Below are 288,358 nucleotides of genomic sequence, written 5' to 3'. Positions count from 1 at the left end.
CTCACAAAATTTTACTATCTCCCAATTTTAAATCCTCCTCTACCTGAAAAATTAAAGAAAGAAAAAGATGAATTACTGGGCTCAGAAGGATTTACTTGGCAGCCTGCAAGATTTTGAATATAAAGATGGAAATTAAATAGACTTTCAAACACTTCCTTTTCTCTCTCTATGCCTTAAGTAATCTCATATATCATTTTTACCATCCTATGTAGACTTTCCCACTATCATAGTATTTATCTTCTTTTCTTGGTATGTGGGTTTTGATTGAGTCAATAAAACACAGATTGCCTTTCTTTCACATATTCATTTGTAGCGTGTTTGCACTGGTATTTATTCCTGGGTACATATCACATTAAATGTTATTATATGTGATTATACTACATGATAATTATGTCACATAATCATATATAATATTAATTAATAATATATGTTTATTAAATATATACCCAAACATGTATATACACATGTGTGTGTATATATACTAATATTTGTTAGTTATATATTTATTAGTTATCATATGTATGGATTTGTTGAGAGTTTTAGAGTGTCTTAATCATGAAGAAAATATTTCAAAATGAGGCCAAGAGAACAGATAAAAATGACTTTTATTTTGCATTATAGAATAAAAATCTCTTTAGAACTGAAATGTATCTGGGTGATTATATTGTTTAATCTCATTTTCAGCCAAGGAAACCAAGGTCCTAACAGGTCAAATGGCTTGCTCTGGATATAGAAGATACAAATACAGCTAGATGTGGGAGTCTGGTATTTAGAATCTTTTCAATAATAGGAAGGAGAAGGTGAAGGACAAAACTAAGGGGTTATCATAATAGTCATCTTCAGAGCTCTTAAAGATTGTTAAAAGTGAGGCTAATGACTATCTGCTTTCTATCTTAAGTCTGTATCACAATATTCCAAGCTAAAGGAGGAAGTGAGGCATTATTTTTCATCCTAAGACATCCATTTGTGGTTCTTAGGTCAATGCCAAGGGCTTCAAAATATGTCTCTAAAAACAACAGCATGCAGTATGATGAAGTGATTTCATGCATTGGAATTCAAAAATTCAGTGCCTGAATGTACTGCTTATCTTTCATATGATTTTAAAAAACAGTCACAAGATGTCTCAGTTTTGTTATATATAATATGAAGGATAACAATAGCACCAACTTCATAGAGTAAGTTTGTGAAATCAGTAATAAAATGCATGGAACATGCTTTCTATAAAGCCTATGACTAGTACGTTTTCACTTATTGGTTCTTCGCTCCCACTGTCAAATGCACAACATAGAGAAAGTGAGCCCACATGTAGGAGCTTGAGATTAGGTGATGGGCTGAACAATGGAAAATTCAGGTAGTTTCTGTGTGAGCATGGAATGAAGACAACTCAATAAATGAATTATCTTCCCAGTATTTGTTCCAGCATCAACATCCATCCAATTTGGAGGTTATCAGCTGTATTCCATCCTTGTGAAACTTGAAGCTAAACACACCATCTGAGTTTTTGTCTTCATGGAAAGTAACTAATGAGCAATGGTATTCATATTTTGGGGGTATTTAAACCTCAATTAGGCCAGAGATGACACCAGTCTCCCTCTATTCATTGAAGAATTTATGGACTTATACAGACTTATTTTTCTCTAAATAAACAGAAAGAGATTGAAGAGATGAAAAAGTAGGGTGAATATGGAGTGAGTGGTAAACAATTACTCATCTGAATACTTATTATTAAATTTTTGGGGGCATAAAAATATCTATTTGCAACATGTATTATCTTATTTAATCTTAACTGTGGTATTTAAGATAGATGTGATTTTTTTCTATTTCCCAGAATGGTTAAATAGTTTGCCTGATATCAAAACCAAAATAGATTAAATCTGGAATTCAAACCCAGGTCTGACTCCCAAATCTGTATTACTTTCACTTGACCCAACACATTATTAATATAGCCAAGCCATGATCAAATATTATAACAATTTAAAAGTATAGCAATATTAATCTTCACCTGCTTTAAAAATTATGCAAAAATACTTGGAGAGATCATTTTCAGTTAAATAGAGAATAGAAATCCAACATAGAGAATAGAAATCAATCACACATGTTATTAATTTTCAGTGACCATTTATTTCTGTCCCACTATTTGACAATTGGGGTCTCAGTATCAATTAGAAGTTTAACTGAGACAGTTACTTAACCTCTAGGGAGGCTTATTAGTATAAGGAAGAGGGAAAAGAAGGAAGAATAAGTGTATTCAGATTATTTTAGTAGTTTTGTAATATTCGGAAATTTTTTAAAAGATCCATTAATTAAAATAGTTAACATTTCTTTCAGGGAACCCTGACTGAATCTTGACTTATTTTCCCAGATGTTTGTAACAAAAGGATCATTATGTTCTTTCCTTCTGTGTCACAGTTTTTGCATAATGGCTGTTTTATTTTGAATGAATTGATAAGGTAGCTTTCACAGGAATATCATTAATATACTTAAAAGCCCCTTTCACAGCATCAGAACAATGCCTCCACTTCAGTTCGTGATTGTCTTCCACACCCTTCTGCACCCCACTTGATTCAACTTTTGCTGTTAGGGTTCCTAATGGCAGTCTTCCTGAATACTGCTTATGAACTTAAATGAAGGAAGATTTATGTCAGGATGTTCTGATGACATAATATACGCCCAGGAGAGATGCACACTGCAAGGTGGGAAAAGAGTGCATGAAGTTAAATGAAGAGCAGGCTGCTGACATTCTCAGAGCTTTGTAAGCCAAATTACAACTTCTTGAACTCACCTTGTTAAGTTTATATGTCAATCTTTTTTCTCCAGAATTTATTAGTTCAGTCAGCTCCCAACTCCCAACATATATACTCAAGAAAGATTCCTGTGTGTTCCATACAGGAATGCAATGTAGAAACTATCTACATTGCAGTTTGTCATTAGAGTGTTTGAATGAGGCTTCAAGATTCCAGGGGATAAAATGGTGGTCTCAGAGTAATAGTATGGTCTTTTGAAAGGCTTGAAACAGGGAAGGCCTCAATTTTGAAGGGCAAGTGAGAGAATTACCACTGGACACTAATTTAATAAGCCTAGAGTTGTCTTTAATGTCCCCCAATCAAAAACAAAAACAAACAACCCTAGACAGAAATTAAACACCTATAACCATCTGATCTTCAACAAAATTGACAAAAACAAGCAATAGGAAAGAACTTCCTGTGTAATAAATGGTGCTGAGATAGCTGTCTAGCCATATGCAGAAGACTGAAGATGGACCCCTTCCTTGCACCATGTACAAAAATCAAATCAAGATGGATTAAACACTTAAACGTAAAACAAAAAACTATAAAATCCTTGGAAGATAACCTAGGAAATACCATTCTGGACATTGGACCTGGCAAAGATTTTATAATGAAGACACCAAAAACAATTGCAACACAAACAAAAACTGACAAATGAGACCTAATGAAACTAAAGGCCTCTCCACAGCAAAAGACACTATCAACAGAGTAAACAGACAACCTACAGAATGGGAGAAAATATTTGCAAACTATCCATCTGACAAAGGTCTAATATGCAGAATCTATAAGGAACTTAAACAAATTTGCAAGCAAAAAACAATACCATTGAAAAAGGACAAAAGACATGAACAGACACTCTTCAAAAGAAGACATACGCATGGCCAACAAGCATATAAAATATGCTCACCATCACGAATCATTAGAGAAATGCAAATCAAAATCACAATGAGATAACATCTCACACCAGTCAGAATGGCTATTATTAAAAAATCAAAAACTAACAGATGCCGATAAATTTGTGGAAGAAAGGGAGTGCTTATACACTGCTGGTGAGAACGTAAATTAATTCAGTCATCATGGAAAGCAGTTTGGCAATTTATCAAAGAATGTAAAATAGAAGTACCATTCCACCAGAAATTCCATTATTGGCTATATACCCAAAGGAATATAAATTATTCTACCCTAAAAACACAAGCACATATATGTTCATCACAGCACTATTCACAATAGCAAAGACATGGAATCAACCTAAATGCCCATTAATGATAGACTGAATAAAGAAAATGTGGTATGTATACACCATGGAATACTAAAGAGGCATAAAAAAGAATGAGATCGTGTCCTTTGCAGCATCATGAGTGGAGCTGGGGGGCATTACCATAAGCAAACTGACACAGAAACAGAAAACCAAATGACACATGTTGTCACTTATAAGTGGTAGCTAAACTTTGAGTACATAAACACACAAAGAAGGAAACAACAAACACCGGGGACTACTTGAGGGCGCAGGGTGGGAGTAGGGAGAGGATCAAGAAACTACCTATCAGGTACTATGCTTATTACTTGGGTGATAAAATAATCTTTCCACCAAACCCCTGCAAAACACAATTTGTTTGTATAACAAACCTGCACATGTACCCCTAAACCTAAAATAACAGTTAAAAAATCAAAATCTGTATGAGAAAAATTTTGAAATAATTATCTATTATAAAAACTTGACTTGAACAAACAGAATAGAAAAATGTGTATGGTCAGAGAGACCAAGGAGTATTGGAGAGATGCCAATGCCCCCTAAATAAATATATAAATTCAGTGGATTCCCAATACAATGCATACATTATTTTTTGTAATTACACAATGTGAAGACAGTGCTATTCTTGAAGACCAAGTATAGCTGGGAAATCCCCAAAAAGAAGAGCAATCTGGGGAACAGGCCTACCAAATTACAATTTCTATAATTAAATCAGTGTTGTTATTGGCTTAGGAATGGCCATTCAGATTAATTGAACAAAAGCTAAAGCTCTGAAAAGTATACAAGGGCATATGGAACCTTAATACATGGCATAAATTGCATCTCAAATTAATAGAGAATAGACAGGTGTTTTAATAAATGTTATTTAAAAACTGGATAGGCATTTGAGAAAAACACATTTATTATCACACCATGTATAAACAAATCCCTAATGGTTAAAAGAGATAATTTTTTTTCAAAAAGGCTATAAACTTTCTGGAAAATAATGGATTAATTTCATCATAAAATGACAGAGGAAACATTTCTGTAACTATGATTCAAAATCCAGAAGAAATAAAACATTGACTTTGATTACCTTACAAAACATTTATAGCTTAAAAATCTTTGACAAAGCCAAAGAAAAATGTAAAAATTTGAGAAAAGGTATACAGAAGTATATAACAGAAAATGAAGCTTTAAATTTCTATCACATAAAAAATGAGAATTAAGAAGAGGAAGACCAAGAGAAAAATGGACAAAATTTATGAATTAGATTTTGCAGAAAAATAATTTAAGATGGCCCTTAAATATATGAACTAATTCTCTTACTGATAGAAAAGTGTAAATTTTAAAGCTCCTAATCTGTTTCAGAAACATGAGAAAAAGCTTAATTAATATGAAATCAAATAACTAGCATAAAAACTAATTTTACAGTTGAACTGAAAATATCATTATAAACTTCTGACAGTATCTTTTTGAGAATACATATTTCTTCTATGCACTTATCAACAGAGCTTCATAATATGTGAGATAAAAATGGACAGGTATAAAAAGGAAAAATAGACAAACCCACAGCTATAGTGGGAGACACCAACATTTCTCTTTCAGTAATTGATATGAATGTATAAGCAGAAGTCAGTTAGGATATAGATACCCTAAACTATCAAGTACCTTAACGTAATTTATATTTATAGGACACTCTGCCAAAAAATAGCAAAATATACATTATTCTCAAGCATACATGGAACATGCACCAAGCTAGAACTAATTGTTACAGTTTATTTTATGACTCAGAATATGTTCTAGGTCTTAGACCATCACAAAATTAAAGCTAAAATTAATAACGAGAGATACTTAGAAACCAAATGCATTAGTCTGTTCTCACATTGCTATAAAGATACTACTTGAGACTGGGTAAATAGTAAAGAAAAGAGGTTTAATTGACTCATAGTTCTCCCTAGCTGGGGAGGCCTCAGGAAACCTTCAATCATGGTGGAAGGCAAAGGGGAAGCAGGCACTGTCTGCCCAAGGTGGCAGGAGAGAGAGAGAGTGCGTGCGGGGGAAATGCCAGACACTTATCAAACAACCAGATCTCGTGAGAACTACCTCACTATCACAGAACAGCATGGGGAAAACTGCGCCAATGATCCAATCACCTTCCACCAGGTCCCTCCCTTGACATGTAGGGATTACAATTTGAAATGAGATTTGAGTGGGAACACAGAGCCAAACCATATCACCAAGTATTTGGAAATTAAACACATACTTTCAAATAACTTGAAAAGCTATAACAATAATATTTTTTTAAATATTGAGCTAATAAAAATGAAAGTACAGCATATAAAAATGTGTGAGAGGTAGCTAAAGCAGTGCTTAGGGGGAAATTTATAGCATTGAAAATTTATATTAAAAGATAAGAAAGATCTAGCACCAGTAACCTGTTTCCAAATTCAGAAACTAGAAAAAGATGAGCACATTTAACACAAAGAAAAAAAGAAAAAGTAATTAATGAAACTAAAAATAGAAAAGCCATGGAGAATATTAATTAAACCAAAAGCTGGCTCTATCAATAATATTGATAAATTTCTAGCACAGCTGATGAAGAGAAAAAATTGATTAAATAATTAATATAAGAAATCAAAGAGGAGACGTAACTATCTCAAATATGTTAAAAAACAATAAAAAGAATACTACAAAAACGTATACGTGTATAAATTACACAACTTAGATTACATATATCAATTCTTTGAAAACTACAAACTACTAATTCTCATGCAAGAGGAATAACCCTTTTATATTCCCAGATGACAGATTAGCGGCTTTTAGCATGCCTCCGCCACTTGAAAATTGCAAGATAGTGCATAAAGATCAACTCTGTGAGCTTTAATTTAAGAAGAAAAATGGTAATCCACTGGAACTATGAAGGATTCCCCAGATTGCAGGGAACAGAACACTGATGAATATTACGTGTGACAGCATTTAGCTAGTAAAAGTGAGTGAAGCTCCAGTACATGAGGGAGTCAGAGAATCTCCTTCTGTGATTCACCTCTCCACTGGGGATCCGAGAAACCCAGGCTGAATAAGTGTACTTTGTTTATCTCAAGCCCTGGAGCTAACTTGGGAAGAGATTTGGAGATACTATGGGGGAAAGATATTGGGAAAAGTTGCAGACATTTTCCCAGACCTGGGACAGAGAGCAGGATGCCATTTTTAATGTGGGTGCATATAAAGACAGCCATTTTTTAGGGACCCAGCAGCATGGCTATGAAAGCATCTTAGTCTCAGACCGGAGATTGGAGTGCCTACTCTGGAGCTGGGTAGGGGCCTCCATAGCCAAAACTATGGAAAGTGTCCCAGCATAGGTGCCGGAATTGTGCTCTTCCTGATGCAAACCTGGGGCAGAAGGAGAGATGTTACACCTGCAGTTTCTCCTGGGTGGCAAGACTTGCAGCCAGGGCCATCTTGGTGCCTGGAACTGGTCTGTATGTCTCATTGGTGGGTAACCCAACCTGCCCCCTTGATATCATGGTGATATCATGGTGCAGTGGGACCCTCTCTGTGCCACTCCCAGGCAAAAAATTCAGGATTTTGGAACACCCACTTACCAGGACCAGAAGCCTGAGCCACCCTGCTCTTCATGGACATAGATCATAAAGTAGCAAGGCCCTATCTAGTCCATGCCAAGGCAGATTGACTGCCATACAGAGCACCCATTTGTTTGGTTCAGTATCCTCAGCCACTCCACCACTCCTGGGCATAGGTCACAGTGCAACAGGACTCTCTCTGCTCTATGCCTGGGCAGATCTCTAGGCATTTGGAATACTCACTTACCTGGAGGAGCAGTCTGACCCACACTCCACCCTGTCTATGCTGAAACCCAGGTGCAGGGAGACTCTCTCGGCTTCGTTCCCAGGTAGACCTCCAGATATTTAGAGCACATGCTCTCCTGACTCAGCAGCCTGAGCCACCTAATCCTTCCTGGACATAGATTGTGGTACAGTGAGGCTGTCTATGCTTCACCCCCAGGCATATCTCCAGGCATTCAAAGCATCTGTTTGCCTGGATCAGCAACCTGAGTTGACCCCACCTGTCCTATGCGAGATCTTCATGCAGGGGGCCCCTCTCTGCCTCATGCCCAGGCAGATCTACAGGAATCTGGAGTACCTACTCTCCTGGATTAGGAGTTTAGGCTGTTCCCATCCCTGTGCAAATGACTTGGAGCTGAGAGGGTTTCTCACACCTCTGGGTACTTGGTGGCCACTCACTGGATTCTCCCTTGGCACCAGTGCTTGTGCTTGCCATCAGGAGACTTTGTAGGCAGACCTACTCAGTCCAGCCCTCCCATTGTGGCCTCTGCCCCCCTCTCTTCTGTGGCTGAGCAGGGAGCTCAGGTCACTGTGCATTATACAAATCAGCCCATTGCCTAAGGCAACATAGACCTTTCTTTAGTAAACAAAAATATACACTCAGCCACGCTGGCCACAGCTGGCTCTTTCCTATAAATACCATCTACTGGCTTCTAGGTCGAACTGCACAGCCCAATATAAAATCTACTGACAGGGCAATGGCTCACGCCTGTAATCCAAGCACTTTGGGAGGTTGAGGCAGGTGGATCAGCAGAGGTTAGGTGTTCGAGACCAGCCTGACCAACATGGTGAAACCCCATCTCTACTAAAAATACAAAAATTAGCTGGACATGGTGGCAGGTGCCTGTAATCTCAGCTACTCAGGAGGCTGAGGCAGGAGAATCACTTGAAACCAGGAGGTGAAGGTTGCAGTGAGCCAAGGTCATGCCATTGCACTCCAGCCTTGGTGACAGAGTGAGACTCCCCCTGCAAGAAAAAAAAAAAAAAGAAATCTTAATCTGCTGACAGAAGTCCATAGAGCTATAGAAGCAAAGCTGAAAGACCCTACACACCACATTTTCTATAGTAACACTCCCTAGAAAGGGAGGGAAGTAGAAGGAATAGAAAAAAAAAAAAAACTCACAATGATGTAGGGAAAGAAAGAGAAAGAAAAACATCCTGCCCACATGAAAATAATTACACAGGTTAGAAGTGCCAGTATCTCCAAATGAGAATAAACCAGCACAACAATTCTGGCACCATGAAAAATCTGAATATAGTGACACCACCAAAGGCATGTGCTAGCTCTCCATCAATAGCCCTTAACTAAAATTGAAACTCAGAAATGACAGAAAAAGAGCTCAAAATGTGGATTGCAAGAAAGCTCAATGAGATCCAAGACAAGGTTGAAAATCCACACAAATAAACTTATAAAGCAATCCAGGAAATTAAGAAAGAGATAAACATTTAAAAAATAAATCAATCAGAGCTTCTGGAATTGAAAAACTCATTTAAGGAACTTCAAAATATAATTGAAAGCTTTATCAATAGACTGGACCATGCAGAAGAAATTTCAGAGCTTGAAGACCAATCATTCAAATTAACCCAGTTATTTTTTCAGATAAGCAAGACAAGCAAGCACGAAGGGAATTTAACACCACTAGACCAGCCTTATAGGAGATCATAAGGGAATTCTACACATGGAAATGAAAGAACAATACCTGCTACCACAAAGACACGCTTGAGTACCTAGCCCACAGACCCTAAAAGCAACCGTACAATGGAAACTACAAAGCACCCAGCTAACAACTTCACAATAGTATCAAAACCTCACATATCAATATTAACCTTGAATGTTAATGGATAAACAAAAAAAAACATGCATCTGCTGTTTTCAAGAGACCCAGCCCTCACATAATGACACACATGTCTTCAAAGTAAAGAATAAGAGAGAGAGAGTTAAAACACAAATGGAAAACAAAATAGCAGTGATCACTATTTTTTTTTTTTTTTTTTTTTGAGACGGAGTCTGGCTCTGTCGCCCGGGCTGGAGTGCAGTGGCCGGATCTCAGCTCACTGCAAGCTCCGCCTCCCGGGTTCACACCATTCTCCTGCCTCAAGACTCCTGAGTAGCTGGGACTACAGGCGCCCGCCACCTCGCCCGGCTAGATTTTTGTGTTTTTTAGTAGAGACGGGGTTTCACCGGGTTAGCCAGGATGGTCTTGATCTCCTGACCTTGTGATCCACCCGTCTCGGCCTCCCAAAGTGCTGGGATTACAGGCTTGAGCCACCGCGCCCGGCCAAATTTTTTTAAAAAATAAAAATTATATCAACCATATTCTTTGACCACAATAGAATAAAAATAGAAATCAAAACCAAGGAAATCACACAAAACCACACAAGTACATGAAAATTAAACAAATACTTATGAGTGACTTTTGGGTAAACAATAAAATTAAGGCAGAAATCTAAACATTCTCTGAAATAAATGAAAACAGAGACACAAAACACAAAAACATTTGAGATGCAGCAAAAGCAGTGTTAAGAGGAAAGCTGATAATGCTAAAAGCCTATCTCAAAAATTAGATCTCAAATGATCTAACATCACACCTAGAGGAACTAGAAAAAAGGAAAAAGTAGCCTCAAAGCTAGCAGAAGAAGAGAAAAAACCTAAAATCAGAGCAAAACTGAGTGAAATTGAGACATGAAAATCCAGAGAGAGAATCAATGAAACCGAAAGTTGATGTTTTAAAAGGATAAACAAGTTGACAGGCCACTACCTAGATTAAGAATGAATAAAGAAGGAATAAGTGCAAGCAGAAAAAAACAAAGGTGACTGTATTAGTTCCCATTCTCACACTGCTATGAAGAAACACCCAAGACTGGGAAATTTATAAAGAAAAGAGGTTTAATTGACTCACAGTTTTGCATTGCTGGGGAAGCCTCAAGAAACTTACAATCATGATGGAAGGAAAACGAGAAGCACCAGCTTCTTTACAGGGTGGCCTGACAATGTGAGTGCAAGTAGGGGAAATGCCAGACACTTATAAAACCATCAGATATCATGAGACTCACTTATATTATCAAGAGAACAGCTTGTGGGAAACCACCCCCATGATCCAATTACCTCCACTTCGTCCCACCTTTGACACATGGGGATTATGGGTATTATGATTAAAGGTGAGATTTGGGTAGGGACACAGAGCAAAATCATATCAGTGTTGTTTACACACAGTTCCACAGAATAAAAGATCCTCAGAGACTTTTATGAACAACTCCATGCACACACATTAGAAAATCTAGAGGGAATAAATTCCTGAAAACACAATCTTCCAAGATTGAACCAGGAAGAAAGTAAAACCCTGAACAGACCAATATTGAGTCCAGAAATTGAATCAGTAATAAAACATCTACCAGCCAAAAATGCCCTACATTGTATGAATTCATAGCCAAATTTTACCAGATGTAAAAAAAAAAAAAAAAAAAAAAAAGCTGGTACCAATTCTACTGAAACTGTTTCAAAAAATTGAGGAAGAACTCCTCCCTAACTCTTGATAAGAAGCTAGCATCACCTGATACCAAAACTAGGCGAAGACACACTCAAAAAAGAAAAGTTCAGGCCCGTATCCCTAATTAACATAGACGCAAAAATCTTCAACAAAATACTAGCAAACGAAATCCAGCAACATATCAAAGAGTTAATTTACCATCATCAAGTAGCCTTCATTTCTGGGATGCAAGGTTGGTTCAACATGAGCAAATCAATAAAGGTGATTTATCATATAAATAGAATTAAAAACCAAAACCATATGGCCATCTTAATAGATATGGAAAAAGCCATCAATGAAATCTAACATCCCTTCATGATAAAAACTCTCAATAAACTAGGCAGTGAAGAAACATACCTCAAAATAATAGGAGCCATCTATGACAAACCTATAGCCATCGTCATACTGAATTGGCAAAAACTGAAAACATTTCCCTTGAGAAATGGAACAAGACAAGAATGCCCACTTTCACCACTCCTATTCAACATAGTATTGGAAGTGCTAACCACAGTAGTTAGGCAAGAGAAACAAAAAAAGCATCCAAATAGGAAAAGAAGTCAAAGTATCTCTCTTCAGAGACATTATGATTCTATACTTAGAAAACTCTTAAAGACTCTGCCAAGAGGCTCCTAGAACTGAGAAATGATTTTAGGTTTCAGGAAACAAAATCCATGTGCAAAACTTTGTAGCATTTTTATACACCAATAACGTTCCAGCAGACAACTATATCAAGAATGCAATCCCTCCATGGGTTGAAAGAATGAATAAGACATAGTATTTGATAGCACAGCAAGGGGACTATAGTCAATAATAGATTAAGTGTACTTTTTAAAATAACTATAAGTGTACAGATAGATTGTTTGTAACACAGATGATATATGCTTGAGGGGAGGGATAACCAATTTTCCATGATGTGATTATTATGCATTGCATACCTGTACCCAAATATATCATTTATTCCTTAAATATATATAACTACTATGTACCCATAAAAGTTAAAAATAAAAATAATTTAAAAATGCAATCCCATCTACAATAGCACAAAAAATTAAAATACCTAGGAATATGTCTAACCAAGGAGGTGAATGATCTCTAAAAGGAGAACTACAAACACTGTTAAAAGAAATCATGGATGATACAAAGAAATAAACATTCCATCATCATGAATTGGAACAGTCAAAATATTTAAAATGGCCACATTGCTCCCAAAGAATCTAGAAATTCAATGTTATTCCTATCAAACTACCAATAAAAATTTTCACACAACCTGAAAAAACTCTTCTAAAATTTATGTGGAACCAAAAAAGAGCCTGAATAACCAAAGAAATCCTAAGCAAAAAGAACAAAACCAGGAGCATTGCATTGTCTGACTTCAAACTATATTATAAGGGTAACAAAACATCATGGTACTGGTACAAAAATAGACACATAGACCAATAAAACAGAATAGAGAATGCAGAAGTAAGGACACACATGTACAATCATCTGATCTTTGATAAAGTCAACAAAAATAAGCAATGGGAGAAGCAGTCTGTATTCAATAAATGGTGATGGGATAGCTGGCTAGCAGTATGCAGAAGAATAAAACTGCGTCCTTACCTTTCACCATATAAAAAATTAACTAAGATGAATTAAAGGTTTAAACATAACACCTCAAAGTATAAAAATTCTAGAAGAAAATCTATAGAACACTATTGTGGACATTGGCCTTAGGAAAAAATTTATGAGTTAGTCCTCAAAAGCAATTACAACAAAGATAAGATTGACAAGTGGAACCCAATTTAACTAAGGAGCTTCTGCACAGCAGAAGAAACTATTAACAGAGTAAACATCAAACTTACAGAATGGGAGAAAATATTCACAAACTACACATCCAACAAAGGTCTAATATCCAGAATCTGTAAGGCACTTAAACAATTGAACAAGCAAAACCAAATAACCCCAATAAAAATGGGCAAAACACATGAACAGATACATCTCAAAAGAAGACATACAAGCAGCCAACAAACTTGAAAAAAATGGTTCATATCACTAATCATTAGAGAAATGCAAATGAAAAGTACAATGAAATACCATCTTACACCACTCAGAATGGCTATTATCAAAAAGACTAAAAAGAACCCATGCTGGTGAAGTTGAGGAGAGATGGAAACACTTATGCATTCTTGGTGGAAATGTAAATTAGTTAAACCCTGGTGGAAAGAAGTTTGGAAATTTCTCAAAACACGTAACACAGAATTACCATTCGACCCAGCAATCTGTTTCTGGGTATATATTCAAAAGAAAACAAATCATGGTACCAAAAAGACACATGCACTCATATGTTCATTGCAGCACTATTCATAATAGCAAAGTCAAGGAATCAACCTAAGTGGCCATCAACAGTGGATTGAATTAAGACAATGTGGTACATATACACCATGGAATACTACCTGGCCATAAAAAGGAATGAGATGATACCCTTGGCAGCAACATGGACACAACTGGAGGCCACTATCCTAAGTGAATTAATGCAGGAACAGAAAACCAAATACTGCATGTTCTCATTTATAAGTAGGAGTCAAATGTTGGGTATTCATGGACATAAAGATGGCAACAATAGAAATTGGGGACTACAAGAGTAGGTAGGCAGGAGGGAGGATAGGGATGAAAAACTGTTGGAACTATGCTCAGTACATGGGTAATAGTATTATTCATATTGTAAACCTCAACATCACACAACATGCCCAGGTAACAAACCTGCGCATGTACCCCCTAAATATCTAATAAAAATTTGGAAAAATAAAAAGAATAAATAAAGAAATAACCTGAATAGTCCTGTGTCTATCAAAAATTTAGCTTTTTTCAAAAAATAAAAAACATTTCATAAAGGGGAAAAAATGAGAAAAGACTGCCAGCCCAGATGGTTTTACTCGTGGATTACAGCAAATATTTAAGGAATAAATAATAAGATTTCTACAAAATTTCTTTCATAAATAGAATAAAAGAAATAGTTCCCAATTCATTCTATGAGTCCAGCAATATGTTAATACAAAAACCAAAGACAGTATACAAAGATAACAGCTCAATATCCTTCATGAACATAGACATAAAATTCCTTGACAACATGTCAGCAAATCAAATTCAGTAATATATAAAAAGGATAATTGTCACAACCATTGGGGTTCATCCAAGAATATAAGACTTGCTCAGCATACAAAAATCAATCATTGTAATTCACAACATTAACAGGATAAATAAGAAAATGATATCATCATTTTAACAGTACCAGAACAAAACATTCAATCAAATTAAACATCCATTTATGATTTTAAAAAACTCTCAGAAAACTAGAATAGAAGGAACATCCTTATCCTAATAGAAAGCATATACAAATAATTTATATATTATTTCAATTAATTCAAATTATCAAGGTTATTGATAATCATATATACTAGTCTTTGCCCCAAAGATCAGAAATAAGCTCAAGATCTCTTGTTAGACTATTCTTATTTAACATCATAGCAGAAGACCCAATCAGTGCAACAAGGAAAGAAAATGAAAATACAGAATGGAAAGGAAAAAATAATACTATTCATATTTAGAGACAGCTTAAATATAAATCTAGAAAATTCCAAAGAACATACAAAAATGCTACTGGGACTAATAAGTGAGATTAATATGTGTGTAGGACAACAGCTCAATCTTTAAAAGTCAATTGTGTTTCTTTATGCTGTCAATACGCAATTTGAACTTGAAGCTAGAAAAAGAGCAATATCAATTATAATAGTACCAAAATCATGAAGTACTTAAATATAAATATATCAGAACATGTGCAGAATCTGTATCATGAGCACTTTTACACACTTAAGACAAAGATCAGAGTTCTAAATAGGTAGAGAGATATCCCATACTCATAAATTGAAAGATCCAATATTAAGATGCCAGTTCTGTCTAATTTGATCAATAGATTATAGAAGATTCCAATGAAAATCACGCCTTTTTTTTTTTTTTTTTTTGTAGATACTGACAAGCTGATCCTAAAAGCTATATGAAAAGAAAGAGGAACTAGAATAGTTAAAACAATTCTGAGAAAGAAAAGCAATGTTTGTGGACTCAAATTACATGATTTCAAGACTTACTGTCAACTATAACTGTCAAGATAATGTGATGTTGGTAAAAGGTGGACACATAGGGCAGTGGAACAAAAGGGGCAGCCCAGGAATATATGCTCAAAAAATGGAATAAACTGATTGGTTTTGCAAAGGATCAAAGGCAATAAAATACAGTCTTTTAAGCAAATATTACTAATATAATTGGATATTTATATGCAAAAATAAAACTCAACATTTACCTCACATTTCACAAAAAGATGAACCAAAAATGAATCATAGATTTCAAAATAAAACATAAAACTTTTAAATTTCTAGAAAAACATAGGACAAAATCTGTGTAATCTTGTATTTCTCATTGAATTTTTAGATACAACATCAAAGGCATGTTCTGTTAAAAAATGATACATTATATTTTTTTCAAAACTAACTTTTGCTCTTAAAATATACTCAAAAGAATGAAAAGATGATATATAGATAGGCAAATATATTTGCAAGTCATATATGTGATAAAGTCCTTATATCAAGAATATATAAAGAACTCTTACAACTCAATAGTACAGAAATAAACTGCCTAATTAGAAAAATGCGCAAAAGATCTGAAAAAACACTTCATTAAAGAAGATGCCAATTATATTAATGAAAAGATGCTCAACATCACTAGTCTTTATAAATGCAAATAAAACCATAATACAATATTACTACACATTATAATGAATAAAATAATAATGATCCAAAATCTAACAATACCAAACGTTGGCAAACAATAGCAATGCTCATTCATTTCTGGTGAGAATCCAAAATGGCACAGTCACTGGGAAACATTTTTGGCAGTTTTTTTTCAGAATGCACTTACCATATGACCCAACAATCCCACTCCTCATTATTTACTAAAGAGTAATGAAAAGTTATCTTCATACAAATCATGTATGTGGATGTTTTTACCAACTTTTTTCTCATATTTGCCAAACACTGGAAACATATTTGATGTCTTTCAGCCGAAGAATAGGTAAGCGAATTTTGGTACATGGATACAATGAACTTCTATTTAGCAATGAAAAGCAGTGAGCCATTGATACACCCTCCAACCCGAATACATTTTGCTAAATGAAATAAACAAGATACCAAAGGCTATATATTGTATGAGTCCATTGGTACGGTATTCTGAAAAAGGTGAACGTATGAGGATTGGGGAGAACGGCTATGGTGGTGAATACAGGGGAAATTTTTGAAGGGAGAAAAGTGTCTATGTGATACTGAGGTGTAAACATAAACACAAAAATAATGGTGTAACAATGGGAAGAAGTATTAAAAGAAAGGAAGGAAAGCAACAAATAGAGTGACAAAAATTATACAGGACAGGCATAAATAAAATAAACAGAATAAAGTAGCTTATGATGGCAAAAAAAAAAAAAAAAAGGTTATTCCGCTAGGTCACAATTCACCCATATATTTTATACATGACATATCTAATATAAAATGACCCAGAAAAGTCAAAAATAAAATGAAGGTTAAAAAATAGGCAAATGAAAATTAAGAGAAAGAAAATATGAAGATACTAATAGTTGACATGGTTAAAATCAAGCTTCAAACTGGAACAGCTACAACAAGAATATGAAATCATAAAGTCATGATTACAAAGAAAATCTAAACTTTCATAAATTTCTGTGCATCCAATTTTGTTTGTTTGTTTTGTTTTGAGGTGGAGTCTCACTGTGTTGCCTAGGCTGGAGTGTAGTGGCATGATCTCAGCTCACTGCAACCTCTGCCTCCTGAGTTCAAGCGATTCTCCTGCTTCAGCCTCCTGAGTTGCTGGGACTACAGGCGTGTGCCACCACGCCCCGCTAATTTTTTTGTATTTTTAGTAGAACGAGGTTTCACTGTGTTAGCCAAGATGGTCTCGATCTCCTGACCTTGTGATCCGCCTGTCGTGGACTCCCAGAGTGCTGAGATTATAGGCGTGAGCCACTGCACCCAGCTGCATCAAATTTTTTAAAACTCAAAATGTGTAAAGCAAAATCTCCAGCAAAATCCAAGGAGAGAAATAAAGCAAGACATAGTAGTTGGGAACTCCATTTATATCTCCTGGCTCATAATAGATCAGGTAGAATGAAAATAAGTTAGGCTATAAAAGTATAAATCACAAATTTAATAAAATAGGTATAGTGGGTGTTTTTATTAGCCTTTATAACGTAAAAGAAGAGAATCTACTGCCTTTTCAAATATTATGAAAAATTTACAAAATTTGACTATTATGCACAAATGAAATCTGACATAACAACGCAGAAAATATTCTTTAGATCACAATGCTGGAAAGCTAAACCTTAAATTAAAAATGGAAGAAAAAATTTTACGGCTTGGAAATTTAAGCATATAAATTAATTATGCTTTACTAGAAAAATGAAAGTTATCCAAACTTACCTAAGAATAAATGAAAAATCCATGCAAATCATTATTACAGAGGATGTTCAGAAATGTAGCAGTAATCTACTAGACCAATTAAACACTAGTCCTAGAGAGTTTCTTCCAAATTTTAATATGATATATATCTAATGAGATTTAAACTTTGCCAGAGATAAAAGTTTACAAACATCTTGTATGAATTCTACCTAGCATTAATAATAATATCTAAGACAGAACAATCTAATTTCTGAATATTGAGGCAAACCAATAATTTATTTTAAAAGAATTCACTATTATATCAAAATAATAACATAAACAAGTGGTACTGAGATCACTGGATAGTCACATGCAAAGAATGAAGTTGAATCCTTCCTTTATACAATACAGAAAAGTTAATTATCTCAAAATGCATCATTGTCACAAATGAAAGGCTAAAACGGCAAAACTATTTTAAAAATTGTGGTAAATCTTCATCATCTTGGATTAGGGCCTCGGCTCTTGGCACAAAAGTACAAGTGACAAAAGAAAAATAGGTAAATTTGAGTTTTTCAAAATTAGATAATTTTGTAAAGGACACCATGCAAAAGTGAAGAGACAATTCATTGAACATACACATACAAGGTGAAAGTATTTGCAAATTATGTATCTGATGAGATATTTGTATCAAGAATACGTAAGGAACTTTTATAATTCAATAAAAGAAATAAAACATATTCCATTTTAAAAATAAGAAAATAGTCTGAATATTTTTTCAAAGAAAATATACAAATGCTCAACAAACACATGAAAAGATTCTCAACATTAATAGTCATTAGGAAAATGCAAATCAAAACCAACTTGAGATACCACTTCACATTCACTATTTAGTATGACTATAGTAAAAAATCTTGGCAAGGATGTAGAGAAACTGGAAGTCTCATATATTACTGATTAGCCTGTAAAATGGTAGCACCACTTTGGAAAACCGTTTGACAGATCCTCAAAATATTAAGCATAAAGTTATCATATGACCCAGCAATTTCACTTCTAGGTCTATACCCATGAAATAACACATGTTTATACACAAAAACTTGTACATGAATGTCCATGGCAGCATTTTTATTAATAGCCAGAATGTGGAAACAACCCAAATGTCCATCAACTGATGAAGGGATAGTCAAAGTGTGCTATGTCCATATAATGGGTTATCAGAATTTTGGTTGGTCAAAAAATAAACAAAACCATGTAAAAAACATAAAGTGCTTCTTTCCTTGAAAGTTTCAATATTTTATAGATATCCATTCTCCATAAGTTAATACATAAATGTAAAATGTCCCCAAACCAAAATATTTTTTTAAGTAATCAGTAGAGCTACATTTAGAATTAATATGTAAAAATAAGTAGAAATAGTCCTCGGAAAGTTCTGAAAAATAAGAATACGGAAGAGGAACTAGCCCAACCAGATTTTAAAACACATATAAGTATACAATAATTAAAATATATAGAAAATAATGCATTATCCAAAAATAAAGCTAAATATATGTAAGAATTAATTTTATGATGCAGATAGCATTTTAGTCATTTGAGACAAAAGGCAATCAAGAAGTCAATTTTTAAAAATTAATAAAGCTTGAATGCTGCTTTATTTCTAGTATTAAAATAAATTCCAGGTAGTGGGTAGAATTTTTAGATATTGAAAACAGAACCATGAAAGTTTTAAAAATAAGAACAAGAGGCTTTTGCTTTGTTTTATTGACAATAATCTTGCAGTTGGAGATGACTTTGTAAGAATAGCAAAATAGTGAATACAAGGAAAAGAAAATGATACATATGCATATCAAAATATATCATAAAAAGTCAAATCAATTTTTAAGATTTTAATTACCTGTAACAGAGAACTAATTGTCTTATTACAGAAATAACTCTTACTAATTTCTAAGAAAATGACTCATACCCTAATAGAAATTGGGAAGTCAAATGGATTTTATTATTAAAACATGCTTATCTTAACTCAAAATTTTCAAATTTCCTGAAATGCAATTTAAACCCATAATGAATACACTCTTTTCACCTATGGGATTTGGAGATACGTGTCAGGTAGAAGCCACTTTACTGTATGGAAGCTGAAGTGGTTGCATGCATCCTCTCCTCACTCAGAGGACAAGTGACTTCTGCCAATCAGGAGCTGGCTCCCATAACTTTATCTCCTCAAGTTGAGGTCACAAGGGTGGTAAGGCAGTTTAGAGATGATTTGTTTCATTGTAATGACTTTAATGAATGAATTGTTGTGCTGAAACCCTTCCTTAGCATTCCTGCTGCCCAGCCCTCTGGAGTTTAATTGATTCCTGCTTATGTTTAAAGTTCTCTCCCAGGTTCCATTCATCTCCATGAGGAAAATACAGCCCCTCAATGCACTATTTTTTACTTTTTAAGGTAACCAGGTTTGGTTTCTGTTACTTGCAACCAAGACTTTTGAAAGATACATAAATAATCACATAAGTGTAAGGATAAATGCATAAGATTGTTTAATACACCAAATATGGTTTGCCAGTGTCCTCATCAGAATCTCATCTCAAATTGTAGTGGGAATTGTAATCCCCATGTGTTGTGGGGAGGGACCTGGTGGGAGGTGATTGGATCATGGGGGGGCAGTTTCCCTCATGCTGTTCTCGTGATAGTGAGTGACTTCTCATGAGACCGGATGGTTTTAAAAAGGCCTCTTCCCTCTTCACTCTCTCCTGCTACCTTGTTAAAAAAGTGCTTGATTCTCCTTTGCCTTCCGCCATGATTGTAAGTTTCCTGAGGCCTCGCCAGCCATGTGGAACTGTGAGTCAATTAAACTTCTTTCCTTTATAAATTACCCAGTCTTGGGTATTTCTTTATAGCAGTGTGAGAACGGACCAATACAGCACCTTTGTTTATGATAGCTGAAATTTGAAGTAAAAACTCAAATTCCATCAATTTAAAAAATTACTTAAGAGAAGATAGAAAAAGAAGATAAACCCTATTACTTTGTAAAAGAAGAAGACAATTTGGAAAAAGGAAATAATCAAACTTAAAGGTTTCACCAAACATATTTAACTGTAACCTCATCTGATATGTAAACAGACTGTAACCTACTCTTTTAAAACATAGCAGTCTCAGCCCACCACCAGCAGTCAACTGTTAAAGGCAGATTCAAATTAACCGATAGCTCAACTGTAACCCATCCAGCTGTTTCTGTACCTCATTTCCATTTTCTGTAAATCACTTTTCTTCATCTGTCCCTAAAAGTTATCTGACCACGTGACAGCCCTGGGGCCACTCTGAACAGATTCTGGTTTTGGGGGCTGCCCGATTCCACGAATCAGTCTTTGCTCAGTTAAACTCTGTTCAATTTTATTATTCTAAACTTTTTATTTAAACAATATCCTAAGTTCAAAACCTAAGGATTTATTAATTATGTGACCTTAAGTCGACTACATAACCTAAGAATAGCTCATTATCTTCAAACTAAACATTAGAAATGAGAAAGTTCAACCTCTTTGTAGTGATAAGCCATGCAATTCAGTTTTTTTTCTTCAAGGCAAGTTAACAACAATTTATTTTCACCCTAAAAATCGCATCTTCTAATCAGAACTAGGTAATTACCTCGAAGTTGTATTATTATAATTCCAAACAAATTATTTCAAATTGGAGGAGCCACATACAATTCAAGGTATTGGGGGCTAAGCAAGGAAAATAATCGACCACGAGGTGGCAGTAGCGCACACAAGCTTTATTGAGTATTGCTTTGTCAGGTTTGTATGCAGGCAAGTCCTTCGTAGCACGCATCTGGCCTGAGGCAAGAGGCAGTGGGGGTTTCTACTCAGAAGAGGAAGAGGGAAAGAAAATTCCTGGGAGAGGAAAATCAGAAAGGGGGCTTACCTATCTAAGTGATGTCTGCTCAACAGCGCCAGAAATTATTCTCATCTATGGCTAGCAGATTTTTACCATTGTATGCAAAGCAGGCAGGTTCTAAGTGGCTAAAATGTACTTGTTTGGGCTATGTTTAGAACAATCTGATGTATAAAAATTTCAGTTATACTGAAGAAGTAAGCAACCTAGGGGCCACTACACCAAAGTCATCTGTGGCTTATTTGTATATAAGAAGTCTTAGTGGGATTATATGCCTTATCTATATAAAAGTAAAACTGTATTAGAACCCACTTTTGCATAATTTTTGTGTTCTTTGGTAACTCTGAGGACAGGAAGAAGTGTTAGCTAAAACAGTTGGAAATACTTTCTATAAGGAAGCCAATATACTTTGGGGCTTGTGCAATGTCCCAGCCCAAGACCATTCAGGCATACGAAACATGATGCCTACTCTCAGGGCATTCTTCAGTCTATACTTTACCTTTACAACTCACACAAAATGATTTACAGTACTTCTAATCCTGCTCACACAGATTAAATGTGTTTTTAAATATCATAAATGAGAAATTTGAAAGATTTCCTTTTGCTTATCTACAACCTTGGCTGCAGAAACCTGCAACTAACTAGCACCACCTAAATTTTCCTGACTCTTTCAGTTATATACTAAATGAAGGTGATACTCTTGGAAGAAAAAGAACAGGAAAGTCATTACAAAAAGTTCTAGCTATCCAAGATTGTTGACTCTGATCCCTTGAGCTATAATGTCATATCTTAAAAGAAGAATGTTTTGGAAGGCATATTCTGAAATTCACTCTGGTTTTATTTTAATATTAAGCCTTGTTGTCTCAGATTTCTCTGCAATTTTTACATTTCTTGTCTTTTGTTTAAGTCATCTGGAGATGTTATCTTTTTTTAAAAAAAAGCTAATGTAAGCATCTGGTAAAAATTTAAATATTATAAAGAATATATAGTGAAAACTTAGTCCTCCTTGTAAGCTTGACTTTCAAGCTCCTGTCCCAAATGCTAACCCTAACACTAGCTATAATCCTAATCTCCCAGTTTCATGTATGGTATACATTCTTCCAGTAAATTCAAGCAGAATAATAATATTCACACAATGTTCTGTACCTTATGATTTTCTCTTGAACAAAGACACACACATAGCGTTCAGTGTGGTATGCCATTTTATTGATGTATCACATTTTCTTTTACCTGCCTAATTAATAAAATTTTTGTGGTTTCTGCTTGGTGCTTTACATGGCACTACGATTTAAATCTCTGTGTTATTCCATATATATGTAGGTGTCAGATGTGTGTGAACCTGAACAACTCTATCCTAAATAGTAATTAGGTAAAGTGAGGCTGAAACCTACTGGGCTGCATTCCCAGAGGGTTAAGGCATTCCAAGTCACGGGATGAGATAGTAGGTAAGCACAAAATGCGGATCATAAAGACCTTCCTGATAAAACAGATTGCAGTAAAGAAGATGGCCCAAACCCACCAAAACCAAGATGGCCATGAGAGTGACCTCAGTTTATCCTCACAGCTATTCACCCGCCAGCACCATGACAGTTTACAGATGCCATGGCAACATCAGGAAGTTACACTTATGGTCTAAAAGGGGGAGGCATGAATAATCCACCCCTTGTTTAGCATTTCATCAAGAAATAACCATAAAAGTGGACAACCAGCAGCCCTTGGGGCTACTCTGTCTATAGAATAGCCATTCTTTTATTCCTTTACTTTCCTAATAAACTTGCTTTCACTTTACTGTATGGACTTGCCCCGAATTCTTTCTTGTGTGAGATCCAAGAACCTTCTCTTGGTGTCTGGATCAGGACCCCTTTCCTGTAACGTAGGTATATAATTTTTCTCAGTAAAGTATATGGCACATTTTATGTTCCTTGAAATTTTGAAAATAATTTATGAACACACAGATTCCAGGGTTGAAACTATTGCTAGAGATGTTTTATGAACAGTTTCAAATATTTTAACTGACTTATGTTTTTGTAGCTACTCAGTTGCTTCATATTTACTTATCCCTGAGTTTGCTTCAGTAAACTGAATCTGTGGTGAGTCCCTCCATGTGCCAAGCACTGTACTTGGTGTTCTAAACAACCATGTAGAAAAAGATATGAAACCTAGAATCAATCAGTTTGCAAATAAAGAAATGAACACATTAATAAATATGTCTAAAGTAGCTCTCTAAAATGTATAATTCCATTAATGTCTTGAGAAGTTCCTTTGAAAGTGACAAGGATGACCATGCTAAGTTTAAGTGATGAGGGGATATCCAAATAGTGATTATGACATGCAGTTGATTAGAGAGAATGTTAAAGATCTGTGAATCATCATTAGATGTCCTGTTTAAGTATTGACAGTATTTCCAGTCAAAAAGAGAACATATTTAGAGAAAATCAGGTTAGTAATTTTGGTTTAGGAATCCACAATCAAACTGAAAAACTGAAAACAAAGGGAAGGAGAAACACCAGTGGTAAGCAGTGAATCAAGAGGATATGAAGTAATGGAAAATAATGACTATCCATGTTACCACTATAGGTCCTCCTGTAAACCAAACCACCTGTGCCAGGTAATTACTGCAACAGATAACCAAGTCTAATCCAGGTAGGTGCAAGGATGCTGTTGGCTAATTGTGTACTCTCTGCTTCTGGTACTTTAAATAATGCCTGACACTATGGTAAGCACTGAATAAATGTTAGGTGTACTACCTCTTCCTTCCTCTCTTCTCCACTCTTTCCCTTGCCCCCTACTTCTCCTGGCTGCTGTAAACCAAAAATAAACTTCTTAGTCCTCCAACCAACTGAATGGGCCCCTACCCTTGGTCAAGGGGATTACAAAGTAAACTTGAAAAACTAGTTGAGGCCCTGATGGAAAGGAGAAGTCAGACATGCCTTATTGAATGCCCCTCTCTTTGGAATTCAGGCACAACTGACCAGCATTAACATCAAAACAGATCTTAAGACTGACTAAACAGATTCTTTGTAGCAAAAAGAGACCAAATTTCAACCTGACTGTAGTATAGCATCACATGACAGCATGGCCTGAAAGAAATCAAAGTATTTTACCCCAAAGTATATTTCTTTGATATATTTTGAAATGGCCCTGCAAAGCTATCTCTTGTGGGACAAATCTACATTCTATAGATTTTTTCCCTTTCTAGGTCCTGGAGAAAATTTGTCCTGATCCAGGAAAAAATTAACTAAGCATGTGGCATTTTTTAGGGTCTGACAAGAGACATTTACCATCTATTTTCTTTGAAGCCTGCCTGGAAGCTTCATCTACATAATAAGAACCTTCATCTTCACAACTCCTTATCTTGACCCAGATGCTTTTTTTCTGTTGATCCAGGTCTTTAGATAATGACTTAACTCTTTCAATGAATTGCCAGTGAGAAAATCTTTGAATTTGCCTATGACCTGGAAGCCCCCACTTTGAGTTGTTCCTCCTTTCCTGTAACTTCTATTTTCTGAAAATGTATAAAACCAAGCTGTAATCCAATCACCTTAGGCACATGTTCTCAGGACCTCTTGAGACTGTGCCTTGGGCCTTGGTCACTCATATTTGACTCAGAATAAATCTCTAAATAATTTACGGAATTTGATTCTTTTTCATAGACACTGTGGACCTCAGGTATCAATTCCTCCTTTGTTTCCTTCATTTTGTTAATGCATTTAGACTCCCAAGTCAAAATTGCCAGATTCAATTTCTACATTTGCATTAGCTCTGCTCATTCATGATTTCAATATCCACCACAGGTTCACCTTGAGCATTTCCTTTATTAGGTTCTGCCAGTGGGACCTCAGAAACTGACCAGCCCAGCCCCGCCCAGACTAGAGAAAGAGGACAAACAGCACTTAAGGTAATTAGAAAAGTGAGAAAAGAAAATAGAAGTTGGACATGAATAAATAGTGCAATAAAACCATCATTAGTTCAATTCCTAAGCCTACTTCTTATGTTTAGTACCTCAACTTTTATGAAGACACTTTACTTCCAACTTAATTATGTCATTAAATCATATCGGAAATCATTTCTTATTCCTTTGTAATATTTAGAAACATATTACTTTCATATACTTAGCATTCTATTTTAAATTTAGATATTTACCTTAAGTAAAGGACAAACTTATTTAAAGAAAACTTTTAAAATGTCTTTCATTCTTTTCACATTTAGTCTTTACAACATATAAGTTGTCCCATTCTGTAGATTTGCAAACCAATGAATAGATGTACAAAATGTTTTAAATGACTTACTGGTAATGTCAAGTGCAGTTGCAACTCTAAGTCACAGTTGCTTTGAAAGTTTCACGTAGGTGATAATTTTCTGAGCAGAGTGTTAAAAACTGCTTTATAATAGCAACTCCCACAAAACCTCTTCAGTCATATGGGTCTGGTAGCATTTTATTTTAAACACCATTTTGACAGGTGTATTATGTAGCTATTATATTTTTCATGCATAGAACATTCTTGACATTCACTTCACTTGCACTTTTCTATTAGGAAAAGAAAAAGTTCAGGCAAAAATTGTCTTCCTGGCTGAATAAGAATGAAAGAGAAGTCCATTTTGTGATGACTTTTTGTATCATTGACCTGAAGTAAAACAAAACCCCAAATTCATTCAGACAACCTTTCATGCATTCAGGCATGCACAAGCTCATTCATTTATTCAGAAGTCACTTATTAATTTTGTACTGTGCCATGTGGCCTTGTACTTACACGTGCTTACATCAGACATATAAAGACAAAGACCTAGTCTGTGACTGCACAAAGCACAACTTTTTCTATGGGAAGTAGCAATGCAAACAAGTAATTACTACAAAGCAGCTATAAGATATGCTAGAAATAGCATAAAGACAAGTGTGATTATCTATGCGAGCCAGAAAAAGCCTTACATAAAAGATGTTTTCTGTCAGAGGATCATAATTCACTAGGTCAATGTGGATAAAAGCATTTGAGGCTGAGAAAATTGTCCACACAAAGGCAAAGAGGCAAGGAAATACCTGGGAAGTTTGGGTATATGTGCTAGCTCAGTACAACTGAAAAAAATAATAGTGACTATGGGCTAGCCTTCGAGCTGAATATTGAATGGTGTCCAGATTATGAATATTGAATGGTGTCTGGATTATCAAAGACCGTAGATATCCTGTGAAGTTTAGGCTTCAGGGCTGCAGAAGCAGGGAGAAACCAGAGAGTGATTGTACCATGATGATGTCTTTTCGTTGTGTTTAAAGCGCTACTTGCTGATCTCTAAGGTCTTTCCTCTTACTCCTACTTGCTCTGCTCACTGCAGCATAAGCATTTCCGTCCTGCTGTTTCTTGAGGAAGCCAAGCACATTCCCCCCTGCTCCCAAGGCCTTTGCATTTGCTCTTCCTCTGTTTGGTTTTTCTTGCAGTCCTTCATGGACTTGCTTCTTCACTTTATTCATACTTCTGCTCCAAGCCACCTCCTTAGAGAGTTTTCCCTTGACTATCCCACATAAAATAGAAGCATTGATCACCGATTATGTCTGCTCAATGCTTTTAAGTTTTCTTTAGTTGTGCTTGGCATTACTTCAAATACTACTAGATACTATTTATTTGTTTATTGTCTGTATCGCTTACTAAAAGGTAAACTCTATCAAGGCAGACACTTTGTAATTTTATTACCACAGCATCAGCAATGGAAAGAGCCCCTGGCACATAGACATGGACAAGGGTGAATAAATCTTTGCTGAATGGTGAATTCATCAAAGAGATGTATTTCTGTATGCATGTGAACACATGTACAGTTCTTACAGCACCCATCAGAAACACAAATGCACTCTATAAAAGCAAAGAGGAAACGTTGCTGAAAGTTGTCCTTGACCTCATCTTATGCTAGTTTCAACAAGGAGAGAGCTTGCAGAAGGGCTCTTTCCCAACACAAAGTAACAAAATCTTGAGAAAGAACCTTCTGTGATGGAGAAGTGTCAATTTTTCACCCACCATATTCCCTCAAAGGGTGACAGCCCTAAAATAGGAAAAGAGTTGATAAGCAAGTGATTTGCCAACTAATTTCTTTCCCTTAGGTACTTTGTTGAATTTGGTCTGAAGCTAACAAAGGAAGTGCTATCTGAAGATCTGGCTCTGACTATCCTAGAAAAGCACATATTTCTGTATCACCAGTCAATCTTATCTCTAATGGCTACAGCAAAATCCTCTGCCCCAATAACATGTCACAGTTTCTAAGTGTAGGCAGTTTGCCTTAATCAAATTGTCCATCACAGGAGAAGAAATGGTTGTTCAGAGCCTGAGAAGAAGGGAAAAGAGGATTTTCTCCTCATAGACTTTCAGCACAAGTTGTACAGTTTCTGTTAATTATAAATCAGTCTCCTTTAGAACATCTCAGTTTTTAGTAGGTCATCTGGGATGTGAAGTTAGCAGTAGATAGAGGGTCTGAAAACATTGAGTCAGCTAACATTGATTGCCTCTGAAGGGTTGGCCATATGGGTAATTTATATTTCTTTATACAGTTCAGTACATTCACAAATTTCCAGGATAAATGTGTATTTGTTTTATAATTAGCAAATAAAATAAAGCCCACTTACGCTTTTTCCTAACCAACCAACTGAAGAATCCAGCCCTTGTACCTCCAAAATCAGTTGATTAAAGTAATTCTTCATTTGGGTTAAATGAGAGCAGGGGTGACTTGTAAAATTTCTGGGTGCTGACTGCCCATATTTTTGTAATAGAGTACCAGAGTTCTACCTGGGCATATGGCTAGCTAGCTAAGATTTTTCTTTTGACGTTCCCATGAAGTCATTTCCGAGAAGGGCTAGTTATCACTCCACATTTGACAATCGATAAAATTGTCGATTTTATGAACAGTCAGAAAAGACTGGTACCAAAGAGGTACCAGGTTTCTTGTTCTGATTCAAGCTATCTTTCCATTGCATTTTTTGTACATCTAAAGCACAGAGAAAGTTGAGGAGTTCTCTCTGGTCCTCACCTATACCATGGCTAACTTGTATTGCTCCGTGGTGGGTTTCCTCTAATTTCTGAAGTTTCAAACCTTCTAATTTAAATTGCAAACCACTCTGCTTCTTCTGTTCTCAATTCGCTGATGACTTTGCTAACTTTTACATCATATCCTTTTACCAGGGATGTATTGGTAAAGATTGTGCTCCTAATTTTTTTCCAGCTTTATTGAGTTATAATTGACAACGAAACATATACAACACAAAATGTGTGTATTTAAGGTGTACAATGTGTTATTTTGATGTACATATATGTTATAGAGTAATTACAACTCAGGCTAATTAACACATCCATCAGCTCATAAAGTTAGCAATACATGTGTGTGTATGTGTGTGTGTCTGGTGAGAATTCTTAAGATCCACTCTCTTAGCAAATTTCAAGTATGTAATAGGTTATTATTAACTATAGTTACTATGCTGTACATTTGATCTTTGACTTAATCCTCTTATAATTGAAAGTTTATACTCTTTGACCAAACTCCTACCATTTCTCCCATACCTCAGCTCCTAACAACCACCTTCTATTCTGTTTTTATGTGTTTGACTTCTCGAGATCCCACATATAAGTGAGATAATGCAGTATTTGTATTTCTGTGTCTGATTTATTTGTTACTGATTTTTAATGTCTTAGAAGGTAGCCATCAAGTGCAACAGCTTTCAAATAAGCAGACGTGATTTACTCCTAACACTGCTGCCTATTGGCGTCATGAGCGTTTACTTTGTCTAGTTTTTTTCTGATTTGTAAAATGGGGGGAGGTGAGAAGGGGTTAATCAAAATACCTTACATGTGGAATTATTTTGAAGATTTGATGACACAGCACAAGTAAAGTCTTAGAATTGTTCCTGACACATAGTGAGAGTTCATAGAATGTTAGCGATTGTGGCATTACTAGATCTGTTAACCAGCATTATTACCAGGGGAATCACTAGCCATTGTTACATAAATACTTACTGATTATACTCACCTCAGAGCACCTGTTGTTTGCCATGCTGGTGAGGAACAGCTTCACTGCAAACCAGCTACTCTAGAGGATAAAGGCCCAGTTCTGTGATATGTCAGCCCTCATCTTACAAGGCAAACCAAAGTGAATTCTATTTATGCCACATAGCCTATATTTTTAAGTAGGTCCACTTCAAACAGCCCCTCCAAGTTTGCCAAAAATCCCTCCAGCACCTTTCATGAGATGCTGTAACTGACACATTCCCCTTCATTTATGTAGATATAGATAATAATTTCTTTCAATCTGCTCCCGTGTGTAAAGAGAAGAGGCTTGCTGATTCTCTTAACTGATGTGGAATCTAAAAATTAGTTTCTACATATCTCCTGTTGCAAGAACTTTAACAACACTTGTGAATAAATATGTCACAGATACTTTCTATTATTTGGATTAAAGGAGGGCTCTAGCAGTTGCAGTGGTAGAATCAGTGTTGAGCTGAGTTTGTAAACACAGGTTTATAGGAGAAATAAACTACTATGCAATAGAAATAGTAAATGTTGTTTTCTGGATCCCCTGAACTTGTTTCCACCAAATGCTGAGTATAAAACTCCCATTAGAGGTGAACTCTTAAACTCATATTTCTCTTATAACCTCCTTCTGCTTCCTTTAGAGAGGAAGAAAGAGGGTGAGAGGGAGAGAAATAACACACAAATATATAAAGTGTTAATGATTCATGCTCTCACTCCCAGGAACTAGGGCTCATGGACTTGTCTTCCCTGACACCCACAGAGAATGACTGGATTATCCAGGTGAGAAGTGATGCCTCCTATTCTGTTAAAGCAATCAGCGAAATGAATGAGTAATGAGTGAGAGAGTATTAGTAACACTGGTGCTTTTTTTAATGAGCTCAATTGTCTTTACTGCATCTCCCTAATTTCCTCATCTTGCTAAATAAAAGTTTATTTATGTTCTTTAGTGTAAGATAATTTCCACAGCTGAGCTTTAATAAAGCACAAAGAGGTACAAGAAGAAACACTACAGGAAACTAATGAAGGCAAAAATGAAAAATGAGAAAAATAATAAATTTTTATTAGGGATTCCCTACCAAGAAACCCCTGAGTGTGAGAATAATATAATTTCATCAAGAAGAAATATTACTTAACATTGATGTGTTCTTGCTTGAGAATGGGAGGTGGGTATCCTAGCCAAGGGTAACTTTAAAGTGTATCCCTATTCTAGCCATTCATCTTTTGTCACTCTACCCTAAAGTTTGGATGGAATTGGTCTTTTAGGATTACAAAAAGAAGACTCTCAAATTATTTAAGTATCTGGAAGGGGCAGGGAGAGATATTTGACTACTCACCAGCCCACCATCCACAGGTGTGTGGGTGCTGCTTCTGGATTACCCTCCCACATTCCTACATCATAAGGGGATATCTTTTCTGTGTTGTGGACAGAGGAGCACTATGAGTGTTCTGGGCTGCCATAGAACTCAGATCTATACAGAGGGTCTCTGGTAGGACACAGCAAACTCTTTGGGCAAGAGTAGATTTGTTTCTGGAGGATGACAAGGGTCTTGAAGGTGATACTGAGAAGGAGGTCACCGGCTGGTTATTTAAAGAACATAAGTATCTGTGACTTTGATTTAGCTTTGAAAAACCCTAGGATACTATCCTGCAGAGATCAGGAAAAGGAGGGCAAAAATAACAAAGAGGACTGAGAAGTAGCAGCTAATGGAGTAGAAAGAAAACCTAGATTGGAGTCCAAGTCATGATTTTATTGCTAGTAGGAGGATAGCAATGATCAACTGTGTAAAGTGCTTCTCTTAAGTAAAGTATCTAAAGACTGAGATTTGAATACTAGATTTAGTAATATGAAGTTTATTAAAATTATTTCAATGGAATATTGGGGAAAATCACTGATTAATGTGTATATAAAGACACAATGTAAAGAGATAAATTGGATACAATCACTTATAATCAGCCGTAGTATTTTTGATGAGAAAGGGAGTAGTTTGAGAGGAGAATGTGTTCAAGATAGATTTTTATTGTAAAAGAAACAGTAGCACATTCATATGCTAATAGGAATAATCTCATTGAAGGGGTGTCAGGTTCTTAGCTGGGGCCCAAGGGGAGATGGTGGATGGGTGACTGGTAGTTGAAAGAACACTTGGGGGGGCCATAGGCAGGTGGGATATGGCTTTATTATGCATGCACTCTAACAGTGTCAGGGATACATTTATGCACTTCACAGACAATAGCGGCTCAGAGCCAAGTGATGAGCCTACCCATAACACAGTTACACAACTGTGATTATATAATGCATGGGATTGTGTGCTTGCGCTCCAATCCCACTGTGTCATGCTGCACCAGATGTTTAACTCAGCCTACTCTTGACAGCTACTTATCTTACAAGGGGGAAACTGATAATATTCTTGAAAGGGGAATATTGCAGAGTGCTGTTGTAATTGCCCAATGAGTTCTTCTTGCCTGTTGCACAGATAAAACCATTGAGATAGCATTATTTCCGTATGGAAAGAGTTTTAATTAGTACAAGTCTGGCAAAGTGGAAGGACAGGATTTTATTATTACTCAAATCAGCCTCCGTGCCAACTCAGAGGCTAGGATTTTTATGGATATTTGATGGGTAGATGGCCAGGGAATGGGTACTGCTGATTGATTGGGGATGAAATCATAAGAGTGTGGAAAAGGGGCTGCTTGTGCTGAGTCCACCCTTGGTTAGAGCCACATGTCCAGTTGAGTCATGTGTTCATGAGTCATGGGTCCAGGTGGGGTTAGCTGGTTGTCAGATGCAAGGCTAAAAACACCTAAAAAGACCAATTTCAGGTTCTGTATCTTCCTCAATTACTCTGTAGCTTCCTCAAACGCTCCTACAGATAACATCACTATTGTTATAACGATGTTATCTGTACGAGATTTAAGGAAGTTCCAAACCTTGTGACCTCTGGCCATATGACTCCTGAGCAGTAAGGGATTATAGAAATTATGGCTACATTTTTTAAGAACTCAGGCCCCATCATCTTAATTTCATGACCTTTCATTAAGTGGCTTCAGTCCCTGAGGTGGCTTCCATCCCTGAGCAAGGAAGGGGTTAGTTTTAGGGAGGGACTATTTCATCCCTGCTTCAAAGTTAAACTTTAAACCAAATTTCTCCCTTAGTTAGCTTGGCCTATGACAAGAAATGAGCAAGGACAGCCAGCGTGATGAGACTAGAGGCAGAATGGAGTCAGCCATGCTAGACTTCCCTCACTGCCATGACTGCAAGAATGGTTTCACCATCCTTGTGTAAACAAGAGGGGATGGGAGAAAATGCTTTTAGAAATGAAGGCAAATAGTTAATCTGTTGTGACACAAGGAAAGGCAGAGTACACAGATATAGGTGTTGTTAGATATATAATTGATCTATGTGAATCACAAGATGTACTTTTGTAATTGCTCCAATTTTTATGTGAATTAGGAAGCAAGATCTTCAACTGAGAGTGAAAGGTGAGATGTTGTAACAGACAGAAAAATATGAAATAGTACTCTCAGATAGTAAGAAATGAATATGCTGGGGGAATTGAGTATGGTTGCCAGGAAGCATTAAGGCCTACTTGTGATTGATGGTAATTAATTTAAAGTTAGATCAGTCACCAAGTTTTGTGTTTTCTCCAGCATCATTTTGCTGCACAGGTATAACTGTGGAGCAGGTAGAAAGTTGGATTTAACCAGGGTTGCTGTTAAAGTTTACTTTGTTTAATACTTTATATTTTACAATCATCCCCCAGTATCTATGGGAGATTAATTTCAAGACCCCTTGAATACCAAAATGTGTGGCTGCTCAAGTCCTTTATATAAAATTGCTTAGTATTTGCATAAAACCTACGCAATCCTCCCATTTAATTGAAAACATTTCTAGGTTATTTATAATACCTATACTACGTAAATGTTGTAAAAATAGTTGCTATACTGTGTTTTTAATTTGTATTATTTCTAATCGCTGTATTTTTAAAAATATTTCTTGAATATGCTTGATCTGTGGTTGGTTGAATTCTTGAATGCAGAATCCGTAGACCCAGATAACTGATTACATATTGAATTGATTATAAATTCCTGTTCAAAAATCAAAACAATAAAAAAAATGCATGCATTGAAATGCCTCACTCCCCACCCTGTTCCAGTCTGGCCCACTCTATTATTTCCCCCAGTTTATCTTCAGAGTAACCATTTTCCTGTGCTGGGGATCAGAAACTGATTCTCTCAAATATGTCCTTTTGACATGCCGCATTAAGGAAGCCTCAAGGTCTCTCTGACCTTACCCTCACAAATATCTCTTCCCAAGAAGCTGAAGCTCCTTTATCTGCCTAAGATCCAGACCCACCAGGAATAATTGTTCTTTCTTTCCTTCCCTGTTATCTCATTATCCCTTGCAGATAATACTTTAATACTTCGTTAAAGCAGCCCAAGATGTGACCTCACCTGAGCAGACCTTTTTACTAGTATAAAGACTGTCTCCAAGGATCATTTAAATTCTAAAGACAACTCTTTACAAGTTAGTTAATCTCCATTCCAGTCATTCTCCCTCACAGTTATCGGCCCTCAATAGAATTCCTCTTCTCCTCAATACCATAACTTGTTTTACCAGGACTGAAGCCTCCATTCTTTCCGTAACCTCAAAATGGTATATAAGTTTCTGTAACTCATTGGAAAGTTGGATCTTTATCCTGAAGGCTCTAATGTATACATATTAAATACATTCGTATGCCTTCTCTCCTATTAATCAATCTGCCTCATGCTCATGATTTTTCAGTGAACCTTTAGGTGGCCAACAGCTATGGCCCCACACCTGTATGTATCTAGTCCTTGCTACTTTCTGCTCTCCCAGGTTTAATTTGTTTGATGCTATCAATGCAATAGGCCAACGGGACATTCTCTGAGACTCAAGGTGATTATGATGCTCTGGACTATATTTCCCCAGAGATCAAGCTAGTTTAATATAACCATGACATTAGGAAAGTGAAGATGTAAATGCTATCCTCCGGGGGTAAAGGTGAGAAATTATTTTTTATTTTAAATTTTTTTAGACAGGGTATCTCTGTCACCCAGGCTGGCATGCAGTGGCGTGATCTCAGCTCACTGCAACCTCTGCCTCCTGGGTTCAAATGATTCTCCCAACTCAGCCTCCAAAGTAGCTGGGACTACAGGCATGCACCACCCTGCCAAGCTAATTTTTTTTTTTTTTTTTTTTTTTTTTTTTTAGTAGAGACGGGGTTTCCACCATCTTGGCCAGGCTGGTCTCAAACTCCTGACCTCAAGTGATCTGCCTGCCTTGGCCTCCCAAAGTGCTGGGATTACAGGCGTGAGTCACCGTGCCCTGCCAAGGTGATAAATTTCTAATTGTACTTTCAGATCAGATTTCAGAAAACATCATTTACCATGTCAGTAGCTGCAAACTAGGTGACAGAAGTTTTGTTAATTTGTTTAAATATACCACATTTGAAATGGCAGGCGCATTTAACCTCATGAAATTTACTAATCATTCACAATAGTTTTCCAAACTCATTTAGCTTTGCATGGACCAAACAGACACGTAAGAATATCATAGAAATCATCACTTTTAAATCTTTCAACTCTTTGATGAGGACAAAAATTTACGCACTCCCCGCCATGTATGTGATATTTATTTTTTTATTGGGAAGGGTGGACTTCCAAATGTTTTCATAACTATTTCTACTATAAAAGCCCTTATTCAACTGGTAGAAGAGTCTATGAAAGCAATCCGCCAGATGCTGGTTACTGTGAAATAAATTCAATTTGGGTCTTTGGATCTGCTAGACTCACAGTGAAATAGATTTAAGCAAAGACTACATTTATCACCTGCCTTTTATAAGCCCCGCTCTGACCTGTGAACCACAGCAGCTTTTTGAGTCTCTCTTACATTCAGAATCTATATTAATGGCCCACAGAGATGCTAGATATTTCTTTCCCCAGGACACACTCACCTAGTTATAGTCAGCAGGTTATTCTGTGGAAAGGTCTAAAGGAAGTTGTATAGTATACATGCGTGGCTTTGCAGCACAGTCTTCTCACAAAAGTACCAATCCTCCCTCTATCAAGGATCTCTGAGGGGACTGACTTAGGTCTGTGAACTCAGAAAAGACCTTCAATTTCCTGTATACTGACCTGGGTCAAGATTGTGCACACCAGACTGAGAGTTTTGTTTTTTGGTTATATAGATGAAGCAACGAGTTAGATATTGCTCATCTATATTGTTTTTAGGAAAACATTAATTCATAAGTCACTGACACAGACTCATGTAGGTTAAAACATTCTAGCCACTCCTGTAATTCTATGGTTATATACAGTAGATATATAACTGACTCCAAAGATTAAGCACTGTCACATGAAATCTGTCATTCCAGAATCCTATTTTACACTGAAATCATGAAATTCAGTTCCATAATTTGTCTTCCACTGTCCTCTTTGATCTACACTAAAGAAGTTTTCAAGAATTGTGGTGCTCCCCTTACCAATGCATTTCTTAGGACTCTATTAAATTAAAGGAATCTCTTCCCAAGGGGTACTGTTTTCACAGTTAACTTCCTATCATGCATTTATTTTACAGATTAAAAAAAGCATGACAAGGTTAAGTAAATCATATATCTAAGAAGGTAGTAGATGAGATTGGCAACCAGGCAATCTGATATTACCACCCCTAACTACTATGTCATACCACCTGTAAGAAACATGTCAGCAGAATCATTAATCCTAAAAGCTGAAGCAAAGGTAACACAAAACAGCTTTCCATTGTATTAAATAAATTGAGAAGAGTATAGATTCTTAAAGATATATTAAAATAAAAAGATATGACCAAACAAAAGGTGATTTTTAATGTAAAAAGCTAAAAAGGGACATAGTACAATTCAGTTAAAAGCTGAAAATAATTAAAACCATTTCAGAAATAAAAGTTGTGCTAAAATTGGAAAGGAAATAAAAAAATTACTGGTATACATACATGGTCATGAAGAATAAGTTGGAAAATACTTAAAATGGAAAGCTACAAATAGATAAAAGTAAACAAAAAATTATATAGAGAAGGCAGAAAAACAGAATATTTGTAGAAATAATGTATCTGAAGTAGAGTTACAACAATTGGGAATGAAAATATTAGACAATATTCCTTTACTGCAGTAAAGGAAGTTCTATATCTGTTTACCTAAAATCATCTATGTCTCTCCCTCATCAAAAAAAATTCATGCAGAACTATCTTCACAAAGAAATACTGTGATTTGATTAATAAACTGATAAGCTGATGGTTAAGCCACATAGATAATTCTATGAGGATACAGGGGGAAGAAAGGAAGAAGAAAAATAAGAAAATCAAGGAACATGTTACAGGGCAATCAGGTACGCCTTAAATGTACATTTAAGGCCACGACAAGAGAATTATTTTCTCTAAAGTTATTAAGGATTAAAGTATAACCCAGAACCCAAGAATAACTTCACATAAGTAAAATCAACTACCAACTGAGTTTTGACAAAGGTACAAATATAATTCAATGGAGAAAAACATCTTTTCTAAAAATAGTTGGGATATCCATAGGAGAAAAAAAAAAAAAGGAGAAGAAAGAAAGAGAAGAAAAAAAAAATAATCTTAAAGAATCTTGACCTAAACCTCACATCATAGAAAATAAATAATAGATTTAAACATAAAAGTTTGAGAAGAAATTATAGGAAAAAAATCTGTGGGATGGGAAAAATTCCTAATCATGACATCAAAAACATGATCTCTTAAAAAGAAAAAAATCAGTAAATCAAACTTTGTCAAAATTAAATACTTTTGCTCAGTGAAAAATACTGTTAGAAGGATGAAAAAACAACCTATAGACTGGAAGAAAATATATGAAAACCACACATCCAATAAAGAGCTAGTATCTAGAATATGTAAAGAACCTCAGCACTCAATAGTATACCTCAAATAATCTAATCTGATATGTGAAACAGTGCTTGTGGCTTTCCATCACCACTTAGATTATTTTAATAATGATTACTTAGACCAGTGGACTGGCAGAAGAATCGCTGTTCATCTATAATAGAATGGAGTTGGGAATAGGTAGGTCAGAAAGAAATGACAAAGAAAAATATTCAGAACCTGTAAAATGGAACTGTTAGAAGAAGAAAAATGGAAATCTGAATCAAAGTTTAAAAAGCCTAAGGAGATTCAAATACAGTAGCAAAGAGACTTTCTTGTACTAATAAGACATGGGTTTACAATTAAACAATTTTTATATCAATTGAAGAGCAAGCTGGTCAATGTTGAGACATCAATTAGTGATATGAATAATCAAGGACCAGAAATTTCTCAAAACACTGAATAAGATAAAAAGGAATTGACAATAACAATGGAGAAAATAAAAGCCTTGGAAGACCTGGAGTTCTTATATAGGTCCTAATAGACCTAACATATTAATATACGCATTTCAGGAGAAGAAAGAACAGGCAGAGTAGAGGCAATCATTAAACAGATAATAGAGGAAAATTGACTCTGAGGGAGAAAGATCAGTCTTCAGACTGAACATAGAGTTCTAGGCAAGATTAATCACAAAGACACATCTTGTAAAACCTATGATCTTTAAGGATTAAAAAAAATGAGCTTTCAGGTAAAAAAATAATGTTCTTATAAAATAAATTTAAAAAAACACCTGACTTCTACCAGATTCCTCAGTTGCAATATATGCATTAGGAAGCCCATGGAAAAATAAGTGATAGTCTTTCCTTGGTATCACTGGGGGACTGGTTCCAGGACCCTCTGAGGATACTAAAACCTAAGATGCTCAAGTCTCTTCCATAAAATGGTGTAGTAGTTACATATAACCTATGCACATCCTCCTGTATACTTTGGATCATCTCTAGTTTCTCTCTAATACCAGATACAGTATAAATGTTACGTAAATAGTTGTTATACTGTATTTTTAAATGTGTAAATTTATATTATTTTTTATTTTTTATTGTTCTTTTTTTAGTATACTTAATTCCTAGTTGGTTGAAACTGTGACGTAAAACCTGTAGGTATGAAGGGCCGACTGTTTACCTTTTTTTAAAGAAGTCAACAAGAGGGTCCTAAGTTCAGAAGTGTTATTGTTGGATGCATATTTCTATATCAATGTTTATCTCTCTCTCTCTCTCTCTCTCTATCTACCTACCTACCTACCTACCTACCTATCTAGTAGTAGATAGTAGTACCTATCTATCTATCTACTTACCTATCTATCTACCTACCTATAGATCTATTTAACTGGTTACGTACATTTTGAGAAATTTCAAGTATTCTTAAGACAATATTTGAAACATACTTCTAACAAAAAAGCAGACTAGAGACCTGATGAGGAATACAAATGGTAAACATGGTATGTACAGATAAAGACATAGACAAGGCTGATAATCAGCTTGTTTGCATTAGTACAGCTATACTGGTGGTTAAAATATTGAAATATTTCTACAGTGCTTGGTCCATAGCTAATGACTTGATTTCTGGAGTCTTCCCCACACTCCTGACCCTTGCTACTTGGGCTCTTCCCTGTATCCTCTTGACTATCTCCTAGTCTGGCAACGAAAGGATTAATGTCTGGACCATTAGGAGCCCTGCAGGTTTAAAAATCTGTTGTCAGAGAGCTGTAGAGCTGTGTGTCATGAAATTCTCCTACTCTTGTGTGCATCATTAGATACGTATTTTTTCCATTGTTCTCTATGTCTCTCTCCTCAGTTAAATTCAATATAGGTTTATCTATTTTTTCAGTCTTCTTAAATATACAGTGCTTGCATAAGGGGAATTCATTTGTGTACTTGCCAACAGAGATTCCTAATTGCTATGCCCATAAGTTCCCCACCCAGAGATGAGCCCTGCTGCTCTATTGATTTCCCTGCCTATAGATATAAAGACAGATAAACATAGACAAAGAGATCAAAAGAATGGAATATATATTAATGAAATAATACATTTGCTAATGTTTTGCAACCACCTTTTGTATATACTAACAATCATATTTTCTGTTCAATAAATATTAATGTACACTATAATTTTACCAATACAATTTAATCAATTTAATTTAATCAATTGTTTAGTTAATTGATTAATTGACTAATCTATTGATTAATTTAATTTAGATTAACTATAGATTAACTAGGACTAGAAATCAATTTAACTAGTCCTCTGTTTTTCAATATTTAACTTACTACCAGTGTTTTGTTGTTGTAAATAGTAGTGAGCACACTTGCTTCAGTTGATTTGCGCTGCTGTAACAAAATACCTGAGACTGGGTGATTTATGAACAGTATAGATTTATTTTCTCACAGTTGTGGAGCTGGGAAGACCAAGATCAAGGCACTGCCAGCTTTGATGTCTGATGAGGGCCCATTCCTCATAGATGGTACTGTCTAGGTGTCCTTACATGGTAAAAGGGACAGAAGGGCAAAAAAGGGGACAAATGCTGTGTCTTCACGTGGTGGAAGAACAGAAGAGGAAAAAGGGCCTACGCTAGTTCCCTCCAGCCCTTTTATAAAGCACAATCAGTTTAGGATAGTAGAGCCCTCAAGACATAATCACTTCCTCAAAGGCCTCACATCTTAATACCACCACCATGAGGATTATGTTTCCAAACATCTCTGGGGTGGGGGTTAAATTCAACCCATACCAATACTTAGCTCATTTAATTTATTTTCCTAAAGCCATTACTTACAAGTGGAATTCCTGAGTCAACTATCAGCACAATTTTAAATTATTTCATATACACACCTAATTTTCTTACAGAAACTAGATTCCTTGATACTGCAATTAGCAGTGTCTTAAAGATGAAGTTTCCACATTCTTCTATACATTAGAAAACAATTTGCTTAATAATGGGTAATTTTTTTCTTTTGCCAATTTAATTCAGTAAAAATAGTATCACATTACCTTAATTTGTATTTTTAAAGTGGAAAGCCTTAAAAAGTATTCTGTAGTTTGTGACAATTATCCCTCCCTTCTCCATTGTTTTTGAGTATCCATCTTCCATAAACCAAATTATAATATATATTTAGTCTTTGTCTAGATTTTTGCTGTCTCACAAGGTAGCCACTAGGCAAATATGGCTATTTTAATTTTAATTAATTAAAAATGAAATATAATAAAAAATTCAATTTCTTGGTCATACTTGCCACATTTTAAGTACTCAAAAGCCACATGTGAATAGCAGCCAATGTATCAAACCGCACAGCTATGTATTTTCATAATTGAAGAAAGTTATATTGGACAGTGCTATTCTTGAATTCCTATTCTATAATCAGTTTTAAAATTAACGGAGCTTTATAATACTTTAAAAATTAATATGTCTATTAATTTAGAGTCTTTTGAATAAGGCCTATCTTAATAGCTTTTCTCCAGATTCACGAAGGGTATCTTAGTCTGTTAGAGCTGCTATGACAAAATATCATAGACCGAGTGACTTAGAAACAATGGAAATTTATTTCTCACAGTTCTGGAGGCCAGAAGACTGAAATCAAGGCTCCAGCACAGCTGGTGTCTAGTGAAGGCCTGTTTCCTTGTTCACGGACAGCTGTCTTTTTGTTAGAACCTCACATTTTAGAAGGGCTGAGGGATCTTTCTTTGTCCTTTTGTATAAAGGCATTAATCTCTGCCCTGGTTGAATGACCACACTGAGAAATAGTGGAGGCTGGGATGGTATGGGGAAAAGATGCTGTCCTTCTGAGAAGTTAAATAGTTTAATGAATACAAGTGCCTCTGTTTGTTTCATGTCTTTGGCCAATTTTCAGAGCACTGAAATAGTGGTTTTGACAGTTTTGTGCAGTTCTGTTGTTGTTTCTGAAAGAGCGAGTATGTTGCACTCCTCCCTCCATCATGCTAAAGTTACGTGATTTTTGTCACACTGTTGAGTTTGCCTGAGACAGAGGGGTCTTGTCTAATTCTGGGAGTTGCTCCACATGGGTGCCTCTTTTGATATTGTAGATTCAGACAAGTTGAGGGGGAAAATGCTTTCCTTACCAGAATTTTAATTTTAAATTTCAGAGAGCACCTTGGGTGGGTATGCAAGGAAGTAGAAGTGGAAACTGTCAAAGCATTGGCCTTCTCTTCTGGGTGAAAGAATTCAGTGTTGGCATTGACTATGGCAGCCAATGAATGCTTTTACTTTCCTTAAGTAAGATGGTTCCTCACAATGCTGTTTCCTCATCATAAGGGTTAGAGAGAAGCTGAGCAGTGAGGGATTTATCCCAAATAGAATTTCTAAAAAAATTCATCTGCAGGCTTATTTACATTATCATGTTTGTATTACATTATCAGGTTTGTATTGACATGATCACAATACATTTATGGAAAAATGTGTGGGATATTGGAAATTCATCCTACCAACTGAAAGGAATTTCTGTGAGGAGTTTCTTCATGCATTAATGAAGAAAAATGGATAATCTAAGTTATTGGGGAATAAATAAAAAGTCTGAAGTATGATTCCAATAGTTCCCCTGACTTGAACCACCAGTGGTGGCAGATGAGGACAGACTGAAACAAACCCAGTGGACATGGGAAGTGTATCCATTTCCCACTAGGTGGCTGTTTGGGCTGGCCTTCAGATCCTTTGCCAGTGAGGATTTGCCAAGCCACAGGTAGGTAGCCACAAGGGCTGTCCTGGATGAGCCCCCAGATATCTAACTAGTTAATGGGTTCTTTTGGCCTGCTATCCAGAAACAGTTGATTTATCAAGCTAGGGGAGTTATAATTGATATGGTATGGTTGTGTCCCCACCCAAATCTCATCTTGAATTCCTATGTGTTATGGGAGGGACCCAGTGGGAGGTAATTGAATCATGGAGGCAGGTCTTTCCTGTGCTGTTCTCGTGATAGGGAATAAGTCTCATGGGATCCAATGGTTTTAAAAATGGGAGTTTTTCTGCACAAGCTGTCTCTTTTGCCACCACCAAATAAGAGGTAACTTTCGCCTTCTGCCATCATTGTGAGGCCTCTCTAGCCACATGGAACTGTAATCCATTAAACCTCTTTCTTTTGTAAATTGCCCAGTCTCAGGTGTGTCTTTATCAGCAGCATATAAACAGACTAATACAGCAATAAAGAGTTTAATACACATAGAGCCATCTAAATGGAGACCAGAAGTTTTGTTATTACTAAAATTAGCCTCTTTGAAAATTTGGAGGCTAGGGTTTTTCAAGGATAGTTTGGTGGGCTAGGGGTTAAAGCATGGGGAATGCTTATTGGTGAGGAATCCAAACATAGGTGTGTAGAAAACAGTTCTCATGCTCTGCATCCACTTCCAAGTAAGGGTCATAGAGCAGTCTCTGGTCAGGGTGGAGTTATCCGTTAGTCGGAAATGTGAAAGTCTGAAAAGACATCTTAAAAGGCCAATAGGCCAAAGGTTCTATAATAGTGTTGTTATTTATAGGAGTAATTGGGAAAGTTGCAAATCTTGTGACCTCCAAAACAGTGACTGGTAATCATTTATTCCTATGTCTTTGCAGAATTCACACCCCACTCATCTTCCTAACCTGATGGACTTCATTGTTTTAAAAATGTGGTTTAATTTTGGGAAGGCCTATTTTCACTTAAACTATAAACATTTATCCCAAAATTAACTTGGCCCATGTCCAGAAATGACCAAAGGTGGTTTAGAGGTAAAAGGCAAGATGGAGTTTGTTAAAATGCTGTCCTTCATTTGCTGCTGCAGCAGCTCAACAGACTTCCTTCACTGTCATAATTTTCTCACTGTTACACTTTTCACAAAGGCAGTTTTAGAAGATCAGGTCCTAAGATTACCTCTTGGAATCCTAAGACTGTCATAAGCTGAAGGCTGCAGAAATTAGGAAATTCTGTGGCAATATTTACTCCTTGCTTATATCAGAGTGCATTAGTTTCTTTATAAAAAAATGGAGAAATTCCACATCTGGACCCCAATTTTCCTTCTCATTGCTCCTCCCCAGAGTTTTCCTGCTCTTCCCATTTTCCACTTAGAATTAATGGTTTGGTTAGACTTACTGCTTGAAGACAGTCTCCTCTCTCTTTCATGGATACTTCTAAGGTAACTCAATGAATTCTGGGCAAGTTCAGGGCCACCCCATACAGCCCAAAATCTTGAGACACACCATGGAGTTCCTGAGGTAGTGCTCACTGCTCTTTGAAAGGGGAGAATTAGATTAGAGCCTTAAGGAAAGTCAAGTTTTAGAATCCAGAATGAAGCTGGTAATGTGGAGATTGAGTTAGGAGATGGCTTATTGTTTGGCTTTGAAAGCAGAAACTGGATAATTCCTAGAAGGAACAGAAAAGTCACTTTTTGTTATTGTTGTTACTATTGATTGTTTTAAAGGTAGAAGTGATTGTATAGGTGTAATGGCTGAAGGAGCCCATAGAGAGTTGATGTCTGATATTACAGTCTCTGAAATGACTATCTGATTAACCCACTGAATTGAAGCAGCTGAATATCTTTACTGTATTTTAAATGACAAATTGAGGCCAAGGCAACACTGGTTTCACACAAACCTTCTTTTTCTTACCACCCAACAATAAAGACAAGCATAATATTCATTTTCACTTTAGGCTCTGGGGACAAATCAGTAAGTAAAATCTATTGATGCAGGAACAATGTAAACACTTGTAGGTAACGATATAAACTCCTTGTCAATGTCAGAAAGAGGAGCTGTGTTTGTAACCTCATATTTGCAGAAGCACTATAACAAAGGGTAAATTTTTCAGTGATTGCATTTTGTTCTGATTTCTACCTTCTCCTGAATCTGTTATTCTCTCTTTTCATTAAATCTGTACCAGCCTCCTGTATACTCATAATCTCTGCCCTATAGTGAAATTCACCAGTCAATGTCAATGCCTCGGTTATCCACACTGTTGAAAGCAAACAGCAGCAAATCATTTTAAGTTCATTTGATGATAAATGCACTATTAATGGATCAGAAAGACAAATGAACTCAAACTGCAAATCCACACAATGTCATAGGAGTTTGTTGTAAGGGTGAGGGTAGTTGAATTTCCAACATGATATATAGAAAGCATAACTTTTATGACATAAACATTTGTATACCATACAATTGAGTTGCAGTAACAGGCCTCTGGGGTAATGAGGTGATTTTTCCCATTTTGTGAGTTAAAACTTTAGAAAAATTCTGTCCTTCATTTGCTGCTGCTGCAGCTCAACAGATTGTGAGCCACCATCACTTCCCCTGCTGGGAATGGCCTTCTCTGTCCAAGACAGAGAAAGATAACCAGGAAACTCAAGGCTAGACATGATACTTGTTTTCTATAGCAAACTTTCTGATGAAAGCGGTGGCTTTCAAATTGCATGGTCCATGAAACTTCAATATTCAAAAAAATGTTCAGGGACACCTTATTTATATTTGAGTAGAAGGTGGGGCTATGGATCTCCCACCCCAAGTTCAATCAAAGCAGTTTCTCTGTGGTCATTTATATATCGTGGATTTCTGACTTAGACTTTACTTTTTCAATGGATTTCATCAATTAAAGAAACTTGGAAAAACCCTGATTTTTGGTTTAATTAGAATTTGAGCAAATCTACTCAAGTGGAGGATTACATGGAGTAGGAATGAAAAAAGGAAGTAACGGACACAGTATCTTGGGCCTGCAGATAACACAAAATCACTGACTCATGCAGTTTGTATAGTTATATAACAAACTGTTTTGTGTTTATAGTAACTCTGAAGAGAATCACAGAAAATCTGCCCCAACAAACGGTGCCTGGATTCAGACAAGACTGCCTTTCAGGAGCAATGAAGTCTTGGGTCATTTATTCAGCATACTGATTCTCCTTTTTCTAGTTTTAAGGAGTTTTTCTAGTTTTATAAGAGGACTAGTAACATCTACTTCACAGAGGCATTGGAGGGATAGATGATTTAACAGGCATGAGCAGGTATTCACAGAAAGAATAGTTGCTTTGCCTTTTTTTCTGTGTTCTTATATTCATCCAATTATCACTGAAAGATTAATTTCTCCTTTGATTTGTGGTTAACAAGTCAAGTTTCCAGGCCATTCTATATTCAGTGCCTTAGACAGAAAGAAAAAAATATTTTGGACTCAGTGTCAACTCAGTCATCATGAAAATAAGAGCCTGTGAACAGAGAAGGTGTGCATGGAGGTGGCAGCCAGAATTTCTAATGAGTTACCTCAGGCCCCGCCAGGTTGCCTCATATGAATGTTTTGGTCTTCTCCTAGAGGGAAGAGCTGTGCCCCAACTCAAGTCCTACAGGACCAGAGCCCCCACATTTTCTACATGGACTGCTTGAAGCCTGGCAATTCTTAGCACTCTGCTAAACAATCTGATCTCAGATCACTTGGCACCCAAGTATAAGGTGCAGTGCTGCTGTCATATCTGTCTTAGGAAAAAGAACAGAATAGATTCCTTGAGTGGAGTGCAGTTCCACAGTGTATTCAGCTATGCCCAAACCCAAGAATTTCTTTTCACAATATGCTGAGAGAATGGGCACCATAATACCCCTGAGCCTTCTGCCCAAAGTCCAGATTTGATTCAGTGACCCTCATTATTGTTTGCCCACAGCAGTGTACCCCCAAATCATAGCTGTAACAATAATACTAAAGACTTCTCTAACTTGAGAAAGCTTCCCATTTAAAAAAGATGTTATAAATGTGTTCACACGAGAAATATGTAGGGCACGTGGCAGTTTTCAATCGACATTAGGGTTGTGTGAACTGGCTAAAATGTAACTGATAATATTAGAAGCTTAAACATAATAAAAATATCCCAACTGACATTCCTTTCATTAGAATCCATGGAATTTGAGGAAAAGTATTTGATTTTATGCTTTGCTTTTTATATTATTTTGTTTCAAAGTATTTGATAGCCAATCATATTTCAAGGAGATAGTTTAATATATTAGATACTACTACTATAAATGCTTTAGCAAAAAATTTATACATAAACGAAAATTAATTTAAATTATTCTTATTGTGTACTTTAAACATAGTAACCTCAAAGAACACTTACACATGAGATTGTGTGAATTCGAAATAAATAAAATCTCCTAATAGTATACAATTCAGATATTTAAGAAATGAAAACATGCCTTTTCTCCAATTAGTTAAATATATTCTCAAATTATGATGTTTTATGAAGACACCTTCTCTTGGATAAGTCATTTCATTTAGTGGAGAAAATGATGGTGGTTTGACAGTTTGTAATTATTCTATAATGTACTTTTATTATTTTTATTATGATTAATATATATTTTATATTTATTTAAAGTTATATTTATTTCATTATTATATTGAGGTCTTTCAACAAACAGTGAATAGTTACTACATTGTAGATGTAGGCAAAGGACAAACAGGTCACTACCCCTGACCTCAGGGAGATTTCAGTCTAGCTAAAACAATTACCCATTTACATAGAAAGTGAATATGTGTGAATAAAGAACTATTGTGTGATAAATCAGAACATTGGCAGGGAGTCCTAACCTATCTAAGAGTGACCATGGAGGCAAGATTCACATACAGTAATGATTTATAGGCAGAAGCCTGAGACAGGAATAAGAGAAATGTACCAGGAGAAAAGGAAGAATCAGCCCATAGAGAATAGAGACCTTGGAAGAAGAAGAAAAGAGGGAGTTCTAGAGGGGAGACGTAGGTAGGGATCAGATCATGGAAGCCTTAGGATGGGAAAATAAAAATACATAATAACTTATTGGAAGAGGGCAACCACAGAATCCAGTTTTAAAATACACAACACAAATGACTGTTAACATGAAAGGAGTTCCTGGAAGGGGAAACTGCTTGAATAAAGGCAGCACAATAGGAGATCTTCAGAAGTTAGCACATGAAGAGCACAGGAAATCTGGGGCAAGCTGGGGGAAGTTCTGGACAGAGGAGAAAAGATTGTTTGGGACCTGATGGTGACAGGCTTTGTATTTCACATGGAAGAATTTGAATGCAATCCCCATGACAATGGGAAGCCATGGATGATCAGATCTATTGTGGAGAGTCCACTCCATTAATTTGAATTGGAGGTCGGGAGAAGAGTTAGCCGGCAGAGGCAGTCACAATCCAGAATTTGATGATGAGGGCTTGTACTGGAACACTGGCAGTGGGGATGAACAGGTGAAAATCTACCTGAGAGCAATTTTAAAGTCTACAGTTGTTAAAATTTCATAACTGCTTGTATTTTAATACAGAGTGAAGTCGTTTTGGCTTTGTTTTGTTCTATTTTGTCTTTTGGGAGGTGGTGACCCTGGAAAACTAGTTTTTGGCTTTTTTTTAAGTTAGCCTCTGTTCCCTTGAAGGGTCAATTTGGAGAGTTAGAGACAGTTGATTCTTATTTAATACATCATATGTCAGCATTTAGGTGTTCACATTTTACAATTAGAATGTTGAAGAAGCATCCTGTAAATGGGGGAAGCCAAGTTGCTGATGCTATGAATAATTGACTTAGCTCATGCTATGGACAAGTAAGCGTGGAAATTGCAACACAGACCATGGTCAACAGGAATCATTATTTGTTGTTGGGAGCTTCTGGCATCATGAGCCCTTGTGATCACAGACAGAAAAAGCAAACAAAAATTCCAACAGCCTGTGCGTTCCTCTCTGTCCAGCAGTGCACCCTACCATCAGGCATACCTTCCAATTCTAATCTGTGCTATTTCCTGGCAATATTTGTTGGATTTGGAATCAAACTTAAAAGTATATCTATTTCTCTGTTTGTTTCCAGATCTTCTCAATATTTTTTATTGTCTAATGCACCACTACTGTCTCTGCCTAGTTTTTATTTTCCTCTGAGATTAAAACTATCAAGTTTCCATGTTCACTGAAAAGCTGCTGCTCCATAGACATCATGAGAACATACTCCACTTGTCATTTTTCTTTAAAATTAGGCAATGATCTCTCAGGATGTACACACAAACTGAAAGAGATAATTCAGCTGGAAGCAATGTTATTTAAAACAAGAGAAGAAATACATTCTCGTTATCAGCTCATGAGACCAATTCTAAACTTGTATTCAAAGTCAGTGTGAGTGCCGATGAGCAGAGAAATGAAGAATGAAGTGTAAGGAAAGATATTAGAAAAAAAGGAATGCAAGAGGTATCCTGTAGGGATAGCAAGGAGAACATTTGAAAAGAAAGTCTGATGTGGGGAGACTTACTTCGTGGTTATAGTAATGGCTTGTTTGGATGTAACTTACCAGGATGTAAGTGTCCTGTGGCGTAGTTTCCAATGTCTTTCCTCTTTAAATTCCATTAGCACCATTCATAATTCAATGAGTCTGGATAAATAATAACCGAATAAAGGAAAAATCAATTAACAAGCAAAACAAATGAAACAGACACAAAATACAAGTACTATGAAACACTCGACTTGAAATATAAAAGTTGTGGAAGTGGGCTTAGCTCTGAAGGAAATCCAAAGTCAGGTGCATTGAATTCAGAAATTCAATGTCCTGAGCTAGGTTGCTCCACTGAGATCAGCAGCAAACATCCCTAAGAATTCATTTTTGTAGTTATTTATTCATGTGTATATATAAAATTGACACTTTGCTTTATCAAGTTGGCTGTGTTGTGCATCTATTGTAAATTTTGAGTGATGGCGATGTTTTAATCCTAGAAATTACTGTGATTAGGTTCTTATTATCTCACTAGCTGAGATGTACACAAAAATTAATGTCCAATCACCAATCCTATTTCTTCTGGTTTCTGAAATCTGGTCTAGGAGCTCGGGGTTAGATATACCCAAAGACACCTCCCTAACTGTATATCTCAGAGCCCTCTGCCTCCCACATCTTTCTTACTGGACACAGCAATCAGCTAAAAGCTCCTAGATTCTCATATCGCTGTCTGCTTGTTTTTGTTTTCACAAAATAAAAACTGCTTTGGGATTTGGGAAACTTTTGATTCTTACTTTGATTAAACTTGTGTATTACATATTAATTTTATATATCACTACCAGTTTCACAGAGTTAACAGAATTTACCTTGGAATAGGACACACATCTGCTCAGCCTTCTCTGGTAATTCTCCACACTGCTCCACATAACATAATGTCTGCTGGGGTACCTAAGCCTGTTGATATACTCTCCCCTGTGCTTTAACCAATGCTCTGTTCATGAGTCATCTTACAGCTTTTCTTCTTACATGATTTCATTTGCATTTATTTTATTTTTAAAGTTTGTTATTGTGATAAAAATATGCTATGCATAATTTAAAATTTACTATTTTAACCATGTTTTAGTGTACAGATCAGGGACATTAAGTACATTGACAATGTTGTGCAACCATTGCCACTATCTATCTCAAGAAATTTTTCATCTTCCCAAACCAAGATTCTATAGCCACTAAATAACCCTGTATGTTTTAAGTTTTTACTGCAGAATAACACATGCAGGAAAATCTCACATATTTACTATCAGAACATGAGTACACCTATATAATTCCCACTAGGTAAAGACATGGGACGCCAGAGCCTTAAAAGTTACCTTTTGGTCTTCCTGGTCATCATTCTTCCCTTTTTCTGAAAAGGCAAATTTCTATCCTATAGGTAACCCCTGTATATAAAACAGCCTATTGCATTGGCTTTTTTTTTGCTCATTCAGTTTCTTTGTGAGCTTCATCCATGTTTCTGCGTATAACTAACTGTGAAATGTTGATTTTTATTGTTGTATGTAAAGTACTCGACTGTATAAATATATATCATGATTTATTGATATATTTAGACTTGATGGACTTTGAGCCATATTCAAATTCCAAATTTTGCCTATTATGAAAAACACTGCTATAAAAATTCTTATGCAAGCATTTTGGTCCAAAAGTGCATATATTTTATATACATATTATACAGTATATTTTCATTTTATTTCTAAATTTATATTTAACCAGAAGTAGAATCATAGTGTATAGGCATATTAAACTTTAGTATGTAACACTAAATAATTTTTTAAGGCAGTAATTTCAATTTGTACTTCTAGCAGCTGTGAAGGAGTCCTCAAAATGTACCACATCTTTGGCAACACTTGAAGTTCTCAGTCTTTTAAATGTTCACAATTCTAGTAAAATATAATGGTATCTCATTGTCTTTTTAATTTACATTCCCTTAATGATGAATGAGCTTGAGCACCTTTTCATGTTTATGGCATTTTTAGTATTCTCTTTTATGAAGTTAATATTTAAGTATTTTGCCAATTAAAAATAGGTTATATTTTATTATTGATTTATAAAACTTCCTTACATGTTCATAGTCATTTGTCAGTTATTTGTGCTATAATAAATGTCCTCTCTCACCGTTTTTTTTTTTTTTTTTTGAGACTGAGTCTTGCACTGTTGCCTGTGCTGGAGTGCAGTGGCGCGATCTTGGCTTACTGCAACCTCTGCCTCCCAGGTTCAAGTGATTCTCCTGCCTCAGCCTCCCGAGTAGCTGGGATTACAGGTGCCCACCACCATGCTCAGCTAATTTTTCTATTTTTTTTTTTAGTAGAGACAGTTTCACTATGTTGGCCAGGCTGGTCTCCAATGCCTGACGTAGTGATCCACCTGCCTCGGACTCCCAAAGTGCTGGGATTACAGGCGTGAGCCACTGCACCTATCTGGCCCTTCTCTCACTTTTTTATTGACCTATGTTTGTACATTTTTATGGGGTACGTGTAGTATTTTGTTATATGCATAGAATGTATAATGATCAAATCAGGTTGTTTGAATATCCATCACTTCAAGTATTTATTGTTTTCATGTGTTGGAAACACTTGCAGTCCCCTCTTAGCTATTTTGAAATATACAATATATTGCTGTCAACTCTAGTCATCCTACTCTGCCATCAAACATTGTAACTTATTTTTTTTCTGTTTAACTGTATGTTTATACCCATTATACATATCCTTATCTCCCTTACCTTCCACCATGATCATGAGGCCTCCCCAGCCACGTGGAACTGTGAGTTCAATTAAACTTTTCTTTTGTAAATTGCCCAGTCTCAGATATATCTTTATCATCAGTGTGAAAACGGACTAATACAGTAATAAAACAAAAGATGACACTTAGAACTGGATCACTTGGCCCTTTCTCTTCTTATTTCCTCCCAGTTCAAAATGCTTGCATATTTTAATAGCCAGCATTCTCTTAGATCTGCAGTTGGGTTCCATACACTCAAACCTTAGCACAATCTTTGTAGTTTTAGCCTTTTTCCAGAAAATCAACTTAGTCTGCCCACCATAGCCACTCTGCTTCTTGTTAGAATGCCACTTTCCCTGGGCCTGCAGAGAATCCTTGCCCTTCTTGTACTGTGTTACTTTGTGGGGTTGGTACTTGCCCCACTTCTTACAGAAAGTCCGGTGGGTTTTAGGAACATTCACCATGTTTGCGTGAGTGCTATTGGCATGGAAAGGATCCCTATACATTTTCTTTATCTTACTTTGTTCAGCATCTAAGACCTTAGCATGTTGTAAAAAGTGGTCTCTTTCCCAATATCAGTGGAACTGAGAAACGTATTAGAATCTGACATTGGAGGATCCACGTTTTCCTGCAGAGAACTGAGCCAGGAGGAGGCAAGCAGAGCAAGCACAGAACCCTGCAGCAGTATTTATAATCAAGGGATAATCAAGGTCTGCAGCAGAGGTAGTTGGACTCAATTATTCTTTCCCAGATTATGCCGTCAGTATCTATACCTTCGAATCATACTACTATTGAAAGAGAACTGATATTGAGGGCTTATAGGCAACCTGCTCTGAGCTTAGCAAGAAAATTGCAATCCTATGAAGAAAGCAATATTATTGTCCCACTTTAGAGGTAAGGGACCTGAAAGTAAAGAGACTGACAACTTACCCAAGGGTGTAGAACTAGTAAAGGTTGATCCAGTGTTTGTATCCCTTTTTTTCTGATTCCAGAGCCCGTGTAAACAAAAATACTACATATATCCTTCTTCCTCATGTCTCAATGGTGAACTTAGACCTCAGATAGCTTTGGGGGCAGTGTTTGGTCATCTCAGTATCACATCTTTAAACCAATGCTTCTCAGTCTTCATCGTGCACATGAATCACTTGGGGATCTTTAAATGCAGATTCTGTTTGGGTGGGTCCGGGGTGAGGCCCAAGGATCTGTGTTCTAAAACGCTCCCTGGCGATGTTGCTGCTGCTGCTGCTGACACAGGCCCAAGCTTTGAGAAGACAGCAAGAGTTTAACCCAGCTGTAAAGTCTGTGAAGTTGAGCTGCGAAGTCCAGTAGGTCACATCTATACCTGCTTGCCTTGATTGGCGGAATAATTCCAGCTGCTGTGCATTCCCCTTCAGGGGTCACTTGCTTAATGAAAGAGCTACATAGGCTGTTTCATCAATTTGCCCACAGTAAATGGTATTACAAAAAAGAATTTTTATGTCTCTCTCTGATTTTTTTCATGCTCTGGAGAAGGCTGTGAAATAGGTAATTTATGCCAGCAGTTACAGATTACACATTTATTTAGCTAACTGACCGCAATAATAAGACCCTACAGGGGGCCAGATGGGGTTTCGTGGTCTTTACAATGCTGAAAATCTGTCCAAATGTAACAATTATGTAGGTTTCAATGGTCTCCTTATGCAATCCCAGGTTAAAAAAAAAAAAAAAAAATCAATCCTTATGATATAAAATGTGAATCTGGCTAGTGACCTAGTGGTGTCCTCTCCAAAGACTTTGTAGCTCTTTTGGATTTGATTTCCAGACACAAAGGAGAAAGCAGAACTGTGTCATTAATTCAATAGTCTACACATGTCTAAGAGGCTGTACTGCCTCTGATTACCTCTTTCCTCCTGTGTGGGACTCAGGTGAAGGCAAGATTGTCTCCTTGGCTGTTTCTGCTGTGGATTTCTTCTCCGGTAATCCCTAACAGCACGCATTTTGTACTGAAAAGGTAAGGGGCAAGAAATGAAACTATGGGAGAGTTAGTTAATCTTTGGGATAGAGCGGTCCTCTATGATCCCTCCAGGCAATGTTCTAGAGGTGATGCAGCTGGACAGATGGCACCTGTAATGTCTTTTCTTTCAGCATAAATGGGACAAAACCAAAAACAAACTAACTAAAAAAGAAAGATAAAAAGACATTTGTCTGGAGTAGAGTCTAGAGATGGGGCACTTTGGCTTTCTCTGTTAGGTTTATAAAATTTGGGGAGGTTATCTTTCTGATGAAGAATACAAAACTGATGCGCTTGTGCGTGAGGAGGGGATGATAGTTATTAAACCCAATTAGCTCTTCAGCCAATTCACTTCTGCCTGTATTGTTGCTCACTGATTTATCTCCAGCTTCTGGCCCTTCTTCTTTTATTACCCTTCTCCCACTCCCTATGTCAGCTGAATATAATTTCTTTGCTTGTTCTGTCATTTCGTAATTCCTTGTCTTCTTCAGTGACTTTTCAGGACATCGTCTGAACTCCAAGGATGGCTTTCTGAGGCTTCCTGTGGCTCCAGAGACATTTTGGAAACTTGAATTGTTTCAGGGAACCTTCATTACCTTTTTATCATGAACTTCCTCGTCTGCAAATATTTTTTTCTCTTTTCTTTTTTCCTGTTTCTTCCACAAGCCTAGGAATCAAGGGAGAAATATGTCATTTACTCATAAACATATTTAACTTGGTGAGTTCAGTTATTTTTGCATTTCATCTTGCATCCAACAAGGTGTGTCCCATCTCCATCTTCTCCATTTCCCTGCCACGTTAGTTACTATGTATGTATGTGGTCCACACAGGTGAAAAGCACAATCCCAGGCACTTTATGTGCATATCTTAATTAATATCAGATTTAAGGAACTGTTATTTATGCTCATTATCTTTACATTTCTCCTTGAGATACTAAATTATATTTTTTTTGTTATATCCAGGAGTGGGATTGTTGTGTTCTAGAGTTTGAGCATTCTCAGTTCCACTAAATAGTGCCAGATTTTTTTCTCTCTCAGAAGAGGGTACCAATTTATATTCCCACTAAGAGTGCAGAAGGTACCACACTTCTTTACAACTCTAGCAATATTAGATATTTCAGTTGCTCAAATCTTTGCCAATCTGTAAAGGTATAAACTGACATCTTTTTGAAAGTGTTAGTTTATTGCTTTTACTTTCTGATCCTTTTTCAACTCCTTATTGAAATATGAACATAAAGTATACATGTGTACATCTCAATACATTTTTACAAATAGAACACAGTGTGTAACTGTCATGCCAAAACTCATTGACTCTAACGGGATGGCACCAGGTTCAAGAGGCCAAATAAGAGACCCAGAACCAGAGAATGAGACATGGGGTGTTATCAGGAGCTTTTTTTTTTTTTTTGAGACTGAGTCTTGCTCTGTCGCCCAGGCTGGAGTGCAGAGGTGTGATCTCGGCTCACTGTAAGCTCCTCCTCCCGGGTTCACGCCATTCTCCTGCCTCAGCCTCCCGAGTAGCTAGGACTACAGGCACCCGATACCACGCCCGGCTAATTTTTTGTATTTTTAGTAGAGACAGAGTTTCACCATGTTAGCCAGGATAGCCTCCATCTCCTGACCTCGTGATCTGCCCACCTTGGACTCCCAAACTGCTGGGATTACAGACATGAGCCACTGCGCCCGGCCAAGAGCTTCTATACAGGGGAGAGAGTCCAGTGGTGGTGGGCTGGGCAGAAGAACTGCAACCACTTTCAGAAAGCATTCAGTTTACATAACATTTTCACTTAACACTCTCCCCCTAACAACCCCCACCTGGCAATCTTCGTTTAACCTGTAACAAAGGGCCTTGATCTCTAGTATGGCATGTTTCCAGGGGCTGGGCCAGAGACACAGATGTTCCTCTTAGACAAGGAATGGATCTCCATGTTGGCTACTCCTGGATTCCTTAGCTCCAAGGTCTGAACATTCAGGTGCCTATGCCATACAGTATCATTCTTAGGGTATGCGCAAGTTATCACTGTCAGGTGCATCTACCATACAGTAACCAATCCAGATCAATACAGTTTTGCAATTCTCTGATTACTGCTAACCAATGTTGAATCTCCTGATAATAATTAACCATTTGAAAACCCCTCATTTCATATCTTTTGACCATTGTTCTACTGGGCTGCTGCTTTTCAACTTCCTACTGCACAAAAAATTCTTTTACATTCTAGAACTTATTTATGTTAGATGTTATACATGTCACCTATCTTGGGTGTTTAGGAGTTTTAATAAATACTAGGGCTGTAATAGATGGAGAATAGAAGACATCAGGTTTCAAAAATCACGTGTACTCACAGAAAGCCAAGGACCTGGTTTTTAAAGTAGAAAACTTTTCACCCATCATAGTAAAGAAAAATGCAAACTCCAGCCAGTGAACAGAGATTATATAGTGGCTTTTTTGGTCTTAAAAGTAAAAGAGAACACTTCTATGGACTTTTTCAGAAAAGCCATAGGGAAAAAAAATATATATATATCCAAATCCAAACACAAACACAAACTTCAGCTGATCCAATTGAACATCTGTTGGTCTTGCTGTTTCTTTTCATGAAATAAAGTCTTCTGCTTGGCGAATATAATTGCTTTACTTTAATCCTGTTGCTTTGCCTTCTCTTCACCCAAGGGTCTTTGATTGACAGCTTGATGGGTTTTCTTAGAATTAGATTCAAGTGAGTCCACTAAATTAACTGAAAGGGCTATGCATTTTAGACCACCTGTTCCTCAGCTGTCTCAGAGCTACAAGCGTGTCAGATAGTTGACTGAGCTTAATTTACCTCATTCCTTAAAACAAGCAATCAATCACATTTGTAGCATATAAAAGGAAAATACAGCATAATTGGAAACTGAGTGAAGACAAACCTCTTGAATTCCAGTGGAACTTTTCCTCTGATGCTTACTGTCAGGTATCAACAAATGAAAATTATTATTTCCAAGGAACACTGTGAACAGCTAAAAATTACCAGAAAGACCTCTCCCTAAGAGTGGAAAGTACCTTCAGCAGGCTCCAACAATCAATGCTTGAGGAGTACTTGGGCATTTCTATCATATGCATACACAAAGGACTGTGGGGGATAAATGCAGACTCTCCCAGGGAGGCAGGAGATGTTGCAGTTGCTGGAGAATAAAAACAATTTATGTTATTAAGGTCTGTGTAAGTCCTCCAGTGGATTTCCACACCTTTAAGACACAGCCTCAGAGACAGGCACACCTGTGACACAGCGTCCAAGAAGAGAAGGGAATTGAGACAATTAGATAAACTGCAAGGGAAAGAACAAAATTTAAAGAGAAACTTCATACCTGAGGTTACTAATGTTCCAATTTCCTGACACTGCAAGAAGTCAGCAATGTTCCAGATAATACTTTAGAAAAGGAAATGAAGGTTTACATGAGTTTCTTCCCTCTCTCATATATCTTAATTCCATAGAGGCAAAATGAAGCTCTTACAGGGAATATCAGATGGAACATTACTGGCAAAAAATGAGTGCTTGTTGAATAAATAAAGACATTTGAAAAGTAAACCTGAATACACAATCTATAGAGTCAAAAGATCTGTCTTATTGATAGGCATGTTAATAGGCTGAAACTAAAAGGTTTCTTCTGTCTACTTCCATTGTCTTAGATATCACTCATTGTTTTCTATGACTTTTAACGAACCGTAGTATTGAAACTTGAAAAAATAAATTTCCATATGATAATTACTTTATAGGCAGAGAATTACCTTGTTTTCTGAATTTGGAATGTGGAGCCCAGCTGGCACTGTGGTAATCTTTGTGTTATCTCTTTGGAATCTTCAAATTGGAAAGTCCTGAAATAATTGTGTGGAAGTAATATAACATCCATGGCCCTCAAGGACAGATTCTGTTATTAAGGTCTGTGTAGGTCCTCCAGTCAACTCCCATACCTTTAAGATATACAGTCACACCTGTTCCAGTGAGAGAATCCAGGTATCACCTACTGAAGGAGCTTCTATTGATTCAAAGTAGAACTACCCAGGAACCAAGAGTTCTTCTAACTAGAAAGGCCCAGAATAACAAATTAAGAACGGCCTTAATTTTTAGAAATGTTTTTGCTATGCTAAAATATTACATAAAATTGTCATCTTAACTATTTGGAGGACATAATTCAATGATGTTAATTATAGTTATGATGTTATGCAAGCATCACCACTATCAATTCCCAAAAGTTTTCCATCACCCCAAAGAAGAACCTTATACCCATTAAACAATAACTCACCATTTTCCCTCTCCTCTGCCGTTGGGAACTTCTAATCTATTTTCTGTCACTATAAATTTTCCTATTTTAGATATTTTACATAAGTGGAATTACACACCATTTGTCCTTTTGTGTCCGGCTCATTTTAGCCAATTATGAGAATATGGGAGTTGATATCCTTGTGACAAAATGGTAAAAGTAGACTGATATCCCCCAAGGCAACACTAACTTTGCAATTTTTTTTGCAAATCTGTACAGAGAAGAGAGAAATACACACTTCTTTCTGATCAGTAGTTACACATCCCATCTCAGGTCCATGTTGATTTGTGTAAAAAAATCTACAACTTTCTTTCTTTTTTTTTTTTTTTTTTTGAAATGGAGTCTTGCTCTCTCACCCAGGCTGAAGTACAGTGGCACAGTCTCGGCTCACTGCACCCTCTGCCTTCCAGGCTCAAGTGATTCTCCTGTCTCAGCCTCCTGAGTAGCTGGGATTACAGGAGCGCACCACCATGCCCAGCTAATTTTTTGTATTTTTAGTAGAGATGGGGTTTCACCATGCTGATCAGGCTGGTCTTGAACTCCTGACCTGATAATCTGCCTGCCTCAGCCTCCCAAAGTGCTGGGATTACAGGCGTGAGCCACCGCGCCCAGCCAAAAAAATCTGCAACTTTCTAAACAGCAGTGGTCATTGGAATCAATTCATGATTAATTTTTCACCTACCTTTCACTTTCAAGATCCTACTGCCACCAGTCCCTAACACTGGTGCCTTCAATAAGCACTTGAAGGATGTTATTCTTGTCTGCAACCTATTCTGGTACCAAATACTACATCAGTTTGAACTCAGCTGTAGATAACAAAAGTACACTTGACAGTTTAAGCAGATATAGACTGTAATACATGGAATTAAAGGCTTACAAAATTATTGGATGAACCACGGGAGCAGTTTCCACGCTCAGCCTCTGTGGATGACTCTTAGAATAACATAACACACTAGCTCATAAAGAAAACTGCTTCCTCTGCCTCAGCCAGGAAGCTCAAAATCACAAAGCAACTGCGCCAATTTGTAGAAACAAATCACCATAGCTAAATTTGGGTAGCAGAAAACTATCACAAGAACAGTTGGTTTTGGAAACATGTCACCTTATGAGTGATCTGATGTTACCTGTGGAGGGTGTCCAGGTTCTTGGCATTTTGAACAAAGAATTGGACAAAATTTCCAAAGAAAGAATGAAGCAACAGAAGCAGACATTTATTGAAATGAAAGTACACTCCACAGGGCAGGGAGTGGGCCAAACAAGTGCCTGAAGAGCACTGGTTACAGACTTTTCTGGGGTTTAAGTACCTTCTAGAGGTTTCCCATTGGTTACTTGACTTAAACCCTAGGGAAATGTAGTAATGGTCTGTGATCAGTCTGATTGGTCACATTGAGGCTGAGGTGAAGTTACAAAGTTATACTTCTATGCAAATGAAGAATTGACCTACCATCATTCTGACTGGTTTGGGGATGGGACCAGTCAGAAGTACTTTCCATTTTTTTATCTGCCATGCAGTAAAGTGGGGTGGGAGTTGCAAAGGGAGTAGCCTCTGGTCCTTTTGTTACTTGTGCATGGAAAGTTGGGGTTTTCCTTTTGATTTGGTTCTAGGAAGTCAGCATGAATCAGCCTCAGGTTCATTGCCTCCAGACCCTATTTTCCTGCCTCACTGGGTTACAAGAAATTACGACAAAACGTGTTTATCTTCTGAGTCAAGGCATTCCCATTTTAACCAGCACTTGCAAAATGGACACCTTGCTTGCTATCAACTTATTTCTAATTCAAGTCAGAGCAAGTATATGTAACTGATAGAAACTAGGTTGTATGCAGACTTCTAACTACAAGAACAATTGTAGCTTTCATTTCTTTTCAGTTTCTGTAGTGCAGGAAGTTATTCTGGAAAGTATAGAACATATGGTTAGTGAATGAATCTTCCATCTCCCCCAGAAGAGGTGACTCTAGCTTTATTCAATATTTTAAAAGAATTCCTAATGCATACAAAAAGGAAAAACTTTCTGGTGTTTGCACAGAACCAAGTAATTACACGTTAACTAGACTCTAGTCATAATGATAAGATACTATACGCAACAATGGACCTTACTGAATCCCAATAATTAAATTATCGGAAGCTAGGTTAAGTGATCTTTTGTTTAATAATTGCTTTAAAAATTGTTAGGTAACTAATACCTAATATTTTTCCCAAAGGCATTAAGATACTGTGTGACAGAAATTATTTAGAACAATAATTTCCTTTTTAACATCCTGTTAAAAAAAAATGTGTGTAACTTAAATGCAATTCAGGCAATAAATAGAAATAAATGTACTTTTGTCTTTTGTTTCTCATTTGGTTTTTGTTTTCCTTTTGGTTTTGTGAAAATGTATTTCTGGAATAACTTAATATATCTCTTTTTCAAGATCTCTGTTAGGTATATCTTCATTAATCAAGCCATGACTAAAGCACTGGAGTGGTGAGTTTGATTATTTGGAAGAAAGTATGACAATAGTAAGTTCAGATGAAGCCAGTGAATATTTTTATCCATGTAAGAGCTACTTGCCTTCTGAATAATCTTTTAAAATGATCTGAGATGTTTCAAAGTTCAGATTTTCTACAGGAAACCATAGCTGAAAGTTGAAAACAAAAATGTAAGCTGGGTGCGGTGGCTCACACCTGTAATCCCAGCACTTTGGGAGGCCGAGGTGGGTGGATCATTTAAGGTTACGAGTTCGAGACCAGCCTGGCCAATATGGTGAAACCCTGCTTCTACTAAAAATACAAAAATTAGCCAGGAATTGTGGCACACACCTCTAATCCCAGCTACTCAGGAGGCTGAGGCAAGAGAATGGCTTGAACCAGGGAGGTGGAGGTTGCAGTGAGCCGAGATCACGCCACTGCACTTCAGCTGGGTGACAGAGCGAGACTCTGTCTCAGAAAAGAAAAAAAAAAAAAAAAGAGAAAGAAATAAAAATCTAGCATTTTAAGGCAAAAAACTAATAATACTTGTTACCTGGAAAACAATACCTTAATAACTTAATTATAACTTGGTCGCTTCTAACCTTAGTATACAGCTTAAAGCTGTGTTTATAACATCAAGGAAAAAAACATAAATGAAGTTAAATGTCTTAAATTTCATAATAATTTGCAAAGTACTTACAGCTAAATTTTGATTTTGTTATCCACTAACAGGATGGATTGTAACTTTTATGTAAGTGAAAAGATAAAATAGGCGACAGATACATAAAATACACACATTTGAGAGTTAGGTCAAACTGCATTCACGTACTTGAATGGTCACTTTTATGTTGGAAATAGTAAATTACTGTCTGTAAGCCACAAAAAGAGTACTCATTTATTGTGTGCTGTCTATGGGCCAGTCACTGTTATAAGTAAACCATCCATATTGTGAGCCATGTAATGATGATGAACAAACATATGATGAAAATAAGGCACTGCATAACTGACGTGAGGCCACACAGGTAAGATGTGGACAACAATATTTGAACTCAAGAGATTAAACTGTTTCATATCACACAAGCAACACTAAAAGAAAAGTGGACTGAAATACAATGAATTGGAGAATGAAGAAAGAATCTTTCCCTTCCTTCTACTTATCCTCATTTCTTCAGGCACCCTTGAAGAAATGAGGCCTCTGTGTAGGCCTCTGTGTTGTCATGGAAGAGAAAGCTGTTGTATTTTCTTCCAACTCAATATAGGAGTTGCTCTGGGTTGCATCTTACAAGCAGTGGTGGTCCCAGCTTACACCCATAAACCGAAATATATTAAAAATATTTTGGTTATTTTTGCTGACTATATCCTTATCAATGGGAGATATATGGTAGACATGAGTTCTAAACTTGAAAGTTCAGTAAAATTCATTTCACTTTCAATCCATATCTGTCCTTGTGCATCACCCTTTACCAATATAAATAGATAATGAATAAATAAGGAATGAGTACTCTTCTCAACCTGACTCCAACACTTTCTCTAAGATATAACTGGCTAGTGCACGTGTTTCCCCTGATTGATTTTATCTTGTTCAGGGCTGTCCTTTGTGATTTTTAAAACGTCACCCTGAGGAAGAATCACCAGGAGGATCACCCGTGTAATTCCACCTCACATAGGCCCTGGACTATTTTTGACAGCACACCTAATGTGTTGATAACACTCCTGCACTTTGCGAAATGCCAACACTCTGTAGACTTTCCTAGGTATCTTCTACATTCTGTCAACACCAGTCTCTTAAAAATGTTTCCTCTTCTCTTTTCATTGCCTTTAGAATGATTTAATAGTTTATCGTAGTTTTTGTATTTTTCGATACATTTGTTGTAAATTATATATTCCTTTTATATTTCAGTGTGTAGACTACATCTTAAAATGAATACTTATGTTTTAAAGTTAATCATGTTTCTTACTTTTGGGTGAACAATACTTTAAGTAGAATTATTATTTTTTACCAGTAAATATTTGTTTCTATACATCCATATGTACTGCTTTCTTTGCTTTTTACTCCTGCTGGCTTCTAAAATCTTCCATCTCATCACATTATTTCTGCACTATCCATTAATTACCTATTTCTTTATTTTTAAAGTTCTTTTAAAAAATGTATGTATTCCTTATCCATATTTTGTAGCCTTTCAAATGAATTATTTATAAAAGACTGGACATTTTATTTTGGCATTTCCTAAGTTCAGTATCTTTAATTTTTAGGCTCTGATTTTGATATCAATTGTTCCTGCTGACAAGCTTATATGCCTTATTTTTCTGGGTATTTTGTGAGTTTTCTTCCTGTGAGCTGCTAATTTTTCCTGCAACTGTATGCATGCACATTTTCTGAGGCCTGGAATAAAATGAGTTTTTCAATAGAGAACTTTCAAATGCTCTTATAAGGTGCCCTAAGGGACTGCACTTTAAAAACAACTTTAAATTAAATAGATGATTTAATTACTTTTATGTTACTCACACAGTTTGTGTTTGCTCTTCTGTAAAGTGCCTGCTTAAGTCATTTATCCATTTTTCTACTATATTCTTTATCTCTTTCATATTGAGAGTCTCACAATTTTAGATAAGAATATTATTTTGGATAAATATACCACAAATACTTTTTCTAAGTTTGTGGTATGTCTTTTAATTTTGTCTGTGGTAGGTTTTCAGAGGTGGCATTTATTTCTTTTAATGTAGTCGTATTTATTATTTCTCTACATTTTGTTTAAGAACTACTTCTCTCTTATGTTATAAATGTATTAATAGTTCATATTTTTCTAATGTTTTATAGTTTTGCCCTGCACATTTAAGCAGTTTATCCATAAAATATTTTTGTGAAAAGTCAGAATTGTAATTTATTTTTTCCCCATATGTATAACAAATGTAGAAGACACTGCCCATTGAGTAATCCATCCTCTACCCACTTATCTGCAATGACAGATCTAACAAGGATTATATGCCTACATTGCCATCAGTCTGTTCTTAGAGTTCCACTCTCTTCAGTTTGGTTTATTTGTTTATCACTAAGTCAAAATCACACTGTTTTCATCGTTAGCCTTTAAAACAAATCCTTGTATCTTGTTAATAAATCTTTGTATCTTGTTTCCCACCTTGTTATTTTCCTTCATTATTTTGACTATTTTTTGGCTTTGGTCTCTCATGTATATTTTAGATTAAGTTAACTATTTCTGTCAACTATCTACTGTCTTTGCTATTGGCGTTAGATTAGAATGAAGAACCAGAATGACATTATGCTATTCTTCTAGTATTTCCAAATTTCTACATTTAGAAATTTAAAGGTGGGAAAGTAATTATTTTGGGGGGCACATGTTTCTTCATTCTTATTTTAAAATATAAAATAAAATCAAACTATGTAATAGATACTCTACATTGTGTCTTTGCCTACTTTTCTATCATATTTTCCTTTCCTATCTCCGTGATTTGATTCTTTCATGCCTTGATTATTTCATGCATCATTTGATTCATGCATTGAGGCATTCATGGGTACAGTTTACATGGGTCAGAAGTTTCTATTCGACTACAAGTAGAAACTCTCAGATAACCCTTTTTCCCCTCCATAAAAAAGCTACATTTGATCTTAAATTACTGAAGTGTATGGCTAAAACATCTAAATTCATTTGATGTTTAGACCCTTCCCAGCAAAGGCTTAAAAATAATACTTTAGATGAGGAATGGAAATGCAATGATCTGTTTAAATTAAGAATCTCCTCTAAGAATCTTAAGAATTCTTAAAATTCCTTTAAGAATTTTAAGGGGACCTACCACTCTCTGAGATGGATCTTGCTCAAAAATGAACCCTAATTTGTTACTTCCAGTCCTGTTTTTTCTGTTGCTCAGTTGATAATGAGGGCTAAAAATAGCAATGCAGCAAACACCCAAAACACACAAAGTCTAACAATTTATCCTGCCAACACTTAGAGAGAAACTAGTACAAAGATATTCAGCAAATATTCAATCTCTTAGGGAATTAAAGGAAACATTATTTTCAATAACAGCTTATATCTAGGTTGAAAATTTAAAACTTTAAAAAATAGCTTCAGTCCATGTTGGAACTTGGATTTTTTCCCCCTTGTTGATACTTGTGGCATCAACATAGCTTAGCAAATTTTTGTCTGGGAAAAAATTGAACAAGAGTAATTCTATATTTTTTTCTTTCTGCTTTACAAATACAGCATAAACTTAGACTGTTACTTTCAGAAATCAAATTTACAGATTCAATTTTGTACTACTAATCTTCCTTTTAAAGTTATATTTGTATCTGTATTTTCAGCCAATGTTTACTGTGTGCCTCTTCTGCATCAGACATATCTTTACGTGCAGCATTAGAGAGAAAACACAGACATAATTTCCTACTCTTAAGGGGATGCAGCTTAATAGATGAAGACATTCAACCTCTGGCCCTTACCTATTCAGAATTGGTTTGTGAGTGATGATTTGGGGGAAATCATCTCCTGGTATAGAAAAACAAGGAGTAATGAGACACTAAACTCAGCATGCACCTAAATTCATTTTAAATACACTTTAGTGAATAAGACAAGCTAGCCACAACCCTAGGTTCTGAAGACACACTGAGATTCAGTCACGGTCCCAGATTCTACTGGGAGAGATAGCTATCTAAACAGATTATTGTAATATCATATGATTAAAGGAAGCTCCTCACAACTTAGATTGAAACAAGTAAGATTTCACAGAGTAGGTAGAATTTGAACTAGTAAAATTATACAGTGAGTTCAGTAAAGACAAGATTTTCCATGTGGACGTTTTATGGGAAAAGGGGGAATTACATTAGATTTTACTTAATGATGACGAGTGAATGTCTAGAGTAAGCATTTTGCTAAAAATAGATTTGTCTTCATTGATAAATACTTCACATAGCACTTGACTCGGCAATATACCAAAACATTCTGTCTCCAATGAAGGAGAAACTCACTTTTAAACCATTTTTCATGTCAAATAACATTTTGTAGCTGTCTACTAGTGGGTATGAACTGTCAACTCTCATTCATGTTTCCTTGCTTTTTGAGGTCTCCCTTTTGTAGATATTGAGATCCTATAACCAGTAAACTTTTCCTAAAACGTAGGAAGATCATGTGCAAACTGGAGAATGTGTGAGTCCCTTTGCTATCACATTGCTATTGATTTTATTTAAATAAATAAAGCTTTCTACTTCAAAGAAGAAAGCTTTGATCACTTAAAGTCCCCAAGAAGGCTAAAAGTGGCACTGAAGTTGTCTTTCCTTGGAGATAATAAATATAATTGGCTCAGTCATGAAGAGCACCTGTAGCATTAGAGCACCTGCTTAGCTATATGGATCTAGCTGCCTTTGCCACTTTATGAATTAACTGAAAAAGAAAAAAAGAGGTAGAAGAAGGCAAAAGAGTTAGAAGGTAAGGATCGAAAACAGAGGGGTTTAGATGACAATGCCAAAATTACATCTGGAGGAAGAATAACACTGATTTGGCATAGATTCATTGACAAGACTAAAGAGAATCAATTTATAGAAAGCCTTTTATAATCTCTCTTAAGTTCATTTTTGTCTCTACTCAAATTATTGGCATGTCCTTGCACAACAGTCTAGAACGACAAGTATCAAACAATTAATCAAGCAAAAACTATCAGTATTTCAAAATGATTAATTTATGCGATATAGAGAATCTGCGATACACCAGAGTGAAGGCAAGTAAAGCAAGCCCTGTATTGCTAATGGCTTATAGCTGGGTAGAAATCAAGAGAGATTACTCATTCATTAATTTAACAAATATTTATTGCACCCACTAAGTACAAGATTGTCTTTTTATTAATGAGTAAATAGCAGGGATCAAAAACAATAGATTTTCTGCTTGTGAGAGCTTATATTCAAACGAGAAAGAAAGAGAAACAATAAACATGTAACCAAGCAATTAAAAAACTACATAATATATCTACAGGTAGTTACAAATGTTAGCGAGGGGGAAAAACGGGTAGACTGGGTAGATGTACAGGAGGATACTTAAAATTGAGTGGACAGAAAAGTATCTTTGGGAAGACTTTGAGCTTTGACTTGAGGGATTAAAAGTGATCATTCATACAAAGTACTAGGGAGAATGTTTCAGGCAGTCAGAGAAGCTAGCATGCTGAGAGTAAATTAGTCTGGCATGTTTGCAGAACAGAAAGAAGCTACAGTGGCTGAAATTTGGTAAATAAAGGAGAAAGTCTTATGAGAAATTCAGAAAAGTTGCCAGCCATCTGGTCGTATAGACTCTACATTGTAGAGTCTGGAAATATGTGATGAAAAATTTAGATTTTATTCTAATTGCAGAAGCAGACAGCTGATGGTTTTAAAAAAGAACTGAAATATTGTCAATTATATTAATAAAAAATGACTCTAGCTACAAAGTCTAGAAGGGACCATTATATATGCACCAAGAATGGAAGCAGGAGATCAGTGAGGAAGTTGTTTTAGTAATTCAGGCAGAGTAGATGATGGTAGAAGTGACCATGATAACAAGCAGTTAGATTGAACATATATTTAGAAAATAGTGTAGCTTGATCTACTTTATCTAGTGCAGATAGGTCAGCTTTGATATGAAAGTGAAAGAAAAAAGAGGAACCAAGAATAATTCTTCTTTAGTGGGGGGGGGGCAGGCTTAAAAATCAGGTAATGATGTTATGATGATGGCATTTACAGAAAGCAGGAAGACTTTAGAGGAAAATAAGAATTTTGTTCTGACATGTTCAGTCTGAGATGATTGTTGAACGTTTAAGAGATATCTAGTAGGCAGTGATCATATATCAATGAAGGTGATATTACTGGGAGATAGCACTTTGAGAGGCCGTTTGTGCATTGATGGCATATGAAGACATACATCCTAATGATAAGTTTTTTGCAGTATTAAAAATTACATAACTAAAGGCTTCTGGTTCTGAAATGAGATGGCGTAGATTCACTTTCCCTCCTGCTCTCCTCCAAATACAACTGAAAGCCCTATAAATAATTCAACAGACAACCAAAATATGACTCTGGGTAAGAAGAAAGTGAACTTATTAGGGATATCAGGACTTAAGTAAAGAACACAGTGAGTTCTCTGAGTTTTTGTTTTTTATTTGTGTTGTGGATTGGAGACTGAAGAGGGCTGCAATCCAAAACCACTAACAGTTGTAGACAAAATGATCAAACAAATAAGAAAAGCTGGCTAAAGAATGAGAAGCCAAAGCACTTCAGAGAGCCAGTGGGGTGTTTCAACCCCTTCTTCACAACCACGCACTGGCAGGATCTCCAATCTACCCATAAAGTCACAGGGGAATCTCCAGTGGAGCAAATAAAGTCCACAGTGGCAATGAGGCCCCTGGCCACTCCACAGCCAGATCCCCAGCAAGCAGTCTAATTCTACCACAGCAGCAGCAACAGCAACAAGAGCAGCAGCAGCAGCAAAATCACAGTGCAACTACCCAATCCCTGCTCCATAACTAGCTACTTGTGGGTAGAGTCATCAGCCCAAAAACGTAGTATCAGAGAAGCTTAGCATCTCCACCTAGTGTTATAATGAGACACAGGTCCAACACCTCAACCTCTATAATAGCATTGCAATGGGTCTGAAATCTACATGCACTGAGGTTGTAGCTCACATAAGCAAACCAGAATTTATGCCAGAACAAAACTTAAACTAAAGCCAGGCTAAACCTAAACAAGGAAACTGCATGCTAAAATACAACACTGAAAAAGGATCAAAAGTATTCTAATATAATGAGCAAATGATATGAGATATACTTACACACTAAGAACCAAGGACCAAGAATCACAAGTTGGATGACAATAGACAATCAATTGATGTCAATACCAAAGTAAATCAGTGATGAAATTGTTTGACAAGAATTCTAAAGCAATTCTTCAATAAGCAATTATGAAATTTATTGAAAATGATGAAAAAGAGATCTCATTTAAAATTTGATATTATAAAAATAATCAAATAAAAAACAGAATTACAAAATATAATAGCCAATTTTAAAAAAATCTGGATATTCAGTAGTAGAGAGGAGAGGACAGAGTATAGCATCCGTGAGTTTGAAGACAGAGCAATAAAATTTACTCAAAGAAAAAGTAGAAAACAAAACAACAACAAAAAAACAGTGCCTTAAGAACCTGACAATAAAAACCACTTCAACATTTGCACTGTTGATTAGTCAGGAGAGAATAGAAGAGAGTGTGAGATGGAAAAATATTTGAAGAAATAATGACTTAAAACTTCCAAAACTTGCCGAAAGGCATAAATCTACAAATTTCAAAGATCGGGTTAACTCCAAATAGGAAAACCTAAGGAAATCTAAACCAAGACACATCATAATTACACGCTAATAAACTAAACAAAGAAAAAAATAAAAACAGCTATATAGACAAAATTATAGAAATAGATATTACCGACAGAGTTACACCAATTTGAATAATAGCAGACTTCTCATCTAAAATCATGGAGGCTTGAAGTAAGTGGCACAGATTTTTAAATTCTGAAAGACAAAGTCAAGGTTGAGCCTATATCCAGCAATACTATCCTTTGAGACATCCTAAGATGGATAAAAATTAGAGAATTTGCCCAGAGAATGTGGCACATATACACCATGGAATACTATGCAGCCATAAAAAAGGATGAGTTAGTGTCCTTTGTAGGGACATGGATGCAGCTGGAAACCATCATTCTCAGCAAACTATCACGAGAACAGAAAACCAAACACCGCATATTCTCACTCATAGGTGGGAATCGAACAATGAGATCACTTGGACTCTGGAAGGTGAACATCACACACCGGGGCCTATTATGGGGAGGGGGGAGGGGGGAGGGATGGCATTGGGAGTTATACCTGATGTAAATGATGAGTTGATGGGTGCTGACGAGTTGATGGGTGCAGCACACCAACATGGCACAAGTATACATATGTAACAAACCTGCACGTTGTACACATGTACCATAGAACTTAAAGTATAATTAAAAAAAAAAAACAGAGAATTTGTTGCTAGCACATTGACCATTAAGGAGTAGCTTAAAAAAACTCTCAAAAAATAAAAATAAATAAAAACAGGAGAAGGGTGGAAGCTTCAGATAGGAAAGAAGAATAATGTAATGAATAAAAATCAAGATAAAGGTAATATACTGTCACTTCATGAGTTTCTTAATTTGTATAGGCCTAGCTCATTTTATGGTGCTTTGTTTCATTGCACTTCACCAATACTACCTTTTTTTTTTTTTTTTTTTTACAAATTGAAGATTTGTGGCAACCCTACATCAAGTTTCTATTGGTGTCATTTTTCTAACAGTATATTCTCACTCCTTGTCTCCTCACATTTCAATAATTCTTACAATATTTCGAGCCTTTTCATTATTTTTACGTCTATCATGTTCATCTGTGGTCAATGATCTTTGATGTTACTCTTTTCATTGTTTTGTGGTACCACTAACTATGCCCACATAATATGGTGAACTTAAACAATAAATGGTGTGCATTCTGAAGGCTTCACTACCTATTACCCTATTTCTTTCTCTTCATTCAGGCCTCCTTATTTCCCAAGGCACAACAATATCAATTCATTCATAAATAACCCTACAATTACCTCTAAATGTTCAAGTGAAAAGTTATATGCCTCTCTCTTTAAATAAAAAGCTAGAAATAATTAAGCTTAGTGAGGAAGGCATATTGAAAGCCAAGACAGGACAAAAGGTAGGCCTCAAAAGCTGAGCAGATAGCAAAGTTGTGAAAGCAAAGTAAAAGTTCTTGAAGGAAATTAAAAATGCCACTCCAGTGAACACCCAAATGATAAGAAAGCAATACAGCCTTATTGCTGATATGGACAAAGTTTTAGTGGCTTGGGTAGAAGACTAAACCAGCCACAATATTCCTTTAAGCCAAAACCTAATCCAGAGCAAAGCCCTAGCTTTCTTCAAGTATATGAAAGCTGAGAGGTGAGGACACTGTAGAAGAAAAGTTGTAAGCAAGCAGAGGTTGGATTATGTGGTCTAAGAAAAGAAGCCATCTGTATAATATCAAAGTGCAAGATGAAGCAGCAAGTGCTGATCATGGAACTTCAGCGAGTTATCCAGAAGATCTAGCTAAGATAATTGATGAAGTTGGCTACACTAAATAACAAGAGTTTTAAGGGACCGGTTTCTGTGTCATCTCACCTTGTGCATTGATGGCAACTGCATAGTTTGAATGACTTTAGGCAACTAAAAAAAAAAAAAGGAAAAAGGTAGGCACATAGCTGCAGAAAACATGACTGTGCAAAAGTGAAAGAAGACGTAGAATCTAAAGCTTCTCTTCCAGGAGAAAGGGAGAAAAGTTGAGCAGTCTTTCAATGTCCCAGTCTTTTAGTGTGTTGCCCAGTGGACTGGATCTTGCCTTACCTTGCCAGGACCATTGTTGAAAATGATGTAGTTTGGATGCCTGGAAGCAGCATGAAACAAAGGAAAAGGGTGGGTGTATTGTTGTAGCATGCTCAGCTCTTCAAGATTTGGAGAAGACACACAAATCAGAGTTTCTTTCCAGGAAGGAAATTACAGGAGTAGAGTGTGCCTCCAATATCCCAGGCCTTAATATAGTAGTCAGACACCAGGGGAAGCAAAAGATTATAGGCTCTTGAGAAACAAAATTATAAATCCCTCTGATTAGGAATCTATGTGCGCACTACAGAGAAGACACGTCCATAGAAAATGTTTGAGAGATGCTCAGAAACTCTATCCAGACTGACTGGGGAAGATCTTTCTCTGCCAGTCTATAGAGACTGGGAAAGGTGGCTATTTTATCAAATGCACAGATACTAATGCAAAGCTGAAAAAACAAAGACTCAAAAACCTAACCCAATCAAAAGAATAAAATAAATACCTGGCAACTGACCCTAAACAAATAAAGGTGTATGGATTAATGGATTACCTGAAAATTAATTCAAAATGATGAGTTTTAAGAAGCTCAGTGTGTTACAAAAACACAGACAGCAAAACAAAAATCAGGAAAACAAAAGATGAACAAAATGAGAATATCACAGACATAGAAACTATATATAAACATAGACATAGAAACTATATATATATATATATTCATTAAAAAACAGAAACTCTAGAGCTGAATAATACAATAACTAAACTGGAAATTTTACTAGAAAAATTCAACATCAGACTTAAAGAAAAAAGAATCAGCAAATTCGAAGACAGGTCATTTGAAATTATCCATGTAGATTATGAAAAAGAAAAAGGAATGTGAAAGAGTGAAGAAAACCTAAGGGAAATATGGGACATCGTCAAACAAGTGAATAAATGATACAATATGGGAATGACTTAAGGGAAACACAGAGAGAAATGAGCAAAAACTTATTTAAATGCAGAAGAGCCCCAAATTTCCCTAAGGGCAGGGAAATTGACCTCCAGATTCATAAAGTCCAACAGATTTTAAATTGGCTAAACCTAAAAGAGGACACACCATAGTACATTATAATCGAACTGTCAAAAGTCAAAGACAAAGAGATAATTTCAAAAGCAGGAGGAAAGTAGCAGGAGGAAAGCTACTTGTAATATATAGGAGAGTTTCCATAAAACTTTCAGTAGATGTCTTAGCATTCACCTTATAGGCTAAAAGGGAGTGGGATAGTATATTTAAATCTTGAAAGAAAAAAAGCTATCAATGAATAATATAATACCTTGCAAAAGGCATACTGTCCTTCACAAATGAAGAAAAGATAAAGGCATTTGTGACAAACAAAAGATCAGAGAAATGTCAGTCAGAATAGTTATTAAAATGTCAAAAAACAACAGTTGCTGGTGAGGTCGCAGAGAAAAAGGAATACTTTTACACTATTGGTGGGAGTGTAAATTAGTTCAATCATTGTGAAAGACAGTGTGGCAATTCTGCAAAGACCAAAAGGCAAAAATATCATTCAAACCAGTAACCCAATTACTGGGTATATACTCCAAAATATATAAATCATCCTATTATAAAGATACATGCACATGTATATTCATTGCAGCACTATTCACAATAGCAAAGACATGGCATCAACCTAAATGCCCATCAATGATAGACTGCATGAAGAAAATGTGATACATATACACCATGGAATACTATGCAGCCATAAAATGGAACAAGATCACGTCCTTTGCAGGGATATGAATGGAGTATCCTTAGCAAACTAAAGCACGAACAGAAAACCAAACACCATGCATTCTCACTTATCAGTGAAAGCTGAATAATGAGAACCCATGGATACATGGGGGGAAATAACACATTGGGGCTTGTCAGAAGTGGGGCTTGGGGGAAGAAGAGCATCAGGAAGAATAGCTAATGGATGCTGGGCTTAATACCTACGCAATGGGATGATCTGGGCAGCAAACCACCATGGCATATGTTTACCTTTGTAACAAACTTGCACATTCTGTGCAGGTACCCTGAACTGAAAATAAACTTGAAGAAAAAAGCTTAGAGAGTTCATCACCACCAGACCTATCTTGTAAGAAATGCTAAAGGAAGCTTTCAGGTTGAAATGAAAGGATGCTAAAGTGCAACAGGAAAGCATACAAAAGTATAAACCTCATTTGTAGAAGGAAATATATAGACAAATACAGAATACTGTAATATGATAATGGTGGTAGTTACATCACACTGAATTATAGTATAAAAGTAAAAATAGACAAATGTTTTAAAAATACATGACATGTTAATGAATGCACAATATAAAGAGATGTCAATTGTGACATCAATTACAAAGTATTGGAGTAGGGAAGAAGTAAAAGTGTGGAGTTTTTGTATGTAAATGAAACTGTTTATATCAGCTTTAACAATAGACTGTTCTAACTATAAGATGATTTATGTAAACATCATTGTGACCACAAGGAAAATACCACAAGGAAAATACCTGACCTCAGGTGATCCACCCACCTTGGCCTCCCAAAGTGCTGGGATTACAGGCATGAACCACTGTGCCTGAACAAGAAATAGAAATTCTAAACAGACCAATGATTAGTAATAAAATTGAATCTATAAGCAAAACTTATGAACAAAGTAAAGCCCAGGACCATATATATATATACACCTTTATATACCTTTATATACCTCTTGGAATATAAAAAAAGTTCAAAGTATATCACTACAAAAATTAACAAATTACAAAGAAAGACAACAAGAGAAAGAGAGAGACAAAATAACAAGACAAACATAAAACAATTAAAAAATGACAATAATAAGTTATTCTCCATCAGCAATTACTTTAAATTTAATGGATTAAATTCCTCAATAAAAAATACATTAGATGAATAGATTTGAAAAAAAACAAGATGTTACTACATGTTGTCTGTAAGAGATGCACTTTTGTTTACACACACACATAAGCTGAAGGTGAAGTAATAGAAAAATATACTCTATGCAAATGGTAACCAATTCATATGTACATCAGAAAAAAATAGATGTTAAGTCAAAATTGGCACCATAAACAAAGAAGGTCAATATAAAATTATAAAAGGGTCAATTAGTCAGTGAGTTGCAATAATTATAAGCATATATGCACCAAACATTAAAGCACCTGAATGTATGAAGCCCATAAAGACTCAAGTATGGTATATGAAGATTTTCTCAGGTCAAATTTTAGTTTAACAACAGGCACATGAAAAAATGCTCAGCATAACTAATCATCAGGGAAATACAAATCAAAACTACAATAAGATATCACCTTACCTCAGTTAGGAAGGCTATGACTAAAAAGATAAAAAGTAACATGCTAGTGAGCATGTGGAGAAGAAGGAACTCTTATACACTGTTGTTGGTAATATAAATTAGTACAACCACTATGGACAACAGTATGAAGATTTCTCAAAAAACTAAAAATAGAACCAGCATGTGATTTAGCAATTCCACTGCTAGGTAATTATCCAAATGAAAAGAAATCTGTATATCAAAGGGATACCTGCACTTGCATGTTTATCTCTTCAAACTATTTATGATAACAAAGATATGAAATCAACTAAAGTGTTTATTGGATGGATGAACAGGTAAAGAAAATGTGGTATATGTACACAATGAAATACTATTCAGCATGAAGAAAATAAAATCATGTCATTTGTAGCAACATGGATAGAACTGTAGGTCATTATGCTAAGGGAGATAAGCCAGGCACAGAAAAATAGATACTACATGTTCTCACTCACATGTGGGAGCTAAAATATTGATCTCATGGAGATAGAGAAGAGAATAATAGATATCAGAGGCCATGGAGGTTGTGTGGATGGGAGCGAAATATAAATATAAGTTTACTGGTGGATATAAAGAAATAGTTTGATAGAAGAGATAAGCCCCAATATTTCATAGCAGAGTAGGGTGATATAGTCACCAAAAATGTACTTCAAAGAAGCTAGAAGAGAGCATTTGAAATATGATGTACACATAGAAAGAATAAATACTGAAAGTGATAGATTCCCCAAATACCCTGACTTGATCATTACACACTTTGTGCATGTGAAAAATATTAACATATACCAATTAAGTATGAAAAATATGTTAGATCAATTTAAAAAAACCAAAGTGGAAAGCTAGCAGAAGAAAGCAAGGAATAAAGATTAGAGGGAAAAGATAGAAAATAGAAAACAATTTTAAAAGATTAAAGAAACTGAACTGTTTTTCCAAAAATACTAACAAATTCGAAAAACAATTAGCTAGACTAGGAAAAAGAGAAGACTCAAAATCTAAAACAAAATAAAAATGATGTTACAATTGATGCCACAGAAATAATATTGATCATAAGAGACTACTGTGAACAACTATATGCCAACAAACAAAATAACCTTGAAGAAATGGATATGTTTCTAGAAACATTACAACAGACCAAGGCTGAATCAGAAATATAAATTCTTTTTTTTTTTTCTGGGCCAGGTTCTCACTCCATTGCCCAGGCTGGAGAGCAGTGGTGCCATCTCCACTCACTACAACCTCTGCCTTCTGGGTTCAAGCTATTCTGCCTCAGCCTCTAAAGTAGCTGGGATTACAGGTGGACACCACCACATTCGGCTAAGTTTTGTATTTTTAGTAGAGACAATGTTTCACCATGTTGACCAGGCTGGTCAAACTCCTGACCCCAGGTGATCCACTCACCTTGGCCTCCCAAAGTGCTGGGATTACAGGTGTGAACCACTGTGCCTGACCAAGAAATAGAAATTCTAAACAGACCAATGATTAGAAATAAAATTGAATCTGTAAGCAAAACTTATGAACAAAGTAAAGCCCAGGACCAGATGGTTTCATGAGTGAATGCTAGCAAACATTTAATGAAGGATTAACATCGATCCTTTTCACAATCTTCCAAAGAAATGAAAAAGAAACAGTTCCAAAATTATTTTATGAGGCCAGCATCACTTGACGCTAAAGCCAGACAAAGGCAGCATAATAAAAGAATACTATAAAACAATATTTCTGATGAACATAGATGTAAAAATTCTCAACAGAATTTTTAGTATTCCATACTAGTAAATGGAATCCAACAGTACATTAAAAAAATCATACATCATGACCAAGTAATTTTTCCCTGGAATGCAAGGATAGTTTAACATAAGAAAATCAATCAATGTGATGTACCACATTAACAGATGGAAGAATAAAAATCAAATGGTTATTTTAATAGATGCTGAAAAACATTTGACAAAATTTAATATCCTTTCACAATATAAATTCTAAATCAACTAGATATAGAAGAAATTATCTAAATAATAAAGTCCATATATGAAAAGCTCACAACTGACACTATACTAAATGGAGAAAAACAAAGAACTTTTCCTCTAAGATCAGGAAGAGGGCAAGGATGCTCACACTCTCCATTTCTATTCAACATAAAGTTGGACTCCTAGTCAGATAAATCAGGCAAACTAACAATAGTAATATAAAATAAAATACATTCAAATTGCTGGGGAAGAAATAAAATTGTCTCTGTTTTCAGTTGGCATAATCTAATAAATAGAAAACCCTAAAGACTAGTTTAAAAAAATTGTTAGAACTAAAAAATGAATTCAGTCAATTTGCAGAATACAGAGCCTATATACAAAAATTTACTTTTTTTCCTTAGGAAAACAATGGACCATCTAAAAAAGAAATTAAGAAAAAATTCCCATTCATGAAACAAGAAAAAATATATATACTAAGGAATAAACTTAACCAAAGAGAAAACGTAAATAAAATGATAAAAAGCTTATACACTGAAAGTGAGAAAGCATTGATGAAGAAAATTAAAGAAGACAAAAATAAGTGGAAAGATATTCTATGTTCATAGATTGGAAGATATCATATTGTTAAAATGTTCTTACTACCCAAAGCAATCTACAGATTCAATGCAATTTCTATAAAAATCCAAATGGCATTATTTATAGAAAAATAAAAAAAAATCTAAAATAAATATGGAACCACAAAAGACCCCAATAGCCTAAGAAATTTAAGCAATAGAACAAATTTGGAGTCATTACACTACTTGATTTCAAAATATTCTACAAAGCTATAGTAATCAAAATCAGCATGGTACTAGTATAAAAACTAACATATAGACCAATAAAACAGATTAGAGCCCAGAAATAAATTCTCACATATATGGCCAATAGATCTTTGACAAAGATGCTGAGAACACATTCTGAGGAGATGATAATATTATTCATTTGTATGTGTAAGTCAAACATTTTTAACACTAATAAATAATGTGAATAAATTGAATAAAATTAGACTCTTACACACCATGTTAAGAAATCAACTGAAAATGGAATAAAGTAATAAACATAAGACCTGAAGCTGTAAAAGTACTTGAAAAAAGCATAAAGGAAAAGATTCTTGATGTTGGTCTGGGAAATGATTTTTTATGACACAAAAAATACAGACAAAAAAGTGAAATGAACAAATGGGATTATAACAAACTGTAAAGCTCTGCAAACAAAACACACACACAAAATCCAACAAACAACAGCAAAAACCAAAACAACAAACAAACAAATGAAACCAATGAACAGAGTAAAGTGTTAACCTACAGAACAGAAGAAAATAGCTACAAACCACAAATTTGATATGCGGTTAATATCCTCAACATAGAAGAAACTCCTACAACTCAACGACAATGCACGAAATAGCCTGATTAATAAATGGGCAAAGTTTTTAAATAGAATTTTCTCAAAAGAAGACAAGGGATAGTATATTTAGTCATGATTTTGGTTCTTCCCTTTACTTCTTTAAAACATACTATACAGAGTTTGCTTATAAAACAAGTGTAAAATTTTTTTTTTGCATCATATAATTTTAGTAGCTTTTTCACTTGTGTCTGTTTCTGTTGCTTGTTTCCTCTGCTGACTTTAATTCTTAGAGACTTTTTTCCTATTTCTTTTTTATTGTAATGTCACCTTTGTTGCAAATTATTCTGTACGGTTATTTTATGATTCATTGAATGTGCTATTTATTACAAAAAATTATTTTTTATTGTGGTAAGAACACAACATGAGATCTACTCTCTTGATGTATATTAAGTTCATAATGAATTACTGATAATAATAGGTACACTGTTACACAGAAAATTTCTAGAGCTTATTTTTGTTGGATAACTGAAACTTTATACATGTTGAATACCAATTCCCCATTTCTCTCTTCCCATAGTCCCTGGTAATCATCATTTTATTTTCTGTTTCTGTGAGTTTTACTATTTTCAATTACTCATATAAATGGAATTGTGCAGTATTAGTTCTGTGACTGTGTCATTTCAGTTAGCATAACATCCTTCAGATTCAACTATGGTTGCAAATAACAAAATTTTCTTCTTTTAAAAGAACTAAAACTAAATAACATTTCATTGTAGTCTATATCCATTCTCTGCTGATGAACATTTATGTTGTTTTCAAATTTTTACCATTGCTTATAATGCTGCATATAAGCAATAATGCTTCACATAAGAATGCAGATATGTCTTCAAGATCTTAATTTCAATTCTTTTGGATAAATAGCCAAAAGTTAGATTGCTGGATCATATGAAAATTCTGTTTTTTTTTTTTTTTTTTGAGGAAACTCCCTACTGCTATTGGCAGCAGAAAATGCACCATTTTATGCTCCCACCAATAGTAAACAGTATACAAGTGTTCCATTTCTCCACATCGTTGTCAATACTTGTTATCTTTTGGGTTTTGTTTTATAGTAATTATTTTAATAAGTGTAAGCTGATATCTCATGGTTTTAATTGACATTTCCCTGATGATTATGGTCATTGATCACCTTTTATATATAGCTGTTGGCCATTTGTATGTCTTCTTTTGAGTAAAATCTATTTAAAAACTTTGCCCATTTACTAATCAGATTATTTCTTTCATTGTTGTTGAGCTGTAGGAATTTCTTCTATGTTGAGGATGTTAACCCTGTATCAGTTACGTGGTTTGCAATTATTTTCTTCTATTCTGTAGGCTAACAATTTACTCTGTTTAATTCTTCCTTTGCATTACTTCAAAAAATATATTTTTAATCTCTGGAAGTACCATTTTTGGTCACATATACTTTGACAAGGGATATTTGACCAAAAATGCTATTTCCAGAGATTAGATATACATTTTTTGAAGTAATGCAAAGGAGGAGTTAACAGATTGAACACAGTTTAAGGACAAAGAGAAAATGGGAAGAAGAATCTGAGGAAATTATACAGATTGCAATAGTTAGAAACTATAAACAAGAAAGAAGAGATATTGGAGATAAACTAGAAGACCCAAAATATATCTCTAATCAGACGATTATGGAAAGAATGGGCAAGGCATGATATAAAAAGAGAGTACTAAAGATTGTTCAGGAATTTAAGTCATAAAACCTCAAATTTAAAAAGCACAAGAAATCTCCACCATGATGAAGAAAAATATATTAACAACAAAGCACATAATAGTAAAACTGCATGAAACCAGATAAAAAAAATTCTCCATAGCAAGTGAAAAAATTGATTGTCTAAAAATAGAAATAAGACAGCTGATTTCTCAGCAGTGACAAAAGAATTCCAAAAATGTCAGTAGTAACATAAAAGTGGCTGAAATAAACCTAAAGTTGTTTCAAGAGGATAAAGATATGCCAGAAAAATGAAAATGAATTTTCTATCCAGAGAGCTTCAAAATAAAATAAAAATAATCCCCAAACTTCTCTGCAATGTAACAGGAATTGTGAACAAAGAAAACCATAGGTAAATGTTAGCAAGCACTGACAGCATAGGATAATGTTTTTAATGTCTAATTTACAGGGTTACAAAAATACCAAAAGTACATATCTTTTAACATCTAAATCATAGGTACCAAAAATGCCACAAGCTAAAAAAGTTGAAGGCAATGTATGGAGTCTAAACTGTGTAAGATTATTGTATTGTTTGAGAGGATTATAACCATTATTAATTTGATTTTTTAAAAAGTATGTACATTATAATTTCAAAAGTAACTACTAAAGAAATGTACAGTAAATTTAAAATGTTTAAACCTGTGAAGAGGGAAGGAAAATAGAAGAAAAGAACCCACAATATATGAAAAGGAAGAAAAAATATGAAAAACTGAAGGAAAAAAGATAGAAAAATGCAAATGTTGCTATTGTTACAATAATAAAACTGCATCAAAATCGCCAATTGAACCCAGGAGGCGGAGCTTGCAGTGAGCTGAGATCCGGCCACTGCACTCCAGCCTGGGTGACAGAGCGAGACTCCGTCTCAAAAAAAAAAAAAAAAAAAAAAAAAAAAAAAAAAAAAAAATCGCCAATTAAAAGACATGTTTGTAAGATTAGATACCAAATAATTATTGCTATATGAAGTATATAGAGACATATATAAAACGTAAGGACAAAGAAAAGGAACCATAGTAAAAGAAAGGAAAAAATGTGTATAGAAGTGTTAATGAGCTAAGTAATTTCTCCACACCATCACAGAAAGAATGATTCAAAACCCTGTAGGACTTTGTGGGTTCTGACCTGTAGTACTTCTGACTTCTGGCATGATGAGGTGAAAAGTTTAAAAAGTCACTTCCCCAAAATACAGCTATGAAGCTGGACAAAATGGCCCCAAACAACTGTTTTAATGCTCCAGAATATAACCAAAAGCATACAACAAACTGATTAAGTGGTTACTCATAAAAACTACTGAACTTGGTTATAAAGAATATAGGTACATGCTATTATTTCCTGGGGCTGCCTCCATCTTCCACCAAGCAGTCAGTACGGTTTTTCTATTGTTGGGGGTGAACTATAAAACAATAAGCTTCGCTGTCATTGCCAGATGGAAATGCATTCGAATTGAAGCATTATCAGTCAAAGTGACCATCCCAGAGACAAGTGAGAAAGATGGTCAATTGCTGTTCCTTGGGGTCAAAAACACAGACCATTGGACTTAGCAGGGATTTAACAAGGAATTCCTGAATGTGAGACAGCCCTATAGGAGACCTAATACACTCACTATATTTCCTGAAATGACTGGAGAAAGTGTCAGAACCCAGGTCACTCATATTTTCCTGACTGACAGAGCCTGCACTTGTGCTTCTTAAACATAAAAGGCCAGCACAGACAAAAAGCCAGGGAAGGCTTGGAAATAATCTGAACTTTGAGTGCACTTCCCAACCTACAAACAAACCCATTAGTAGAGAATGGAAGCCTTAGTGACTTGAGATATTTGAGTGCAATTCCTGACCAACCTTTTGCAGAACACTAAGTCTTATAGTCACAAGGACAACTACTAGGAAAGCAGTCTTAAAGATAAAAACAAGGTGTTTTTTAAAAATGAGCAAAGACACTAGCAGCCAGACATCATAAGGTAGACAGTCATCACACATTCTGTTCACACAAGTTACTAAACAAACAACAACTTTAGCAAAAACAACATCAATCCTTGTGGGGGGTGGGAAGAAAGAATGCAGAATCTCTACAATGTATTACCTAAAATGTCAAGTATTGGCAGGGCACAGTGGCTCAGGCCTGTAATTCCAGCACTTTGGGAGGCCGAGACGGGCAGAACATTTGAGGTCAGAAGTTCGAGACCAACCTGACCAACATGCTGAAACCCTGTCTCTACTAAAAATATACGAATTAGCTGGTTGTGGTGGTGTGCACCTGTAATCCCAGCTACTTGGGAGGCTGAGGCACGAGAGTTGCTTGAACCTGAGAGGTGGAGGTTGCAGTGAGCCAAGATCGTACCACTGCACTCCAGCCTAGGCGAAAGAGTGAGACTATATCTCAAAATAAAAAACAAACAAACAAACAAATAAATAAATATAAAATGTCAAGTATTTAATAAAATATTGCAAGGCACTCAAAGAAATAAGCATAATTTATACTCAGTAAAAACAAAAAAACAAATCCAAGAGTCAACAGAAACCACCTCTGAGTGTTTTCAGATATTGGATTTTGCGGACAAATAATTCAAATCAGATATTATAAATATGGTAATAAAAAAAGGAAATCACTTGTAAAAGAAAGTATAGTGACAATGAATCAACAAATAGAAAATCTTAAAAAGAAGTTAAAATTAAAAGACAGAAACTAAGGACTTGAAAAAGGTAATAACTGAAAAGAAAAATTACTATAGTGGCTTAATAGCACATTTGAAATATCAGGAGAATTAATATATTATAAAACAGATTAACAAAAATTATCCAATATGAAAAATACCTAAGAAAAATATTGAAGAACAATAGAGACTCAAAGACTGGTGGGATACAATCAAGCATACCAACATATGCGTAATATGAATACCAGAAATAAAGAGAGAGAAAAAGAAACAAAAAATAAATATATAAAAAAATTACTCAGAACCTTTCCAATTTTATGAAAATCAATAATCCATAATACTAAGAAGCTCAGTGAACTCCAAGAAGAATGAACTAAGTAATTACACTTGGACAGATCATAGTCAAACTGTCGAAAACCATGACCTTAAAAGCAGCAAGAGAGAAACGACTCAATGCAGTCAAAAAAAGACTGTTGAGGGCTGACTTTTTGTCAAAAAAATGGAGTTCATAAAGCAGTTGAATGACATACTCGAAGTTCTGAAAGATTTAAAAAAAAATACAAAAATTCTATAAATAGCAAAACTGTGCTTCAATAATGAAGACAAACTATAGATTTTTCCAGATAAACAAAGATGGAACAATTGTTGCTAGTACACTTGTTTTAAAAATAATGGAAGGAAAAGCTCATTGGTTTAAAGGAAGTGACTCTAGATGATAACTTGTATTCACGGGAAATAATGAAGACAGATGAAAAACAAAAAATATGTAAATAACTTTTTAAAGCTCTACAAATACATTTTCTTACATATTTACACCTTGTTTAAAATACATAAAATGATATAAAGCAGTAATTATAACACCGCATTGTTGGTGCATAACATATAAATATTGAAGGCAGTGACAGTGAAAGCACAAAGTATAGGAAAGGAAAGGAGATATATTGGAGAAAAAATTCTCTATTTTATCTGATTTGTTGCTAATATTCTGAAGTCAATTGTAATAAATTAAGATATATATTTTATTTTCTAGACCAACCAATAAGAAAGTAGCTCAAAAATATGGTAAAACTCAACAGAAATAAAAGTGGTACACTACAAAATGTATTTAATGCAAAACAGGAGATAAGTTAGAAAGAGAGACTCAAAAAAACAAGAGCTAAATAGAAATCACATACCAAAATGGCAGGTATAAATTCAACCACAGTAGTAAAATGAGCCTTAAACTAAACTTCATATCTTACACAAAAATGCACTCAAAATAGATCCCATTAAATGTAAAATGTAACTTTATACTAACTTTAAAACTTTTGGAAAAATACACAGGAGTAAATCTTCAGAGCCCAGGAAAGATTTCTTACATTTGACATGAAAAACAAGTTCTGAGAAAAAGAAAAATTGATAACATTTTACTTTATCAAAATTTAAAACTTTTGTTCTGTAAAAGACTCCATGAAGAGGTTATAATGACAAGCTATTAACAATGAGAAAATACTTGCAAACCACATATCCAACAAAGAACTAATGTCTAGAATACATAAAGAATTATAAAAATTCAAGCAAGCAACCTGATAAGAAATGAACAAAATACAGTAACAGACATTTCACTGAACTATATACTGATGACAAGTAATCATGTGAAAAGATGTTCAATATTATTAGATGTTCGAGAAATAAAAAATTAAAACCACAATATCTCGGCAAAATTACAAAATTAAACAGTGATAACATGGCATTTTGGTGAGTGTTTGGTTGGAGAAACCGGATCACTCAAACATTGCTGTTTGACATGGAAAATGGTACAGACACTCTGGGAAAGAATATGACAGTTTCTTACCCACTAAATATGCTTCTTAAGCCTGAACATGTGCTTACCACAAACACTCAGCAATTGCTCTTGGATATTGATCTCAGGAAAATAAAAACTTATATTCCTGCCAAAACATGCCCTGAGTGTTTATAGCAGCTTTATTTGTAATAGCTCAAAACTATAAATGACTCAATGTCCTTTAAGAGGTGAATGGTCAAAAATATTGTGATATACGCATAGTGTGGAATATTGTTCATCAATAAAAGGAACAAACTATTGATACACCCACCTACTTGGATGGATCTCAATGTCATTGTGCTAAGTAAAAAAGCTGATCTCAAAAGGCTACTGTTATGGGCTGAACTGTGACCCTCCCATATGTATATGATAAAGTTCCAAGACCCAGTTCCTCAAAATGTGAGCCTGTTGGGAGATAAGGTCTTAAAGATGTGATTAAGTTAAAATGTCACCTTTAGGGTGGGACTCTAATCCAATATGACTAGTGTCTTTACAAGAAAAGGAAGAGACATCAGGGGTGCATGTGCACAGAGGAATGACGAGATGAGAACGCAGTTAGAAGGTAGCAATCTTTAAGCAAAGAAGATAGGCTTCAGGAGAATTCAAACCTGCCAAGACTTTGGTCCTGGACTTGGAGCTTCCGGAACTGTCAGCTAATAAATTTATTTTGTTTAAGCTACCCAGTCTGGGGTATTTTGTCATGACAGCCCTGAAAACCTAATACAATTACATACTATATGATCCCACCCACATCATCTTTTCAAATGACAAAATTATAGAGATAGAGAACAATTAATGGTTGCCAGGGAGTATGGAGGAGTCAGGGAATAAGGTGGTTGTGCCTATAAGAGGATGGCATGAGAAATCCTTTTGATGGAACTTTTCTGTATCTTGACTATGGCAGTGGTCACATGTAATTGCACATGTGATAATATTATAACGACACACATGATAAATGAACACATGCACAGTGAGTGCATGTAAAACTGTTGATGTCTAAATAAGTGAGTGGATTGTAACACTGTCAATTTCCTGGTTATGATATTGTACTATAATCATATAAGATGTTACCATCGGGGGAAACCACGAAGACTATATGGCATTCTCTGTATTATTTCTTAACACTGCATGTGAAATACAATTATCTCAAAATAAATCATTAAAAATATAGAAATACATTGTGTTATTGCATCATATCTACCTCTAGATATGATTTGAATTTGTATCTGGCAAGTGCTTAGAATAACAATAATCATGATCACTTCAGTCTAATTTCAGGGATTGATATGAATTGAAGCTGAGATGTAGTCTGTGTAAAATCACTTCTATTTCCAGTTTTCCCTTCCTAGGTTATACCTCTTTGTTGGGAAGAAGCCCTACGGCCTGGCATTGCAATAAAGTTTTATTGGGACATAGGCACACACGTTTATTAATCATCTGCAGCTAATTTCATGTTACAATAACAAAATTGAGTAGTTGCAACAGAAATGGTATGGTCTGCAAAGGCAAAAATCTTTGCTACCTGATTCTTTATAGACAAAGTTTGTCTACCTTTTTTCTAGTCCAAAATGTGAAGTGTTAAGCTTGGCAAGTTGGCAATCCAATTTTTATCCCTGCCCCCACCTCCCCCCGAAACCCATGAGGTTGTTAGATGTACTGCTCACCTTCTCAGTTTCTCTGTCCTCTACATTCTACAGAGGACTTTAGAAGAAAAGCAACCTCAAATGGCCGTCTGACCTCTCTGGGCTTCATGTTTTTCTAGGTCTTTTTTTCCCGGGAATTCTTCATAGCCTTGCTATCAATCCGGTGTCTTTAAATGGGCTTCATTTCCAGTGATTCTAATTGTCCTCAGCAATATGGTTGGTCTAATTTTCTTAGACTGCCATCACTAGAAGCAAAAGTCACTAATCTCCCCAGTTTCAGTCTCCATGGTATCTAATAAAAGAGCAATTTCCCCATTAACCATAGGAGCATGACTTTTCAAGCTTAAAGCATTCACATCAGATCCATCTGAAATATCCGAATTGTAACTCTCACCATTTATTTGAATTTTTAGTCATCTTCATGATGACTCCCCAAGGACCTCATGATACTGACTGCCCATGTGAATAATTTGAGAATCATTAAGCTAGATATAGTCATTGGAATATCTGTTATCTACTGGCACCACTTTAGAGTAACCAGAATGACCAAGGTCAGGGACTTTCGGATTTAGAGGCTACTTAAGGGAAAACCTAAAAAGACTGTGAGAGAAGTGGCTTTAATAAACTTCAAAGAGGTACTTGAAAGAAATGGGAAGCATGCTGAATGGATGGGTGAACAAAGGTTTCATGGTCATGAAGGGCAGCAGAGAGAAAATCAGGAATATGGAACTCCAGCAGAGAGGCATGAGTAAAAGGATAAAATACATCCAATGGGATACATAGAATATATTTTCTATATATATAACTTTTTTTCCATTGGCTGGTGGTCAAACACTGACCCCTTTATAATGTCACCTCCAGATGTTTTGTACTATTTTGGTGCAGCCTTTAGTCTCAGAATATGTTGCCATGAGAACATGAATTCAGACAGACTTAGGCACGCTTTTTTTTTTTTTTTTTTTAACAATAAGATGAAAGAATTTTTTTTTTTTTTCATTCAGGGCATGATGTGATAAAGCCCTCACCATTCTCCCACTGTGAAGTTCCAAGCCATGATTCATTTATAGTCTCTAAATAGTAGCAAAGATATTAGAGATATACAGAGAACAGACTTAACAGTGTGACATTATTGTTGTTATTAATAATAATTAGGAGAAATGTGATGGCATGTAGAGTAACATGTTTCATTCTGCCTCTTTAATCCTATTTTTTTTTCAGCCCTATCCATTTAGTTACACCTGAAAACTTGTAGATAGCCAAAAGGCAAATGTATTTTTATCCGTACTTAGAATGTTTTCTTTCAAAAAGCTAATCTAGGGTAAACTGCAGTACTGACTGTACTCCTTCATTCAGAAACTGTAGTCAGGGTCCACAGGTAGGCACCCAAACCAGCTGTGGTCACCCCTAGCCTACAAGGCAATTTTGTGTGAATTTGGAATAACACTCCCTCCATTTGGTGGAACACAGCTGCATCGATGTGTGGCTTGAGGGAACAGACACTGAAAAAGGAACAATGAAACTGTAGGAAAGGAACTATGGACTGATGCTTGACAAGGGGAAATTGGACTAGATTTCAGCTGCAATTCGTCCTCTTTGCCAGATGTTCTTGTGAAGTTAACTAAGTCTGTGATATCCCTAAAAGTAATCTTGAATAGATTTTGGGAGTTGTGGATGTCGCTGATCTGGCATGCGGCTCTGGAGAAATCACGTCTTCACTGTTACAAAGCCTCATATTAGTGCCCAATATGGACTAGAAGATGATATTACAGAGGATTCATAGTTTTTACTATAAATGGGAAATATTAAATATGAGTATTACACTCAGGTTTGGATGTCTATTACTAATACACATGCTACTATTATTACTACCACATTGATTTGCAATAATTCATCAGAACAGAGTAGAAAGCACATTAATGAATGGATATTGCAGGCAAAATATGACAACTTAATAGAAGACTGTTTTCCCTAGTTAAAACAGTCTGAAAAAAGATATTGTCTATATATTTTTGCTGTAATTATTGCTGAATAAATGAATTTTGCTGAATAAATGAATTAATTAATGAGCAGCAGTTAGAGCAGGACAAGTGCCTCTGCTACATACTCATAAAAATAACTCGTTATCACTGATGGAATTGCAGAAATCAAAACTGCTTTAAAATCACACAAATTTGTATGCGAAACCTGTATATACAATATATTAACTGATGACTTCAGGGAAGTAATCAGTCTTGCTAAACTTTAGTTTAACTGTAAAATTGGGATATAATCCATCCCCCACAGGGATATTGTGAGGATTAAATGAAAGTAACTATGTAAAAGACTTTACCCATTGTCTGGCACCCAAAATCATTTGATATATGGTAATTATTATTTTTAGGTTTTTAAAAATAAACCAGTTCCTCTCTCTCTCTCTCTCTATCTCTCTCTCTCTCTCTCTCCTCTCTATTGGTGGTATAATTGTCCACTCATTATTACAGACCAGAAATCTAGAATTCATCCTCATACTGCTCTTTTTGTCAACGATCCACAGTCAAATTCAAGTCAAACCCCTCGCCAAATATATATCCAATTCACCCTTCCATACCATCTCCAATGCCTCTGCCTTGGGTCAGACCTTCAACATCTCTTGGCTTGATTGTTGTCAGAGGCACGCATCTGATCTCCTGGCTTCCGCTTTCAATCCTTTCCAAGCAGGTATTTTATATGGAGCAACACAGTCATTTTTCTTAATTCTATCCTACTAATTCTAGCTACTCTCCACCCATCCATTTGCTACAAATTAATTATAAACCTTTAAAACTAACATTCAAGGCCATTAGCAATCTCTTATTTCCTATTTCTTTAGACTAAGCTCTGCCTTTCTCTCATCCCTGTACCAGTCTTAAGCTAAGCTAGCTTTCATCTAGCTTTAAATTTGTAGACTTCATTATAAAAAATAATGGCCACATTAAGTGATATTTGGGGGATAATCCCTTAGTGATAGTCCACATAACCTCGCTTTTATTTAAAATCAATAGGTTTCAATTTTCCAATATGCTTTCCCCTATGAATGCAACTAGTTAGATCATCATAAAGCATACTCATTACTATCATAGGATGTTATCTTAATCTGGAGACCCAGAGTAGAGTCTTGGTTCTAAGGACCTGGGAAATACATAATTTGGAAATTCAGATTGGTTAGCTTACCTTAGCTGCAATACAGTGCTTATGAGAGCAAGATTACTGTCCCTTTTATATGTGGGTTGAATCTGAACATCCGGTGCATCTGGTACCACTTAGACTGAATGGGATACCTACCCAAGACTGTACTGAGTCTCTTCAGACATTCCACAGCTATATTTGTAACTTTGCACTTCTAGAAAAAAAGTTTTTCAAAGGAGTAGCATATTATACCTGTCAGAGGATGTGAACATTTAGACAGGTTTAACGAGCCAAGTCTGGGACCCCTCAGTCTATCATTCTGCTATTGCAGAGAAACTGTCAATAGCAAGGATATGTTTGAGTTCTGAGTTGCTTTAGTCCCACCCAACTCATGAACACCTTTCTAAATGTGTTAGCTCTGCATATTTCTCTGCCTCCTGGTCATACTGGATTCTGTTAGGTATAATGTCAATGTGGGGATAAAGAATAGATGTTGTGTAACTTCTAGGGCCTACAGAACACATTTCAGGACAATACTGATTAGTCTGTAACTCCTTCAAATAAAAAATATCTGGAAGAAAAAGAGTTGCAGACATAGCAGCTGATCATCCTAACCTATGAATATGTTCCCTTCTCACATTCTTATTTGAACTCTCACCTCATCTGTATAGCCCATAAATTGAGACAACTGCCTTTCCCACTGATCAAACTATAATGCGAAAACATACATTTATGGTGACTCTTGCCTGCCGGGAATCCCAATAAAACTTTGTGTTAGGTGGTGAACAAATATTCTTGCATCATTATTTTTTCAATCACAACCCAGAGACCTGGAATTAGTGGCATCAGAAAGGCATCCATTAAATTGCTGGTTTGGGCATCTGAATGTATTTCCTCTCTATACGAAGACCTGACTAGAATGTTAGTGAAGTATTTTATCTGCTCCATTGCGACAAGATGGACAACTCCAAAAACCTGGTTCAGATATTGACACTGACGGCACCACACACACACTAAGAGAGTATGAAAAGCCTTTTTACTTACATAATGAGACTTTCAGAGGAGATCAAGGTGGCTCCCAAGTGATCTGAAAGTGGCTTAAGAGATGAGAAAAAGGAGACTGGCTTGGAGTTTTTATTGTTTAAGAGTGGGAGTGAGGTTAGGGTACCTGCACATGGTTTGGACTTCACCTCAGTGGCAAAGGAGGGAACACCCAGGCTTTCTTATCATATTGTCCAGATGTAGGGCAGAGGGCAAAGAGGAATGAGGCTTCAAAGCTGTCCTCAAAAATTCAAACAAACAAAACAACAACAACAACAAAAAACCCTCAGGCTCTTTATTACATAAAGGAGTGTAAAAAGTATCAACCTGTAAATCTAAACTAATCTGAATTGGAACATCATGAATAAGAAATCTCAATAAGATGTGGAAAAATAAAAGCAGTAGAGGATTTGGCAAGGAGGATAAAAACACAAGCTAAAATATATGCAAAATTGGACAAAGGTGTGAAGAGGTTCCGTTCACCCTGCAGACTCTCAGAGTGTCAAGGGACCTAATACTATAATCTTTGAGTGTGAGTGTAAGTGTTCCGCAGGGAAGTTTCTCAGTGGAGAAATTTCTCAGTGGTCCCTTTTGCTTGGACCACTTCAAGTACTCTCATGACTTCCAGCATCACTGATATTCTTGTTATTGATAGGATATGTTGATAACTCACCCATAGCTCCATTTACACCTTTCCCTTGACCTACAGACCTAAACACCTACCTGACTGCTGAAGATCCTTCTCTGTATAACAAAAAGCAACTTCAACTCCACTGCCCAAAGCAGAATTCATCTTCTTTTACTTCAGCTTACTCAAGATTTGTATTTCTTACTTCCATGAATGACTTTGCAATACATCTAGTCATCTTTCAAGATTCATCTCATGTTGCCTCACCTGAGAAAGCTTTTCTTCCTCACCTGTCTCCAGCTCACTCCATAGCTCTTTGGACTGACCCCTGTTTTATTAGTGACCCAATAGGTCAATACTGCAATTGATGATTCATCTTCCACTACAATGTAAACTCCTTTAGTTATAGCATTACTCTCATAAATCTGCCTGGATGCAAAATAAATGCTGTAACTGCTATAAATTTTACTTCACATCTCAGTTGTGAAAAATGTCACAGTCCTTTATTTTATTAACTCACATAAAGCAGGGAAGATAACCCAAATGGATCAGTCAGTGGAAAATTCAATCACAGTAGTGAGCTATGGAATCTCTTCCCCTATTCAAGAATATTCAAATTTTATGGACTCTGCATTCAAGAATGCACAAGGAAGGGGCATCCATCTTCATTCCATATTTGACAGCAATGATCTACTCAAAATTCCAGTATTTATAATTTCATATAAGAGAGAAGTTCAGCTGTTTTTAGGCTCATCTCAACTATGGAAAATTTTTACCCCACGTCCCAGGGACTTGGCCATTTCTGGTGACTCCACTTCTTCTCTCTATACTTGGGGTTACTTTGTCATCCCATAAATGGTCCTATACCTTGAAGAAGCACTGCAGTGGACTTGGTCTTGTGCCTCCCATTCACAGAAAACCCATCAAACTTGTTTCTTTCTCAATCTTAGAGAAACCGTCAAAAATGTTCTCCTGCCATAGTTGGCTCACCTTTGTGTTCCATATCCGAGGAACTCTTTCTTCCCTTTCCCTTGCAACTAAAGCCTCCATGAATTGCTACATTTGGCATGCCTGGCAGTGACTGCTTTGGGTCTTAAATATACATTATGAGCTGCTTTTATAGTGAGAAGTCAACATCTCTTCCAGAAAGTTCAGAGGGATTTGAGAGAGATGATACTTTCTGTTATTTTTCACCTACTATAATAATGAAAACAAAATATAAATAAGTACCTCAATAGATTATCCTTCTGTTTATAGAGTAAATGATAGATTCTGGTTATGATTCCCAAAGGAAAATGTTATTAAAGTCAACAAAATATTTACTAATATTATTTTACATTGTCTACAGATTTATATTGCCTGAGATAAGACAAATGCCTTTTAAATCTCTTGATCAACTGCCCTAAAGCTGACTCATTTTACTCAATGAGCATTAAGGAGCAGCAAACAACTTGATGCATTTGTTTTGTTGCAGTCTAGACCCTTTCAAATAAATCTCTTTCTGAGGCCTCAAAATCAGGCAGCTATTGTTACAAAAAGGGTACCTATTTTCATGATATGAAATTCTCTTTAATGTGATTAATCTTCATCTTTTACCTCCCTGCACCTCTTTCTGTCTCTCTCATACACACACACACACACACACACACACACACACGCACACAAACACCCCACAGTTATCATTAAGGGCTGTTTTTATTTCCAAAATTATACCCTGTGCTACAGTGTTTTTCCCCTCGTTAAATAGCTGAATTTTTTTTTTTTAATGACAGGAATTTGACAACATCTGGAAAAGAACAAGAGTTGACATTAATTCATGAAACGTTTGTACTGTGCAAAGATCAAACTGGCAAATATTAGTGTGGTATATTCTACCTTCTATGCGATGCTCACATTGAACAAACAAATGGTGATATTCTTGGATTAAATGTGTTGTTTTTTTTCACCCTGTGCCCCGGTAAAGGTAAAGAAAAAATGTTTCTTTGCAGAACATTTTCCTGTCATGTTGGTGTAATCATTGTTGGTTTTGGTTTTCTGCCACAGTGAAATTATAGATGGGTATGTTTATGTGTATACGCAACTAAACAGATACAAGCATAGGCACAAATATTGATCCTAAGCCTCTCCTTTCTATATTATTTCTTTGCTCTTTAATCTCTGTCTGTTTCTTTTTTTCTCTCCTCCCCATACACACACATACACACAGACACACACACAGACACACACACACAGATGTAAATAAATGTGTGTGTATATATATATAAAAAATAGGCATATCTCCCTTTATTGTACTTTGCAGATACTGCAGTTTTTGTAAATTCAAGGTTTGTGGCAACCCCGAGTTAAGTCTATTGGTGCCATTTTTCCTACAGCATGTGATCATTTAGTATCTCTCTGTCATATTTTGGTAATTCTCACAACATATCAAATGTGTTCATTATTATATCTGTGGTGATCTGTCATTAGTGATTTCGATGTTACTAGTGTAGCTGTCTTGGGGTGCCACAAACTGCACTCATTTAAGACAGGGACTTTTAGTCAATTAATGTTGTGTGTATCCTAACTACTCCACCAGCCTGCCATTCTCTTGTCTGTCTTCCTCTCCTTGGGCCTCCCTATTCCCTGAGACACACAATTTTGAAATCAGGCTAATAAATAATCCTACAGTGGTCTCTAGGTGTTCAAGTGAATACAAGAGTTACATGTCTCTTACTTTAAATCCAAAGCTGGAAATAATTAAGCTTAGTGAGGAAAGCATGTCTAAAGCCAAGATAGGGTGAAAGCTAAGTGTTTTGTGCCAACCAGTTAGGTAAGTTGTGAATATAAATAAAAAATTCTTGAAGAAAATTAAAAGTGCTACTCCAGTGAACACACAAGTAAGTAAAACAGCCTTATTACTGATATGGAGAAAATTTTAGTGTTCTGGATAGAAGCTCAAACCAGCTACAACATTCCTTTAAGCCCACGCCTAATCCAGAGCAAGATCCCAACTCTTTTTAAATCTACGAAGGCTGTCAGAGGTGGGAAAGCTGCAGAAGAAAAGTTTGAAGCTAGCAGAGATTGGTTTACAAACTTTAAAGAAAGAAACCATAATATAAAAGTGCAAGATGAAGTAGCAAGCTGTGCAGCAAGCTATGTAGAAGATTTGGCTAAGATCATTGATGAGGGTGGCTACACTAAACAACATATTTTTAGTCAAGACAAAGCAGCTTTATACTGTATTGGAAGAAGATGCCATCTAGGACTCTCCTAGCTGGAGAGACATCAATAACTGGTTTCACAGCTTCAAAAGACAGGCTGACTCTTGTTAGGGGATAAAGCAGCTGGGTGCCTTTAAGTTGAAGCTAATGCTTGCTTACCATTCTGAAAATCTAGAACACTGGTGAATTACGTTAATTCTACTCTGCCTGTGCTCTATAAATGGAACAAAAAAGCTGGACGACAGCACATCTGTATACTGCATAGTTTACTGAATATTTTAAGCCCACTATTGAGACCTTCTACTCAGAAAAGATTCCTTTCAAAATATTACTGCTCATAGTCACTCAAGAACTCTGATGGAGATGTACAAGGAGACTGATGTTATTTCCATGCCTACTAACACAGCATCCATTCTGAAGCCCATGGATAAAAGTGTAATTTTGACTTTAAAATCTTCTTTTTAAAAATTTTTTTGGTTATACTTTATGTTCTAGGGTACATGTGCACAACGTGCAGGTTTGTTACATATGTATACATGTGCCATGTTGGTGTGCTGCACCCATTAACTCATCATTTACATTAGGTATATCTCCTAATACTATCCCTCCCCTCTACCCCCACCCCATAACAGGCCCCGGTGTGTGATGTTCCCTTTCCTGTGTCCAAGTGTTCTCATTGTTCAATTCCCAGCTATGAGTGAGAACATGCAGTGTTTGGTTTTTTGTTCTTGTGATGGTTTGCTGAGAATGATGGTTTCCGGCAGCATCCATGTCCCTGCAAAAGACACGAACACATCCTTTTTTATCACTGCAAAGTATTCCATGGTGGATATATGCCACATTTTCTTAATCCAGTCTGTCATTGATGGACATTTGGGTTGGTTCCAAGTCTTTGCCACTGTGAATAGTGCTGCAATAAACATACGTGTGCATGTGTCTTTATAGCAGCATGATTTATAATCCTTTGGGTATATCCCCAGAAATGGGGTGGGTGGGTCAAATGGTATTTCTAGTTCTAGATCTTTGAGGAATCGCCACACTGTCTTCCACAATGGTTGAACTAGTTCACAGTCCCACCAACAGTGTAAAAATGTTCCTATTTCTCCACATCCTCTCCAGCACTTGTTGTTTCCTGACTTTTTAATGATTGCCATTCTAACTGGTGTGAGATTCTATCTCATTGTGGTTTTGATTTGCATTTCTTGATGGCCAGTGATGATGAGCATTTCTTCATGTGTCTGTTGGCTGCATAAATGTCTTCTTTTGAGAAATATCTGTTCATATCCTTTGCCCACTTTTTGATGGATTTGCTTTTTTTCTTGTAAATTTGTTTGAGTTATTTGTAGGTTCTGGATATTAGCCCTTTGTCAGATGAGTAGATTGCAAAAATTATCTCCCATTCTGTAGGTTGCCTGTTCACTCTGATTGTAGTTTCTTTTGCTGTGCTCTTTAGTTTAATTAGATCCCATTTGTCAATTTTGGCTTTTGTTGCCGTTGCTTTTGGTGTTTTAGACGTGAAGTCCTTGCCCATGCCTATGTCCTGAATGGTATTGCCTAGATTTTCTTCTAGGGTTTTTATGGTTTTAGCTCTAACATTTAAGTCTCTAATCCATCTTGAATTAATTTTTGTATAAGGTGTAAGGAAGGGATCCAGTTTCCCACACCTGGCTTGGAGGGTCCCACGCCCACGGAATCTCCCTCATTGCTAGCATGGCAGTCTGAGATCTAATTTCTAGGCGGCAGTGAGGCTGGGGGAGGGGCACTCACCATTGCTGAGGTTTAAGTAGGTAAACAAAGAGGCCAGGAAGCTCGAACTAGGTGGAGCCCACCTCAGCTCAAGGAGGCCTGCCTGCCTGCCTCTGTAGACTCCACCTCTGGGGACAGGGCATAGCCAAACAAAAGGCAGCAGAAACCTCTGCAGATGTAAAGGTCCCTGTCTGACAGCTTTGAAGAGAGCAGTAGTTCTCCCAGCATGGAGTTTGAGATCTGAGAACGGACAGACTGCCTGCTCAAGTGGGTCCCTGACCCCCGAGTAGCCTAACTGGAAGACATCCCCCACTAGGGGCAGACTGACACCTCAAATCTTCTTATTTAATAAGTACATTTTCTAAGGCTATAGCTGCCATAGTTAATGATTCCTCTAATGCATCTGAGTGAAGTAACTTGAAAATATTCTAGAAACGATTCATCATTCTAAATGCTGTTGACAATATCCATGATTCATGGAAAGAGAACAAAACATCGATATTGAAAGGAGTTTGGAGGAAACTGTTTTCAGTCTTATAGATGACTGTGAGGCATTCAATATTTCAGTGGAGTAAGTGCAGATGTGGCAGAAATAGCCTGAGAACTAAAATTAGAAGTGGAACCTGAAGATGTGACTGAACTGCTACAATATTATGATAAAGTTGAATGGAGGAGGAATTGTTTCTTGTGGGTGAACAAAGAAAGTGATTTCTTGAGATGGAAACTACTCCTGGTGAAGGTGCTGGAAACATGATTGAAATGAGAAGAAAGTATTGAGACTATTATATAGACTTAGTTTATAAAGCAGGAGCAGGGTTTTAGGGGATTTACTCCAATTTTGAAAGAAGTTCTACTGTGGGTAAATTGCTTTCCAGCAGCAGCATGACATGCTACAAAGAAATCTTTTACGAAAGAGTAAATTGATGAGGCAAACTCATTATTGTTTTATGTTAAAAATTCGCTATGACCATCTCAACCTTTAGCATCCACCACTCTAATCAATTGGCAACTGTCAATATCAAGACAAAATCCTCCACCAGTAAGAAGATTACAATGATGCTCCAATGCATTTTAGAAGTAATGTATTTTTAAATTAAGGTAAGTATATATTTTTTAGACAGAACGATATTTCACACTTAATAGTGTACAATATAGTGTAAATATAACCTTTATATTCACTGGGAAACAAAAAAATGTGTATGACTTGTGTTATTATGATGTTTGCTTTATTGGGATGATCTAAAACCAAATATATCTGAGGTATGCCTGTTTGCACACATATGCACACAGACATACACACAGTCAAATGTATCAGACAAGTAAGCTAACTGGAGTGAGGTTGACACAGAATTCTTTGTTTCCAAGTCTAGGTAAACTTATACCTGGGTAGAATATTGTTACCTCATTTTGTGGTAGAGAATAATAAGGCTAAAAGAGAGTGTCCATGATGACTTAAGTGGTATTGAGGTCACAGCACTCAATGCATTCTATTACGTGATATGGAGGAAAACATTAGAAATAACAAGAATTCTTGACTTTCAAAATCAAGCCATGGTATTAGACTATAATATATCTCAGAGATATTGGGGCAAAATGGGAATACTGTAGCTTCTATTTAATAGGAGAATAGTAAATTTCATCATTAGTCGCCCTCATAAAATGTAATTGAGCTGGATGGGTTAACATGTGTGTTTTTTTTTGTTTGTCTGTTTTTTTTCCTTGCCTGTAACTCACTGTCTTTTGTTCACCCTGAGAAGCAATAAGCCCAATGAAAATATTCTTTTCTCTTTGATCTGTCTTGACAAATCAATTCGGGATTTCTAAAGCACAGGAGGATATGAAATGAGAGAAGAGTCAAGTCTTAAAAGTACATTTAATTTTTACCACTAAGACTACAACAGTTAAAACTACCTTGCATGTTTATATTTTTCAAGCTTTAAATGGACTTAAGATCCTCTTTGAAAAACCTTATTTCAGTTAAACCAGGCATCAGTATTAGAAGAAGGATAAATCAAGAGGAGGAGGAGGAGGAAGGGGAGAAGGAGGAAGAGAAGGAGGAGGAGAATAATGAAAGAAAGCCACTGACATCTTGAAGAACCTGTTTTTATAAGATGCCCAGGTTGATTATTCTGCTAGCCTGTATCATCTAGGAATTGTTGTTCTTTTTAGCAAAAAGGAAGGAGTAGGAAGATACAATGGGAGAGTTTCTCTCAAATGATCCAGTCCAGGATACAGACTGGAGAGAGTTGCTCTTCCCAGAACCCAACTTTTTTTTGGTCCACTCTTGGCTTCTGATTCCACCTCCAGAGAATGTTTGAGGGTAATGAACCAAATATATACAAAGATTCTCAGTTAAATATGTTAATGAAAACCAATACATTTACCTCGCTTCCTCTAAACTCCACTAAAATGCTGGTACGTAGATACGGTAAAGGAAGAAAGCAGGCAATTTGAGAATTAGTGAGGAGATAACAGCCAATTTAAAATGTTAATTTAATTAATTTCAGATGCTGGAAACAATACGGGCAAGTGGTAACTGACTCAGTATATCTGACAAAGCTGAAAGTGTGCAATGAGAAAACCTTTAAGGAGCAAGTTGATGCATGCCACAGAACCCAGGAAAGGATGAAAAAATGAACTGCTGCATTCCAGGGCTAATGCCAGACCATTTTAGATAATCCTAGCCTTGAGTTCCTGTGACACTAGAATTCGCAACTATAGAAGATTTGCGACTGCCTTAGGTACATAAAGAACACATGTGAAATTGAATATTAGAGCCAAATGCAGTGGCGGTACACGGTTCACTCTTCAATGGTCTTCAACCAAACAGGTGTGAACTCTTCAACCAAACAGGTGTGAACAGAGCCGAGACTCAATCGGCAGGTCTCATAGATAGGTCCCCAGGATCCCTGACACCAGAATGAAATGCAGACAAGATTCAGCAGCTGTTAGAATATGTGGTGCTTGAGGCTGCATTCCATGACTTTTCACTGCTTGATAGGTCTCTTTGGGTCACCTTAGCATTTTGATACCCTGTGGCATTGTTCCATATCCCTTATCTTCTGAGTGCTTTTTGATGATTAACTGGTTAAACTTTAGAAAAGCAGCATAGAACAGACAAGAACAAGCAGCGATAACTTCCTCTTAGCTAGAGATAAAGAAGTACTCAAGTATTGGGATGTTAGATGACTCATACAAGATTGCAATGCCACAGATTCTGATACCAGATCATATGTTCACTTATTAATTCACATTATTGAGCAATTTTACGTGCTAGCAACCAAGTTAAATACTGAGTTGAGAGGAATAAAAAAGACAAAGACTGCCATTGTGGTGTTCCAACACTTATAAGGAACACACATAGACACTTAAAAAACTGCAGGAATGAGGCATATAAAAAGCACAATAAAAATACCTGGGAGATTGCAAGAGAGGCTTCAAGGAGGCAACATCTGCCTTTAGTTTTCAAAGACAAATGTGAATTTGCCTTAATGGTTGCCACATACGCTTGTATGGAATAGAAGGGGATGGGGAGAAGCAACTTCTAGTGTTTTGAATAATTAGGAAGCATTGTGCAAAGAAGCACAAACACACGAAATAGCACATTGCTCAAGTCGGCACATTCTTTAGGCTAAAACGAGACTGTGTAGCTAGTGCAATATACCAGTTCAATGCATATTAATTCACTTTTATCATACCACAAGCTTTGAATCAATTATTATTATTATCCTTGTTTTGGAGAATGAGAAAACTGTGATTTGTTTGAGATAAGTGGTGGAGTTAGGTGGGTTTGGCTTCCACCACACCCTTAACTGCTGCACTCTACTGTCATTTCAATCTGCCTAGCACAACCAGGTAATTGTGGACTGAGAGGGAAAACCATGGCATAAATAAGGGCGGCAACTGAATTTCCCTTTCTCATGGGTCAGAGGGTATTTGGGGCTTTGCAGTCAATGAAGTGTAGTGCAGTTAAGGAACACTATCTCATATGCTGGCATCTGATTGTCTTGTCCTCTGAGAGTTGCTCCAGGAGATAATGAAGAAAGCCTGCCTTTCAAACCCCTTGCCCCTTGCCCTTGGAAGGTGATTGTGCTGGCTGATAACTGCTGTCTGGGTAGAGATTTAAGAAAGCCCCTTATCATAAAAGACATAGGAACATTAGCCTAGACATTGGGGTCTTTAGTTCTGTAATAACTTATGCACTTTTATGTATTAAATATCTTTGTTACGGCACATTAAAATAATCTGGCCTTAAGTGTTATTTATTTGAGCCTCTTTTCTTTTTGACTGTGCTTGAAGTCAAAGACTGGGTCAGATTCATTATCCTTTGTTTAGTGCGTATCCATACCTTGCATTTAGTAGAAATCAATATTCGTTGATTGAATTTCATTTAGGAACTTCAGTGTGTCTTTTCCTCTCCACCTTACATGTGTTCTTGCTCCTTTATTCAGTGCAGAAAATGCCATTGCAGTGGTCCCCTAAAGTTAGCCCCATTCTCATTCTTATATTGCCTACAAAAACTATATATAAATACATATTCTATATATAAATACATATCCTATATTTACACTATATTATATATATATTTTTTTATATATATCCTAGTCTTAGCAGTAAGAACCTCTCCTTTTAAGTGTTCTGAGTGGTGGCATAGCAAGTCCTTAGGATAACAATTCAGTAGGCTTGGGATTGAATACAGGATCTGACATTTCCAAGTTGTGTGCTCTATGTAAACACCTGAAGTCCCTCATTGCCAAATAAAAATAATAATTGCTATTGCAGAGGATGACTGAAAAGATTAAATTAAATACTATATATCAAATGCTTAGCACCATGCTTGATACATAATAATTGCCAAATAAATGATATATAGTGTTACTACTATTACTACTATTACTATTTCAATATATGGAATACAGTTCCGAAGATTGAGTCTTGACCTACAATTGCTGCCTCAGTAGCTTAAGGCATGTTAGAGAATGGTCTTGCTCATAAACAAAGGCTATATGCCACTAGAAACAATAATGACAATGCACATTTCAGATTAGCTCTGACCGAAGGACAAGGGAAGTAGAAATCATAGTTTTACAAACATAAAGATATAAAGTTAGTTAACTCAGATTCCCAAAGAACCCTAGTGCTATTTTATTTGGTTTTGGGTGTGCAATTAGCTTGTCAAGGCACATCTTATTATCATTGTTCATTTTGATTTGGACTGAGAAAGTAGAGAGAGAGGGGTAGGGGGAAGAGAGGGATAAGGGAACAAGGGAGGTGGGGAGAGAGGGATGGGGGTGGAGAGAGAGAGGGAGAGAGAGAGAGAGAAAGCATGCCATACAGGCTGCAGATGTACAAATACAGCAATAGCTACATTGCCTTGCATCTTGCTGTGCACCAAACACATCAGGATCATTGTAGACCTTTGGTAAATGCACATCCCTGTAAATGTGCACACATGTGCACACACCACACACACACACACACTCAAACACTTCATCTTATTTAACACAAGGGAGAAAAAAGAGAAGAAGTGTCTTGAGATTCAGTGACATGGACAGCTTTATCTCAGAACTCAGGGATAAAATGAAAATTTCAATTTTTGGTGAGCGACTTATTTGTTCAGCCTCACAAAGTCCATTTTTCTCCCTGACTGATTCCATTTTCAGATAGAATCATCATATGTCCAAATGCAATTGCCTAAATTGAATATGTGGGACTCACAGCCATGTTTACATAGTATTCTTTCAACTCCAGAGATAAAGCTACTGATTTTGTCATCATCACACAGACTCAGTCTCTTCCATCAAACATCCAGAACTCATTTGTTCTCATTAAGTAATAAAATTACTGACCACCTGTGCCACTGACAGGTATGACATGTATAACTACGGAAAAAGTACAAAACCTGCAGAGAGTTGAGAAAAATGGCTTGCAGGCTATCAAAAGAAATGCTTTCTGAGCCTTACCAACCTGAACTATATTCCTTTTTACTTCTTTATCTTAAATGTACTTTGCATACCTATATCAGAGTAATTTTCCCAAAGCATAATTCAGATTCAACACTCCCTAGGCCAAAAGTCATCTCTAGTATTTTGATTCGCAATAAGTCATTTGTAGAGAAGATAATATTTGAACTGACTCCTATAGGAAGAGTAGGATTTCTGTAGGAGAGAGTGAGGGTGGATATAACCAAAGGGAAGGAAAACAGCATGAACAAAGGAGGCAGAATTAGTTTGGAGAATAGCAAATAATTCTATATTGTTGAAGCATGAAGTTTCTCTAGTCAAGGTAATGTTGCAAAGTCTAACAGATTTACCTTTGCAGATCCTTGAATTTGATCAGGTTAGATTAGATTAAATAGATAAATGATGATAGATAGACAGAACAAGGTTTAAAGAAGGAGGGGAGAAAAAGAGGACAGAAGGAAGACAAAATAGAGAGCAAAAGAGAGTCAGCGAGAGATACAAAGAAACTGCGTATAAACAAGTCCAAGAGCATGAAGAAATCTCAGATTACTTGGATGCATATTGCTTTGTAGTTTAATCTGTCCTCTCTACAGGTAAGGAAGGTATTCAGGGTTATTGGAAAATCTGGTTTATGTTGGAAAGTAAGAAAATCTTTGAATTATTTTCTTCCATGTTTTCTAGCCTACTTTTACAATTACTGCAAAGAAAGAAAGAGTGGGAAAAAACGTGAACACAGCAGCAATAAATTATGTTGTATGTGAATTTCAACCACTATTAGGGTGCCTGCAGAGGTTCTGTCAAACAAGTGTCCAGGGTGACTCTGACGCTACCTCTCTCTAAAACTCGGCCTACAATCCTTTCCCAACAGCACCTACATGTTCTAATCCCTGCCTAGTGATCAAACTTCATCCAACTTCATCTCCTACAGCTTTCCCCCAGCTTGCTCAGCAATAACCACATTGGCTTTCTTGGGATTACCAAAATAAAGCAAGCTCAACCCTGCTCAGAGCCCTTCACTCTTCAGTGTCTTCATTGGCAATCTATGTTCTTGAACTTGACAGCACTAGGTATTTCTCTTCATTCAGTTCTCCCACATGAAGCTCCTAAGGAAGTTTTCCATCATCACACTTGCAAAATTAGCCCCCTATCACTCTTTATCACTATCCCTTACCTCCACTATTTGAAATTGCCTTATTTATTATTTTATCTTATTTTATCTACTGGCTTATTTCTGTCTTCTTTTTCCCTTTACCCTCTTCCCCTGTATCATAGGCAAAGCTATTAAGACATCTTCACATACACTTACTACACTCTTGAAACCAAGGAATTCTACTGCTTATGTTTTTAATTTTTTAATTATACTTTAAGTTCTGGGATATGTGTGCAGTACGTGCAGGTTTGTTACATAGGTATACATGTGCCATAATGGTTTGCTGCACCCATCAACCTGTCATCTACATTAGGCATTTCTCCTAATGCTATCCCCAAGCCCCCCACCCCCCAGCAGGTCCTGGTGTGTGATGTTCCCTTCCCTGTGTCCACGTGTTCTCATTGTTCAACTTCCACTTGTGAGTGAGAACATGCAGTGTTTGGTTTTCTGTTCCTGTGTTAGTTTGCTGAGAATGACGGTTTCCAGTTTCATTCACGTCCCTGCAAAGGACAAGAACTCATCCTTTTTTGTGGCTGCATAGTATTCCATGTTGTATATGTGCCTTTTTCAATGTAATGTAAGCTCATTGAGGCGTTAGTCACTGTAAAACCCTCAATACTTAAATAATACTTGGCAGATACTAAGTACTCAATTAAAAAATTAAAAGAACTGAGATGTTTTCAGTTTAATTTCAGCATGGAAATAACTTGGAAGCTATCTCTCCTGTCCTTACAACAATGAAAACAGGACAAAGTGAAATCAATGATTTGTTTTTGATCCATCAAATAAATGAAGTTTCAGGGCAAATGGTCAACTGTACATCTAGAAAAACAGGCATACCCAGAGAGTCACAGCTGACGTCTGCTTATATGGAGCAGATGCTGTTAAAGCTGTAAACTGGTCAGAATATTTTTCAATATTCAACACCAATTCATGTTAAAGTTGTAAACTGGTGAGAATAGCCAAATGGTAAGTTTGATGAGTTTAATGATATGTGGTTGGGTTTGATAAAACAAGAGCAGTTTATACCTAAAACAAGCAAAGAAATGAAATAATAAAAATCAGACTACTTATAAAATAAAATTGAAACAGAAAAACAATAGGAAAATCCAAGAAACAAAAATCTAGTTTTTTTAACATAGATAAATAAAATTGATAAGCTTCTAGATAGACTAACCAAGAAAAAGAGAGAAGATACAATTTACCAATGTAATAAAAGTGGTCATCACTACAAATTCCACTGACATTAAAACAATAATTCCTTTAGGAATACTGTTAATAAATATATGCCCACAATATAATAACTTAGGTGCAATGGACCAATTTCTCAAAACACACATGGTTCAAAAATTTGCATAGGAACATAACATAATTTTTAGGTGGCTAACAACATAAAAATTCATTCTCTGTAATTTCTAGTCCAGATGTCCAAAATCAAGATGTTGGCAGGACCACCCACCCCAGGAATTTCTTGATTTGTGGACACATTAGGTTTCTTAATTTGTAGATACATCACTCCAATCTCTGTCTCTGTCTTCATATCATTTTCTCTGTTTCTCACGTGTCCTTTTCTCGTAAGGATACTCTCATGGGATTTAGGTAATATACTAATCCAATATGTCACTATCTTGTTCTTTACATTAGTTACATATGCAAAGATCCTATTTTCAAATATTAGTAAGGTCACATTTTGAGATTCTGGATGGACATGAATTTTGGAGGGGATTATTCAATTACTACAGACTTATATCTATTCAAAAGGTTAAAGCAGTACTTGACAACTTTCCAAAAAAATAGAAAGAATCAAGCCCAATTATTTTAATTCTGAATTATACCAAATAATTATGAAAAAAGTATGCCAATTATTCACAATTTCTTTCAGAAAATAGAAGCAGAGATAATACTTCCTAACTGATCCTATGAGGTTAACATTACCTCAGTACCAAAACCAGATGAAGACATTACAAGGAAGAAAGCTACAGACCAGTAATCCTCATAAGCACACATGCAAATATTCTCAACAAAATATTAGCAAATGAAATACAACAATGTATAAAAATAATTATACACCACAACTGAATAGTATTTATTATAGGTATGTAAGACTGATTCAGCATTTGAAAATCAGTCACTTTAATCGATTACATTAACAGCCTGAAGAAGAAAAATCATATGATCGTATTAATTGATGCAGAAAAATATTTTTCAATATTCAACACCAATTCATGATAAAAACTCTCAACAAACCAGGATTAGATAGAGCCTTCTTAAATTTTGAAAAGAACTTCTACAAAAGCACATATAGCTAACATTATTTTTAATGGTGAGAAACTCAAAACTGTCCCCGTAAGATCAGGAACAAGACAAGGACATACCTTTCTCTAGTCCCAGTCAAACATTGTATGCAATATGCTAGTTACTGCAATATGATAAGAAAAGGAAATAAAAGGTATGTAGACTGGAAATTGTTATATAAAACCATTTCTATGTGCAGACAACATGATTGCTTATGTAGAAGATCCAAAAGAATCAATGAAAAGCATTCCCATTTCTAATATGCAAACATAGCAATATTATAGGATATAAGGCTAATGATCAGAATCCATTTGCTTTCCTATATAATAGAATGAACAACTGAAATTTGAAATAAAAAAATGCTTTTTACAATGGCACCACAAAAATTGAAATATTAGATATTAATAAATATAATTCATACAGAATGTATATGCTTTAAACTACAAAGCACTGTTAAAAGCAAGGAAGATCTATTAATAAATAAATTGAGAAATATTCTGTGTTAATTGATTGGAAGAATCAATAATGCTAAAATGCTAATTATTTCAAACTTGATGCACAGATTTAATGAAATTCCAATTAAAATTTAGTAAAATAATGTTTTGTAGATAATGACAATCTGATTCTAAAGTTAAATAGAAAGGCAAAGGACCTAGGCATCAAAACACTGAGGAACAAAGATGGAAGACTTACCACCAATAGTAAGACTTACTATAAGTTTACAGATATCAAGACAGTATAGCATTTTTAATAGAATATCTGTTCTATAGACCAATATAACAGAATACTGAGCCCAGAAATAGTCTCACACAAATATAATCGACTGTAGATACTCAGCCCTTAGTGTGGAACATGTAAGGTGGAACTTCCCCACTCATGAAGTATGAATGGTACCTAGTAACTTTCCTCCAAGAGTATAGAAATGTAGAAAAAAAAGAATAACTTTACAGTGGAGTAACATGACATAAAAGATCAACCAGGTGATTAAGGTTAATATTAATATCAACAGTCTTAAGTCATATTGACATGATGTACCCTTGATATGATGTGATGAAAATCGTACTTTACCTTGTCATGTCCCCCCGAGACCCACAACCCCAGCCTAATCACGAAGAAAACATCAGGCAAATCCTATTTGAAGGACATTCTACAACATACCTGAGTATCAACCTTAAAAGCTATTAAAGTCCTCAACAGCAAGGAAAGTCTGAGAGACTGTCACAATTAAGAGAAGCCTCAGCAGACAAGGCTACTAAATGTAATGTGGTGTCCTTGATGAAACCCTAGAACAACAACAACAAAATGGATAGGTGAAAACTGGTGAAATCTGAAAAACGTACAGGCTTTGATTAATAAGAATGTAACAAAACGGCTTCACAAATTATGATAAATGTAGCATGCTAATGTGAGATATTAACAACAGTGGAAACTGACTATGGCATATATGAGAATTGTCTGTGTTATTTTCACAATAATTCTATAAATCTAAAACTGCTCTAAAAATGTATTTTTTAAAAAATAGCAAACTCTGTAGTGTCTTCATTTTTGGAATCAATATGAGCATAAGAATATTTACAGCTTTAAAAACATTCTCTAAAAATTAATACATAAACCAATATACAGACAATTGAAAGCATTAGAACCAACTAGGGATTAGGACTTTCTCTCCCACTTTTGCATTTTTGCCCTCCACTTGTCTTTCACATTAGGCTGCTAATTTTCTCTCAAAGTTAATACATGCTCATTCTTCTCTGTCTCCACATCTTCATCCAGGTTGCTTTTTGTACCTAGAAAAACCTTCCCATTAACAATAAAAAGTCAAACTTGACCAATCTCTTAAAACTGAGCAAGAAGGCTGAATCATCTTCTATCAACTGTTTCTTAATCTTCCCTTTCAATCTTCCCCAAAAGGAATAAAGCTCCTGGATTCACAATAACTGTAAACATTTTTCATAATATCCTTCACATGACATCACTTTTTACCTCATTTTTGTCCATGTCTTATCTATCTATAAAACACTTTTTATAGTATTTATACTTAAACTAGATTGCCCATGCCCAAGGCTTTCTTCTTTGTATTCTTTTACAGCCTTTTGCACTAAGCAGCGGATTGCTCAGTGGTAGGTATTTGATAAATTACCTGCTTCATTTATAAAGGAAAAAAATAGTTCAATTTTACTAGATTATATAGACATTCTCAATTGTGTCTTAATTTCTAATCATACAGGATAAATAGACTCTGTGATATTAATGTTACATGAACAAGGCAATTGATGTCAAAGGAGAAAAAAATCAACATGGACTTCACTTCTGATTTTGACACATGTATTTTCTTGGGCCTCTGGGCATCAAAGCTTCCCTGCAAGCTTTGATGCATCACTTCATGACTAATGAAGATCTTCAAACTCTTCTTGTTCACACATCCAGCTTCCCTTGAAAGATCTGAACAAATGTCAAGTGCTTTCTGTTCCAGTTCATCACTCAAGATGCCTGACAGCATTTGATTTTAATGAATGCCACCAGAATGCCTGGTCCCTGTAACGCAGCTCTCTTCCCTTCTTGGCTCATGGCCCACACTAACACTGCTATTATGATGTGGATACAACAAAATCTGTAGAAGAGATGTAATCACAAGCTACCCTCTATTTAGCAGTCAATCAATTTAACTGACACCATGTCCTTTTGGCTAGGTGTTTATATACTTATAACTGTTCTTGACCGCCTGTAAAATTCTTAATCAGACTGATCTGCTTTTCTAAACATATGCAGTGGTTATGTTCCTTTATCCACCACACAAGACTTTAAAAATGCCATATTAGGCTGTGCATTGTGGCTCATGCCTGTAATCCCAGTATTTGGGGAGGCTAAGGTTGGAGGATTGCTGAGACCAGAAGTTCAAGACCAACCTGGGCAACACAGTGAAACCCTATCTACACACACACACACACGCACCCACATGCGCATTATATAAATCAAAGTCAATTTAATTCTGAGTCTGTACTCATCTTAGTGACAAAAAAAATTCAAGCTCAATCTTGTTTGAGGTCTCTCTTTTCTGGGGCAGCAGAAAATTATTGAGACTTAGGTGACATTAAGGGACACTCAAATGTGATGGGGGATGGGAAGTATGGAGGTGTGGGGTAAGATGGTCTTAGAGATAAGATCATAATGATAACATTTTACATATTTATTATCTGAACCCAGGAATCACCTCTCAAAGATGGATTACTTCCTTCTGCTTCTTTTCAAATGGGGATCTTTCGAGGTAACTTTCACTGGTACTCAGGAACAGCTACCTAAGTTGCGGAGCTCAGCGCAAAATGAAAATGCAAGGCTGTTTGTTCAAATTTATCAAGAATGTCTAGATGGCAACAGCAAATCTTTAAACCAAGTGCTGGGCCTTCTGAGCATAGGTTTCTGTGTTACTGCACAGGTCCTGTGTTCTTGAAGCCTGACCTGATACCACTATTCTTTATGGCAGAACCGGAGTCATCTTCAGTTAACTTACCAGCTTCTTGTTCCCTGTGTGGTTGGCTCTCGGTGGAAACAGATCCCTACTAATTACAGGAGCTCTTTTTCAGGCCTAGGAATCTTCCCTTAATACTGGACAATTCTTCCTATGCACTGCATAGAATGAGTTCATGTCATTTGCCGGGACACGGATGAAGCTGGAAACCATCATTCTCAGCAAACTAACACAGGAACAGAAAAGCAAACATCCCATGTTCTCACTCATGAGTGGGAGTTGAACAATAGGATCTCATGGACACAGGGAGGGGAACATCACATACCAAGGCCTATCAGGGGGTGGTGAGCAAGGGGAGGGATAGCATTAGGATAAACACCTAATGCATGCAGGGATTAAAACCTAGATGACAGATTGATGGGTGCAGCAAACCACCATGGTGCACCTATACCTATGTAACAAACTCCCATGTTTTGCACATGTATCCCAGAGCTTAAAGTATATAAAGAAAAAAGGAAATGCAGAATCTCAAGTCCCAATCAGACCCACTGAGTCTGAATTAGCATTACTACAAGATCTTTAATGCAATGCATTGCTAATTCTTATTGAGATAGAGGGCAGAGAATGGGGAAAATATAACTTGTTTTCATTATGTTTCATTCTTCTACACTAAGAAAAATACATTAACTAATTATCCTGCCTAATATTGATAATTAATAACTTAATTAACAAGAGATGTGAGTATATAGTATAGAGCAAGGGGTTACAAACTCAAATACTTCTAAAGGCTAGGAAGGTAACCTTAAAAAGGGAAGCTAGTAATATAAAGGAGGCATGCCGAGGCTGCGTAAAACATTATCTTAGGTATTAACAGCTGATGAAGCAGCATGATCTCAATGCTCTGGAGCTTCTATTTCTCAAGAGAAGATTAGAATTTGGACTTTACTTGAAATCTTTAGCAACTAGTGCAAAACTGAAAATGTTCTAATAACCAAGTGAAGCATATGTTAAGACATGTGTGGCTAGAAGTGTGATCACACATCTAGAATTTGGTAATGAATGTTTTGAGACAGGCATTTGGAAGGCAGTGTATTGTAAAAGATTGAAGTCTCTACCACTCCTTTTAATTTTAAATTTACATGACATTCTTTTCTGTTAATTTTTCTCATTTCATAAAACATAACCCAAACTATTATCATGAAATAGAAGAAATGGCATGTGTGTGCAAAGAGCTCTGCGTTTCCTGGATAACATTAGTAAATTGTTCGCAAAATTGTCTGCAATTATTCCCCTCCCCTTATGCACACTCCTAAAAGTGTAGCTTTGCAGCTCATTCCATCAAGAACTAAGACTGTTTTTCCACATTTTGAGTGTAGTCTGGTCCTGTGTTTGGCTGTGGCTAATAGAATGTGGTGGAAGTGATATTGTGTTAATTGTCAGCCTTCTTCCTCTCTTGGAACCCTGCCTTGCTACCATAAGAATAAGCGAGATAGCTTACTGGAGGACAGACGACCATGTAGAGCAGATACAATCCGTCCTAGCTTAGGTCATGCTTGCACCATCCAGCCATCAGTCAACTTGGCAGTTTATCATGAATGCAGATCCGTGAATGACCCCAGCCGATATCAAATAAACTGCCTAACTGTGTTCCACCCAAATAGACTACATAATTGTATAATTTTCTTTGTATTAATCTTGTTTAGTGGTTTTTTTTTTTTTTTTGAGCTTCTTGAATCTGTGTTTTGATAACTTTTAGCATGTTAGAAAACACCTTGACCATTTGCTCTTTAGTCATTGCTTTGTCCTCCTTTTCTGGGTCTACAATTACGTGTATGTTAGACCATCTGCAGCCTATATATTTCCTATGCTGTTTTGCCCTTTCCATCATGTTTGTGCCTCTTTCAGTTTTGATGTTTTCGCATCTGTTTTTGAGTTCACATTAATCCTACCTTCTGCTAAATGTCTCTTTTCATCCCTCCAGTAGGTCTCAGTTACAGTATTACATACATATTTTTTTCAGTTCGAGAATGCCCATTTAATTTGTTTTTATAGATTCCAAATTTTAATTAAAATTGTTATCATTTCAACCATTTAAAAAATCTGTTTTCTTTAACTTATTTATTATGGTCACGTAAAATGTGTTCACTAACTCCTGTATCTTATTTTATTTATTTGTTTATTTTTTGAGACAGTCTTACTCTGCTGCCCAGGCTGCAGTGCAGTGACTCAATCTTGGCTCACTGCAACCTCTGCCTCCTGGGTTCAAGGGATTCTTGTGCCTCAGCCTCCCAAGCAGCTGGGACTACCAGTGCACACCACCATGCCTAGCTGTTTTTTGTATTTTTAGTAGAGACTGAGTTTTGCCATTTGGCTAAGCTGGTCTTGAACTCCTGTCCTCAAGTGATCTGCACACCTCAGACTCAGAAAGTGCTGGGATTAGAGGTGTGAGTCACTGTGCTGGGCCACTCCTATGTCTTAATTGTTTTTGAGTTTGCTTCTATTATTTGATTTTTTTTCTTTCTTGAGAATCTTTTTTATATATATATATATTCTTTTACTGGGGCATTGTGAATAAAAAATATAGAGACTAATGATAATGATTTATTTTCCCTGTGAGAGGAGAATAATGGAGTAAATTCACTTCAGAATGAATAAATACTAAGACAGAAAGCAGGACATCTGAATTCTAATTCTGACACTTTCACTATGAGCTCTCAAGATTTACTCTAAGGGGCCTCAGCTAACATTAAATGCTGTCTACAGTTTTGTTAGTTGCAAAAGTTTACAGTTCATTAATTTCCTACTGCTACAGTGTGGTACAAAATTTTTTATAAAGGAGAAAAATAAATTATGTTGAAGCTTAATAATATCCTTCTGAGATGAGAATATCCAAGCCCGAAACATTTACTATTTTGCCTCAAATTGCAGAAGTTACTCAGGGCTCCCAAGCAGCTTCACTAGTGGATATTGGTAGTTATTAAAAGAGTAATCAGGGCCCTGATGCATATGCATTTTCAAAAAATCCTAAATGTAGTTAATCCAATTGTCTTTGGTCTGTAGCCTTTACTATGATCCATTTCATTTCGACTGTGATGTTGGTATTCAATATCTAGTAAATACTATTTGCAACAATAATAAAAATAGATGTGAAGTGTTATTTCAAATCAACTAAACTTAAAAGTATCAATGATACCCAAATGCCCCAGGAAGTTATGATAAATATAATTTTACTCATCTTAGCAAATAAATGAGACCCTGAGGTGAACACACACACACACACACACATGCACACACACTTCTTTCTTTCATAAATATTGCTTTCCCTCCACTTTCTCTGCTAATAAAGTTTTATGCCTACCTAGCTAGTATTCAGATGACCATGCGAGGCAATATTTCTCCTAAGACGGAGGAAGGAATGCTGGCAGTGCCCATGGTCCAACTATCAAGTCTCCACACAGTTATCTCTTTAATAAGTTATAATGTTTATAAGAAGGAATGTAGGATATTTCTCAATAACGAAGATTCACCAGTACCATAAGTGAACACTCAGAGGTGAAGAAATAAAACTAAAACAAACAACACAGCACACTTTGTTCTATGTATCGTAAAATAATATTTATTTTGAAATGTCAAGGTTTCAGGAAAATATAGAGAATAAATTTTGCAAACAATCAGGTATTTAGTCATCTATTTCCGTGAAATCATCTTTTTTTACATGAAATCATGTATTTCATATCTATTTGAAACTTCTTGTGTAAATATACCCATTCCATTCTTTACCCTGGTCTCCCCAGAATTAACTCCTAGCTTGAATATAGTGGTAATTATTAGCATATATGTTTTATTACATGTTTTTAATTATGCTGTATTTACTCATGTTTATAAATCATATATAGTATTATTTCTTCTTTCAAATTGATGTATCTTATTTATATTCTATTTGTATATTTTATCACAAATTTATGTTTTTGAGATGTTTCTGTACTATGTGCAACTGTAGCTCACTCATATTACTGTTGTATAATATTTTATGTTATTAATGCAATAATTTGTCCATTCTCCTACTCTTTTTGGGTCATTTGAGTCATTTGGGTGACTCAAAGTTTCCTTTTTTAAAAACACTGGCCATTAAATATTCTCATGAACTAGAATATTATTTACCTGTGCAAGTCAAAACACTGCCCATTAAATATTCTCATGAACGAGAATATTATTTGCCTGTGCAAGAGGGTATTCTTAGGTGTTCTTCCATAAGTAAAATTTTAAGTGCTGAAATATAGAATTTGCAAAGAATTAACAAAGCTGTCACTCCCACATAATAGGATTGCTTATGTAGAAGAACCAAATGACTATAAAGAAAAAAAATCATAATGTATGCAATAAAAATGTTATACTACCAAAACATAACATGTAACGTAACATATAATGCGATTAAGAGTAAAATAGTATAAGAATTTTAAAATTGTCATTTCCATGATCATTTGTGAGATTGAGTTTTTATTTCAATATTTATTCACCATCAAGTTTACTATTTTATAAATTGGTTGTTCAATTCTGTTCTGTATCTTTCTATTGGATTGTATGTCTTTTTCTTATTGATTTACAAGTGTTCTTTTTATATTTTGAATACACACCCACAATCTCTTGGAGTTAATAGTGTTTCTTTTCACCTTGCAATGGTAAAATTTTGTAGAGAAGTTTTACATTTTATGGTAATCAAAATGTATTAATAACTTTGCTTTATTGTGATTTTGTGTCCTCTCTAAACACATCTGTAATAACCTGAGGGCATAAAGACATTTTTCTTTAGTTTCTCCTAACAGTTTATGACTTTGCTATTTTTTTAAGAATTTTAATTTACCTCAAGGTTATTTGTGTGCCTCTTGTGAAATAAGAATCTAATTTTATTTTTATAGAGATTAAAAACTGTCTCCTTTGTGGTCTTAGGTGAAATATTATTTTCCCACAGTTGGCATTGTATTATTTTCATATATAAATGTGTCTGTTTCTGGGCCTTTTATTTTATCCCTATGACTACATTAATTTATTGTTGTCTTAACATGTATATGAAATTGAGTTATCAGTGAAATATATATCTTGAACGTAATGTATGCTTCATTTATTTAGGTCTTTTATATATGCTTCAAAACTTTTACTGTTTTTGATTGAAAAGTTCTTTTGTGTCATTGATACAGATATAATATATTTTAGTCTTGTAAGTTACATACACTTATTATTTACATCTTCTCTATTTTTACATGTTTGCTGCATATGTTTTACTCTAATAAAGTACATATTTTAATCTGTTATATGTTGTGTTTTGGTTATATGAGAATTTTATTTTATAAATTATGATATTTTATCTTTATAGTTAGTTGGTTCTTCTATATATGCAATCTTATTATGTGGGAAGGACAGCTTTATTAAATCTTTGCAAATCTTTATATCCCTTATTGCTTCTCCATACTTTTCTGCATTGGTTTACATCACCAGTATGATAATCAATAAATATGATTATTAACAAGCATCCTTGAGAGTCCTTCATTTTAAAAATAATGCATCTAGTGTGTCATTTGTAATATGTTTTCTCTAAGTTTGGGTTAAATACATTTTTTTCTTCAATTAAAACACTTTCTGTTTTAACCTAGTGAGCTCGGTAGAGATATTTTGTTGTTTTTAATCAATGGCATGTTGGACTCTATCAAATAGTTGTTTTTCAGCATCTATTGAAATAACTTTATATTTTAATCTGTTAATATAGCAAATTATATTAATTAATTTTACCAATTTTAAATCTTCCTACATTCCTAGGATAAAACCAACTTGGTTAGGATATATACATGAATGCATGTGATCTGCAATGCAATATATATAGACATAGTTGAGTCCCATTTGTTGATATTTTATTCTGAATTTTTGCAATTATTTTCATAAATGAACAGGCCTGTAATTTGACTTTTTTCTTTTTGTTTTGTTTTGATTTCATGGTTTTAGCAGACTCAGATATTTTGTGGGAGCTGCCTTTTAAAAATATCTCTGGAAGAATGTATGTAAGATTGCTTAGTAAAATTTTTGGGACAGTATTCGGGAGTTGGAATATCTTTAATTAATTATAATATGTATTTTTTAAAATTTTCATCATGTTTTCCAGATTTTGTATTAACTTGTCAGCAATTCGATAATTAATATTTTTCAAATACTTTTTTTTCTTTTTCAATTGTATTGGCATAGAAATATTCAGAGTATTGACTTATTTTTTATTTATACTGTATTCATAGGTATGCTCCATTTGTTTTTTGTAATATTTTTTCTTTTTTTATCAATCCTATCAAAATTATAACATTTTATTAGACTTTTAATTTTAGCTGTATTGATTCTTAGTGATAGAAAAGACTCACTTTCCAGCAAAGGTTTGGGTTTCTATTTCCGTATTGTAGGGGTCTTGCTGTTAAGTGGCCCTCTAACCAGGAATGTATTTCCCAGACTCTACTCTCAGTGAAGTGCAGCTATGTGACTGAGCAGACTGACTCTTAGAGTGCTGGAAAAATCGATGGTCAGCCCTGAAGAAGAAAGAAAGCCCAAGCTTTCCTGAGAGATGGTAGAGGGAAGAATAAGAAGGGTGAGGAAATGGGCTTGGTGGAATAGATATACTATAAAAAGTCAGAGAACCCACCAGTTATCTTTCACAGGAGGCCCCGAGGACATCATGACAGCATGACAATTCATCAAGATCAACAGGGGCTGTGGTGGTGAGAAGGAAACTAGTATTTTTAGGATCAGTGGTGGCCTTCTCTGCAGGTCAGGCTGATGCTAGGAGAGAGAGGAGGTGATAGAGCTAGGTGTGTTAATATCCACAGAAATGATGGTACCCCAGACTGATCGTGTCAGATGGCCATACTTAGTTACTGAAAGCTAGGGGCCACCGTTGCTGCAATGACAGATCAATTTGGAAAGGTATCCCAGAATATTTGCCCTGAAGGGAGTTGTAGAGATGGTTGACACAGTATGCTCATCCTTGGAACAAAATAAGCAGACAATATCTACCACCAAAAAAAGCAAAAGTCGAGGAGAAGAAGGTTGAAAGTGATTGATCCAACAAAAAGCTACAATCTCTTGCTCAGTTCCCACATTTGAGCCAGTTTTCACATCCAGAACCTATTCACCGAATACACAGAAGGATCCTGCAGCACTGTGGCAAGCATATACTGTGATGACTTTTCTCAGGCCTTCCTCAAAGGGACTTAAGGCCATTGCATTAGTCACGGTTTGCTGAAGAAACAGAATGAATAGGATATAAATACAGTTCACGTGTTGCTTAACAAAGAGGATACGTTCTGAGAAATGTGTCATTAGGCAGTTTCACCATTGTGAAAACATCGTAGAATGTACTTACACAAATCTACATGGTATAGCCTACTGCACACCTAGGCTGTATCGTATAGGTTTTGCAAATCTGTGCAACATATTACTGTACTGAAAGCTGTAGGCAACTGCAACACAATGGTATTTGTGTATCTAAACATATGTAAACATAGAAAAGAAACAGTAGAAATAAGGTATTATAATGTTTGGGGACTGCCATTACTTATGTAGTCTATTATTGACTGAAAGATTGCTATGTGGCACATGACTGTGTATATGTGTATATATGATACAGTGTTGGCTCATATTATTGTGGAGGCTGAAATGCTCCACAATATGCATTCTGTGAGCTGGAGACCCTGGAAAGCCAGTGGTATGGCTCAAAGTCCCAAGAGCCAGACGGCTAATGGTGTAGATGTCAGTCTGAGTCTGAAAACCTGATAACCAGGATCACCAAGGTCAAAAAGAGACTAATTGTTCTAGGTCAAGCAGTCAGGCATAGGGAGAGTGAAGCCTCCAATCCTTCCCCTTTTTGATCTATTCAAGCCCTCAATAGATTGGATGATGTACACCCACATTAGGGAGGGAAGCACACTTTGCCAAGTCTATAGATTCAAATGCTAATCTCTTCCAAAAACACCTTCATAGTCACATCCTGAAATTATGTTTATCCGCGTATCTGGGCATCCTGTTATCCAGTCAAGTTGATACATAAAATTAACTATCACAGTCATTTACTAGACTATATTCTGGAGACGGAGTGTATCCAGACATCTCAAGGATTATTGGACACAGAGTGAACATTCATGTTGAGAGGCATCTGGATGCCTAAAATGTCATCACAGGTCCTGTCAGAATAGGGTTTACATGGTCCAGGCAATAAATAGAAACCTGGCTACTTTGGACTTGTAGTGCACCTGCTGGGCATACCATCCCTTGTAGTAGTGATTTCTCCAGTTCCTAAATGTCTAATGAAAATGGTCATACCTGGCAGTTGGAGTAGCCTCTACATAGAATCTTTGACCTGCACATGAAACCATCAGAGTGGAGAAGGCCAAGAGGAAACCTCTGAAACTGTCCCTCATCCTTGGTCAGGACAAAAAAAAAAAAAAAAAAAAAAATCAAAATAGTATCCTAATTGTGAGCCAGGTGGTTGGCAGAGAGTTGTATCATCATTAAAGACCTGAAGGGTGCAGGGATGGTTTCACCGTCATAGGTCCTCTATTTTTTTTTTTTTTTTTTTGAGATGGAGTTTTGCTATTGTTTCCCAAGCTAGAGTGCAATGGCACAACCTCAGCTCACTGCAACTGTCAGCTCCGGGTCCAAGTTATTCTCCTTACTCAGCCTCTTAAGTAGCTGGGATTACAGGTGCTGGCCAACATGCCCGGCTAATTTGTTTGTTTGTTTTTTGTATTTTTAGTAGGGACGGAATTTCACCATGTTGATCAGGCCGGTCTCGAACTCCTGACCTCAGGTGATCCACACCCCCTTGGCCTCCCAAAGTGCTGGGATTATAGGCATGAGCCAATATACCTGGTCCATAGCTCCTTTTATTCTCCAGTATGCCCTGCACAAATGAAATAATGGATGAGTCTCAACAAACCAAGTTCAACCACACTCAAACCAGGTCTGAGCACAACTGCTGATCAGGCCACAATATGGGTCTTAATACCAACAACAGAGAAGGTAGGATTAACTCCAACCTATGAGACACCTGTAACATAAGCGAGTAATAAATTCTGCTTTGTAGGCCTTCGAGTACTTGCGCTTTTTGTTGCTGCAGCATTATCCAGTGTAAAGCTGATTGATACAGAAGTGAAGAACTTCTTCTGAATGATAAAAAACAAATCCTTTCAAAATCTCTTCTCTTTTATACACCAGTGTCATTGTTTTCAAATTTTAAAAGTTGAAAACATGATTCCTAGAACAAGATGTCAGAGAGAAGGCAGTGAGTCCTCCAATTTTCACACAGTGCTGGAGGGAGATGCTTCCATCTTTCAAGTGAAAGGATCCAATTGAGGGTGAGAGGGATCATCTCATACACACTGAATATATTTTCTGTCATAACGGGGACTTATCACAACCCCAGTTCTATTGGAACCAGGACTCCAGGCAGTTCTAAGAAATTCTAAAAAGTGGTGTGGATCTTCTATAATCAATGATTTCAAGAGACAGCCATGATCAATGTAGTTAAAATCACAACACTGGGTAATCCACAGAGATAATTACTAATTTCTAAGATTTCTTAAGTTTGCCTTCCATACTTGAACAAGAAACCAACCAACACATACAAAAACACCCTTAAAAAAGGTGAAAAGTAGAAAGTACTTTAAATCAATCCCCTTCTCATTAAAACATATTCTACTAGATGAAAATGTTATTTTAAAATACTTATATCCAGAACATTTATTATCATTTTGTTAAGAAGATGAAAAAGTGAGAATATTTTTTAATTGAAAGGTGTTGGTAGGGGTTATTTCCCAGAGAGAACAAATTAATCATTCAATAATTTGAAAGTACAACAGACATACAGAAACGTGAGCAAAAAAAGAAGGGGGGGGGGAAGATTGATGAATTTCTATAAACTGAGCAAACCTGAATAATCAACACACAGATAAAAAATATATAAGACTATCAGCACCCTCTTGTCACCCTTGTATAGCTCTCGAAAGGTAAAAACTATACTGGTTTTCCAGCATAGATTACTTGAGCTTTATGTGAGAGAATCATACGATATGCACTCTTTTATAACTTTATACTCTCTTGTTGTTGCAGATAGTGCCAAATGATTTATCCTCATTGATATATAATTTTCTAGTGCATAACTTATGGAATTTGTGATATTTCAATAAATACCACAAGGTATGTATCCATTCTATTGTTAATGAACTTTTCGGTAATTTCTTTTTTTTTTTTTTTTTTTTGCTGTTAAACATGGTGCTGCTGTAAACATTCTTGGACACATATTTTGTTTAGTGTATGCATTATTTTTGTTGACTATACAAATAGGGGATTATGCCTATATTTAATTTTAATGGATACTACCATACAGTTTTCCAAAATGACTACCGATTTTTACTCCCACCAGCAATGCACAAGAGTTTTCAGCGCTCCATCCCCTTCTAGCACTTGATATTTTCCTTTTTTTTTCAAGTTAGCTATTTTGGTGGCTAGATAGTAATATTTCATATGGTTTTAATTTGCATTTCCTTAATAGGTAATTAAGTTGCACATCTTTTTCCATACGTATTGTAAAATTTTATTTTTTTTGAAGTGCATATTCAACTTTTATTGCTCATTATTTTATTGACTTTACTGTTTTATTCTTATGGGTTTTAGAAATATTTGTATTTTCTATATGTCATATACCAGTGACTTGCAATTTACTTGGATTATACATAGATTATCTTATTTTGTGCCTCCTTTTCAGTATTTTATTAGTGGACTGTTGATGACAAGAAATTCTTCATGTTAAAAGTTTAAGTTTTCACCTTCTCCTTTATCATTAGCCTTTTTTTTCTCTTTAAGAAACCATTGGTTACTTCAAGGCCATAAAAATAAGATTCTGTTTTATTCTAAAGGCTTTATAGCTTCAGCATTTACAAGTACATTTACAATACATCTATCATTTAATTCTGTGTATGGTATGAGATAAAGATTGATTGATTTAATAAATACCTTCACTTATACTAAAAAGTTTATGAAGTGTGTTGTACTAAATAAAACTTCTTAGTAAGAATAGAAATAATTTATACCATAAGGAAAAGATACCCTCATTAGCAACAGTGGAACAAAAGCTAAACTATGTTAACATTTTATTGATGAGGAAAGCTTTAATGAGCAAAAACTTGCTACAAGCTTCCTAGTAGCCAGGGTGAAAAGGTAAAAGTAATGAATTTCAAAGATATTATTGTCTATTAGAGAAAAGAATGCTATTTCCTAGGGGAAAATAAATGATTCCTGTGTTTTGCTCTGAGAGTAATTTTCTATGAAGACAGGCAGAACGGCATTAATTGCAGAACCATTTGTTTAATTTCAGAAACAGGAAAGATGAATTACAGCCACAGGCAAACATTGAAACACAACTGTTTTCCTACCTATTCAATAAATATAGAGATATTATATTTTTTCAGAGAAACAGAAAACACAGAAAAATTCAGATTTAGATTCTGAAACGTAAGAAAGGCTCCCTAGAGACCACAACAAAATTAATTTTTATAACATGAACATATATTTAATAAATACATCAAGAAGCCTTAATTTTAAAATAGCAAAATAATTCAGAAAAAAATAGAAGATAAAAATTATTTCCCCTTATCTTCTGCCATTGACTTCATCTCCAAGGATACAATGCCTAGGAAAAACATACACTGGACAAGAAGAGCTGGTGCTGCCGGCAGCCTAGACCAAAGCAGGCTTTCTGCCTAGTTTGCCTTTAATTAAAACATCCATGCATATCACACTCACCTTTATGTTTGTTGCATCACCCTCTGAAGCACGATTACTACTATACAAATGTGGTTATTCCTTGTAGTATAAGGCCTGGAAGTGGACAGTAATATTAATTTTTTAAATAAATTCTTTAAAAGAGGACCAAATTTTTGCAGACCTCTCCAAATTCTGTCTGTCCCCGAAAACTTTGTACCTTTTAAAAGAAAAAAAAAAATCCCCATGGCCTTGAGTATCCTTTATCACACTCAGAAAATTACCCTAAACACATTTATTGCCCTGAATAACCTAGAGGAATTGGACTTTTTGTATAATGACCTAGAAATATTCTATATAAGTCATTAGTGTCTCTTAGAGCTGTCATGGATCTCAAAGGTCATCTAACCCTAATCTGACTGATCATCAGAGACACCTATAGATCTTCCTAAATACATGAAATCATAAAGTCTCATTCTCTACCACCCATCCCATTTACTGGACATGAATCACCCAAATTTCACAATTGATCAGAGCATTTAGGGACATGGTACTGCACTGGAAACTCCAGGGATGGATGTTTAGACAGAGCTTCCTATCTGAAATCTCACTTTGCTCCTAAAGTTATTAAGTGATGGAGAAGTCATTCTCTCTACTTTGGAGATTAGTGAATAATGACTCAAAGACTGAATAACCTGTCTAAAGAAAGAAGATAGATGCCACAGTCAGGAAGATGGGGTTTTGAATGCAGTTAGGTGAAAAGGAAGTGGTGAGAACCGATGGAGGCTGAGTGAGGGTCAGGCATGCCCCTTCTCCTGAATGAGTTGGATAACAGCCTGTTCTGAACAGAAGTCTGTAAACATGGATTCCTTTGTGAAAGCTCTTTAAGACAGCATAAAAGAAAACTCAAAATATTCACTAAAAATGTATAGGTTTCCAGGAAGTACATTAATAGTAAGAATTTCAGGGAATCTTTCAGGTCAGTATGTCAGCCTTTTGGTTCATTTAGAACAATATACCAAAGTATAATAAAAATCGACTTAACCTCTATAAATGAACACTCCTTAGCCAACATGGCATTTTTCTTTTCCCTTCACAAATGCAGAATGTGAAATTCCAGAAGTTTAAGGAGCTTGCACAAATTCCACAGTGAGTGTTTGGGTGTGTGTATATGGTGGTGGGGGGTATGGCATTCAAATTCAGGACTTCTTACATCAGCTAAAGGATGCTTTTTATCTCCCATGTTGCAGGTATAGCAATATGGCAGTGTGGAGGAATCCACATCATATCCTTATTATGTATGCATCCCCAAGCCCAGGAATACAGACTGATGAAGAGCCACCAATTTGAAAAAAAAACAAACCATCGATTAATTTCTTGAAGAAAGTTTAAAAGAGATTTAATAAGATATAGATATATACTCAACAGAATTAGACATTAGATAGAAATACATGTGTGTTTGTGTGTATATATGTGTCTGTGTGTGCATATGCATGTGCATGCAAAAAGTAACCCTAGGGCACTAACGCAACGTAGATTTTTCACAACACTAGCTCCCTACATTCTACTTGCCTGTTTCACTAAATTCATTTAGAGCTTTACATTTTGCATAAAGAACAATAGAATACAACATCCTAGTCCTCTGGTACAATATGAGTCTTGCTGGCATGTAAAGGAAACTAACCAAGTCAGGTAAATCTCCAGTGAGAAAGACGTATAGGCACAATAAGACAATAAATCATAAAATGATCTTTCAGCAGATTCAGCTGCCAGTGTTTTTTATCTATGTTCCTTTAAACAACTCTTTTAATGGCATCTCACTGTTTCTCCCTTAGGAAGTTATTTCATTGTATAATTGGCCTTGCTTTAAGTGAAATTTTCTTAATGTCCAATTTAAATTGCTGCTTTTTTCAGTCTCAGGCCATTGCTCTCTGTTACATTACTATTAAGCACCTTAACTAATTCCTTTCTCTTTGGAAAGGATGAAATTGGCTTGTACATTTCATTTGAAAATGTAGCTTTATTCTTCTGACTCAAACATTTAAAACACTTGAAAATGACAGACGTGCATCCTGTTTTTTGAGAAAGCAGGTGATTTTCCTGTTTCTGAGATTTCCACAGATGGCAGCAGCAGCCCACCTGGACTGGTAGCTGTGAAGATCCAAGCTGCAGCAGGGAAGGTGCCACCAGGGCTGCATACTCCCCAGAGATTGTGGGGTCACCACCTAAGCCTTCTGAGTTTGTGGGGTGGGAGCCCCATCCTCTTGGGCACAGCTGCAGCCACCCAGCCATGGCTGCAAACACTGGCATTCCTGCCAGGCTGTCCTTCATATTCCCATGGAATCCATGGCTCCAAGTGAGAACTTATGGTGCTTTGACTGGGCCTGTCCATGGCCACCCATAGACCAATTAGCACAGACTTCCTCCCTTCTGTAGCCCATAAAAATCCCCGGAAATGTGCAAGTCAGACTCAGGTAGAGTCAGGCAGCCTGCCTGCAGATAGGAGTTACCCACTCTGGGTCTCCTCTCCACTGAGGGCTGCAGACATTGGGATGACCTGCCTGTGGAAAGGAGGTACCCACTCTGGGTCTCCTGAGGGCTGTACTGAGGTGCTCAATAAAGCACCTCTTCACCTTGCTTAGCCTCTAGTTGTCTGCATACCTCATTCTTCCTAGACATGAGACAAGAACTCAGCACCTGCCAAATGGTGGAACTGAAAGACCTGTATGTAACACAAACAGGGATGAAACATGCCCAACACTCCCCACCCCTGTTGCTTCTGCTTGCCATGTTGCAAGGGACAAGGAGAGAAGAGCTCTGGCCTTTCAGGGAGGCCAGACCTAAGGGCTCCTTAAGCTGGGGTGTAACACGCTGTTTGGGGCTCTGTGGTTCCTGGTGTCTCCAAGCATCCAAGCACCAATGCATTCCACACTACCCACAGTGGAAGCTGTTTGTGTCACGACTGGTCCAACCACAGCCTTGTGCAGCGCTGGTGCTTGTGCTGGTGCCTGGAGCTTCCTACTCTCCCACAGCAACTGGTGTGTCTCACTGTGCACAGTGACTGGACCCCATGCTGTCTCATTCACGCACCCTTTGCTGCTCTGCACCCTTGGCAGTGTGGCATCTGGGCTGGTAACATGAGCCAAGTGCAGCCTGACAGGATGAGTGGACAGAATGAGCTCAGCAGGCCCAAGCAAAACTCGGGCAAAAGTGGCAACAGCCACAGAAACTTCCAGCTGGAGAAGTGACACCCTAGGGATCCTATGACACCACTAGCTTAGAAATAATTAATGGGACTGAGACAAGTGACCAAGAATGTACTATGTACATAGAATTTCTCTAAGTGACCCTGTAATGGAAAGGCAAACACACTGATATTTCTTCAAAAAATGTGAACGTTATACTAGTTGAGGTTCACTAATCTTTTACACAAAGGGGAGAAACACATTTGCAGAGATAGAGGTGCCTACTGACTGACTTTCTCAATAACGTGGGAGAAACAACTGCAAATATCATGTTAAAAAATAGAACTTCAAGGAGGTAGAGAGTCTTATGGTATCATCATGATAATACAAACTTTGGTGGTTTCAAACTATTAGTGCGGTAAAAACCTTGGGGATACAGGGTGAGTGATACGGCCATAAGTATCACCTACATTTAACCATCAGATCTATTTTATTAGGCTATTCTGACAGAGGCTCTGGATCTTTTACCTAGAAACATGATTCAGTGCTTCACAGTAAACTTCCCTACTTTTAATTCCAGGACCTTTATACATATATGCCTTACCTTCTTCCTCCCTGGCCTCCTCCCCATCCCTAATCCCTACATGCCCTCTTATCTCCTATATACACCAGATGCTAAAGTTGAGAAGCCTGGAGTATGTAAAAAGTTGAGCTCTTCCCCACTGGGATGCTATCTAGACAAATTGGACTGGGCCTGTGGGTCATCTGCCCACACATCTTCAAGAATACTTGCTGAGTTTGTTCATTGACTATCCATCAAATTCAGATTGAGCCTCATTCCTATTCAGATTTATTCAGATGTCTCCTTCTGTTTGCTCAGTATCTGACCTCTTCTCTCTCCCATTCGAACACTGAGGGTAAAATAGAATAAAGCACTAAAACAAAACAAATTAAATAAATACAAATGTCAAAGTATTCCCTGAGCTTCTGCTGTCAGGGAGATATTTAATATTGTCTTAGAGGAAGCATCATCATGCCCAACAGAAGAATCAGTTTTCTGTTAAGATATCAATAAGGTAGTGATTTTCCTCTACAGAAGAAGAGTATCAGCTGCCTCTCATTCCTACGAGGTACACATTATTGAGAGCAGCAGAGGACCCAGCTCAACGAATGAAAAGCTCTTGCCACTGATGACAAAAAACAGTGGCAAATCTTTTTGTAGAAAATATTGGAGGTTGTAAAACCCTGCTGAAATCAGGTGATAAAGATTTGAACTTGAAACAAAAACTAAAGCAGAGAACTAGAAAATAATGCCAAAAACTCTAAAGAGAACAACCTTTCTTGGTAAAAGGTGAACAGAATAACATGGGAAGAAGCAAAGATTTCTAATCTTGTGTGGAAGAAGTGGTATTCAGAACAGTCCAGAAAAAAAGATTCTGAGCCATAATGAGAAAACATTGTCACCATTTTTTTTTATACAACGGGGAATAGGGAACTGACATCAGATTTCACTGCATATTGTGCATCGATACTGAATATATTGTGATGGAGACTTGGCAGCCCTCCCAGTGCTGCTTCCAATTCCAGCTTAGTCTCTATTTGATTTTCCCTGACGGATTATAGTGACTGTGTCTTGTGATGTAGCTTAAGACAGGGCACTTACGTGCCCTGATGCAGAAGGTTATGTCCAAGAGGGAAAAATGAGACATATATCTCTCAAGCATTGCTGTGCATCCAACAGAATTGCTCAGTGTTAAGAATTGAGAGCTAGAAATTATTTTTGAATTTTCCCAACCATGCTAATGGTAGCTGTGGCTCAGTGGCAAATTTTAATTATTGCTGCATTCATCTCCACTTTCTGAACGAAGAGTAATCTATCCTCTTTTTGAGACCTATACCTCTTTATAAACCATGCTGAGGTCATATCACCTTGCAATAAAAAATCTGCAGGAGTTGATGGGTGCCTGTTAACTCTGTGCCTGGCATTCAAAGTCATGCCAATCAGGTCCATTATGAATTTCCCTGTACCCCTCCTCTTTCGTTCTAGCTGTTCACTTCCTACTCTAAGCAACCTAAATTATACTGCATACTTTCCCATGTTTCTTTCTTTTCCATGCAGGCATTTATCTTGGATGGGGTTATAACCCACCCATCCTACCTCTGTGTTCACATTTCATCTAGAAATTTATCCAATAGAATCCAAGACAAAAGCTTCATAAAACCACAGCCAGAAGCCATCATTTCTTTCTCTAAGACCTTTATACATCATTTTCACATGAGTCCTATAGTTAATTTCCTATATTTTTATTTACTTTCATACTTATATAATATCTTTCAAAAATTCATAAGCTTCTTAAAGGTAGGAGCTCCATAGACTGTGGCTCGAGGTCTTGAAATTAGTAAGTGTGAAACAAAACCTTGCTGAATAAATGAATGTGTAATCACTCTTGTTCTCTTTTAAAATCACATAAAGGTGTAAAGGATCAGTAGAGACAAGTATGTCTATATGACTATAATAATTATAGGAGTATAAATATAGATATCAAACCCTTCAACATTAAGAATTAAAAATAAAGATCCAGAAAGTCTGACATTATGGCATGACCTTCCAGATTCACATATTCACAGAAGAAACAGTTCAATAGTTCACACTACAGCAGTTACCAAAATATGTCATCATTGGAAGTAGGGTTACGATATTACATTTTGAGGCAGAACACTGTTTCTACAGAATTAAAGAGATCTATTCGTGCTCTTATTTTGGGATTCTCTAACACAATTTAAAAAAACAAATGATTCTTGCAATATTAGTCTTTTGATATATTCCATGAACAAAAGATACTGTGTTCAAATATGTTGGAGAAACTATGCAAATTATGCCTTCTTCTTAAAAGTTTGTAATATAAAGTGATATGTTAAAGGTTTCCAAAAATTAGACAGCTTTTAGAAAGATTGTTTAACCTTGTTTTACCTTGTCTCTCAATTATGATTGTCCTTGCAACAGTCTGTTTCATAAAACTATATATATTCCAAGGAAAGAGTCTTCCATGGAATTTTTAAAAATTTCTTCATTTAATATTTCTATAAAATACTTACTTTTATATGTAAGATATTACTTGACTTCAAAACTCAAAGGATCTGTTTTAATGCCACCGCGAGGGTTAAGTATTTATAATACTTTACTTTTTGTTTATAAATGATCAAGCTGCTGTGACGTGAGTGCCAAGGCACAGGTAAGAGGTAGGCCTGCAGCTTTGCCCACTGTTTGTACCTGTATATATGTGATACGGTTAGGCTGTGTCCCTACCCAAATCTCATTTCTAATTGTAATCCCCATGTGTTGGGGAAACAACTGGTGGGAGGTGATTGGATCATGGGTTTGGTTTCTTCCCTGCTGTTCTCGTGATAGTAAGTTCTCATGAGATCTGATGGTTTAAAAGTGTGTGACAGTTCCCCATCGCTCACTCTCTCCTGTCATCATGTGAGACATGCCTTGCTTTCTCTTCACCTTCTGCCATGATTGTAAGTTTCCTGAGGCCTCCCCAGCCATGAAGAACTATGAGCCAATTAAATCTGTTTTCTTTATAAATTACCCAGTCTCTGATAGTTCTTTATAGCAGTGTAAGAATGGACTAATACAATGTGGAACACAAGTAATAGGAGAGTGGGAGTATGAAAGTGTCCCCTTATACTTTAGCTGTTAGCAAAAGTGGAAGCATAGTCTAAATATGCATTTATTAAATCTCAAAATCCATTTCTGCTGTAGCATTTTTTCCCTTGATTATATTTGCTTCATTCTTCAATTCTTTCTTGAAAAACTGCTCTGGTTCGTATATACTCCACTTGTTTTTTATGATGATTTACAATTCTGTTCTAAGTCTTCCAAATATATTTATTATAAATTACATAATTGCATTTCCATAATGTTGTATAACACACTTTGCTGCCTCATCTCATACCCTGTAGAACTATATTAAATCAATAACATGATTATGGCTTAAATTTTTTAGTGTTCTAGTTACAACATTTAGTTACAACTATCAAACAATAACAAAATATATGATAACATTTACAAGATAAATTTAAGTGCTTTAAATTTATATGTATTCTTGTTTTGAGTGGTGCCACATAATTAGAATATAATCCAGTATGCAATAAAATTTTGCTGAAAAAAATGAATGCATAAGTCATTCTTGTTCTCTTTTACATTCACATAGAGGTATAGAGAATTATTAGGAATAACTATAGCAATATATCAATATATTTAAATATCCATGTTTTCCTATATGTTGATATATTTATAAACTGAATAATCTGTACTTACAAAATGTGATGGTAATAAGATTAGTAACTAAAATGAAAAATGAAGGGTCCTCCTGATAATAAATTTTGAAAATGCTTCACTAATAAAACCATCTTTCTCCACAGCCATCCCCAAAATTCTAATGCAACAAAATAGTAAGCATAGTCTAAGATTTGGAATACCATAATGCTGGTGCTATGGTTTGGATGTGCTTTGTCCCCACAAAAACTCATGTTAAAATTTGATCCCTGGCTGGGCACGGTGGCTCATGCCTGTAATCCCAGCACTTTGGGAGGCCGAGGTGGGCGAATCATCTGAGATCGGGAGTTCGAGATCAGCCTGACCAACATGGAGAAACTCCGTCTCTACTAAAAATACAAAAAATTAGTCAGGCATGGTGGTGCATGCCTGTAATTCCAGCTACTCAGGAGGCTGAGGCAGGAGAATCGCTTGAACTCAGGAGTCAGAGGTTGCGGTGATCTGAGATCCTGCCATTGCACTCCAGTCATTGCACTCTTGTTCCAACAACAGCGAAACTCCATCTCGGGAAAAAAAAAAAAATGTTTTTTGATCCCCAATGTATCAGGGTTGGGAGGTGGGGCCCAGTGAAAAGTGTCTGGGTCATGGGGGCAGATCCCTCATAAACAAGTTAATGCCCTTCTGTGGGGTTGAGTGAGTTCTCAGTCTTCTTGGTTTCTCTTTCTTGCTTCCTTCCTCACCATGTAGTCTCGTTGCACATACCTGCTCTCCTGCTTCATGCCATGAGTTGAAGCAGCTTGAGGCTCTCACCAGATGCAGCTGCCCAATCTTGGACTTTCCAGCCATCAGCACCTTGAGCCAAGTAAACTTTGGGTTTTTTTTGTAAATTACCTAGCTTCGGGTATTCTGTTATAGCTACAAAAATGGACTAAGACAGATATATAGGAATATGTTGTGAAAGTAGGAAAGAAGGTTTGGCCTGCAGCAATATCCAAATGGATTTATACAATAAATATCAAATGTCTAAACATGATACACCTTTGGATAAAAGGTGTATCATGCTACACCTACACCTTTGGATAAAAGTGGCCAAATGAAATTTCTTTAGGTGTAAAGCCCTGTCTTTACCACTAACATACCATATATTTCAAATCCATAGAAAAGAAGTCTCAGTAATTCTGAAGATCTTGAAAGAAAATGTCAAAAGTTTGCAGAATTTTATGGAAAAAATAAATAATCAGGCTCATATTTGGATTCTTAAATTTAGGAACACTCCCAACATCAGAAAGCTAAATGGAAAATATTTGCCAACCCCATCTTTCCATGAGGGGAAGGTATTAATTAAAGAAACACATTGCTCTTTTTCAGAGTGGCTAATGGCTCAATAAGAAAAAAATGCAACATCCTCTAGTTATTACACTTTTCATGGTCAGGGTAGACCATGGAAATATTAGTAGACTGAAACTTGGAAAAATGGAACAGACTTCATAAGGAATAAAACCAATTAGAGTATATGTAAGAGTTCCCTTTCAAAGGGAAAAGAAAACAATAGTATAGAATGAAGTTATGGTAATCTGCTAGATAGAGTTTTTAACTGGCTCTTAACTCTACCCACAGCTGAACAACATAAAAACAGCAAATCTAACAGAGAATGTGATAATATAAAAACAATAGAAATGATCCAGATATATTCCTTATATTCCTCTCACTGGTAATAATGGTTTTTAGGCAGAAAGTATAAAATACAAAACTATTAGTCATTGTACTATGATATTAAAGTGAAAACAAAGGGGTTTTATTTCCCCATTAATATCTTCCAGAAGGGCCAAACCTCAGAGTTCACAGTTTTGTTATTTCCCAAAGAGACGTTAGGTAGACATAGGCTTCATCTAAATGGAATTGCCAATGTTCTAGATCTTTGCAACTAAATCGTTGCTATATTTACTTTGTTTTAAATTACTGGGACAAACATTAGCACTTTTGAATTACTGACTCACTGTCAATACTAGTGGCACTTTCTATTGTATGACCTGATATAACAGGCAGGATTAGACTATGCCTCTTCTGATTTTCCTCTAAACAAAGATACCTTGTTTTTGGGTACATAATGAAACTCACATGAAGGTAGAGCAGGGTTTGGTGTAGGACTGTTGTTAACGAAGACACGCAGGTTTTCCTAGTTAGTGAAGTGTAACTACATGCTTTTAATAGTCCTATAATTAATAGGAAGGTATGTACTTTAAAATTGCAAACTTCATGAATGAATGAAATGGATGCCATCTTATTTTCAGGACCCTTTAGTATTACGACAATAAACTACAGTTGGTTAAGTTTTTGCTATGGCATATCCCCATGTGATGGCAGTTTACTTAAAATACCTGAAATACCTTTTCCATGCAGTATTCATGAAATAGTGTTTGAAAGGAATACAGTGACACATGAGAAAACACACATTGGAAGACATAGTGAACCAAACTGGTGGTAAAAACATGACCTTCCTCCATAAGGTCAAATAGTTTTATTATGATTAAACACTACAATACAGTATATATCCATTAAAAAAGAAAACTCTATAATGTATATAAATTATTCCTTCAATTCATCAATTCTTCTTTTCTTTTCCATTACAGCTTTGGTAAAATGTGATTTAGTATATAATTTTTAAATACTTTTAGCATCACAAACTCAACACAAAGTACAAAACTAATCCAAATTAGGGATATTAGAATCTACACAGTGGTATTCAGTGGTAGGAGAAAATCTTACCTTGATGAATTCATGTCACTAGCTAAGCTATAAAGGCATACCTAGCAGACATGACAGAAATATGCACCATTAACCAGCTAACGTGTATATTAGTCTTTGTTTATTTTTTTACAGAATACCAGCAGCAATCATTTGAGTGTTGAGTGAATACTTAAGTCCTCAGCCAGTTTTCCCACCTTGTTCCTCTTCCATCAAAGGCCATGAGAAATATCTGAAGAAATGTACCACAACCAGAGCTCTCAGAATTTGACCTGCCAACCGGCATTGCTCATACTTGCACAGTTTGTCCTGCAGCTAGCCGACATCACCGGAACAGTGCTGGAGGGGCAGTGTGGGCCAATCAGCCTAAGGTTGTTCTGAGGGGTGGGCGGTGTGACATTACAGTAAACAGGCATTCCAGTGGCTGGGAGTGACCCTTGACCTGCCTGGTTAGGTAGCATGATTGGCTGTTGGTATGACTGCTGGGGCAGTCCTTGAGAACCCTGGGTCATTGGCACCTGTAAAAAGACACAAGCAAGAACGCTGTATGAAGAGGCTACTTTTGGTCTGTACAATAAACAACATGGTGTCGCGAAAAATATTCAAGCTTTTGAGTTAGACCTAACAGGTCATCAATTCCAACTCTGCCATTTATCGGCTGTTTCACATTAGGAAAGTCACTTAGCCTCTCTGATTCCCTAGTCCATTGCAATAATGACATACATGCTTCAAAGTGCCATTGAAAGGATTGATGAGATGTTGTACAGGGCCTGGCACACTGCCTGGAATGCAGCAGATGCTCAGAAGGTGTTAGTTCTGACTTCCCTTGTCTCTTGATGACCTCTAGAAACTATAGTCTAGATCTTCCACTCTGGGTTTCTATCAGTTTGAAAAGCCATGCACCCTTTCCGATTTTATGCAAAGTGTCCTAGAGCCCTCCATAGTACAAAGGGCTTTTGTCCTGGGCACCCACTATACTCTCAACCTGCAACTTTAGAGAACACTTATCATGGAGCTACAGGTAGAAGTCGATACAACGTGAATCAGAATAGTAGGGTAGGGGTCCTAGGATAGGTCCTTTAGGGTCAGAAGCACCTGGTACAGTTAAATTTAATTATTATACCATTTCACTAACTCTTTATTTCTACTTCTGGGGTATTTCATAATATATATCACAAAAGGATACATAACACTTTAAAAATGCTTAACTTGGGTTTAGTCCAGAGAATGCAGTTGTTAGGCTCCAAAAATGCCCTTGAAATGAATCTGAGATGCCATATTAAAATCTCTTATAACTTAAATTTATGGAAAAATGAAGTTTATTTGGATGTGTACAAAAATGAATGGGAATTAGTCATGAAGACTTTCTACCAATAAGCAAAATGCAATAACATTTCCAAAGATCTTTATGAATAAAACTGTAGACTAATGCATTTTCTTCCATGAATATGAAGTTATATGGAAATAAATTTAGCAGAGCATTCAAAAGCCACAGTAGTGATAGAAGCCTGTCTTTTGCATTTCCTACTTTTCTATTATAATCTTGATTCAAAGTAAATTATCAACAGTTATGGGCCAAGAACCCACTCCCCAGCCAGCCACCCAAACCAGGGACATACCCACAGCTTCCACTTTGACAAATGCTACTTTATAACACAATTTTCCAAGCTGTTTATGAGCACCTGATAAGAAGACATGGTTGGGTAGGAAACCATCACGCTTTGCACCGGAGTTCCTTGTTGGTTATTCATCACGTTCTGACTCTGAGGTGGCTGCTGCACTCCTATTAGGCCTTGGAATCCCTGTTGACCAGACAAGACTGGCTGGTAACCTGTGAAGAAAAGAGATCTTTTGAACTGGTTGTGCCAGAAAGAACACAGAGATGTTTCATGGGGTAGAAGTACTAGTTCAAAAGGCAGCCTTCAGACATCTCAATCTCCACATTCAGAATGTGTTATCAGATGTTTATCCCATAAGAATGCATTTTTTTTCTTTCTTTTTTTTTTTTTTTTTACTTCTAAGAGTGAACAAGATTATGGCTTTAAAAATTAACCGAAATTTCTATTGTTACGCAGAGTGGTCTATTAAACACATGTGACAATGATAAATTTTTCATGACACAAAAACAGAAGACTCTACTGATACCAATTGACTACTATAAATTACACCTTTCGTATTTGGCTTTTTCTTTGGTTTTGAGGATATTTGGAGAATTAACAGATTATCAAGTTATTTTACAATTAAATTGACTCATTCCTTTACTATCCTCTTTTCCCAGACAATCTCATTTGACACATAGAGACCATCAAACAGCCCATTAACTTTGGAAGAATTCTACTTTTTTATGTCCTAGTGAACCAAATGATCCGCTACCCTGAGGAATTCACAATAACCACTGCTTTAGACAAAAAGGCAACAGCAAGTGGGATGCATGTCATACTTTTATTCTGTTTTGCCACTAGCTTCTGAGAGAATTTTTTGGTAAAACATCCCAATATGTGACCAAGTATTAATACATATAATAGATAGTACAGAATACAATATTCAAAAATGTATCTGTTCATGTCTTTCTGGGTGGGTCAGTTTGTTAGCTTTCATTTTTTTTTTTTTTTAAGTAGGCCAGAATTGATTTATTCCAGTTATTTAAATCCTCACTTCAATGAGTGGTTTAAAATGCACCCCTGTAAAGGAAGCCTGTGGATTGTTCTTGTAAATGCTGGGTAGAAAGTTATGATTTAGGTGAAAATGACACAATGGTGGAGAAATGAAAGAGATTCACTTTATGCTGTATAATAAGTTCCTTCCAGAGCTCACATTATTAACCCTGTAGAGTACCTGAGAATAAGTGGAACTGCTATCGTAATACAATTCTCCAACAGAAAATAATCTTTAAGATCCTAGATTTTCTTAACACAAATATGAGCTAACTTTCACAATAGGATTTTGAAAATTGAAGCCAAAAGTTAAAAACTAGCTAATCAATATGCATCGTGAATAATCTATATATTGAGTGCCTCTGAGAGTCTGTATATTAAAGGACCACATTATATTATAGTCTTTACAGAAGACAACACTTAACTATCCTTGGATATACAAAATGTATCTTCATTCATTTCAGAAATATTATGAAAATTTGGCTTGCAAATAGTCACTGAATTAGGAGATTGGCTCAGTTCATCAAATGAGATAGAAGCAAGGCATCCTCAGTTTGGAGAACCGGAGAGCAAGCTTGGGAAAAGGCCATTTTGGGAGGTCTGACCTATGCCTACAATTGGCGAGTGGAACCAGTGTGTAATCTAAAAAGCTACCCTTTGACTTTCCTTATGTGTCCCATTGTTTTACATTCTTATTACTCACCGTAAATCATCTTCATAATGGTTTCAATTTACTGAATTATTTTAAATTATTGTAAATACACCACATATTATGAATATAATTAACGGTAGTGACCACATTTCCTTGAGCTACATTCTGTCCACAGTAGACAGTCAGAACCTTCCTTTAATATGCTTGGCAGGTCCATTTAAGACTAACAAGATCAGCTCAGAGTTCTGCATAGCTACAGTGTTTGAAATCTATACAATAAGAAAAACCCATCAGATCTGGGAGGAAGAAATGCGATTAATCCCACATTACAATTTTCACTACTTCTACTTCTCTGTTCTCATTTGCAGAGAGACATGAGAGAAAATTCTTTTGACATTAATTGTAGAAAATTGTTTTCGATTGTTTTCCATTGTCTAGGTCTCCCATTGTGATTCACATCCAATTGCCCTGAACAATTCCATGGCTATTTTACCATTTTATTATGACATTATTCCAAACCACATCAAGCTCTTTGTAGCATGAATTATTATATACACAAGAAAATAACTTGGGACAATCATAGAAAACTTATAACCAACAGACTTCCTTCTGATTTAGTTCTATAGCAAAGGGCAGGCAGTGTACACTCATTCTCAAGTCCATATAATTGTGAATATAATAGGGCCTTACTTCTGGCTGAAGATTGAAAGCACAAGTTGAAAATGAGAGGAGTGCCATTTAGTACTTTGGATTATATTTGTTTATACACTGAAAAGCCAATTGGCCTCAATGGATCTTCACAGAATATATACAGTTACAATGTAAACAAACAACAACAACAACAACAACAAAAAATGGAGAGGAAGGGAGGGAAGGAGAAGAAGAAAGTGGGGGAAAGAGGAGAGGGTTGCTTAGTGTCTGAAGATTATTTATGTATTTTCTTATTGAATCCTTCCATCCTTTCACAGCGGCATTTGTTTCAAAATAAATTAGGTGGCCTATAGGAGATTCACTTAACACACCATCTTCTAAACCAAAACTGGGTGAAGGGAAAATAATAGAGCTGTTAAGACATTCAGAAAGCAGGATGTCTTGGTTGGAAGAGGAAGCAATCCTTAATATCAAATAATATTTAAGGAGAGAAAAAGAGTGGGCAGGTTGGGCGGCCCCATCCCAGTAAAGGTGCAGAGCCTGTGACAGCAGGATTCATCTTTGCTGCCAGCCCAGATGCAGCTGCCCTGCCGCAGCATCTCCTTCTCCAGGCCTCCTCTGCCTGATGATTTGTAAACTTTAATATTCAGTTATGCATAGCAATGGGCTACCAGCTCTACATTGGGGTTCCCATGGTAAACACACTTAAGGCAAATGCGGATTTATGTGGGGAGTGAATACTTTACCATTTCAAAATGAAAACTTGAGTGTAAGGAGAGCCCAATTTGTATTCATGAATCCCATTTATTTCTCAATTCTCTCTCCAGGCAAGAAATTTACACCTGCAATGGTTTAATTGGGGTTACTCATTTCCTTAAATTATGTCACAGAAGGTAGATCGCAGAATGGTCTTTAAGACAGGCAGCTGTCTGGATGAAAATCTGAGTTCTGGTCCAGAAACAGACAAATAGAAATAAAACAGCAGTGACCTACGAATGAACCGACAGTGTCTGCCTGGGACACAACACACCCGAAGGCAGAGATGGCAGCACTGGTGGGAACTGCTTATCTTGTCTATTCAAATGAGAAATGTGTTCCAGTTCGTCAATTCTTAGCTGTGAAAGGATCACTTTTTCATATTTATTGAGGATTAGCAAGATATAATGCATCTTACAAAACTGAAGCAGCAACAGTATCTGCCCTGTAGGCTTGCTAGAGATGACAAAGACATTAGCTATTTTTATTATTTCTTTTTCAGTCAAGATCGATTCAATTTTCAAGTCACATGTGTCATCTATTTTCTGGAGGTAAAAAGGTTAGGAATGGACAAATACCTCCCAGCAAATAAAACAATGCACTTGGCAAAGATCGAGGAGTTTATAAGATTTAAAATGTCTGCATTGTATCAATCTGAAAATGGAATAGGTTTTCTGCTAAAATACAACAGTTGCATACTATTTGTAGTTTGAGGGCATTTTGTTAATATTCAGTCAAGAAAGCATTTATCTTCATGTAGCACAATTATGAACAGTTAGAATGTAAATTGATTAGGGATTGTAGATTGGCATGGTTGTGACTGATATGATTTTAACTCTTACTTGAGTAGTTTTTTACAGTTTCAATATTTTGGAAATGAATGAAATGACAGACACAATAGTAGTGTCTATTTCTGCATTTCTATTATGCCTACCGTTAGTTATGGAGGTTGAAACAGGAAAGGGAGTATAGTGAAGAGGGCAAATTTCGATACCAAGCACATTTCTTCAGAAGCTGGCCAATTCTCACAGCCTCTCCCAATCCATCCAAGAAGCATGATATACATGTGTTTATTAAAGGAAGTAATCTTAATATGGTAGAATGCCTTTTCAAATGATTCGAATTAGCAAGCTGCTTCATATAAAAATTACTTCTCTTGAAGACAAGATATGAATATTTCTCCAAATTTCAAAGGAACCAGCAAGAGCCTTGATTCTGAATCAAACTCTGCTCTTTGCACGTGGTGTGAGGTGGAATTACAGTAGCTTAGCTTAATGGTACAGCTGGTGAAGAATATGAAGAAGAAAAAGTGCTTATCCAGAAAAGCCCTGTCCTTCAGCTGCAGTTTTACAGTTTGTGCATTTGGCCACTTTATAATATCTGCCTGGGTCTGTTTTCTTGGCTCCATGTCAATTCTTCCGCACTTCATCTTCTTTGAGGATTTTCCATTATAAACTAGCTATATTTGTTGATCACTTACTCTAAGCCAAACAGCGAATTAAGCCCTTGTTACGACAATCCTAGAAGGCAGTCAATATTACTAAACTCCATTTGCAGAAGAGAAAACTGTGACTTAGGAGGATATAGTAACTTGTCAAGGTCACACAGCTATTACGAGGAATTGTAGCTAAAATTTAAGTGGTGGTTTTCTGACTTTGGCATCCTTGCTTTTCTGTGCTAAATTGTAGTACCATTTATTTATACACTCTGCTAGTTCACATAGCCCTCACATCATCCCTTTCATGTGGTAAGTATTCATTGACTGCTTATTACATTGTTTTCTCAATATTTAAAACAATGAAGTAAAAAAGATAAGAATTATGCTCCACAGTTTGGTGAACAAGATTTTATTAATATCAAATAAAGAAAAACAAGATAAATTAAAGGTAAAACATGATTACCTGTCAGAATTAACTCATATCACTCAATAACAGTTTGAAGGCTTGTTACTTAGAGAGCGAAACACAAGGTAGACAGTTGAGGGGTGAGGTATGGGTGGGGCTATTTAAACAGACTCTCGTCCCTTCATTTACTTCATTTCCAATCAGTGATACTATAGTTTTTAATTACTAGGACCATTTCAAATAATGGCTTTCCTCACAATCTTTGAAGAGACTATATTTATTCTGGCTTGTTTTCTCAAAATAATCTTAACATCTTGAAATATGCAAATAGCTTAATTCCACATTAAATATATGATCAATTCAATGATTTGACTGTTCCAGGCTAGTGACTGCCTCTGGGAAAGTAACTTGGCCTTTAAAAACAAGAATAGTATTTATATTATTTGAAAGATAAAAATAGGTTAAAAAAAAGAAGATACACAGGGACTCTGCCAAACAGCCTGGGATATCAGATGAAGGCTTGGGGAAATAAAGACCCCTCAGGCCACTTGGAGATGGCTGTACTTTTGGAATCCATAGACTACTATCAGTCTACTTTCTAATTCTATGAACGCTGTGGATTTTTTCCCTGTCTCATTTCATTACTGGGGCACATCACCTTTAAGACAGAAATATTTTCTAGCTTCATCTATTGATAACCTTGTGGTGTTCATGGTAGCCTTAGGTGGAGAAAACAGATACACAGCTTGATATTTTAGTATCGCTATGGTTTTGTGAAAGAGGAGTCATTGCCTTGCCTCAGAAAGGTGAATTTTGGGGTTATGGGTGTTCCTACCTGCAACTTCTCCCTCATGTAAAGCCGAAGAGAGCCTCCACAGTTTCACTCACAATGAAGCCTGTCAGAGCCAGGGGTCCTTGGGCACAAGGAAGGCATCAATTTTACTGGCCTTTATAGACTCTATCTTACTCTAATTCAAACCCCAGGAGATAAATCCAAGAAATTACAATGTAGACCAAGTGGTTTGGCAAACCATTTGGTTTGTCAAAGTTTGTTAATTTTGACAAATAAGGTGTGACTCTTTCTTTTGCCTATAAGCCAAACTCCTCCCAAGTTACGTAATCTAAAACCCTAAGTGGAACCTTTTTTTTTTTTTTTTTTTTTTTTTTTTTTTTTTTTTTTTTTTTTTTTTGAGATGGAGTCTCACTCTGTCACACAGCTGGAGTGCAGTGGCACGATCTCAGTTCACTGCAACCTCTGCCTCCCAGGTTCAAATGATTTTCCTGCTTCTGCCTCAGCCTCCCAAGTAGCTGGGAAAACAGGCACGCACCACCATACCCAGCTAATTTTTGTATTTTTAGTAGAGACGGAGTTTCACCATGTTGGCCAGGATGGTCTCAATCTCTTGAATTCATGATCTGCCTGCCTTGGCCTCCCAAAGTGCTGGGATTATAGGTGTGAGCCACCGCAACTGGCCAAGTAAAACCTTTAAAATAAGAAAGCAATATAGACTAGACTGGAAGACATTATTTTTAAATATGTTTAAAAATTAAGATATGGTTAAAATATATACTCTTAAAATCATAATTAGGTACTTTTCTATTCATATACATGAAGTAAAATAGCATAACGTGGTCCTGAAATATTTTTTAAAGAGGATGTATAAGAAATTGCTTTTTTCTCTGTGTCTTTCTTTTTTGCTGAAGTTCATTATGGCTTCTTTAATCTTTGACATAAATGTCTTTTTTTTACCTTATTTATTGGCTGTTGCTGTATCCATCCTCTTTCTTTTCCTCACCATTTATTATTCACTGGTTTTAATTCTTTAGGAACTTGGTAGAGGATGACCTGCAGGGAGTATGCATGGACATGGGGGTAATGCAGTAGTCATCCTAGTAATGAGGGGAGCTGTGGCAGGCCCTAAGTGGAACTATGCTTCCTGAAGCAGTAGTTTTTCTTCATACTTCCTCTTTTGCTCATTAGCTTTCATACTACACAGAATGTAATTCTTAAAAGCCTCTTTACTGTCCCCTGAGAACATTCATGCATGGGTCATTTTCTAATGGCAGTACACATCAGATGAACCATCCTATTACTGCAGGCTCGGAGGCCTCTTCACTGCAATTATACTATCCTGATCCATGTTATCACAAATACAAAGCTGGTTTTCTTTCTTTCTTTCTTTCTTTTTTTAAATCAGGGCAAACATGAGACACATTGTTAAATGACTAGAGGAATGGATCATGCACGGAATTTCAATGAATGCCTCCAAGGGAAGCCAGCATTGAATTCCATTTTAAATGGAAGAGGCTGTCATATTATTGAAGTAATTCTCTGAACTTTCGTGGCCCATAGTGCTGTGCTGACATCCAGAGAGCTTCAACAACCCAGAGGGAGAAAGACTGCATGAAAGACTCACAAACGTTTTACTTTCTTAATGAGGTTGCGTGGCTTAGAAGAAAATGTGGCATTCTTGCACCTCTACCCGTCGTGTTAATTATGGATATAGTGAAAACCAGGCTGGGAGGAAGCAAACTACTGCTGAGGCAACATTAAGAAGCTTTTTCCCCAGACCAAGCTTGGGGCAAAGTCAAAATGGAGATGGCTCTAATAATTGTCCCCATGATAATATTCCTCCTGGTAGATATTTTCATTGATGAAGTGCTGTTGGCCAGCTGACCATAGCAAGATAATTATGAAGTCAAAAGTCATGAGGTCAACATCATTGTGATCAAATTACTGTCATTGTTGCATGGTTACGGGATGTAACCTAGCCTTGGCCAATTATCTTGAAGTAAGTACTATGGCCACAGATTCAATCTATAGAAATCCACCTGTCATTACAACTGAAAAAAAAAAAAGAAATTATTTCATAAGCAACTGATGATAAATTAAAAATGCCCTCTTTATATAATAAAACATTATACATTATTATTCCCAAGGAGTCAATGATAACTATCTTCTTCATTTACAGACTGGCAGGACTCTTGCTCAAAGATTGTTCTAGTGGTAGGTTTAATAACAATATTTTTCTAGTGGTAGCATCGACTGGGAGGCAACAGTAGTTTTCTAGGGCAAAGATAATGAAGACATGAACTAAGGGAGAGGGTATAGGAATGGAAAGAAGAAGCGCAGAGAGTTATTTAGGATATGAACTGTCAGAAACAGGAATCTATGATTTCTGGTGGTATCACACGGTTGATGGACATGAGCATGAATTAATTTACTGCATTGTAATCATGAATATCAGTAGTCTACTGGAAAACTGTCTCCCTGTAAAACAAAAGCCCTAATTTGCGGTGCTTGCTGATTTCCCTAGTGTAAATATTCCCACCATGCCTACTTTCAAGCCTCAAAGGGCTTAGCAACCAGTTGGCAAAATTCCTGATTTTTAAACAGTTGGCTCTTGTGAGCCAGCGTGAGATAGCTCTGGCATGCTAATGACCTAATATTCAATGTCAAGCAATCATATTTTCAGTTCACATAAATTTTTGTCCCTTTGATTCTTTTTTCCACAATGTTATGACTATTTCCTCTTGCCATTTGGTGTAAGAATGACCATAAAAGTCATTTACAGAGCTTATACAAATGGTGGAGACAGGCCATAAACAGAATCTTGCAGTACACTTGGATAGGCACCTGTCTTCAACTCTAGAATCACTGAAGAAAGAGTATTTACTTCTATTGTGTGTAGGGATAAGAGAAGCATGCAGTAGAAAGCTTCCAAGAGGTCATATTGAACCTAGCACTAGAAGATGAGCAGATATATGCTAATGGGGTAGGGCAATGTGGAAATAATCAGCACAAAAGAGGCATAAACATAAGGACCAGCATGTGCAAAGAGCAAAGGTACAAAAAATATGTTCGAGAATTGTAAATATACAGGCATAGCAATAGGTTAGAAACAGGCAGAGGAAGTAGAGGATAGAAATGGAGCTAGGCTCAAATCCTAGAGTCTTGAAAAGCATGCTATAAAACTAGAATTTAATGCTGAAAGACTTAAGGTGCAATGTAAGGTTTACAAGCAGAGCAATGAAATGATGAACAGCGATTTCATAAAACTTCTCCATGAGACAACGTGGGGTTGTATAACTGGCAGTAGAAAGTCTACTGGAAAGCAAAAACAATAATCTAGGGCAAGGAAGGTGAAGACATGAAGTTAAGACAAGGGTGGCAGCAACAGAGAAGAGACATATCAGAGAGAGAGAGAGAGAGAGAGAGAGAGAGATGTAGATGTGAAGTGTCAGAAACTGGCATCTATGAGCTGCAAGGAGGGGGTGACAGAAATTAAAAAAAAAAAAAAAGAAAAGAATAAATTCCAGGTTCTAGTTTGGGTAAGGAAGTGGAATGCAGTGCCTTAGCTATAAATACAGAAAGAACAAGTGTATAGAGATGATCAGTAAACACACGAACAATATGTCTGGGGTTTGGAGCTCAGGCAAGCAGCCTGTTTTAGAGGCATAGATTTGGAAGTCATCAGGACATAGTTGCTCTCAAGGACAATATATTTATGAGTGAGTACCAATTGAGAAGACTATCAAAATGGAGTTGTAAGGCACAATCATATTCAAATACTGGACTGAGAAAATAAAATCTGGATAGGGGAATGAGGAGTAGTAGAAAAATGAGAAGAACTAGAAGAGAATGGTATCAAGGAAGAAGAAGTAGGGAAGTGTTTCAAGAAAGAAAAAGGTGACAATGACCACAGTTGCAGAACTGCCAAGGAAGAAAACAGACCCTACTTAAAAACAAAACAAAACAAAACAACAACAAAAACAAACAAAAAAAACCAGTGACCTCAATAAAAGCAAGGCTAGCGATGGGTACATCAGCCAGACAGGAAGAAAAAGAATTCCTCTGAGAAGCTTGAGAAGCCTGGCAGTGAAGCACCATGCTGGACAGAGAAAGGAGCAGAGAGCCAGAGGGAGGCATAGGGTTGATGGGATTTTATAGTTTTGTTTTTCTTCCTCTTTTAACATGTGATAAATGTCAGAATTAGTATATTTTAAAAGAAGAGATTAAAAAAACGAAAAACCTGGGAAAGAGTAAGAAAATCTACGAACCTGTCATAATTCACAGCGCATTCAACATCAACAGTTGCATACAACCAAGAACGCTGGGATTTGGGTGACAGAGAGTTGAACTTTCTCTCTGAATCATCTAGTAGCTCTCCATTTCACCTACTCCTACTATACACCCTATTTGATCCAGCAGCAAAGTGTCCTGGGTTTTTTCCTCTTGAGGACACAAGACAGCTCAGAGAGCTTATTAGGAGTCATAACCAAATGCTATAACATAATCCTGAGAAGACAACAGAAGCTACCCAAGATAACTTCTGAGAAGAACCTGAAGGAAATATGTGCTTATTTATTTGATGAACATGATTAGTGTTTTTTGATCCACATGGAATTGCAATAACCCAGGGAAGATTTGGTTAAAGATCAATCAGAAGTCCATGGTCCCACAAACTCACCACTGCAAATTAATTGACAAGATCAGTTGATAGGAATAACATGTACTATATTATTTACTAAAATGGACAATCAGCTGAAATTTCCATGAAGAGAGTGAAACAGGCTTCAGTAAGATATTTTCTACCATACTATGGATACATACTATTTGAGCATATGTACGTACAAAATGCTAAGTGCTAATGTTTTCAGGATCAAGTTTCCTCTGATTTTTCCTTAAGGTTCAAGTAGATATAATAAGTCAGTTTTAAATTTCAGAATGCCATAAAAAATACAAGGCCTACTTGTTTACATTTCATTACAACCCAACAGCAATTGATTAGTTCTAGGTTATCTAATGTATAGCTCATTGAAAACAACAACAACACAACTAAGTTTGATATAAATGTATGTCTTTTACCTGTAACCAATGTTTTCCAAGGAGAATTGGGACTAAACATTTTTAAAGTTTTCACTGTAGTTAGAGTTGGGGAACATGACCTCTGATTCTCCGTTATTTCCTAATTTCATCAATATTACAGCAATAATTTACCCAAAGTAAAGAGTGTGGGCACCAGATGATGTCACAACCCCAAGCAATAGCCAAGAGATACTTTCTATTCATCTACATAATCAACTAGATCATGATTTTCCTTAGTAACAGCAAGAAGAAATATCTTTAATCTCACCTTATGAGGAACTGTTATTTAAAAGGGTTGTTTTATCTGACTTGAGACAACAATCAGAAGTCTGCAGACTTGTCCACACAAATATAAATGTGCTTATCTTTTTGGCTGGCTGGAACTGGAGGCTATGGTCAACACTCAAATCAGATTTTATAATAATTAAAGTGAAAATAAAACTAAAGGACAAATGCCTGTCCTGAAGACTCTTTCAATCATCCCTCTGGGGCAGGCTGTTTCCATTTTGACTAGAAGTTTCATTCTTTTAATGGCTTGCTCCAGGGTAAGAAGAGAAATGATTCAAATCATTCACTCATTAACTTTCCCTTTCAACTCAAGGCATTCGAAGACAATACTTGCATTTCATCATGATTAAAAGTGCTTTACAAGCACCTAAATGAAGCCATGAGTATTTTTAAGTGGTCATAAACCTCTTTTCTCAAGTTCCCTTGAGGCTGCAGAGGAGCTCCCTCACAAGGGACAACCAGCTATCTAAATTCTCAGGCAGAGGGATCCCTGTCTTCGGAGTAATGAGACAGCAGGAACACTTGGCCTAAGAAAGCCTGGAATAGTCCTCACATTTTATCCTCAGCAGGACACCAGGCTACTCACTGAGGGGTGCTATAGCAGGCCCATTCACACCCAGCCAGGTCTGCAGGCTGCCATTTCAGAGCTTTGGATTCTCACTGCTTGCCACTCAACCCAGCCCCACCATCTCACCTGTGTCTGATTGCTGCTTCCCCATCCAGCTGAAATACATTGTTCCTGGGTCAATGGTTCTCAACTTTAACCTGCCTCCAAATAACCTCTGGGACCTATTAAAACACAAATTGCTAAGCCTTAATGCCCAGATGCTTAGATTCTGATATGCATTTCTGACAGGTTCCCAGGTGATGCTGCTGCTGCTGCTCTGGGTACCACACTTTGAGAATCTCTGCTGGGCCTTGGCTCTCAAACACACTGACTTGAATTCCTATTGTTTAGCCCACTCATTATTTTTTTCCCTCACACTGGATCTGGCAAATTACACTGTGTGGGAGGCCATCTCTACTCTCTTAGTTCATTGTTCTTATCTGTAAAATTGGCACAATATTTTCATCAAAAGGTGTGAGGATAGGCTAAGATCTCTCTTGTAGGACATACAAGAGACTCACCAGTGGTTGAGCCTCTGTCAATAACCAACATATGCAACTGCCCATGCCTCATTCTTTGCACTCCCCACTTTATGACCTTGAATCGCATTTTATTACTTACTTAGCTCCTGCTTCTTAGGTAGGTTGCAATCCTCTGGGAAAAGAAGCATATCTTATACATGTTTGCTTAGCCCTGTATTTCACATTCAGTGCCTCAAGAACATTCATTAATGATGCTGATAAAAAAAACTGTCCTATTCTAGCCACTCCTCAAGTATCTTGCAATGGCACGCAAGTAGAAAATAAGCTAGCAAATAAAATCTTGAAGAAAATGAATGAAGAAGCGATGTATACAGAACACAGAGTCCAAAGCCTTGCCAGTGCAGAGGGAAATGATTTATCATTATCACAATAGTATTAAAAGAAATCTGGACAGACAGTAACTACTTTCTCTTATTCCCTTTGCCTCTGGGCAGGTGGATGGGAAAGAGGTTCCTTCTAACAGCACAGTTTTTAAATTCTACTTGTTGATGGTGGGATGGGGCAATGACAGGTCCAGAAAGGGAAAGGAGGAGGGAATATAGAAAGGGACTAAAAAGAGGAGTGAGAAAAGGGAGGGAAAAGGCCATCTAAAACAGATTGTTTGGCATTCTCAAACTGGATGAGGCATTTGGAAAACAAGATGAGATTCTTGTAGCCTGATGTTTTTTAGGATGTAAATGTGAGTTTGCTCCTTTATAAATATGCCCTAACATTTCACCTAAAAGAAAAGCAAACAAGAGACTGCATCTCACCTACTCCTCCTTGAGGCAGTATTTCTTGCTTTTCTAACCACCGCACCGCCGTTTCTTTTGACCCTCACTAAGCCTACATTCATTTATCTTGAGTATGAACAATGGATGTGGCGATATCCTGGCACAAGAAACTCTGGATGCTGCTGCTGAGGTTTACGGGACTAAGACAGCTACTTGTTCAGGATCATACACAGGATTTCTCATAATCAGGGACAAAATCCCAGTTTTCGGTAACTAACTTCCCCAACATACATGCCACGATGCTTCCTCCAAAGGTGGCTGACTAGATTACAAGAAATAGCTTTGCTTCCTGACTGCTCACACTGAGAAACTGTGTTCTGTTTTGTTGGTAATAGTCCACAAATGCTTCATAATTGGGAGAAAAAGCCATTTTCTTCCCCTACATGTGTCAGTTCTGCTGCTATTGTGTCCTTACTAGGAACCTGGAGAATACATCTTTTATAAGTGAATTGGACTTACCTAATTTGCCCCCAGTAGCTACCAACAAACTTTTCTAAGATAACACAGAGTAAGCCATTAGGGAGAAAGACAATATAAGTTTTGGAGGTTCAAGTAATGTATGAGTTGCAAAAAATGGAATCAAACCATCTCTTTTAAAAATATCAGCTCAATTCTATCATTCTATCCCAAAATTTAGAAATACATATTAGTAGTTAATTACCAATAGGCAACATTTCAAGGAGGCCATATAGTAGATTAGTATAGACCACACTTACACTAACTCAAACAGGAAAGCAAGCAGTCTCCTTTCTTTATTCAAACTAATATAGTAACACTTCCTGGTTCACCCTATTGTACTCACAGGGCTCAGTGCTTTGTGAAGTGGGTATCATTATTATTCTCACTTTACAGAAGATAAAAGTGAAGCTTGAGGAATTGTGTAGATCATTTAAGACCATACGGTTTAGAAGTGCCAGAATTAGGACACAGGTATTTTAGTGACTTTTCCCCCATCTCCTCAGAGTCCTGTCAAGCAATGGAATTCCATTGAAATGATTCAATTGATGAGGTTTTAACAAAGGGAGTACTGCCAAATGAGTAGGTAAGCTGAGGGATCAACAAGTGAGGAAGACACCAGAGCCTAATAACAGTAGGGAACTGTTTTCTCCCCTTGTCTGTAGGTCTTAGGGGAGAAACCAGTGCTAGAAGCAGTTAGCAAGAGCAGAGAGGAGGGGCTGCCTGTCAGAACCAGCTGCATCCCAAGGTGAAAAGGGAATGGTGAGAAGACTACTCGCTGGCTGCCCCTCTGCCTGCTCTCTCTCCCTCTGACCTTTGATCTCTGGCAGCTGATGCTTTCCATTAGCAAAACCCAGGTGGAAGCCAGGGGGCAAAGGAACCTGACAGATGCAGTTTATGGGGTCAGGAGAGATGGATAGAGAATGGCTATGTGTTGGGAGGAAACAGAGAATAACCAGCACACCCCTTCCCTTCAAAGATTACAGAAATATGTTTCTATGTCAGGGACCATTTCCCAAACTACTGAGGCAATCTATTTAACTGAAGATTTTTTAAAAGAGATGAATAATGCTTTTAGTGGAATACTGTCTCTTAGTTTTAGAGACTTTTTTCCCCTCAGAAATTACCCTTTTAAACACCTGGTAATATGTCAGACGATGCACTTAGCATGACTGCTTCAGCAATTAAAGTAAATGTTAACTCTCAAATTTATATGTCATTAGATATTAGGGTAGAGTGTTTGACTCATGGTCCTAATGCTTGCCTTTCCATTTGGAGGAAATGGCAACGTTTGTAGGGAATTGATAATAACTTAGACAGTATTATTAAGCAATGTTACTGTTTAAATATCTTGTAGAGCAAAAAAAAAAAAAAAAAAAGCTAAATTATGATTCAACTCAAGCAGTACTACTCATTTTGTTGAATTTGACATTTTCCTTCTCTGGCTGCAGAACCAGATGACTGAGATCAAATAGATAACAATGGGTGAAGACTATTTCAGGGAAATGAAAAAGAAAAAAGGAGGATCTAGTTTATTTCTACAATGACCTTAACTGGTCCTTGCAATTCTGACATCATATTTGGTTTAGAAAATGCTATACTAGAAATTAGTCTCATGTTTAGTACATTTAGCCATAATTTGTTCAAATATTTAAAGCAATCACCTTCAAGGTGAATAGTATGAAGTGATATTTAAAGGAGACTAAAAGTTTTCTGGTTTAAATCTGAGGAAATTTTGCTTTCTAATAGGAAACTCACAAGCTTCATGCTAGTTCTGCTGACCACTGACTCTGTGACTCTGGGAAGTTGCCTGATATCTTTGAGCTTCGCTTTTCTTGCTTATTAACTGGGAGCAAGTTAATTCCCACCTTCCCAGGGCTTTTGTGAAGGTCAGGTAGATGTCAGGTAATGTGACTTGCTCAGCACATGGCATTTACTGTGCAGTAGTTAGCATTAGTTTCCACTAAATGGTGCTCAGTAAATAGGGGTATTTTCACTCTCTCCAGAACTATACCATAGATGTACAACAAACTGGGTGTTGGTAGTACCAAGACAGATCTATCAAAAACAAACGCGCACACACACTATTCCTGGAACTGCTCCTCCTAGGGCTTCCACGCTCTACATTTCCACAAGAGCCAAGGTACAGTCATTATGTGCTAGCCACATGGAAGAGACCATGGGTCAGGCAATGAATGCTCTTTTCGGCTTTTGGATTATAGAGAAATTTTAATCCCTAGTAGCAAAAGTGGCAGAAGCAGCTGTGAAAATGATTGTAGGCCAAACTCTCCATACAGCAGAGAGTGGAAGGTCAAGCTGGTTCTAACTGGAGAGCAAATATCCAGACAGGAACCACCTAGAAAGGCACTTGGGCCCAGACTCCCATTCCTGGTAGAGCAGTGATTTCTGGGTTGTAATTTCAGCACAGCCAGGCTGCTGTATTCCTTAGTTAGAAGGTCTACTCCATGCGTGTCACCAAGTATTCAGAGAAAATTGAGGTCTCCTTCTTGTCCTCATATAAGGAATAAGCCCAGTTCCACTGTGTCTTTTGTCTCCTAATCAAAGCTATGCTTACACTTCCTACAATAGGCTACATTTTCTCGCCATCAAAGGAGAGCTCCCTTTCACCCAAAGCCATCCTAGAGCAAAAGGGTGCTGAGTGCAGTCTGGATTCATGCAGGTACCTTTCCATCTTTTTTCCGGTGACTTAACAAGTGGAGCTCCGTGTCATTGCATCAAAGATAAGAAACAAAATGTTGCCCACCCTTCCTCTGCTTTCCCTGGTCAGCTGTTCTTATGAAGGCTTGTCTTCTAACTTGTTAGACTATTACAGTGCTTCTCAATCCCTAACACATGAGTCCCTTGCAGAGGAATAGAGAAACTTCCACTTTCCCAGTGTTTCTAATGTAACCATTTTATAATTTTTTTGTGCAATAAAAGATTGAGCAAGTGATTTTTTAAAGAAAGCATATTTCAATTAACATATTATTGATAATATTCTAATATTCTTTAAAATGCAATGTTTAATAATATTCTCAACACACATGGAACAATGTTACTATTCCCCATTTAATAAATGATAAATGAGGTTTAATTTATTTTCTATTTATCTATGTAAAACTATGATTTATAAACAGACTGTTTTTGAAATGTTGGGCTTTAGGGAATGAATAAATAGTAAAATGGACATTAAATTAAAGACATGTTAAAGTACCAAAATAGACAAAACACCCAAACAATGTCTGAAAACATTACACTTTATGCATTTATAAAGTCAACTGGCTGGTTGTGATCTTTGTGTTTTGTTTCTAATTGATCAATAAGACAAAAGCACTTATGCTGCTCACTGCAAGCACTAACCATAGAAAAACAAATTACAGAATATAGATAGCCTTTATTCTTTCAAAAACAAGCAAATGAGATATACATGTCACTATTTTCTCTATATATATTTTGGAATTCATTTGCTTATTTATTTTTAATCAGTAGCTTATATTTAATATACATTGTAACATATATTGCATAAAATGAAGATTAAAATCCAATCCAACTTTCTGACTCCTATCTTTTTTTAAATAAAAGGCAAATTTTCCAGTTTTATATGGGATGACCGGATATGTCTGTTAATAGCTGTAGCTCTAGTTTATTTTTTAATAGCCTTCTTTTTCCCTCTCAAATGTGTATGGGTTCAGATGGTAAATTGTACAGTAAATACATATATACACACACACATATGTATTACACTCACATGCATATACATATTTACATTTACACACATATGCACATACACTGTGTTTTCACGTGTATGTATATGATACACACTTTTATAAACATAGTGAAGGTTTTGTTGAAATGAACTTAGAAAAATGGGATTCATTCTGCGCTCTTGATAAATTGCATTGCAGCATTTGTTTCTTGTTTTCTTTGTCTTTAACCAATGGTTCATTATGCATATAAGTTAAACAATGTAAGGCAAGGAATTAAAACTATTTAAAACAGCTTGGCATCTAATTAGGTTCAAAACAGTGCCTATAGAAACGAATGATTGTTTGGCATGCTCCCTCATCAAATTTCTACCACCAGTCCCTCAGAGAGCATCTCCAAAATTCTTTCTTTGGGGAGTGGGGTGGGTGGGATAGAATGGTTGTATTAATTTGTATTAATCTTATTTAAATTGACATACTTTACTTACTATCTTTAACAGCAGAAATTCCCAGAAAACTTGAGTCCTCAGTTTAGGAACTGCTGCTTAGTTTCCTCACTAGTCTTCGAAACGGGAAGAACAGGGCACTACTAAGAAAAATTATTGATCAAGAGTACTGACATCTAATATTTATAAAGAAATATGGATCACATCAAAGATTTGATAAAAGTATTGAGCTCCTTTTCTAGTTAACTGTACCCAGGCACATACAAAAGTTATTTTGCATAAAATTTCTCTTTTCTACTTAATTGTACCCAGGCACATATGAAAGCAATTTTCATAAAATTTCTCTGGTTTCTTCTGGAAGCCCAGAAACCCAGTCACAAGAATCCAGAATTGAAAACCCTTAATTCAGGAGGAGAGATGAGTAACTCTCATTCTTTATCATCCAAGTATAACACAATTCAAATGGAGCCTGGCTATCAATACACTCCTCCAGAAGGATTCTGAGTATTTAAAAGGTGGTAGAAGAGGGAGGGAGGGCTTGAAGAATTCACAAGGAATGCATATCCATTGATAAAGAGCAATTCAATGTCACTTAGACAAGTTCAGGCATCTAAGACTGATCCAAGAGGGAAAACCCATAGCTTGGAGGGGTCTTTGTAAATTTAATGTGGAAGCAAAGTTTTCCTGATATGACATCCCAAAGTACAAATTTTCTCTCACATGGTAATATTTTCAGCCATATTTTAAAAACATTTCTTATCACATAGGAAATTTTCTTACAAGCGTCTTGCTATATTCCCCAGGCTGGCATCAAACTTCTAGGCCCAAGCAATCCTCCTGTCTCAGCCTCCTGAGTAGCTGGGACTATAGGCGCACACCACTGCACCTGATAGGAAATCATTTTTAAGCTGTTATCAAGTCAGTAAGCACATTTTTGTAAGTGATCTCTATCTTACCATAGCTACATTTTAAGGAACACTTAACTGAGCAGTGAAGCTTTAGTACCTCACCATCAATATGACTTGCAGCAAAAGCGGGACCCAGACACTGCCTTACAAATGTGTCTGATTAAAATGTGTCCCCAATACCTCCTGATAGAAACATCAGCTTAGTTGATGTTGCCTTGGTAATGATGCCAGAGAACACAAAGCTACAAGTACTCATATTAAAATAGACGTAGCCTAAGATGCAGCACAATAATTAGTTTTATTATTAACTAACTAAAAAAAACCACATACGACTGTTACTTTTGAGGATAAAATTTTAATTAAAGAAAGTTGGTACTTCAGCAGGTGAGGGCCTTTGGAAAGCTTACATGATGAAATTTCATGAACTATAACTCCTTAGTGGCCTGGCATTATTAACAAGATCATGATGAAGGACATAGTTGAGTAGCTTAAAAATAAATGATTACAACCACTTTACCTAGGGGTGAGAGAGCTGCTATTTGATACCTATTATCTATGACTACACATCTAATGATGTCTCAGTGGAGGCAAACATTCTAGCACTGGTAAAAACCATTTTCAGGGGGAAGTAAATATAATTATTGTTTGATTTTGTAGGCATAAATCATCAAGTCATGAGAGGCAATATATTATGGTAAAGACATGGTCTTTAAGACAGACTCCTTGTATATCCTAGGGCAGTTACTTCCCCTGCCAAACCTCTACTTCCAACATCTGTAAAATAGGGAAGGTGACACAATTAATGATATCATTATCATTTGGTAAAGGAGAGGATTAAGTGATGTATACCCTTAAGCAAACTGGTAGATAGAAGACACTCAAGTTGCTCATAATTACAATTTAAAAAACGATTTGAAGTTAGAAATTCACTTCCCGCTAACAGTACGCCACTCCCAGGGTTCACCAAAAAGGCATTATATTGTAACAATATGTTTTATTCTCAAGACGATATATTTTCTACTCATTTTCAAGACACTGCTTGAGTCCTATGAATGATAAGAAATTCAATGCGTGTGCTCAAGATATAGCCAAAATAGCGGCTTTTCAAGCACAAAATCCTTTTTATCTCACTTTAATAAAAAATAAAATGGCTATGAAGAATAGCCAGCTGTAGGCAAAAATAATTGCAACCTAATAATGCCAGGCTGTGTTACAGGAGTGCAATTCTGGAAGAGCAGCTGATCCAGACTCTGGCACATACCCTGAGCTCGGAGGCTGACATCAATGCATCAACCCAGGCAAGCCTGTGCAGCTGTTTTCAGGCATCCAAAGCTCTTTCATTTATTTGCAACTAATAAATCTGTGATTGCCACACAGATGACTGCCCAAAATAAAGTAGAATAAAAAGAGAGGAAGACTATATCTTGTAGAGTAAGCTCACTGAACCAGAAGAAAAACATGCTGGCGTTGAAAAAGGCATAATGGAAATGTGGTAGAGAATCTGATATTTTGAGGTCCACCAGGAGGAGGCTGACTCATCTCTGAACGCAGAAAACATAGCTGACTGCTGAAACAAGGAGTGCTGAACTAATCACCAACCAATTGTTCAGCGAAATGAATATCAGCTCACAACGTCTTACTGAGTAGTAAGGCTCTGAAGAGGTCACTTAACTTCTTTTGGCCACAGTTTCCTCACCATTAATCTGACTGTAAAGCTAGGGGCCTGGGCTAAATTGGACCTGTTTTAAGATTTCTTTTGAGTCTAACATTCTAAAATGTAAACCAAACTGTTTTATTGGGACAATTTGGTAAGTATTATTATGACACAATTTTTTTAAGCTCTGGAAGATGTTTCCCGTTTAAATGTTCTTTCTTTTCATTCCATTTCCAAGAATAGCTGATACTGATACTTCATACTTCAGCAGATGCCCACAAATGCTTCAAATTAAACTTATCAAATTCATCAGTTTTACATTTCTGACTGGGTGCAATAACCAGCTGCAGTCAAATTTAGTATTTTAATGGCTTCAAATAACAGCTACATTTGCTACTTACAAAGATAATATGAAGCCTGAACCAAATCTAGTATTAAGTTGTTAAAAAAAATAAATCTTGCCTGACGTGAATTAGATTTTCTTAGGGTCTTTAAAGTCAGTCTACATTAACATGATTAAGAATAAACAAACAAAAAACAAAAACAAAATAAAACTCTTGATCTGCACATAATATGGTCGAAAAGCCTTTTAAAATACTTTGAGTTACATGATTACGCCATGATTTTCAGTCACTTTTCCTCTCCTTCTTGACTATAATTCCCTTAAGAGACTACTTCTATATTATTTATCTTTGTCTCATTGTTCGTACTTTGCTTACGCTGCACATTCTATGCAGTGTGATGCCTGCACACAATAGATGCCTAATAAATGTATTGTATTATTGTTGAATAAATGTTGATAGATAAAATATCATTACCTCCTGTCCAGGTGCGGTGGCTCATGCCTGTAATCCCAGCACTTTAGGAGGCCAAGGCAGGCAGATCACCTGAGGTCACAGGAATTGAAGACCAGGGTGGCCAACATGCTGAAACCCCGTCTCTACTAAAAAGACAAAAATTAGCCAGGGATGACGGTGGGCGCCTGTTCCCAGCTACTCAGGAAGCCGGGGCAGGAGAATCGCTTGAACCCAGGAGGTGGAGGTTGCAGTGAGCTGAGATCGCGCCACCGCACTCCAGCCTGGGAGACAGAGTGAGACTCCAGCTTACAAAAAAAAAAGGAAAAAAATCATTATCTTCTGATGTTATGTAACACTTCACATCTCTAGAGAGTGGAACCTTGTCTGTAGAGAGTGGAACCTGCAGGCAACAAGTCTGAGACAATGGTCACCAATGTGCCCAGAGGTTAGGAAACTGATGGAAACGCCAGCCTGGAAAGAACCGTGGCCATCAACACTCTGACTTCCCATGCTGGCCAAGTGGGACTCTAGGTCCTAGGGAGAGATAGTACTCGACAAAAGAGAAAGAAAAAATTATTTCTTTTTTTCTTTTTTTGAGTCGGAGTCTCGCTGTGTCGTCCAGGCTGGAGTGCAGTGGTATGATCTCCGCTCACTGCAAGCTCCGCCTCCTGGGTTCACACCGTTCTCCTGCCTCAGCCTCCCAAGTAGCTGGGACTATAGGTGCCCGCCACCATGCCTGGCTATTTTTTTTTTGTATTTTTAGTAGAGAAGGGTTTTCACCATGTTAGCCAGGATAGTCTCCATCTCCTGACCTCACGATCTGCTGGCCTCGACCTCCCAAGAAATTATTTCTAAGTGGAGCCCCAGGGCACTAGCAGATGAGCTCTGTAGCTTTGAGCAAGGTGCATATCCAATTATACCTCAGTTTCTTCAGGTTAAAAATGAGAGTACTGGATGACCCTTCCAGCTCCATCAATTCATGTCCTTAATGTTTACCCAATATTGATGAGCATTGTCTTGCTTTACGTTGAAAATCCTGGATCCTCCTTATTGACTAGTAATTCATTCTATTTGTCACACCAAACAGCCATCTACTAATCAAAATGATGTATTACTGCAGTGATTCTCAACATAGCCTCTCATTATAGAATAAATCATAAATGACACAAACTGTCCATTGGGACATAAAGAATTGTGGCTTAGGATACATTCAGCAGGCTACTGTTTACAATTTAAGCATTTTATGTTTAATTCTTCTGGCAGGCTATCTACCAAGCTCAAAAATAGTGCTCAGCAATTGTGAAATCCACACAAGGTGGCAAAATCACTGACCACCAATGAAAACTCATAGTCAAGTGCATTCACATTTCTAAAGGCTGGGTGTGTCTCGAGACCATTCTTCAAGAGTCTTCTAAAAATGTAGCAGCAACTGTTTGACTACAAACAGTAAATTCTGCTTGTGGTGAAAAGAACCACATGTTATTCTAGAATGCTCAGTTTCCAGATCATTGAGATGAAAGGCCACATTTCGAAGATTACAGGCAGCCTGAGCTATAAAAGCATCAAACTGTTCCAAGGCTAAGAATGTTGAACCATTTTACTAATCTTGCCAATATATATACTGAAAGAAACTACCTTTGGTAACACCAACCCACTCTTTCCTAGGACAAGTTGATGAAGAAAAACAAATGAATAAAAGGAGGAATTTTAGATATCCAAGGAACTAAGATGTTCTTTCTATAAGATAATTTAGAAGCACAGTTTGGGGCTATGCTGGGAAGCAGAGTCTCATATAAAATAGATTTGGATTTCATCCCAGGGAATATAAAAAAATTTTTTTGAATGAGTATTTGGTAGTCGACAACTGTTTTGATAGAGAAGGTTTCTAGTTTCTTTTAGATTTGCGCTAATGCAGTGTATTCTGTTAACTGTACCAACATGGCAACTTTAAGTAGGGAGTCAGCTGGATTGTGAAACTTCTTCATGGGCTACATACTCCCACACTCCCACAAGAGTTGTACACTTCTTACTTTGGTAGTTAGCAATAAATTGTTTGTACATTATCACGTCAAACCACCATATGCCCTTCTAAGCAATGATTCTACTACCACTGTTTCCATATCAAATGGCCTTTTCTGTTTCTTAGCAAGATAGTATGGGTTTAGCTACTGGAATGTGTTTTTTTCTATGCAGGGAACAAAGAAAGTTTGTTCCAAATTATCATGAAAAGGGTTTGGAAGGATAGATAGAGATAGTGTTAGCCTAGCGAACCTAAGATAACCAAGATCAAAACTGTAGGCTGACAATTTATTATTCTTTGCAATGAGGCAGGCAGTAAAGCAGAGGAGCCACAGGGTATCTCAGCAACAAAAGATAGCAAACTCAGGGCCATTAAATGATTTTTAAACGAAGCAGTGTTTTGACAGACTTAAAGCAAAGCAAGGCTGTGTCAAGGAATCATCATCCCGTCTAGACTGCATAGCAGACTCAGGATCCTATTTCCTTTGGAACCACAAATCTAAGATAGATGTGGAATCTTGTGAGCAGAAATGTCTGTCTGAAGCTCCGCCCTTGGGTTGTAAATTGAGGCTGCTACTTTATGTTATAATGGCATAGGTCTTCCAGGCAAGAGTGGAGAGGGCAGTAGTCACTCAAATAAAAGGGCTATTATGACACCCTACGACTGCAACACCTCTTAGCAGGCATGTTGTTTCCTGTTAATTTTTCTCCTGGAAGAATCTGTGTCTGATATTGCAGCCTGATGAAAGGCTGTGCAGCTTTCTACTTTCTCGGTCTCAGATGATTTTTATTTTCTCAAGATATAGGTATATAATCATAGGGATATATAATCATGTATATACACATACACATATATATACACATATGTATAGAGAGAGAGTGAGACAGAGAGGAAGAGAGAGAAAAAAATTTCTTCAAGGATTATTGATAATCATTTCCCATTACCTTCCACTTAGGCTTAACATAGGTTGACATCCAAAGAAGAAATTCTCATATACTAGCCTTTTCTAATATCTGTAATATATAACATTTCTAATTCTTTAGTAAACTATGCCTGTAAAGTGAATTTAGGATTTAAAAATGCTATGCTAGTGTTTAAAGGATACTCTTCCAATATGACAATAAATAGCAAGCAGTTAATGATAAAATGATTATAGTAATAACACTATATTATGGTAATGATTTAGAAAAGGGTGCAGGTGGCCTTTCAGTGATAAGACAAATTAGAGTGAGTCATGCTTAATTAAGCACTTAAAAATGTAAAACTCAACATGCTAAAGTGGGATTTTTAGTAAATAGCAAATTTTTGAACGGGATTCCTTATAGAAGCAAACAATCACACATGAAATAATACTCTTTTTATTGTATCTTTCTTTTCTTCAAAGACACACTGCTATTGAAATTAGTGATGCTAACATAAATCAAATATGTTATTTTTATTTTATTAAATGAATAATTATAAAATAGTGATTGTCTCATATAATTGGTTTTCTAGAAAAGAATTTAGACTCTGTATGTCAGTGTTAGCCAATGTTCCATATTTCTGAAAATGAGTAAATCTTCCAAATGATAGGCCTCCTTCCACTTACTGTTTAGAGTAGAATTTGCCAACTGAATCTATTCTGGAGAACAGAAAACCTCTTCCCTTTCATGGATTAAAAGAGAAAAGGGAATGAGGTGAGGGTCTGGGGAAAAGAGGAAATGGGAAGGGGAAAGGCAAAATTCTATCTACTTAAAACAGTGGAGAATCTGAATCCTCATCTCAAGCCTATACTCTCCATCCTTCATTCATCATGCAACACACACACACACACACACACACACACACACACACACACACACACACACGGAAAAGCATGGGGCACGGGCCATGGTATGAGCCTGGAGCTGGATATGTTTATTGAGTTAGGCCTCAGACAAGCAAGGAAATTGTTGATAGAGCCAGAAACTGTGTAAGTGTGAGTGATGAGGTGAAAATCATGGGTGCAGCTGAATGATGGGGATGAGGGCAGAGTTCCCATGCTGATTTGAATAATAATGTTTCAAGGACTGGTGGGCCGTGAGTTTTGTTTGTTCAAGGGTTTTATGATGGCACCACCACCTAGATGTTTGGAAACATTGGGTTAGAGATCCTGTAGTCAGGCATGAAGAGGAGGTTTATGAAGTTCTTAGTAATGGCTATTGAGTAGTGTAATACAAAAATAAATAATCATTGCAAACTGACAGAGCTACATGGAAAAGTCTGAAATTTCATGATGGGACATGTAAGTCCCTTCTTGATAATGAATGTAGAAAGAATTAAAGCTAATTCAAATATTACCATGTACATAGGAAAACACTTGGCTTTGAAACAAATAAATTAGTTTCTAATTATAAAACTTGGCATTTTTATAGATATTTTTTCTCTGCTTGGAGTGAACTATTGAGGCAATCACAAACAAAATTATTTTCTTATCATGTAGGAACTGATGGCAAATTAATTTATAAATATCAAGCAGTTTTTCAGTCAAGCCAATAAAAAAGAGCACACTTTATTGTCCATCATGGTGAATAGAGTACTGAAACAGTATTAAAGTTAGATTATGTTTGCCTTATTAGAAACTTAAGATATGATATCTTCATATAATACATTTATATCCTCAGGAGTCTAAAGGATTTAAATCAGGTGCATTCTGACTTGTGGTTTGGTCATTGTGAAATAAAGAAGAAATTGAAAGTAAGTCCCAGAGATCACTATGGGCAAAAATTTGATTCTACAGCATGATTTATTGAAATGACTGTCTGCAGAGTTATCAATAGAGGAGGACAATATGTTAAAACATCAGGTTTCTCCATCTCATGCGTGGCAGGCCTAACAGGAATGATTTGTACTTAGTCCTATTTTTTTACAGAGTGGTTTCACTGAGACATTGGAGCAGTAAAAAGCTAAATGAAGTTTAACCCCAATTCCAAGCATTTAATGCTCACACCATTATAGTAACTGCTGTTATAAAATAAGCAGGATAAAAAGTGCCCCGTTTCTTGGTCAGCTCACCCCATTTCCTTGGACTACTTCCTTGCACCTTAAAATATGTTTATATATACACACACACATATACACATACACACACACACACACACACATATATATGTATAATATGAGCTTCTTAATTGCATTTTAAGAAATAGGTGACGGTGCATTACAATTTACACAAATAAAAGTCTTGGAAAGCATTGCATCTATAAGGCAAGATGATAACTTATTGTTCTGGCAAATGATAAAACTGCTTACAGTGGCAGCTGTGATTTATTGAAGCAATTCAAATACACTTGGAAAGTATATTAGCTTTGCCTCTGCCCACAAAGGGCGCATTTGAGCAGGGTAGGACACTCCAGTGATAAATTACAGACTACAACCAAGTGAAGGCAATTGGCACATCAAATGCCTAAAGGCTCAAAATTCGAGAAAGAATGTATTTTCTATGATAATCCCTCACATACTGTGGCATCTAGGGCAGGCAAAGAAACAAATTAGTACCTGATTGTTTCATTCTGTGAGTTTTAAGTAGCAAAGCTTCTCTTGTTTACATCAATAAAGAGATTGGCACCTCCATGCTGCATTCAACATTACCTTAAGTATGTGTGCCATTACTACTCTAACTTGTGAAGATTTACAGATTAGTTTCAGAATGGAACTTGGGAGAGCCATGTGCCTGTGTTTAACCAAATGAATAGAATTCAAAATGCCCATTTTTTTTTTTCAAAGAATAAAAACATGACTCTAGTTGCATGTGAGTAGCATTTAACATCCAGAGAGTTCAAGTTCCATGGAAAATCACTGAATGCATTGGTTACTGGATACTCCACATAAATAATAGAGGGGGGTACTTAGAATAGTCTTCAGAATCAGTGCTCATTTCTTGTACAGGCTCTATGTGGTACCCAGAGCTACATTATTAATCAGTCATTGCTCTCTATGTGTCAAACACTAAATACCCCTCACTTGCATTACTGTATTTAATCCTTGACGAACTAGTCCTCAGATCATCTTTATTTTACGTATGAGAACGCTGAGGCACAAAGTGGTTACATTGTTTAAAGTCATACAGATATAAATGGCAGAAATTTAAACTCAGGAAATCAAATTCCTTAGTTCTTATGCTTAACCATTCCATTATGTAGAATAAATTATTTATATGTAGTAGTTATTGTGGCTAATCTGTTTTAAAAGACTTATTTTTGTCTTCTCTATCTTTCTCATTTTATATCTCAGTAGGAAGAAACTACTTACATTTCAATTTATTTTAAGAAGCATTGAGAGCTCTCTGTCTTCATTTACATTTACATGTCACCTTTTTGTTTGGAATGGTGGAGTTTTGTTCCTTGGTAAGATAGTGTATGCAAAATTATATCCCAGCTATGCTCAACTGATAAGAAAGCTTGCTGACTGATTTCAGTATACTGATGCTTCACTTACGCAATAAACTGAAGGACTCAGTGTGAAAGAGGGGATCCAGTTAACGACACATCACAGCATTTCCTTGCTACCCCACTCCCTTGGTTTCTGTTCTTAGCTAAGCTTCTTAACTATCTCTCAGAATCAATCTCAGACATGTTCTAACAAGCTTTGCTATCACTCTCTCAACCCAAATTACCATAGAAGAGAAAAGATGAGGGCAAGGCAATCCTGCTTAGAATTTGACATTTTGACAGATATAAACCTTGAAAAAGAAGGATAGGCTCAGGATATTTAAGGTAACAACAAACAATAATATAATCAGTGTATATACTGTTTAGTAACGTGTGAAAAATGAAATAATTTCTGCGAAAATTCTATATAAATTTAAGTTCAATTACTTAAAAGGATAATTTTGATTTAAAATACTTAACCTAAGTAGAATTTTCTTTGTCCTTTAGCAATAGTAGGTACATGAGAACATAACGTATTGCTTATGATTTTAGTTCTGATGTTGTAACTTCATATTTAATGAACAGAATATAGAGCATTAAATCAGATCCTGTGAAGTGAAAAGGTTTTAGGAATAATGAATGTTAAACTCCTTGCCACACTCAGTAAAAATTTAAAATTTCTCTGTATTCCTCTATGCATATGTATTTCTATGATATACAAATGACAGAACTATAATTTTTTAGTAAAAGTGGTGTCCTTACATTTACCTCTCCAGAACCAGTTAGAAAAACAAAAATGCATACGTATATGCAAACAGAAAACTAAAACCCCACAAAACATTACCTAGGGTTCCCTTTTGGCTCTGTATTCTGAGTCCTTAGTAATCTCCTTTGTGACCAAAGACAACGATGCTTAAGAAGGTCACCTGAAGTATGGGATGCAGATGTGTCACTTTCTGCGGTCAATCCCTGAATCTCCAGTCACTATCATAAATCAGTATCTTACCTCAGGGAAAGCACATAAGAATCCAAATTTAACTCAGAAGCCCAGGAGCGTACATTAGCCATTGAAGAGAAGAAAAGAAAATACTCAGAGGAAAAAAAACCTCATAAAATCTTTTGCCACACACTTTATGTAGTTGACAACTTTTAAATGTTTTAGTGCAAGCTGTCAGCATTTAAAATCAAAGCCATGATATAAAAGTAAACATTTCTAAAAATGCTACTATTTATCATGCAAAAGCATCCATATTATACTGTTATAATTCTTCTTGACCAAGATATGTGTCTCTGAGAGATTTCTTAGGGGTTAAAATTAAATGTTATTTTTCATCAACCTCATATTTTTAGGTTACCAAAAAAGTGAAACCTTTTGCCATAATCTTCTATGAGGCAGGAACAGACACTAATATTTAATTTCATAAGGCAGGTTATTCTTTCTAAATGTACTTTTTTTTCATTTATTATATTTCTTTTGTTTGTTTGTTTGTTCGTTTGTTTGGAGATATGGAGATTTCCCTATGTTGCCCAGGCGTCTCAAACTCCTGGGCTCAAGTGATCCTCCCACCTTGGCCTCCCAAAGTACTGGGATTACAGGCATGAGCTACCATGCCCGGCCTGAAAATCATATTTGAGTTACAAAGTAATCATCAGCCAAATTTTATTATTGATAAAGAGTTTTCTGAATAGTTCTACAAATACTCAAAGGTGATGAAAACTTTGGAAATAATACAATTTAACACATGGTTTCTATGCTGGTACTGTAGGAAGGGCCTACCCAGACATCTAAACTGCCACTAAAGCCAGTTATGCCTTCAAAGTCAAGATCAATGCACCAGATTCACTTCTGTAATATCTATTCAATTTTATGATAGCCGCTAAAGGATTTTCAGGGGTTTTGTTCCTTTCTGGTGACTGTTCAAGCTCCATGTGGTTCCATGGGATTAGATAATAGCTCTTGTCCATAACAGTGTAACTGCATGGTGACAAGCATGGCAGAGGGTCAGCCTGTACTCAACTCCACACCTTGGTGACGCACGTCAATGAGAGACAGTTGAATGTTAGACACATATCAAGACTTTTAAATAACTTTATCAGATGCACAAACTGCAGTTCCAAGCAGTCTTCACAGGACTTCAATTCCCAATATGACATTAACTTTCTAATGTGTCACCCTAAGGCCATGTAAAAATTCCACCTTCTATCAACAGCCCAGTTGTAAGGGAGATACCCAAGAGAGGCAGAAATGAGGGAAGTGAGAGAACTATTAATCAAAACCAATGGTGTTTTAATGCACCCAAAGAGCGTCATTTAATTACATCAGAGACTTCTGAAGGATTTTCTCAACCCTAGCTGTGTAATTAGATTTTTAAAAAGACACACAGAACTATTAATATTAGACCTCTGTCTAGGAGTTCCCCATGTTTAACTGTCAGATAGTATATTTATGTACCCCATTGTAGCCTCTGACTCAATTCTCCAGATGTTATTTTAAAAGTCCAAAATAGTCTTCTAACACTCAGAAGACCTGGTGTGTCTGGGCATCAGAATCAGTAATGTTTAGTGAAAGAAGGCACTGAGGACAGCAGAGAAATGGACCCTCCTCACTAGAACTGAATAATCTCAGAGCGTGATCATGTCTTAACGTTTACTTAGTTCTAGTGTCTGAGTCTGGTTTTAAACTTCTAGCCATTAAAACATTGCTAAATTAGGGTTTTATAAAACCTCAATATATGCCTGTCTTCAAATTAGGAATAAACTGGAACCATCCTCTTAGAACCCTCCTTTTAGAACCATTTTTACTAATACTTAGTGATATTTTAGGAAAGCGGGTCATTTGCTTGTTCAAGAAATATTGACTGCATGTCTGCTATGTGAGGTCTATATTGACACAACTGGTATCAAATGGTTGAAAGTAGTCATGAATGTTTTCCTTTCCCAGCCTTTTAGCCTCTATGAATCCAATATTTATCAGAAATAAGCAGATAATTATAATAAAAGAAAATATATGAGGACCTGAGAGTTTCATATTGAGGGGCCAATATACTAGTATCCTGAATAGTATCACACCTGCATATATAGGCAATGCTAGTTGTCAATTTTATTGATTCTATGTAGAAAGCAAATAAGTAAAAACTGAGAAATAATATCAGCACTTCTCTGATATTAATCACAAATATCATTTTAACATGTTCAATCTTGTTTACTAGCACAAAAGAGGATATTTTTACAACAGAATATCTCTGCAATTTTAATTGAAAATATTTGAAGAATAACAACTGACTCTTGATAAAAGAAAATTTTACGTGTAAGAATAATGATATATATTCCATATGCATGTGTGTGTGTGTGTGTGAGAGAGAGAGAGAGAGAGAGAGAGAGAGAGAGAGAGAGAGAGAGAGAGAGAGAGAGGCTGTGTAGTTATTATAAAGTTTTTGACCTTGATGTTGAGGGATCTGTGTTTGGAAAAAATTCTTTGTTATTTAAACGTGTTGTAAAAATCACAGCAGGTCTGAATGGACTCATGGATGGATGACGTCAATGGTTTCAGTGTGGAATGACGCCAGGTCTGTGTCTTCAGATATCATTGAATGTCTGCTGTCCTAGTAGGGGCTCAATAAACACTTGCTGAAATGAATAAATAATTTGTCTGGCCACAAAGTTGGTGTTTTGCTTTTACTTAGAAATTAAACCTGTAGAAACAAAACTCACGACATAAACTTTTTTGCTCACAGCTTTAAGATGACTGGTGGCTGAGGTGCTAATCCTTCCAGTCTCCAAATACTAGGAACCCATCTTAGCTTTCATTTTTCACCATTGAATAATAAGGAATCTCACTGGAGCTTAATTCCACTCAGATCATTTTTCCCTCTGCGAATATTGAAATATGCCCTTTAAAACCAGAGGTTTTTGTTTTGTTTTGTTTTTGTTTGTTTGTTTTTTTAGCAACAGAGCAAAGCACAAACTTTGCTGACAACAGGTCACCTCCATAGACATTAAGGCACAAGACGGAGGTGGTGCAGGAGGACTGTTCCCAAATGAACAGCCCTGTCTTCCCGTGTGTGGGGTTACTGTATAAAGAAGAAGCCCTCTTGAAGACACAGAGGTCTTATGAGTAGCTTTGTGTTAAAAGCAGCCAAAAACTGCTAGCCAGATGTCAAATTTTTCATATACCTTGCCTACATCTAAATTTTGCCTACCCACCCACCTTGTAGTTTTAATCATCTCCAAATGCATCTCTAAACATAGAGAAAGTAAACATGTGCTGTATCAGACAGTGTTCCTGACAACCTAGATGCCTTTGAAAATGTGGAAGAAAATTTGCCCTCAATTTGAACTCAGTGGCATACTTGCCAACTTGGATTCCTTTGAACATAGAGAAGAAAATAAAACTCAGAAGAATTCTCAAAGTAGATTAGCTTTAGGCCAGTGGTTCTTAAATATTAATGGCATATTAATTGCTTGAGAATGCATGTTAGAAAAGCGGATCTGCCTGAGCATTAGTATCTGTTACAGTCAGGGAAAAAAAGTTTTTTTTGAAAGAGACTGGAGAAATGCACTCTTCCCACAAGAACTGAGTAGTCTTTTGGGGAAAGTGGTGCCCAGCCCTCAGAAATTCAGGAAGATTCATTTATCTGCATTTTTTATAAGACAACACCCTGCCAATCCTAATGTGGGTGGGACATCTCTCCAGAACCCATGATTTAGGAACCATGAAAATGCATTTTTTTCCCATGGCAAATTTACATCACATTCACACATTTCCTTAGGAAAGTCTAGTATCCACAGTGCCATGATGGGCTGTTTGATTTCCAAATCGGTAAAGTTTCAGTTTGGTTTCACAATCCCTCCAAATTCTTCCATGTACATAATATAGTCCTGATCAATCAATGCAGTTCATCTTAAATTCTTTTAAGAGCAGCAGCTATCAAATTCTCAGCTGATTTTTTTTTTTAACCTCCTCCTTCTACTTCTGTGCCTGTTAGCTTCCTCAAATAAAGCCATCTGTGGTGATTTCAAAGAGGTTCTTCCTTCCCTGGAGAATCTCGAATCCCCCAAACTCAACTGAGGCTTCTGCTACATATCTAGCAGAAAGAGCCAGATGGCAGTTGTCATCGTACAAGTGCTGGCTGTCACCACTAGGCAAATGGACAGAATTCAAGTATCCAGTCTTCAAGACAATGCCACAGACCCTGAGGGCCACCAGTGTGAGCAGAGACAGGAAGACAGCTCCCTGGGATCCTGAGAGCTGGCATTACTGACTCACATCGTTTACAGTCAGATGCTGTCTCCACAAACCAACAACCACAACAAGGGGGAAAAAGGAAAGCTTTTGGATGTCTTTTTAGCATTTTTACAGCCTCTTGAATAAACCCTGGCATGTCATTTTTAGGGTTTTAAGATTCATTTATAAATACACATGAAGATACAATGTAATGCTTAATATATGTCATCTAGTTCTTAAAGGTATACTGTAATTCTTACAACAGCCCAGTGGCTCCACACGGGAAGAACAGAGGATCACTGTTTCTATTTTGGTTAATGATAGCTGGTGGTAAAATAATCCGAAGTGTTATTCTTTATTGGCCACGTTATAAGAACACTTTGGCATAGCACATCGGTTTTCCACAATTAATATTTTTCTTAAATTCTTCAGTTTAAGAAGAATGGGCAGACATTGGCAAATCAATGAGAGAGACTTCAGAAGAAATCAAATCTGCCAATGCTTTAATTATGAACTTTTAGCCTCCACAACTGTGGGAAAATAAATTTCAGTTGTTTAAGTCATACACACACACACACACACAAGGAAAAGGAAAAGAAAAAAATGTAGATTAAAAAAAGAAAGGAGAAAAATGGCAGATACTAATTCTTTTGTTTTTTTCTACTTATGTTGAAAACTTCTTCCGGAATAAGATACAGTAAATATATTGGCAAACTCATAGATTCCTAAAGTTCCAAGCTGAACAGGTGGCTCAATTACCCGGAAAAAAAAAAAAAAAAAAAGTCTGCAACACACTAAACATTCTTCAATAGCTGACAAGCTCAGCAGTAGAATAATTTAGAAATCAACAACTATATATGCATGTTATGTCGTTGTTTTGAGGAAGGAAAAGATACAGGAAAGAGGGATAAATTGTATTGGGAAAAGGTTATGCTTTGGACCCCAAATGATGTGGGTTTATTGGCTTCCTAGGCATAGTGAGCATTTAGGACTTAAAATCGTATCTATTGATCTCCATATTGCTGAATGATGTCCCTGGATTTAGACCTCAGTTAGATTCTTCTGTCTGTAAGTTCATATACCTATGTTTGTCTTGCCAATTTTTAATATATAGAGAAAACCACATTAAGCTCCTGGGGGCTTATTCAGAAGCACACTTAATAAGTGCAACATAAGTACTGCCAAATTAATACATTACTTTCCATAGAGGTCCCTAAACATGTCATTGCCTCCTGCCAGCTTTTAAAATACACCTTATATGCAAATTTGAGAGACTGGAAATAAATGTAAAAATAAATGCTGTCACTTAAAATCCACTATCTGGACAATTACATTCATACACCCACCCACCACACACACACATACACTTTTTAAAACCCAATTTCCCTTTCTCTACTTTACTTAAATGTATAGAAAAGATCAGCTAAAGGCAGTAATGAGAAAATGACCATTCCACAGCTGAACTGGTTTCATTAATGAAAAAATAGAGCAAATGGTTTGTAAAGGGACTTATAGACAATCGTTAAACTAATCAGGAGCTGAATTCTTGTCAAAAGTGTAGTTTCTGTAATTTCTGAGCCTGGCAAACAGCAGGGCTGAAGGGCGCTGGGGAAGGAGTCAGGGAGCAAATATTTCCATGTTTTTTTTTTTTTTTTCTCTTCACATTCCTGTTGCTAAGGAAACCATCTCCTTTGTGTAGCATATTCAGAGAGGCACTTGAGGTAGACTCCAACTCAAAGAGTGTGAGCTCCTTGAATTGTGTCATTTTCAACAATGGGAAATTAAAAAGACAAAAGCCCTTGACAGAAGGTGGAAAAATACTCTGAAACGTCTATGGCATTGTCCTTGTTTGGGGAGAAAAGCAGCAAAACCAAAGTTTATTGTGAAATATTTGTTGAATATGGAAGCTAAAGAAGATACATGAGAGATTTGAAAGCTTTAGTTCCACGTCCCCTTCCCTGCCCAAGTATATGCTTCTTTATTGATGAAGGAATCAGGAAAGCAAGGACTGCATAGAGAAATACTTCAAGTTGTAATTGCTGTTTCTCTACAAGATACTGCTTTGTGTCTAGGGCTCAAGGAGTGGTTCTCAGATGAATGAGGCAATGATCTAATCCTCCCTGGGCCACAAGGTCAGGAATGTTGTGATTAATTATTACTATTAAAATTGTGTTCCTATTATAAATAGAATTTTTAAATTTTCTATTTGTTTTCCAAAAGTATTTAAAAATACAGTTGATTCCTGTATATTATCTCTCTATTCTGCAACATTGTTAAATTAACTTATTAGTTCTACTAGTTGTTTTGTGGATTGCTCTGAATTTTTATGCAAAACATGTGAAATCTGAAAATACAGTTTTACTTCTTTAAAAAATTGTCACAGAAATCAGAATCAAGTGTAAAATAATGAGTTTTGAATAAATATAATACCAAATAAATAAGAAATTATGATACTCTATGATCACAATACATGTTTGTATCTTCAACATGCATACACACATTCTTTTTCTCAAAGTCAGAGTCAAAACTAAAAATTCATTGTTGTGTTAGCATGAAGTTTTGATGTCTTTTTAAAAAGCCTTCTTTATGTGCTGCATTGTTTTCACAATTTTTAAAAGGTTCTATATATAAAAAGAAAATATAACAAACATAAAAAAACCACCACTTGGATTGTCTTCTCTTTCTCCTAATTCTTGCTACAATTTTCAGCTAGGCTGGAGTTTTTTCTCGGATTTATTTTTTTGTCATTGGATTGTTCTCTTTGACTCTTCTCAGTTCCGCGGGTCCAGGTCAGCAAAAACTGAGCCTTTCCTAGCAGGTAGACCTAGTAGGTCTCAACTTGAGAAAATTGAATTATTCATCAAGATTCATTGAAGGGATCTGGGTGTGGTGGTTCACTCCTGTAACCCCAACATTCTGGCAGACCAAGGCCGAAGAGCCATTGAACTCAGGAGTTTGAGACCAGCCTGGGCAACATAACAAGACCATATCTCTACATTTTTTTTTTTTTTTTTAATTAGCCAGATGTGGTGGCGGGTGCCTGTAATCCCAGCTACTCAGGCTAAGGCAGGAGGCTCATTTGAGCCCAGCAGTTCATGTGCCTGTAATCCCAGCTACTCAGGCTAAGGCAGGAGGCTCATTTGAGCCCAGCAGCTCATGCCACTGCACTCTAGCCTGGGTGACAGAGAAAGACCCTGCCTGGAAAAAAAAAAAAAAAAAAAAAAATCACTAAAAGGCACTTCAAACCCTCTGAACTCTGTATCATAATACCACACCACTGGTCACTTAACGCTGCCCATGCATCAATGAGTAATGAAAGTGATATTTGTTTATAAGTTGTTTTCCTTAGGAAACAAAAATTAATGCAAACCTACTTGGAGCTAGCTTGACAGATTTTACTGCATATTCCTACAATACTCAAAATGTGTGTTCCACTGCAATATCCTGCATTCTGCAAGGTGTGCTTTTGGTTTTAATCTGGACCTTCTTTCTGCCATTTATTTTTTATTCTCAGAACAAATATGACACACAGTGGCTTGTAAAGGGTGCAATTGCGCTGGACCTATTACAACAAAAACAACAACAACAAAACAATCCCCAAGGCAGTAAGAGCTTCTGGGAGAATTGCAAGTCTCTAGGTACCTTCAGAAAACAGTGTAGGAATCATGATGTTGGCTGACATCTTCCCATGATTAAGCATCTTCCTCATGATTAGGGATTGGTGGGAGTCACTGAAGGGCCATCAAAATTATCACTGCCACCAGGAAGGATTGGCAGACAACTGTGAATAGCACCTAAATGAAAGCATGGGGAAGGTCTCTAGTGGCTTCATGGCTTTGGAGAGGAGTGTAAATGTGAAGGCCACTGCACGTTGGTAATGTACTCTCCCAATGAATGGATGTGCAAATATGCCCTAGCCATGGAATCATACTATAACAACTGAACCAACTAGTGAACCCACTTATGAGAGTGTCACTCGCATAAACTCTAAACAGAGTGCCTGCGCTACAGTCTTTCTTTTAGAATTATACTAATTCAATGAGTTGTAGACAGTATTGTAGCCTTCTTGGGTCACAGTGACTGTTGCTGTGGGACCATTACATTTAAGTGCCACTCATCTGGACAGAAGGGCTCATGGTATTTCAGAGCTGGAAGGGGTGATTAACACTGTGATCTTATGCTGATGGTCTGGGGAATAGACAAACTCGGATGTAATGAGTTAAATGAGCCCATGCTGATTGGTTTTGCTGAATTTGCATTTGTGTCCCTGTAGTAAGCAGTCATGTCTAAAGACTGTAGAATGAAGAAAGAGTTTTAAAAAGCAGCATCTTTCAGGGGTACTTATTTCTGAGATAGTGTCTTATAAGTTCAGCAATTTGCAAACTGCTTTCTATTCAAAGTTGGAATACCACTAAAGTTTTTAAGCAAACGTGTAGTTCTTGGAAATGAAAAATTTAAACACCATCCAAAAGCCTTGCCATTTTTCCATGGGTACCACTGTATCTCTGAATTTGGAAAGCAAGATAAAAAGAACACTACTCAAGATGCTCTTCACTCTTTTATCACAACTAATTGCTAAGTGAAGTCACAAATCCTGTGGGCCAAATTTACGCTGGCTCTAGGGATACCCAGGTGAACAAAAATAGCATGGTATTCTTTGTGGTCTCTTACTAGAAAAGGAGAAAAATCCCAGAAATTCTTGTTCATTGTTTGACTGTTATATTGAGACTGTCTCTGGAATAATGAAGTGCCCTATTTCATAATGGAGAGACATGTGCAGAATCGAAAGAAAAGGAACTGATAAAGAGAAAAATGCAGACAACTAAAACATAACATAAGCAGCATCCTGAGTTTGAAGTGCAAATTTTATTTAATATAAGAATAAAGAAAGAGTATAAAGAGAGTTGCAGAGAACTTGTGTAGAGTCAAGAGTTAAGGATAGAAAATACAATGAGAAAACAGACAGGGTTGGGAAGGTAGTGGAGACAATGAAAAAGGTCTGTTTGTTCGTTTGTTTTAAATGTGCTTCAGAATAAAAGTGGGACTGAAAAACAGGGTAGTTCACAGATCTAGGTGACAACTGAGAACAGAAACTTCTCTGAAAAAAATTAACCAGAAACAAAAGGAGGAGAAAAGAAAAAGGGAGGGCCAAGATTTCATTCAGTTAAATAATCAGGTAAATCACATTCTTGGGAAAGTAGTTTGAAAATTTTAGGGTTATTTTGTTTTTTATTTAGTTTCTCTCCTAGAAAAACTGCAAAGAAATGCTAGAGCTTTCAATAACATATATGTGTATGCTTTACTTGCCACCTTTCTTTTCTTACCATCTTTAATCCAAATATCCTTTTTCTTTCTGTTTTTGCCAAACGACTGCTTTCCATTTTCTTTTGTACAGTAAAGAAAACAGATAATGCTATAATTTGACCTATTTTCCATCTTTACAGAAAAGCAGAAATTCTAATAATACTGGTAGTACTTAACTGCATAACAAATGTAAATTTAAAAACCAAAAATCACGTAAAATACAAAGTGCTAACGCAATTACTGCAAATATGCATAACAAATTCCTTTTACTATAACTTTCTAAGGGATAGAGAGAACCTGACCATCTATACCATTTTGGAGAATGTGTAAGATTTTTAGGTCTAAAAATAGCAGGATTCTTATTATTGCTCTTAATAATGTTAATTTTTCTCTTAATCCCAGTGTTATATTTCTCATTCTCATTTTTGTAAATGGAATAATTAGACCAATTAATGAAAGAAACACATAAACATTTCCATAGAAACCTTCAAACTAATATTTTCAGAACAGCGTGTTCCACAAGGATTTATCCATGTGACTCCTCCCACTGATGTTAACAGACATCAGATAATTAAATCCTCATGTCACTCTTTAATAACTCACCTCTCTGCTTTTGGAAATATAATAATGCAGACACTCAAATTATAAATCATGCCCTTAGAGCTGTCAAGTGTAACAACTTTTGCATTGCTTCTTAGTGTTATTAGTTATACCTATTTTCTCAAATAAAAAAATAAAATGATTAATGGACCCTAAATGTTAAAATATATGTAAATTTTTAGGAAAATACATCTTTTTTTTAAGAATAATCAACTCTTAGAGAAGGGAAATTAAGGTATAAAGACAAAATCCTACTGTTCATAAATTAATGTATCTATTGGTCATACCAGTATTCCACATTCTTTAGCTCTGATGCTCCTTCTCCCCATCTCCAGTCAACCTCAAGGAGCAAAAAATCAAGGTGAAGAATAGCAGAAGCACAAAGAATGAGAAAAGAGATATTTGGAAAACAAAAAACAAAAAAAACCCTTCTCAAGTATATTGACAATTACATTAATCAGTCAAGCTAAAAATACTGGATTCACTGTCAAACTTACTCAACTGCTTTGGTTAAATAAATTTGTAGATTCCATTAAGGTACATTTTGCCCCTTCCCAAATGTGCTTCAGAACAACATTAAAGAGGCAATAACCTTATTTCTTACTTAGAGTTGTTAATACTAACAGCTCGCTGTTAGGTCAGAAACATTACTTCTGAAAGGAGAAACAAAAAAGCTAAACACACTGCTATTTATTGAATTTCTATGGAGAACTATCAGAAAAGAAATTGTGGCTTTGGTCTCTTTTCAAATATACATGTTCCACAGATAATCATATCTTCCTGCCAGCCATGCCACTAAGTCCATTCCACTATTATTCATTCAAGAGTAAACTAAAATGATTGAAGGAAAGAGCTGCCAGGAGCAAAGAGTGATAGGGATACATTTTCACAGGCCGGTTATTTCCTGCCATCTGAACAATTGAAATGAGTTTTGATGGGAGTATTATTATTTTAAATTTGTTGAAATTCCCAAATCACTAGGCATACAAAAATTGAAACATACGATACCTTTGAAAGTGTCCTAAAAGACCTGAGACATATTCCTTGGGTGTTTGAACTTTGAAACACAAAATGTGTATATTCATATGTTGACATGAATTGATTTGTCGGGCTGTCATTCTATTTGATTTCATAATATTTAATCACTGTTTTGCTCTTATTTATACTTGAATTAGATGGTTGAGAGATTTCTGTTTTAGACTTTTAAGTATTCACACAACAACTCTATCTGAAGCACCATATTTTCCACAAGGGAAAAATAAACCACTAAGAGATCTGGCTAAAATGAAAATTCTTTCTCTCTCTCTCTCTCTTACACACACACACATATTCACCTCCTGCCATACCAAAGTGAAAACAGGTACACACATTATTCATTCATTTATGAGTGTCCACTATGCCATGGAAGCACATTATATTCATATGGTTTCTTAAAATTTGGATTTGTAAACATTAGCATATTAATTCTAAATACTAGCTGTAATTCACAAGATTAGATATGTTGACTATGAAATATTAGAATTGTGCCTAATACAAATAATGTAAAATGAAATAATGAATTTAGGTAGGTAACCTCCCTTTGCAACAGCTTGTATATGAACTGGCCATGAATAAAAATGTACTATGTATTGCAATGCTCTCAAAACAGTAGACCAGAAGCACCAGCATCACCTGGGAGTTTGCTAAAAATGTAGACTCTCAAGACACTCCAGAACTTCTGCATTGAAATGCATTTTAACAAGATCTGGGTTTCCACACACATTAAAGTTTGAGGAGCCTGGTTGTAGTAACCTTCTCATCTCCCATGAGAGGGCTTGGGGATAGCATTTGCAAGATGTTTTTACAAATGTTCAGAGGCTTAGAGTTGATTTGTGTACAGAAGTGCTAGAGGGAATTGAATAACTATAACTAAAGAGTTGAAAGGCATTTTGAATTTTTGCTCCAGAGGGAAACAAAAACTGGCCTATTTTAAAGTTTGTATTTCTGACAGGCTGACCCCCTCCAACTTCACAATTCTTCACCAAAGAACTCTTTAAACACATATAGTTTTCTCAGATGTAGAATACAGGATTGATTCAACGGCATCTAGATCCAAAAGGTCAGAGTGCTGTCTGCAGATTCCTGATTGATACCGTTATCACAGTCAGTCAGCAAAATAAAACAAATAGGACCTGACCTGACCTGGTTTCCTCTTCCCTCACCATTCTTTCCTATGTCTTTTATTTGCATGTATTTTTAGTTCATTGCAACCTGATTTATCTGCATCCATCACTAGCTTCCCTGATTAGTTGAACAAACAAGAGGGCTGTTGTAAAGGCTCATTTCCACCTGCTCTATCTGGGAAGAAAAAGATCATACTCTGAGAGTTGGAGAATCTCTACTTCTTTTCTTATGAGTGGGGGTAGGTAATAACATACTTCCAAATTACTGAGATATTGTTTTCTCTTGCTTGTGTGCTGTCTTTACAAGTTGCAGGTATTAGATGCTTTTGAGTTCACATAGGCAGAGTAGACTCTGACAAGTCAGACTTTGTCAGACTGTGAATAAGGTTGCTGAGTTTCTGAAATCTGTATCTGTTCTTAAATCTGTAAGTGCTAAAGTAGCAGAAGCCCCTCTCTGGTTTGGACAAGAGAGACTGCATTGGACAGGAGACTGGCCTTCTAGTGTCAATTTCTTCATTTAGCAAAATTAAGTATTTAAACTCCATTTATATTCATAGTAGTCATATCTCATTCTGGCTGTTGAGCAGACTGTAAGGGAAAGTCCACAGTGAGGTTTATCTTAAATGTAAGTGAAAAGAGTGAGTAAAGACATTCCAAAAAATTCCAAAGACTTCCACTATTGTCTTCCATGAGAAATTCCAACTCTACTACTGCAAGGCAGATTGGAGCATCACTTTCTTACTCACACAGAACAGAGGTACATTAAATCACCATAAGAAGGCCCCATAAGATCTGCATGGGGTTTTGCAATACTATGCATTTTTAGGATTTCTTTTTTCATGGCTTCCTCCTGAACTGTAATTTCAAAAGGAAAACATTTTAATGGAAAATGCTCTATGAAACTGTTTTTTACCCAAAATGAATCATTCAGCAGATAGTTGGGAGTAGGGGAGGGTAGAAGAGAAAAGGCCTTTTATAAAGCAGAGGTGAGACACATCTCTACAGTTTCAGAATCCATACCAAATGATTTGCTGCAGTTATAGTTTAATTTAACTTAAGTTTCCCTCATGATCTTTTTCACCGTTTTTACTCTGCTATGTAGCTGTCTTGATTACATATTGTTCTATCTTCACGGCATTCAAGAATATAGACCCTCCTGGTTTCTTAGGAAGGCAGAATTGTTGAACTGTCCTTTGTAAACGGTCATCTTCATAACTCTTCTACCTAGACCTAAAGTAACATTACTGGCATTAAACAACAGGGCTGAAAGCCTGGCAAGCGAGAGATGCAGGCAGCAGCTTATAGGAACTACTCACCCAAAGCCCACTCACTGTTCACAGGACTTTTACCTTCCAGACTATTTTTATGAAACGTTAACATTTTTTTAAGTGATGAACTATTTCTTATTCAATTGCAAAAGGAACTAAAAGATAGCATGGTCTGAAAAACTAAATCCCTCCTCTGTCCTTGCATGTCAGGGACACTGGAGGCAACTTTTGCCTTGAAATTCATTCCAGGGCTTTAGAAAGTTTTATGGTGGGGTTGTGAATGTCCACCTCTCAGCAACTGATGGAACTGTAAACATAAAAACAGAAAAAATATGGAGGACCTGAACAACAAAATAAACCAACCTGATCTGGCTGATATATATAGAATATTCCACCCAACAACCACAGAATACCCAGTGTTTTCAAGTTCTTATGGGGCATTCACCTAAATAGGCTATTTCCTGGGTCATAAAACCACCTGAAAAATTTTATAAGAACTGAAATCATACAGAATATGTTATTTAACTGTAATAGAATCAATCAAGAATCAATAACAGGAAGACAAAAGGAAAATCTCTAAACACTGGGGCATTAAGCAACACACCTCTAAATAATCCACCGGTCAAAGATGAGGTCTCAAAGAAAATTTAAAAATATATACAAATGAATGAAAATGAAAATACAGCATATCAAAATCTGTGGGACACAGCTAAAGCAAGACTGAAAGGGAAATTTATAGCATTAAATATTTACATTAAAAAAGAAAAAATCTCAAATAAAAAATCTATCTTCTTAAGAAATCACCAAAAAAAGCAAAATAAACCTAAAATTAACAGAAGGAAGAAACTAATAAAATAATAAGGATAAGTCAGTAATCAATGAAATTGAAGCTAAAACAATAGAGAAAAATCAATGAAACAGAGAGCTAGTTCTTGGAAAAGATCAATAAAATTGATAAATCTAGCAAGACTGACAAAAATGAAAAGAAGGAAGTTAAAAACTATATCAGGAATGAAACAGGATATCACAACATATCCTGAAGCTATGAAAAGATAGTAAAGAAATAAAACTAGGCCGGGCGCGGTGGCTCAAGCCTGTAATCCCAGCACTTTGGGAGGCCGAGACGGGCGGATCACGAGGTCAGGAGATCGAGACCATCCTGGCTAACACAGTGAAACCCCGTCTCTACTAAAAAATACAAAAAACTAGCCAGGCGATGTGGCGGGCGCCTGTAGTCCCAGCTACTCGGGAGGCTGAGGCAGGAGAATGGCGTAAACCCAGGAAGCGGAGCTTGCAGTGAGCTGAGATCCGGCCACTGCACTCCAGCCTGGGCCACAGAGCGAGACTCCGTCTCAAAAAAAAAAAAAAAAAAAAAAAAAAAAAAAGAAATAAAACTATCAGTTTTATACTTCTAAATTCAGCAACTTAGAAGAAATGGGCCAAGACCTTAATGATCACAAACTACCCAAACTAAACAAAGATGAAATATATAATCTGAATACTATAATCATAAAAAATTAACTCATAATTTAAAATCTCCAGAAACTGTCTTAAAATACAAGGTTAAAAAATGTTTCTGAAAATCTCCAGGGTCAAATGGTTTTATTGGAGAATTCTAACAAACCTTTAAAGAAGATTTAGCACCAATTTTATACGATCTCTTTCCAAAAATTGAAAGGGAAGGAACACTTTCCTATTCATTTTATGAGGGCTAGTGTTACTCTGACACTAAACCAAAATTCTTCCCCCAATTCCCATTCAAGAACACACACAGGACCTCGTAAGTTCTTCTTTTTTTTTTTTTGCCTTTAGGAATGACCAAGATTTTGGAGAGCTGAGAATGAAGCTAAGTATATTTCTTTTTAAGTCAAACTTCAAAGGAAATTTGGAATTGGAAACCATCTAAGAGAAACTCTTTTTTTTTGTTTTCTTTTCCTTTCTAATGTGTGATTTGAATGTAAATGTCTCAGCTGCTCTCTGCCATTTGTTGTTATTGACCAGCTCTACAAAGTAATATGGAACTCCAAGCTCAGCAGGGAGGCAGAAGACAAAGGCTCTGACATTTTCTGCTTTTAGGTCAACATGTGTACTTGAACAATTAACTTAATATTACCTGCCTCTATAACATGGGCATGCTGGTTTATTTCCCACATGCCAGTTTTTATACGATCATCCATATTAGCATATAAAGGCAAAACTGGTAACTATGTTTAAGGTGTTCCAATAAAATGCTTACCACATGGGCTTAAAACCAGTCATGTCTGGGGGTGCTTTTCCCTACACAGTTAACCTTGAGACCCAGGATAATTTATTTTACTTCACTGAGGAATAGTTTCACCTATCTATAAAGAAGGAACACTATATTTCCCTTGTAAACCTGTGGTAGTGATTAAACTAGCCCACTAGACATCCCAAATCAATGAGAGATGTGATAATTACCAATATTTTTTGGCCTTAAATATATTTCTTAACAAGAATAAAACTATAGCAACACAGGTACTAACTAAAAAATGTCATGATAGCTAACTACTAAAATAAACTTAAAACATTAAGGAATGAAATCTTTGTTCATCAGCACTTCATTTCAATATCTGAACATTGAGAAACTCTGTTTTCAGTTAAGATATTCTCACTTCCAAGTCTTTCAAAGATAGAATGATTTTAAAGCTACAGCCCTTTTATAAACAAGCCATAACCTGATAAATGATTTTCTTTCCTCTTTCTTTCTTTCTTCCTTTCTTTCTTTCTCTCTCTCTCTTCCTTCCTTCCGTCCCTTTTCTTTCTTTCTTTCTTTCCTTCTTTGTTTCTTTCTTTTTCCTTCCTTCCTTCCTTCCTTCCTTCCTTCCTTCCTTCCTTCCTTCCTTCCTTCCTTCCTTCCCTCCCTCCCTCCCTCCCTCCCTCCCTCTCTTCCTCCCTCCCTCCTTCCCACCCCCCGCCTCTTTCTTTCATTCCTTCGTTCTTTTTCTTTTTTGACAGGACCTTGCTCTGTCACCTAGGCTGGAGCGCAATGGCATGATCATGGCTCACTGCAGTCTCAACCTCCAAGACTCAAGCAATCCTCTCACCTCAGGACTTAAAACTCTACACAATGAATCTTTATAATGTGAACTGGACACTATACTATTGATTAAATAGGACATCTGAGTTCCCCTGAGGCAGAGGAGGGAGACATATGTTCTTCATCCTGGTGATTTTGTACTTCTCCAAGTTTCTGGGACTGCTGGAAAGTACCACCATGCCTGGCTAATGAGGCAGTGCACCTATGCTGGCAACTGCTCTTCCACACAGACTTGGGCTATCAATAATTCCCTCAGAAAGAAAACTGTCTCCCCACCATTGGAGGTATCTGATAATGCCAGAGTGGCAAGAAACAAATTCTTCTGTCGGAGATATTTATAAATGGAAGGTTTTTCTTTTTCTCACAAATGTAGCTACAAATTCCAAATATCATTTGTAATTCTACCATTTGATTTCTCTAAACTTTCTCAACATTAGTGCTCCTTTTTTTTTTTTTTTTTTTTTTTTTTTTTTTTTTTTTTTTTTTTAGATGGAGTCTTGCTCTGTTGCCCAGGCTGGATTTGGAGTGCAACGGCGTGATCTCGGCTCACTGCCACCTCTACCTCCCAGGTTCAAGCGATTCTCCTGCCTCAGCCTCCCCAAGTAGCTGGGATTACGGCACCCGCCACCACGCCCGGCTAATTTTTGTATTTTTTTTTTAGTAGAGATAGGGTTTCACCATGTTAGTCAGGCCGGTCTCGAGCTCCTGACCTCAGGTGATCCACCTGTCTCAGCCTCCCAAAGTGCTGGGATTGTAGGTGTGAGCCACCACACCTGGCCCCAACATTAGTACTCTTTATTTATAATCACCACCAACACAGGCTTCCTCTTCCACATGTTTAGAACCTTTTACCATGTGCTGATCGGATGAAGAGTACAAAATCACCAGGATAAAGAACTTATGTCTCCCTACTGTGTCACAGGGGAACTCAGGTGTCCTATTTAATCAATAGTATAGTGTCCAGTTCACTTTACAAAAATTCACTGTGTAGAGTTTTAAGTCCTAGGAAAGATGTAGTAACTGACAGAGATTGCAATTCTGGCAAAAATGTAGGAGAAGGAAGAGAGGCTTTTTACTGCAATTAAATAAGGGTTAAGAACAGTGCCAAGAAGCAAATTCAGATTAAAATCTCATTTGGCTTTAACTGACATAATTCTGTCTCACTCTAATATTTAACCACATGATACCTGAGGATGTTATGACACAATCTGGTGTCAGTATCAGATGAAGATGGAAGAGGGTCAGATCTGAAGACACACAGCTGCAGGAGACAGGAGGAAGAACAAGCCAAAACATCACTGTGGGAGGGTGACATGCTGATCGTAGCCCATAGTTTGACTTAAAGATGGAGAAGGCTTATCTTCTAGTTCCTCCAGAAAATATAACTTGTGTAGTTATCTGAAGAGGCTCTTTCCTCTATGAGATAGTCCATCCACATAGAGTTGCTCTCACAAATGACTGCCAGGTCCATTTGGAAAGTTTCTATTAGCCTCCCTAGGCTCAACAAAAGGCCTCCCAGCTGTAGGACCCAGAGTCCCTGTGCACTTTCAAAGAGCCACTGTGTGGACTGGTTACTTGGATTTTATTAGCAGAAGCGATTCTGTGTAAGGTCAGGGAACACCATCTGCTTTCCCAAATAGTGGGTACATTCATCACTGTGGTGGAAACTGTGTTGGGCTTTTTAGACCAGGTATCCAATGTGGTGGTCACAAAAACTAAGAGCCCAAAGGTCTCAGTCTGCATGTGTGTACTAATGCCATCATTTCTGGGGACAATACTGTATATGATCATTTCACTTTTCTCACCTCCTCACTCTGTACAGGTCACATTACCTGGCACTCACTTCCTTGACACCCTAGGCACTGCCTTGCTTCTCTATTGAGCTTGACGCTTCTCTAGAGTGCACTCTTCTCATTACAGGGTCATTATCTCGCCTTGGGGGTGTCATTTTTGTGGTGATGTGGGAGAATGTGACCAACCAAAGCCACCAGGTTGCCATAGAATGTAGTTGGAGCCAGTTAGGTCTCTAACTGAATGGGGGAGGGTGTTTCCACGTCCCTAAATTCTCCCATAGTGTTTTATTAAAGAGTAAAAAATGTCTCATATATTGCCTCTTGTTCTGACATCCGCTAATGAAGTTAGTGAAGAGGAGAAAAAGCATTGTAGAAGTCAGTGGGGGAGGCCTAAACTCTTTTGAAATCTAATTCTGTTGCCCAGTTATGATATTCATCCAACTTTCTCATCCCCTCCCATAGATCTAGAGTTTATGGGTTTAGTGGATTCCAGCACAGTTTGTAACTGCATTTCTTTGTATGATGACACTCTACCACAAGACTGAAATAATCTCTTTTGAAGTTGCCACACAATGGCACCAAACCTAATACAAATCATTGTAATTAGATATCTGCATCTTCTTCTTCTAAAGGCATTGGAAACCAAGAAGAAAACTTCCCCATAGCCTCTACACCAAGATGCTCAAGATGGTAAATTAACCCTTTAATTAACATTAGCATAAAATAAGATAGTCCAGAATGCAAGCAGCACATTTCTACAGCAGGTATCTAAACTGATAGCACAGTTACCACGAAAATGATAAAGATAATAACATTTTCCCCAAATCAAAGAAAATATTGCCAAGTGATTTTCTTAAAATAAATAGTTATTTGAAACCCTTTAGTGTCCTCAAAACACTGTAAAAGTCTACAGTCAATTCAGAGGTCAAATATATTCTTCCCCAAACTAATACAGTGCTGAAACAAGACAAAATCTGGCTGGAAGATACAGGTTTCTCTAATTCTTCTCCCACAGACTTTAAATAGGCCATGAGATAAACCAAAGAACATGCAGCCATCCACAATACAGGGGAATTTAATTCTTTCTCCAACCAGACAGGTTGCTAGCAGTGTCAGCATTAGTATTCTTCGGGTGTCTGTGATTGGTGCTAATCCTTGGCAAGCACTGCACTTTTTTCATAGCTTATAAAAATGGTACATATTGTGTATATATTACATACATGGATCTGTATACACTCCATATGCATAACATAGATTCAGTGTAGCAATCAGATCACGGAGCAGGCCTCTATGAGCTGCAGCAAGGAGCACGTGCTCTTTACATGACCTACTTACGGAAGGCAGAGTCTCCCCATCAGGCGGTCTTCAGCATGACAATTAGCAGTTTTTCTTGCAGTTTGGCCAGCAGGAATGACACAAACCTCTCCCTAGCACAAGTCACTCAGCCCTGTCGGGTTCCTGCTGCTCTCTGGGTAACGGCATTCCATTAGGAGTGTGACACAGTAGGGAAAGAGACCGGTTCACTGTGAGACCTGCTACTCACTCTCGTACAGTGTATCGGCCCCCCTTCCCACTGCACAGTGGCTGCCGGGCTCTAGGCAGGAGGCATGTGGCCATCAGGAAAGTGAACCATGGAGTCAGAGTTCCACTGAGACACGCTGCATTGTCACTAGCCTTCTTCTAAAGGCAGTATCTTTTAGCACGATATTGAAACAACCTAATTTGGTTCCCTACCCTTAAGAACAGGGGAAGCACTCTCTTCAAATTGAAAAGAAAAAAAAAATTAAAAGAAAGTATGAACTAGAAAGGTACGGATGTGGTTGACTTTCTGCTTTGACAGAAGAAGGATCAAAACATAATTTATGGAGGCTGTTTAGCATGCATGCCAGGGATGCTAGTCTCACATATGCTTCGCCTTCTTGCACCTACTACTTTTCCACATAGAGTCAATCAAATGCTTTGTTATCTTCTCTGGGTAGAGGAAATGCGCCGATATAAATTGCCAAGCTTGGACACTCATCCAAAGAGTACAAGATTCACCAGCAAAAATAACTGGGTTGAGAAGAAAATGGAAACAGATTCTGAGTACCTGCTTGCTGTGCTGTCTGTGGCATCTGACTTCTCTGAGCGTTGTACTGAACCGAGGCCATGGGCCGGTACTGTTGTGTGGTTGAGGTAGGGTACTGACCAGATGGATAATAATATACAGGCATCTGTGGAAGAAAGGAGGAAGAAAGCGAGAATGAGAACGTAGATAATGAGAATTTTTAAACATTAAATATGTTTTCATCTTATGATTGTGGTAGGTTGTGAAGATGGCCACCACAAACTTCTCCTATGCCTATGTGTATGGGCATGCTACTTCTCCCGTAAAGAGGCAAAATCCATTTCCCAAACCTTAAATCTGAGCTGGTTCTGTGACTTTCTTTTACCAATGCCAGGAGGCAGAAATGATGTCTGAGACTTTCAAGCCTGATCCTAAAGAAGACTTGCAGCTTCCACATCTGTAGGCACGGAACCCAGCCAAAAGACAAAGAAGTCCAGACTATTCTGCTGCAGAAAGAGGCCCTGTGGGGAACACAGGTACCCCCAATTGACTGGTTACCCTCTAGTTCCAGGCATAGGAGTGTAGCCCTAGTCAAGTCACCCCAGTCATATGGAACAGAGATGAGCCATCTGTGATAAATCCTGCTCAATTGCTGACCTAGTCGTGATCCTACAATGGTTGTTTTAAAGCAAGACTTTTGTGCTTTTTAGATGAAACGAGAGAGTGAAACAGTTATCATCAACAACAAAAAACTACATTTAAAATATTATATCTAACTTGAGTTGCTTTTCTAATGGAAACAGGGGTAAAACATGAAAACTGCTGATTTGTAGCCTAAAAGGAGCAGAGAATGCAATTATGAAATACAGCAGTCTCTCAAAGCACATTGCAGAATGATTGGTACATACCACTATTCAAAAAAGTCTGTTCAATCTAAAAGGGGAAATATGATTTAAAAAATATGGTTTATGCTACCTTCTTAACTTTCTTATGACTGAGAAGGAATGAAAGTATTCTGACTATTTAATCATGATCCAAATGAAATGTTTCCTGATCTGATAGACTTCTTTGCCTGGCTCAGTTCATTTATATTAAGGTCACTTTCTTATTAATCTTGTTAATTATTTTCCATCTCTGTGTTTCTGAGTTTGTGCCTATCATATTCTCTAAAACGACAACTGAGGTATCCCGGTAGACCGCCGACAAACATTATATACATAGAATAAAATTACAAGCCAATTATTTGAGAACTGTGATTTTCATGGTTATTTTGTTTTCTGATTTGCTCAGATCAAATAGGAAACACTTTTCTATTTCAATATTGCTGTTGAAACATATGTACCATATTTTACTGCCTGAGGATAAAGTGGGAACAAAATATAACTTAATCTGTATGAACCTGTAGCTCTGCAATTTCATGGAATCATGATGAATTGTAACTGTGGCTACATAACATATGGATATTCAAGGGCAAGAGGCTGAGTGATTCTAAAGCAATCTTGGGTCAGTATCTGGTAACTAAGTTATTGTACACATTGCTTATAGTGATTCGCTCTTACTACTTCTCTTTTTTGGTCAGGCAGCTTATAACAATAAAAAACAAATAATTCTGGAGTAATAATGGCATTTAGCCATGCTCTGGCAAATTCTGGTGCTGTTAAAGATGACTAGCAAAATGCATCAGATGCCTACCCATATTAAAAATAAGAACAACTATCATCTAATTTATTTGTCAGCATTTATGTGTTTTTTAGGAAATAGCATTTTGCTCCTTTAGAAAAGACTGAGTCTTGATTAAATGTAAGCTCATGAATGTGATAGCTATTCCTTGATCTCCTTTCTTATGTTCGATATAAAACATAAAATATCCTCAGGGATGAAGGAATTTATACTTACACATGTTTGTGATGAGCACTAATGGTTACAATAAAAGTACAACTGCATGGAAAAAATTTTAAGCTCAACTTTTGTTGTTGTTTGTTTTGTTATTGTTCTTTTTCCAGACATAGCTTCTGTGATACCTTTGCAAGCTGTGCTAGAGATTTGGCTACTTGTATCCAGCGCCACTCCAAGGTGGCGCTTTGGTCAGCTCTTAGGAATGATGATCGCCAACCGGATGAAGCAAATAAGCTCTTGGTTTATCCTTATCCTCTCTCAGAGAGGATGGAAAGAAAGCCAGGTTAATGGCAATCTTTTAAAAGATCAGTACGAAAGGTTTGAAAGGAGAGAGGTGAAGGGAGAAAAGAGTAAGAATAGCCCCAAAGGATGAAAATGTATATTTTCAACCAATCGTGTTAAAATATGGAGAATCCAAAAAATGAGTGGATTCGAAGAGAAAAGAAAGAAGAAACTATAAAAAATATGCACTTCCCTCATTTCCCTTCTTCAAATCCCTCTTTGTCTCGTCCATGTGCTTTTCACTTCACCTTTCCAGCGGGCATTTAGAAACCATACATGATGAGTCAGATGAAATTGAACTTTACATTTATTAAATAGATTCATTTTCTGCAGAAATTTAACATATTTACACATATGGTTGTGGGCTGAATCTGAACTAAGTTATTTTCATTGTTCCATAGTTGGGTAATCAGATTTTAAAATGTTTACTAAATTGAAAGTTACAATGGGTTATAGCCTATACCTTTATCTGTGATTCTTCAAAAAGAATTTCCTAAATGTCTAGACCGATTATGAACCATGGACACCTGTTTTGTCTCCCTCTCTTTCTATCTTTCATAAAACTCATTAAAGAAGGAATGAAAGTATTTCTGTCACAGACACAACAGGGGTTATGAATTGCTTTTGTTTCTGCAGCGGATTAATATTGAAATCCCTTCCGTGAAGAAAGACTTTCCTATTAAAATATTTATTTATTTATTTATTTATTCATTCATTTATTTCATTTCTTGAGATAGGGTCCTGCATTGTTTCGTAGGCTGGAGTGCGGAGACATCATCACGGCTCATTGCAGTCTTGACATCCCAGGCTCAAGCGATTCTCCCACCTCAGCCTCCTAAATTGGTGGGACCACAAGAATGTGCCACGACACTCAGCTCTACTTTTAAAATTTTTTTGCAGAGATGCAGTCTCCCTGTACTGTCCAGGCTGGTCTCAAACTCCCAGGATCAAGTAGTCCTTTTGCTTCAGCCCCCCAAAGTGCTGGAGTTAAAGGTCTGAGCCACCAAGCCTGGCTAAATTTTATTTATTTATTTATTTATTTAAAGATCTTTAATTAAACATTCTGCTTACATTTTGTTTGACAGCAGAAATTAGTAAGGACACTTAAATACTTTTTAGGCCAAAAGAGCTAAATTATTTTTTCCCAATAATTAAGTTCGAAGTTATTAATTTATTGGTAAAAGTATATATACATTAATGAAACCCTTCCTCCTGTAACTTAAACTTATTTTACGCATCTTTTAAGATCCCACTTGTGAAGAAATATTACAGAGAAGGCAACTGAAGAGGAACTATTAATTAATCACTCAAAATAAAATGAACAATTTAGTGACAATTATTTCATGGTAGAGGGTTTTGTGCGGCTTGAAAAGAAAATAATTTTTTCAAGATGTTAAGGCAGTGAAACAAATGATACGAAGGTGACACTGCACTTTAAACAGCTCTTTCCATGCAATACTTCATAATTAGGATGGAATTTTCTTGGGATCTGTGTGCCTTGAAAATGGACCAGAAAATGCCTCTGTGCATTTTATATCTTGACAGTAATCACTTCTAATATTCTGCAAGGGATGCCCAAGAGAGCACCAGAGATGTTTGGTGGTGAACAGTAACACATAATCAGTCTTTGAGAAGACAGTAAAAATCAGTGATCTGTGGTGTCTTACATGCTCAAGTCAATTAAATATGATTAATGGCTACCTGTGAGAGACGTGTGAGCTCTGCTTCCCCTTAGGGAGAGAAAAGGACCATGGATATCAGCTTACCTTCCTCCTTTATATTCATAGAAGAGCTCCTGCCTGGAGCAGCAGATTAGCCCCAGAAAATGCTTGTGAATTGATAAGAAAGGAAAGAACACAGTTTTGGAGCAGCAGCAAGAGAGTGTTGAAAGTCCCCTAGGTGCAGACCTTTCCCTTCCCCATGGCTTTTCCTTCCTGGGCAATCCCCTGAGCAGGATATCACATGGGAGAGAATGCTTTCTTATGGTCCCTGTACCAGCAGCCTGGAAAATGGGATATTCCCCTGTGGTTTTCATGGGCACTTGGATCAGTTTCATTCAACTCACTTTCTGAGCCCTATAACTTCAAACAACTGATGCATGAAAAAATACACTACTTCCTGTTGGTGAGGAATATTAATATAGACTAGAAAGGGAGGAGGAATTGAATCTGGTTATATTCTACATAGAAAGATAAAGGTCAAAATGCATGAGAAATCAGCTGTAGGTCACAGGCATGAGGAAGCACACCTACCTGTGCAGGCGGAGGCTGTTGCACAAATCCCTGTGGTGAGGCAGGGGGCTGGAGGACCTGCTGGGAGATGGGAGGGCCAGAGCCTGAAAATCCTCCTGTAGGAAGCTGCTGGCCTGTAGAAGCGATGACATAGCTGTGCTGCTGGGCCGGCTGTGGCATAAGGGAGGACGGGTAGACAGGACCTGATGGGGGTTCAGGAGTCTCCCCCGAGGACTGCCGGCTCAGGGTCATCTGGCCAAACTGTGTTGCCACGTCGTCTCGCTGCAAGTCACGGAAATGAACGAGGGAATTTGCAGGATCAGCTTGGTAATAAAAGAGGCACTCTGAGGCAGACACACAGGACATATTCTTGGAGTTGTGGGAGAGACAGGAAGTACAATTTGGAAAAAACAAAATAAAATAATTCTTCAGCCAAAACATAACAAGAGAACACAACATGACAAATCAGGTTTTAATCATCCCAAGAGTCAGAGATGGCAACAATTTTGATCCAAATATTTCTCTTGCAATGGAAACAAATTATTATTTTTCCACTGAAGGCACAGGCTCCTCAGGATGGTGTTGCACACAAGGAGGGCTTGATGTTCTGTCCCGAAGGGTCAGCTTGTCTTCCCAGCAGAAACCACAGAATTTGCCTCTCCAGAACACCCCTAAGGCAGAACCAACCACACTCATCACCCCCAGTGCTGCTGCAAAGATGGAGCCAGGACCAGTATCGCCAACAGGCTGGGTGGGATTACATGACTATATGAGGGAGTATTTGTTCACCGGCCTGATCTGAAATTTAGGAGCAATGCTCATCCTTTAATCTGTTGTTCGAAGTGACCTAGTGACTTGAGGGAAAAATGAAAGAAAATTGGGAGATTGGAATCCCAGGGACACCTACATCAGGAGCATAGGGTGATAATGGTTCCCATCCCAACACCAGCTTTGAGATCTTTCCCAAACCATCATGCAAAGTTCCTGTACCTTTCTGTTCCTGATTTCTAACTCTGAAGGCATTCAGTTCCTGCTTAGCTGGTATATTCTTAAGAGGGTACCAGACCACAGAAGCACCCAGCATGGGACAGAAAGATGACAGAAAGGAAACCATTGTTTTGCAGAGATGGGCTGTAATATTCAGAAATGAGACATTCACACATACCCCTTCACAGTCAGCCCAGGCACCCACTCAGTGTCAGCCAGTGGCACACAAAAAGGTACTAAAATCAGTGAAGATGCTCTCCTAGGGGAAAATGTCATATACACATAATACAGTACCATGGGAAAGTGCTGCGTTGGAGACACAGGCAGGAGGTGCTGGGGAGGAAAAGAGACTGCCGGATATTGCACTGACTGGGAGGAAGCCTGCAGTCCCTGGACAGACTGGGGGAAAGAAAAAATCGATCAGGTGACAGAAAAGCACTGGGGTTGAAATCTCACAAGATGTACACCACTGTCCTTCAGAGGCTGTTGAGGTTCAGTGTGCTCCAGAGGGGACAACTAGCCACCAAAGAAAAGTCAAGGTTCTGAAAGACCAGAGCCAGACATACTTGAGGGAGGCTTATTTGCACTTAGTGATTATTTCTTTAAGAAGTTACTGATGTACGTTTGATATTGTTGGTTAGATCCTCTGGGTCTGAAAATATTTCCCCAAAACAAATAAGTAATATCACAAATTTAAAATGAGTTTCACTCTGGCAGCCTACCTGAGATACTTTGGGTTTCTATGGACACATCTATGTGTCTTCCTAGCAAAGGAGGGTGGCTCCGCAACTCTCTAAGAGGAGTTTGTAGGAACAGCCAGTCCTCCTTGAAATTGACTGATTTCTGTTCTTCCCATTGATGAAGAATTCAATATTGACTCTTTGCAGATATGAGCATTTGATTTGTGATGGGAATGGGGGAGGAAGATGATGCAAAGACCTAGAGTTCAGTCTCTGACAGAGGCTTCTCCATACATTTAAAAAAGGACATTTAGACCTAAGAAAAAATCATTTATTCTCCCTACTTTCGTGCCTTCAACTTGCAAGTTACTGGATGGGGCACTCGACTCTATCTAAACTTAAGGATCCAGATAAAATCCTGTCAATCTGCAAAGAACTCTGTGCTGTCAGGTTTTATTTATGAGACTTGAGTGTAAAATATACCCTTCTCCCTGATTCAGTGCTGCTCTGAGGACTATGCAGCCTTCATCTCAGGGTACTTCCCTTCCCGGCCTTCCAATCAGCCCCTTACCTGAGAGACCAGAGGGCCTGCCATCTGTGGCTGTGGTGGCTGGACCTGCTGCTGGGGCTGCGGGGAGGGCTGCTGCTGTGGCGGCTGCTGCTGGGACTGCCCCACCATGGCGCTTCGCAGGGGCTGCTGACTGCTGGGTGGATTGTATATTGCAGGAGTTCCATCGGGATTCACAAAGGGCTGGCCTGCAATGGAATCAGAGCTTAGTCCAGGTAAGCTTCTCAATCTCTCCTATGACATAAAGAATCACTCTGTTAGACACTCAAAAAGTAACCTAAGGTAAAGGGGCAGGGCAGTGGACATGTAAGACCCTAAAACCTTCACCAGTGTGAAGGCCTTACTGTTTGTGACCCATAGCTTAAGCTAGGTGACAGTGGGAGCCCATAGCAATTTAAGAAGCGGCAAATAAATCGACAACCTTCAGGGAGCTTTGCCAAAGCTAAATGTATCTGTGGATGGAGGTACCCAGTGGAGAGGCCTGTGGAGAAGCAATCTTTACAAAGCTAGATGTTTTGCTGTGCTGCACCTCACAGCCATTAGTGAGATAACATACACTGAAGGGTAACGACTGCTTTCTAGTTACACACCTCCGGCTACATTCAGTCACAAGTTATTTACCAATACATTTATTTTGCCGCTACTAAGCCTTGTCACCAATTCAGAATCATTATCAGTTCTTCCAATAAATATACAATGTAACATAACACATCCATTCACTCATTTCTTGAAATAGACATAAGCAAGGATACCCGGGGTTTTAGATTCTAAACGTAGTACATCACAGAATAATCTTGTAATGGGAAAGCTAATATACATTCTTTTCCTTATAAAATGATGGCATGGTTTGCTATTATTAATACTGCTATTCATCATAGTATTGCTTTGTCTTCGAGGAGTATTTTGCAGTGTACAAAATAGCATCATTTGAGCCTCATTACAATTCCTGTGAGGAAGAAAGGTATCATTTCTCTGCTTTTCAGAAGAGAAAATGAAGTCCCCTTCCTGGAAAAATTATGGGAATACAAAGCTGAAAGGAGAAGAGTAAAGTGCAGTAAAGGAGGGGGTGTGGGAGTGTAAAGGAGAGAACAAACTGATTTTCCATGTGGCAAGCACAGTAACAGGCACCTTACGTGTATGATCTTAGCTCTCCTAACAACCTGCAGATGTGTATTCTCATTTCCACTTTAAAGAAAATTAGGACTCGGGGGGACCAAGCAACTTATTCAAAAATATAAAAAACAGTAAATGAGAGAACTAGAAAATGACCCTGGTCAGTAAGACTTCAAAGTCTATTCACTTTCCATTATGCCAAATAACTGCAGTGAATTATCCAATTTTACATAATGAGTACATGGAACAACTGGGTAATGATGAAAAAAAAAAGTGTCGTAACTGAAAATTATTAATCAATGAATGAGAAGTCAGATGAGGTGAAGGATGTGTTTCAAGGTAAAGTAACACCCAGTACTGACAGATAAATAATGAGAAGCATCAGAACATGGGGAAATGGATTGGCAAACTGTTCATAGAACTACTTGTGAGTCTTCTCTTCCCTTTTCAGTAAATCCTGTAACCTTATTGGAAAAGGAGCAGTAGGAATATTTGTTTACAAGTTGAAGTCACAGAAATATTCTCTAGGAATCTGAGCAAAATACCTAGAGACAATGGGACTCCCAGGATGGGGTCAATATTTCAGTGGAAGGTCCTCCTTATCGTGGCATAAGGGAGCTGGTGGAGGCAGCATGCTGAGCTCTTCCCTAGCACATATTCTAAAGCATCTCAATCCATACATTGTTCTGATACACAAGGCTTGCATGAGTATTCTTATCCAGGGTAAGAAGCGTGTGATGGCAGAGAAAAGAACAACAGCTTTATTCGTCAACAATATAAATAAAGAACAACTAAGGATCTTCAGTCACATGAGAAAAATTTGCAACAAAAGGGAGCAAGGACCAGGCATGGTGGCTCATGCCTATGATCCCAGCACTTTGGGAGGCCAAAGTGGGTAGATTATTTGAGCTCAGGAGTTCAAGACCAGCCTGGGCAACAGGGTGAAAGCCTTGTCTCTAAAAAAAAAATACAAAAAATTAGCTGGACATGGTGGTGCACACCTGTGGTTTCACAGGAGGCTGAGGTGGGAGGATCACTGGAGCCCAGGAGGGAGGTTGCAGTGAGCCAAGATCATGCCACTGCACTCCAGCCTGGGTGACAGAGTGAGACCCTGTCAAAAAAAAAAAAAAAAAAAAAAAAAAAAAAAAAGGAAGACAGGTAAAGAATTTAAAAACTGACCCAGAGAAAATGAAATGTTCTAGTGAAAAAAAGTACATATGATATTCATACAAGAACAGACTGTTATAACATGGGAACTAAGCTAATTAACTAAGCGAATATTGTAAATAAAGGAAATCAGTCACAAAAGGGCATCTACTGTGAAATCTCATTTATTACCTACAAGATCAAGGAAAACTAATCAACGGTAACAGAAGTCAGAATAGTAGTACCTCTGGGAGAGCCTGAGGAAACCGAAAGGAAGACTAGATATACTCTGGGTGTTATTCTGAGTGAAGTTTACACTAATTTTCACATATGCAAAAATTTATTAAGGTCTGGACTTCAGATGTGCATAGGTCATGCACTTCTCCTATATACTGTATAGTTCAATAAATTAAGAAAGTAAAATGGAGTAAGTTGGGGAGGGAAATGCTGAGATTGTGGTAAGGCCAAACAACATGCTCACTCGTAGAGAGCAAAAGCCTTGACTTCAGATCACTTAGGAACAGTAACCAGAGGTTAGTATTCCCCATTATTAGCACAAATTTTGACAATTAGCACAAAATATATTTGTGTGTTTGTAACAAGAAACTTTAAATGTTGCATATTCAGAAACACATCTAAATCCTGATCAGTTTCATAACCAACAATAATGTGCTGTGATGGGGAAGCAAATGTGCCAGAATTATATTTGCAAAACAGTGACAAAATCAACTGTTTGGTCTTGCTCTCTCTTTTTTTATGTTCTTCATTTTCCAGGCACTTGTTTTCCTATCACGTAGATGCATTTTATTGTTTTAAATTAATGTTCTTTTTGAAAACTAGCTCTCCTCTAGCTTCAAAACTGCAACCCATTCTCCTCCCAAATCAACCATTTGAAAAATGAATTTTAAAAGCTCAATATTAAAAAATCTATCAGCCCATTTAGTGTTCTAATGTTTAATTTTCCTGTGTTTCATTTGTCCTATATTTCAAAAAGATAAGACAAAAATTCTAGGTACTTAACTTAAAAACAAAATCACAAAGACAGGCATACAACTCCATCTGGAATTATTTCAAAATAAGTCTCATGCTGTGCACACACACACACACACACACACACACGCACACGCACACACACACATACACATGAACATGCACAATGCAAAGAAAAAGAAAGGATTTTTACTATATTTTTTTACTATATTTCTGTATGGTTTTGATTTACCCCAATGAAAACTAAGGAAGTATGAAAAACTGATCATAACTAGAATTTTAAAACATAATCCCAAAACATTCATGTGTCTTTTGATAAATTCTAGATGCTCCATTTGAAATATGATTAATATGCAGTGGGCTAGAAGAAGGAGCTGTTTCTAAATAATTGCACATAAAAAGCACTAAGGATTCACTTAAGTAGAGAGAGATGGCAGGTTCTTCTGGAAAGAGAAGGGAGTACAAAAGATTGATTTTTATGCTCGCCAAGGAGAGATGGCAAGAACTGAGAAACATGAAAGAAGATGGATGCTAGAGAACAGAACAAAGCAATTTCCTAAGGGACCCGGGATAGGTGACGATTGGTTTTCAATTCAGGCAATGACAGCCTCTCTATATTCTAGGATTTCTACCAATCCAGATGCAATTACACTGAATACAAGCAATTAGTTTGAATGACAGCTGCTGAAGACTAAAGAGGAAAAAAGGACTGGCTGGCCCTCGGCCTAGTTAGCCTAGAGGAGGTTTTCATGTCAGAAACTGCACAAGCACGCTCAGCAGGCCTTGGCATGGGTGCTGGCATAGGTGAGGAGAGTGCATTGACAGAAATAAGCCAGGGCAGAGAATGCAGAGCAGGCACAGAGAAAAGGATTAAATGCAGAATGCTCATTCCTCTCCAATATACGACATTAGGTGAAAAACTGCTCTACTATCCACATCAACATGAATAATGGGTAGTAGATATTATTTCAATAATAACGTAATTATTGAGCACCTGCACAGTGCCTAAGACCTTGCCATCAATTTCAGGAAAGCAAAAAAAAAAAAAAAAAAAAAAAAAGCAAATAAAAAATAACTAAGCATGGACCCTCCTCACACGAAGCTTCTACATGTATTGGTAACAAGGAAATGGACTAAGGGCAATTCACACAAGAAGTGAAGAAATCACATGCTCTTGGTTTCTAATACAAAAGTATTTCTGAATTTACCCTTCCGTCAAGAAGGGTAACTATTTAAAAAGAGAGAGAAGGGGTGAGAGAAAGAGATTTTCTTTTCCTAGTCTTTAGAAGGTGATAGTCAAATTATAAGGGAGCTACTGATTATGGGTAGACAAGGATTAACTTAGACCTTGCAAAGATACATTTATAAACAGAACACAAAATTCATGATTCATCTAATAGAAAAAGTGTAAGAAGTTTGGATTAATAGATGCTAGAAGTCCTGATAAAAATAAAAGTATCGAGTTATGGAAGTCCATCGGAAGCGTTTGAAAGACAACAGCTCTAAAAGGCTCCCCAAAGTGAAGTCCCTGCAAATGACATGACCTTACATAACACAGTCTTGAACTTGCACCAGATAACGGCCAAGCAAAATATCAAAATAACATATATGAACATTAACAAGTTTTTGAGGGATGCCAATGCCTGTTGGCATTTCTGGATTGCACTGAGTTGAAGTAAAATAGCCCAACAAAGCTGAGCTTTCTGCTAAAAATTTCCAAAAGGAGGCTGAGTCCAAGACAACCAGAGGAAGACCAAACCCAAGATTCCAGGCTTGCCTTGCAAGAATGAAAATGTTATACAGGGAAAACTTTGAAAAACAGCCTCTGTGACACCTCACTCATCCAGATGCCTGAAAAGCAAAGGAAGAACAGGCAAGAGGTCCTAAGTTAGAAATGAGCCTGTTGAAAGTTGAGTCTGAGGCCAGACAAAATGAAAAGTTATGGTTATATTGGGGAAACGGCAAGGGTATATGTGAGTGGGTTGATTTCAGTGTGCCAAATATTTAGTACTTAGTAAGAGCCGAGTCAATTGTGCTGACAAAGGAAGTTTCATTTTCGTTTCATTTAGTAGGCACATGATTGGCAGATACCTTAGTATTTTAAAATTATTACTTGTCTTATTCTTGTTCAAAACAGATGTTTTATCAATTATAATTTTGCACATGAACCACATTCCAAATATATGACATTAGCTGAAAAACTGCTCCGTTATCCATCCCACATATATAATGGGTAGGAGATATTCCTGCAATAATGATGTAATTATTGAGCACCGGCACAGTGCCTGAGACTTTTTATCCATTCTGGGCAAGCGACAAATAAAATAAAATAACTAAGTATGGCTCCTCTGCACAGGAGCTTGAAAGTGTGGTGGTAACAAGCAAATGAGTCCAAGAGCAGTTCAAATGAGAAGCAAAATAGTCGTATGATCTTGGTTCCTAACACCCAAGTATTTCTGTTGTGTACTTGGCAGAAAGGTACTTTAAAAAGGGTGAGAGGTGTAGTTTCTAGATTCACAGCAATGACAGAAAAAGGAGATGAGTTCTAGCCCAGAGGAGGCAAACCTTTAGTTTCAACAGTAAAAGTCATATAAGAAATTGGATAGGTAGATACATGTACACACACACACATATGTATACTAAAGATATACCTATACATATAACATGCATTATATATAATACATATATGTACATACACATACATGTGCATATTTTCAATTCACAGAATAAATATATTCTAGAAAAGAGGAAATATAATTCACCTTGCATCTCACTGCTCAAAAATAGTATACAATATATGCATAGATTTCCTTTTGGTTTAGGATATTTTAAATCTAGCATTTGTCGGATCAGAAAAATATGTATGGAGAAGCTGTTCAACAGTGTTGTTAAATCCTTTTGCTTAGTTGGGATCCTTTTACAAAAGAGATATTTTGATAACAGCTCTAAATGACTCGGTCCAATGAATAAGAATTGGGACTTGGCATCAAACAATATTCTGTTTCTTTTTTCTGTAAACAAGATTATAGATGATAATATACACATACACATGCACAACTATGCTATCATTAGAAATAATATTCCTGCATTGTACCCTAAAAATACTCTGTTGAGCTTTTACAAAACACTCTGTAATTTTGCTTAAAACAAACCACTCAAAACAAGTGGTTAAAATGTTTCTTTTCTGCAAGCCCTCTATCTCAATTAAAAGCGAAAGAATTTCAGCCAACAAAGTCAGACAGTACTTTGATTCGTGTCCAAAGTAAAGAATATGATCCTGGTCTTCTTTTAATTTTCTTTCTAGTGCTTACAGTAATCCAGATAAAATACAAGCAATCTAAAAATCCTCCTTAGAAGTATCTAATCTGAAGCTTTCAAACGGTTTTCAATAAAATGATTATGCCTTTCTTCCCTCAAGCTTATAGCATTTTCAATATGTCTCAATCAAACATCATGACTTGGGAATGTGCCATCTGTTTTATGAAAATGTGGCAATTTTTCAAGTAACTATTTTACTACAGTTCTCATGTTTCTCTGAATTTCCTAATTACTAGTAGCACTATGTTTGTGAGAAGATTGAGTCAGATCACTTTTATGAGATGCTTACCCAGTTTTGCATTTTCGAGTTTAGCTAATTGAAGAAATAGTCTGGAATGATCTAAACCAAACTTCGGATCTCTTTCAAGACAACTCCATTTATTGCCAGTCCCTAATAAAGACGTCCTAAGAAGTGACTAGTCAATGTCAAGCTTTGTAAGCCAGGGATTCTCAGCCATGGTACCACCGACATTTTGTTCCAGATAATCTTCTGCTGTGGAAGTCCGTCCTAGGCGTCGGGGGCTGTTTAGCAGCATTTCTATACTCTACCTACTGGGTGCCAATAGCAGCCCTGCTCTCCCCAGATCATGATAATCAAAATGTCTCCAGATAATGCCAAATGGCCTTGGCGACAGAGACAAAAATGCCCCAGGTTGAGAAGTTTTCCCCGCATATAAGCAGATGTTCCCAAGTTCTTTTGCTGATGTGAGAATCTCAAAGCCCTCAGTCTTTTGAAATCAATGTGGAAGTTAACTGACCCACTCAAAAAATGCAAAACTGAAGAACCAATGGCCATTCATCGTGGAAGAAACTATAATCATGAACAATTTTCTAAACCCCAACGAAATCAGTGTAAGCCTGACGTTTCTAAAATACACAAGAATTTTCTCTCTGTATTCTCTTCACCACCACTGTTTCTTATTCCTTTCATAGGAGCTGGCTGAAGTTCCAAGGTTAAAAAGCAACTTCTAGAGTTAATGGTCACTATATATCTCAATTGATACTTCAATTCCAGAAATATCCTTGGATGCAAAAACCCTTTTGACATAATACCAGCTAATTGGGGATTTAGACTGAGAAACACAAAGTTTTAATTACTATATCCCAACTCATCACACCATTTTCTCTCATCTTAGCTCTTAAGCATGCATGAGAGACACCGTAGTAAAAGAAAAAAGAAAAGTGGATGCTTCTGGAAGTATCTATATCTACAAATCACTATAAATATTGATAGGAAGATATAAATATAGAGGTATAGATACTGCTATAAATCTGCCCTTTCTAAATAAAAATGCTTCATAACAGTTTATGCAACTAGCTTTCCTGTTCAGGAATTTTCAGAATACCTGCTCACAAATTCATGAGATCAAACATAAGAACAAACTTCCGAAAGCCTTGTATCCCTGATAAAGCAGGTGGTAACTCACCTGTGTGTGGATTAAGAAGGATGCTTCCAGGCGGGATGCCTGTTGCAGCTTCAAGTGGAAGGAGGATGTAGCTGGTGCTGCTGGGAGCAACCTGGCCCCCTATTCCATTCTCTGGATAAGGCACACAGCCTGGAGAGCCAGCTGCTACGCCTGAGATGAGAGGTGTGCTCTGGAGAGGTGGATGGGTGCGGGACAGCGATCCTGAGGAGCCTGCACTGCTGGAAGACTCAGAACCTGGCATAGGGATACAATCAAGAAATCATTCAACATACAGAGATGAGAGAAAGCACCAATCTGAGTCTAACTGCTCACTTTTCTGTGACGCATTATTAAAGAATTCGAGACTCCTGCTGTAGGATGAGATTAACTAATGCCCCTCCCATATTTTGGCCTCATATTTTATTGAAATATTTGCTACATATTTTTCAGATGTGTCAATTTTTCGGGAAAAGAAGAATTAAGAATGAGAACTTTCTCTCTCAGCCTTTTCACAAACTACTAGGGTGATAAACTGGTAAAGGGTGCCCTAAAGCTCTGAACTCAGTACCTGAAAACTCCGTCGTATATCCCCAAGTAATTAGTACCATGGAAATGTCTTACTAAGCTGAAATAATATGAATAGAAAGACTGAGATGGAGGTTAAAGATACTGCACCTTAAGGAAGAGCCTTGAGAGATGAAGTTTGTGTGCATGGTTCTGAAGTACTGGTTCTCTGACACCTATACAGCTGAAGTCTGAAGGGGCCTAGTCATAAATAATCTGTTACCTTCATGTGTGAGTAGAAGACCTGGGAGCATAGTGTATAAGAGCAAACACATTTCAAAATCAAATAGGATCTCTTTTAAGGAGTGGCATGGTTTAGGAGAATGTGATTGAGTGTCAGGGAGAGACAGACGAATCAGGACTCTGACTTTTTCTAACCATCTGACCAGGGGCAACTTTAAACCATTGAATGTTATTATTTTTGTGTGTAAAGCTGAAACTTCATATATTAACGATTTAAACAAACAACCAAAAAAGACGGGCCAGGCGCGGTGGCTCACGCCTGTAATCCCAGCACTTTGGGAGGCTGAGGCGGGTGGATCACAAGGTCAGGAGATCGAGACCCGCCTGGCCAACATGGCAAAACCCCATCTCTACTAAAAACACAAAAAATTAGCCAGGCGTGGTAGCATGTGCCTGTAGTCCCAGCTACTCAGGAGGCTGAGGCAAGAGAGTCGCTTGAACCTGGGAGGCGGGGGTTGCAGTGAGCTGAGATGGTGCCACTTCACTCCAGCCCAGGTGACAGAGCAAGACTCCGTCAAAAAGAAAGAAAAAAAGAAAGAGAGAGAGAAAGAGAGAAAGAGAGAAAGAGAGAAGGAGAGAAGGAGAGAAAGAGAGAAAGAAAGAAAAGCAAGGAATAAAATGGATGGTGGGTATTATTATTAATGTAATATATTTAAGTGTTAATGATATTGTACTGAATTTTACATATTTGAAGAAGTCTTATTAATATGGCTAAAAGGTGGACCAAAGAGGGCTTGGCCTTATAATGACTGAATATCCTTTAGATGACACAGAATAGTAAAATAATTGTGATGTTTATGGATTCCAAATTTTCAAACGCATGGGTAACAGGAACAGCGTGCAGAAGCCCCTAAGGTGAATCTAACCATCTCTTCTGTCTCACCATTATGGACAAAAGTAGTAACATATCCCAATATATCCACTGGGTACTCACTGGCATTTCACTACAGCAAGAGACAAGCAGCCCTAGTATCCTTAACCACAGCTCTCCTGGGCACTAGGTATTACCCAGAGCAGCCAAGAGAAAATGCACTAAGTAAAATTTATATTACTGCAAATTCAAACTAATAGATTACTTGGGTAATATCATAGGTTGCAAGAATGTAGTACACGAAGTTGATTAAATCATCAGCCTACACCATTAATTATGTTATTAAAAATATGTTCTTATGTATCGTTAAAGTCAAAATATATAATCCATCACTAACACTATTTTCAAGATTCTAAATTATGCCCTTAAATTAAACTGGAGTTATTTTAAAATAAGTGATAGGAATATAACATGTAAGTGCAGAGAAGAGGGGCAATTGGAGAGCATGATAATTTTTAGGAGAACGATAATATTTATTGACAACTTAGTATGTGTGAGCACTTGAATAAACACTTAAATAATAACTAATACTGCCTCTACAGATAGGGAAACTGATGCATAAGGAAGTTAGGTAACTCAGGTCAGCTCATATAGCTAGATAATGGCAGAGCTGGAATTTGGTCTATGCAGACTGATCTATAGCTCAAGCTTTAACCACGACCCCACATTGCCTCTTGAAATTGTACATATGTATATACCATGACCTGTCACAAGTGTTCTCAGTTGGGCATCTTCTCTGCTTTCCCCATGACTTGCTTATTACTAACGATAGTTTTATGTCAATTCAGGATGCTCCATTGAAGTGGTTTAGAGTGCTGATGGGGCTCTGAATAAGGCATGCGGAGAAAAAGTAAAAAATGTAAAAAGAATATTGAAAATGCTAATAATAGTTTTGAGGCTGTATCACTGAAATTATGACTCTGTGGTCATATTCCCAATGCAGACTGTAGTGTGTATTTATGGACCTGCTATGTATAATTTGATGCTACGTTACACATTTGACACTAGAGTCAACAGCAACAACATAAAGAATTCAACAAAACCTCCTGTACCCAGGGATTTAATGTTATACAAACATGAGTCAGCTCATCTCCAGATTGAGGGGCTAGGCACCGAAAAATAGTTGGGGCCAAGGGAGCACGTCCTAACTCAGATTTGAACTGTAAGCTAGTGATGGCATGTGTGTGTGTGTTAGGAAGGATGGGTTGATGCAGACAGACTGAATTGTCACAATCCAATCCAAAGAGTAATTTAATTTTGGCTTTAGAAGGATGGCCATTAATCACTGATTTATAATAGTATACCCTTCCCTTACCTGGGGGAAAAGAAACAGCGTCAATAGGAGAAATGAGAAGACTATGTAAATGATTTGATTTCACAGGTGAAAGGAAGGAAACCTAAATTTGGCTTAAATTCTCTGCATGTGCAAAGATGAAAATAAAGTCAAACCTCTTCAAAAGGATGACTCAGCAATGAACATACAGCCAGGATTTAGTAACTGGCCATTCTGATTGGCTTTGAATATCAATCACCAAGGCCAGGGAGAGCCATATTCCACACATAGCCGGTGTTGTTAAAGTCTGTGATAAAACACAAAGGCTAGTAAAAGGCACAGGATTAGAAGTGTTCAAAGATTTTTTTAAAAATGAAATTGACATTTGAGAACTTTTAAGATTTAGAATGCCTGAAAGTGAAAAGTATTTCTGCTTTCCTTTTTTCAGAGGTTTAATGATAACCATGATAAATATTTATATAGTATGCCTATGTGACAAGCACTGTGCTACTTTCTCTACATGAGTTGTCTAAGCTAATTTTTACAGCAGTCTCACTTTGAAGATGAGAACTGATCTTCAGATACGTTAAATAAATTTCCCAAAACTCAGTGTGTGGTAGAATCTGCACTCAAACCCAGGCAACTTGACTCCACAGATGGCTCTCTAAGCCTATAGGTCATGTTCATCTTCTTATCATTTAAGCAAGGCCCAGATGGGGGCCAGGGCCCTGACCAAGCCTGTGCGAAGTTTTAGGAGATACTAGATGAAAATTCCACGCTACTCACAGTGGAAAGCTCAGAAACTGAAGCTGAACCCTAATGGGTAGACACAGGGAGGAGATAAAAGAAGATATCTGAGTGGCTGGGTGAGAGACTCAGGTGAACTCTCAAGAGAAAAACAGAAACTGGGAAACATGATAAAAGATAGAAAAGGAGATCACAAGGCAAAACAAAATGAAAAACCAGGAAAGGACAGGGCAGAAGGGGAAGGACATAGGCAGATTCCCTTGGAGCAGAGGAAACATTCCCATGGAGGAAGGATACTGGGTTTTAATTCCAGTTCTGCCACTTACTAGCTGTGCTTTCTTCAGGAAGTGGCTACTTTAGACCTCAACATACCCTTTTGTAAAATATAAGGTACCAGACTAAATGGTGAGCAATGGTAAGGAAGATGACCTTAATGTTCCCCTCAGCTTGACCAAACTTTTCATTGGTTTCTTCTAGGCTAGAAGCTCCTCACCTCCCTATCCTTACAGCATTTATGCCCCTTTGAGATGTAAATCTCCTAGCCTCTAGCCACTTTTACAATCCAGGAAGGTCCTTCTTAAGTACCTGGGAGCCATCCGTTTGAAATCTAATCGTCATGAAAAATAGAGCCCCTATCTCTCAATTTCTGTGGGAGGATAGGAGCCTAACTTCCACAGTACCAATTAGCAAGCACATATAGCCTAATCACATCACCCAATTTCCTCTATAATGTCCTCCAAAATTTTGCCACTAGCTCACCCCAGTGCTTGAAGACTCTCCTGCTTTTTGATTCAGTGGGGCTCAGTTCTCTCTCTAAAGAGAAAGATCATTGTCTTGATCCCTGTTGCAATAATAATGAATAAATTCTCTTTTGCCTGCAATATCTTCTGCAATTTTTCTTTTATGAGGACCACAAATCATAAAGGTTTTATTTCTGAATTATATAATTCAAGAAAATATTTCCAGATTCAGGGGATCAGTGTTCAGTAGAATAATCTAAAGCTTCCAAAATTACAAGAAGCAAGAGAATGTCCAGGATGTATTAATGTAGTAATAAAGATAAAGACAAAGAAAAGGATGTGGTAGAAACACGGGGTGTCTTGCATTGGATCAAAAAATACTCCAGGATGTAGGCAAGGAATGTGACAATAGCAGGAATAGCCCTGCATCCAGAAAACAACAAGCCAGACCACCTAAAATCATTAAAACAAACAAACAAAAAGAACATTTTATTTCTCTAGAGCAGTTGTTTTTGAAGTGTGGTTCCCAGGCAAGCAGCTCGGCATCAACTGGGAACTTGTTGGAAACGCAAATTCTCAGGCCCCATCCGAGACCTTCGGGCTCAGAAACTCTGTGGGTGAGTGTTGCAATCTGGGATTTATCCAATCCTTTGGGTGATTCTGATGGAGCTAAAGTTGAGAAACCCTGCTTTGAAGATCCAGATGGGGGAACAATAGTGACAGTATAGCTAGGCCAATGTGGTAAGCAACAGATGTCATACTCTTATTTCTCAACCACACTGCTGTTAACAAGAAACAGCTGAGGTTGCCGCGCAGGTATCATTCAAGTGCTTTCGGTAAGGAGGATACAATCACATCACCTGCCTCCAGAAATGTATGCTGGGCATCTGGTGGACAGCCCAGGCCTCAAGAGAACGTGCTTGTACATTCATACTTCGGTAATATGCTTCCTTCCAAAATGTAGGAAAACGTGTTTCCAACGTGGAAAAAGTCTCATTATTATCTATTTAAAGCTAGAATCTATGTTCTTAGAGGAGGAGAAGAGTAACTTAAATGTCACAACTCCAGACTTGGTTTCTAAAAGGTCATAAAAAAAGTTTGCAATTCCACTGTGAACAATTAGGTAGAAAACTGAAAACTGGTGCTCTTGTGAAGCTCCATGACAGCAAAACTGACAGCTTTGCTTCATAAATCCATCTTGGGAAATTGTAAGTTTGTTTTGACATCCTACCTTGATCTTCTTTAAGTTTTTATTCCCTTTCCATGCCTGCACTTTGACAAGTTTTCAAATGGAGACACTTAGATTAAAAGAACAAAAAATCTGAAGCACTTACAATCTCTAATCATTCTTCAAAGAACATGGCATTTTAACATTTTGAAGTGTTTTAAATGTTTCCACAGAGCTTTGCTTTGGAAGTGATTGGGGGTTGGTGCATGGAGAATGACTATTAATTTAAAAATTTTAAGAGCTCTCTTGGTGTGCTGGAATTTTTAAGTGCACCATTTTAAAGTACTTGGTTTTCGCATCTTAAGGAAATTTAAAACTGTTAAACCTATCTTAGTTTACAAGAGCTCAAGTGTACCACAGTGGATTTTTTTTACTTCAGTTGCTACAATAGTGGAATATGAGAGCAATTAATTAGAGTAAGAAATCAAGAACTCACCAATTAGTGAATAAAAATTGCAGAGAGGCAGTGTGAACCCATCTGAATCTTTCTGAGAATCAGGGTGTGTGTATAATGTAGTGACTGCAACTAAATGCTGCTATCTTCCTCCTTATATAGAAAAATGTGCGATAAGTTTCAGGAAGAATTTGTCAACAACCTAATTATGTTAAACCATCAGCAAATGAACCCAGATTTTGCATGGAGGTGGGGAACCCCTAGGACCTAACATGAGTGTAAAGTTTAATTGGGAAAATATCCACAGTCCAGGGCAGCCCGTGTCTAAACTCTAACTGGGGTTCTCCGTTCTTCATCCCACTCCTGCCTTGGCCTCCCACTCACCTGTCACTTCAGGATCCTGAATGCTCCACCTGTGCAATCTGTCACCCAGAGCATACGACGGAATCACAACTCTCAACCCCCCCACCCAAGAGAGTGTCAGGGTATTTGATTCTCTAGGACAGAACCAAAACAAAGCCAAAACAATTACATACTAAAATCGCAAACTTCAGCTCATGGAGTGCCAGTGAATGGTCATTTGTCACCTTCCTGAGATTTTAGGAAGTATTTTAATTGTGAACATTCGAAAATAATTCAAAAACAATAGAGAATAATCTTTGGGAGACAGAAGAGCTAGAAATGGCAGACCATGAGTGCATTTTGCAGACTCATGTAAGCATCGTGGTGTATGCTTCCATCAGTTTAAAGTTGTTTCAAGTTAATGGCTCTCCTAGATCTCTCATTATCACTCACCTTCCAAAGACTGTTCATGCAAACTTGAACAACCTACTTCAGAATCACGTTATTTGCTTCGCTTGGAACAAAAGATACAAGCACCTGGTAACTTGGAAATTCTAAACCTTTCTGACACTCACCTGTCTTATCTGCAAAGCAGGGGTGCAAATATTAAATGGCAATAATAAAAATGAATAAGGATAGAGTTTATTGGGAGCTTATAACTTGCCAGACATTATTCAAGTTGCCTTGTGTATACTGACTCTTTTAGTCTTCATAATATTTCTACAATATAGGTACTATTATTATTTCTATTTATCAGGTGAAGAAAACAGAGGCACAGGATGGATAAAAAAAAAGGTCCAGGATCGTACTAACAGCCTTCCAATGCAAGAACAAAAGCTATTAATATTATAATTATCGTACAGTGTGTTTTTAAGGAATAATTCATATTATTAAATTTAAAAGCAATAGCAAACTTTTGCTAGGTAGTTACTGTAATGCAGGTGCCACGGTAATCATTTTTATATAAATAATGCAATTTAAACTTAAGTTTACTGAGTAAATTTAAATTAGGTAAGTAAACTTAAGTACTTAAATACCTAAACACTAAGTCTACTGAGGTGGGTTTGAATAGCATTACATAACCTACATTTTATAGATAAGAAAATTGAAGCTTGGAGAGGTTAATAACTTGACCTAGGCACATAACTGGAAAGAGGCAGTAGCCTATTTAAACTGTACCTTCTTTCCAGCTATCCCTGTGATTAATATTATCATTATCAGTCAACTGAAAGAGGGAATGGTGACCATATGGCTTGTGTAGAATCCAAAAAAATACCACAGGACATAAACACATTCAGTACTAACTACCTGCTTTGGACAGCTTCCCGGTACTCCTGGTACTGGAAGTGCTGTCACCCCTGGTCAGCACCGTGATGCCCCCAAAACTCGCCGTCTTGGTCATGGCGGGCTTTAGATTGCGGTTGGAACTGTCGGAGTCTGTGCTGCTCCAGGCCCTTTGGTGGTCAGACCACTTGAGTTCATTTTCTGAGCTGCTCTGTCGACTCCCAGATGTTCTCCCTGAGCCATCTCTGTTGCCCCTGGAGTATGACCACCAGAAAGATGCACAGGGACAGGATTACCTTACATGAATGGTGTGGGTAGGCACAGAGCAAGGCTTTCCTTGGAAGGTCATCCACACAAGACCCTTCCTACCAACCCTTTTCATTAAACCAGTTGCCTCCCAGTGTTACAAATACTTCGATGATGTATAGACAGATAACATCACACATAACACACAGGTTACTAACAGAAAAACCAAACCTAGAAATGTCACATGATCCCTCTGTCAGTGAAGGAGAAACAACTAGAAAGACATGGTATAAAATATAATTGTTAATTTTTCTTGCAAAGAGAGTAGGGGGATAAGTTCTCCTGACTCAAATCAATAATTAATTAATGTTCAGAAGTAATTGTGATCTTCAATGATTCCAAAAGTAACTCCCACCAAAGAAGACTTTTTCTCTCTCTGTAGCACAAAATAATTGTCAATGGAAAAATGCACACAGATCCAGAGAAGCTGTTAATTCATATTCCAGCTTTATGAGATACGCATCTGAAATCACCAAGGCTTTGTCAGATAGTGTAGAAATCACGGAAATTACTCTATTAACCTATGGTAAGAATTTTGTCCAGCGTTTAACCTTCATGGTCAGAGGAAAGAACCCTTTAATTCTTTTCATGTAGAAAAACTTTTGAAAATAACAACAGTGTAAACACTATACACTGACACAAAACTTTCCAAGGGGAACAATGGAAATAACAAAAAAAGCTCCTCAGGTGAAAGAACACAATTGTTCAAACTTCAAATAGAAAAAGGAAGAGATCCAATAGTCAGAAGTGAAGTTTGAAGACTTTAGAGTATCTCTCAGAAATATGCAAAATTACATGTGCTTTATAGAGAAAATTGATGAAATTTGCACTTTCATTGGTTTCCAATCTGTCTAAAGCATAATTTTGTTAATAAATTCAAAGCTTTCTTTGAAGATAAAAATAATGCATCAGTAAAATACCTTAAGATTTTAATGGATTATAAATAAGTAAAGGGAATATAAATCTCGATCAGTAAATATAACACCTAATTCATATTCGCAATGTGGCATATTTAAGCATTGATTCAAATCTCTCAGATGTCATTGGTAGCTTCATTGAAAAATATTTTAAAGACAATAATGTGCTGTTGAGATGTTTGAAGTGCACACATGTGATTGAAATACTCACTGACAAAATTGTACAGACTACAAAGAAAAATTTAAGTGTTGCTTTAAATTTACTCACTCAACTTTTTCTTTTATTTCAGCCAAACATAAGAAGGTAAATGGATCCAAGAAATACAAATGAAATAATTGATTTGTGACAGGAACTTTGTAAAGCAAAGGGAGGAAGAGGTACAGAATTTTCACAAAACAAAAAGCACTTTCGAGTGGAAGGTTAGATGAAAATACTCAGTGCCCTGCCATCCTCTATTAGTATTTTACAAACATTCTCTCTGTTCTCCGTACCACAGGGATGACTGGTTTTAGAAATAAGAACCACTTGATGAAAACCAAGTTGCAGGTATGAACGACCAGACCTTCACCAATGACCAGGTGGCTTTACCTCTTAAACTCCTTTGAAATTCAAGAAAGCCATGGGAGATAGAGCGGAGAAATGAATAGCCTTTTCAATGGCTTGGTGTTCCATTTCTGATTGTCTTCTCTTTAAATCTCCAAATTCAACTTCATTCTTCTCCCATAATCATGATTATGTCAAACTGTCTTTTACAAACTCTAGCAAAATCATTATTTAGCAACTGTGAATGCACCAGAAATGTGACAATAATCTCATTTGCAGCTAATTTAAAATATTTATTATAGAAAAACACTGGCTTGATGATTTGGGAGTGGTGCTTAGCCTCAGAGTACAAGATTCATGAGATGGAAGCTCTCCATATGAGGGTGATCCCTTGTTCTCATTACTAATACTGCTTCAATTATCTCTTTAGCCGTGAACTCTGCACTTCCATGGCAGGAATCCAGACTCCCTGTAAATACCTGTGTGATTGAGCCTTTTGGGTAAAGAAGGCAGTCACCACTATTTCTGGGTTCAATTTAGTGTGTTTTAGTCTATACCCTTCTCCCTTGTAGAGCTTTTTTTTAGAGCTATGAGAAGCTCCTTTAGACTTATGCCACATCACCTGCTCAATAAGGCAACCTAAGATTTCTTTAACTTCTCTGCCTGTATCTCACTAGCTCAAATCACTGTCCTAAGCCATAATCTGTGCATTTAAAAAGGAAAATTTAAGTTGCTGCTTTAGGGAGTTAGCATTAATGAGATTCAAAAATAATGTATAATTCTAATTTATGATTCCTAGGTATTTATACATTAAAATATATTTTGTACGTCTCTATTTTATACTGCACTATCATCTTAACAGCGGTGAAGTGAGGTCCAGTATTGAATTCCAAATCTGTTTGGGTGTGGGATCATAGGCATTGTAGAAAACCACATGCACAGGTGTCTTCCCTTCTCTCCTAAGCCCAGTCTTGGTCCTCGCCTACTGGAATCCAGGAAGACGGTAGTAATGAGATATCTGGTCATTGGAGCTGGCCCTCTTGTAAGTAACTAGAATTTCATCCCAAGGTAGTTATAAAGCATATCTTTTAAGCTTTGCTTCTGTGCTGATTAACGCAACTGAAAATATTTATTTTCCTTTATGTCTAAATGTATCTTTTTTGCACAGGTTATGGATGATGTACATCTTGAATTGCTTTTACAATTGTGTGAATGACTTTGTGCTAAGTTACCTTTCTGAGTTTCTGTGCTTGGTGATTTGGGTGAGTGATGAAATCCATATTTGGGATGGCTAACCTGAGTATATGGTAGCTCTAGCTTGGGAACAGATTTGGGATTATGTAAAACTAATTGGCCTTTAGGGGACAAGAACCCATGTTTTATCTATATTGGCCTAAACAAACTAGGTCATAGTGTGTGAGCACAGGAGTAATGGTAAATTTTAGCTTTTCTCTGAGTTTTCAAAAGAAGTGCAAAGTTATTTTCTTAAATCTTCAAGTGTGAAAAAGAAAATTCATTGTCTAATGATACATAAGGAAGATTTCATAAACTTCATAGTTCAATCTAGAAAAGTGAGGGAAGTCCAAAAAGAAGCTTCTGTTTTTTGTTTCAATCAAAGTGTAGGATAAATTAACTTTACTCATAATGAGTTCTAAAGTCCAGACTTATTGCAAAAACGCACTCTTTCAACATTCAATTCATCTACTTTTCTTAGTATTTTCTTTCAAGCGGGTAAGAGTTTTTGTTGTTGTTGTTCTTGTAATAATTCCTACAATGGAGGTAAATCCTAACATTCATAAACACATTAACACATTAAATATATATAGTGGATACTGAGTATACTTATACTACTGTGTACACTTTGCTCTACAATGGATGTCAATGTCAGATATACATTGAATAGAGCAGTGAGAAAATGGGTATGGTCCCTCTGCTTTCATAGAGCTTCTAGTCTAGTATAGAACTTAAAAAAAATTTATCATCCTTTCCCCTTAGCCCACAGAGATTTTAATTTAAGTAGGTCATTATAATTGGAAGGAACCTCATATCTTTCTTTAGAAATAAAATTCACCCTTGAAAACACGCTGTTTGAAATATTATAACAGATAAAATTAAAAGTTAGTTACCCAAATAGGGCTGTCATTGATTTATTTTCCAGTGTTGAGAATGTACGTACAATTGCAATCTGTCAGGGAAAATTTAACTCAGAGTAATTTACTAAAGTTAATTTGGGAAAATTAAAACAGTGTGCTACCAAAGTTAGCCCTGGAAAAGCAGACAACTAGAAGAAGCCTAATGAATTGTAGACAAAGTGATAGATTGCCAGTCGCATATCTCATACTACCCAGTATGACTTCCATACCAGCTATGTAATAAGATTTACAAAGAAATAACTGGACTTTTAAAAATAAACAGATATATTTGACACAAGTACACTAGTATTTAACATTGATTCTACCACATAATCTGAAAAAAACACAGTTTAAGAAAGTAAACCATACCAACCGAAAGAGCTGTCTTTTCTTATAGGTCTCATTGCATATGTTACTGTCTTCCAAGAGCCTACTGGAAATGAAAAACATGATTTTTATGACATAAAGCCTAAGGGTACTAAATGCCTTGTGTTAAATGGATGTGTACTCTACTACAGCACACATCAATCCCATACAAAGATTTATTTACACGATATTGAATTTTGCCATAATAAATTAATGGCAGTTTGATAGGATTAAGATCTCTACCCTAGGATTAAGACATTGATGCCAGGCAAGGGGAAAGGAAGGAAAGAGGAAGTAGAGGGAATAGAAAAGGAGAAAAGAGATTGATATAGATATAATAGAGATTTAATTACATATATTAGTAGTGTTTTTTAGAGGAATATATTAAAACTATTCTTTATATTTTGGGATAATGAAATACTGGCATTCCAGAGGTCGGTATCCAAGAAATGTATTTATTTTTGGAGGGAAGTCACTTAATTCGATTTTTGGTTTCCAGGACCATCAAGACCTGTTAACATATGCAATACATATATATGTGACCAATTATTGCAACGTTGAATATAATCCAATATAATATAAGGGATACTCAAATGTAAATGGATAAGATTAGGGAGGAAGATAGTGAAAATCATTGACTAGGAGACTAGAGGATAAGGTTTCCCATGAATCTGAATTGTAAATGCTCACTTAATCTTTTTGGCAAAGATAGAGTATTTTTGGAATCCTTTAGAATCACCTGCAAGATGTCAATGCTTATAGATGATTGGTTTTAATGTAAACAGGGAATATTTGTCTAAATATATATGGACTTTGAAGTTTTCTGTGAATCCCTTTTGTGTGTTTCTCAATTTTATCTCCTCTTCTAAAAGAGATTATGCTATTAAGGGGTTTAGTCACCTTACTCGAAGATTTCCAACTGCAAATATGAATGATGGAATTTTTTAAGCCAATCATCTTTAATGCCCAGTTTAAATTTCTCTGAGTACTGGCATTTAATCAGTATCCATTTTAATCAATGGTATAGGAATACCCATTAGGCAAACCCCTGAAATAAAATTAACCACCACTTTATTTATAGACACCATATTTTCCAATCAAGTTGCCCATTTTGATGCCTCTTAAATGTGATTAGTGCAGTTAATGTGGATTCCTTAATTTGCCCTGAGTATCTGCAATTAAATCAATGGGGTATTTTAATATATATGTCAATTTAGAATGATTTTTGAAGGGTGTATATTAGGTTTGAAAAGTTTGCTCTTATCTCCAAGATTTTCTTTAAATGTTATAACCCATTTATTTTACAACTACCTCCCCCTACTAACTCCTATGCCAGGTACACTGCTAAATCTAGGCCAGTTTAGATAAGATTTTCAAGGTCAAGTCTTTTATGAAGATGAATAGATTGTTTAGAATAAAAAAACTGGAAAGAATATTATTCCAATCGTTACTTGTATAGCTATATATCATTATAGGGCACAGGAAGTGGCCAACAATACCAAATGTATACCTGCTTCCAGCAGACTGCTAAATAAGCCAATGAAACTGCAAGTTCCTGTGATGTCTCAATATTTATTCTTCTTAATGCCTGGTGAAGGTAATAGGAAGTTTACCTTTGCAAGGACCAGAAATTGAGACTTTAAATGAGAAAAATTTTTACAATTCTGTTTGGAATTAACTGAGGGAAAATTTTTTCCAAATTAGATAATTTTTAGATGTGTTAAATAACATATACGTGTGAATATATATGTGTGTACGCATAGATATATGTATTTGCTAATACATATATTCAAGCACACACTTATATATGGGATATATATTTATGAATATACAGGACACACATGACAGACATTGTTCCTCTAAAGACATGGAAAAGTAAATTTTATTTTACCTGTTTTCCACAAAAAGGCTTTCCTGGGAGCAAACTGACTGAAAAATAAAAAAAGGCATTGGATCAGACGTTCTGGATATGCTGAGGGATCCCAAATACTTGCCTGATTTTAAAACTAATTTGCCCCTCATAGGGGAAAAGAATTAAGAAAAATAGGCACAAAAGATAGAAATAAAAAAGGAAAAAGGTAGGTTAGGATTAGAAAAGTAAGCAATTCTCATGCCGCATAGGGTATTTTTCCTTCAGGGCGTCTCCGGATTTTAGGTTTAGTCTGTTCGGCATGGAGGTCGGAAGAAGAGAAATGTGAATGAAACCGCTGGAGAAACGTGTGGCCGTCGGATTCTGAGCTAGTGGTTTCTTCTGGAGCTGCAGAGTTGCAGCCATCAACCAACAAAAGCCAAGGGAAAGGGTTCAAATCAAAGCAGAGCATGCAAACTCCATACGATCCACCTAAGAATGGGAGAGCCATAAAGCTACAATCCTGAAATTATTACCTGGTAATGATAAACTCTCACGAAATAAAGAGATTGACTGCAAGACTCTCAAAATTGAAGAAATGCCATCAATTATTAATCTTAAGTAAGAGGGGAAGGCCAGAAGACAAGCTAATTTAAAAAAATTAAGCTCCATCTAATATTCCCCAGTTTTTCACGTAGAAAATCAGTGACTTTCTTCTTAGCTTCTATTCACCAAACATTCATTTCTCTTCTATCTTGTGTTTATGCACAATGTAGGGAGGATAAAATTCCATTACTATTACATGCTGAGGAAAGGTGGATCAAATTAAATTTAAACAAATAGAAAAGAGAAGTCTAGACAAGATATAGTAGTGTGATCCTATAATAGGGTGACTGTATTTAGGAAGTCACACAAAACCATTTCCAAAGTACTTGAGTTTCTAAACATAAATAAATACACATCCTGCTATATATGTAGATTTTCCAAATGATGAATAAATGACCTGTTAAAGGGATAAACAGAAACTTAACAGGTCAATTTTAAGATAAAATAAAGCTAAAGAAGTAATAATAACCTTTCAATAACCAATTATTGACTTAAAAGATTCTGCTAATGTAACCACTTCTGAAAGGCAAGCAGAATATTGGTTTCTATTTTCGTTTTGCTGGAGAAATAATTTCCTTCCATTAAGTCAAAGGGCTAGATTTAGACATGGGGTTTCCTCAGTGTTACGAGCATTTCAGTGAAGGTGTTTCTAGAATAGTTTATGCTTTAACCTTTCTACACTTAACATGCATCCTGAATTTCAAGTGTGCGAAAACATTTAAGAAAAAGCAAAAAGAGACAATTAAAAGATAAAGCTTTTGAGAAAATACCTTTTTTAAAAAACTTGACATTTATATATGAAAGGGAAACAAGGAAAAATGATGTGCCATTGGCATCCCTATGAAGGACTCTTTACAGTACACTAAATATCCTGACTTCTTTTATTTCCTTTAATTTGGTTTTACTATTGGCTGGAGTCAAGTAAGGTATGTAAAAGAAAGTGAGGTTAGTTCAGATATACATTATGAGTTTATATGTTGCTACTTTTCAGCTCTCATAATTGGAAACCAGTTGATTGTGTTTATAATGTTTTATCTGGATATTGGAATTATTGAGACTCTATTTCTCTGAAGGAGTTAATTAAAGACATAGTGACCTCTTTAGACTCAATGTAATAGCATCAGGGGGAAAGTTAAGAACCCCAAACTCTGTATTAAAAAGTAAGATACAAGCAAGTCAAAGATACCTTGCCCATGCCAAAGCGGTGGCTCACACTTATAATCTCAGCACTTTGGGAGGCCAAGGCAGGCAGATCGCCTGAGCTCAGGAGTTTGAGACCAGCCTGGGCAACATGGCAAAACCCTGTCTTTACAAAGAATACAAAAATTAGCAGGGCATGGCAGTGCACACCTGTGGTTCCAGCTATTGGTAGACTGAGGTGGGAGAATCATTTGAGCCCAGGAGCTAGAGGTTGCAGTGAGCCGAGATCATGCCGCTGTACTCCAAGCAACAGAGACCCTGTCTCAAAAAAATTTTTTTTAATAAAAAATACTTTGCCCAATAACATCTCGAGTATTTTTCTGATTTCTTTGGAAAGTTTCTTAAAAATTTATCTCATTATCCCCTCAACTACATTTTCATAAATAAGATAGATACGGTTATGGGCTGTGATTCAGTAGCTGATGAAAATAAACTTTTTTTTTAAAGTAGTATTAATAACTTGCAAATTTTAATAGCAGAGAAAGATAAAATTGTCACAGTAATTAAGTGCAACATTCAAAGCTGTCACTTATATGCATTTTCGGATATAAAAGGCTTGCTTCTTCTCAAAAGAAGAAAAATGATTTTGCTTAATGGGTTATAGAGTTCTCTCCCACATCCCACCCTCAACTCTGGTGGCACCACATGCCCTTATCACCCATTCCCACTGAAGAGGAGTCCCAGCATATGCTAGGAGGACCACAGATGAACTCTTCACTGAATCCCTATTTATACACAAATATCCTTCAGAAATTAGCCTCCAGGCAAAACATACCTTCTCAAGTGTATTACTTTATCAATTTAACCCTTCCAAAGTCAGTTACATTGCATAGAATTAACCATAAAATAAGCCTAAATATAAAGTTTTGCCAAAGGAAAAAAGAACATTTCAAATATACTGACTACAAAAAAACACATTTATTATTTGGGTACTAAATTCTAAATTGTCGTTTTGACTTACAACTATTTAGTTCTCAAATAATGAAGAAATGTGTCTTATCTCCAGATGTCAAAATTCTCAAAGTGGATTTGAATTTGTTTCTGGAAAATCCCCAAAGCAACTCACATATTTTATGTGCCTGCATACAAAAGTACTCTCTCTCTCTGTCTCAATCACTCTCTGTCACACACATACACACACACCATGCACACAAACACACGCCCCTTAGACACCAAGATATATTTGGACAATATTCAAGAATGTCTCTGATATTAGAATAAATTTGACTGTTGCTAAATTGTAAATACTAGGAAGTATTTCTGAACTCTCTGCTTTTACTGCAAGTAGCAAAACAATACATTTAACCAACATTTGAACCTGTTTGAATAACTCCACTACTTAAATAATAATTGCCAAGGAGAGCTGCTTTGTTAGCTCCGTTTTCAAATTATGAAGAAACTAAACTAAAGACCAGCTATGAAAAAGATTAGAGTTCTGTAACATAGTTTCCTTATGCTGGATTCTTTGCATTTGTTCTCTAATTGACTTAATATACTGTAATTATCATCCTATGAAAGAATGATCTTGTGCCTCAGCCATTTGGGCACTGGTAATGATCATTTGGGGGATCTGGAAGTACTAGATGAAGGTCCCCTAAAGTGTGCTGGCTTTATGTTTGTGTCAATAGAGGATATAGTAACAGTCTCTTTAAACAGAGTCACCCCCAATGATCCCTGCCATTTGATATTCACAACCTTGTGTGGCACTCCCACATTGTTCCAAGGTGGATCTGAGTGTCCAAGACAACATAGCTGGGGAGACATATCATTTCCAAGATTAGGTTATAAAAGACTGTGGCTTCCATCTTGGGCTCTCTCTCTCTCTCTCTCTTAAATCACTTTCCTCAGGGGAAGCTAGCTGCCATGTCATGAAGACACCAAACAGCCTATCGAAGCCTACATTGTAAGGAACTGAGATCTCCAGCCTATAGCCAGTGAAGAATTGAGGCCTTCCGATAATCATGTAAGAGAGTTTGAAAGCAGATAACCACTTGATCAATCCTTCAGGTGATTGCAGCCCCAGTTGACAGCTTAATTGCAACCTCATGTAAGACTTTGAGCTAGAATCACCCAGCTAAACCACTCTCAGACTCCTGACCCATAAAAACTGTGAGTGTTTTTTGTTTGTTTTCAGCTGCCAAATTTTGGAATTTTTTGTTATAAGACAATAAATAGCTAACACATAGAAAATACCAGTGGTATGATTACATATCTCTAGCAGAACTATACAGATAGAGAGAAAGACACTGGTGGTTTCTTGCCCTCTAAGAGAAAGGGTCTTAACCTTTTAAGGGTTATGGAAACTTGTAAGAATATGATATATAATAGGGACCATTTCTTTAAAAAATGCACACATGTTCATGAACGTGATTTGCAAATGATGCCTGGGATTTCATTGAATCCTTCAAGCCCTTCTATAAGTATAGTCTGGGTATCTGATGCCAATTTAAACCCCTGCCCTACGATATCAAGTTAAAAGGCATGCTAGAAACAGGCTGGTCCTCCACTCAAATTAGTAAAGCCAGAAAAGCTGGCCACTAGAGAGGCTACCAAAGGGGCTCACACCTCTATTCCTACAGAGAGAAGAAGCCACAGCATTTGAAAGAAGGTTGCCAAATGATTTCATGGATTAAAAAAGCTATGGCAATAGCTTGACATTTAAGCTTTCTCACATTTAAATGTGCTTTTATTTTTTAAAAACTGTTGATACAGCATGTGGGCACAGATGCTTCAAATAGCAACACTTGCCTAAAATGTTTAACCCAGATCCCCAGCTGTTAATCTCGTTAACAAGGTTGTAGGGAAATGCAATGTATAAAGAAAGCCATGCAGACCCTGTCTCCCTGTGACCTCTCTTTGGACCTGAGAGTTGGCAAATGAAATAAGCAGCACAGGCGTCATCTTCATCGCAGACAGGCATCAGTGACAGACTTTCTGTCACCTAGCTGTCAAGTGTCTAGCAATGTGACACAACTTTAAAAAGAGCATAATATTGTTTGTGCATTTTATGTGGGGTTTGTATTTTCTTTTCAACATAACTCATTCATAAATTACTTGACCTGCCAGGACCAGAGGGTGAGGGAAAATGTATGTATGTATGTGTGTGTGTGTGTGTGTGTGTGTGTGTGTGTGTGTTTGAGGAGAAAGAGCAGGAGAGAGAGCATAAGAATAAAAAATGAATTAGCTTTCAAAAAAAAATTATCTCTATGAAGCTCTACGAAGGTCTTCAGACAGGCAAATGCTACTTCCCAGGCCACTGTAGGCATCCTTATCCTATTATGACTGGAATAGATCCTCTCATAACTTCATTCTTGTATCCACCAAACACAATTAAAGGCCCACCATATGTCAGGCTGTGTTTTGCATTATCTAAAATTCTGACCATAATAAAAGTCTAAGTAGCCTACCCATATGCAGAGTCTTCTAAAATTGCATCCAGACCTCCAACTATGGTAACTTCCATCTCCCTCACTCTCTCACTCTCCTAATTTCAGAGCTCTTAGCTGGATTATCCAATCATCAAAATTCTATTTCAGTGTGTTCAAGAAAGGTGGCGGGGGTTGTAGGGGGGCGGGATATAAACGTGAAAGAAGTGCAGTGGTGGAGGAGGTTGAAGCTCCGCTGCACTTTCATATTAAAGGAACCAGCACCAGCTGGAAGATCAGAGAAACTGGCTTTGGCCTGAAACTTTTCAGGACAGCAATCTTCCTCCAAATCAAGCACTGAAGCCTACTTCTCTGGGCTGGCTTTGTGTGGCCTCCAGAAGCAGATCATAGCAGGAGATCAGATATTCCACCAGACTCAGTAAAGCTTGCAGTGTTGGCCACGGAGTCTTACAAAGGAGCTCACACTTCTACTTAGGCAGAGTGAAGAACCCACATCATTTGAGGAGGTTGCTAAATGATTGCATGGAATGAAAACGCTATGGCAGTTGCTTGCCCTTTTCCTTGCATTTAAATCCAGCCTCTATTTTTTATTACCTTTTAATGTTTAATTAATTGCATTTTATCTTGACCATAGTGGGTAAAGATAAAAAATTCCAACCTTTTTTTTGCTGTTGTTGGGATTTGTTTTATGATTTTTCCCTTGACAAACTGATCACAGATCTGATTTGAAATTGAGGAGAAACATAATCTAACTTTAGTGTAATGAAATGTCCATATTTGCGAAGAACCCAGAAAACACTCATTGTATATGGATGTGTGTGTGAGATAAACAGATTCTTTCTTCTTTGTAATTCTTTCTCCTGTACAAGGTTGTTATTAAAAAGAAAACAACCCTAGGTAGGTAATCTGTTGGCTAATGTGGAGGTGAAGGCATTTCTTCAAATCTGGCAACCGCTCTCTGTACTTAAGGTCTGTATCACTGACCAAAATCATACCTCTCTCTGTGTCCCCACCAGTCATATCCTAAGAACATGCCCAAACCCTTGGCTAGGTTTCTATCACTTCCCTGAACCAGATCCTCTTCCTAAATCACCTCTAGTTTTCTTCAGTTTGATTTGTTCTTTGGCTCCAGGCTTTTTATTCCTGCCACCTCGCTGTCTGGGGAATGAGGAAGCCTTACTGCTGATGGAAGGAGTGCACTAAAGAGGCAATTAAAACAACTACTCACATCGTGTGCAAATATTCTCTCCCTCACTCTCTGATATTCCTCTTCTCTCTCTTCAATTGATTTACTTCGTCTGTCATCTCTAAATGGATGCATTCTGTTTTGCTGAACAGAAAAAAGAAATCAGGAGGGTTATCCAAGTTGCGTTGTTAGAAATCTGCGGTTAAGCAACTGTCAGCTAAGAATAATAAATGTTCACTTAAACAAATGGAGCCTGAAAAGTCTCATTCTCTCTGTTCCCTGAGGAGGCTGTGTTGGGTGCATGTACCAAGTGTGTGCATGACATGCAGTAGTGAGAAGTGTTTGCTTCTGCTGGTTGGTTCCTCACTGGATGCAATAGCACAGGTGTTTCCAAAATGAGTTCACCTTACTGTGCCTCAGGTATTCAGCCAATTCACATACACGGTGGCTCATCACTGATGGACTCTGTCTCTCTTGCTTACCTGTGTGGTTCTGACACCTCAGAAGGAGGCAGAATGCCGGTGAAAAAAGAGGAAGTGGCTAGTTCAAAGTGGCTGAGGGAAGGAATCATTTTGAAAGCTTGGGGACTGGAGAAAAAGCAAGTGAGCAAAGAAAGTAATGAATAGAAAGGAAGATGTGGACACTATCACTTCACCTTCTATTTTGTGTTATTCATTCAGTGACTGATCCTACGAATTGCATTTAGCATAGAATGAATGACCCCAGGTTTACAGGCTAAAATTTAAAAACCTGTTTGTTGACAAGAGTCAATACCAAGAACTCTAAAGTAATGCTTCAAAGAACCCAGCATGAGGACTGTTCTTTATCCTATTTTCTGAACTACTTCCTGAATCTTAAGTCTCCTTCCATCTATTCTTTCCATTCCTCACAAACTGCTCTGCACTAACCACATCCATCCATCCATTCAACAGACACCCACTAAACATGACACAGGCACGTGTTTCATAGTCAACAGGAGCCATGGTGGAGCTTGGTGGTAGTGGGAGGAAACGAGAGATACAAATGATGAACAAGTTTTCAAAAAGTGCGTCAGAGATGCACATACTGGCTGAATGACTCACTGAGAGTGATTAAAATGGTAACTTGAGATGCACATTGTCTTACCTTTAAAAATTCTAAAGCAGTCATTTTCAAAAAAATCTATTTTGATTGTCAGAGACACAAAGTATAATTGTAATGGCATTTATATGACTTTCTATTGTTATTATCATTTAAAAATTTGTGGGAATTTTTTTTTTTTTTTTTTTTTTTGCCATTTACTTAGCTTTCTTCTAGTCACCCTGGATCCCACAGCCCCCATCTAAAGAACAGATTTAGTAAAGCCTCTTTACTCCTGTCCAGGTACCACAAATAAGGCTACTCTAGAACAACATAATGTTTTGTCACAAGCAAAATACACGAGGATAAAGTTCTGCTACACTTCATGCAAAACAAGCAGACAATTTACATGGACCATAAAACATGGGAAGGAGAGGGGATAAAAGACTAAAACATGAACTCAATTCTTTTCTGTGAAGACTTATTTTAGGATAGTTGCAAAATCCACCTGTCCTCACCATAACAAGGTTTGTTCTTTACAGCTACACCGGTTGATCATCGGTCCGTATTGATAATCCAGCTCAATTTGTGCACAACTGAAGGACAAAGCTGTAGGGAGTGGAACGACTGCCATAGTTACACAGACATCTGGAAATGCGACTGACAAAGCTTTACTCCACAGCTCGGAGCCTGTGGCATCCCGACCCCCCCAGACATGCAGCAGAAACTGCGCCAAGCACCACCCAAGCAGCCCAACACAGAGCCATTGCTAAAGCAACCAGGACATTTTTTTTTTTTTTTTTTTTTTTTTTTTTTTGCTACCCATTGAATGCCAAAGGGGGAGGCAAGGAGGAGAAGGAGGTTGGAGATAGGACAGTGGTATCAGAGGCAGGGGAGGATTGGAGGGAAGGCAGGGACAACAGAGGGACGACAAGAACATCAGTCAGCCCACCTTCAAAAACAACAATGTCAGCCACTCTCAAACTTGAGAACCAACCTGATTGTCTTCTTTATCAATACTAGAGTTATCTCGCTTCAAGATAAACCGCTTCTGGGATTCTTCACCTTTTTCATCTTTTAAATGTTCACAAAACCTTTGCTCTGGTCTGCCAGCAAAGTAAAACATATCAATAAAAAAGTTTTTTCCCCTTGTTTAAAGTTATTTCTTAGTGTTGTTCTTCCCCCACAGTGTCATTTAACTTCAAAGTTTACAAGTGGTTTTGATACTAGAGTTGCTGGCAATATACAGGTAGGTAATGATATGTCACTTCACATGTTGTTAGAATACTTTTTGTTGTTTTGAATTTGGGGTCTTGTTTGCTACATGCTGCTCATCATGGCTGAAATTGAGAAAAAAATTTAAAGGCCTTCCTGTGTATATTGTATAGATGTTTTCTTTAGTTATTTTGACTTCTATTATTCCTGAATTCAAATAACTTCCTGACCATATTCTCAAACAAATATACATGTTTAGAACTTGACAGTAACACATTAATTCACCAATGTCTGGAAACCAACAGAATATCTTCTATCACACCTTCCCTTTTAAGAGTCTTTGGACCGTACAGCGAGAGAGGATCACTTAAAAACTATTTTCTGTCTCCTCCAGTAACAAACGCTCTGGAATCTGACTCCAGTAGACTCTGACACCCTTGACCATGTCTTGTAAATCAGTTCAGTAATTGGAGAAACTGGAGGTATTTAGTTTAAACAACTTAATGGCTGATTAGCATGGGGAAAATGCTTCAAGCAGTTACACACTATTGATTAGTCAATTGATTTTTTTAGGTCCTCTTAATCATTTGGTATTATTAAAGGAAAGGACTCCACTTCCTTGTTAATTTCCCACAGTTGTCATTGCAGACCACAGAACTCAGTGAATGATCTGGACTTGGGTTCATCCACAGAGGAAGTGCTAAAACGTTTGCTTCTGATTTAGACAGTTAAAATTTATGACTCTCATTAAAGGGTCTCTGTCATATCTGATGTATTACTTCCGAAGCCTGGAAGGTTTTCTGTCCCTGCTGGGTTCATTATGCTTTGAGTCATTAGGAAGCCACTCACAGAGTCTGTTGTGTAATGTGAGTGACCAGTAATTATGAGAAACTTATCATTTACTCCTAGCTCCAAAATAAGCAAATAGCACTTTGAAAATAAAGAAGTTTAAATGTATAATTCAAATCTTGATGAGAAGCATTCTTTCGTTCCTTAAATATGTGTACACAAATTGTAATAATATTGATGAGCAGACGATAGCAAAAAACTGGAATAGTATCCGTTAGAGTTTTGTAAACTGAGTATAATTTTTGGAACATGGTGTCAATATCTTATTCTATCCTTACAATAAAAGTTCGGTGCAGAAGCAAATGTTTTTTGCCTCTTTTAAACACAAGGAAACCATCCCTCCATGCTTCTTTTGATTTCACGTTTATGCATTTGCCCAGTAAACCACAGGCATCACACAGCCTGGTCACATCCTTCCAGAGACTCAATTTTGTTCCTCTGTATTGTACACAGTGGGCTGAAGACCCTCAAACCCAAAAATAAAGAACCAAAATCCTCCAACAAATTATCCTAGTTTTCAATGTAAATGTTTTCCACCAAACTTAAAATGTAACCAAAAACCTGAAAATGCTAATACGACATATTGAAATTACTATTCTAGAGAAGTAAACTTGTACTTTACAATGAAAAGGCCATTTACAGTAGATAAATTAAACATGTTTCAGTGTAGCATAGTCACAAGACACTTCAATTTCTTATTACACTGTAAAGATATTACAGTGTAGATTTGCAGGTCCCTGTAAACACTAGCAATACTCTAGATTTTTTTAAAGCATTCCAACATTTTCAACCAATACTTATATGTTGTTACACATTTTTTTTCCATATCAAGTGAAATTAGGATGCTGACTTAAATACAGATGTTGATTGTATCAATACTATTTTGGTGTCTTCTAATATCCCTAAGTTCTGTAATCTGATAAACTCCAGCTAAGTGAAATGATTTACTAACTTCTAAATTTACAGAAATTTTGTTTGTATTTGTTTATAATAGTCTGTAATTGTCCATTTACAAATAAAATGATCTCAGAATGTGGACTTTCTGATTCATGAGCATAAAGTGAATTTGTTATAGATTGACTTATTGAGGTTGAAAAGCATTAAAGTGAGATTTCAGCATACTAACCAGAATTAGAATTTAAGTTTCATCTCAGTACAGACCTTGTCTTTTTTAAATACTTAAGTCTTAGTGCCTAGAACCATGCCTGGTACCTGAGAGGCATTTGGCTGAATAAATAAATTAACCAATGTATAAACAAATGAACATTTACCACAGCTATTCATAAATCACTATAATTCAGGGACAGACAAAAAGTCACTTAATAAGATATAAAATTTTAAATCCTATAATTATACATCAGAAAAGAATTTGGTTAATAGGAGTATACATTCAAATTTAGAACATTAGTAAGATCTTTAAAAATCAGATTTATGTTTCTATTTATATTGACCAAAATTAATCACGTTACAAAAACAAATGTTTTTGTTTGTTTTAAATCAGAGAGTGTCTCTTGGGAAGACATGGAAGTAAAAATGAAAATTTTGGCTTTCCTAGTTTTGGAACTTCTCAGTTTCAAGTGTCATTGTAACTTTAAAACAGCTATTTAAACATTATTTTAAAAATATCGTTTCCATTTCTTTGTGGTAGTCATTTATTTGTTTTTTACATATTTAGAAAAAAATGCATCTACAACATAACTAAAAAGTAATCAAAAGGCTTATTCTAATTAATAATGTAAATATTATTTAGAGCAAAAATATTTCCCACTGATACAACTTAAGCAAGATGCATCCTTAATAACTGCATTTCAAACACCTTAGGATTTTTTCAAATACTGGAATTATTGTAATAGTTCAAATTAGTAATCCTTTTATATTTTTCCAGAAATATTGAATGATCATAGAGTAACTATTAGAATTTTGCTTAAAAAATCAAGTGAATCTAATAAAATTTTTCTAGGTTGATTTTATAGAGAATTGTTTATGATTACAGCATTAAAGAGCAAATTTGCAGTTTAAACTCATGCAAACTGAGGCATATACCCGAAGTATTGCAAGTGATTAAACTAAAAATTACTGGTAATGTACCATTATATTATAGCTTTGAAAACTCAACTCCCTTTCACAGTTAATTTACCACATAACATAACAATATTATTTCTAAGCAATAAAATGAATAGAACTAAAACAATGTATTGTAGACCTTTATTTAAAATGGTAATGGGTAACTTTTAATGTATTAATATGTGAATGTAATTGGATGAAAACATTCTCAAAACTGCAAAAGGTTGTGGTATTTATCAAATCAATGATGACTAGACTTTACTATATATTTTACAGCTCTGCATCATTCATGCCTAACTTCTTTTTCTGGTAGATTTTAGTACATATGGTATTATTTCTATCTTTCTCTATATTATCATCAAAAAAGCATGGAAAATAAATGTAATGCTCATTCTAGGTGAAAAATACTTTCTTCTTCTGAAGGTCAAATATGTTTTTCCACAATTTGTAGCACATAACTACTGTGAAACTTATTGTTCATGTGTAGTGAATAGCACTGGCATTTCTGGTTAATTTCTTGGCAACCCCAATGAAACCTTTGAAAAGTCAGAATTAATTATTCATTGTTCCTTAATTAGGCATAGTTCATGAATTGAGAAACAGTGTGGCTGAGTGAAGATAATCAAACTCTTGTCTTCTAGTCATTGAGTTCCAATTTTAGTTTTTGTTCCCCTTGAAGCTTGAAATAGATGAGTACCTATTATTATTATTGTTTTTAATCTTTCTTATCTTGAAGTATTTTAATAATTTACCTTACTGCCAGGTTCTTAAGATTTTTATTTATTATTTTTATTTATTATTTTATAATTTATTACTTTTCTTCCAAATGGTAACCTTAATCCTTCCCTTATTTTCCAAACATAAATGAAGAATTTAATTCTACTGAATATGTAGAGTCATAGAGAGAAGTCTTGAATTTCACCTTGAGTAACTGAAAGGTGGTTATCAGTATGCATGCATATCTCAACAAATAAAAGTTTCTGTGCACAACAGTATAAAATATGTTTATGATGTAAGACACCTATCAAAAGCGTTTTAATAATCAAACAAATTAGAGAAATCTAATGACACTGTTCCCTTAATATTTCAAACATTTTCAATTAAAATATGTACATTTTGGACGTATTTTATTGAAAATAGGAAAGTCTTATGCTCTTCTTTTTAAATAAGTATATCTCACAATTTGCATTATCAGTTTGTCATTTCATACCACTTTGTTTTCTTTTAAATGAGACTATTATACCCTATAAACTTAATATGTGCAGTGCTAAGTAGCCAATGTTCTTTATTAGCATCTTTCAAACTCTTGTTCCAAATTTTGTAACACCCTTGGAAAATTCATTTTATTCTTCTCTGCTTCTATAGTGTACTGTATATATAAGCAGAGGCATGCAAACCAACTCTTTAACTCTCCTTTAACATAAGACTTTTCACGAACAACAACATTAAGCACAACATTTAAAAACAACATGCATTTGTAAGACATCTCTTACACTGGCACCTCTGCTCTGGCAAACAATTTGGCTATGTGGATTTGGAGACTTAAACATTTTTAAATATTTTGTCTTGACAAAGTGGTTCCATTTTAAATAATGAATCCAAAGAAAATAATAAATGAATGCAGAGTTCTATCATTCACAACAGCAAAATAGCGAAAATCTATAGTAGATTAGGTAAGCAATTTAAGGTATGTAATGTATGATATGTGACTCTATAAACTTATATCCAATAATATTGAGTAACACAGAAAAGCAATTAAAAATGTAGATATGATTTGATCATATTTATGTTGAAACTATAATATATAAGAATAATAATGCTAGGAGTAAGTATGTCTCATGGTGGGATAACAGGAAATTTTACTTTAAACCTTTTATATACTTGTGATTATGAAAATAATAATTATTTTATAACAACAAAATGATGAAAATTATTAGGTTAAAAAGATAGAAAAACAATTCAACAACTTAGTAGTGGTTTGCACCCAATTACTGGATAATAGATAATTAAAATATTCACATACTTTGGATATTTAGAAAATATTCTTTCATAGCACATATTATTACAATCACCTAAAATAGGCATTAGATATTTTGTTTTGTCAAACCAATTCTCAATTGTTCCACTGCACTGCTACTTTTAAAAATACCAGATTTTTTTTTTTTTTTTTTTTCTGAGACGGAGTCTCGCTCTGTCACCCAGGCTGGAGTGCAGTGGCGCAATCTCGGCTCACTGCAAGCTCCGCCTCCCAGGTTCACGCCATTCTCCTGCCTCAGCCTCCCGAGTAGCTGGGACTACAGGCGCCGGCCACTGCGCCCGGTTAATTTTTTGTATTTTTAGTAGAGACGGGGTTTCACCGTGTTGACCAGGATGGTCTCGATCTCCTGACCTCGTGATCCTCCTACCTCGGCCTCCCAAAGTGCTGGGATTACAGGCGTGAGCCACAGCGCCCGGCCAAAAATACCAGATTTAATTACGCTTCCTGCTTCTAAGGCCCTCTAGTATATGTAAACCACTCCTACCCTGCCACTCACTCTTTTTATTGCTATGTCCTTTTTGATCTGTATGTATAAAAACATCCATTTACTAATGATAATATAAGGATAATAACTAAATAATACTGTCCACTCTGAAGATCTCTTTTTTCTTATCTATAGGAGAAGACTAAATAATGATATTATAGAAAAAGATTATAAGGATAAGAAAAAAAGGAGAAAACATGAAGTTTTAAAAAGGGAAAGTAATCACATGCAATTAGATCTGGAATATTATATACTAGGTTTGTGAGCTTGATTATCTATATTGAGCGTGGTGTTGGCAACAGCACATAACAGTCACACACGTCAGATAGATATACTTAGCTTAGCAAAACAGACTTATTTCTTCAAATTTACCTATGCATTTAGAATTTCCACAAACGAAAAATTATGTCTACAATAGAAAAATTACTTTATAGAATGCCAATTCTTCTAAATGATATGTGATTGATCTTATATGAATTATCTATGAAATACTGTGCACATATATTTTAAAATATGAGGATAACATCAAATATATGCCTAGGTTCTTGAACTTATCAAAACATTTCAAGTTTTACATGGGGATCATTTTACAGATTGTTTGGCCACTATGTAAAACTTCAAATGTTTTGGATTAGCCTAAAATTGATGATTCCACCAAATAGCAACCATTGATTGATTCATCATCAATCTCAATCTTGATTAAGATTTAGGATTAGCCTAGGACAATTTTAGGCTCCTTAAATTTTCAAAAACTCTAGGGTACATGTACACAGCATGCAGGTTTGTTACATAGGTATACATGTGCCATGTTGGCTTGCTGCACCCATCAACTCATCATTTATATTAGGTATTTTTCCTAACGTTCTTCCTCCCCCAGTCCTCCACCCCTAGACATGTACCCTAGAACTTAAAGTATAATAAAAAAAAAATACATTTTTCAAAAACTCCAGTGGTATCTTCTAAGTAAATCTATAAACAAATAATCTAGTGTTAATCTACAAATGTGATATTTGGTTCAATATATTTGATCATGTACTTCTCTCTGGTGCTACTTTAATAGAAGAGCACAACACTTTGCATGTTGACTTTACTTCCAACACTGAATTGATGATGAGTGATTTCTTCTTCGGCTCCAGCGTACTAATTTCTTGCAAGTTTTCTAATCTCAGGCTTTTCTTATCAGTGGTAATAAACTGAATAAAATCAGGGCTAGATTATTGGTGTACTTTTTTTTTTCTTTAAATTCTCCATCCTTCCATTTCAGTGCTATAATAACATTAAATGATAGTAGCATTAACACATGCAATGGCTCAAAGTTCCACTCCCTGAAAACAACCATTGAATTTTAATACATAACCTAATTTCTTTATATGAAATGGACATGAACTAGCATACTGTATTTGAAATAGCAATAGTTTCAATAACTAAAATAGTTTTAAGAATACAGACATAACACTGAGAAGCAAGCCTAAAAACAGTTATGTCTTTTCAACTCTGCAACTTTTCAGAACATACTTAACCTCCCGGAGGGAAAGCGCTGTTGTTTGGTTTCTTGTAAAAAAAATAGAAAATATAACACTTAACTTGCTTGGGAGGATTACATAGATGCACAATAATGCAAGTAAGCTACCAAGCCCAGTGCTAGGCACTGGTAAAGCACTTAATGAATTTTATAAACTATTGTTACACCGTTCATATTTTTTTTGAGTAGAAAAAATCTAAAGGCACAACAATGATTGTTGATCCAAAATTTTCCTTAGCATTAACCTTAAGTAGGATAGATATAATCTGTATTGTAATACTCAAATAATGGATTGATCTGTGTATTTCCAAATATGGTAGTCACATTTTTCTGAAAGTGACGTTTTCTTTGGAAACTGTTGAATATAATTGTTGTTGTTGTTTGTTTTTTGAGACAAAAGGCTTTTCGTTTATATATTGTGATATTGTATAAAAAAGTATTCCATTGAAGCCCATGTGCAAATACAGTATTTCAATCCTGGTGAAGGCACAGTTGCTAGTGTAGTTTACTTGATAGGGAATTGCCAAATATTTTTGGTATGTGTAAATAAAAGCTATATATATATATTTTTTCATTTTCCTGGCTTGAAGCCCAGAAGGTAGGAAGTGAAGATTGGGAAGTCAAAGGCTAAGCTCCTCTGAGAATTCTGTGGTACCTGAAGGACTGTACATTGGAAGAAGTCAGGTTGCGGGATAAAATGTGTTACATAAATGTGCACTGCTCTTGATAGATTCCAATTTATTGTTTGAAGAGTTGTACTGAACATTAAAACATATTATTATTATTATATTCATTCTACATAACCAGACTCTCACCTACAAGTATTCTCTAAGACTTCCAAAACTATAAGTGCAAAAATGACTGTCAGCCCTACAGGAGGATTTATAAGAAACAAGGAAACCCTCAGGTACTGGGCATAATTCTGCTGCCTATAGCAAGCAAAGATGCAGATTGAGGAAACTGAGTCGCAATAATCTTGATTCTTCCAAAACTATTATACATTTAGGACAATACTATATGCAGTAGGTATATATATGATGAACTTTTAACTTCTAAACTGTATGATACACAATATGTATTTACACACAGAGACACTCTTGTAGTTACACACTATTGTATTCACACACATACACACACACAGTCTTGATCAAAATTGTCATGGCTCCTCAAATAAACCATGAAAAGAATTAACATGTGCTATAGCCTATACTTCTTATTTTCAAAGCACAGTACTGAACACGTGAGAAATGATTTTCATCTGACATAATTTAAGAACATGAAACAGAGTTTTGTGTCACTTCTAAGTATGCCAAGGCAATTATGAATCCAGTGTGTCTGGTGATTCTGGAGACTTTTTCTTTTTTGGCATCATGGTTTTGTCATCTATCTTAGTACTGATGTTGTTTAATTTGGTTCTCTGCTCAATTTTAAAGGCAATAAAATGCAAATTTGAATTTTTATAAGTGAATCAATAGGTACGAGTTAAAGAACAGTGCTTGGTTTACTTCTCTTTACTTTTCATCATTGTTTGAGAGTATTAAGCCTATTAATGCTAATTCCTCTTTCCCTAACAGGGAAAAGGACAGGAGTCATGGCTGAGTGACAGTAGCACTGAATTTTGATCTTGGTCTTCTGTGAATTGACTAGATAAGATCAGAGATGGATCTCAGTTTTCTCTACTGTAAAATGGCTTAGCTTCATCTACCTAGGATGTCATGAGCAAAATAGATAAATAAATAAATAAAAGTATTAAACATATCATGACTCCACAGATAATCTCTATAAAAATGTTATATGAAGTACACTATGTTATAGAATGTATATACATGTTTCATTTCCAAAATAGTTAATTATACATTCACACACAAAGGCCCATAAATAATTTCAAATAGGGAAAGTAATGCCACAAACTTATGTTCCTTCTTATGGTATATTCCTGGTATTTACCTATGTCATCTACAGAATCTTATATTCTCTGAGGTATTTGAGAATAATAATATAGAGAAAATATAATATTTGAAGAAAATGACATGGAGTTTGACCAGTGTGAACAAACAAGTCTCATTTTGAGCCTGCGTATAGATTAAAAAGCGAAGTGTCTTGCTCAGCAAATAGTTTCATAGTTTTCCTGAGAACAATGTGATTCTTAGGTTTTCTGATCTTTGGCAACTAGTCAGATGATTTTCACTGCCATTCCTGTAAAAACTGCAGAGTAAATTTACCATGTTTAGAAATGACAGGATGCCAACCAACCACTCATAGATTTTTAAGAGGCACTTAAATAAATTGATGCTTGGTCTTCTTCAGGGATGATTAAGGGAGCATCCACATCAGGATGCTGCTCAGTTTATTCAGAGCCACGCACATTCCCAGCCAAAGGAAGATAAATACAATAAACATGGAAGGAAAAGCATGTTTTGCTTTATTTTGTTTTGTTATAAATGTACTTAATCACCTGCAGGGAGTGAAATGCTTAAGGGCCAAACACCAAGGATTCTCATTTTCAGCTTTAGCCTCTTCAGAAAACTAAGCACAGTAGACGTTCTGTGACCCTGGCATACTGCTATCCACTGTTGTCTGGGTCTACCCACTGAGAAAGTGGAAAGTCCCACAATCCTTCTTGCTGATGTACTAATAACTATCCATCACTTCAGGGGTTCTTAATCAAATCAGTTGGTCTCCATTGCTCTATCTATAGAGAAGCTTTATTTAGTTCTAGAATGAGTTTCATGGCTTTTATGATTTACCAAACAGCCAACTCAGTTAGTCATCCTTTCTGGAACATACAACAAACAAACTGCCATGGTCACTACCCACCACTCACCACTCCAGGCAAAATACACAGGCTCACACTTCTCAGGATCACTGGGTATGTCCTTGGGCACTTAAGGTATAGCCTCAAACCAATGCCTTTGGGCCACTATTTTTGTTTCATAGTTGCTCGGGCCTGTATCCACTCTCTTTCAGTGGATTTGCTATTTCCTTTCTTTGCTCTGCACTGTCAGAGCAGGGGATTTGAGGCAATGACAGTGGGTGGATGTGAAAGACAAGAGAAAAAATGTTCAAGAGATGACAATCTTTTAACATGAAAATTATCTGGGATGAGTTAAACAGTTCCTCTGACATATGCAAAAACATTCAGATATACATGGGATGTTCATTGCCTGTGGCTGATCTTGGCTTTTTGGAAAACACTTGTGCAAGAGGATGGTTTCTAATCTCCAATGGTACACTCTAAGTGTGCATCCTTTCTCTGGGATGAAGAAGAGGAAGGTTAAAAATATATCTAACAGAACAATAATAAACTGCTTTGTGCCAAACACAGAAAATGAGTAAAAGAGAGAGAAACTGAAGTTCAGAAAGTAAGAGAAAAAGAAGGGCAAAACTTCTTACATAGAAAGACACATATATTTGTGGCATTTAAAATATTTTCATAAGATCACTATTCATATTTTTAGCCTAAATCCTAAATATAAAAAAAGTAACATTATGTGGAGTAAATACATTATAAATATCATTTATAATATCAAAATAACATGGACCCGAATACCTTCACCCTAGCAAGGGTCTCATTCATCATCATCACACAGCTGACAGCTGACAAAAAATTCCATCAAAAAATAAAAAGTGTCAGGGCAAACCATATTTCTGGCAATCTACAATGGGATAGAAGACAGGAACTAACTAAAGGTGAAGGAACACAACGTGGAGGGCCTCTCAGCTCAGAGACTCCATTTGTGAGAGGAGTCCCAGCTGTTAAGACCCAATTTGTAGACCAAAAGGTGTGGTTGGAGGCCACTGGTCACATACACAAATCTGTTCTTACTCTAGTTAGTTCTGAGCACCAACAAAAATGCAGTGCTGCGGAGGAAAGGTGACTTCCTTTGCTAATTCTCTAAAGTGCGTCAGTTTGCTCAGGTGACAGTACCACCTTGAACTGTTTCCCAAATGAACACAAATATTTCTTCCTACTTCTCATAAATGTTATTCTTAACTCCAGTCCCATGCCTTGGTGACAGCAGCACTCACCCAGGTCTTTATACTCTTGGTCATTTCCTCTTGAATATATCCCATTAGTCAATACCAGACCTGCCTTTCGAAAGTATCATGTTATGCACATCAAGTCTCATGTTCTAAAGCTCTAAGAGCTGCCCGCCTTCAAGATTCTATTCAATCTTATGTAGCCTTCCACTGTCATTGACAATATCATTGTCTCCATATTTGCCTCCAGCCAGTACAGCATTATTTTAAAGTCTCCTGGATTTGAGGTCAAATATCCTGAATTAGCATCCTGCTGCCGCTGTGCAGCAGTGTGACTTTAGACAATTCACTAATTTCCCTTCGGTACATATTTCTTCAGTAAAGTTAGAAAAATAATTTTAAAAAATCCTTTTCATTAGGTGGCTGTGAGAACCCAACACAACCATCTCAACAAAACGCCCAGCTCTTAGTAAATGCTCCAAAAACGTAGATATTATTATCTCATGTTCGTTTATAGCCCATACTCCCGTTTGCCATGTATCCCCCTCCTCACTATGTTTGTTTAAGTCTTACCCTTTCTCAAAGTCTTCCTAAATGCCTATTTGAACCATGAAATGGATGGGCAGGTAGTCCCCAATGAATCTGCGCTATACGTTCTGCTGGATATTTGATACAGTGTTCCTTCAATTATGGAGCGATTCTCTAGATATCTGTTACGTGTCCACTTTGGATCTACAAAGAGTTGCACTACATGTTTCAAGTTTTAAGAAGACTAAGATTCCGAAGTTCTTCCCCCATCTATAACCATAGCGTAAAACGTTTGAGGACAAGAATCCTATCTCGTAATTTTTTGTGTGATCACCGACACTAAAGTCTGTTGTTGGTGAGTTGTAGTTGCTGGAAATGTTTTCAGTATCTGGAAAGTTTTGTCTGTGTATATTATATGACTGCAAAAACATAACATCTCTGCTCTTATCAGGTAAGATTTACAGAAACTTGGAATGTATTAATGTAAAATCTCTATAGACAGTTGACTTTACTTCAACTATCTCTCCATCTTGTCTCATTGCTTCTCACTGCACCTAATGCTCTTGTAGATGTGGCATAAATCCATGGAGTTGAACAATCAGATTGCTGTGGCAGTAATTTTGTAATAACAAAATAAATAGGTTCACCCCCTTACGAATATAATTAATAAATGTGGCTTTTTCATTCCTAGAATAAAAGAGTGAAATGGAGTAAAGCTTAAATTTTTATATTTATTTAAACTTCATATTTATTTAAACTTTATATATTATATATTACATAAATATATAACATATTATGTATAATATCTAAATATATATTTAGATATAATTAATATATATATGAATTCCTTCAAAAAATCACATCTTGTGGCAGTAATAAGCACAGCAAGTCTAGCAAGACCTATCAAGTTGTAGGGAGGTTCTGTTACTTAATGATACCACTGAGTTAATCTTCAAAAATATCTTACCTATCAATCACTGTTTTCTATCAGACAACAAAGGACTTAAAAGGATTACAATTTTCAACCAATCCAGGGACTCTTCTTGAGGACTCTGCTCAATATTTTCTGGGTATTTTTGTTTTAAGAGAATAAGATTATTTAAAAACATCTTTTTGATATTAGACACATTGGTTTAGGTCCCAGTCATGCTAACCATTGCTTCTCTGTAAGCCCCAAACTAAAACTCAGTTTGTGCTTAATTTTATTCTTCTGTAAAATGAAGTTTTAATTATTATATTGTAAAGGTTTTTTTGTATTAAATGTAATAATATACATTTACCTCATGTAATGTATATTATTACAAGACGTAAAGTGGTGAAATGAATAAGCAGTAGGCAATGTTAGTATAAGTAAGGGATGATATTTAACAAACAGAAGTATATCCTGAGATAAGTTTTTTCATCATAAAAGACCAGATAGATTATATCTGGGTATATTATTGAAAATACTAGAAGTCAGTGCAGTACACACACATATGTAATCCTCACAGAGTATATTGTTATGATCTTAATATTTTGAACTTCATGTGAAATTCTTTCTTCTCCATGAAAAACCTAACCTTCTCAAGTCACATTCTATAGTTACTTCAACTGCCTATTACCTAGAAAATCAGAATTCTGGGAAATAAATTCTAACCAATAAGGAGCTGAAATAGTTACAATTATTTAAACATCAGTGTCAGAGTAGTATTGAAGTGTCACTGAAGAAGAAAAACGTCAGAGTAGTATTGAAGTGTCACTAAAGAAAAAAAATATAAAAGGAAGTTTTTTTTCCCTCTACCTTTTAGTAAACAAAAATACCCTCAATCCACATTTTTCTGCATTTCTCTCAGGCTACAGTGTCATTAAAATATGCATTTCATGTGTTTACATTGGAGTAGCATTAAAACTCTAGACATTGAGAAAGTATTCCCCAAACACAAAACTCACATGGAACTCTCATCTCAGTATTCTCTCCTTTAAATAAATGAAGACATTTCAATCCAGGAATAGTTTGAAATTAATATGGTTCTCCTGACCAACACATGTTGATTGCCCTGATAAGACAATTCTGAAATTTTTCACAAAACCAAAAAAACAAGACACCTAGAACTTGAATAGAATGTTTTGGGTATAATGTCCCATTTTGAACTTCAACCCCAAAGAGCATGGCAACAGACTTTTAAAATCGAACATAATTTTCCACAAAACAACACTTCTTTTCACTAAAATTGATGACAATGACTCAGGTTCTGAAAACTGTGATTTGTTCCTATTTGGATACAGAGATTTAATTCATCCTCTTTTTCCGTGTGCTAAAATACATCAGTTATCCACCCCTGCCTCAAGAACTACTCAAATAGAGGATGAGCCACCACCATCTCTCAAGAGCCACTCAAATAGAGGATGGTCAGTGTAGTTAGAATAGAACAGTAGAACTTGACAGCTATGAATTGAACATTGTTGAGCTCAATACTTCAGTAAATACCTTAAAAGTCCATGACATACAGTTACTTGCCTTTTTTATTTAGGCATGATTTGCTTTGACTCATGAAGGGGTGTCTAAATGGTGGTGTATAAGAGTAAGGAGTTAGCCAGAGGCTGAGTCCTGGTCTTCCTGTTGTAGCAACTGTACCTTCAAGAGGGTGTTCTCTGCCCACACTTACTTCTAACTCTTCCTAAAGGCGTAAACATATGGAGTCTATTTTTAAATAGCCATTAATTTAAAAAAAAAAAAAAAAAGCTGGCACTCTTCCCGAAGTGAAAAATTCTAGTAATATGATACCTACTAGCTAGAAAATAAAAGTTTTAAAGGACAAATTATGTTCTCCAGTGGTATTTGGAACTTGCAGGAAACACAAAGATTTAAAAAGAGCTGATCAATAGAAAGTTCTCAAATCCTATCAGTGTTCCACATCTGCTCTATCCAATAGTTGCTTGAAATGTGGTTCACCTGATAGAGGAACTGAATTTTAAAGTTTAAATTTTATATAAATTTAATAAATGTGAATCGAAATGTAAATAGCCATATTTGGCTACCATACTGGGCAGATCAGGTTTAGAACCAGCACTCAAAGTTGACCAGGAGTCTTGATATAATGCTTAATTTTCTCAAAGCCATTCTCCAAGGGAACATGTCTAAAACATATGGACTAGTATTTATGACTATGTGATTGCAAAATTGGTGTGAATTAAAAATAAATCTACTATCCACCAGTTGAAACTGTGTCATATTTAATATACTTGAACTATGGAGGTTTCCATGTTTGCTATGACCTTATAGACAAAGAAGAAGGAAAAAAATCACAAGGAAGTAGTCAACTGCTTTTCTATTTTGCAATCAGCATGTCCCTGCATTATGATATCTAAAAGCCATTAAAAAAATGAAGAATAAGAAACAACAACACAACTATAACAGCAGCAAAGAGTATTTGATGGAGAGGGAAGATATAAAGGATTTTAAAAGTTATCTTTAATTTTTACTACTATTCAAATATAAGGCACTAGTGTAAACAATCAGGTAAAATAGGAAGCTGATAAATTTTTAAAATGTGTTTTGCTAACACAGTAGAATGCAACTACAGGACTGAATGGTTCTGAAACTTCAAGGACCCTTAAACAGGATTCAGTTCAAACTATCCTGCAGATATATAAGTAATTTGAAGCCCACAGAAGTGGAGTGCTCACTGTCCCTGAGATGATAATAATAGCCATGCTTGGTCCCAGATCTCCCAGTTTGTGCTCTCTTCACTATGACTTTCCTCTGACCTCTGCTGAGCACAAACTGATGCTTGAATTGAGAAAGAGCCTCATCTCCATCCCCACTTGTCCCAACCTCTGGAGAGCAGAAAATATAGAGTATTGTAACCATGATACTCTGCTTGACACAACAGCTCCCTTCACTAACATTCCTAAAGAGCACGCAATTTACAGTTTACCAAGCACATTGTGAAAAAAGAAAATTATAAAAATGGATGCTTTCTGTGGGCCGTTTTTTTAGTTTAACATGCCTTTTGTTATAGAAGTGGCTTGTACTGTACTCAACAGATATATAGGTTCAAGAAAAACAGCTCCAAGCTTCAAAGCAAATGACTACTCATGTTATTATGCTTCTGGTGACTCAAAGAAACAATGAATAGGTATTAACATAAAAACAAACAATTACTTTAAAGGGAAAAAACTTGTCATTCTCTTTTTAGAACTAAGTCTTAGATGTTTCATGTAGCTCAAAACTCTCATTTTATAGGTGAAAAAATGGAGATGGCAGATGTTAAATGACTTGCTCCAAGTCACACAACTAGTAAGTAGAATTGGGTTTTAGAGGCAGGACTTCTGCCTCTAGGTTAGATAGATGTCTAAAAAGCAGAAGAAAAAAGAAAGAAAATAACAATTATTCTGTGTATGTCATGGTCATTAAAAAATATCTGTTGTTTTTAATTTAAGTTATATTTTGACACAAAATTTTTCACAGCTTTGTTTGTAATTTCACAGAGTACTGATGGAAGAAAGAGAATTATGTTTCAGGAACTATGTAAAAGAGCAGGAAATAAATCCACTTTATTTTCTGAATTTTATAAACTTTCTTGGTTCTCAGATAATCGTCTACAGATAAATGCCACACTACTTCTGATAAGAGCAAGAGATAAATAACATTGCACATTTTAAATGTCATGTACTGTGAATTTTATACTGTGATCTTATAAATGAATCCATAGGAGAAAAAGAAAATGCTAAATAAGTACAGTGATGGGGCTTACATTCTGGTGCTGCTGGTCTTGTTGATGATAACAGATTTTCCTGTTTGATCCACATTGTGATCCAATCCAAAATAAGCTGCCACTCGATGGACAAGCATCCTCTGATACGATGACATCTGAGGGAACTTTTTATAATGATTACTGGAATATAATTCAAGAAAAAGTGGAATCAGCATTTTCGTGTTTTGCCCATAATACATTTTACAAGTATACACACAAAACTCTCTCTCTTCCATCTAAACCACTAAGCCTATTGCATTTCTGGCATCACTTAACGTCCTAATTTCCAGAAAAAATTTCTACTTATTACAGATTTATTGATTATGCTATAATAAGCATCTTTGTTTCATAGTTGCACATTTCTCTTGCCAAATAGAATGTCATGTCTGTTGGACAGTATTGCATTTTAGTCCATGATACCTTATTACAGGACAAATGATGTGACCTAATACGTGATTGCAGATGTCTATGTGGAGATGTGTCATTACACGGTTTACACTGAAGCAGCACAATTATTTTCAGGCATAACTGACTGCAGCCAGCTGCAGCCCATTAAAAAACTGTAATAAAAATGAAAAGGGTCTCTTCTTGTTACAGCTACTCTATGCTAATCAGTGGCCCACTGTTTATAGCCATTTTGTCAGGAATTTAACAAGCAGAAGCGCACATGGTCCAAGCAACAATTCTCATCAGCATATAGTTCCTAACACAATAATGTCTCCATTTAACAAATCAAGGAACATATTAAACAATGTTTTATCTATCCCTAAGTCTTTCCAGAGTGGATAATTTAACTCCAGTACCAAACTAGGATACATCATCAAATTAACCAGCATTGCAGTTTAACATACTTGTTGTCAGCAATGAAATCGATAATTTCCTGCTCCATTTTCAAAAGTATCATCCTGTCCCTGCAAAATAAATGTTAAATTTAAAAGGTTTTATGTATGTCCGACTTCCAATAACCTAAAGAATTCACTAAATGTATGGAAAAGATTACTTTAATGTATGCTGCTACAAACTTATACCTAATTCTTCTTTGGCATATGCTGACTATTTACATATTATTTCATTTCATTCATTACAAATTATTTCATTATTTAAGAGTATTCCTTTGTGAAGTATATTGAAATATCTAAATTTTGTAGTCTTAATGTTAATTATGACATGCAAAGTACTAGGATCAAAAAACACATCAAATAAGTAGTATATTTCAAATAAATAGGAAACTGGAACAAATCAAAGGCCAAGTATTGACTGTAAATGAATACACAGCTGCATTAAAACATAATTGGCTTATTTGACAACAATAATTTTTATTCACTATTTTTCCCCCAGCCAGGATCTCTTCGTGATCTCAAAAGCAGAACTGTTAAACTATAATTTATTAATTGGGTAACTACCCAGTTACTAAGACTTTCCATAAAAAGTAAACATGCAAACCATTAGCAGAAAAAAAAATGCAGGACATAGTTTAAGACATCAGGGAAGGTATCTGCATTTTACAATGACTTTCTTAGAAGTGTTGGATTAATAACTTTGATTGTAATATTCTATTTGATCCTTCTAAAAATAAGAGGCTTATTTAATAATTTACCTGGAATTATTCTTTAATGTGTTAATCAGAAACTCGTGTAAGTCTATGCCTGTAGAATCCGTGTATTCTTGGCTGCAATCTGAAACAAATAGCAGGACGGAGTTGTCGGGAATGATGGTGGAAAGGTGGGGTGGAAAAGGTTTCCCCAACCTATCCTGCTTCCCCCCTGCTCAGATAAATTTTAGGTGAAGCTGTTGGTATAAAAATACATGTTTCAAAACTAGCAACCTGGCAATATAACATCAGGATGAAAATTAGATTCAGGGATTGAAAACACCCAAATAAATCCTGACTATGGGAAGATCCAAAAGTCATACAAGGGGAAGTGGGCACAGTCTGGGTATGGGGGAGAGGTGGAGTCAAATATCATGTGTTCATCCTGCATTGTAAATTGCAAGGGCACAAACCCCACATGACAGAACTCCTACCTAAGAGAGAGCTCTCAAGATTTGAGATCCCATGGAACCCTTTTTCTCTTAAAGAAAGCGAAAAAAAAAAAAAAAAAAAAAAAAAAAAGAATGTTCTCTAATGAGACTACCTATTAATCAGTACAAAATACAGGACACTAAATATTCCCAAGACTTTTAAATATCCTAATGCTGTCCAAAGCTTAATTTCTAAAACTGTTTTAGAAACCTGAACTTCTTGACTGTCATATACACCTTGAATTTTAGATACTCCTCAGCAGAAAAAACAATTATAAGTAGATGTATGGTTATAGAACACATAACTGTTAGAGGCGGTTGTCATTCCTCAGTTGACCAGATGTTCTATTATTTCCCAGCTGCCCAGTTTGTTTGTTTGTTTGTTTAAGTCTACTGCAAGACGGTTTACTCATGGTACTCTTCATTTCAACTTAGTTTTGTTTTTGTACAATAGTATGGCAAAAATTTGGACAGTTTGGATTGTAGGTTTTCAGTTTGTAAAGGTATGACTTTTTTGGACAGTGATTTATTGAAGTAGAAGTGTGTATTTCTTAAATAAACATTATGTGATAGTAGATGCATGTAGAGACTAAATTCTGTGCCAGATAAAATGTGAATCATGTATTACACTGACGTATACATTTGTACTTTGGGGACCATATCACTTATGAACTGAGAATTGCTAATCCACTCTCTGCCTTTTAAGATAAACATGAGAGTATCAAACTGGGTATCATTACTGTTCACCAATCCAAGTTAATCGATCCAAGAAACCTAAATTTAGGGCAGATTTATATTTATTCCTTGTACAAGCTTGTCACTGAAAACATATGATTAAAATGTGAATCCAAAGAAATATGTGATCCTAAAAATAACCTGTCTAGCAACACAAGTATTGACACTATAAACAGAAAGAAAATCAAGTTCACATTTTTTACACACACACAGATACATACACGTATAGAATTATATGCAGGGTTTGGTGGGAGGTGAATATGCATTTGAAATCTAGAATATGTTCTGTGATTACGTGTGTGCCCAAATTGAGTAAGTTAAGGAAACATTTTCACATTCACCTTTTGATAACATTCTGATCTTGGGTTTTTCAGAGGTTTTATCTTTGTTTTTATCCTTTTCTTTTTCTCTTTCAGAGTCATCTTTCCTAGATTTATCCTCCTCTTGCAGGCGGGAAAAACTGGAAAGCTGTAAATGAATTGATTCCTGTTGGGGAAAAAATATAATAATTTAGGGCCAGGTTTAATCATCTCTGGCTCCCATTTTGCATAGAGGTTATGAAGTATAAAAAAATGAAAACCAGGTGCAGATTTTTTTTCTTAAATGGTAAAAATTAAACCTGTCAGAAAATTAATTGCCCTTTAAAATGACTTAATCTTCAGGAGTCAATGGGAGGTCATAAGGAACATCTAGTACTAAAACTTTGCCTCATGAATATTAACCTTAACCAAGCTGAATTCCTGTAGATCACAATACTTATTTTTTTCTACGGGTTTATTTTTAAACACCTAGAAAAAATTTCTGTATTGGTAAGCTCACATCACAGCCATTGTATTAAAAAAAAAAAAAAAAAAAAGAAGGACTCTGTAGTTCTATTCTCTAATTCCTTATAAGGGGAAATTGGCACAAAGACAGACATATACTAGGAATCATAATTACAAATAGAACAGACATAAAGAAAGCCTCTATTACCGAATTTGCAATAAAAACTCGATTCTAGACCCAGGTCCACAATGATTTCTACTACAATGAAAAGCAGACTACATAATTGCAGGAATTCTAGGCATAAACTTATTATAATTGTTTATAAATACCATTAATAAATCATTATAATGTATAGTTACAATAAGCATTGCCTTTTAGAAAAGGTAGGAAGTAAAATCATATTTTTCATAAATAATATATATTTAATATTATTTTATTTTAGCATCAGTTAGTCCTTTCCAAAATATAATATTCTCTTGAAATGATGTTTGATATAAGATTGACCATTTATAGCATTGGGACTGGATCCATTTTTATTCTTATCTATTTTGCACTGAAAATAGATTATTTTGCACTGAAAATAGATTATTTTGCACTGAAAATAGATTATTTTGCATTAACTCACATGTATCAGCCATTTGATTGATGGTACGTTCACCGTTTTGAAGAAGAATGAGCCAAATCATGTTTTTCAGTTTTATGAAAAGCCTATGCTATGATTAAAACTATGACAAATTAACCAACGTTAAGCCCACTTATTCTTATGTAAGAGATCATTTGATGGCAAAGCTTTCTTCCACTAGTGACATTAAAATTTATGATGTAGGAAAAAAATAATCCCAATGACTAATAATGTCTCTCACTGAAAATTAAACTAATGCTCACATGACATGTGACTAAATTGATGCTTGTACCCTCATAATTTGGGATTCTTAATGGTTCTCAGTAAACCTGGCCAATCTAACAAACATAAAGAAAAGTTCTCCGAAGCTAAGATTCTTTTTTGGAAGGGGCTCCATTGTGAACTCCCTGTTTCACTATGCTTATAAAGTCACACAATATAAACGATGAAATAAAACATACTTTCATCATAAATATCTTAGCTGAGTTTTCCAACTTCAACATGTTTTCCCTGGGGATGTAAATATATAAACTTTGTAAAAACTGAGTGTAATTTGATTATAGAGTCATTTATTGCAGTTTGGGACAGAAATGTCTTAATATGCAAAGGTTCAGTTAGGTTCTAGGGATAGGATTTGCTTCTACTTGCTAAAGAAATCACTGGGACATTTCTGGTCCAGAAGACATGGCTGGGGTGGGGAAGATTCAGTTTGACAGTTAATCTTCAAGGGAAACTAAGGGCTCCCAGGCCATGAAGGTGATCTCATCGCTTCTTCAAAACTGACTGAAACATCCAGCCTCTGTATGTATGAATCTAAAATCATAGAGGGTTGGACATATATTATAAATGCATGAGCAGAGGCTAAAGAATATCCACCATAAAAAAATGTACAAATTGATGCCATGTGTTGACAAATACTATACTCAGGAAAAAAATTATCTTTTCTATGCATATACGTTACGGTGTTGAAAGAACACACAAAAGTGCTATAGAGTTGGTAAAAAACAATCTGTTATTTTTTAATATTTTTATTGATATGCTCAATAATAAAATACAAGTGTTAATAAATACATTGGTACAGGATAAGTTTATATCCAACAACAGTAAAAGAGTGATTCAAGTTGCAGTAATACACTGATAGGTAAATAGTATAACATTAGAAAAGCAAAATTCCTTTAACTTAAGGACAGACTGAACCATCAGATATGGGTCTGAGATCAAGTAATACAGGTAGCAAGAGTTTTTCCCACACTGGAAAATGAAGGCAGTTTTCCAAATACTGTGGATTTACAAACATTGGGGAAGCGATACAATCCATATACTGTATACTTCTGCCAGTGTTCTCTGGGATTCAGTCCGCACATTTTGTAAGTGCCGGTGGTACCTAATGAAGGCATTGCATATAAACTCAAAAGTCTGTTTCTTTATTCTCTAAAAAGGTAGCACGGCCACTTGCTTATATGTGTGTGTCTGGATGTTTTCTATCAGCCCCCTGCTCCCACCACTCCTCAGCCAATCCAAAGAGAAGCTTGCAGGCTCTCATTCTCTCCTACAAAGCTAGTCTTGGTTTCTGAGCTTGGAACCAGCAGGAACAAAGCACCATTTACACCTTATTTCTCTGCACCAATTGTATGGAGACACTAGACTTAGGTCCAGAGTGGGCACTATGATACAGATGATCCCTTAAAAAATTTCCTCCTGGTACCTTTTCAAATGGGACAAAAAGCAGATTAAGTCTATAAAGGCTGTCCTTCTCTGCCTGGCATTAGGAGTGGGGGACAACTGGGGCATTACTTCTTACAGGGTCTGTCATTCTGCAGAGTTAACATATATTGTGTGCGGTACATTACAAGCCATCAATCGACATTTAATAATATAAGCCATGATATTCACATTATTCTCCCTTTTCAATCTCCATTAAAAATAGAAGCACAAATAAAATGCTGAAGGAAAGCCACACGTTTCTCAGAGCCCAAGTAAAATAAAGCATGTGTACGAAACACAGTAATGGCCACTGAAAGATAGCCTGTCCATGCCTTATGACATGAGTGGCGTGTTGAGAAAATGATGCTAGAAAAAAAAAAAAACACACTCTTAGGACAAAATCTATTAGGAATTTATTTTTGGTCCTTTTAAAGAAAGTGCTCTCAATGCTCTCTGTTTCCATGAGGGGAATTCAGAGTATTTCAATTAAAGTAAAAAGAAAAAAGCAAAACCAAACCAAACAAAAATAATGATATCTTAATCAATTTATCCCTCCCCTGGGCTCAGGTAAACCATTTTACTTTTGTCTTGACTGCTCCCAGCCTCTGATAAAATAAGTACAATTTCAGCAGCAAGACCATTTTTTATAAAAGCTAATATGATGCCTAAAAGGCAAACAAAAATAAGTATGATGTGAAGTTTCCCATTTTGTCACGAAATAATTTTGTTGAAATTTAAATTTTTATAACCTACTAATCTTGCTGTAAGGAGCAAAAATAAGGGCAAAAATATGCAGTGATAGATTAATAATATTAAAGTCACCATCAGCTCAGATTCATTTCTGGACAACTTTTGCAGTATTGAGAAATCTCCACCAAAGGCCATAAAAGTATTTCTCCAAAGTTCAATGCACCTTATTCACTATTTCCTAAGTTTCATATGAACCAACAATTGTGTTTCTTATAGGCAAGTGCATTTTGGGGAGCTGAGAGGTAAGACATCTCCAACAAGGAAGGAGAGAGGATACTTGGGATTATATTTGGTTCAGCCTTATCAAAAGAGAGCCTTTGAGGAAATTCAGCACTACTGTGCCTACTTTTTATTTAACTTTTAATCTAAATTCTTTTGAATTCCTTTCCATTTGCAGTTTTCAGAGAGTCTGGAAAAAAACAAATGTAATACTCTGTGACAAACCATTAAACTATTTTAGAATGTTGAATAAGCAAGGGATAAAGCCAAAAAATGAATTATTTTCTTCAATTATATTTTTCTCCCCCAAATCACTGTTTAACACCAAATTAAGAGTCATGCACACAAAGGTGGATCCCGTTCATGCAATTAATGATAATGACAAGGGGATATACCTGATCCTGAAGACTTTCACCTCCTGGTCTGGCAGAAGATTCCTCACAGACAGCAAGACTGCGAGTCAGTTTACCTTTTCCTGCTCCTGACTAGGAGGGGGGAAAGAAAAGGGAAGGAAAGGAAAATAAAGGAAACAAACAGGAAACATTCTCATACTGCCAAATCATCTCCACATTTACATGACTTCCCCAAATGAGATTTTTAAAATCAAACTTCAAGTCTGCCAATCAGTACTGTCTACATTGGCTCTAAGCATCATACTTCTATATTGATGGGGATGGAAGTAAAGAGGAATGTGAACAGATAAATTAAAAAAATACTTTTAGGAAATTGTGTGCATCACATTGGGAACATATGAAGAATGAATTGCTGCCATTTCATGAAAATATCAGGAGGAAAAAAGGACAAAATTAATTTCTACTAAAACTAAGTTTGCAGGAGATTTGACTGAGAAGATAGTTAAAAGGATGAAGAGTATGTACTAAACAGCAGTATCTGTTTACTTCAAGGCAGAAATCAAGTAGTGAGAATAAAGCATCTACTCTAAATTTTATTTAAAATAAAAACAAAACAAGTGGTCGTTTGTTTTGTAAAGTACTGTCAAATCTCTAAGTGTGAAAACAGGATCAAATACATACATCTACAGGTATTTGAACACTAAATCCTCTAATTAAAAAATATACAGTGCCAGAAAGTAAGACATGCATAAACACAACCCCATCAAAAGCAGCCAGCACCAGTACAACCTGGATCCCCCACAATATCTGGACACAATAATCTGAACTGCTGGCAAATCCTTTAACTCTGATATAAAATATGCAATTTATACCCATGATATCAGGTCTACTTAGAATATTAAGAAGCCTACCTTGGATTTTCTTCTTTCTTGATTCTGAGCCTCCAGCCGCCTCTGTATGTTGGAAAGAAAATAAAACAAAATAAAATAAAACAAACAAAAACAAACAGTAAACCAACAACCAAGAGAGAGAGAAAGAAAGAGAGAAAAATGTCACTACTGGCTACAGTAGAGAAGTCAATAATAATAGCAACAGAACATCACAAACATTAGGGAGGACTCCTCCTTCCCTAGCTTTAAAAATCTTTTGACTAACTTTTAGCTCTTTTCTCTTTATAGCAACTATTGGAAAGAGGAAAAGGAAAAGCCAGCTTTGAAGTCTTTTGGCCATCATGCAGTTATCTGCCTTTGTTAACTGTTGGTATATAAAGAGTTAACACTTCTGTAGTTTAGTGAAAAGAAAATCAGTACTTACAAGCTATTTGTAAGTGCAGTTTGCTTTCCTTCTATCAAGTCTCTTTCCCTTGTAAATCATGATGTGTTTCACAACACTTTTTCATTTCCTTTAATCACTCCCAGTCTTTCTTCCTCCTTCTAGTATTCTCTCTTTGGCTGGGAATTCTAGGGTTTAGCTTGTTTGCTAATAAGATTTGAGCCTTAGCATGCCCACGAAAGTCAAAGGAACACCTGCCTTTGATTTTTCTTAGTTTAACATAAATTGAGTCTTCATCTTTCCACAGCATAGCAAATTCATTTTTAAAACTCAGCTAGTCTAAAGCTGCCTTGGGAGAAGCCCTCCATGTATACCTTGAGGTGTTCTGGAAATTGGTAAGGGGATGCTGTGTGCAAATTCAGAAAAAAAATACTTTCCTATGACTTTTTCCCCACAAAACACATTTTAGAGCATGGTTGGGTTAGGACAAAAAGTGACAAAAATCGAAAAAGTAGGAGACTAGCATTTCCTAATGATACAACTAGTGAAACTCTTTAAAAAATAAATCTTTAAAGTATTCTGAAAATAAAAGAAGGGATCTGCACACAGTTGTATGAGGGTCAGGGTCTCTTCATGCTCACTCACCTGAAGTTCCAGTTTCTCCTCTTCATCCAGACTTTCTGATTTAACAATGCCATTCTCTGGAGTAGCCGTCTCCTGCTCAGTCCCTCCTTCCTCTGCTATCGCCTGATTCAGGTCTCCTTGCTCAGACATTCTCCCAGGTGCAAATTAAAATAACAAGATTTTATGCCCTAGAAGGTTAAAATATCAGAAAATAAAGTCAGTGTAAGATATTTACTATCATTCTTTAGATATTTCATTTCTCCTTTCATATTCAAATCCAAATGAGCAATTTTGAGAATTTTATACAAAAGGGGGAAAAAACAAGGTGAAATCAAGTACCCAAGGCATGCACAAGAGGCAGATACAGTTGTCCCATCCACACCCCCTTTCCACACACTTGTGAATACACCTTGCCATCAAAATGGGTCAACAAATCTTAGAGACACCTAACTCCCACACAACTACCAGTCCCCGATTCTCCACTACAGAGTAGAAGCAACAAAAGAGGATATTTCTCCAACTTTTGAATAAATGACCCTCGACTTCTGACTCAAGATGTGGTATTGATGTTCTGCAGCATCTCTAAGATGACTGAAAAATTATTTGCAGGTTCCAAACATAGACATGCTCCCCTAGATATAAGGAATACGGTAGTCTGCAAGGGCAAAAAATCTATTGAAAAGGTAACAATTCAGCATAAATATGGTATCTAATTTTGGCAATAAACCTTTCAGGGTCAACATTTCCAGGTTTCGAACTGACAGCTACGTTATTAAAAACGTAAGCCCTCTCCCAAGCTCCTGTCAGTTGCTGGTGCGACAAGATCCTGTGGAAGGGAGTCTTTGGCAGGCAGCTCTAATGAAGCTATCCCAACTCAACTCTACTTCTCCCTGCTCACAATAGACTACAGACACTGGAAATGGCTTTTCAGAGTTAAAATCTGTTATTATTTTTTCTCTCCCTACCTTTATAAAACCCCTGACACTTCCCCTTCTGATGTGCTGTCAAATGAGGCTCATGAATAATTTAGCATTTACTTCCTCCTCACTTTTTTTAAGCTGTGAGAAAAATAGAAAGAAAAAAAAAAGAAGAAAGAGAAGGAGGGAGGAGGAGGAGGAAGGAGGAGGAGGAAAGAGAGACGAAGAAGAAAGAAAAGAGAAGAAGGAGAAGGAGAGAGAAGCGCTGTAGCTTAGAAAGTTAGTTCTTTTACAAAAAATTCCCAAGCAATGACTGTCCCATTCCCAGTCATTACAATGGTAATTATTATTGGACAAATAAGAGTTTTAATATGTTTCTTTGAGAGTGTTCAATTACCACTTACTAATTCAGTAACTTTATTTCCAACTAAAAATAGGAAGCGTGAGAAAAATCTAAACCACAGAAATTTCGCTAAAATCTACCATGACAAAGCAGATGGTATCTAATGATATCTTTAAAATACACAGGCTTATTCAGCAAAGGATTGTGGGAATGTAAAAGGAAGTTTTCCAACAGGATGGTAGTTTGAGTCTGTAAAGTGACTAGTAAGCAATGCATTCAGGTTTTGGGAGGTTTTAGGATATTTCATCCAGTGCATTCTGACGGATTTCTTATATTTCAGTGACACTCAGTATGTGTGGTTAATGAAATAAAAAGTTCCATTTTCCACTGGCAAACAGCTTGTTTCTCAGTGCATTGGGTAGGGGACTTCTGTTGTCCTAACTCATTTTTCAGAGCATTTAAGTAAAAAACAGACCGTGACCAGATTTAAAATGGAGTGAACAAATTGAGCTCTAATTCTCCAAACTACAAGCCAAATGAGTCTCTGATACAGATCCTGTCATGGTTACATTCAGTGAACTGCTGGATACAAGCAGGCACATTTATATAATAATAAATCTAAAATACAGATGAGATGACAGCCAGACAACAAGACCTTTACCTTTCGTGCAGAATTCCTGCTGTAGGTCTTGGCGACTTACTAGCGGCTTCTGTCGTTCTACGCCAGGAAAATCCACACAAGTGATCAGAGACAACTGGAGTCCCATGTCCCCATTAACAGTTCGGAATGCCCATCTCCATGCGATTCCCTTACACAGTGTGACACATCGTCAACCTGAAAAAAGATGAAAAGTAAATAATAATAATTGCAATAATCATGGTAGGGTGAAGGATGAAATAAATAAGACGGTGTTTCTAACACTAATGACCAGCTTCCAGCAAATCACGTTCACAGCTTGATCCAGCTCCACCTGTCTCAAACTGCTTGCTGCTTCTCTAATGAAGGCTACAGCCGGCTGTTCAAGTCAGAACGGCACCCACGCAAGGAGCTAAAATTAACAATTGCATTATGCACCGAAGATTACTCACTTCAATTTTAACCTTTTTTAGTGAAATCTCGCACTTTGTATTAAAAAAAAATTAAAAAAAAAAAAAAAAAAAAAAAAAACAAGCTTGTATGTTTGCCCCAATGAGAATCAGGATCACCTATGAGCAAAAGTTTTGCCTCCTTTTTCTAACCAAAGCCTTTATCTTAATTATAGATTATATTATATATTTTAATGCTGCAGTTTCTCTCTTTACGAAAGTTACCTGAATAAAGTGCACTGAAAGGTTTTGATTAAATGAAACATTCTCTATGAAAGTTAAAAAAAAAAAAAAAAAAGAAAGAAGAAAACTTTTATAATGGCATGGCTGAGAAAGCTCTTTTCTCTCCACTTATAGTTTGGGAAGAAGAATGCCTAATATTCTTGTTGCAGGGTGAACACAATCTATCCACAGCCCTCCCTCCCCATTGGGATTGCCACTGCCAGCTGGGCATTCTGTTTGACAGCGAAGAAACACTGACAGAGGGATTCAACAGATTTGCAAACTTCAAGCCTGTTGAAAACAATCCATGCTATAATGTGCACTTTCTCTTTCTCACAACTCCTACAGGAGCAGCGGCAAAGACAGCTTGAATGCAAACACAGAGACGGGCTCCTAATAATATTTGCCCAAATCAAGCTGCATCTCTTCCTTTTCCCTATAATTCTACTCTGGTGCACGACGGCTAAATCCAACAGCATGCGCACCTCTTCCAACATATGCCTGTCTATGAAAACACTAAATGCATCCCAGTTATTTAGTTTGAAGGTTAGAAACCCTCTCTCCCTCCTCCTTGCTACCCTCTTCTCCCAAGTTTAAATGAGCACAGCTGGTTCCTTACAGGATTTTACTGTGGCTATATTAATAACATATTGGGTTACAAAGCCATTTGTTGTGCAAAGGGAAAACAACTGTTGAAAATTCAATCACTTGTGCAGTCAATAGTTTCTGGATTTATTCATGTTTTATGAAGATGGATGATTAGACTTTAAACTACGTTTCTTTCATTTTTGGAAATTATATGGCTTTTGAGAGCTAAACATGCATTTACGACAAAACTGGATTGCTAATCAATAGTAATTTTAATTTTTCAATTTTGATCACTTTCACCATAGCTACTATAACTAATAATATTAAATAGAAATCATCATGTCTTAAAAATTAGAATCTATTTAACTAAGAAGCCTGTTATCTAATATGTCTTAGCATAAGCATCAGTGATGGTTATGAAATGCATTCTGGATTCTGTTTTACTTTTCCCAAGTTGAATGAAGTTCCCAAGGATCACGGCAACTCTTTTGATTTCTCTTTAAGACCCTCATATTTGTACAGTTCACTCAGCAGGTGAACAGCAATGTAATTTCCAAAACTAAGTCTTAGATGCATTATTCCAGCCTCAGTAGGAGGATGCAAGATATAATTCTTTCCAGGAAGAGAGAAAGAACAAACTGATATTCACATAACTAACTCAAAGCGGGGACAGCCTGGATATATGTGTGTGCGTAATTACCAGGACACGTTTTGAAATAGCACCAAGCTCTAAAGTCAGTGAGGTATTATTCTTGCATGCCTGAATCATAAAGTCATCATCTACCAAGATAAAAGAGAATATGGGCATATGGGAATGAGCAGAGAGGAACATATGGATCACAAATATTTTTGTAACTGATTAAAATTGTTCTCTTTGCTGAGAAAGCAGTGCCAGGAAATCAACCCTACTTCAGCTTTCTGTTCACCAAACTAACCGGACTCTTCCACTGCCATTTAATCTTGATCTGTTTCAATTGTTTTCATTTCTGCAAATAACTCAAACTATTTTTAACAAATATCTTTTCTTCAACATTTAGCTAACAAATACTCTGGCCAAATTTCAGCTGTCACAGTTTGAAGGATGGAAGGAGAAAGACGGGACTATATACAAATGCACAAAATAAAAGTTACTGTAGCTTTTTTTTTAGTGGAAATACTATTTTAAACATAATTTTGTGGGTAGCATTTAGTAAATGCTGTCAATAGTTTGCAAATTAAGCTACAGAAAATTAATCAACAATGCTGTAAACTATTTACCATGAAGAAAGTAAGTAAAATAATTGCTATCTCGCTTTATATTCATACTGTTTCTTATTTCTTTAGTTTACTTTAGAGTTGAACACTGTAACGATTCGGATTGTGGATTTGAGCAAGAAAGGAAGAGAGAAGAAAGGCAAAATGAAAGCACCAAATATGCTGTCTTTTATCATCACTGTCAAAATAGATATGTGCTCTGTGCGTGTGTGTGTGTGTTGTGTGTGTATTAATCACTGTGCTGCCAATTGGGAAAGAAAGGCCAGATTTGATTCAAATTTCAGCAATAATTTGGTTCACCAATGAAAGGGAAATTAAAGTTAAATTTTTATCAATAAGTTGGGAGTGTCACTGTATTAGTCACTTTCTTCACAATACTTATGCTAAAAAATTAACAAGAGAAAGACTAATATTAACCCAAATTAGCATGGGTACTTTATGATGAAACAACACAGTCAAGATTTACTTATTGAAATTGAAATGTTTTGCCAATATGCACTGCTGCTGCTGCTTTTTTTTTTTTTTTTTTTTTTTTTTTTTTTTTTTTTTTTTTTTTGAGACAGAGTCTTGCTCTGTCGCCCAGGCTGGAGTGCAGTAGCCGGATCTCAGCTCACTGCAAGCTCCGCCTCCCGGGTTCACGCCATTCTCCTGCCTCAGCTTCCTGAGTAGCTGGGACTACAGGCGCCGCCACCATGCCTGGCTAATTTTTTGTATTTTTTAGTAGAGACGGGGTTTCACCGGGTTAGCCAGGATGATCTCGATCTCCTGACCTTGCGATCCGCCCTTCTCGGCCTCCCAAAGTGCTGGGATTACAGGCTTGAGCCACTGCGCCCGGCCTGCTGCTTCTTTTTAAGCTGGGCATGGTTCTGTAAATGAAAGCCACTTGTATATTGGGGTGGTTATCGATTTATCAAATTGTCACATAACACATATAAATATTGCAATACAATATAAGCCAAGCATATAACCCATTCTCAAAACAACTATTCTGTTAAAGTTTAAGAAAGATTTTGAACCTTTAAAATTAAGTTTAAAGCAAGAAAAAAAGTAATGGGGATGTAATCATTTCAAAAATAAGAACAACAATGCCATGAATAGAACATACATACTAATATCTTTAGCAAGTCTGAAATTTTCCCAAGGTGACCAAAAATATCAATGAGAAATTTTCACACTAATTACCCTCCCAAAATGTAATCGTTCAGCAGTGTATAAGAAACACTCAACCAGGGGCTTTACCCTTTAATTAAACTCTTTATGGTCAACCTCATGTGCAGGCATTCTGTAAGGTTCTTGAGCCATCATGAAAATGCCAAAATTGCCAGAAAACTATTTTATTGGAAGAACAGAGGGGGACATTTAAGAAAATAAATTTTCTGGTTAAGATTTTGGGGAATATAAATGTTTTAAGGAATATCCTTGCTTAAGCTTTAACCTAAGAGCCTGACACTTTATAAACATGTAGAAGGTTATATATAGGATCTCACATTTCCTTTTTTAACTGTGGTAACCTGGATCAAACATAACCAAGATCAACATTTAGCAGAATGCCAAAAGTGGAAGGAACTGATGCCAAAGCTCTGCACAGGAGTAGCACCATAATCATCATGAACGCCATAATGATCATGAACGCCATTAAAACTAAGGAAGTCTGTTGTCAATAAAAACATCTGAAGAAAAGCCTTGTGCCAGTGTTTTATTTCTTTATTTGTATAACAAGTCTTTACTAATCTTCTACTGTGAGCAAGAATGTTCTACACTGTGACGTGTTATTCAGGTGAACTAACACAATCTCACATTTAAAAATTTTTTTTCTTCCTGAATATAAATTAAAAAATAAGCAAATTAATATACACACATACAGATCAAAGGCAGAAAATGATACTATAAGATGGGAAGTTGGAATTCTGCTTTACAAAATTTCCTCTGACATATTGATGAATTGATGACACATATGTATACAGACTAGTTCTTTGGATGTAACACTCCATGGTCAGTACTTGACTCACACCGGTACCTACTAAATGCTATCATCATCATCATCATCATCATCATCATCATCATCTTAGCAGTACCTGGTGACATACATTGCTATTTATGTATCCAATGTGGACACGGCAAGAATAAAAAGGTTAGATAGAGAAAATACAATGTTCAGAGAACACCTGCACCTCCACCAGAATCAATGCATGTACAGCCAATGTGCTTTCGCCAACAAAGGGTAACAGACATCATACTTCACTGAAAAAGACAACTCTATAATTTTTTTTCCCAAAGCTTACCCTGGATATGGTCCTGGTACAATACAAACATCAGGATGTCAATAATCTGAATGAGAGAGCTGGATGGAATGTAATAGCTGATGGGCAGCCTTGTCACAAGACTGGCCCAGTTTGTGCATATTTTTGCTACAGATAAGAAGGGATTTTTGACCAAAATCAATGTCACAGAGAATGAAGCCAAAGGCTCTGCTTCCGTGTTAGAAAATAAGCCAAGAATCTGACAGCATCAAGGTTAGTTTTAGTTTGAGTGTGTGACCATTGAGACCAGTCCAAAGATTTTTAAATGGCCTAAACTTCCATAACCCATACAGGCAAATCGCCACCTTACATTTCCAACATCATTCTATTAAGAGTCTGGCATAATTTATCCATATGTAAGGTGGTGTCATCAACCTCCAGGATGATGCAAACTTAAAATAAAAAAAGAAAGTGCAAATACCCAGAAAACCACAGAGCTGCAAAGAAGCTTGAAATTAGTCTAACTGACATTAAATTCAATGACTTGGACAAGATCTAGAACCAGACTTATCTACAAGCAGAGTTGGTTTAGGAAACATAGTCATTTTGACTGGATGTAAGAGCTCTTTTCAATAACCTATGTTCCTCTAGTGATGATTCTATTAGAAATAAAGGGCAAGTTTACCTAATCTATGCAATTAATTCCCAGTACATCGCAAGAGAGACCCACACATTGTTTTTCACTGGACCACTATCTTTTCTCCTTGTGAACAAGCCTACAAATACTGCACAGAAATGACCTGAGCATATCATCTGATGATGGTATGTGTGTCTCTTTCTTGGATTTATCCCTCAAATCACATGGACACATTTGGGTTTCTAAATCTTATGCTCAGTTTCTCTTTTTGAAAATCCTTCAGGCCCATTTTTCATAGCTATCAGAATGCCCAATTTCCTCCTTCCACACCTACAACTCATAGTGCCCAACTTTCCAAAAGCCGCACAGAAAATCACATGCCTGCATTATTCCCAGATAAAGTGTATCCAGGTTTTGTAGGTAGGAATGACAATTTTTTAATGTGGAACAACTAATTATAATCCATACTGGTGCTGAAACATGGGTAACATTTCAAAAAGACTGTCTCCTTAATCTTTAAGCAACAAGCCAGGATCTCAGACTTGAGCAACAGCCTCATCATTCCTAGTGTAACTGAAACAAATTTCCCAGGTACGTAAATAATTCTGTTGGGATCTTGTGGATAATGATACCATATAACTTTGCTAAGGCAAAAATGTTCTTAAGCAGTCGGATCTTCCAGGAATTTCAGTGAGTTACACACTTACCCTAGATATTTCTCTCAGTATCACTGTTCTGTGATCTCCTATATCAAGCAATACTATTTCAGGGATGAGAAGTGGAAATGATCCTGAAATGATGATACTCTTGTTTGGGCGTTATTAATCTAACTGGTACTGGAAATTCTGCATTCTACATTCAGTTCAATTCAATTTAATAAAATATTTAAAAGTTTCTTCTTTATCTGGATGTCAAGAAAACAATTCATTATTTATTTTCAGTTATTTCTATTGGAGACACTCTCTAATGAAACAATAATTTTTCATAAAGTGCATATCTTCAATTCTGGCTTAAAGGATTCAAAAATATAAAATTCAACACAAAGAAAAAAGGCATTTTTAATAAATGGGGAGAAATACTAATTTTAATAGTAATCATTATATCTGACATGAACTCTTCTCTTCTTCATTCCTACAAGATGTGAAAGAAGCATCTGTCATTTCAAAAACAATGAAATAACAAATGTGATGCAGTTAGAGGTGCCAAAATGGGAGCTAAGTGTTTGAGTTATTAAAACCTTTATCAAAGAGAGTAAAAAGGAAGAGACATTTAGGTAAAATGAATAAAAGCAAATAAAAATTGCTAAGTTGTTATTTTGTCTGATTTTTGAAATGTCCATAAAAGTCATGTTTACTCCTATATGTACATTAGGGAAAATAAGATGTTTCCATTGCTATGACATCTTTGTTTTATGTCAATACTTTGTATTTGGTACCATAAATGACTATTTCATGCCTTAATATTACCTTTTCAGATTTATTATTACCAAAATCACTCCCAAACTTTTTAAAAAGGAATCAACATAGAAGTTTAAATTGCCCATCTATGACCTCAGCTCCCTCCCTAACAGCAAAATGAATGAAAGGATTTTCTAAGGGCGCAAAAGAATGAAAGGGGGCAGGTCCCCAAAATTAAAAGCCAAAATGTGAGCATAAAGGATCTATGATCCCAGAAGCTATGGTCACAGGAGGTGTACTCCACTTCCAAAAGGGAGGGAGAGAGGGCAGAGAGATTAGCAGAAACGGATGTATGCTGCCATCCTAAGTATAGCTTGTGGAATTTCAGAAGACACAGGAACAAAGGGAGTTTCCAGTTATGTAGGGCAGCTCTGAGCTATAGTTTTGTGTTAACCTCTTAATAGCATTCTCTTTCTACAAGATTCAACCACCGCACCAGTGAAACAACTACATTTTATTGAGTACTACACGGGTATTTTTTGACTGAGTTTTCAACATACATTATTACATCTATTAATAATTCTACACAGATGATTACATATATTATTACAACTGCCTTTTACTGAGTACTACAGGAGTAATTTTTGACTGAGTTTTCTACACAGATTATTACATCTTATCCTCACATCAAATACATTTATTCATTGCTAGCCTACAGCAGGGAAGACAGCAAGCTCTCTGCCTGTCCTATCTCTTTAGTGTTAAGTTGGCTGGATGATGGCTTGTTCAATCACTGGATTCCCCAGGTCTTAGAAAAAGCAGATGAATCATTCCTTAACAAAGCTCAAAATTTGACCCAAGTAGTAAAAAGATTCTCTTCCCACTATTATGTAAACTCCACAATCATGGGGGTTTTGCCTATTTTGTGTACCTCTATATTAACCCCAATACTAAGAATAGTGCCTGACACATAGTAGGATTTGTTAACTCAGTGAATGAAAAGAGGCTTAAAGCCCTACCTGGATTCTAGTCAGTAATGGCTATGTGACTTTGTTGTGTTTCTGCATCCTCCACCTAAAGGTCAAGATATCTAATCATGCAAAGACCTATGAAAACTAACGTGGCAATAACGTTTTTTCTTAAACTAAACCAACAGTCACTAGAAGGTACCTGAAAGTAAAACCAGGACATGTGTCTGGATGTTTGGATCTCATGAAGGTTTTGGTCTAGCTAAGCTCTGTGATAGTGGGCCAATCCATTCAAAGAGAGCTAGGCATATTTACTGATCTCCTACTGTGCACAATATTTTGTGGCCTTCTGGATAGGATACCGGGGAAAGGAAAGAGATGGCGCTTGCTGGGAAGCAGCTATGAAATTAATTACAGAAGTCAGCAGACAAAGGGATTTGAGAGCAAAGCAGCCCAGAGGACTGAAGCATGTAATAAACACACATTCCACTGCTGACATTAAACTTAGGGGTTTCTCAATGTCTTCTTGAAAGCTAATTTTGAAAATCTATCTTAAGGAAACTAAAGAATGTAAGTAAGGAAAAATAGAGACAAACGAAAAGATATTCTCATTAAAGATAAAAGGAGAGTGTTGAAACTTTGAACTGATGATGCACAGGCAGATGAGTTTCTTCAGGCTCTTGGTGCTTTCTGAGTTCTTCTGAGAAAATGATGGCATCATTAATTGCATGATTTATCATGATTAAACTGGCCAAACATCTAGGCCTCACTTATATTGCTAGGTGACAAAAAAACTAGATGAAAGCAATGTCTTTTCTTTCTTTCACACTTGACTTCTTTCAGTGTTGCATGAAGTTTCCTCTGAGTGCTTACTCTAACAGGTTCCTCATCGAAGTGTCATTTCTCCCCGTAAGAAGAAGTGCTACACAGGTGCAATGGTGTTCCTATTACAAAGTGGAAGATAATCTATTCTCCCATGTGCCTGCTCTGCCTCTTCTTAAATGCTGGGGTATTTTGTTTCCTCTCCGTTTTGTTTCTTCCTTTCTCTACACTTCCTAATATAGTGTTACATAACATTACATACTAACACCACTGAAAACAGTCATGAAAACAAAAAAGTGCTGTGTTGAGATCAACGTATTTGCTAGAAAAAAATGTAAGTGTTCGAGAAATAATTCTGACTCTCCCCAGACTTTCTGAAAATAGGTGAACTTGAAATATAAAATAATTCATTTGACATTGGCATTTATTTTAGTAGCAACATTGTGTTGGAATTTTTCTTCACCACGGTTAAATATCTTTTGGTGTGTTTAAATGGAAAATGCAAGAGATTAACAACAAAACTACCTGAGAATGGGTGTGAATGTAGTGCAGAAAAAGGGTCCATATTCAGGACCTCAAGTGCTGAAGAACGTGTTGCAGAAGTGTTTCATCTGATGTCTCTTTCCCTAGGAGACAAGGAAAGCAGCCAGGAGAGTGAAAGGAGCTATGTGCCTTCAGAGAGAGGACTTACAGAGACTCTGGTACAACAAATGTACGGTATATGAAAATAAATATGCAAAAGAGTGTCTCAAAGCCTTTATTTCTAAGCCGTCAAGGGTGTGACTTGTGTTTGGGGCCATGCTTTAAACACTAGCATTTTGAATAAATGTTCCAGATGAAGAATGCCGTCCATAGACTCTAAGTTCCTTGGACAGAGACAGCCCTCAGGCCAGCGTGTCTTTCAGCTGTTGTTTAGTGCAGAGCAGGAGCACTATTGATACCAGCTTGCTGAAAGGATAAATGAATACATTCTTGGGAGGAAAACATTTTCAGGAACCTTACAACACATTGATGCAGCAGAATCTGCGGTTCTTTTTTTTTCAGTGTGTCCATGGCTTAGCCAGAAGGTACGTTCCCACTTAAACCATCTGAATTGGTGTGTGTTTGTTTGTGTCAGGCACAGGCAGCACTCAGGCTCTTGGGCCATCTGTGGCAATGCTGATTGGACTCCAGATGCCCTGTTTGACAATAACTGAAAGAGACCATGTGGTTGGTCATTTGTAAGAGAAGGGCTGCAGTTCGAGGTTGGCCTGCCTATCATCATTGAATGTGAGAATACGATCACATGAACATGCTCTACCTGAAAAGGCTGGCATGGCCCGATGATGTCAACCTCCCCATAACCCCTGCCTGCTGTAAGCCTGACTTTATCTGATGTTCCTTTTTTTTCTTTTTAAACAAAACATTCTTCTTTGAAGGAGAAGTGAAAGAGTCAGTTACATTCAAGACTAAAACCATTTTCAGGTGAACATCTTCTGCATGATGGACTCTCCTACTTGGGCGTTCCCTGCACAAACCTGACCATAAGACCCTTCAATCCTAGCAAGCCAGAGTCAAAGAAATTGGGTGTTTGCTTTTTGTAATCTTCATATTTTAAAATATTTAATACTTTTCAATGATCTTATAAAAAATAAATGCTGGTATAATCTCTGTGAATTATTAGAACCTGCTATCATTACCTGTTACTAAAGAAAGAGGAAAAAGCAGATTCTTAAACCATACCAAATGAAGGAACTGGCAGAAACTACTGATATTTGGGAGGGACATAGTCAATCTGAACTCATGAAGAAAAGGTTAAATTGTGCTCAGAAACTCCCTGGGGTCTCCTGATGATGAAGTTGAAGATTTGGGGATTTTATTCATGGATTCTACAATGCCTAAGCTAAGTGCCTGGAAGGGGTAATTAGTTTTGTACATGGTTGTTATGGGCACACAAAATAGTCTTAAAGTGTACTTTACAGACACTTCAGTAGAAGAAAACTGTTGGTACACATAGTGCAAACTGACATTTCAGAAAGGAAGACGTGAAGTTAACCCATCCTCTTGGGTGTCTCTAATGTTTAACCTTGCACTTGAAAAAGAAATGGGATGTGGCATTCCTATGACAAATGGAACAATCTGATTCCTGAAAGGGAGGCTGAAAATCTGGCATTACACAAAAGATTGGAAACATAACAAAACGTGGTTTTGAATGTTTACAAGAGTGTACATCCAAACTACGAATGTGGAATTGCCAGGGTAAAATTTTCCAGCAAAGAATCAAAATTATGATTTGATATATCACAGAAATGAACTATCTGTCTATCTCATGTAATATGAAATACTCAGCTACTGAGCTGTGGGATTATTTGTGAAACCTTCAAGATTTTAAACATAGGTAAGAAAGGAGAAGCCAGTAGTTGCATTTGTAACGTATAGCAAGGTACTGCCAGAAGTGGAATCTTTTTTTGTTGAACAGTCTCCTTAATAAAGTCTAAGGCCTAAAACTTGGGAAAAATCTTATGCACTGGGAGAAATTATTACCTTTCTTTACTCATAATGATAATTAGGAAGGAAAGAAGGAAGGAAGGAAGGAAGGAAGGAAGGAAGGAAGGAAGGAAGGAAGGAAGGAAGGCAGGCCCAACTGTCAAAAACTCTCCTGCAAATATATGAAAGTGGAATATGAAATATTTGGAAGAATGTATTAATATGATGAAGATTGCAGCAAAATTTAATTTTCACAAATAAATATAAAACTGTGAAAACAAAATGGGTTATTCTTTATTGCTAGCACCTAGCAGAGAGGACTGTTCATAATTATAGATAAGTATTATATTAAGAATAGCATTTCCCTGTATTTGATAAAGTCTGATAAATAGAAAAATGTGTTCTACACCTCAAAAATTACATATTTTCAGTGGACAAAGAGATATAAAGAAAGTACACAATGAGATCCTGTTGCATCTCAAAACATTTCTGCCTGATGACAAGACAAGTAACTTGAATCTCCAAGTACCAAAGAAGTCTAAGCATATTTACATAAATGACTACTTTTAGTCAGTCTCACAGGCATTATTAGTATCCTAATTTTAAATGTTTATGTGTGTGCATATATAATTTTTATAATTTGATTCTTGTCAATTTGCAAATGTAAAAATGGCAGATCCCAGGTATCTAAAATCCTGTGTGGTTCAAAACCATCCTTATATCCTGGTAGACTCTGTTTTCAGTTCTGGGAGCACTAGCTCTCTGCTGGCAACTCTGTGGCCTGACCACTCATATGGGGCTTGGGCATACCCACAGATGCCAATTGCAGATCAGGCCATGATTGCTCTACACTTCAGAGGCTCCAGCAGGAGCAAGGAGAAGATAGCATGCCAGCCAGTGGAATACATTGACTATTTGCTCTACTGGCAATCCACTAGGCTCCCCAAGATGCCGCACTTAAGGTGATGCTGCACAACTGAAAAGAAATGCTGCCCATCTAAGTACTAAAAATGCTCTGTTTTTTTAGGTTTCCATTTTATTTTAATTTACTAAAAAATACATACTTCCAAAAATTTACACTTTTATATTTAGGACTACTATTTTCCCAAAATGGAGAAGAACAAAGTCAGAGATGATACTTTACAATAAATAGTAGCAAGAAATTTCTGAGGGAGGGATATTGTAAATTTCCTGAGAAGCAAATTTGTGTTCTCACTTACTTTATGAGTTTCTTTTTCTTCTTCTTCTTCTTCTTCTTCTTCTTCTTCTTCTTCTTCTTCTTCTTCTTCTTCTTCTTCTTCTTCTTCTTCAAGAAAAAAAGTACTGCAGGTGATCTTCAAGACTTCCTGATTTCCAAAGTGCAGTATTTTGGAGTGATACTGCATCAATACCATTGCAAAATTTCATTATAAACTAACTTGTCATGCATTATGATCCAATTTAAGACTAGATTACATTTCCTTTTAATTAACCAGAAGGACTCTTACATATCTTTTTCTCTTCTTTTAATCTAGCATCTCTCTCAAATATAGTAAGAAGTGATCAAAGCTACAAATAGAGTCCAACTTCCAAGGGTCAGTACAAAAAGATTGCTGCTTCTTTGAGAAGAATCTGTAAGTGACTTATCCCTCTCTCACCTAAGTTATTTTAAAACGAGGAATATTGTACTAAAACATCTAGTAGAATGCTTGAAATTCAATAATAACTTGATGAATTACTTATTTAATGAATTAAAACATAAATTTAGCTAGTCATGAGATTATAACACCTAATCACAATGCAAAATGACTGTGGTTTCATTCTTAAATTAGTTCCCCATTATCATTATCACTACCACAAATCACATTGCTAAATAAAACTAGTTTTACTATGACACAGCTTGAGATTTTGAATAAAAATAAAGTTAAATGTTAATATAAATAGTATCAATTTAAAACAATTTTAATATACTTATTGGAGACTCACTCTGTGCCTGACAGTATTTTGATTAAAGAATATAGGATAATAGGACTAGCCCTTAAAGAGTCACATTTTAGAGTGGAGGAGGCTGAGTCATAGATACATTAAGCATATCAAATATTTCACTCTAGGGGTGAGGCAGAGCCTAAATTCTGACAGATTGGTTCTGGGACTTCAATTTTATCCATAGGCTTTCGAAATGAGTGAGGATAATAGTTACTACATGCCCGGCAATAAATACTAAAGGCATGCCATAGTGATGCCAGTGGTAATTCAGGCGGATAGAACCACAGGGGTTAGTTGAGGCTGCGTGTTTATTCTAACCTTTCCAAATCTCAAAAAAACCTGTTTACTTTTATATTCAGAAAAGTAAACATAAAGACTGAGAAGAGATAGAAAATAATGAATTAATTTGGATGCCTATTTGCAGCGTTAATCACACTGTAAAGCATGTTTGTGGTTGAAATATAATTACCCATTTAATCAAAAATAGAAGAGTAAAGACAAGGGAAAAATTGTTAATAAAGCTAAAATTAAGAAGAAGTACATTTAATAAAATGTGCAATAAAAGGAATTTAGTCTACAAAAAGGCATGTTTGAAATTAATGTCAAAGACAAACTAAAATAAAAACCCTACACCTACACACAACCAAATAATTTAATAAAAATTTTAAAACTAGTTGAATAACACCAAAGAATGTCAAGATTTATTAAATAAACATTTAAATTATCATAAAATATGCTTTGTACTTGGAATAAATATCAAAGTCAAAACAACTCGAAATCATTATAAACAAAGTCAAGAATAATTTTGCAACATGACTTGGGCTAAAATTTCTTAAGTATTCAGGGATATTTTTGTGTGGAGCCACTGACTGGAATATTTTGTTCTAAGCTTGCTTCCTTCTACAAGAAACCAGTTAAAAAAAAAATCAGAAAAAAATACCAGTTTGTGGGAATACTCTATAACTCCATTTAAAGAAATTAAATTCCTTTCTGCTTGGTCGGTTTAGATTCAGGGAAGGGTATATAAGTGACAACATAGATATTCATTGGCAGCAGTCTCAGTATATACTATTTATTAATCTCCTTGACTGAGTATCCCCCAAGTAGGTTTGCCACTTTTAATCAGCTCCTACTTCAACCACTATTGTTTGAACCGCAAGGTTGGAGTTGAGGTTCTGAGGAGACGGGCACAGACCAGTTGAGCCATCATACAGTGAGCAATGATCTGGGTGTTTTAGAAACCACAACAACACACACATCCTATCGTGTTTCCTTTAGAAAACCATTAATGAGCAGGATACATTTTACTGCCTTCCGCATATTGTGCATACACTAACTAAATACCTTGATGAGAACGAGCATTACAACGATGACTAGAGTACAGCCCTGCCCTCTAGGAGACTCCAGGGGAAAGTTGTATTAACTCTTTAAAAAATGGGATAGGGTTCATTAAGTAGCTCTTCATCTGCAGCAGTGCTTTTGAAAACGAGGATGGTTTCATGAACGAATGCAATATTTACCCGATGAATTCTTTTCTTACTTCTCAAATATAGGAAATGACTAAATCCTGAATGTTTGATATAACTTCTTGCCTCCTAATGAATGTTTACACTATACAAAACAACTCAGTGGTAAAGTCATTTGAAAAGACCTATTACCTACTGCAATGTAGAACTAGGTACATGGCTGTATGTGTGTGTTATCTAAGTACACATTTTGATTCTGCAGATATTTTTAGAGTGTCCATGTATAGCACTTTGCTCAGAACTTTCCACTTACTTTAAATTTTTACTTCAAAAACAAGCTCTTATAATTTCATGAGAGTTTTATGATCTTGTTATCATATTAAAAAAAGCTTAGGCTGTTTATGATCTTGTTATCTTATCTAAAAAAAAAAAAAAAAAAGGCTTAGGCCAAGGGCAATGGTGTTGTCCTTTATACTTATCTACATAAAGGCCACATAAAACCTAGGACTCGGTTCTTCTAGTCCTGTGTTCTTTCCAAGTTGCTTTTGTGCATATGTAGAAAGACATAAATATAAACCAAGACACACTTCTGTTAAACTTATGTATTCTGAGTTAGGGTGGTCCACTCAGCTTTAACTTTTAAAATCATTCCTTTATGATCTGCAAATTCATTGGCCTCCAAAGGAGCGAAAAGTTTGTTTCTTTCAGTGACCTAAAATTTTTCATGTAATTTGAATGTTGGAGAAGTCTCACTTGAATTAGGTTAACACACACACACAATAGCAGGTGGGCTAAGTCACTCAGAGTATGCAAGTGACACTCCTCTGAAGCCCCTCCCTGAATGCCAGATCAGGCCACATAGCAGCCTGGAGTTGGTTCCAGCTCAGAGAACAGAGCAGCAGCTGCTGGGAGTTGGCGGCAGCCCAAGTCTCAGCTGTATTCTTGGCCTTCTGCCTCCTCCAGGCACTTACCCGGGGCGCGTGACCAAGGAAACAGCTGAGCCCCCACCTCAAAGAGGAAACGCAACCGCCACAGCCCCCGCCGCCACCTGCTCCGGAGCCAAACAACCAACAAATTCCTGCTCAATTTGAAGGGGGAAAGCGGACTGCTGATTCACTCCTAGGAACGCCGGGGCCCTTTCCACTGAGGATAGAGGCATAGCTGAACAGGAATGGAACGTCATCGTGAACGCTCTGGCAGAGCCACCTGGGGCCTTGAAGTTGCAGGGAATCAGAAATGGTAGAAGCAGTTACCAGAGGCCAGGGATCGTGGGAGGGAAGATGGAGAGAGTCTGGTCAACAGGTACAAAGTTACACTCAGGAGGAAAAAGTTCTGTTCTAGAAGTTGCTCTATAGGATAACTATAGTTAACAATATTGTATTGCATATTTCCAAATAGCGAGAAGAGAGGATTTTTAATGTTCTCACCACAAAGAAATGACAAATATTTGAGGTGAAGGATATGCTAATTACTCTGATTTGATCATCACACGATACATGTGTCGAATACTACATTATACCCCATAAATATGTATGCGTCAATTAAAAACAAAATCAAACTTTAAAAAATAGTTTAGATGTTCAAGTCACAGGGTTCTATTAGATTTCAAACACTGCTTTAGATACTGTCTGCAAGATTTTTTGAAGATACTCCTTTCTTAAACAGTAATTTTGATTTTCGTTTTATAGTGGGCTGAAAATTTGCCAAGAACATAGACGACTGGACAGTTCACTTTCATGTGCAACAATTTCCAAGGGGATCCTAGGTTACACAGCATAATTACAAAACTAAAACAAATATGTTAAATGCCCTGCACCTTTTTTGAGACGCCTAGTATGGCCTTCTTGAGTGCCATGAAGCATTAAGATAGCCTCAGGCATCAGCACACATTCCAGGTCCAAATCCAATTCTCACGGCCCAGCAGGCAAGCTGGGACAGTGGAAATGCGAGTATATGGCCCAGCGTTACTCCGGAGGACTGTGGGGGTGAGCATGCCACTTCCCAGAACCGTGGCTCTGACAGCTTCAACTGCACTCACGTCAGTGCTATTAAGAGATGTTCCTAACTTCAAACATTGTGAAATCTCACCCCGCTCCGAGGACACATCCCTCCAGATCTGTCTCCCATCAACACTGGAGGCTGTGCTTTGTGCTATTAAAAATTTCTCTGGAACAAGAAAGGCAAAATGCTGACGTTCCATGATGCATACATGGGGGCTTGTTACACAATTATCTCCATTTTGTGCACATTTTAAAAATTTCCATGATAAAAGTTCAAAGTATAAAAATTTGTCTGGGAATTAAATCATTGTCAGATGCAAGAACTATGCTCCCAAACTGGGCTTCTGTCCAGGTGGGAGAAACTCTGATTTGTAGGTGATTGCTTATTATTTCCAGGGAGAATGTGAGGGGTTTAAAAACCTTATAGATCACAGCTTTTTTTGAAAAAACTGACCCACATCGAGTGAAGCCTTTTCTCCCTAGCAGATATACACAATTTTAATTCAATTCTGGGGTGACCATTTAGATACATTTGCTCTGGGGCATCATGAAGTTTCTGTTGTTATTTTTTTTAATTTGTACAAATTTATAGGGTACATGAGAAATGCTGTTACATGTATACAATGCATAGTGATAGAGTCAGAGTATTTAGGGTGTCCATTGCCTGAGTACAATATCTTTTTGTTAAGTATAGTCACCCTACTCTGTTATCAAACATTGAATCTACTCCTTCTATCTTGCTGTATGTTTCTACCCTTTAATTTACTTCTCTTCATCCTTTCTCCCCCATCCCACTCACCCTTCCCAGTCTCTATTATCTACCTTTTTACTCTCTATCTCCATGTGATCAAAATTTTTAGCTCCCACATATAAGTGAGAATATGCCATCTTTGTTAATTTTTTTTTACCCTTCGGGTAGATTTCACTTGGTGGACACAATTCTCCCTTGAAGTTCTTGTTCCCTCTTGTAGAACTGTCTCTTCTGCAGAGAGCTGCACTACCTCATGCACACTCTTTCCTAGAATAATCCACATCCAATAATTCAATAACTGATCAAAAGCGGACTGGAAGCCCTGAGATCTCAACCCTTTGTGGGACTTTCTGAAGGTCATTCTAGTGGCAGAGTTTTCTGCAGGATCAGCAGAGGCTGTCCTCATCCTCTGGCCTGAACTGCAGCCCACCTTCCCTCTCTGCCCAGTCCTGCTCCTCTCTGTCCCTCTGTGGGGTTGGTCCCAAGAATTCTCCTTAGTAAACATCCTGCACACTTAACTCTATCTCGGAGTCTGCTTTCCAGGACCCTACCTACAACATCACAGGACATCCTTTCGGAAGGGTTGAAAATGCTTTGCAGTAGTGATAAAACCTAGGTTAAGAATCACCACTTAGTTTTAAGCCATTGTTAGCTCTTCTTAATCACCTCTCTAATACCTGCCATCTCATCACTGCTCCAAATTGTGCAATATTTCTAAAAGTATTAAAACTGTACATAAGATATGCACATGTATGCCAATTGGTACTGCTGAATTGGCTTATATGGGATCACATAATTAATTCTTAAAAATAAACCATACACACTATGATTCTCTCCAATGGTGTGATTTCTCTTCCACACTTGAAATCTCATCTTATTTTGACCTTTAACTCTCAGAGGCCACTATAATGCTACATAATTCTCTAATCTCAAATCCAAAGTATGTCTACTGTGAACACCTCCAAAAATTATATCCTCAAACTTAATTTTAAAACCACCAATAGCTAACACCAGGCCTGACACATAATAGGCATTCAAGATATTATAATTACCTATTAGTTAGTGCCCATAAAGTGTTCCAAAACTTATACAAATTATCTCATTTCTTACTTCACAACCACAAATAGCTATGTCACTGTCTCCTTTATACACATGGGACAACTAAAATTCAGTAAGGTCAAGGAACTTGCCCAAGGTAACACAATAAGTACAAAGGCATCCACTGTGTCTCACTCTCTCTCCAGCAAATATGTATTATTGTTGCCTACAAAAGTACTCTTTTGGGAGATGAGGCAGGACATAAAAAGGTCAATGAGAATTGAATACTGTTGATTTTTTGAATTTTATAGATGGTCATAAGAAATTTATAAGTGTTCTGATTTCTTTATGCTGTATATTTTTCAAGTTTCTATATTCCATGCAGAGAATGTATACTAGCAGTTCAAAGATTCTAATAAAGGAGCTGCCTAAATAATCATAATAGCAGCTAACACTTACAGCATGTTTCTATGTGCTGAGCAGTATTCTATTCCATGACTTTTACTGGAAGACACAGAGTCATTTTATCTCTTTTCCTCTTTGTATCTCATTGTTCGCCATTTCTCCTTGTGAATATGCCTGCAGGAGGTGAAGTTTTAACAGCACAAATACACCATTCTCACGAGTACAGCTCAATAAATGATTTTTATACTATGACAATGAATCAATGAGAGAATATTAAATTATATTCTGTATTTGACGTTTTACAAGACTGAGATTTTTATTTAAATTGGTCAAAGTAAAGCACTCGGTCTCCTGGAGGATCCAGTGTTAATTGTACAGATAATCCACATGTATGTGATCCATGTGTGTAATTAGGCCTTGTTATGCTAGTGAAGTGGATAAAGTCTTATTGACCCAGCTCCTACTAGGTGTAAAAAATTCTGCTAAAAATTGCGAGATGCAAAGATAGATGTAGCCCTATACCTGCCTTTAAGAAATTTATAATCTGCTAAAAACAAGGAGTTACTCAATTTAGCTTTCCAACTATGTATTTTCTTTGTTTTTCAGTAAGTATGCTAGGCAGTGAATTCCAAATGAGTCCTTATAGGATTGTTCACTAATTTTCAGGATAAAGGGTTAATTTAGACTAATTCATTATTTGGGGAAAAAACCCACAACTATCTCTCATCCAGTAAGATAAAGAGAGTAGTAGCCCACAAAAAAGAATAGAAGCATTTACTCAAAATCCTCAGTCAAAAGTCAGTAATTCTCCTTACTGATAATTACCTATCAATAATCTGATAATTATCCCCCAAGAAGTGAACTTTGAGAATGAAGTTAGTCATTATCTTAACCTCTTGTTACACACACTTGAGAGTTAGAAGCAACATTCCTCTGTCTTTCCATGAGAGTTCAAGTACTGTTCTCCTTTTCCAGAACTTTCTCCAAGGATGACACAGAAGAGATTTCGAGGACACAGACTATAGCCAATAGCAAGGATGGTTTGAAAGAGCATAAAGTGAGGTGCACTTTTATGGTGTATGTGTGGGTAAAGGGGTGGAAGCAGAGTAAGAATTTGGCCTGCTCACATCTAGAAGGATGGGGCCAGAGGCAGAAGCTGAAGCTAAGAACAAATTCAAAGAAATGTAGGAGAGCAAGAGGTCCTCTGGTGGCTGAACCGATCATTTATAGATACTTTCTTGTGTTTTACTCAGAATTGGGAATAGACCAGCCCCCTGTGTTCTCCTGGAGGAAACGGAAAGAACTATGTAAATGCAGATATTTAAAAGATTTTTCAGTAATTTAGAAGTGATACCTGATGATTATTTATTAAACCACCTCTTGCATCGCTCTAGGTCAAAAAGGGGAAAAAGTCAAGGTCCAAAAGCTGAGAATCCCTGAGAAGGATGCCAGGAAGGCTTGTCAGGGCTAGAACATGGATCTGTCCCTTGGCAAAGCTTCTCATGCTCTCCCTATGCCAGCAGATGGTGCAATGCACACCTGTGACTCTTGTCATAAAACAGCTCTCTGATGTTTTTATTACAAGAACTTACATGACTCTTTACACACCCAGGTGTCATTGTGGACCAATGTCTTTTGACTGAGCTGCTCCTGAATTAATATAGTGCTTTTGGTATAAAACAGGAAGCCCCTCCATCACTCAGAACAAAACCCCAGCCACCTTTATTCTCTAAATGTTTCCTCCTTTTGAGAAACTCATCTTACAGCATGTGATGAATTACTGCTTCAAACGTGTATATTAACCAACAAAATGAGATTCACCCCTTTATTAACAAATCTCCTAGCTCTCTACCACCCACTTTTCATGATCTGTTCCTCCTCTGTGTTCACCTTGATGTCTCTATCAGGCTACATACCTGCACTTCAGCACTTATCCCAGGGCCTTGAAATTATCTGAGAGTCAGGCTGTAAGTTCCCCAAGGGCAGGGATTGTGCTTTGCTTATCTCTGGGTCTCCGGGACCCACCAAGATGTCTGGAATACAATAGGAAATGAATACATGTTTCTAAAAATGTAAATGTCTTCTACAAATGTCTTCTAATCATCTAAACCCAGAAAGGTCTATTAATTTTTCAATTGCTTAAAACATTAACTGTTTATGTTATATTCATATTATCATATTTTAAAATGTGTTTTTAAGGCATAAATTTAACCAAAAAAATCTGAACTTGTGTGCTGTGTCTACCTGAAGAACACAAGTGTTTGTGGAGTCTGTGTGCATTCACAAGCATGTATGTATGTGTGCTGGGACTTAATGTAAAAAGTATTTCTTAAAATGGGTCTGTGTAAAAAATGTTGCAAGAATAGATGACATCATGTTTTCATATCTATTTGAAGAAAAACTTGCAATATACATAGCTCATGTCTTGATTATCAAAGTCAGCAAGAGAGAATATGGGCTGTGTGGGGTTCCTGCTGTGAAATGCAAACATTATCTGTGAAATTCAAAGACTTTATCATTTAAATATGAGGATTGATGCCTCTGATGAAGATAGAGCATCTTAGTTAAAACAAACAAATGATTATCTTGGACAACAGTGTAAACAAGACCCTAATTCATGAAGCTGCTAATTGCTCTTCCCAGCTGCAGAAGATTGGCCCGCACTCCATCTCTCACTGCTCACCCTGTGAGTAACATTTGTGCACTCTCTCCTGAAATTCAGCACAGCACAGGTCCAGCCTCACACATCAGAGCCTGGGGGCCAAAAAGGGGTCAGTTCAGAAAAGAGCCTAAAAGGCAGATACTTAAAGGAATCAAGGGCTTCATTTTATAGACGTATATTTACTTCTATGGCTGTGCTGGAATTAAGCTCATATTTAAATTACTTTATTTCCTCACAAGGCTTATGGGTATGTCATCAGGAGAAAAACTTTAGCAACAGTCTTTGTAACCAAGAGAAATTGATATTGCATGTCACTTTTTGAAAGTAAATCTAAAAATTGGTACCTGGATAATGATCATCACAAACTCCTAGAGTTGTTCATATTTAATTCAACTTAAATACAGATATCTTAACTCATGGTAAACAAACAATAGCTATCGTGTTTTCATACATTATTTCATAACAAAATGCCAAAAAGAACACTTTATACATAGTGTTTTTAATCCTCACTGTAATGAATCATTCACTCATGGAAGGAAGAAGAAAGAAAGAGAAAGAAAGAAAACAGGTTCAGAAAGGTTAAAATTCCCTGCCCAAGGTCAAACAGTATAAAAATTATTCAAACACAGTTCTCAAAAACCCATGCTCTTTCCACTGCCCACCATCACAGTGCCCAGTCTATGAGTCTGGAGTGTGTTCACCAAGAAGGGAATGCAACACTCACCCATATAATCATGGGTACTGATTAAAGAAGGATGCCGAACCATATAAAAGCTGTATCTTCTATCACAAGAGAGTACTATTCCAGTTATCACTATCCAGAAATGTGCAATTACTTTTTATCAGTAATGTTGCTTCAGATATCCCACTAACATACAACAGTGCACACTCAACACTTGATTCTCTAGTAATCTTAAAACCGAGAACCAAATTAACTATAGAAGCCCCTGTTACTGTACAGTGAATGCATGACCACTGGTCCAAGGCCCAAATGTTGTCATATCTGGGAGAGCTATTTCTAAGGTTTATGGAGCCTCACCTCAACCACCATGCTAGGATTCAGGCTTGGAGATTACTCTGAGGAATGGAGCAGACCCTAGGCTGTTGCAACCTCAACCCACAGTTGCCTTTTAGGACTAAGTCAACTGAGATTATCTTTGAAAAAAAAGAATGCCTGTGGGGAACATAATCAGAGTTTAACATAAGAATGATCAGCGTGACACGGAATGGAAGGAAAACCTCTTGTTTCTAAGATTTGGATTGGAGTTTTGTAAAACTCTGTCTGTTCCACAAGTTGAATCAGAGAAAAAGTGAGGTGAAGGGTTCCTCAGCCAATTCTTCTCTGCTCAACCCAGGAAGTTGGAAAAGCAGATTCATCAGGCTGGTAGTAGGCTTCTCAGACAAACTTCCTCTTGGAAAAGCATCTTATTTAACCAGGCAGCACTCAAGTCTGACTGACACGAGAGCAGTTTTCTGGTTCTGCAAGGGGCAAGTGTCCACAGGACAGGAGACACCGTACTGTCAAGCTTGCCAACATGTCTGCCCCCACAACAGCACCACAACGCTTCAGGTATCACCAGGCATTTCAGCTGCCCTCTCCCTCTGCCCATGGCTACAACTCTATCCACACTTGTTTCTACACCAGCAGATCCACGTAGCCATTGGCATCCTGTATAGCTCAGCTCAAACACTAGAATCTGAATGCATTCCCCAGTTGGTGCAACCAAGTCATTTCTGTACAAAGATTTATGAATTATCTAAGGCTGGTGGGTCATATGTAAACTGTATATATCTGTAATATCTGTATATATGTAAACTGATATCCTTTAACAAATATATCAGTCTGTTGTAAAAGGAGGAAATATAGACAAAAACAAAACAAAAAACAAAACAAAACAAAAAGCAGAGAAGTGTTATGGAACGGTTAACTGCGTGGACTCTGAAGCTGGACATCAAGGGCTTGAAGACTGACTCCACCATTGACTCTGAGCAAGTTACCAAATGTGTTTGTGCCTCAGTTTTCTTATCTGAAGATGTAAATAATAAGGGTCCCTAACTCAAAAGTGGTTTAGAGAATTAAGCACATTAATATACATAAAGTACTCAGAAGAGTACTTCACACAGAGTTGCCATTATAAATGTATTAGCTATTAACTCATTCACTGACAGAAACATATGCATCTATTCAACAGATGTTTATTGATATCACCTGATCAGAGCCCTGGCTAGAATTAAACTGCCAATACTTCTGGAGACCTGATCTTCCAGACATTTCTAGAGACCTTAGTGTCTTTAAAAATTACAGCTACTTCAGAATAGTATGGGCTTCCAGAAGCCCCGAGGTAGCCACTACAGGGCTCTTCAAATTGTGAATGGATGGCAATTTCTGAGGGCGTGTACATACATGTGGGAGGTAACTGGATGGAAGTTCTAGGGCTGTCAGTTTTTCACAGTAAGTCTGAATGAGAGAAATAAACGTGTCCATGAAAATCGTTTTTAAAGCAGAAAAGTTTACAGGAAAGGATTCTAAGAAAAACACCAAATGAGGAAATAGGGGAAGGGTACCAGGGGTAACACAGTTAAGGACTGTGTCAGCCAGATTTTTCCAAATTCCAAAATTTGCCTAGGATCTCTGCCTGGAAAAAATGGAATTAGTACTCGTTTTGAAAAACGCTTCTCATAGAGATCATATCTTTTTTATGTCTTTTGTTTGAAATAAAGCATATTTTATTTATATAAATTGATACTTTTACCTCATACAACTGTGCAGATTCAGTTACTTGATGTAACTAAATGGTAGTGTAGTTCTGCCTTTTTTAATTTTAAAATTATTATACAGTAAATTTGACTTGTTTAGGTGCTGTATGGTTTTATTAATTTTGACACTTGCATACATTTATATAACCACCATCACTATCAGGCTACAGAACAGTCCTAGTTTTTAACTTCCTTATATGACCCCTTTACAATGACACCCCTCCCTTTGTCATATCTCCTAGCAGTCACCAATCTGTCCTTTGTCATGATAGTTTTATCATTTTGACATGTGGTATAAATGGAATCACACAGTCTGCAATGTCTACAGATTGACTTCTTTCACTCAGAATAATTCCCTTGAGATCCATCCAAATTATTGTGTCAATTAGTAATTAACTCCCGTTTATTGCTGAGCAATACTCCATTCTATGCATGTGCTGCAGTTTATCCATCCACCTTGTAAAGGATATTTGAGTTGTTCCTAGTTTGGGGCAATTAAAATCAAAGCTGTTATAAATCTTTGTCTTCACATTTTTGTGTTGACAGGTTTAAGCTCTAATGCTCACCAATTTTTATTTTAAAATTTTCCTTGATTTTTAGAATATCCAGTCTTGTGGATTAGGGGATTCTTATTATATCTCGGTGGATTTTATAATCCTACACTGGAAACTCTTAGTACACACAATCTTAGAGAGAAATTTGTATTCAATAATCATTCGAAGCAGAAGCTGCTTAACTCTGTCCAGTGGAGTCTGCTCTCCTTATCACCGCCTTTAAAACTATGCTCTAAAAATCATTTTTAAATGAAAGTAAATTCAAAGTTATTCTAAGATTAGTTTGTTTTGAAATTGTATAGTATTCCTTTGTTTTTAGGTTATAAAATGTCAATCATATACAAATTCTACATTCTAGCAAAAAGTTTTATGTTTTAGATCAGTGGTTGTCAGATTCTGGTTCATGTACTGGCAACATCCAGATCACTAAGAACCTGTTAGAAATGCATATACTTGGGCCCCACCACAGACCTGCTGAATCCAAAAATTCTGTATTTCAATAAACCTTCAGGTGATTCTCATGTATGTGATGTTTTGAGAACTACTGCTTCAGAAATAACTCTCCTATGTGATATAGAAGGAGTGCCACCATCTGAGATTTCCCCTTGAGATGACATAAGAAAACTCACATTTACTTCCTTCTGTAATAGTATTCATTTAAGGAATAGGATGGCTCATTTGTGTTAAAATATGGGCCCTGAATCACCAATTGGCATTTAAAAGACATACAGTATAGCTCATTTTGGTCACTGGGGCAGAGCTATGAAATCAAAATCTAAAGTGTACAGAAATCCCTGAGTCCTCATTTGAAACAATAAATTCATCATCTTACTCTCTATTACTATCTTGCCATTTCATCAGCGGTGATGCACAGAGAAGAGGGGTACAGGCAAGTCTCCTCTCTTCATTGATGCTCTTCTATAATCTTAGCCTTAATGGGATATTGTTTATTAGCAATGAAAAAAGTGAATTCAGAAAGACAAAAAGTAGAAAATAAGCTAGACCGAAGCACCCCATCAGTCATAATAATAAAGATTATTCTTTTTATAAGAAAGCTCAAATATATACATGTATAAATGTATATATCAATATACACACATATATATTTATCAAAGAGTATGCATATTTATTTTCTGTTATCTCTGCGGAAATATTTCTCAACAGTAAAATAAAGCTTATACCCTTGTCATAGGTTAAAACCTACCAGAGTAAAGCTAGCTAATGCATATGATGAATTAGGTTAAGAAATTTGTAGCAATATGTATTATGTACATAATGTAAAATATATTGATAACAAATAAATCTGTATATTTACCCGTAAATATTATTTCTAAGATTTTGCCATTTCTTCAAGTTAGGTAAATGGGAAAACAAAGAAAATTATTTTGATTTTTAGTTTACTTTAGGTCATAAAATAAGATTTAACATTGAATAAAAATTAAACATTGCCTTTAAATTTCTCTTTCCAAATATTTTAACAAATGCACTACCTTTGACAAATAATTAAGAAATATGTTTATGATACCTACTATGCTTCACTTTTATTTCAGGGTAGGGCTGAAACATCTGTTAACCTCACCACTTCCTTTATCTGAGAAACTGACTCCTTGAGGGTAAAAAGATAAAAAGGCCACTCTGATCCTGCACATCTGCTAAAAGCAACCGTCACCCTCTGCCAACAAACACAGAAAGCACAGTCAAGGAATGAGCATGTGCATTCCAGGTGTTTGGTTCACTTGGCAGAAAACAAATTGAGGACAAACAGTCTGCGAAGAAAGCTCACACGGGCTCATTCTTATCTAAGTTTTTCAGAAGATAATTGCAGGAGAAACGTATTAGTTAGAATGGATAATTTCATCCTCAATCTCGGTAAATTCCATACCTTTATCTATCTGGTATTACTTCTCCCCCATGGGGCAGAAGACAGGTTGTAAATACATAATGCAGCGTCTTTCCCTGAGTTTACAGAGGAATATCTTGAGAACACATATTTGAAGAGCAAGGTAATGTGCCTTAACTGTAAAGAATCACAAAAGAGTAACTTAAAACATGCACTTAAAAGCTCAAACCATGTGAACCCATTAGGGAAAAAAATGAAAATGGAATTCTCCTTTAAGCTTCACTAATCACTTAATATGCATCTTTAAAACCATCTTTCATCTATTTGATCACTATTTATTTTCTGAAAAAATATTTTCCATTAATCACTTATTACTGGGCATCTATTTGTTCTTAAGTGTGAACCATTAGGTCCCCTAAATAAACCTCATTGCTTCAAATTAAGATGGGTGGTGAATGCAAATATGGATTTAGATATGCTGTATTTTTTTTCCTTTTTTTAACTTAATTATGTATCTTGTTGACACTTTATAAAAGCCAACGATACAGAATCTGACAACCCTCCAAATTTATTTTACTTTTCCAGTTATTCATGGACTGATACAATATTTGTGACATAAACCACAACTTTATAGTATTTTCAAAACAAATATCGATATACATACAATTTCAGTATACATATTCTTAGAAGTTTCAGTGTTTTAATGGATAGTCAGGACATGTAGAGAAAGCCGGAACCAGCTATCATTTCTATTATTTGGCAAGTATTTTACACGTAACTCAGGAAGAAAATATTAAACTCACAATGGTTCATTAACTTGGCTAGGTGAGTAAGAGGCAGGAGGGAATTCAAATTTAGATCACCGTGATGTCAAACCTACCCCCTTCCTTTGACACCGGGGGAAAGTGTGTCCAAAAGATATGTAAAATCAGGAGCTGATAGTCCATGGCATCATTCATGCCATAAACATCAGCCACAAATAGATCTGTGAAGCATGCAGACAAATTTCCATGCGCTTTGCGGCAATTTCAAAAATTAATTTCCATGGCCTTCTTTGTCATGGCTTCACTATACCTACTTCCCTTAGCTCCTGATTCTTAGTTAGATGATACCCAGATGAGATAATCGAATTCTCTGTTTTGTGTGGCCATTACATATTACAGGGTAATTCATATTACAAAGAAAAAATTAAGGATGAAATATATATCTTTCATGCTTCCTTAAACAAGAATCCCTAAATATATCATAACAGAGATAATGTCACTGCTATGACCACAGCTAAAAAGCAGGTAAGTATGGAAATTACATAGGCACACAAAGTCCCTTTCACACAGGAGGGGGTTTATAAAAGCAGGTGACATTCACAGTGCAAGAAAATAAAACAAATTATTTCTTTGAAATCACAATGCCACAGGTAGCTTTTGATCAAGCACGATCCAAAGGTAAACTCAAAATCAGTAGAAGAATACGACTTTTCACTTATCACTCTCCCTGTGCCTTCAGCAAATAATATTCACAAGGCTACAGAAATCTTGGATTTCTATACAGGTAAGAATTTTTGCCTGGAGAAACAAGGTAATTCAGAGTGCAGGAAGAGCAAGCCAAGTGAAGTAATTCCTGCAGAGCAGAACAAATGGCACAAATGACCTAATCGATACAGAAATAAGTACAGATTTCCTCCACAAATGGCCACATGGTAGCTTCTCTAACAAGTTCAGAAAAACATCACACTTCTTTCATGAAGATCTTCTTTACCCTTTATCGATGTGCCTCATCAGGAATACCTAAATTTTGGCTTTCTGTCAATTCAATATATTAGGTAAGTTTACCCAGACTTACAGTAAAATGTATCAGTTCATTTAAGTTGGTAGGTCTGCTTCTGTCCCAATGCTGTAAATTCTTTGGCTAACAGTGCTAACCGTTTGATCCCTGCTTAAGCCTAAGGATCCAATCAATAAACGATGAAACAAGTGATTTCTCCTCATCCTTTCTTAAAACATAAAAAACAATCTATTTTCACAGCTAGATCAAAACAATGAGGTAATGTTTTCAGTGATTTTAGAAAAATTGATTTTAGAGCTCTCTTCTCTTGCTATATCCTTTGGGCAAATCTTTTATTATACAAATGGCCTTCTGCTGGATATAACCATTGGTTTTATCTGCAAAGTGAACAAGTCACAAGTTTACTGTAATTTTATTTGAAATCATTCTTAGTTCTTAGATGACAGTCCCAAATTGCTCCTGGAAGGATGCTAAGACTAAACTCTCTACAGTATTACTAGACAAATCTAGGAGGCCTGGTTAACTTCCTCTGTAAATCACCACCAGAGCCACAATCTTACCCAAAGCTGAGTCACATCAGTAGATTATAAAATACTGCATGGAATTTTGTGTACGCATAGAATTCTGAATCACCCGTGAATACCCAAATCTCTTTTTCAAAGTCTCTACTGCCCATCCAAGCTTATAAAAGGTCAAATCCTACTGTCTATGCAAGGAGTGCCTTCTAGAAACAATGGCCTGCACTCTATGTGTTCACCGATGGCCTCTCCTCACTGAACCATTGACATGGAAGCATTCATCATATAGAGTATAGCTGTGTTGAAAACAGATTCCAATTATGCCTGAAGAAAATACCCAAGACAACTGCCACATCACGAAAACATTCTCAATCCGACTGGGAGGGATTTTATGGGGATGCTTTATTTATGTGAGGCCTATGCAATCAATAAAACATAGTGATAAGGACATAAGAAACTCTGAAACTATGATCACCAGAAAAAAAATGAATACCAAGAAATGAGGTAAGAAGTTTATATTTAATTCTTAGAACAATCCCCTTTTAGAAATGAAACAGCTGAGATTTAGAAAGCTTAAGAAACTTACTAGTAAGTTGCAGAGTTGGATCTGAGCCCAGGCCTGGGAACCCAGATTCTCTTTTCTTAACCAACTATTCTTGATAAGAGCACCTTCTAATAATTTCACTCCTGTTGGGTAGCATTAGTGCTTACTTTCAGGACTAAATAATAAAACATAGTTAACATTTATGAACAAGCCAATAAAAATGGATCTGTGAATATTATACAAAAAAGTGTCATTAAGTAATGGAAATTATAAACTGGAAGAGATCTTAGATATCATCTGGAATAATCCTGTTGCTTACAGGTAATTTCAAAAAGTAGGTTCTTTCTCAGTATTTCAGAGCAAGGTATTTGAACAAGAGGCAGGTCAGAGGCAATATATATTTCTCCAGACATCTCTCTGCCTCCAAATATCTAACTTGTTTTTGCTGCCAATGAAAAAATAATGCATCTTAAAAAAAAAAAAAAAAAAAGAGAGAGAGAGAGATTATCCTTCAGATGGCCTACAGATCAAATCGTTTATTCCTCTGTGGCTTTCCTACAGAACTATTTAAATTTCATCTTACTCTGATCACAGGCACTATTTTTAATTTATTAAGGATTAATAGATTTTATAACATTTTATACTTTTTTTTCTGAAATGATTTTCCTGTTTCCTCTCTGAAACACACAAATGTGGAATCTCACAACAAATTCAAAGAATAACTTGTCTTTTGATAAACCTAATTTTTAATTCTAAATACGTAGGCTGGTTCATATATTTTCTATATTTTACTCTGATCAGGTACCTTGAACTTCGTTCCTGTTCATAATCCCAATGTAATTTTAATCATTTGCTTGCAGCCCTAGTAACTAATATAGTAAATGTATGATTTAATGGGATTGAAAAAGAGAATATGACTGGTTCATACTAACTTCATATACATTTGTCTTGGTTGATGGTGTTTTTTCTTGTTGGAGAGCAACCTAACTGATGGTTTTACTTTGTGGCCTATTACCACCAACAGAACTTTCCTCCCCACCAAAACTTCTCAGTGGTGCTCGCTCTTCCATGTTTGTTTTCTGGAAACCAGTATTTTTCTACCCTCAAAGTGTACTCCCTAGGGATTTCCTAATTAACTTTATTGGTGAAGAAAGATTTTTCTAATTTGTTGGAATTAATTCATATTGCTTTATCATCCAAAATATTGTCTACCTATAACTTTGGATTTTTGACAAACCTTCAATTACTCAATTCATTGTTTAGAAACGTTAAAATGCATTCATCTCATCCAAATGCCTATAAAATCCTACACATCAAGTTTTCCCAAGTATTTAGCCTGAGACACAATACATAGAAAACTTCAATAAATACTTGAAAAATAAGAATGAATAAATGAGTGAGTGGTAATGATATCTGATGCAAAGACAAGCCTTGTTAGCCATCACCCAAGAACTCAGCTGGCTACTCAATTTGGCTTCCATGAAGGTTCCCTTACTTTGATACAATGTGTTCTCGAATATATTTTGCTGGCTTCCTGATAAGAATATCAATGGTGTCAAAATCTATTGCTTTCTATATGTTTCTAAAGCCTGCCACAGTCTCAGAGAAGTAAGATAAGGTATTCCTCTTCTAAGTTAAGGTATAAGGTTTTATTTTTTGTTTTGTGTGTGTGTGTGTGTGTGTGTGTGTTTAAACATTACACTTAGCCTTTCTTAAAATGTTGGAAACAAATTAAGAAAGCAAACTCATTTCATTTGTAATCAGCTGGACCCCTTCCTTTCAAACAAGATTATTTTTATAGATCGCGTAAAACATGAATTCAGTTCTCTATGGTCCAGTTGGATTAAATGATTTTCTATTTAACTCCGGTTAATACTATCATCTTTCCAAAGTAGCAGGAAGATAAGAGCTTCCTATAACTTGGTGGCACCTGTTCTGCTTAAAGCAGGAAGGGGGTCTGAAAGTCTCCAATTTGTTAATATTCTCTTCTCCCTTTGTCCCTCATCCCTGCCTTCTAATTCAGCACTGTCTACTTGCTTGTTCTTTGGAGGAGTGAATTCCTTCCTCACATGCTAGGTGTCCTTCACCATGGTTAATCCCTCCAAAGGCACACATCCAATAAAGATGGGTTGCCTCTAGCTCTGTGTAACAATGATTTGGAAATATTTTGTAAACGTGCTTTTGCCTCATTCTTTCTTCCAAGACCATATTAACTGAGTGTTAATGAATTCCCTTCCACTTAGATGGAAAGGTAATGTTTGTAGTCAGCTTAAGCAGATTGAACTCTTAGGAGCCTTGCTATTCCCGTCAAATCCCTAGTCATTGTCTGAGATCTGAAGAAGAAACTATTTGTAAGAACCAAAATAATAGCTAGTGTAGTTACAATTCTACATATAAGGGCAGGTTTTTGTTCTCTCAAAAAAAATGAATATCAAATCGGCTTAAGCTGAAACTTCAGGGAAAAATACAGTTAAAACCTTACTTAGAGTAGGTTTTAAATTCTGAGTATCAGTAGAAAGGTCAATTTTTAATTCAACAAACTTTGATTAAATATCTGCCACATGCAAGCACTATACTAGCCAACAACTGCTAAGGACAATGAAAAATGGACTGAGAAATAGGGCTTTCTTTGTGTGTATTGAATGTAAGTTAGTTAAATGACTTGTGCATAGCATGCTGACTCTAGCAATACATATGTATACACATATGAACAAAATATGTCTACACTTTCCTTGTTTTCGTTTGTTTTCCAAAAAAATATTTGGATAGCAAAGAAATATACATTTATTCTCTGACACCTTCTGAGAAATTCTGTTGGATAAATAGTTGATTAGGCTATTCCCCAGAAGAATGCTGGGACATCCATTTTATCATAGGAAATAAAATGCAATTATCGGATGCATTTACTGCTTTGTATAGCTCACCTTCTCCTGTGTTGAATACTATCTGTGGCTCTCCATTTTTTGATAGGGGAACCAATTGTTTAAACCTCAGTTACGAAAGAAGTCTTTCCCTCCTCTGGCCATGTTCATAGAGGCAGAGTGCTGACTCATTTCAGCAAAATTAATGCAGATACTTTAGGATCAGAGGCCAGATCAGCGGCCCTGTCCAAACAGCTCACTCAGTGCTTGGAGACAGGAAGCTGGAGTCTTCTATGGGAGTGCCAAGGACCCCTCAATGAGGCCAAAGCTCCATTTGCTTTGTTGCAGAATAGAAAAATGTTTCTCTCATGTCACCTCAAATATGTTGTTAGTCCCAGCTCCCATCCACTAGTGCAGGATTTTAGGATTTTCCTTCATGGATTCATTCCAATTGTTTCCTATTCAATGATTTGGTTCTTTATTCACCTCATTTAAATGGTAGAAATTACACAACTAAAACATTCCAGAGAGATAATACCCATATATTAACTTTTTAGACAACTGAATTAGACCATTTCTTCCCTTACAAACTGGCAGAAGATTATGGCCTTATTAAGCATCAGGTTCTTTACACAATGAATACCTCTAAGATTAGTTACTACCTTGGCTTGGCCTTCAATATTTCATAGCACAGAAAGAGTCAAACATAACCAATTTTAGCCATCAGAAATATTATGGGATAGCAATGAAGGAGAGCTGTATTCCAAATTACCAAAAGATTTTTTGTTTTCTTAAATGGAGGTGGGGATCCTTAAATGTAAGAAGAGTAAATCTCTCTCTGAATGTTTTATGTGAAAGGAAAGTGGTTTCTTTTAAGTGAATAATATCCATGTGTCAGGGGCTTTGTTTCTGCTTTGATCATGAAAGGTAGATATTATTCCCACCTTATAAATGAGAAAGTTGAAGCAATCAGCAATTAACTAAATTGCCAAAGTCACACAACTAGCAAGTTGTTGAGTCGGGATCAATGTCACTACACAACTTTAACTGTAGAAACTGTGAAGCACAGAGAGGTTTAGAACTTTGGCCATAGTCACACTGTTTACTCAGACCCAAAAACCAAACACCAGTACCACACACCAATTCAGGTGGTGAACTGCATATTTATGAAGGTAAGTCACAGAAAATGAGATTCAGATACACCACTTTTAGCCCTTATTTCCCTGGACCTTTCATTTTAATCCTAATTTTGTGCATTTCTCTAACCTGCAGAATCTCATGGAGGGCCTTGCACCTCCTTGGTAAAGCCTTCCTTCATCACTTACAGCTCATTTACCTGCTCCTGCTCAGATAAGCTCCTAGACTACCTTTGGTATACAACCTCTCTATTACTTTTCATCTGAATTTCAATCAGAAGCTCCACTGAATTCAAAACATCTCTGTCTGCAGCTTCCCACATTATATCAGACAAATAACACAGACAATACAATTATTTTGGGAATAAAATAATTTCCCTATTGGAGGGATATTTGTGTTCTTATCCTGGAAGATGTATAAGCTTGTTGCAATATACACATTCTATCACATTAGCTACGTATATGCTCCTACCTCTCGATGATGAAGAAACACTAAAACACTGAGTCATCCATAGTTCTGGCTGAAGACAACAATGATAACGATAATTAAAGATTAAGGCATTCAGTTGTTAGAGTGTTTAACAATGCTAAGGGTAAGCAGATAGCTGCAGCATGTGTATGCAACATGATTATATGCTAGATTATCTTATCATTCCAGAACGCTGTTAGTGATTACGTGAAAATTTCAGCGTTGGAGAGAAATGTGAATCTTCACACCAAAAAGTGTTGTGACCGAAGTTAAATGACACAGGAATGAAAAAAATGATGAATCATTAATACTAGCTAGTTCCTTGCTGTGAAGTTTTTGAATTTAGTACAATGCCAGTTGTTTGACAATTTCCAAAAATGCTTACAACATCAGCATATCTAAGTAAATTTAAAATAAACAAAATATAAACAAAGCCATCAAAGAGTGTTATCTTGATCATTCCTCTAGGCCAGTTACAAGAAGTAGTCAAATATGACTGCAGAATCCTAATGATTAATTAATTTGGCAGAATTTAATAGCAATTTTAATACAGCTATGTGCCACATTGGCTTAAAGAATCATGATTTGACTAAAAACCTTAATCTTCTTTTTCTAAACAAAGAAAATAAAGTCCCATATTTTTAACCAAAAGCCTCTTTACACCCATTTAAAAATTGTTTTAAAGAAGCATTGAGTAGTTAAAGCTTGCAAATGCTGCAGAATTCTTGATTCTGTCACATACTCACACCGAATCTACTTGTTCTCTGTCCAAAAGCTCTTTGATGATTAAATCAAATCTGATGCCAGCAACACTGGGATTTCCACCAAAGTTACATAGATATCAACAAGCAAAATGCTAAGAAAAACATGTAAATGCAGAGTATAGTTTTTTTTTAAATCTCTCTATGTTAGAACTTTTTGTGAGGACTTTAGCTTGCGGTTTTAGAAACATACAAAAAGCTGAAAAATAAGTTTGTTATCTTTCCATTTTCCATTGAATTTATGGGCAAATAAAATTTAAACAATTACAAGGAGTCATTGAATTTGGGTGAGTTGACATGCTCTTCCTTCACCCTCTATTGACCAGTGGCTCGATTTTTATAGGTCTATGTAAGAGTAGTGAGATAATCTGAAAGCAACTTGAATCACTGAACAATTAGATGATAGTTGGGCCTTCTGATTTACGTGTCAAAGGATATTTTATCAGAATTCATAGGACCATAAAACTTTTAGAAATTGATGTTCAGTTTTGTCCTTTAAAGATGTTGAAATATTTTACCTCGCTTGTTTCTCAATTTCAACTAGACCAAAATATATCAACACGGATAAACTCTCTTTTTTTTTTTTTAGTGTATGATCCAATGGACTAGACTGTTCTGAATGAGTATTGTATCTTAGCAATTAAAAGGAAATCTGCTAAGTATATGAAAACCACTTCTCTGGTTTCTGTTTCCCTAGAGAGAGTTCTTGTTCTTATCTCAAGTATTTAGTGTATAATAAAGAAGCAACCAAGGATGACACAAATGTAAAAGAATGCTTATCAATTATTAAGAGTTCCAGCACTAAATTTGGCCATGGAACCACTTAGTTCTTTTAAATGTCCCTATCACAAGGAATTATTTCCTAACTTGTGTGGGTATCAGTGAGAGATGACTGGGCTTATCTAGGTAGATATGCTTTGTGAATTTGTTTCAATGAAAAAGTTGCAGAAAAAAAGATCATATATTACACTTTACAATTCTTCATAGAAACATTACCCATAATATACCAAAAAACTCTAGAAAATTCGCTGGAATATTTGAAATAAAAAGTGACGTAATTGTTTTCTTGTTAAAAATCTTGAATCCTTCCCTTAAGCTAAAAGCAAATTTTATTAGCAATTATCTTAAAACCAATATTTACAGAAGGGATTTTGTTAACAAAATCTTAATATTTTGTGTATTATTCAAAACAGATTTCTAATTTAAGAATTGTATTATCTTGAAGTAGTGTGAAATGTGAGAATGTAGTAAAAGGCCTGTTTTTAAAGGGGATAATTACTAGTGGACACTTGCTCTCTTTACCTGGATAAAAAGAAATGATTTTCTTTTGCTAGATAACAGGAACAATTGTAATGTATATTACTTTTAAAATGTATGAATTTATGACTAATAAATAATTAGGAATATATTCCTTGAATGAGACAATTTTGGACTAATGCTTCAACATTTTAATGTCGCAATTATAATTGTATCCTAATATATATATCACTTTATTACAAAACGTATACAAAAATCTTCTAAACCTGTCGCATTGAAAGGTATACTAAACAGGGGTTATACAACTGCCAAAAGACATTTCTCTGGGCAAAGTGTGTAAAAAAATTAAAAAATATTGATCTACTGTGACCATGGACAGTGATTAACATTCTCTCCACCTGGAAATGCCAGGAGCTATACTGGTGACTGAAAAACAGGAGCATAATATGATGCTAAGGATTCAATCTGAAAGTAGAGAGCAATTCGATGCATTCAAACAAACCCCTTTGTTTTTCAATATCCCCTCCATTGTCTTGATGTAATTATTTCAATTCACTTTTTTGGTTTGCTGCATAGCTATTTCTCAGAGCACAGATATGTCTCAGTAAGTTTAGAGAAAGGTGCATTCAAAATGTTATATGAGCATTTCATACCTAAAGAAAATATCTTTAGACCACAGATAACAATGTTACCAGGCATTTAAAAACTGCTGAATGAACCAGATATTCTTTCTCATGCACTTTATTCTTTATGAAACATATTACGTATATAATTTAAATACTTCATATCTCAGCTCATATGTAATCCTCATAGATCCTTGGTTATGATATAAATACAAGTAATATGTAATTCAATATCTAGGGCCAAAATTAATCCAAGATGAGCAAAATTAATTAAATAAGACTAAGGCACTACAAATAATCAATTTATTAGAACTTGGCATAAAGCCACCTAAAGGAAACTGACACTCAGAAGCAAAGACACCCTAAGAAAAACAAATCTAGTTACAGATACGTCTTGTTAATATTTTCTTTCCCCTTCAATAGTCCTTCAGCATTTGCTTACATCCTTGCTTGAAATTCATTTATCATATTCAACATAAAATGCTATAATAAAAATAAAAGAAGGCAAAGTCCACAGAAATGTAGAGCTTCTGGAATCATAAAGATCCTTTGTCTAAAGAGAGGAAGTATATGTTTTATAAATGCATCATCGCTGACTTAAAATATATTCAGAACTTTCCAGGTGATATATTTTTAAGGAAGTCAATTCTTTTTGTGATTAGAGATTCACAAATTTCTAAATAGGCTACTACCATGTGATACCAGTTAGAATGATGCCAGTACTTACCATATGAAGAAATGGCTTTCATTGTCGACATCACCTTTAAGCCCCACATTCTCTCCTAACCTTGTCACAAAGCAGATCTGAATTAAACTGACTTGTATACAAATGATTAATTTGCAGTTTCCAACCTTATGGACTTCAAACTGTCTCCTCATGCTAATGAGAATTCTCAATCATATTCACTTCTGGCTACGTTGTATATTGTGCCTTCAGTGGCTGACTCATTCTACACTCTACTTATGTAGCTTATCATTATCTTGTCCACAGACAAAATAGACATTGAATTCCGATGAGAATGCCCACTCATCTGAGAAGCTTGAGAAAGGTATCAGCATTGTGGTCCAAAAGGCATGACCACTAAGGGAAATATTTTAGGCAGTGTGAATTGTTTTTCTCCTCTAGAATTAAGTCAAAAAGACAAACAAACAAACAAAAAATCACAGTAACTCATTGTGATGTGTTTTCCTTAGTAGTTTATTTTTGGGGGTCATTTTTCATTAGAATTGGCAAAAATTTAGATCAACTTTGCACATTGTTCTAACAGCTTCATTCAAAAATTATATGACTAACCTTCACATTTAATAGAAACTGCTCACTTTCTCTTATGTTTATTAACCTTGAAACTACTTAAGTATTTTGTCTAATTAGCTTTACTCTGAACAAAAGAATAACCTGATTATAGTATGTTGTTAATGTGAAAATCAACACAAGACCTTTCTGACTGAACATTCTCACTTTCTACCTCAAGACAGGTGTTCTGCATATATGCAAATGTTGCAGACAGATGGCTTCTTCCATTGTACACACTATAATGTTAAGATATTTTGCCCTTCATTGTAACATTCTAAAACATATCAGTGCTGCCTCTGTTATTTATGTTTTTAAAATATTTAGCCTTCAGTAAGATAATCTGTAGTGCTTATCTTAATTCTAAGGAGAGAAGCACCCCAAATATTCTATCAAGTTCAATCAAAACTTCCTGCTTCTCTTAGTTGTCACAATTCTGGACCTGGACTCCAAGTTCATAAAAGAAAAGGAAGCAATTCACAAGGCAGAGCTTCAGGTTATTGTAGTATCTTAGAAGCATGTTAGTTATTTTATTCGCAGAATGTTTTACAAGCTCCCAACCTTTCAGCAGAACAATATTTTAGGAATTTGAAATTATTTCTGTACTTCCCACCACCCAAGAATATGACAGCTTGTATTAAAAATAGTATGCATGCAGGAACTCCCTGGTTAGTATCTCCCTCAAGTTTTAAAAACTCAAATTATTGAGTCTTCTTTCTAAGAACTAGTGAAGATGTTTACGAAAACACCTATTGAACTATTCACGTATAATTCTCAAACAAAAATCAGTATTTCCATTCATACAATACATTAGGACTTAATTAAAATTATCATATCCAATGGTCAGCCTTTACCTTTCCAAATATCCTTGTCCAGTATCCATAACCATGCACTGCTCTGTCTTCCCTCATGCTTCTTTTATTGCTGAGTGAGGCGCTCGCTCCTTCATTAAATAGCATTAAAAATAGACTGCACAGAACTCCCCAGTGGAGCATGCTCTAACACGGCTAATACCACAGTTCTCAAGGTAACCGTACTCAACTGGGATCTAAGAGGGAAAGTCACTGGGAGATCAGCAATTTGCAAATCTAATAGCACACACAATTCTGTCTTGGTCTGAGCTAAATACTGCAAAGGACAAATCATCATGTAGTGAAATTAAGTCACTGAGGAGATGAAAGTCAATTTCTTTAGCTGTATAAGTTTCTTTAAATATGCTTCCTCTAAACAAAGTACTCTGTTTAACAGACATGTCTTCTAAAGTAACTTAATTAATTATCCAATGGCATAAATCATGCCCAGAGAGGATAAATTTAAAACATGAATGCATAGCAATCCACATATCTTAAACATTTCATTTAAACAAAATCAAAATACTATTGATAAGCAAGTATAGTAATCAATTATGTTTCCATATCTTTTGTCATGAGGAAGCATATTCCTCAAAGTGTATACCCAAACTCACTCTCCAGAAAATTTACAAATATTCTGTTAGCCAAAGTGATGAAAAGCAGGAGAATGTTATAACAAAGGAAATATAGGATCAAACACAAATACATACCTTGAAAACCCACATACACTTCAAAAGAGTGTATTCATAACCTCTCACATGCAATTCACATTAGAAATGCAGCAGAAGTAATTACTGCCAAGATAGTAGATTACTCGGCTATTTGAACGAAAACATAGATAGAGCTCTTGGCTTTCAAATGAGTGTCTTTCATGAAAATGACATTAACTAAAATCCTATTAAGATATTTAAGCCCTGTGGTAATACATACACAGAGGATCAAAGGAGTAGGTGTATTTATTTTAAAGTGTGTCAAAGGTTTTCTGATTTTTAACAAATGAAAAATGATTTCCTGTCATCTCCACTTCTCTGTTTACTTAAAACAATCATAGCAGTTGTTATCTCCAAAGTAGATGAGGAGGGGTTAGGAATCATTTGAATTTATTCTGCATTTGAACGAAATCTTATACAGATTCATTTCAACTTTGGAGAATATCTTTCTTGATTTGAGAGGCTGTCATACTGGTAGAAAATCAAAACTCAAAAAATTTAAAGAAATCAAAAATTAAAATGAATATCTGTACTCTAAACACATTCTAATGAAAATGAATTCTACCAGCCTTTTATATTTCTTAGCTGCCCACCCCTATAACTTTCAATTCTTTCTTTGATTTTTATTTTAGGCTTGGACTCTGTCCTGATCCTACATCTTCAGGAGGTGATCAGGTAACTAACCTGAATAGCTGACAGCAACCACATCCACCCCAGCTATATTTCTATGCATAAACATTGAGTGAATTAATTCCTATTCCTAAGAAACTTTCTAAACACCTGTCTAATTCAACTCAATTCTACCACCATATCTACAACCTGAGACAGAAATGTGATTTGCAATGAAGCACAGATTTCATACATGTAAAAATAAAACTGAACATCTTTTCTATTCTTCCCCCGAACCCTTTGGGACCTAAGACCCCAATCCTTCCATACAACAACACAGTATAACTTTCTACCTCTTCAATGGGTCTCTTTCAAAAAGAGCATCGCAAACTTTCTACCATAAAGCCTATACAAATCACTGTAGACTTCTCTGATGGAAAACATTGCCAGCTTCCAGCTTTCCACATCTGTCTTTTTTGGGGGGAAGGAGAGTCCATCCCTCCTTGACGAAACATAAAAAGCACAATACATGTATAACAACATCAGCTTTCTACAAACACAAAGAAGAAATACAGACAAGAAATAATTCAAAAGAAACAGACAGATATATGGCAGAAAGAAAGAAGGAATTCTAAAAATCCACAAAAGGCGTGCAATGTTCACGTCGGAAGACCTTGATCATTACCTTGATCGAACAGTGGATATCCCCCCTGCGTCTTGGTGCCTTGACTGGTTTGATTTAGTTTTGGATTTTATTAATATTATTGTTTCTCAATGATTGATTTGGCTGGATTAGTTTGTTTTGGCTTTTGGCTTGGCTTTGTTGTTGTTGTTGTTGGGTTTGTTTGTTTGTTTTGTTTTTTGGTCGATTTATTTAACTGCTAGTAAAAGGAGCTTTCTGCAGTGTCGGCTGGGATCCCGCACAGCTGTGGCAGCCGGGGCTGCGGCGGCGGCTCGGTCGCGGCTTGCGTCCCCGATGCCCCTGCTGCTGCTGCTGGTCTCTGCTCCAGACGCGCTCAGAAGGTGCCACCGCCGCCTTCTCTGCCCGGCTGGCCGCCGGGAGTGAACGCGCCCCCGCCTCCTGTCTGCTCTTCTGTCCGTCTGCACGTCTGTCAGTCCGACCGTCTGTCGGTCCCACTAGCAGCTCAGCGCGGGATTCTCGCTTTCCTGCACTCTGCTCTCAGAGCTGCCACTCTCGCAGGCTGCCAGTCTGTGCGCTGGTCTGTCCGTCCGTCCGAATCTCTCCGTCCCACCAGCAATGCAGCGCCCCTCTTCCGGTCTTCTGTGCCCACAGTCCTCTCCCACTCTGCCCCTGGCCGCTGCGCTCGGTAAGAGGAGGGCGTGTGGAGGGAGGGAGCACGCGAGTGTTGCTGTCTATCTCTGTGTGCCTCTCCCTGCCTACTTAATGCTCTAGCTCTCTTTGCGTTCTGGTCTCTCTCTCAGGCTGTCTGACTGCTCCCACCTGTCCGTAGCTCTGCCAGTCCCACCCCTAGCCCGCCAGCCTCGGTCGATCCCTCGGTCCCGTTCCTCCCGCTTGGCCGCCTCCGTCGTCTGCCCCTCCGCCGGTCCGTGCCCTCCCACGCGGCTGGCACTGCCGCCGGGGGCGGCGCCCGGCTCCTCCCCGCAGCCCCGGATGCGTCCGGTCCCCGCCCGGGCTGAGGGCAACGCGCGTGTTGCACGTGGCTCCGCAGCTGCTCTGGCCGGAGACCCCGGGCCCCAGACCCGCCACACCCGGGAGGTGGCCGCAGCCCGGCGCCTGCCGATGTCGCCGCGTCTGTGCCACTGGGAGCATCCAGAACTGGCCCATCCAGAGTGATGGCACCTGCTGGGTGCGCCGGGCGCCCGCGGTACCACTCATTCCCTGGGCCGTTTTCCGCCAGCCCTAAGGCTGGAGACAAAGCGCATGAGCCACGCGCAGCAGCGTGAGCATTATTAATCAGAGAGAAAACTGGCACGTTGCCCCCTGCCCCGCCACACCGCCTCCCTGCTCCCAGCCAGCGGGCATGTATTCTCTCTTGTCCCCCGTGCCCAGGCCCTCCAGCGTACCCGTCTGGGGGGCGCCCCTGGACTCCTGGGGACTCTTGACGATGCCTTGCTCCACTCCCTCCACCGCTCACTCTCCAGGCCAACTCTGCAGAGACAATCCCACAATAATAACACCTCGCCCCACCCGAATCAATCCGTAGCCTCAGAGCTCTTGGAGATTCTCTGCTTTGAGCCAGACTGAAAGTCCGAGCGTGCAGCACCAAGTGTACTCCCTGTGGGTGACTGCCCAGACCGCTGCCCGCCTGATCGCTGATTTGGAATCACAGAGGTGACACAGAAACCTGGGCAGGGTAGGACCTGGGGAAGGAACAGAGTTGACACCTGAAGAAATAAAAGCCTTGATTTTACCGCTTGTTCTAGAGATGCACTATTTTTATTATCTGTAATTCATTTTTTTTTTCATTGTCTCGGAGCACTCACTAACACACTACAAGGAAGGAAAAAAAAAAAAAAAAAAAAAGGAAAAGGCGTAGTGAAGGAGAGTGAATAAATTTCCGGAATTCCACCTACTCCTTCTGAGTGAATGTAGAGCTACTTTTCCAACATTATAGGTCACCAACCAAGATACACCACTCTAGCTTTCTGCTCCCAGCTGAGAGCAAGGCATTTGATTCTGGGCTTCTTTGCAAGGTTGTTATTAATGTGCAGCAAAATTGTAGTTGTACACTCACACATAGAATTGCCAAAGCTCATTCTGACTGTATCCAACAATTCAGCTTCTGAAATGTAGACACTGAATAACTATGTATCTGGTGAAATGAAAGCCCCATCCCACAATAAACTGAAGAGGAGAAAATCAAATTTTACCAGCTGTAATTAGTAACCCCATGAATAGACAACAAACAAATAACTAGCATAAAACATGTCATGAAATTGTCCACATCCTTTTAGTTTCACTTATTGACACCCAACCATAATGACAGAGATTACAAGCATATTTATTAACATAAATGCCTTTGCATTATTATAGAAATGTGATTTCTACAGCTGTGGCCAGGTTCATATATGCTAAGATATTGATTATAAATCTCAAATAAATGATATGTCTACTTCTAGAAACTACTATAAAAATAGAATAAGGTTGTACCGACTCTTGATGAGTAGGTAATTATTTTCCAGCTATTTGAAATTGTCTCCCTTGGTGTTCAGCCCTCACCAGAATAAGAATGAATCTGCTGTATGAGGTTTCAGGCAAACCGAACCCAAAGAATTCAAAACTGTTACTTTGATCGACATCCTGATCATTTCCACATAGTCATTTCCAGAAGTGCTTTTTTTACAGGTATTTTCTCCTTCCTTCCAAACATATAAAATTTAAAGGAAAATTATGAAAGCATTTCTAATTTACTACCCTTTCCTTCATCTCAAGTCATTCGGAAAAACCTGTTTTTCTTTGGGGGAAATTGATACTGTATAGGAAGAAAGTTAGTGTATTTGATTTCTCTTCTGGACAGAACTACATCTCGGCAAATGGTTAGACAGGTAATCTATTAACAGGAAACGTTGGCAGATTGATCGTAACACAAAGCCTCTACAAAAAAAAAAAAAAAAAAAATCAGAATTCACTCTGATAGTTTATTTTTAAAAAAATGGAACCCAGTCCTATAAACTAGATTAGAAATCATAGCTAGGGAGAAGTCAGTATTCTTTGTACAAACTCCAGTGATTACGTAAAAGAACAAAACAGTGATTTCATAGCTTAACTGTGTATTGACAAACTTGATGACAATATTTATTGTACTATCTCATGGATT

General features: G+C 36.5%; 2 protein-coding genes and 1 long non-coding RNA gene across 52 annotated transcripts; 1 reads left to right on the top strand and 2 right to left on the bottom strand.

Annotated features, from left to right (window-relative positions):
* Positions 1-51,764: 51,764 nt before the first annotated feature.
* On the bottom strand, positions 51,765-52,091 carry LOC103241865 (large ribosomal subunit protein eL42-like). Its single transcript, XM_038002591.2, has one exon. The coding sequence runs from the start codon at positions 52,089-52,091 to the stop codon at positions 51,774-51,776; it is 318 nt and encodes a 105-aa protein (XP_037858519.1). The 3' UTR covers positions 51,765-51,773.
* Positions 52,092-129,697: 77,606 nt separating this feature from the next.
* Positions 129,698-286,784, bottom strand: ARPP21 (cAMP regulated phosphoprotein 21). Of its 50 annotated transcripts, none has more exons than XM_038003017.2 (21): positions 286,605-286,784; positions 244,690-244,863; positions 242,790-242,956; positions 241,784-241,825; positions 240,915-241,004; positions 236,801-236,945; positions 235,300-235,378; positions 234,554-234,613; positions 233,703-233,843; positions 217,283-217,391; positions 215,269-215,370; positions 208,891-208,928; positions 207,007-207,066; positions 202,759-202,988; positions 195,070-195,303; positions 187,079-187,263; positions 186,122-186,226; positions 184,862-185,122; positions 180,474-180,597; positions 131,649-131,797; positions 129,698-130,484 (listed from the first exon to the last, which is right to left on the bottom strand). In XM_038003017.2, exons 3-21 carry the CDS (start codon positions 242,916-242,918, stop codon positions 130,227-130,229), a joined length of 2,541 nt encoding a protein of 846 aa, XP_037858945.2. In that variant the 5' UTR covers positions 242,919-242,956; positions 244,690-244,863; positions 286,605-286,784; the 3' UTR covers positions 129,698-130,226. The 50 variants fall into 50 exon arrangements, with proteins under 50 accessions (XP_037858945.2, XP_072879821.1, XP_072879819.1 ...); XM_073023720.1 differs by having other exon boundaries at positions 184,862-185,209; positions 202,756-202,988; positions 286,605-286,721; XM_073023718.1 differs by lacking the exon at positions 286,605-286,784 and adding an exon at positions 285,244-286,507 and having other exon boundaries at positions 184,862-185,209; positions 202,756-202,988.
* LOC140713507 (uncharacterized) lies at positions 285,784-286,956 on the top strand. The gene is made up of 2 exons (XR_012095612.1): positions 285,784-285,886; positions 286,745-286,956. It is a non-coding gene; the product is annotated as an uncharacterized lncRNA (long non-coding RNA).
* The last annotated feature ends 1,402 nt before the right edge of the window (positions 286,957-288,358 follow it).

This window comes from Chlorocebus sabaeus, chromosome 15, assembly GCF_047675955.1.
Source record: "Chlorocebus sabaeus isolate Y175 chromosome 15, mChlSab1.0.hap1, whole genome shotgun sequence".
Classification (NCBI taxonomy): Eukaryota; Metazoa; Chordata; class Mammalia; order Primates; family Cercopithecidae; genus Chlorocebus; species Chlorocebus sabaeus.
The sequence above is the reverse complement of the archived record's forward strand: the minus strand, read 5'-3'. Positions and strand labels throughout refer to the sequence as shown.

Coding starts and splice junctions, on each gene's coding strand:
- LOC103241865 (XM_038002591.2), bottom strand. CDS start 52,091: ATGGTGAATGTTCCTAAAACCCACCGGACTTTCTGTAAGAAGTGGGGC.
- ARPP21 (XM_073023720.1), bottom strand. CDS start 242,918: ATGTCTGAGCAAGGAGACCTGAATCAGGCGATAGCAGAGGAAGGAGGG. Junction 236,946..240,914: donor GTGAAAGTCTTCAGGATCAG/GTATATCCCCTT, acceptor TTTCCCCAACAG/GAATCAATTCATTTACAGCT. Junction 187,264..195,069: donor CCTTCTTAATCCACACACAG/GTGAGTTACCAC, acceptor ATTCCATTGCAG/GCCAGCCCTTTGTGAATCCC.